Source organism: Podarcis bocagei, assembly GCF_964188305.1.
Source record: "Podarcis bocagei genome assembly, chromosome: 15".
Lineage (NCBI taxonomy): Eukaryota > Metazoa > Chordata > Lepidosauria > Squamata > Lacertidae > Podarcis > Podarcis bocagei.
The window spans coordinates 43,507,205-43,782,764 of NC_138141.1; the positions used below are offsets into that span (position 1 = coordinate 43,507,205).

Here is a 275,560-nt window from a genome sequence, read left to right on the forward strand (position 1 = left end):
TTTCCTAAGTTGGACTTAAGTTCTCTTCCATCGATTTTTCATTTTATCTTAATTAAAAGTCATATTAACCAAACCTAAAAGTCTTAAGAGTTTTTAAGAATCTCCTCTTCCCTCCCTCCCATCCCCGGTTTTTGTCCCTTCCCAATAAAAATCCAAAGTCAAGATTCTCAGCCTGGGTTCCTCACGTCCGAGGCTTTCAAGTCTCTTTCAGTCCCTCTCCGCCGGTCTTGTTGGTAGTCCTTTATGTCAGTCGTCGAGTCTGGAAAAAGATCTTTCACCATCAAAGTATATTCTCTTCCCACAAGGAGATTTGAAAGCAACTGCTGGAGAATTTCCACAAAGCCTGTATCTTCAAAATCAAAGTCCAAACGGAGGCCCCAATCATATTTCTTTATTTTAAGTTCCTGTATTCCATATTGTCCCAGAACCTCCTCCTTCTTCTTCTGCATCTTTCGCAGACTTGTGGTAGATATGTTCCCAGAGTCTCCTTGCTTGTGTTCCACAGATGTCAGCTTTTGGTTGTTGCTTCCCAAGGTTACTTTCTCTTTTTCTTGTTTAGTCTCTTCCACCTCTGTAGACATTGTTTCCCATTCAGCTGTGGATTCTTTCTCATTCAGGTCCTCAATACAAACAGCAGAGTTGCCTGTTCCCAAGGTCATAGTCATAAGTTGTTTATTCATGGCTAAGCTCTGCTCTTGTAAGATTCCCACCAATTGAAACATCCTTTCGATTTCCACTAGTAACTTTCCATCCACAGCCATTGTATCCATTGTAGTTTCACAGAATTCCCCCTAGGGGGAATCTGGTTACTTATTAGTCTTTTCTCCAACAGTCCTTTAACTTATTATTATTACTTTGTTTCCAACAGTTTTGGCTCAATTATAACTCGTCTTAATCCAGAGGGATCTTAGATAGTGATTTTTCCACTTTAAACTGCCCGTTTGGCAGCTTTGACAGCTGTCAAACTCCGCAGCTCTTACACAGGCACAAAGGCAGGACGTTCCCGAGCCCGGGAGGGGGGGTTGTTTAAAACAAAAAGAGGGTCTCCAAAACTCCACTCTCCAGCACAAAATTTCCTTTAGCTAAATCTTGAAAGTTAGTGTCCTTTTTAACTCACCCCACCAAGGGTAGGCTCTCCAGCTTAGCTCTTATGTCGTTGCTTAGATCGTCTGCAAGGGGGGGGGTGCGGACTTCCTTTTAGCACACCCCCCGGTCGTCTCCAATTCAGGGTAAAATTTTTAAAGTCCCAATCCGTCTTACTCACGGGTAATTCTTTCAGTCCAGATTTTCAAGGAAGAAAGTCAGCGCTCTCTGGTCATGGCTCGCGGCTTCGCTCCACCGAGGTAGCGGTCGACTCTCAGTGCCACGCCACCCCCGTATCCTCTCCGCAGCCTTTAAAAAGGCTCTTCGTGGATCAGGGGGGGCGCTTAAGGCACCCGCCGAGTCTTCAGTCCGCAGGCTTCCGCGCCTGCGGTTTTTAAGGGTCCCCGCGTCGCCGGCGCGGCAAAGACCCGTCCTCAGTAGAGCCGATTCCCTCCGCAGCTCGGAGGGAATCCGCCATTTCCAGATCGCGTCAACCCGGAAGTCGAATTTTGCCATTTCCAGCCAATATCGTGTACAAAACAGAGTGTGCATAAAAATGCGTGTATGTGTTGAAAGACATGCAAAACAGTATTATATTATGAAAAAATGCAAATGTATGTCATATAAAAATGTGTATATTGGGGAAAATTAGCATTAGAATGCTGGAGAGAGTCCCCATCCCGATTCCCCCCCCCCCCGACTGATGTGGAAAGTTGAAGAAGAGAACTGAATATTGGAAAAATGAGAAACCAAAACTGGCTGGTTTTCTTATCCCCATCTGCAGTGCTTTTCTACTAGGAAAAAAAAATCGGTGCTAGTACTCACCATGAAATTATTACAGTAAGTGCTACACTTTTAATTTGTGCTTTTCTTCTAGGGAAAAAAAAAGAAGAGGTGTTGGTACAGCGTACTTTTGAGTACTCCCAGAAAAAAGCACTGCCTTTCGGGGGGGGAGGCTGGGGTCTGCAGGTGGAGGGGGAAATTGGCAAAAACTGCCCCCCCTTTATCATGAGACACCTCCTGCCTTGAGCAACAACACTAGGAGGACCACTTAAGAGATAGCCCAGAGTTTCTGGATTTCACACAAGCATCCAATTTTTATTTTTATTTTTTATTTTTTTGTAGTTCTGCCTGATTCTCTAGACATAGCAGTTTGGACATTTCCTCGTAAATGTTTAATGAGGTAAGGAGTATAGAAGAAGCAACTAAGAGGTAGAAATGAAATTCTTAACCTCTATCGTGAGAGACAGAGGGAGGGTGAAAAGTGGAAAGTTCCCATCTTTCCTTTCCTAACCAACCTGTGCCTTTTAACAATAGGACGAGTGTACAGAATGGGATCAGTACTGACCATCGAATCAAAACGTGCATCAGCCAGTGAAAATGTTGTACAATGTTGTGAAAATTGTATTTCTCTGTGTGGTTTGCTTGTTTTTTTCAAAAACATCAGTTTTGTGTAATGTTTACAACTGTTTGCTGAAGCGTTTCACTAGGAAAGCGATTTGCCGGGATGCACAAGGGGTGTGTGTGTGTCCTTTTTGAGAAACTGGACCTTAAATTGAGCCCCAGGTAGGGTTTTTTTTGTGCCCTCCGCCGACTCTTTTAGTGTAGGTTTTGTCTTTTTGTTTTGTCGGGTGTTTTTAAAGGATCTGTACAAATTTTCCTGTAGCCAAAACACAATTTCATATTAAAAAGCTGGTTTCTAGAGCCCCAGCATAGTTAATGATGTCAAACGTTGACGTTCTTCCCTCCCCCCATTGAAATGTATATCAGAAAAGAATTGAAGAATTGTATCATTTTAAATGCTACTTAAAAGTACAGTTTGTTAATGCAACTTGAAACACAGGGAATAGCCATTTTTTAGCTGGAGAGATAGTCCTGAGAAATGTGGCATTTCAAGTGGGGGCGCGGGGAACTGGTGGAAAAGATTCTTTTTTTAAAAAAAACCTTCATCACACTTGTAAAAAGATTAACATAATCAGTTGACTGGTACAGTCTTCTTGCTGCGGAAACATCAGCCTGAATGCAGAGGTTGCTTTCCAGACAGGCTTCTTCAGTCAAGAGGAAAGGGAATCTTTGCATCTAACCAATTTCTCTTGTGAAAGTCCCCATGAAAGACCAGAGGGTCAGAAAAATGTGGGATTTGCCAGCAGAGGGGATGGGCCCTTTAGCCTGCTTGTTTCCTATTTCATCCCAAATATCCAAAGGCCATTCAGAGTCACACAAAGCAGCAATGACTGCATCAGCCATTCGCAAGTGGCGTTGAAATATACTCAGAGTCGAGAGTGAATTTCGTGCTCTTTATTCAGCTCATAGTGGTGAGGAGGGAATGAAAGTTTCCCCAAAGTATCTGCTTTATATACATTATTTACACAATGGGCTGCACGTGATTGGTTGATTCCAGAATTCTCCTGTAGGCCAATCAGGTTGTGGATTCACTTCCTTTTTTTTTTTTTTTAAATATTTTTATTGGGTTTTCACATTTTATATAAACACAAACAACACACCAAAACAAACATAAAAAACAACAAACATGAATAGTTCCCGAAAATCTTATTTTCTAACCCTAGTCCTTGACTTCCCCCCACCCCCTCCCCTGCATCCCTATTCCCAAACTTATGTCAGCAAGTTGGCATTTCTTCCATCTTAATATTAGTCCTTTTATAAAAAACAAAAATAAATTTTCCCTAAGTTGGACCCCAATTCTCTTCCCTCGATTTCTCATTTTTTCTTACATAATTTTCTTAATACTAAACCCCCTGGTCTTGAGTGTTGTTTAAATTTAATACTTCCCTCCCTCCCCTCCCCGCTTTGCGTCCTTTCCCAAGACATGTCCAAATTAACAGTTTTTAGCCTGGATTCCGGATATCCGAGGCTCTCAATTCTCTTTTAGTCCCTCTCCGCCGGTTTTGTTGGTAGTCCTTTTTGTCTATCATCGGGTCTCGAAAGATTTCCTTAACAATCAATCCAGTCAGTCCATAGTCTCTTCCCATATTTAAAGGCAACTGCTGAGGAATTTCCACAAGGCCTAAGTCTTGCTGATAGTCAAAATCAAAGTCTATGTGGAGGCCCCAATTGTACTTCTTTATTTCGAGCTCCTGAATTCCATAAAGTCCCAGGGCCTCCACTTTCATCTTCTGTATCTTTCGTAGGCTTAGAGTGGATTTAATCCAAATGTCTCCTTGCTTGTGTTCTCCAGATGCCGGCTTCTGGTTAGTACTTTCCCAGATAACTTGTTCTCTTTCTTGTTTTGTCTTCTCCTCTTCTTTGTTTATTGTTTCAAATTCAGCTGTGGGTTCTTTCTCACTCAGGCCCTCATTACTTTCAGCAGAACTACTTGTTTCCAAATCCAAGGTCGTCAATTGTTTACTCATAGCTGTAGTCTGCTCCTGTAGGGTTCCCACCAGTGAGAACATTCTTTCGATTTCTCTCAGTATCTTTCCACCCACAGCCATTGTAATTCCACAGAATTCCCCCTAGAGGGAATCTGGTTACTGAGTAACCTTTTCTCCAACAATCCTCTGTCCTATTATTGTTTCTTTGTTTCTCAAGATTTTAGTTCAATTGTAACTCCTTTTAATCCGGAGAGGTCTTAAACAGCAATTTTTTTTCACTATTAATAGTCCATTTGACAGCTTTTGACAGCTGTCAAATCCTGCTCCTCTATACAGGCTCCAAATCAGGTCGCTCCCGGGCCCGGGAGGGAGGGTTGTTTACCACAAAACAAAGACTCTTCCAACACTCCACTCTCCTGCTCAAATTTACCTTTCTAAATCTTGGAAGTTACTGTCTTTTTAAAACTCACCCTTTACAGGGTAGGCACTCCAGCTTAGTTCTTATTTCGTTGCTCTGGATCGTCTGCAAGGGGGGGTGTGGGGACTTCCTTTTAGCACACCCCCCGGTCGTCTCAAATTCAAAAGGTAAAAGTTTTAAAGTTCAGTTCCAAATTACTCACGGGTTCTTTTTTCAGTCCGAATTTCAAGGAAGGAAGTCAGCGCTCTCCGGTTATGGCTCGCGGCTTCGCTCAGCGGCGGTAGCGGTCGACTCTCAGTGCCACGCCGTCCCCTGTATCCCCTCCGTAGCCTTTAAAAAGGCTCATTGCGAATCAGGGGGGGCGCTTAAGGCACCCGCCGAGTCTTCAGTCCGCAGGCTTCCGCGCCTGCGGTTTTTAAGGGTCCCCGTGTCGCCGGCACGGCAAAGACCCATCCACCGCTGAGCCGATTCCCTCCGGAGCTCGGAGGGAATCCGCCATTTCCCGATCGCGCCAACCCGGAAGTCCGGATTCACTTCCATCTGGAGCTGGATTGGGTGGTTCCTGCAGACCAATCATACTGCTGCATTGTTCTAGGACCAGTCAGACTGCTGCATTCTGAATCCTATTGTTCCAGGACCAATCAGACTGCTGCCTTTCGGATCCTATTGTTCTAGGACCAATCAGACTGCTGCCTTTTGGATCCTATTCAACTCAGTACATAACAGGCGTGCAGCGAGAAACCAGCTGTGAGAAGCCTTAGTAAGCAAAACACTGCTTTGGGGACCAAACCAAGGGGTGAATGGGGCTTCTTTGCAGATCATGTCTCTGAAGGCATTGCCACCTTGTATTTTCCACAGCAGGAGCAATTCAGAGCATTCAGCAATGACAAGAGATGCAGCACAAGTAGCTCTCCGTCAGAGGAGGCTCCCTGTTGTACCTTTGCCCCGACGCCCAGGATCTTTGGCCAAGTGCCAAGACCCCAGCAGCACCCTCCAGTTGTGCCTACTCTGTGCCTCCTTTTCCAGCACCCCCAACGAAGACCCAGGTGGCATGGATCTCTCCTGGTATAGCACAGGTATAGCTGTCCTTTTACATTTCCCGCAGTGCACTGGAGCAAAGGGGCATAGCTCTGTGTTGCTTGCAGGAGGCCCCTATAACACCTGAAGGCAGGATTTGGAATACCTCTGAACCCCTGGAGAGACGCTACCAAACAGTGCAGACAACACTGAGCTGGATCCGCTGCTGGTCTGATTTGGTAGCAGGCAGCTTTCTCTATTCCTCTGGTGTTACATCCAAGTCATTGCAGGAAATTCAGATGGCACATGTTTCTCCTGGGAAGAGCAGAAGTGTAGGAGAGAAGCAGTGGGAGGCTGCGTTTCTGACAGCCCCTTCAAAGCTAGAATCAAGTCTTAATGAATTACACAGAAATACAGGTGAGAGTGTGCTTCCGAGACCGTGGGTAATTATTGAAGGCAAACCTTTCCAGGTATAAAAATGCAGCACACCTCTCATTTTAACAACTACGGTATGTCTACAGCTGTCAGAAATTTGGGGAACACTCTTCTAAGTTTAACGGCTTCCTTCCACTTGGAGGAAGATGAAAAGGGAGTGCATGAAGGCTAGACTTTTCTCCATAAACCATGGTTTATTGTGATGTGGTTTGTTGTAACATACAAATGCAATCATTCATTGACTGAATCCAAAACAGACAAGGATATATTATTGTAAAGTTGCCCTTGGGAAAATAAATATCAATACTTACATTAGTGCTGAGAAATTGCAAACAAGTACAGTTTGTAAATTAAATTGTGCATAATAGCTTCCCGATTTCCTTTTTTAAAAAAAAAAAAAACTGGTTCAAGTTCAAGTTTGATTCTAAATATGTATATAAATATATAAAAAATATAAAAATATAATTTTTATGTGTAACTAAAAGCTGTATTTTCCATTACTGTGGTTCCTTGTATTTTTGTCCAGGTGCCTCCTTTTTTTAGACTATTACCTTCCCACTCACCCCACACCCCCTGGCTGTATTTGTGGAATAAAAATGCTTCCAATGATTTGAAATGTGAAATTTTCTGATTTGCCAACACTGTATTATTATAATAAAGCGATACATGCTGTCAGTAGGGGTTGCTTTCATTTCTGCAAAACCTTACATGCTCAGTTAAGTGAGGAGGAGTGGATGAGATGGGAGAAAATGGCAATGGAGCATTTATGGAAGCCTCCGTGGCAGGTGGGCCATGAACTGTCTTGGTCCAGTGCAGGCTTGCACTCTTTATAAAGGCACTGGCTTCCCAGTTTACCCCTCACAGAGCTACAGTTCCCATTGCTGCTGCTGTTGTTGTTCAGTCATGTCTGACTCTTCGTGACCCCCTGGACCAGAGCACGCCAGGCCCTCCTGTCTTCCACTGCCTCCCGCAGTTTGGTCAAACTCATGCTGGTAGCTTCGAGAACACTGTCCAACCATCTCGTCCTCTGTCGTCCCCTTCTCCTTGTGCCCTCCATCTTTCCCAACATCAGGGTCTTCTCCAGGGAGTCTGCTCTTCTCATGAGGTGGCCAAAGTCTTGGAGCCTCAGCTTCAGGATCTGTCCTTCCAGATCAGGGCTTTCAGGGCTGATTTCCTTCAGAATGGATACGTTTGATCTTCTTGCAGTCCATGGGACTGCATGGGAAAGCTGGTCCAGCTTTCACTTCCATACATCACGACTGGGAAAATCATAGCTTTAACTATACGGACCTTTGTTGGCAAGGTGATGTCTCTGCTTTTTAAGATGTTGTCTATGTTTGTCATTGCTTTTCTCTCAAGAAGCAGGCGTCTTTTAATTTCATGGCTGCTGTCATCATCTGCAGTGATCATGGAGCCCAAGAAAGTAAAATCTCTCACTGCCTCTATTTCTTCCCCTTCTATTTGCCAGGAGGTGATGGGACCAGTGGCCTTAATAAACTATAGTTCCCAGGATTCTTGGGAGAAGCTGTGTGCTTTAAATGTGCAGTGTGTACACAGCCAGAAACTAAGGAATCTGACAATTGCCTCTTTAAAGATTAACATCGTTTTCCCTCAAGAATCCTGGGAACTGTAGTTCTGTGAGCACAAAAACCCTCAAGCCTGTGCAATGAGGAACTGATATTCAGAACATGTACATGCCAGGTAAGGACTCCAGCTCTGTTATAGGGAACATGCAAATCTGGAACCAACAGCTGGCATCCAGCAGAGCCCACCAGTGCTGATACCTGCCTTGGGCTCTTCTCACTGAGTAGCTGGTTTTATGAGCCCCCATTTTAATTTCATCAAGAACTCTCTGTTAATATTAGTCAGGCACCCCCAAGCATTGCTTTTCTCTGCAAGGAGTTAAAAACAAAACAGGGTCTCCATGCCTTTTCTTTTTCCCCAGCAGATAGGAAAGCAGCCCCATCCGAGGCCACTGCTCAGGTCCATGCAAGTCCATGTGGTTGCATTTGTTTTTGTTTTAATAAAGCCTTTAATATCATCTAACACGGTCACTAGCATTTAAAACAAATCTTAAAAGAATAGCACACATTGAGGTAGGTTTCCACCAAACGTTCCAGGCAGCTGAGGATTTGACTTTTAAATAACTTACCCTGATTAGTACTTAAAGCCAATTTTTAAAGCATTTTGTTTTCTTAGCATGAAATAGATTTTGAATCTTTTTAAAAGATGCCTACTCAGAGTAATTTCTTAGAACAACGGCACTGAAAATGCAAAAGGGCAATAGGTTTGAATTAGTATCGATTCTGTTATTACTTCTAATCCATTTGAGACAGTAGCAAAATCAGTTCTTTGTTTCTGCTACAGTTACTCTGAATGAAATGGCCATAAACGTTGCAAGTGCGGGAAAGTTTTCTTGAATGCCATTATCGTCAGTAACTGGCGTTTAGGAGACCAAATTGTGCAGTTGAAAAAAAGAAAAAGGGAGATGCGAAGAAGTTTTCTTGTCATTCTGCATTTTATTCCATTGGGTGCTGATATTCCCTTGGCAGCCCTTTGTGATATTCCTTAGTAACGCACGCAGGCACACACACCTGAGCCACTGAGAGAGAACACTTTCGCATTCTCAGCAGTCCTCAGCTCCCTGAGCGCCTCTGACATTTCAGCCTCTAAAAGTAAGATCAGCTTTAGTGGTAAATTTAGATGTACATGATAATTATTGTTCTGCTTTCTTTGGACCACACCAGTGAGGCCGGAAGGCGAGTCTTGCCATCTGGGCAGCCCAGGACCTCCAACAGACTGCCCAGGCTTGTGCCCCAGAGAGGTCACTTAGGTGCTGTTACAGTGGTTTAACTTCACCCCCGGAGGTGCCCAGATGGATGCCAACAAGAAGATTACTATATTTTAAATGTGCTTTTAAGGTTCTTTCAGCAGCTTTATGAAATTTTATACCTCGTTCTTTTTAATGAGGTGTTTATCTTCCTGAGTCTCTGGTTGTGTACACACCACACATTTAAAGCACACAGCTTCCCCTTAAGAATCATGAGGACTGTAGTTTCTTAAGGGTGCTGAGAACTGTAGCTCTGTGAGGGGTAAGCTACAGTTCCAAGGATCCTTTGGGGGAAGCTGTGTGTTTAAAAATATATGGTGTGCATGCAAAGTAGACAAACTTGATGAGTGTGATCTTTAGACTCCAAGCAGGGGAGTTGTTAGGGGGTGGAGCAGGCAGCCAGAGCCTCAGACTTTCTGAACTGAGCTCCATAACCATACCCTTAAAAAAAAGCCCTTAAAAAAAAAAACATACAGGGTGACTGGGCACACTGCAAAATACTTATGAGATCCTAGCCATTCACCATATAAATCAACAGGTGCAAATTTTATGCGTGTTTGGGTCACATGAAGGTGTGCCTCATGTCCTTTTAAGCACCTAGCAACACTCCAGACTCCAGCCGAGCTCCCTGATTTGTTGCAATGTGTTTCTTAAGAATTGCATTATATTTCAATGGGTCCTCTCCCCCATTTGGTTTGTTGAAAACCACCCTGTGGCTTGGGCAAAGGATGGTACTGTATATAAATCATCTGAATCATTTGAGAGCCAGTGTGGTGTAGTGGTTAAGAGCGGTAGTCACGTAATCTGGGAAACCGGGTTCGTGTCTCCGCTCCTCCACCTGCAGCTGCTGGGTGACCTTGGGCCAGTCACACTTCTGTGAAGTCTCTCAGCCCTACTCACCTCACTGAGTGTTTGTTGTGGGGGAGGAAGGGAAAGGAGAATGTTAGCCGCTTTGAGACTCCTGAAGGGGAGTGAAAGGCAGGATATCAAATCCAAACTCTTCTTCTTCTTCTTCTGAATCAAATAAGTAAATATCCACTTAAAATGTGTGTGGGTTTTTAAAACTGAGGCCATGTAGCCCCTCTGCGAGGCTCCATTGCATTTCCTTAAATGATCATAGAATCATAGAGTTGGAATAGACCACAAGGGCCATCGAGTCCAACAAGCAGGAAACACCATCAGAGCACTCCTGACATATGGTTGTCAAGCCTCTGCTTAAAGACCTCCAAAGAAGGAGACTCCACCACACTCCTTGGCAGCAAATTCCACTGTCAAACAGCTCTTACTGTCAGGAAGTTCTTCTAATGTTTATGATACCACCTAAGGCTGTCCCTATTTAGAACCTATCTGCTGGGCTTTTATTTGTAGCTGCATCTTGGCTAAAATAGGTAAGCACTGTTTTATATTGCAGAGTGCTGCCTTTTAGAATGCATTAGGCAATTAGGGCAGTGATCAGTCACTGTCTAGCCTCCATAGCTTTGGGAGAGGATGTGCTCCATCAGGGATAACCAACGTGATGCCCTTCAGGTATTACTGGGCACCAACACCCATCAACCCTGGCGGCTGGCCATGCTGATGTCCAGGGACATCTGGAGGGCACCATGTTGGCTATCCCTGTCCGACATGAAACCCCTGATCTGAGGCCTCAACAGAAGAACAGCAAGTTCTCTATCCACTGATAGAGCCCTTGTGATTTGAGCTGTTAGGCTTGCACGAAATCCTAAATAAGCTACCCAGACTGAAAAGCATAACGGATGTAAACCAGAACTACTTTATTTTAGGTAACATGTTATGGTGATGCTTTCATATCGGTGCTGAAAATATGAGCTTTAGCAAATATTTCGCATTACGCCCATATTATGGTTCCTAGTATATGTGTGTAAGTTAAACTTCGTTGCTTGTTTTGACATATTTGCTCATCTCAGCGTCTGCAATTTTGACAAAATTCTGGAAAGTTTGTTGCTCAGGAACCGTTGCAGGTCTGACAGAGACGCACTTGAAGACTTTGCGTTTTGTGTCATAGTTTCCCATGCATCTGTGGACTCGACCTCTGATTAACCTTGGCAGTTCCCGGTCCTGTTATGCAAGAAGAATAAGAGGTAAGACCTCCCAACCCTTAGCATGAAATACTAAGCATGGACAGAGGAAGCCAACATGGGGCCCTCCAGTTGCTTGTGGACTCCATTCCCCATCGGTGCAAACAGCCAGCATGGCCAGTGGTCAGGAATGATGGGAGCTGGAGCCCAGTGGCATCTGGAGGGCAACACATTGGCTATCCTTCCTTTAAAGTAACAGTAACATTGGAATTCTCCTTTTTGTTGTAGTTAAACAACAGCTTCATGCTTCTTTCCCACAATCTAACTCATATCAACAGTTTTTATTATTATTTTAAAAATGGTTTATGGAGAATTACAGTTGCAATGGTAAGGCTGGTAAATGTCAATGTAAGGTGTTTATTTTATTTAACAGGATTTATATATTGCTTGATCATCCGTAACCTCTAAGTGGTTTGCATAGGTGTTAAATGTTCCGCTGTCAAAATAAACTGGAATAATCTACAAAAATAATATTTGTTTTGAAAATATTTTTATATGCTACTTGTATATCAGTGAAATTTTAGGACTGACCACATATTCCATGAGTATGCATTTGACATGTGTAATGACTTGTGAAAGAAAAACAGGGTGAACACTCGGGGAACCTGTGAAGCTCCCTGATTGATCATCCTGCTGGGCATGGCCTCAATCCCTCTACTTGTATCAATGGTGCACAGGGGTTTATTGCAATAGAAGTGGTGGCTTCTGTAGCACATGTAGTACTCACTTGAATAAACATGTGAAACACTTACAATCTCATAGAATACACATGGCATGCTCTCCTTCCCGTCTCTCAACAGGAAAGTCTTTGCCCCGTACTGCCCAGGGGTGACTGCAGAATCCAGGACGCCTAAATATATAGAGCAGGATTTACACTAACAATTGTATCCCATGGTGTCCTAAGATAACATAAACGGCTTTTCCTAAAGGTCTGTTTGGTTGATTTTGTACAAAGATGGAAGTGGAATGACAATCTATTCTTCTAGGGTACTACAATTTGAATTCTATGGGTTAGCTCAGACTGTGTGGCATCCACAGTTCCGTCCTCCAACACTTTGCTGCTGTTCTCTGTACCCACCCATCCCAGCATCTGACGCTTGAGGCAGCTTCCTCACTCTGTCTAATGTTAGAGCCGGCCCTGTGAGTGAAGCTCAGGTAATGTGTCATAGAATTGGAGAGCTGGAAGGTGGTATGCTTTCACACAGGATCTAGACATGATTCTCAGGTCTGAGGTAGACCTGTGCAAAGTGCCCTCTTGTTGAGTTTGCTGGCAGCAGTGACAGGGAGTAGAGGGCACTTGCAGTGCCCCAAGCAGCACTGGGCAGTTGGATCTAGCCATTACACTTGCCCCAAAGCAGTGTTCCTCTGAGCCAGGGGTGGGGAACCTCCTAGGCCAGACCCCTTCTCCCCAGACCATACCCTTCACCAGCCCTGCCTCGCACCTTCCTTGGGTATTCTTGCCCAGCTGGAAATGTGTCCTTTGATACATGCCTCTGATAATGCCTCTTTACTCTCCTGGATGCTGACGCTGATGATTTCATTATTTATACCCCACCCTTCTAGCTGGGTTGCCCCAGACACTCTGGGTGGCTGGAAGGAGGCACTGTCTGAGTATGTGCTGATATTAGCCTACAGTACCGAGGTAAAATTTACAACTGTTGCTCTGCCCACTTTTGCCTCTGACCCTGTCTACCACCGGCATGTGGCCCCTGGAAGCTTACCCAGAAGGGAATGAGAGGCCCTTGGGAGTTAGAAGGTTTCCCACCCCTGCTCTGAGGCATTGCAGCAAAGTAAAACAATGCCTTGGCCCAGCTCCTGGGTCTGCTGGGAGCACCAGGCTGAGAAAAAAATGCAAAGCATGTTGGCAGCAAGATAAGTGTCAGCAACGTGCCTTGCTTAGGGTGCTAGGTCCCAGGCAGCTGATGCTGTTGTCTGAAATATATATTTAATTGTCTGTGCTTGGCATCCTGGCACCAGCATTCTGTGTAGAAAAAAACAATACACTGTTGTACTTACCCAAGACCTCAAATAACAGTGGCACTTTATTCGTATACTGACTCCAGTGTTTCATGCTTTCAATGACTACAGATATAATTCTGAGAGAATTGTCTTTTTCCTGCAGTTTTGCTTGAAACGCCGCTGGCCCTTTCTTTCACACAGAAGAGGCAAACAAAAAGAGAACTTGAGGCAATTAAAGACCTTTGCACAGTGGTGAGTTCCTGCTCCAATACTTGGAATTATATATTTTTAAATGTTTTTCTGTCATATGCAACTCTGTTTTTGAGATCCAGTGGGTGCGGGGAGTGAGAATGCAAAATGGACTTCATGTTTCTACCCTGAATGGATGAGCAAAGCAATTTTTGAGGTACAGTAAGCCTGCAACTTACGATCACAAACTTACACGGGGTGATCAATAAATAAATAAATGGGAAAAATGAGGGAAATCAAAATATGAGTAGAAAAAATGTCAGAAGGAGTTGGGAGAGCAGGAAATGACAATCAGCAATCCCATCAGCCATTGCACTCAGCCTGGGAGAGTGTTTGGCCGTTGTCACAGCTGGAGAGTAAGATAGGGCCAAGCGAAAGCACAGAGAGCAAGTGGAACTGGCCTGTGAGCAAGGGGAAGGTAGTCTGAGCTGGTAAGTGCTGGGTTTTTTATGTTTGGTTTTTTACAGGTTGCTTAAGGGGCCTTCCTGGCTTTATCCATTTTTTCATTTGCACACAGTTCCCAGGAACCAAACTCTTGCATAAGTTGTGGGCTTACTGTACTCATTCCAGGGCAATTTCAAGGACTAGTGTGTGGCCACTAGACCTCTTAGTGAGAAATGATCTGAACAAATCACTCCTGCACAAGATGAACAACTCATATGCCCCCCAAAGACCTGGTTTGGTAGAGAAATTTGTCCAGCATGTAATGGCCAGCTGTACTATGAACCAAGCACCATTTTCCTCCATCAGTTCTTTCTTTAGCTCAGAAAGCTGAAACAAGATGCTGTGCCTGCATGGTTTTCATTCAGCCACGCTCAAAGTCAGCCGCATGCTCACAGTTTGAACATGCTCAGAAGCTCTTGAATGTTTTTCCCCACCCCCTTATTCTTAGACTGGATCTAGACACATCAAAGAAGCGTTTAAGTTAAATGCGTTGTAAATTTACACAGGGAAATCCCGTAGGGAAAAATGGGACTCCACAGCACCATCTGGTGGAACAGTGTTATATCACATATACAACACATATAAATCATTTTTTCTTTACCAATCTAGCTGAGTCCTTAGAAGAACTTTCATTGAGTTCTGTGAAACTGCATGGCAGAAAAAGTTAGCTGCTTTATTCAGCAGGTGTTCTTTGATGTTAAGCATCTTGTCTTAACTCTTGGTGATTGATCTGAGTTATGAGACCAGATCACTTAACCCAGCAGCACTGGGTGGATGGGTGTAACTCTGTTTGGGTTAATTTTCTTGGTAGCTCCTTGCAAAATGTTTTATGTTGTTGTCTCATACCCAAATCTAAAACCCATTTTTAAAAAGGTATACAATATGCTAAAAAGTGGGTGGGGTGGGTGGAAACAGGTAATTCAGCTGAGGAAGCAATTTGATTTTATTGGGTGATGTAAAATAATTTACAAGTCAACCACTGTCTTAAATTGCAGATTACTTAAGATTAGAGGTCCCATCCAACAAAGTTTTACTCGGTGTGGAGCCATTGAAATGAATGGGCCAATGTTAGTCATGCTCATTACTTTTCTGTGGGCCTACTCTGAGTAGGACTAGCATTGGAGACCCACATAGGTTTTGTGGGAAGGGGAACACACAAACATTTTTTTTAAAAAAATACATGTGTATTATAATGTTACCTGAACGATTTTGACATCTTGAGCACTATCAGCTTTTTTCTCGTTAACTTTTTGTTGTAAAGGGCTGGGTTTAAATGTATACGATGTACTCTGACCCTGTGGGCCCCTCGGCACTGTGTTCTTTCCAGCTGGCCATTGGGCTGTGGCTGGATAGCTTTGTTCTGCTCCTCCTGCCTTGCTACGATGTGAATAGCCAGCTGATTTCTGTTGCTTTGATCCAGTTCCCATCAAACACTCTGGACTGTTGTCAAGCTGTGAACCCTTCCTGTTGTCTGTTCCACTGCCCAAAGCTGGGAAGTTGTTTCTTTTCCAAGTGTTGTTTTTCTCCTCTAGTCTGCAGTGAAAATAGTTGATATGGCTTGAATATATCAAAATATGTATACAAGCATTTAGAAACCCAACAGCATTTTTAAATCCTTTCCTCTAATTCCTCCCAGAAATACCTAGAACAGGGAGAGCCCATGTGGGGTCTTCCAGATGTTACTAGACTCCAGCTCCCATCAACCCCGACCGTTGGCCATACTTAATCTTTTCCCATATATTTGCATGGTAGTAGAGCCAGCGTGGTGTAGTGGTTAAGAGCAGTGGACTCGTAATCTGGTGAACCAGGTTCACTTCCCCACTCCTCCACATGCAGCTGCTGGGTGACCTTGGGCTAGTCCAGGGGTAGGCAACCTAAGGCCCGTGGGCTGGATGCGGCCCAATCGCCGCCTCAGTCCGGTCCATGGATGGTCCGGGAATCAGTGTGTTTTTACATGAGTAGAATGTGTGCTTTTATTTAAAATGCATCTCTGGGTTATTTGTGGGGCATAGGAATTTGTTCATTCCCCCCCCAAAAAAAAATATATATATAGCCCAGCCCACCACATGGTCTGAGGGACGGTGGACTAGCCCATGGCTGAAAAAGGTTGCTGACCCCTGGGCTAGTCAGACTTCTGTGAAGTCTCTCAGCCTCACTCACCTCACAAAGTGTTTGTTGTGGGGGAGGAAGGGAAAGGAGATTGTTAGCCACTTTGAGACTCCTTCGGGTAGTGGTAAAGCGGGATATCAAGTCCAAACTCTTTTTCTTCTTCTTCTGTTGCAACCTACATTGGATCAGGCTGCAACCCATCAGTGGGTTCCAACCCACCTATTGAAGACTAGTGATCTAGTCTAAGCTCTGCATGTTGTTGCACCTTAATTTTTTACAGAATTCCTCCCCACCCATCCTGCATTTCTAGTTCATGTCCAAAGGGCAGAACTTGAAGCATAGGCAGAGTGAATTGTTTCATCAGCACAAAAAGGTTTAACTCCAAAATCCACCCGCAGGGATCCCAATGAAGCAAAGTTTCATGTCAAATGATATTATGACCTCAGCTGGAAGCAGTTGTACGCTTTGGGGGATGCAACCAACCTCCAGTTGTTGAAGTTCTTTCCTGCTTGTGATACAGCTGATGTTGGTGCATTTGGGTTTCTTAACACTGAAGGTGGAACAGGAAGCTCTGCTGGGCTTTAAGGACATAATTTTAGAGCTTACAATGCATGCTGAAGAGACAGATGCTTGTAAAAATCGTATGTGTAATCATACAGTATCAGTTTCCATAATTTTAAAATAAATATAATTACAGGAATATAACTGTATAAAATATACTTGCAGTGAGGAGGATTAATATATTTAAGATGTGTTGCTTTTTTCCATACATACATTGTTTTCTGTAATCGAGTTGGTTCTGGCTTTGCAGTTTCCCATTCAAAATCTTAAAAAGGCAAGGGGCACAGTTAATTGAAATCAAGTTCGTGATATTGGTAATATGTTGTTTGTGAGCTTGAAAAAATATATACATGCGAATTGCATTTGCACTCCTCATAATCGCAGTGTTGTGGATTCCACCACACGCCCACCCTGAACCAGTAGTGCTTCCAGTTCTCCCAACACTCCAGTTCTCCAGTTCCAGTTCTCCCAACACTGAAGATAATTGCACTTTCATCTTTCACAGTAATCTCCATGTGTGCCTGGAATCCCATGAAACTTTGAACTGTGACAATAACAGTCCAAAATAAGAGCTCTCAGGTGCCCTTCTAACGGTGAAAATTATTACAGGTTAGGGATAGACATATCTGTCATTTTCTAATAGATTTGCTATGTTTATGTTCTTAATTATTTATTGTGAGCAGTCTCAGAAATGTGGCTGAAGGAGGTTCGAGCCTGCTCAGGGGGAAAGGAATGCTGAGTGTCAGGCGGAGGGGTGGCAGGAATGGAAAACCAGGAAGACAGAATAAAGAATGAAATGGAGTATAGTGGTACCTTGGGTTACATACATTTCAGGTTACATACGCTTCAGGTTACAGACTCCACTAACCCAGAAATACTGCTTCAGGTTAAGAACTTTGCTTCAGGATGAGAACAGAAATTGTGCTGCGGCGGCGTGGCAGCAGCAGGAGGCCCCATTAGCTAAAGTGGTGCTTCAGGTTAAGAACAGTTTCAGGTTAAGTACGGACCTCTGGAACGAATTAAGTACTTAACCCAAGGTACCACTGTATCTGAGAAAAGGGCTGCCTTTCTGGCCAGAAACCCTGAATAGGAGAACTTTACAATGCAACATTGTGTTGCAGGTCCCGCTTGGAAATAAATAAGTAAAATAAATAGCAAGCACAAGGGAAGGCGTCCCCCTACCCCCCCCCCCCCGTGGATTCTTTCACAGCATTCCTCTTGATGCTGACAGCCCTGCAGACATGTGGGCTGGGTTGATCACATGGGTACTTTCCCTACAGCACTCCTGTAACATTTAAAGGGCACCAGTGATATAAGTCCTGGCTGGATCAGATGTCAGGGCCTATCTATTTAGTCCAACATGCTGCCTCTGTCAATGGCCATTCAGAAATCCCCGGAGGCTCAGAAGAAGGACATGAAGCCAACAATCATCTCCTGCTTTGTTTCCGCCCAGCATCTGGAAATTGGAGGTACATTGACTGAACATGGCTAATAGCCGCAGCCGAACTTGTGCTCTCTTAATATAATTGTTTATAAGCAGTTGTCGGTATAATCTATCAGTTTCCTATTTCTGTGTCAGTAGTTTGCATGGTCCAAGTTGAATGCACTCCTTGAGAAAAGCTAGGTAAGCAATTATTTTACGGTTGCACTGTTGTACATTACCATTTTCCAAAGGCAGCATTTTGAAACCACAAGGCAATTGAGAGGTAGATGTTTCTTCGCTAAGAAAGCTCCCCCTCCCCTTTGACCAGCATAAAATAGGATTAACTGTTATTATTACAGTAATTAATCCTGGCAGAAATTCTGCACAGCAGCCTTTTCAAGCATATTAGAAATGACAGATATATCTTCTACAATAGTGCGCCCGAAATTCTCCTTTCCTGTAACATGGACCTATGATATGAACTGAAAGAAAAAAGGGCAGAGTTTCAAGAACTCCTGTTTAAATGTCAGCGTTCCACATAATTAGTAAAGACAAGAAAGTAGTCCTGCAACTCACAGATATTTCAGTTGTATAATTGTGTAATACACACACACACACACACACACACACACACACACACAATATTGTCCTCCACTTACCAGCTAGCATGGCAGAATAATCCACATTTTCAGCTGGTTTGCTGGTACACAGCTCATTTTTAAGTGGGTTTGAAGTGAGTGGTTGCCTGTTCCTTTTTTTCTGATTGAACAGTGGGACTGGAAAGTAGCCTAAAATGCGAAGTTACAACATAATATGTATAATAATAATAATAATAATAATAATAATAATAATAATAATAATAATAATATATTATTTATACCCTGCCCATCTGGCTGGGTTTCCCCAGCCACTCTGGGCGGCTTCCAACTGAATATTAAAAACAATACAGCATTAGACATTAAAAACTTCCCTAAAGAGGTGTAATGGGTGTGAGTTACTCGTGCGTAAACTGGTTCCTTTCTCGGTTAATTTGCCTTGTTAAACCTTTCTGACTGCGCAGCCCCTTCTCATGGTGGCTGCCTCAGTCACTGGCAGAATCCGTCAGTGGGCGTTTCTTGAACCTCTTCCAACATAAAAGTTGTTTGACACCCAGTCTCCTCCTCCTCTCACTGCGCGGGAGTCTTCTGCGCAGGGAAGGCGTGGGTAGCGGAGGACCTGGGCTCTCCTCACTGATGTCCAGTGAAGAGTCCTGGAGCCCTCTCTCCAATTCCCCCGTCTGCCTCCCTTTATTCCCGGTGTTGCGCTGATTGGCTTCCCCCTCTACTGAGCTGTTTCTCCCCCTGCTGCTGGGTCCTTCGCCAGCATCATCTGGGAGCCTCCCCTTCGCCTCTCTCTCCGATGTCAGTTCCCTGACAAGAGGGCTGCCTTCAGTTGTCTTTTAAAAGTAAAATAGTTGTTTATTTCCTTGACATCTGCTGGGAGGGCGTTCCACAGGGCAGGCGCCACTACCGAGAAGGCCCTCTGCCTGGTTCCCTGTAACCTTACTTCTCGCAGTGAGGGAACCGCCAGAAGGCCCTCGGTGCTGGATCTCAGTATATTATGTTATTATTCTCATAACATTATTTGTATTGATTCTCACACACAAACACAAGCTAACAGTTTGAGGCAGAGTTTGAATTATCCCCCACCTGCAAAGGCCACCTCCCACTCGCAGAAATGGCACAGAAGGCTACAGATACTGTATTTCCAGTATTTCAAACACTCAAGGGGGTTGCAGAGCAGGTCTAGTGAGGAGTGTGGCTTGAGGACAAAGGATATGGCCTGGAGAGAGTCCCCAGGGCCAGGTAGTGAGGTCTGGAGGGCCACATGCTTGCTGTACATCCTACCCTGGATCTCTTAAGCTCCCCCACCTGAACCATCATGACAGGCATTTCATCAAGTCATTGGAATAATTTTCAAATTCAGTACCAGTGCAATATTGATACCTGCAGTAGAGCGGTTTGAATTGTCAGTTAAAGTCCTCTTCATTTCTCCTTCCACAATACCTAGACACACACACAAAAAGATAAATGACTGGGCACTTGTCTTTTCCCAGGGGTGATGTAAGCATTGCTTTTAAGAGAATTCTAGTGCATTATTCAAGCACAGTAGTTTATAACAAGATTGTATTAAATTTAAAAATATAATATATATATTTTCAGCAGACCTTGTGGGGGGGGGCGGACTATATTTTGAAAAAAATATATGAATGAATTCCTATGCCCAACAAATAACCCAGAGATGCATTTTAAATAAAGGGGCACATTCTACTCATGTAAAAACACACTGATTCCCGGACCGTCCATGGGCTGGATTTAGAAGGCGATTGGGCCGGATCCGGCCCCTGGGCCTTAGTTTGCCTACCTATGATATAGATGCGCTCACACAACAAGCAAAGTTCCCACCAGTATGCTGCATAGATAATGCTCTACTGATCAAACAGATAACATTAGGATTAATTATAAACGTTTATTTGTTTGCTTATTATTCACAAACTCCTCACTAAGAAAAACGATACAATTAATAATAAAATGAAAGCATATTTAAAACATTTAAAGATGTGTAAAAATATATAGGGCACACAGTGCTCCATACACATAGACAGAAAAAGCTGATTTGGTATCCAGGGTGCATTGTCTGTTTAGGACATGGGCTCCATGATTGAATCGCTGTCATTTTAATTGTGCTTAATGTTTCTTTCATATGAGACTGCGTATCACCTTGAGGCTTTGCGCACGAGGTGACTGATAAATATAACAGGCAGATATTATGGGCTGAATCCAACCCACTGGGTTATTGGGTTGTTGTTTCTATTTTGATTATATATTTTGTGGTTTTATATTTTGATTTTGTTCTGTCAACCGCCCTGAGACCTCCGGGTCTAGGGCAGTATATAAATTCAATAACTAATAATAACTAAGTTTTCTTCATCGTAGACCCATTGAAATTAATGGATCTAAGTCTCGGTCATGAATTTCAATAGGTCTTAGGACAAACATTGGCTACAGCCCTATGGTGACCATTTTTGTGCATTTATATTTTTTAAAAATGCAACTGGAAAATATTTTTTTGAGGAAAATACTGAGGGACCCTTGGGCCAGTTACTGTCTCTCAGCCTAACCAACCTCACAGGGTTGTTGTGATGATAAAATGAGAGAACCATGTGCACTAATGTTCATTAAAAATAAAGGATAGCATGCAAACCTAGGTAGAACAGAGTGACATGAGATTAAACTGTTACCTAGTTTAAGCAGAATAAAAATAATCCCGTCATTCACTTTCTGTATAAATACACATCCAAGCTTTCATAACCTCTGTGGCTGGCAAGGCTGTATATGGGAAAATAAAAGTTTAGGAGAAGAGCTATAAATCATGTCTTACAATGCAATTGAGAGGGTTTTTTGGGCGCAGGGGGAGGGGGGAAAACAACCTGGAATTTCTAGTTTTTAACCAAGCTCAGTTTTGTTTTAACATGTTGGATTGCTTTCTCCTGTGTGTGTTTAAGTCACATTTTTGCATATGTGTACAGCTCTCTAGCTGCAGGGGAAGGAGGGGGAATTAAAGGACTGACTAAATTACAAGAGTCTTATTTTTTAGCAGAAACACACATTAAGAGAAAGAATAATGAGATTTTAAAAGGCAAGGGTGAGGACAGAATCAGAACTGGTGACCAGGCTGGCCGGAAAACAAAAATCATGAGGAAAAACTAGGCTTAAATGCAAACATTAAAAGGTCATCTGTTGCTGGCATCGTAAAGTGCCTCTATCTACAAGCACGAGGCTAATGGAGGAGGCAAGAAAGTGCCTCAACCCATTTGCTAGAGGTTGATGGCTCCGTGCAAGAAAAATGGCGGTGGGTGGAGGGAAAAGCCTAAACGCAAACCTGACAGAGGGGAAAAAAAGGCAGGCAAGTGCCTATATCTATTAGTGCAATGCTGATGAGGGAGAATAGTGGAAGAGTGCCTAAATCTAGTTGAAAGGGGAAGGTAGTGAGAAAATAATTTGCCTACAATCCATTAAAATCAGGTTAATGAGGGGGACGAGAAGGAGGCAGGGAAGGGCCTAAATCCGTTAGGTAGCATGAGGTGGAAAAGGTGGAAAACACTTAAGCTTTGATGCTGACAGGGGTTACAAAAGACAAGAAAGTGTGTGTGGGGGGGGGGGTGCTTAAATACATTTAGGGAAATGGTTACCTGAGGAAAAGGCAGGGAAAGTGCCTAAATTGCTTAGTTATGGAGTGCCAAAGCATGAGGTGAAAAAGGCGGGAAAGTGCCTGACTCCACTATCATGAGGTGAAAGTGAGGGTGGCACAAGGCTGACAAGGGAGAGAAAGACAGAAATAGTGCCTAAACCCACTATTTATTTATTTACAAGTATTTCTAAAGCACTCAGTATTTTTAAGACTTTTAAAGCCGGGGATGAGGGGGACGGGAATTCCTTCAGGCTTTCAGCGTTTCTCCTTTCCTGTGAGATTTTTTTTTGGGGGGGGGGAGCGAAAGGAGATAAATCTCTCTCATTCGGACTTTTAATTCCAGAGAGAAAAGAGCAGAAATGGGAAAAGGAGAGAGAGAGAGCAGGACTTCAGGGGAAAGAGGGAGGAGAACTGCAAGTATTAAGTACTAAAAACATAAGGAGGAAAATGCAGAGTTTCTCCTTCCTCCTGTTTGTATAGTGATGTCAAGAGCTGCCACCCTCAGCCCCCGAGGAGAAAAGGTCAGAGCAATGGAACCACCAATCTTAACAACTGTTACCATTTTAAAATATGTGCAGTTTATATAATTGGTATATTATCAGATTTTTTTGTGGTTGTTTACCCCCCCCCCCCACTTGTCTTTCTCCTAGTTGCAGAGTAGCCAAGATGGTTGTCAACACAATTCTCTCTTTTTCTTCTGCTGAAGGAATATGATTCCTCCTCCTTCCATTAGTAGCATTCTGGCCCCATATCACATCATATATTATTATTATTATTATTATTATTATTATTATTATTATTATTATTATTGCTGCCTTTCCTCCACCTCTTATTTTACCACACATCCCAGTTACGATGATGATCATAATGACAATTAAGTTTATTAACACCCTCCCACACCTTGACCAGCAGGTTCCAGGGCGGGTTTCAACAGTTTAAAATTCAAAATTAAGAACAGTTAAAACAAATGACCATCACAGGACCCCTGAAACGTTCAAAAGATCTCCTTTCTTCTGGCCAACTGACACGTTTTCTAGAAAACTCTCAATTAATATGATGTTCCTTCCCCAGAAGTCCTTTTGCTTTCTTCAGAATGGCCACAACTGAGCTTTTTAAAAAAATAAAAACAATTGGGTATATAATACTTCCAGGTATCCCCCCCCCCGCCTCCTTTTCCATCTCGACTATAAATGAATTAAGACTGGTGTAATAGAGAATTTGCTGCCCCATGAACCCTTTTTTATGCCAGATATTCAGGCAGCCCCCAGGTTCCTTAAGGAAACCTTTTTTTTTTTGCTTTTTATTCATTTATATTTCGAAAAGCATTTATAGGCTGCCTCCTCATGCAAAACATCAGGGCCGTGCGCGATAGCATTTACAGCATCGCATAGAACGCTCTAAAAACAATCCAAAGGAATAATAGAAAAGGCCGCGCTTCTATTGTCTTGTGTCCTGTTGGGATAGTTTGAATATTCTTTGGACAAACTCCACCTGTGCTCAAAATAAAAAATTTCCTTCCAGTAGCACCTTAAAGACCAACTAAGTTAGTTCTTGGTATGAGCTTTCGTGTGCATGCACACTTCTTCAGATACACTGAAACAGAAGTTGCCAGACCCTTCTATATAGTGAGAAGGTGGGGAGGGGTATTACTCAGAAGGGTGGTGGGAATGGGAGATTGGCAGATGGCTGAGATGAGCCTGTTGACGACTCTTAACGACTGCAATAGGTCTTACAGGAAAAGGCAAGGGGTGAGAAGGTGAGAAATGGCTTAGTCATGTATAATGGGATAAGAATCCACCTGTGCTATGAGCGGAAAGGGAGTTTCTGTGGCATCTGCCCTGAACTGTGTTTGGAAACGCGCTGTGTGTCTTCTGTTCGGATGGTTTCTCACCCTGCCGCATGCCGAACATCAAAACAATGAGCCTCAATTTTTCACACGGCTTTAGTAAGAAAGGGGTTTTAGACTGTCTCTTTCTGGCCTGTTAACAGAGGCTAGATTGTGGCATACTTATGGCCACCGCCATAGAGGCACTGCAGACCCTCAAAACACTCTGTGCACGTTCCAAAAGCACCGAGTTATTCCAGCTCTTTACAACTGTTGTGATTCACTGGCTCTGGCGGCTTGTTAATTAACAGCCTTGGGGAAATGAGGGCAAAGGACAGTACAGATTGTACTTTGACATACAGTGTAACTGCTCCATCGTAGCTTAAGAAATCATCTACTGTACCATCACAGTTATTTCTCTAGGTACTTTGAGGGCAGGGTGCAGGGAAAGTCGAGGCCATATAGTTAAAAGAAACGGTGTCTGTCTGGATTAAGACACCGACAGCCTCAGTAACTATTAAGTCGGTAATGTGAAGCCGATGGTGTGAATAGATTGCTGGTAGTGTAAAAGGAGGTGTATTTTTGAATCTGTGGCTGAGCTGTCTAGTTTTATATCTTCTAACGGAATCAGCATAGGGTGAGTGGTTTGTTTGTTTTTAATCACTGCTGTATAAATTCAAATAGCAGGGAGGCAAATCTTCCTCCGCATTCATCCCTCGACAAGCACCGAAGGTATGGCAATTATTTTTTGCATCTCTGTGGGACATGGCTTTGCAAGGAGAGGAGCTTTTTCAGCCTCCCAGCTGGGTAGGACCACCTGGGTTTTGCCAAGCTGAGTGTTCCTTGAGCTCAGGGTAAGTTGCACAGACACGACTGTGAGGCAAACTCCAGCAAAGACCCTTTATCAATAAGGGGACCACTTTCCATGGCTGCCAGCTTTCATCTGGAGCTAACTGCATCATGCTCATTTGGGTTACGGATGGATGGCTATGTCAATTTCAATTTCTTTCTGCTTCTCTCTTTTCCCAGTTTTATCAGTCAGCACATTTCCAGACCTATGTTTCACTTGCATAAGTCTGATAATTCTTTTTAATTAAAAAAAACAACTCATGAAAATTTGTCAGCATTTTAAGCGTGCAATTCTCCTAACATAACACGTTTTTGTGTGCAATTTCTCCTAAAATGCAATTATTTTTGCCATCTATTTCCCCTAATACAATGTGTTTTAATGCTATTTTTAGTAATATATTCATTTTATGACAACAACAACAACAACAACAACAACAACAATAATAATACCTTTATTATCAATGTACAACCTGTGTACAATGAAATTAACTTCTCTCTTATATACACATTTTTGTGACCATTTTGTTTGTTTCTGGTTGGGGAACTGTTATGTAGAATTTTGATAAATGCAAATTTTGAATGCTTGCTCTGTTTCAGTACCTGCATTGTTTTGGGAAGTGTGAATTAAGTGGATTTGGATCAAAATGTGAACTGAATTGAATTTCTCACCATTATTTCCCTGCCAGTTGGTATTGTTGTGTTTTGTTTTATGCCATTGTTTTGTGCCCTTTGTAGCTTGTTCAGGGTCCTGAGAGTTCTTAGGAAACCTCCTGTTCCTCTCAGGGACCTACAATTCCCAGAGTTCTCTGTGAAGAGCTTGATTGTTGAATCATTCTGGGAATTGTAGCTCTGGGAGGGGACTAGGGGGTCTTCTAACATCTCTCATCATCCTTAAAAAACTACAGCTCCCAAAGTTTTGGGGAGGGGGAAACCAATACTGTTTAAAGTGACATCAAAATACTTTAAATATATGGTGCCAGGCAACCCCCTTTTTCATTTCCTTGGCTTGCTGACAGTTTTGCTCCCCTTAAAATAGTTTCAACCTGTGTTGTTTTTAACAACATGTCTCTGTGAATTGGATATTCTTGATATTTGGAAGGCAATCTGAGCAGAAGAGAGAGATTTCAGGATAAAATAAATGTAAAAACTTGATAGCGGAAAAGACTCTCCTCCCTGAAAGAGAGGGGAGTGGTTGTGGGCGGGAGCTCGAACACCGCTCCTAGCAGGGGGCGTTGACCCCTGCCTCCAGCTCACCTGGCTGGCACTCACGCCCCCCCGGTGGCCGCCCAACCAGGTGCCATGGGGGGGCGTGTCCAGCAGCCTTTATGCTGCAGTGCCAGCCTCTCTCCCCGGCCTCATTTCTCTTCATCGTCCTGTGCGAGTCACCCACCCTCCACTCCCTTTGAGTTAGGGCTTAGGTCATTGGCCTTGCTATGGACCTTAGGTTGGTCGCCCCGGTTGCCCGGGGGGCCTGGTAGGAGTTTTTCCATTTGGCATTAGGCTTTTTGGTTTTTTCGCCTACCTCGTAGCAATCGTCACAACTTTCTGGTGGTATTGGTGGGTAGGTTAGGCATTGGAATAATGTGTTGTGGTGTGTCGAAGTGCTAGGTGTGGCCATCGCCTATGCCTTCAATTTATAGGGGTATTCCGGTAAAGGAATCTGGCGGTCGTGTATTCCGTCCGAAGCCTGCTTGGAGGGAGGCCATGGCACGACCGGCGGTGACATCAGGGGTGAGCCTATAGTTGGATTAGCATCAACAGGTGATGAACCCCTGGTGAATAAACCCACTTGTTTTGCGATCCAATGCCTAAGCCAATACCTTTTCATTGCTGTAATCAATAAAGTTGTGGCCTTTTCTAGCCCATTAACCTTATATCACGTGTCCCTGTGTCTTCATTTTACTCTGCGGGGGTCGGGTCCTCGAACCACAATAGAAAGTTATACAGAGGAAAGTATGGTTGCTGCTTGTGATAGAGAGGAATGCTTAGCCTTCTTAGCAACTTTTTATCCAAGGGCGTTTTTAGTATCTTTAGTATGTATATTGGCACACATTCCTTTAAACAAACAAACAAAAACACTTAGAAGAGAAGAAACCTTCTGCCACCCTTAGAGCCTTACCATAGAACTCTTAAAGCTGATTCCAACATATTACTATCCAAATATAGCTGAAAGAAGGGGCCGGTCTTGGGAGGAGAGTTAGTTGGGGAACACCCATGTAGCAGAATAAGCATCTAAGACTTGTTAGGGAAATGTTTATTTTCCAAATAACATCAATTCCAGGCAGACCAGAGAGCTGTAGGCATCACAGCAATCTGAACCTTTTTGTGTGGCTTTGTTCTGTGTCAATTTCTGTTGTTTTTTGTCACTTGTTCTTATTCCTAGCCTTTCTGTTGTTACAGCTGTCATTTTTGTTGTTACAGCTGTCATTAAAGCTGTTTCACAGAATGAATTCTTGTCCAGTTGTAGCAAGAGAGGGTCCTGTGCGAAGGGTCGCTATCTTTGGAGGAACCCACGGCAATGAGTTGTCTGGGGTATTCCTGGTCAAGCACTGGCAGGATGATGGAACAGAGATTCAGCGACCGGGGCTGGAGGTACGGCCTTTTATCACCAATCCAAGAGCAGTGGAGAAATGTTGCCGATATATTGACTGCGACCTGAATCGGGTTTTTGATCCTAAAAGACTTGGGTAAGCCTAACCTCTGCCTTGTGTGTTTGAGTGTATAAACGATTAAACAACAACAAAACAACAGCTGCATCTGCTTACTTGAGAGTAGGTAAAGGTAAAGGTACCCCTGACCGTTAGGTCCAGTCTCTGGGGTTGCGCGCTCATCTCGCTCTATAGGCCAAGGGAGCCCGCGTTTGTCCACAGACAGCTTCCGGGTCATGTGGCCAGCATGACTAAGCCGCTTCTGGTGAACCAGAGCAGTGCACGGAAACATTGTTTACCTTCCTGCTGGAGTAGTACCTATTTATCTACTTGCACTTCGACGTGCTTTCGAACTGCTAGGTGGGCAGGAGCTGGGATCCAGCAATGGGAGCTCACCCCGCTGCAGGGATTCGAAATGCCGACCTTCTGATCGGCAAGCCCTAGGCTCTGTGGTTTAGACCACAGCACCACTTGAGAATAAGATCTACTAAATTCAGTGTGACTTACTTCTGAGCAGACATTTATAGGGTCGCACTGTTCTGTAATACTTGACCACAGGAGCAGCAGTCATCTATGCACAAACAGCTGTAACTCAAAGGGGGAAAATACATGCCTACTGCTTAGAGGGGCCCTTCTGGGGTAAGGCAAATGTTCCTCACGTGTTATCCAGTCGCAGGGTGTGGTTTCTCTCCCTATCCCGCTGGAGTCTTCCACATCCAGAGCAGCAGCACACGTAGAAATCCTGTTTTCATAAGTCCACAGGGTTGAAGCGGTTATGTCTGCAAGAAACATCCCTGAGGTTGGGTGAGAAGACTCCAAGCGGGCACTCAAGGATTCTTTGGCTGTGCATTTCTCAAGCAGCCATCCTGCCAGATGAATAATGCCTTTTTGAAACTTGAATTTTCCGAAGCAGTGTGCTACGTGGCAGTTCACATGTGTGTATACCTGACATTCAAAGGAAAACAATCATTGCCCACTGCCTTCGAACACTCTTAAAGTCAATTTGAAATGAATCTTAGGCAGCCTTCATAAATGTATCACATTGAGACGGTGGAGTATACCAGCAAGCCATGTCCCCAATCTTAGGTACCCATGCCCCCAAATCCATGCAATCAGATCAATGCATAAAATGGGCTCCTACTTGTAAGCAGCTGTATGTTCATAGGGACATGCACATGTTCTCGAACCCTGATTGCACAAGGTTTCTGTTTATGTGCAAGCCTGTACATGCGTAAGAACCCCTTCAGTTGAAAATGTGGTTGTTGGGGGTATGCCAGCATCAAAAGGGGTGGTTTGCCAGCATGGCTCAACCAACCACCTCCTGCAAGCATTTAGGGCTTGTGTGAAAGCGAACCAGTGAAAAAAGAAACCTTTGAATCCCTAGGGTACAATCACATTCCATAGATAGGGAACAACCAAATTAAGAATGATGTGCATTATTTAGCTTTTTCATCCTTTTAAAAATGCTAATTTCACAGGAAGCTAAACTGCCAGCATAAAGGTTTAATGAGAATCAGTACCAGCATTGCTGTGCGTGTGTTAAATTAAAGTGCTGCTATTCATCTGAGCTCCCAGTGTCATTTTTCCCCATGTGTCCTGAAATGAACTTCCTGGGCAATCTAGCTTCATGGGACTGTTCAGAATGTCACTGCACACAGGCAGCCACAGCACATTGCCAAAGGTAAAAATACAACTCTGTTTAAATACAGATAGGGCAGCTCTCTGTTGTAGTGTGAAGAAGGATTACAAAATTCCAATAGCTGCCTATGTTCTTAAGCAATTACCAGTATTAGTCATTGCAGGCCATACGCTGCTGTCAGTAATGAAGGAGACAAACACACATGCAAATTGCTGATGGCCACCAATTCTGACATTAAAGAAACACATACAAATGGAAGAATAAGTATCCTGTGCCAGATAAATGAAGAGTTAATTATTTTTCTTTTTTTTAATTGCAAAAGGAGCAAATGGCTAAGTGATTTTTAATTTGTGTGCACTTTTTATCAACAGCGAACAGCTTGCAGACAACACTCCGTACGAAGTGAGAAGGGCTCAAGAAATAAACTGCATATTTGGTCCAAAAGGTAGCCATGAAGCTTATGACCTTATCTTTGACCTGCACAACACAACAGCTAACATGGGTGGCACCATCATACTGGAAAACTCCAGGGATGATTTCACAATTCAGATGTGTCGCTATATAAAGGTAAAAAGTTTTAATTCCACATGAGTTAACTGTGCTGAATTCAGAGCATTATAGAACCAGCACCAAATTCCCAGAGATCATAGGGACATAGGAAGTTGCCTTATACTGAGTCATACCATTGGTCCATCTTGCTCAGTATTGTCTACACTGACTGGCAGTGGCTTTCATGGGTTTCAGGGAGCCCTATCTGGAGATGCTGGGCATTGAGCCAGGGACTTAGAATCATAGATTTGTAGAGTTGGAAAGGACCCCGAGGGTCAACTAGTCCAACCCTCTGCAAGGCAGACACTCAACTACTGAGCTACAGCCCTCCCTCTAATATGGCATAGCGTGAAGATAGGGGGAGGGAACCTTAATATATTCCATGTCCTATAACTTGCATCTGCTTCCAGCACTGGAATCACAGCTATTGTCAGCCAGTCTGTGGCCAGCCAGTCCTTCTGAATAATTCCAGAATTAGCTCTTCTACCTCATTCTAGGGCCAAGGGAGGGGCACAGGTTATGTGGCTGAGCATTGCTAACCGACCAGGAAAAAAAGAATTCTAAAAAATATTTTATTTTGCTGTACAGTGGTACCTTGGGTTACATACACTTCTCGTTACAGATGCTTCAGGTTACAGACTCCGCTAACCCAGAAATAATTCCTCAGGTTAAGAACTTTGCTTCAGGATGAGAAATTGTACTCTGGCAGTGCGGCAGCAGCAGGAGGCCCCATTAGCTAAAGTGGTGCGTCAGGTTAAGAACAGTTTCAGGTTAAGAACAGACCTCCGGAACGAATTAAGCACTTAACCCGAGGTACCACTGTATACTGCTGACTAAATTTTGCTGTTGATTGTTGCTTTTAATACAGTGGTGCCTCACAAGACGAAATTAATCCGTTCCGCGAGTCTCTTCGTCTAGCGTTTTTTTTTTTGTCTTGCGAAGCAACCCTATTAGCGTCTTAGCGGATTAGCGCTATTAGCGGTTTAGTGGCTATTAAAGGCTTAGCGGCTATTAAAGGCTTAGCAGATTAGCAGCTAAAAGGCTATTAGCGGCTTAGCGGCTTAGAAAAAGGGGGGGAAGCGGAAAAAAATCGGAACACTCGCAAGACGTTTTCGTCTTGCAAAGCAAGCCCATAGGGAAAATCGTCTTGCCAAGCAGCTCAAAAATGGAAAACCCTTTTGTCTAGCGGGTTTTCCGTCTTGCGAGGCATTTGTCTTGCGGGGAACCACTGTATTTGGTTGTAAATAGGGATGAGTGAATCTGTCAATTTCAGTTTCTAATTTTTCCACTCTTCAGTTCTCCATATTTCCATATCAGTTTGCATTTTTATTAAAGTCTGCATTGAAATTCACCAGCATTTAGTGCACATTTCTTCTACTTTAACATGTCAATGCCATAATCTTTTCCTTCACGTGCCACAGCTGGAGGCAGGAATGCTTCTGAATACCAGTTGCTGGAAGGAGAGCAGAGTGCTCTTGTGCTCAAATCCTGCTTGTGGGTGTCCTCTAGTGCAGTGTTTCCCAACCTTTTTTGGGCAAAGGCACACTTGTTTCATGAAAAAAATCTCGAGGCACACCACCATTACAGCCCCGTGACGTCAGCGCGCAGCGTCACGCCGGGAGGGACATGAATTGCTAGCAAATTACATAATCACCTCCTTGAGGGCTGGCTCATCTTCTCCGAAGGCAGAACCCCATTAATTAACAGCACAGACTCACACCATAGCCAAGACGAGGGGGGAAAACCTCAGTCATGCACAGTCATGCACATGTGGGGGCTAAATGAGGACGAAGACCGGGCAGAGAGCAGGGTTCAAATCACCCCACCGGGCCAGGACAATCCCTGGGTGCTCCCTTGGGCCACTCGCCTGACCCACCTCGCAGTGCTGTTGTTGCGAGGATAACATGGGGAGAACCACGCGCGCCCCCGGGCTCTCCTTGGAGGAGAAAGCGGGCAATGAATGCAATGCACGAAATATATGAGAGGCGACCAGGTTTTGCAGGTGAGGGGCCCCCGCCAGCCTCCGCTTCCAACACCCGGCGCAACGACGCCGAAGTTTCCCCCCGGGCTCGGCTCGGGGAGCAGCGCTGCTCCCACCGGCTCCCCTTCGCCCTCCCGGCTCTCTCTGCCGCCCACTGGGGACCCCCCTCACCTGCCAAGTCCGGAGCGCCGGTGGAAGTTGCATGCATGCATGCAGGGCGCTCCGTTGCCATTGCATTGCACTGCACTCCATGCAACGCCTGCACGCATGCATTGCCTTGCACGCCCACCAAGGGGTCTCCCCGCGGTCCGATGCGTCCCCTCCGGCGCGGATGCAGCATTGCAAAAATAAAAACCCCCGACGCAGCCCTACCTGGGGGGCAGCCTCCGCCTCCGCCGCTCCACCTCCGCGGGGATCCCCGGGCTCCATCCTGCCGCCCGATCTCCGCGGGGGCGCAGGCAGGCTGCGCGGGGTCTGCGCGGAAGAGCCCCTGCCCGCCCGGCCGCCGCCGCCGCGCTCATTCCATGGCCGGAAGAAGAGCGCTTCAAACAAAACACCCGGCCCGCCAGGCCACGCTGGGAAACGTAGTTTGCGCACCCCGCGCGGGCGCGGAGCCCAAGGGCTAGGGGACTACGGATCTCGGCAGCCCCCGCGCCGGGGACGGAGGGGGAGAGGCCGGGTGCAGGGATGGAGGGACGGGTGGGCGAGCGAGTGAGTGAGTGGCAGCCGCCAAGCCTTGGCCGAGAGCCAGGAAGGGCCTCCCCGGAGGAGGAGGAGGAGGAGGGAGGCGCAGAGCGGGAGGGAGGGAGGGAACCCCAGGGGTCATCTAGTGACGGCGCCCCAATCGAAAATTTGACTTTAAAAAAAAAATCTTTCGAATTTTTTAATTTTTCCCGCGGCACACCAGGCAACATCTCGCGGCACACTAGTGTGCCGCGGAACAGTGGTTGGGAAACACTGCTCTAGTGGGCTTCTGGTTGACCACTGTGAGAACAGAATGGTGGACTAGACGGACCACTGGACTGATCCAGCAGGCTCTTCTTATGTTCTTATGTGTGAACTGTGTAGCTCACTCTGGCACCAAAGAGCCAGGTTGTTGAGTTCAGCACCATTTGGAGATGGCAGGGTGTGTCTCTCTCTGTGGTTTCTCTGTAGCAAATTCCTCTCCTCTCCCCAACACTCACAAGGGTTAACTTGACATCAGTAAGACAGATGAGTGGAACAAGTAACAATGGCCTTGGTCCAGTATATCTGAAGGAGCGTCTCCACCCCCATCGTTCTACCCGGACACTGAGGTCCAGTGCCGAGGGCCTTCTGGCGGTTCCCTCGCTGTGAGAAGCAAAGTTACAGGGAACCAGGCAGAGGGCCTTCTCGGTAGTGGCGCCTTCCCTGTGGAACACCCTCCCACCAGATGTCAAAGAGAACAACAACTACCAGGCTTTTAGAAGACATCTGAAGGCAGCCCTGTTTTGGGAAGCTTTTAATGTTTGATGTATTATAGTATTTTAATATTCTTTTGGAAGCCGCCCAGAGTGGCTGGGGAAGCCCAGCCAGATGGGCGGGGTATAAATAATAAATTATTATTATTATTATTAGTTTTAAAAAAACACCATAAAGTCATTATGGATCTGGTTTAAGGTGATTTGATGAAGAGCTGAGCTCTGTGTTTTTTTTAATTCACCACACATAAGACATTTAAATGTTACTTCCCCTGCAGGAGTGGCGGAGGAGAACACTGCAGGAACATTTGAGCAGTGTGCTCAATTGTACTGCTCATTTGCATTAGAACATTGCTTGTTTAAAACAACAGTTTAATGTGACATGCAAACTGGGCCAGTATGTGAAGGATGTCATATAGCTAAGCTACAAATATCCTGGTTGTTGTTGTTGTTTTTTCCTGTAAGAAAACCTAAATCAGAGTTGAAAGGATGTGGGATGGGAAACTGCCCTAAAGGCAGCTTAATGCTTGGTCCTCTTGAGCACTGCTACATTAATTTTCTCTCTTTGATAATTTAATGCTGGAATCATGTTCACTTATATTATCACAAAACAGAATTCAGTGAAGCATACTTTGTGTGATCTAAGAGAAAGATCACCAACAAACACTGCTTTGTACTTTTCCTAAAGATGGCCTACTTATTTTAAGACAGCTCAATATGAGACAACAGTCGAGGACAATACATAAGCCAACTTTTGCACCAGTGGTCTTCTGTTAACTCAGCATTAATGTTTGGACAAGTACAATATTTAAACAAATATTTTCCACAGGATGCTTTGGCTCCAGAAGGCTGCCCTGTTTTCCTCATTGAGCATCCCAACCTGAAATATGCAACGACCCGGTCTATAGCAAAACATCCTGTTGGTAAATATGAACATTATAAGCTTTACCCAGTCCTCAGAGATGAAATATATGCAATTGTGTTCCCAGATAGGCTGGTACCTAAGTTATGATTCATTGAGTCATACAAGTTAGTTATTTTCAGCAACACCCATCTGCTTTTGGCAACCACATCTGAGGGCCAAACTCAAAGTATCCACATCCACACCCTGCATTAAAGTACTCTTGTAGCACTTTAAAACTTGTGGCTTACCTAAAATAATTCCTGGGAGCTGTAGATTTCTAAGCATACTGATTTCATGTAGCTTCACAATTCTCAACACCCTGAGCAAACCAAAGTTCCCAAGACCCTGCGTGGCTGTCAAAGTGGTATAAGAGTGCTTTAAGTGTAGGGTGCAGAGGTGACCAAATTCTTAGTGCCACACTTCAAGAAAGATAAAAGACAATATTGGGATGGTTAGAGGAGGGCAATGGATATGGTCAGGGGTATGCAAAATAAGCCCTGTGAAGTAGGGTGGAAAGAACTGGGTATGTTCTGCCTGGAGGATAGAATTTGGATGCTGACCTCTGTCCACCACTCCCAGTGTGGTAACAGCAGTCACAGCCGTGGTGGCTTCTCTCCTGGGATACAGACCCTGCATGGAGGTACGCTTGGCAAGCACCTGGGTCCCTAAACTGTGCAACTGCTTTCCCCATTTGAACAAACAAAAGATGTGTGCAATGCATTAAGGAAAATTTTAAATAACTGGGAATGTATACAGTAATTGAAACAAAAAATGTGGGGGGAAAGGGTATAATGCCAGTCAGATAGTGCTAAAGAGGAAGGGGAAGCTGATATATCCTTCACTTTTTTATGCAGGCATTGAAGTGGGTCCTCAGCCCCAAGGAGTTCTCAGGGCTGACATTTTGGACAAAATGCGGAGGATCATCAAGCATGGCCTTGACTTTGTGCAAATGTTCAATGCAGGTATAGCAGTTGTCAGTATTAAGCAAGCATCAAGTAGTTTGCTAATGTGCTGGTAGGAAATAGCAATCACAAGAGATTTTTGCAGTGTCCCTCCTAACAGGAGCGCTTCTGTTCAGGATGCCAGCCATGCCTTCTTCCAGCATATTCCACTCCATCCCACTCCCTTTTTTCTTTTCCAAGTAATACTCAACATTATCTGACTAACCTGAATTGGGCTACTTGGTGATGTGGTGGTTGACCCTTGCTGTTTTGTAAAAATATGCACTGTAGTTCTCCAGTCTTGGTGAAATGCTTCTCAGTTACACTTTATTTGGCTCCAAGTCTTTTAACACTGACCACCTGAATTCACAGTGATGACTTAACAAGAGAATCTTCTTAAAGCTGTAAGGTAAAGGTAAAGGAACCCCTGACGACTAGGTCCAGTCATGACCGGCTCTGGGGTTGCGGTGCTCATCTCGCTTTATTGGCCGAGGGAGCCGGTGTACAGCTTCTGGGTCATGTGGCCAAAATGAAGACTAAATCTTAAATCTTAAAGCTGTCCCTTAAAGCTGTACTGAAGACTAAATCCCACACCTGGGCCTAAATAAATATATCCACAGTTTTAAGCAGGCTTTTATTGTGTACCTACACAGCATGAATGCCACAATACTACAAAGTACAAAATAATATTTCATTTGAAAAATTCCTTCACAGTTACAATAATAGCCACTGACAATAGCTACTATTGTTATCTCTGAAGGTATGATCTGATGGCACCTAAGAAATATAATTACTAAACTTCATAAGATGCTGACAAAGGAAGCATTTTACTAAATTCTATCATCTGCAGAATATATTTTATGCATTGTATATTGTGATTAAGGTCCCTGATTTTCGCTGTTCAGATAAAATTTAGATCCGACTTTCATGCATCGCTGCATAACTGGGTCATCTTTCAGTAACCCAATCTTCTGAAGTGAGACGATCTATCGAAAAACATTTTCCTGTGACCAGATCTAATTATGATATTAACAAGATACAGATAGCTACCATCTTAATGACTTCAAACATTGTCAATAAAAAGATTCATTAGATTCAGTTTCTTTCCAAAAAAAAAAATACTAAGAGCTGTTTGACATAATACTTGGAGACGTTGCTCTTTTTTTCTCCCTAGGAAAAGAATTCCCTCGGTGTACAATTGAAGTTTACAAAATAATGGAGAAAGTAGATTATCCAAGAAAGAAAAATAATGAGATCATGGCTGTCATTCACCCTAACCTGCAGGTAAACACATGCCATTTCTCTTCAGATATATAGTCCGCTGCCCTGCCCTTGAACAACAGCAATGTTGGAATCTGGTGTACAAATTCCCCTTTGTTAACAGGAAAGTTACTAAAGGACCATGATTCATTCCATATGGAATGAGTGTGTGACTGTCTTGAATCAGCTCCCATATGGCTGATTCTTGAGTCACACATTCATTTCATGCACAAATCTTGCTCACTGGAAACAAGCATGAGAGCCCATGGGCCTTGCTAGGGCCTGATCTGGATATAATCCTCATTGAAAGACAGCAAGTGCCTTGCAGGCTCCCCCCCCCCCCCGCAAATTCCCTTATCTATTAGTTTTCCACTGTTAACTATAGTTTATGGTTGCCTGCTAGATGTGAATATATATCAGGGGTGGGGGAACACTTTTGGTCTGGCAGGTCAGATCTTTATCTGAACTTTGACAGATTGCCAGGGTCACCCACCTGTCAGGTGACTATCTGACATCATGATGACATCATGACCTGTGGGTAGGAAGAGCAGTCCACTTCACCAGTGCAGTCCCCCCACTGCCAAAGCAGAACCAAGCAGAATTTAACCCCCTGCTCATCAGCTGATGAATGGAGACTTCAATCCTGCTCATGAGGAAGAGATTAGATGAGTATGCCAGTTCACTGGCAGGTGTAGCTAACATAGAATTAAGCTGGGTGACATCAGCTGATGGACAGGTGAGCATGGTTTGGGGAAGTGGCCAAACAGGAAATACTCCTTGGCAGGCCAATATCAGCCTATGGGCAAGAGGTTTCTAACCCCAGTATAAATGAAGGCTAACAAGATAGGCAGTAATTAAAAATACTGTGTTTTTATCTACTTGTTTCCCCCCTGTCCCACAAGGATCAAGATTGGCAGCCTCTCAACCCTGGTGACCCTATGTTTTTAACTCTTGAAGGAAAGACAATCCCATACGAAGGAGACGTGGTAGTATATCCAGCCTTTGTGAATGAAGCTGCTTATTATGAAAAGCAACAAGCTTTTGTAAAAACTGAAATAGAAAAATTGAGTGCAGAAGGGATCAGAGCGTGTGTCTCTTAGAACTGGAATAATTTTTCATTTAACTTTTTCAAAACTTAGGATGAAACCCAATTACAGATGCATTTGATCTTTCTAACTCAAGATGGCCAGAACTCATAGGCTGTAACTCAGACAGAGACTTTAATATTTAATGGTAAGGAATATTTTTTAAGGAATAAGCACTTTGAAGGCAATATGATCAATCAACATTCAGAAGCATTGTTAGTATGAATGTATTTTAGTATTTTTTTTATAAATACTAAATGCTAAATATTTTTTAAATTAATAGCACTTTTTAATAACAGAAATATATGTTTTGTATTTAATGTGTTATGCCCCAAGAAGCTGAACATGGAGATATTTCATGGCCATTACTGAGGAAGCAGAAGAGGCAATGGACAAATTAAACCTGTAAAGATTATATTGTATTTTACAACAGTAAGGGCATCTCAAGTTCTGGAAGTGCTGCTATTATGGGAGAAGTTTTGTTGGAAATCCTGGAAACCAGTACCACAGTTTGGGGGCAAGCTCCCTTTGGTGAGAGAACCCCAACAGAGATTTAACATAGCAAAACATGCAAGAAAGGAAAGTGTGGAGATAAAGGCTGTAAAACCTTTAAAATGTGTCATTTCTAGTGAATCCAAAAGTATACCACTTTTAATGGTTCTTTCCAAAGTATTCCACTTCCCCTTCACACAGGTAGACCACACGTTTAGTAAGCTATAAAATGGATTATTTACAAAACTCTTCAAATGCCAGATTCATGTACTTTTCCATACAGCAGCCAGAAAAAGTTGCACAGGCAGTAAAACATTGCTTGGTTACAAAATGGTAAAAGTTCCTAAACTATTGGTGTAGGATAACATTAGTTTCAGACTTCATTCCTGTCTGAAACAAAATAGGCTGGTTAAAGCCATGTGGCTGGAAGGAGCAGCTCAGAGCTCGTCGCACACCAAATTCACATGCAGACTAAATAGAATAAAAGGCTTGGTTTTCTAAGCTGAGGGGAAGTGGCTTAGGCTAAGCTTGCATACTAGTTATATGAGGCTGTTTTAATCTACAAGATTCACCTCTTGAAATCCTGCCTGCCATGGTTAGTAGCAAAATGTACCTTATCAGAGAGACACTGGATACTACGTTAACATTAAACAGCAGAGAAGCACGGAGAAATGGGCTTGGCGGCTTCAGAGTAGCATTTTTAATAGAGTCACATCTGAATATTATTTAGGGAGGTTAATCTGGAACTGGAGTTGGGGAAAGGTTTCCAGTGAGAGTGAGAGTGGACTTATGAGCCAAAACATTTGGGTCATGAGGATGATCTCCTCCGCATATATGTGTGTGTTTAGATTTTTATCAGAGTGGTAGCCCTGGGGATATATAAATAAATTATTGCAATATTTTTCTCCTGTGGAGGAGGGGATACTTGTGCTCTTGAGGGACAACTCAACCGACTATCCCCTCTATCCATTGCAGAAAAGGTACTTATACCGGTAAGTCCAACATTCTGTTTTTTAAAAATTGTTTTATAAAGTTTGGGGTTAATAAAATGGAACAGGGGTCTATCTATGCAGGGAAGGTTTCAGGCCTGAACACGCCCCCTTCTATCTTAATGGACCCATGGCAGGCTTACCTGGCAGTGGTGGTAACATCAAGCAGTAGAATTAGCTGTGGACAGTTTGTAGCATTGTGAGAAATAAAAATGGGGGCCCAAGGGCACAATGAACTGGTTCCATAGTACCTTCTGTGCTTAGCATATATATATATGCGCACATGCTATTTATTTGCATTTGGGAGGGGAGGGCTTGTTGGGTCAGGTACGCCAGATTGATTTGTATGCTGTCAGTGGATTCTTGTTGCTGCCTTGTTGGGCTGTGTATGTGATAAAGGGGAGCCATACTGGGGTGAAGGCACCCTCTTCTATTTGTTCCAGTGTCAGTTTCAGTGTATTGGTCCATGTTTACTCCTGACAGTTCTCTCCAGTGTCTAGCTATGAGGCTTCTGGCTGCTAAGAATAGGTGGGTTATAAGCTCTATATAATGTGCTCCCATTGTTCTTTGATTGCTATTTATTGGTGCTAATGTGATTTGTGGAACAACTAAACAAAACATGAGAATCAAATGTTTATAAAAGTATCCTTTTTATTTCTCTTATTCACAATAAATATCTTTTTCTTAAAAACATTGAATAACAACAAATATTTAAATAAAGGTCATAACATTCAGCATAACAATGGTACCATATTATAGTTTCTATCTTTTCCCTCTTTTTTTGTTCTTTGGAAGACTTATCTCAAATGGCCATTTGGCTCTAAAGTGCTGATTGGGAAGCAAAAGGGTACAACATCCATAAAGACACGCCTTTAGAATAGTCTTCGGAAAAATATGCTGGGCTATTGCTGCACCAGTGTCTCTGTGGATGTGTGCATACACATCTAGTTAGCATACAAACCATCATTCATAATTTCACAACATAAAAACAAGAACACTCTTCAGTAATTATCCATGAGGATTAAGGCACATTCTGCAGGAATGACTAGATATAAATACTGTACATATACACCATAAACACATATAAAATATTCCCTTTGGATATGTGCTCATCTTCCTTTCGCAGGATAAGATTGGCCACCTTTTTGAATCTCCTATTAAAGTCAGGAGGTGAGGTGGCTCCTCCCATCCATTCCCTCCGCAGTACTGTCTTCTGGCACCCGGGCAAGCAGGTACCCAGGTGAGCACAGGAAGGGTCTGAGAGAATAACCACTCTCAGAATGGTTAGTGCTGAAGATTTCATACTGTGGTTTCACTTCAAATCTGAAATGCATTTTGTGTGTCATAATTTCTTCATTGTTTCCTAGTAGAGAGGTGGATGGAAGAAGGTAGATAGCGATCTACTAGTACATCTCAGGGCCATTTGCAGTAGATTGGCAAGGATTTCCAGCTCCCAGCAACCATAGCAGCAACAAAATGACTCCCTGCACCGCCCTTAATTTATACTGCTGAAATGAAGAGAGCATAGAGGTAACCAAGAGTGGGTTTTCATGCATAACTTTGTTCCATTCTGCTGACCTAAAAAAACTTCTAGCTTCAGTATTCTTTTAAGCATATGTCTTTTGCACCTGGCTCTAGTTGGTGGATCTCAAGGATTAATAAAAAACAGACAATAGATCCCAAGGGATTCTAGTAAAAATAGAAGTAGATCCCATAAGTTTGCCCACTCCTGCCCATAGTACAACCAACAGTCTCAAGGTTTCATAGGAAGTAAAACAAACAAACAAACAAACAAACAAACAAACAAACAAACAGCACCCTTCAAAAAGGCAAAAGAGAGATTCTGTATCACATATTGCCAAGCTTTAAGAGAACCTTTTGACAAAGAGCTATCTTTAAAATATTTATAGACCTGAGGTTTCATTTGGCACACTTTCAAAGCAGAGTTGTGAAAAGTTAGTTGTTGGTTTTGGAGATGGAGGGCCAGCAGTTGTGAAAAGGCACTCTGTTTCCAGCTATGTGGTTGGTCAAAGCACAGAAGCAACATTTGTGGCATCCTAACCAAATATTTAAATGTTTTCAGTCCATGGAATATATTACCATTTGGAGTGCAGAGGCCCAACCAAAGAATCATTCCTTGAACTTATGCAGATGGACCTTCACACAAGTGGGCTATCTCAAAATCTTATTTCACTGTACCATTTGGACCAGTTGCTCTTTCTTTTCCATGTCGTTGCCCTTATTTCCCCTTCCATGACTTTGCTTTACTGCCTATCATTTCCACAAGAAACCAGTTCAGCCAGCCTCTGAAAGTGAAAGCTGGGCTGTGTGAGGAATAGCAGCAATAACAGCAGATGTCTTTCCTGCCCACACCCCTGTGATTATGCTAGGAGTCTAGATAGTCTTATATAGTCCAATGTACAGCTCTATGGGGTTCCTATTGGGGCATCTGATTGGCGACTCTGAGAACAGGATGCTGGACTTGGGATGGGCCATTGGCCTGATGCAGTAGGCTCTTCTTGTGTTCTCTCGTTACACAGATGTTTCTGGCAAATCATAAATTTCTTCATACGTATTCAGAGTGGTCTTGCTATTACTCCTTGATGCGTCATGCATTCTGCTGTAATCTAAAGAAAAATAGTCAAAATTGTTTCCCCACCTCACCAGTACATTCATTTAAAAACCTTTCGTAAATAAAATTGTGTATGTAAGTACAACAGCACATGCCCCATTTATTCACTGAGGCTGTGATCCATCTTCTGTGTGTACAGTGGGCTTGGGAAGCTGCTATATTCTTAGTCAGAGATCATTGGCACAGCTTGGTTGGCATTGTCTACACCAGAAGCAGTGCACTGGGTAGGGTGGAGCTTCTGTGCTAGCTTCCTGTCTGATAGGTTGCTGTTGCTTACCAATAGGGGATGGGCAAGGAGGCTGATGTCATGCAAACATACTAGTTAGGAGCACTGGATTTGCTGCACCAGAGCATTTGCACTATTTATTACTTATTTAAACAATTTATATACCATTTAACTACAATAGTCTCTAAGCAGTTTGCAAAAATACAACACAAGGAATATTAACTCAGTTAAAACTATAAAATCACTGAACATGCCTACCAGAATGAAAAAATCTTCAGTTGGCCCTGGGCGTTTAACAGGGAGGTGGCCTGTCTGGAAGGAAGTTCTGTAAAATTGGCCCACAATCTGAAACCATGGCTCCTGGTGGATACAATCTGTGCATCCGGGCGCTGGGGGACAACTGTGACACCCCACCCCACCCCTCGAAGACCTACGTGATCAGGACATATATATGTGATTGGGTGGCCTTTGAGGTATCCTGGACCCAATTTGGTTAAAGGCCTTGTAACCTGGCCCAGTAGGACTGGAGCCAACCACCTGGCCTCTCCTAGTAAGCAACAGCAGCCCCACCCCACTTAGTGAACCACTACTAAGAAATAATAAACCTTTATTGTCACTATACCACCTGTGTGCAGTGAAATTAACTACATGCCAGTGGTGGGTGGAACTAGGTGGATCAACAAATGTGACTCTTTTCCTTGGATGGGAGGCTACACTCCAGTTGTGCAAATGTCAGAGGTTTAACACGTACGCCCATACATCTCTCCATCCCCCGTGCAGGCAAGTAAGACATTATCACACATCAAGAACACAAGACTCAGTGAGGAGTGTGGGCTGGGGAGAGCCCCAAGGGCCAGATGGAGAGATTTAGAGGGCCACTGGTCAGCCCCTGGTCCTGAGGTTCCTTCCCCTAGAGTGTGTGTGGACACACAGGACAAAAAGGCCACAAAGCTTTTTAAAAAAAATATTACCCCCAAAATTATAAATGACTCTTACCTGTTGGACCTGGGTCTTCATTGATGAATGCAACATGTGTTTTCCATTCAGTCCATTTGACTTCATTAATCCTAGTTAGAGAATCCACACATTATAATGATTCATCTTTTACACCATGACAGAAACACTTCATGTTTTCAGATTTTTAATCAGGGCTCAGTATTCATTTAATCGATGCACACTTAATCAGTATATGAAAAAGTAATGTCATGTTTTGAGCAGGGGCAGCTAACCTGTGGCCCTCCATATGCTGCTAGACTACAACTTCCATCATCCCTAAGCATTGGCGATGCTGACTGCTGGGAGTTGGAGTCCAACAGCATCTGAAGTGCCACAGACTGGCCACCACTGGTTCACAGCATAGTTTCACTTTTTATACAAGATTGGAATTCAGTTTGTAGAGATGGGCGTATTTGATTTTTCCCTATGGGACACCAGTGGAGGTAGAACATGGCCACCATGACTAGAAGCCTTGATGCAGTGGCAGCACAGTTAAAAGAGCAGCTTGGAAACTATCAGATCCCTTAAACATGCTTTGTAGAGCTTGTTCATTTCTCTCTCTAATAGGACACAGTTATCAAAACAGAGCAGCTTCATCCATTTCTGAACATCTGATTTACCTTAAACATAACCTGGTATCATTCTCTGCCACTTTGCACCATTCTCCAAGCTGGAATTTTCTCCTCAGGAATTTTGGCAGGATCTTTTCTGTTTCCACAATAGTTCTTGCCCTCTGGTGGTAACAAGAAAAATGTTACCAGATAATGTAAAAACAAAAAGACAAAAACTTTTAAGAATGCTTATTGGTGGGTGGATTTCATACTTTTAGTCAAAAAGAATAAAGAAAAAGAGATCCCACAAACAGAAGGTGTGCTCACTCTTGGTCTACAGCAGGTACGGGAACCCACATTAGGCCCAGCATGGGCCTGTTTTGGCCTGTTTTCTCCAAACAACGTCTGCATTCCCCACACCAGATATCATACATGACTGCAAAAAGGATTTGGAGCTTGAAGTGAACACTTGATTGTTCCTTTGCAAACAGAACCCACTAATTAGCTAGGCGGGGACTGACAACAAGCCCCACTGAGATCACCCATGCTAAGGCGAGGGGACTAACTAGCTGTGCCGATCAGCTGATTGGCGCTGTCAGCTGACATTCTGTTTACAGGCATGGTTTAGATTTTGGCTGGAAGGATATGTCCACCCCCCCCCCAGTGGTAATGGGAAAACCAACCTGAAGCCTCCAGATATGTTCGCTCTCCTTAGATATATCTTCCACCGTCTCCCCCATCAATGCGATCAACATGTTAAGGAGGAGAACAAAGGTCAAGATGACGAAGGAGATGCGGAGCAGCAGAAACAGAATGGGGTATTTTGCATCCTCGTGGATCTCCAGGTCACCGAGGCCTAAAGTGAGTTTGAAGAGTTCGATCTCGACATTCCCTAAAGTGCTGAAGTTACTGCACTTACTGTTTTCAGGACAATCATCTATCAAGGCAGCAAGGGCTGTGTTTGAGAGAAAAAGAGAGAAGGGCACCTTTAATATTGTTTATTTATAGATTGTCTTCTGCGTTCCTGTGCACTTTGCCGGAATAATAATAATAATAATAAATTTTATTTATATCCCGCCCTCCCCAGCCGAAGCTGGGCTCAGGGCGGCTAACAACAATCAAATAACCATATAATTGAATAATCACACATTCTAAAATATTTCATTATAAAAATTAATTAAAATCAAATTGATGGCAGCCAAAGTGCAGTGCAGGTTGCCAGAGGAGGGAGTCAGGCTGCGCCCTGACCAAAGGCCTGGTGGAACAACTCTGTCTTGCAGGCCCTGCGGAAAGATGTCAGGTCCCGCAGGGCCCTAGTCTCGCAGGAAGTTTACAAGGAGTTCTTAACAGGGTCAAGAATGGTTGACAAGCTCCCCAAAGACTCCACAATCCTTGCATTTATCTTACCCCATATTCAGAAGAAAATGTTGGGGGGAAGCTTCCACATTGCAGTCTATTGGAGACATGATGCTGCTCATCCACAGAAGTTTTGTTCACCATCCACGCAATGTTGTCCCCATTAAAATCCCATCCTATAACCCCCTCTCCCCATTTAATTTGAATCTACCATTTCCACAGGGTGATTTTTTTACTTGCTGCATTTTCTGCAGAATTGGTACATCTGGGTTCAATGGAGAAATAATATGGAGCAGAGTGTTAGGATGGTTTTCTGTGGAAATGACACAAAACTTAGCCGCATGAACTGCCATGTGGAAGATCCAAATCATATACTGGTCCAATTTGGATTGGTGTAAGAGGATGCAAGCTTACACATTCCACAGAATGCTTTGTTGGGCAGAGCAGGGCGGGCCCTGAGTTCTGCAGGCTTAGTCCAGCAAAGATTAGATAGCTCACCATTCCAGCTATGCAAAATGTTTTTAAGATACTGCCACCCTCCTATAGTAACCATCAAATTCTGCTTACCTACACCGAATCCGAGCAGAAATACAATGTACACCACTAGAAACTTTATCACGTCATGCAAGATGACCTATAAAAGGAAAAGGAAAACACAATGGCATGTTAATTAGAACCTCAAAATTCTCCATTTTACCGCTCTACCTCTTTCAGTAGTCCAAGTTATCAGCATCAGTGTGTTCAGTCTATATGCATTTGGAAAGCTGACCCCAAAAGCACTTTTACTGGATGCTGATACATTGTGAAGACAAAACTGTCTCTCTCAATTTGTCTGCATTAAGATGTGCTTCAGAGATCCTTATGCTGAATCAGACCATTGCTCCATAAGAATATAAGAAGAGCCTCTTGAATCAGGCCCATGGCCCAACTAGTCCAGCATCCTGTTCTCACAGTGGCCACCCAGAGAATACCTGTGGGAAACCAGCAGGCAGGACCCGGGCACAAGAGCTCTCCCGCCTCCTTCCAATTGCAGGTAAAGGACCCCTGGACGGTTAAGTCCAGTCAAAGGCAACTATGGTGTGTGGCGCTCATCTCGCTTCAGGCCAAGGGGGCCAGTGGTTGTCCACAGATAGCTTTCCAGGTCATGTGGCCAGCATGACTAAACCGCTTCTGGCACAACGGGACACCGTGATGACTGCCAGAGCACACAGAAACACCGTTTACCTTCCCACCACAGTGGTACCTATTTATCTGCTCGTGTTAGTATGCTTTCGAATTGCTAGGTTGGCAGGAGCTGGGACAGAGCAACGGGAGCTCAACCCATGGCACGGATTCAAACTGCCGACTTTCTGATCAGCAAGCCCAACAGAGGCAGAGCATAGCCATCATCTATCACTGTGTTATCAAATGTGGCTCTCCATGGTTTCAGGCAGGGAATCTTTCCCCATCCTGCCTGGAGATGCCAGGGTCTGAACTCCTGCATGCAGAGCAGGAGCTGCTCTTCCACTTCCCTCAAAGACAGGCTGCTTTGTTTCAAAAGAAGGAAAAATGGGTATTAGAAGAGCCAAGGTTATGGCCAAGTTCCTTATTATAAAAAGTAACAGTAAGGACATGCAGCAATGGCGCTGCCCTTCTGAAGAACGAGCACTTTTGAGACCAGGGTGCTGAAGACGGTGGACAGACAGCCACCATCAAATATAGAATGGAACTTGGAAGGGCATACTTGCCTGCTGGATCATCACACTATAGATTCCCATGGACTGCAGACCCCGGGTGAAATACAGCATGTTGGCCCACCCTAAGGACATGGCCAAGACGAGGCACGCAAGGTGTTCTTTGTAGGAGAAGAAGTACAAGCAGACAGAGAAGACAACCAAGACTGCTTGTATAAAACTGTCAAGACACAACAGGGAAAAAGTTGCATCTCTGAGGAAAACTGGACAATTAAGAATCAGGTAGAGACTTTCTTAACGTGGGTATGTTACAACTACTAAGGAGGGGGGCATTTGTCAATTTCAGTTTCTAATTTTCCATTCTAAAATTAATTCTCTGCATTTCTACATTGTGGTTATTATTTTGTAAAGTCCACATGGAAATCCACCTGCATTTTAGGGCGTATTTCCTGAAATAGATGCTTTTGCATACAATTCCCCCCCCAAAAAAAATATAATGCATATTTGTAAGTTATTTTCTCCAACACATGCTTTTTTCTGCCCATTTCCCCCCTAGTATTTGTATTTTTGCAAATGAACTGCATTGGGAAATCTGGAGGAGTGAGGATTTCAGAGGGTGGGCTGTGCTTCAGTTTGCATATTGTATCAGAAAATGTGAATTAGGTAGGACGGCCTTTCAAGGCAAACAATCAAATTTCTCTCCCATTCATAATTACAGCACAGCCTTTTAAGATGCTTGTATTAACCTTAAATGGCATATACATTTATATGTCTAAATCACATCAAGAGCTGGCAGAGAGATTAGAAAAGAGCTAAGGGCAGAGTTAAAGAGAGGCATTGCCCATGAGCCACTTAGCAGAGAAAGACTGGATGTTATTTCAGAGCTGTAATCGTTTGCATTCTTATGCATGACTTACAATGCGAAATGGAACCAAGCGTCAGATAGGATTGATTGGAGATCTGAAGGCCTGAGCAGGAAGATAGCTACGCTCTGCAGGTAGAAATAGCCAGGATTAGATTAACAAAACACACATACACACAAAGCAGTGACTAGGGATGGACCAATGCACCAGTTACAGGCATAAGGAGCAGCCAGGAGCAATGAGAGTTGTAGCCTAGCAACATCTGGAGGACCACAGGTCTCTCCTCCCAAAACCATTCATTTTACTTTTAGGATGTATCTATAAAACTGACACAAACACACAGCAGCTTACAAAGACAATGGTAGGCCATGTAGCTGCACTACAACCTAACAGATGAAGGCAAGAATTAGCACAGCCCTGGACATATATATTCAAAAGTAAATCTCATGAAGTTCAGCAGGGTGTACTTCTGGTCAGGCAGCTAAGGATCACAGCCTGAATGGGGCAGTAAGACTTTTTAAAGTGTTGGTCCCAAAGGAGGAAGTGTGCCCTTTGAGCTGTGCCTCAGACAGCAAAATGTCTTGGGTTGGACTGAATGAGAGAGCACTGAAAGTTTCATAACAACATATTTGGCCCAGAAATTGAAGACACTACAGGACATAGAGCTCTTGTGGTACAAGAATGTGGACTCTGACTATTGCAGAGAAAATAACTCACAAATTATGCAATTCTAAGGATAAAGAGGACCTGGAATATTTTAACACTGTCAGATCCAGATGTACAAAACTCTTCCCCCAAACCACGCAATTTGGCTATCATGGTGTGTTTTGCTGCTTTTATATATATATATATATATATATATATATATATATATATATATATATATATATATGTTTTGGTGTCTTCGGGTGTCTTCCCGTGTAAGAGTTGGGGTGTCTAGGCGACGTTTCGACGAGGTCTCACTCGTCATCTTCAGGCTGGTGCTTTCGGCTTCTTGTTACTAGAACAGAGTAACAAGAAGCCGAAAGCACCAGCCTGAAGATGACGAGTGAGACCTCGTCGAAACGTCGCCTAGACACCCCAACTCTTACACGGGAAGACACCCGAAGACACCAAAACCTACATTCCTGTACCCGTGAAAATCTACGAAAGCAAATATATATATATATATATATATATATATATATATATATATGGAAAATACAATCTCTGTACTGCTCCGATGTCTCATCATTTTGATTGATTTGTTTGTACTTTTGATTTTACATTAAAAAGCAAACAACAACAACAATTGAATCTCACCTCTTTAATTGCTATAAATATGGCCCCCAGCATCACTGTCACTTGTCCTGTCAGCTGGAGCCAGCTGAGGTCATCAGTCAAACTCAGAGGATATGGTGGAGCCTGAAAACAAGACAGAGGCGAGAGAAAAATTCAGGATGATCCCAGGACTGAATCTATATCCATTATTTAACATCCTAATTTTCAAATTCCCAACAAGTTGCGGTGCATATGATATCATGAAGTTAGGATAGGGAAAGTGGTCATGGCGCCTTTTCAGACCAGGAAGTGTGGGCATCTGGGGAGGCTTCAGAGTGCTGGAGTAACACTTAATGAAAAGGAAAGCATACATGACTCCCCCTTACAATGATGAAGTAAGCTCAACCTAATCCCCTTTATTTATGTTGTTGGCATCTGTCTGTCTCAAGAGACAATGAAGTACACCTCTGGGAGTGAAGTCAAACTGCTGTGTTAGCAGCACCAAAGTGACCTTCCCAAGGCACAAGCCTGGGCAGTGTGTGTGGAGGGCCTGGGCTGTCCACAGAATAAGACCCCACTCTCAGCCTCACTGATGTGGCCCAAAGGAAAGCAGAGCAAGACTTTGGGCACCAGCTTGGCTGCAGGAGTTGCCGGAAGCAGGCGTACACAGTACCATCCAACCATCAGTCAGCAGGAGAGTTTCTCCTTCAAGTTTCAAAGCTCTTGGAAGCCCACTGCACAGATCACTCAGAGCAGAGCTTTTTGGCTGCCCCTGTTCTGCGGAACAGCATCCCCATCGAGATACGACTGGTGTCCACACCTGCACTTTCCAGAAGCAACTGAGAACATTTTTGTTCCAACCTCAACACTGAATGGAAACGTTTCTGCCATGGGTGGCTACTAGTTTTTAAATTCATGTTCTGTTGGTTTTTTAGCTGTTTTTGTCATGTTTTGTATATCGCCTTGGGACATCTGCACAAGGCAATTCATAAATAGCAACAACAGTAACCCTGCACACAACAATATAAATACAAGCTAAAGTGCCCTGTGAATGAGGCACAGAAACAAAAAAGCATTTTTTGCAGAAGAAGAAAACTTTCAAGGAATTGGAGGGCAGGTGCTGGCCCATAAAAAATGTATAGCACTGAGGTGTGAAATCTTCACTCAAAGCTTTCAGAACATTGGAAGGGTCTGGCTGCTTGTCGTTGTTGTTTAGTCGTTTAGTTGTGTCCGACTCTTCGTGACCCCCTGGACCAGAGCACGCCAGGCACTTCTGTCTGCCACTGCCTCCTGCAGTTTGGTCAAACTCATGCTGGTAGCTTCGAGAACACTGTCCCACCATCTCGTCCTCTGCCGTCCCCTTCTCCTTGTGCCCTCCATCTTTCCCAACATCAGGGCCTTTTCCAGGGAGTCTTCTCTTCTCCTGAGGTGGCCAAAGTCTTGGAGCCTCAGCTTCAGGATCTGTCCTTCCAGTGAGCACTCAGGGCTGATTTCCTTCAGAATGGAGAGGTTTGATCTTCTTGCAGTCCATGGGACTCTCAAGAGTCTCCTCCAGCACCAGAATTCAAAAGCATCCATTCTTCGGCGACCAGCAAAACATGTTCTAGTCTGGCTCCTAGAACAGGCCAAAGGGGGCCCAATCCACTCCAGCATCCTGCTCTCACAGTGGCCAACCAGTTGCCCCAAAGCCCACAAGAACAACTCTCCCCACTTGTGATGCATTCAGAGGCATTTACTGCCTCTAGCAATGGAGGTGGAAGGTTGCCATTGTGGCTAGTAGCCATTGATACATAGCTTTCGGCTCTATGAGTTTATCTAACCCTCTTTTAAAGCCACCTAAGTTGGTGACCATCACTGCATATTTAACAGCTACGTATTTTACAAAGCAAAATGGGAGAAACAGTGGGGCATTTTTTTTGGAGGAAGGGTCATCTTACCATTTCTGCTTGAGGCCTGTAGTACGAGATCAACGTCAGCAACACATTGTAGATGAAGTATAAACAGCAGGAGACAAAGAACACATGTCTGGCAAACCTTTTCCACTTCATGCGCAACAGGGAATGCAGAGGTTCCAACGCCAACATTTCGTGGCGATTCTGCAGAAGACAAGAGGAGTCAGTCCCCCCAGGGGGTCATCGTGACCAGATAGAGAATAAAATAATGAGCTCTTTGGTGCATGGAAGCAGATGGTGGAAGATGTCAAGCCTGCGGTTATACAAGCAGTTAATCCCAGCAGAGCCTTGCCTGGAGCAGGAGAACTGAAAGCGTTCAGTGGGTAGATTAATCAACTAATGCCTTAGTTGATTAACTAATGGGGAGCCTATTTTATTATAGCTATTCCTTTCTTTTTTATGTTGTTTTTCCTCCCTAGGAGCTCAAAGACGCCATACATGTTTCCTGCTTCCCCATCATTTTGCGCTCACACCTGATTTGTGAGGCAGATTAAGCTGAAAGACTGTGACTGGCCCAAGGTCAAGCGGTGTGCTGGGTGAAGATTTGAACCCAGGTGTCTGCAGGCCTTAAGGACTGGCTTAGTTTTAACAATGTGATATATGATGGTGGGTTAATGCTGTAGGCTGTATCCAGCTAAGCACCACTCAGACCAGTCCCATTAAAATTAAGCGACCTAAATTAGTCATGTCCATCAATTCCAATGGGTCTACTCTGAGGATGGCCAAATCTGATGTGTTCTAGAAACAACCTATGTTGGTGAATGAATAGGGAAGGCTGATTTTTTTTATTTATGTAGAACTTTTCCAGGCATAGTAAAAGCAAGTGTGAGCTCTAGTTAGAAGTGTTGGGTGTGTGTGTGTGTGTGTGTGTGTGTGACAGAGATTTGTTTTAATTGTATTGTTCCATGTAATACCAAACACACACACACACCACTTTGCAAGAATCCAGCCAGCCAGTCAGCAGTGTCCATTCTGGGGTACTCCATTCCATCCACTATCCATTGCCCCTGCCACAGTCACAGCCCTAGCAGATGCTCAGGATTCCATGGGCACGTCCAGTTGCTGTTGGGTTAATTTTGAGTTTCTCCCTCCCTTGCAGGATTCCCCCCCCCAAAAAAAGTGTTTTTCTGCAAAGCTTGGAGCTCCTCCCTGCCCCACGTCTGATGTTACCATCCTCTTTTGCATAGATGCTGCTGTTTGGGCTAAATCTAGATTGACACTTGGAAAATTGAACTCCACTGTTGATATGTAGGATTCCTAAAGCTACACTTTTTTTTTAAAGGGTGCACAAACTTACCCCGATATTTGTATTGTAGACAATAATATCCAGCAAGGAATTCTCTGAGGTGGTGTCCAGTTCTGTCAAGTCGTACAGGGAAGATTGCACAGGTCCGTAAGCCCAGTCAGTAAATTTCCTGGAAAGGCTTCTGTTTGGCTTGTCTCTGATTTCTCTGCTGAGAATGTATTTCAGAATCTAATGGACCAAAATGGAGATATGTGAGCAAGTTAAAAGTCCCCCACAGACTAATAAAAAATAAAAAATAAATCATAATCAACCATTAGTCCAGATGGCTATGTGATGCCTCCACATTCAGAGGTAGTCTACCTACCATTTGCTGGGGAACAACTGATGGGATCTGGCTCAGATCTAATCTTGCATACTGTGCTCTTACCGCATTCATTAAGTCTGGCAGTGGCTGCTAAGCTCCCACAGACATTGCATAACTAGCATATTGCTGTACCACCTCCCTCTGTTGTTGCAACCAAATGAAAACTAAACTTGGCTCTCTTCCTGTTGCTCCTACCCAGTGAAGTCCAAAATGGCTGCAGAATCTACAGCAGCCTGAGGGCCACATTGTGTTGCAGGCAACCTTCTGAGGGCCGCATGCCAGTAGAAGGCAGGAACGAGAGGCAAAAATGGGCAAAGCAATAGATGTGCTATATTCCAGTCATACAAGACACACACACACACCAGAAAACACACTCCACATATCTCCTCATCCTGTTTGCAAGCAAGCAAGAGACTTTATTGCAGTTTAGGGACATGTTCCAGCCAGACAAAAGCATTCATGGAGGGCGTGGAGCAGCGCTGGTAATGGTGTGGCCTGGAAAGGGTTACGGGGGCCAGACAATGGGCCATATTTGGGCCCTGTGCCTGAGGTTCCTGACCACTGGACCTCCAGATGTTGCTGGACTCCATCATTCCTGACCACTGGCCATGCCTGCAGGGACTAATGGAATCCAAAACCATCTGGAGGACCACAGGGTTTCCTGGTCTACCCAAAAAACATCCACGTATTTCCAGCATTTCATAAGATACCACCTGCCAGGGTCTCCTTCTTTTTCCTCCTTTGCTTCCCAAGTCAGGCTTACCTCCAGCTTCCCAGTTTTCGCGGCTAGCTGTAGAGGCGTCAAACCGTCCTTATTCTTCATCGTCTCCAAATCCCGGTTTCTGCTTTTCAAGAGGATGGCGTCGTACATCTTCCTCACAAAGTCATTTTGCGTCTTAAAGTCTTCTGCGACTGTCACCAAGGCATGGAGTATATTGTTCCCCCTCGAATCTTGGGAGGTGATGTCCGTCTTGCTGTTGTTCATTAATAGCTCGACAATGTCTGGCTGGTTTGTGCAGGCAGCTAACGCCAGGGGTGTCTCTCCTGAGGAAATAATGCATCATTGTAGCTGTTTGTTGCTCTTTATATTTTTAATTTAATGGTATTAGGGATGTACAGATCTGTCAGTTTCAGAGGGGCAGTTCTCAGTCTCTCGTTTTTCCAATGCTTCACATTTCCACACCAGATTGTGATTTATTCATATTTTATAAAGCCATTTTGAGAATTTAGTAGCCTTTCGGTGCAAATTTCTCCTACTATACACACTTTTGTGTGTAGCCTTTTGCCTGACATACACATTTATACAAGCAATTTCATACAGAGTTTTTATGTTGTTTTTACTAATAATTGCATTTTTACACACACTTCCTATTAAGATATGTGAGCTTTTGTATACATTGTTTGGTTGGAAATTTGCATTGCAAAATTCAGAGAATTGCAAATTTCAAAGGATAGGTGTGCTTCAACTCACATATTGCTTCAAAAAGTGCTGGTGGGCTAGGTATGCATTTGGCTGCAAGCTGAAGCAAATTTCTCCATCTGTATGTGGGGAAGAGGGCATGGGGGTCCTCCTGATGCAAACATCAAAACATGTGGATACCAGGGAAAACTGCATACTAGTTTGTGTATCTTAGGAGAAATTTGCACTAAAGGTGCGAGTGAATTTTCCTGAGGACTTCAAAATTTGCAATTATTTAGGAGAAATGTCGAAAAACGAACTAAAGATTGGGAAACTGGTAAATTGAGAGAAAACGAAAACAGATTCATCCACCTCTGTTCCCATGGCATCATTGCAGCAGCTGGCCTCCTGCATTCGCTTACCAAAATAAAAACCTTCGTGCTTGTGTTTAGGATTGAAGAAGATGCCTTGTGCATGGGCGTTCACATCCGCTCCTTTCTCGATCAGGGTCTGAGTAATGTCATACTGCCGTCTCTCAATGGCAATGTTTAAAGCTGTCTGTCCTGCAGAACAAAGAAACACATGTACCTCAGGTAGTGCAATGGGCCAGGGTGTCTGGTTGCGAACCAGAAGGTTGGTGGTTCAAGCCCACCCAGGGGTAGCCGTGGGCATTGCAGGAGCTTGGACTAGATCAGGGGTTGTCAACCTGATCCCTACCGCCCACTAGTGAGCCTTACAGGATTCTAGGTGGGCGGTAGGGGGTTCTAAGGCACAAGCTGAATCCTCCTCCCATCGAGCACTGGTGGGTGGTAAGGAAATTTTACCACCAAGAAAGATGCATTAGTGGGCGGTAGGTATAAAAAGGTTGACTACCCCTGGACTAGGTGATCCTTTGGGCCCCTTCCAACTTACAATTCTGTGATTCTCATTCTGCAATTCCATAATTTGTCACCCTAGCATCCTATCCACTGATATTTAGTCTTCTTTCTGCTAAAACGGCATTTGCACTTGCTTTGCAGATTGGAAACATCTTTTTGAGTATTTATAAACCTGATCCGTTCCCTTCTCCCATCACTTAACAGTATGCATTAGAACATAAGGATCCAGAAGTGTTGGCTGGTAAACATCAGAAACCCAATCTACCCCAGCATCCTGTTTTCACAGTGTCCAACTAGATGCCTGTGGAGAGCCTGAAATTAGGGTGTCCCCACTTAGGGAATGTTTAGAGCTGATAAAGGTAAAGGGACCCCTGACCATCATGGCTGACTCTGGGGTTACGGCGCTCATCTCGCTTTATTGGCCGAGGGAGCTTCCGGGTCATGTGGCCAGCGTGACTCAGCCGCTTCTGGCGAACCAGAGCAGCGCACGGAAACGGCGTTTACCTTCCTGCCAGAGTGGTACCTATTTATCTACTTGCACTTAGACGTGCTTTCGAACTGCTAGGTTGGCAGGAGCAGGGACCGAGCAACGGGCGCTCACCCCGTCGCAGGGATCCGAACCGCCGACCTTCTGATCGGCAAGTCCTAGGCTCTGTGGTTTAACCCACAGCGCCACCCGCGTCCCGATTTAGAGCTGATATTCAGAGGCAATACTGTCTCCAACGGTGTAGGCAGGACATAGCCATCCTGGCTAGTGTAGGGCTATTGCTAGCCCTATCCTCCATTAACTTGTCTAATCCTCTTTTAAAGTCACCCAGGTTGGTGGCCATCGCTGTCTCTTCCAGGAGCCAATTCTACGGTCCGCCCTGAATCTTCCAACATTCAGTTGCATTGTATGTTATAGTCCAAAGTCATAGTGTGATGAGGGGAGCAAGTACGTCACAGGGGAATAAGTGCTATGATACTCATCACAATATTCTTTCAGGTTTGAACGCAAAGCAGAAATACTGTACCTCTGTAGGCCTCTTCTGTGTAGGCAGCATTGATGAGCCTTTCTAAGATCAGGTTTTCTTCTGCAAACGAGAGAAGTATTTTCACAATTTCCTTTGTGTTCTCGTTGATGTTTAGCAAGGCTTTCATTAGGCAGGTCTTGCCTGTGTCAGAAGAGGTCATTTTTTTCATCAGATAATCTGGCAAAATAATAATAATAATAATAATAATAATAATAATAATAATAATAATAATGGTAGTAGTAGTAGTAGTAATTAAAGCAAGTGCTTACATAAAATCCTAGCATTGGAGGGAGGCCATTGTAGGTTTCCTGCTCAGCTCAGGAAATCCAAAGGATTTCCACTAGATAGCTACCCATCTTCAGTTTCAAGAGCCCTAGCAAGGGAAAGTGCACTGCTTCTCTAGGTAACTGGTTCTATTAATTAACTGCTCTTGCCATTAAGACGTTTCCCTTAATGTATGAGCAAAATCTACCATCCTTTAAACTACCACCACTGGGTGGGGGTGCCCAGTTGGCAGTGACACTTGACAGGGCCTTCCCGGTGGTGGCTCCCCATTTGTGGAACTCCCTTCCTAGTGAGGTGTGTCTGTCTCCTCCCTTATTATCTTTTAGGGAGAATCTAAAACAGAAGAATGAAAGCAGGATCAAGCCAATGGCCCACCTAGTCCAATGTTCTCAATGTGGCCACCTGGATGCCTGTGAGGAAACTCACAAGCAGGGTTCAAGCATGAGGGCACTCTCCCCTCCTGTGGTTTTCCAGAAACTGGTATTCAGAAGCATTACTGCCTCTGACCATAGAAGCACAGCATAACCAGTAGCCATTGACAGACTTCTCCATGAATTTGTCTAATCCACTTTTAGAGCCATCCCTGCCACCAGCCATTTGATAGCCAAAAGACACTATTCCTAGCAACCCAGAAATTATTCGCTGTGAGAGTACGTCTTGGTTTTTAGAAGCCTTTAACTGTTTTTAGAAGCTTGTTTTTCAAAACTGTTTTTAGACATTTTAATTCCATCTTATTATAGATATGTTTGGCACTCTGGGCTCCTTTGGGAAGAAGGGCTGGGTATAATTTTAATTTAATTTCTGAATACCTTGGACTGTCAGGTTTCTGCAGGCATGGGACCGATCCTTCACTTCGGCAAGGAGGTGCTGGAGTTCTTCTATATTGCCCTCTGACACTGCCCGAAACAGATACTTCTTCAACTTTTTCCGGCGGTTGTTTTGCCGAGCGCTTTGAGATGAATTAGTGCTGGATTAAAAGCAGAAGAATGTTGGCATGGAAGCAGAGAAATGGTTGCAGCTCGGCCGGGAAGTTCAAATATCTCTTCAGCTGCAAACTCTCTTATGGTAAGCCTGCCCTGTATTTGCAACGTGAGATAATAATACTGTTCCACCTTGTAGCGCTGATAAGATAATTTGTGCAAGATGCTCTAGACACTCTATGCACGCTATGTTTGCGTAAAGGGCTTTGCTTGTAGCTTGGTTAAGTTTAAAACCTTTTCCTATTTGTCCAGCTATTTGTATATAACGTTAAGGACATAGCTGAGCAAGTTTCAGCAAGAACCTGGGTTTAGGGTGTGAACCAGGGTTAAGTGATAAGCCTCATCAGACCTCATCTTGTTCCTGTTCTCTTTGAAGTTGTTTGCTATGCATTTTGTTTTTGATGAAGGTGGTGATTTTATTTCCATCTTGCCCTTCCAGAGTTGCCCAGGGCAGCAAACACCAAAGTGGTAAAACAACACAATTAAAAGCAAGATAAATATAAATACAAAGCACTTGAGAACAGTTAAAAGCATCTAAAAATGTTTAAGAACATCTACAAAATTTATTTGATCTGCAATCATTCCTAAAGGCACATCCAAATCGATATCTAGCCTGGTGGCTTTGGTTTTTAGACCACACCGGTGGGAAGGAGAGGAAGATCTCAGTAAATCTAACCCGTGTCAGCACTGAATCTATAGAAAACCCCTGTGCAGAAATGCATCACATGTGTTCACTTACCAATAGCTGTCTGCATTTGGGGTATATTCAGTCATGTCATCTTGGAGGGACTGTGGGGAGTCCATATCTTCGCAATTTGCAGATGCACTGGACGCAAAAAAAGAGGGTGTGGGAAGAAGAAAAAATTAAGGTCAGAAGAATATCAGCTGCAATTACACGGGAAAATCAGGAAACAAAAGCATCTAAAATGAATATAATTGGCAACTAAGACTTAATTTGCAGCCTTCAGACAAGGAGTGCCATAACAAAAATGTTTATACGGGGCAAAATGGATGGCCATTCCTGCCTTCTGTGGCAGCAAGTCATGTGACTGACATGTGGGCAGTCTTGCCCACCTGTCGAAGTGGCACTTAGGATGGTGGAGTAGATGATAGGTGGGCCTGCTGCTGAGCCTCAGAGCAACAGCTCAAGCAAACCTCCCCACCTCCACCCCACCCTACCTCTCTTCCCTAAGGGTGACAAGGCTGGGAAGCTGGGAAGAAGGCTTTTTGCTTGTGACGCTCACCAGGGGGCTGTGCTGCATTCGCCCTGGCAAGCAGCATCGCGGAAACCCGACTGTGCCTTTTCCTGGCAACGTGAGGGAAGCAAGCGCATTATCTGGTACGTACCACGGACGGATATTGGAGTCCATCGGCTTTGAGAAGACGGGAGGTGACGTCCGGCTTGGTGTGACATTGGTGTCAAAGGCTTCAATCTCGAGAAAAAAGTGGGAACTGCTGAATACATTGGATCAAAGCTATTATTAGTAGGAGGGCAAAAACAGAGAGCGACAGGCCTAGCAGCCACCCCCCCCCCGTCCATATGTGTTTCATTTTCCAGAGGGGCAATTAAAAAAAAGCTCTGCATTGGTGCATGGCAGATATATGTGGGACCTCCACACACAGGGGCAGTCTACCTCTAATTATGAAATGCGAGGACAACAACATGGGGAGGGCTGTTGGCTTTGTACCCTCCTTGGTGTCTTCCTGGAGGCATCTGATGGGCCACTGGTTGACCAATCAGACTGCTGCACTAGATAGACCTTTGGCCCCGCTTCACATTTTCCTCGAATGTTTTTTGCCCAGCTGGAAATGTGTCCTTGAATTCTGATAATGCCTCCTGCTTGTCTGGATGAAGGATAGAGTGTGGGGCATTTCCGTGTGTGTAGAAACTAACCTACTACATAAAGGTGAAAAATGCACCTGTTGCTCCACCAGGTTTTGTCTCTGGCTCCACCCACCACAGGCAAGTGGCCCTCGGAAGGTTGGCCAGAAGGCAATGCGGCCCTTGATCTTCAAAAGGGTTTCCCACCCTGAATTAGAGAGCTTGTTGCAAATTTAAGCATCTGGTTTTCAACCCTTTATGTTGTCACTTCCATCTATATAAAAAAATCAGGTAGGGCTATCAGGCAGAAGTCAGGGGCTCCGCTCAGCAAGAGGACCCCCAAGCATAACAGGGCTGGCATTTTTAAGGGAGTGAAGTATTGTACAATACCTTCTAAATAGGTCTCCCCGCTCCCAGCCCCCAGTATTATACTGTAAAATTACCTAACAGCACCACTGATTGAATCTGTGTTTGACCGAATAAATAAATAAATCCAGACAGGTATCTTTCAGAGAAGCCAAAGGATTTGTGTGTGTATGAGAGAATACAATAACTGAATAAACAAACGCTAGCAATAATTGTTAAGGAGGTCAGTTTGGAATGTGGGTCATACCTACCAGCCAAAGAGGGGGATGAGACCAGTGATCTGCCTGAGAGGGGGTGATCCGAAAGAGGAGGGGAAAAAACAGAGTCAGGTTTTGAGTCTGGCCAGCAAAAGAGAAACAAGTTTGATTCCCCACCCACCCCCACCCCCCCGGAGCTAGCTGGCAAGAAGGAACACTGGGGACTAGAAACATGTGTGGCTGTGGAATGTGCCTGCTTGCATCCCATCCACTTCACCTGCATATCTGCAAGAAGCAGGTAGTACAAACAGGCCACAAGCCCAGTGTTTCAGCTGTCATTAGAGGTTGAGGAAGTTTTTTGGGGTGGTTAATCTGCGACAAATGGGGCCAAAATTAGCAAGAGCCAGTGTGATATAGTGGTTAAGGTGCTGGGTTCAAATCACCACTCAGCCAGGGAGCTCATTGGGTGGCTTTGGGGCAGTTTATTGACTCTCAGCTTAAACTGCTTGCAGGGTTGTTGTGAGGACAGAACAGGGGGAGGAGAAACAAGCATCTTGAGCTCCTCGGAGGAAAGGCGGGGCAATAAATTAACATTGAAGGTTGTTTTAAAAATAAAATAAATACATTTAATAGGGCGAGAAAGCACCTGCCTATCTTATGATCCAAGGTAGCATATCTGATCCATGCTCATAATCTCCAGTCTAGCTGGCTTGTGGAATCAGTCAACTGAGAACTGCCTCCAGATCAAACTGGTGAAGCCCCTTCTCCCCCTTTGCTCTGAATTTAGTGCCTTGTCTCCAAGGGTGAGAAGCTCACGCCCCACATTCCCACGCTCTGGGCCTCTGTGGGCAGATTCCAAAGCCAGCGTGTGACACATTTCTCTGGGCTTACACAGCAAAACACAACACACACAAAAATGTGGGTGTTTTTAGAACAGAGGGATGGGATGGGGAGGAGAGAGAGAGAGAAAGCCAAGGAAACATCAGTGTCCTGCCAGAAAACAGTAGCACAGCAGCTTTTGCAAAGCCCCGAGAGGCAAGGTGGGGTGGAACAAGCTGTTTACATTTTGCTAAGATCAGTTTAAAAGCAATGGCAATAGCAGCCATTGAAAGCAGAAATGTCAGTGCATTGTGCAAAGTGATTCTTGGGAACAGGATGAGGATAACAGCCCTGAGTGTCGTTTACTTCTGTTCAAGCCCTGCATCGGTGTCCAAAGTTTACCACTGGACTCAGTATCCGCAGGTTCCTAGTCAGTAAGGTGGCAAAGACAGGCTAGTATGGAGCCAGAGTTGGGGGTTGAATAGGGTTCCTATTTGTCCATACACACCTCCTCTGTCTCTCAACTAGCAAAAAACAAAACAAAACAAAAAACAAGAAAGGGTAAGTTTCTAGTCCTCAAGGTGGCAAAAATAGCCTAGTTTGGAAAGGAAAGTGAGAAATTGCAAAGGACAGCTGTGTTTTGGTTTGCTTATTGTTTTGGAAAGTGAAAATTCAACAAGGCCAGCTTTAAATGCATCTTGAATTGAATTTCACCCCGTGTGTGTGTGTGTGTGTGTGTGTGTGTGTGTGTGTGTATCCTAAAAAAATGAGAGATCTTCATAAAGGTGCCTTGGATGCAAGCACATAATGGCTGCTTTTGTCATCCAAAAAAAGAGGTGACTATACTCCAACCTGATGAGTTCCATCACAACCGAAGCAAGCACTGTGTGTGTGTGTGTGTAATCACAGAATACAGTTGTGTACTATCAAAATTTAGACCGTAGGCTCTTGAGGGCAGGGATGTTTTTGTTGTTGCAGCTGTTGTAACTGTATGTGTTACTCTGTCAAATGAAATGCCTTTTGATTGCACTATGCAAATGAATACCCTGAGCAAATAACTAGCTCAAGGCCTGCCGAGTTTGACAGGTGAGGGTGGGGAGGCCAGGTCACCTTAAGGCTTTATCCTGAGAGTCTATGTAGCTTGGAAGCTCAAAGAGCAGTGCTTCATATGAAAGGGTGGAGCTTGCTTAGAGCATGGAAGGGTATCTGATTGGGCAGAGGTCTGAGCTTAGCTGTGATTGACAACTCAGCGTGGAACTCCTCAGGTGTGGAGGCATGGCCTGGTGAGCATGGAGGAGGAGGAGCTAATCACACAAGTTTTCTGCAATGTTTGAATGAAGAAGAGTTTTTAAAGCTGTTTTAGGGGGCTTTGCAGATGAGGGAGTCTGCCACAAAATATATAGAGCACTGGATCCCACTTAATTCAAGCTAGCCAAGCAGAGGTCAGCCTGTCCACCTTGGTTCTGGCCCATCACTCTTGCAGTTAAATCAGCTATTTGCAAATGTGGAGAAGTACAGAAAAGGATCCAAAATACTGCAGATATCATACAATTGTAGAATTGGAAGGGACCATGAGGGTCATCTAGTCTAACCCGCTGCAGTGCAAAAATCTTTTGCCCAGCATCAGGCTCAAACCCACAACCCTGAGATTAAGAGTCTCGGGCTCTACCAGCTGAGTGCTCTCTAGCAACGATTAATTTTGAAAACACACATGACGCACCATAACTTAGTAGCTGAGCATCTGCTTTGCATGCAGGAAGCCGCAGGTTCAGTTCCCAATGGGAAAAACTCCCTACCTGAAATTCCTGGACAGCTGCTACTGCCAGTCAGTGTAGAGAAACTGGTAGCCCTCCAGATGTTGTAGGACTCCAGCTCCCAGCAGCCAGCATGCCCAATGGACAGGGGTTATAAGAGCTGTAGTCCAGCAACACCTGGAAGGCCACAGCCTCCCTACCCTGGCATATACAGCACTGAGCTAGGTAGCAGATAGTTCAGCTCAGGCATAAAGCTAGCTTCTTACAGGCACAGCCAGAGAAAGCTGAATTGCCTGTGTGCAGGCTGACTCTGATACTAGTTATACAAGGAAGCGGGAAATGAATGACTGAAGATCCTTCTGGGAATGACTGAGGCACTATCCATAGGTACCTGGCCACAAATCACAGCCTCCCCACCCTTTGTTGACACATCCCACCTCTCCTGGGCATGTTGCTATTCTTCCCTGTTCAAAAATGGGCTTGCTAAGTCAACCCACCTGTACTTTCAGGTAAAGGGGTGCGAGAGAGACAACATCAAAAAAGAGGCATGGGAATCGTAGAATTGGGGAGTTATAAAGGACCCTGAGGATCATCTAGTGCGGGCATCCCCAAACTCGGCCCTCCAGCTGTTTTGGGACTACAATTTCCATCATCCCTGACCACTGGTCCTGTTAGCTATGGATGATGGGAGTTGTAGTCCAACAACAGCTGGAGGGCCGAGTTTGGGGATGCCTGATCTAGTGTAACCCCCTGCATTGCAAGAATATGCAGCTGTCTCGTACGGGGATCGAACCTGTTAACAGCACTGTGCTGTAACTAACTGAGCTATCCAGGCCTTGAAACCTTAGAAGAGCCTGGCTGTGCTGGACCAGAGCAAAGAGAGGCCACTCAGTTCTCACAGTAGCCAGCCAAATGCCCTCAATGGGAAGCCCACACACGGCACCTGAACAAAACAGCGACTCTCCCTGCCTGCAATTCCCAGCAGCTTCTATTCAGATGCCTTTGACCATTGAGGCACAGCACAGCCATTGTGGCTGGTAGCCATTGATGACCTATCCTCCGCGAATTTAATCCTCTTTTTAAGCCACCTGATCATTCCAATCTGCAAGCAATCCCAGAGCCTTCAAATTGGGTCGAACTGAATAAAAACATCCCACTTCAAGAGCACCGCAAAACTCCGGGTTTAGAAACCCTCCCATCGGTGCCTGATGGACAACAGCAGAAGAAGCAGTGAGACATGTAATTAAATGGAGCACAGAGGAGCATTCCTTGCAATTAAATCTGCTCACGTGGTCACTGTTGCTTACACCATAGGAATGTTTTGGGCCGCACCCCGTTTTCACCAGGAAGACAGGAAAGTGTATTGGCTACACCCGCCTTCTTGGGCTGGTGCGAGAGGCTTAAACCTAACAGCTGGATATGAGTGGATGATTAGAAGTGAGGTGACGAGCATTTATCTTGTCTGTTCGAGTTACAACATCAAGAAAGCCATGAGCAGGCATGTGAGTTTCCCGGATCTTGTCATCAGTCTCGATTTTAAACAGGATTTAAATAGAATGGATTGTGGACTGCACTTCCTAGGAAGGCCCACCTGGCACCAACATCATCATTGTTTCAATGCTAGCCAAACACTTGTTTTGTTTTCTTGGGTGTTCAGGCAGTGCCAATGATATTACTTATTGTGGTGTGGTGTCTAGGGTGTCCGACGAGGACCTGGGAGACCAGGGTCTAAATGCCCACTCAGCCATGAAACTCACTGGGTGACCTTGAGCCACTCACTGCATCTCTGCCAAACTTACTTCGCAGGGGGGATTAAACAAGAAGGGGGAGGACCATGTAAGCCAGAGCTCCTTGGAGGACAAGGTGAGGTAAAGATGTAGCAATTCATAAATGGAATGAAATAAATCTTGTTAAACGGATTGTTTAAACACATTAAATCTGTTTAAAATCGAACATCTATTTTTTGTGGCTTGTAAATCACTATGGAACCTTTTAAAGGGAAGTTATATACAAATTTAATTAAACCAGAAAGGGAGGGAGGGAGGGAGGGAGGGAGGGAGGGAGGGAGGAAGGAAGGAAGGAAGGAAGGAAGGAAGGAAGGAAGGAAGGAAGGAAGGCTGAGACCTGAAGAGAGCAAAGGATGTCAGGAACACAGGAAGCAGCCTTCAGCTGTGTGTCACTTTAGGTCAAGCAATTTCTGCATCTAGCCCATTATCACCTGCTCTGACTGGCAGCTGCTCTCCAGGGTGTCGGGCAGAAATTGGGTTTCCCTCATCACCTGTCACCAGACCCCTTTTTAACTGGCAATGCCAGGGATTGAACTTCCAATGTTTTGCATGGAAAGCCATGTGCTCTACCAAGTGGTGCAGCTAGGTAATTTTAGACCCTGGAGTTACACCCATCTTACACCCTCATGCTTTGTGCTGTCATGTGTACAACTTCAGTTATGAACCACACAAATCACATTTCTCTTCCTCATCTCCCCTACTTCAGCTGCCATTCCTTTCTTTACAACTGCTTCTGCATTCCTGTTGGTTAACCCTGATTTTTAAAAAGAAGGAGAATACTCTGAGCATGTGCAGAAGGCCCTCTTGAATCACAGAACCATCATGGCTACAGAGATCTTATGTGGCATCACAGACTGTGTTGGAGGTACAGGGACCACCTTCACACCATACTGTAGATTTAAAAGCTTCCCCTAAATGATTTTGGGATCTGAGAGGGTGCTGAGAGTTGTTAATGAGAAACCCCTTTCCCTTCACAGAGCTACCATTCCCAGCTCGGTTTAACTATCAATCCGTCTTCAGAGAGAATTATGGGATTTGGGAGGTCTCATAAAAAAACAGGGCTTTTTTCCAGCCGGAACTCAGTTCTGACACCTCTCAGGTGAGCGCCATTGCCATGATAAGAGAACAAGAGAGAACAAGCTCTCATCATGAGTTTGGGCACCTCTTTTTCTAGAAAAATAACACTGATAACATCACTCTACAGCTCTTCGGGGGAAGCTGTGATGGTTTAAACTAGCATGAATGTGGCCTGAGTGACCATGGTCCAGTCTCTCTCTCCCTCTCTCTCTCTCTCTCTCTCTCTCTCTCTCTCTCTCTCTTGACCTAGCCTACCTCACTAGACTGTTGTGACGATAACTGGGGTGTGCTGAAAAAGAAACTCCATGTGTGCACCTCAGAGGACAGGTGGGGTTTACACGTGTGATAAATAAATGGAACATTTACCATGCGGCTACTGGGTTGGTCAACTTTCGAGGGCTGCCTTGTCCCTCTGCAGGCTTCGTGGGGTTCCTCAGTGTCTGGCGTGTCACCTCTGAGCGCGTGGAACTGTTTCCGCTGAAAAAACACGGCCTTTGAGGTGAGTGTGTTGTAGAAACCCTAACTACAAGAGGTCGCTCTGCCATGGTTCAGCTCATTTATATGCCCATCACCACCGCCCTCCAGCAGTGGGTTTCGTAGGCCTTTGCTTCTGAAAGTGGAACTTTGCACATTTTGAAAGCCATCGCCATCGCCACCCATGGATTTGCTGCTTGAAACAGCAGCCGTGTGTCCAGTTCATCCAAAAGCCATACTATATTTCAGTGTTCTTCAGTTTGGTGGTTATGGGGGCCAACTCAGATGTTGTCTGGACCACAGCTCCCATCGTCCCCAGCCAGCTTAGCTGGTGGTCAGGGGTGATGGGAGTTGTAGTCCAGCGACATCTGGGGCCTGAAGAACACTGCCATATTCAACATACCCTGTATCCTGACATCATTACATGAGAAATGTGCACCTTTCCCCTGCCAGAAGCAGGAGCAGGGGAACAAGTGGGGAGTGTCAGTATCCCATTTGCTGTGGGGAGAGGAAAAGACTCAGCACAGAGCTCCCACCCAAAATGGCAGCACCGTATATTTTCATAGAATCATAGAGTTGGCAGGGACGCCAAGAGTCATCTAATCTAACCCCCTGCAGGGGAGGAATGTCAACTAAAGCATCCATGGCAGAAGGCAGAGTTTAAAGCATTCCTGTTGATTGCATTGATACCATAACCCTTCCTCCAAGGAATTTGTGATGCTTCCCAGCCTTCAACCTCACAACATCCCTGTGAGGTAGGTTAAGCTGAATTAAAAAATTTGTCCCATCACTCAGTGAGCTTTGGGGCTGAGTATGGATTGAAACCTAGGCTCTCACAGCCCTAGTCTCACATTTACACACACACACACACACACACACACACACACACACACACACACACCCCTCCACCCAAGCAGACGAGAGGCATTATCAGAATTCAAGGACACATTTTCAGCTAGTCAAAATCGCTAGAGGAGGGTGTGGGGTGTGGCTAGGGGAAGAAGGGGCATGGAATGGGGTGTGATATAGCAAGAGTCCCCCAAGGGAACTATAAGGTTGTGTAACTTCAACTCTAAAAATTACACCGGTCCTTGGAAATGCGTTGCCAATTCATCTTGTGAGATTTCCAATCAGAGCTTTCCAAACTGTGTGTTGCGACACGTTAGTGTGTCGGCTGCTGTGTGTAGGCGTGAATGCTCCCCACGCTCCTCCCAGGGCTGGAAAGGGGTTAGTTCAAACTCCGGTTTGCTAGTAAAACTGAATTACTGTGTCACGAAATGACGCATGTCTAAAAAGTGTGTCACCAACATGAAAAGTTTGGGAAGTTCTGTTCCTAGTGATGGAGCCTAGATCTGCAGAAAGGTAAAGGTAAAAGAAACCCCGACCATTAGGTCCAGTCATGACCGACTCTGGGGTTGCACACTCATCTCGCTCTATAGGCCGAGGGAGCCAGCGTTTATCCGCAGACAGCTTCCGGGTCATGTGGCCAGCGTGACTCAGCCGCTTATGGCGAACCAGAGCAGCGCACGGAAACGCCGTTTACCTTCCCGCTGGAGTGGTACCTATTTACCTACTTGCACTTTGACGTGCTTTTGAACTGCTAGGTTGGCAGGAGCAGGGACCGAGCAATGGGAGCTCACCCCATCGCGGGGATTCGAACCGCCGAACCTTCTGATCGGCAAGCTCTAGGCTCTGTGGTTTAACCCACAGCGCCACCCGCGTCCCTAGATCTGCAGAAGCTTGAGTGCAAATTTACGAAGGCGACCTGCTGTTTGAGAAGAGAGCGTGACTTGCCTTTTTCATAAGAGCAGCCCGCTGGATCAGGCCAGTAGCCCATCTAGTCCAGCATCCTGTTCTCACAGGGGCCAAACAGATGCCCATTATGTTTCTGAAAAAGGCAAACAATACAAATATCAAAGACGCCCATTGGCTGCCTTTGCAGCATTTTGCCTGATGCTGCTCCTTACCTTTTCTTCTCTTGGGGAGCTGTCGGCGGGGTCCCCGGCGGATTTGCTTTCTTGCTTCCCATGAGAGGAGCCATCTCCTTGCTATCTCTGATCATCGTCCTGGAAGAGAGGATCCCGTGGGTCAACTTTGCTGTCCATACAAAATTAACCTGCATTAATGTAGTGCCATTTAAAAACAAACAAATTGTTTGATCTCACGAAGAGTGAGTGTGCATTTATTTGCAGGTCTCTCGCCTCCCACCCCCTCAACCCCACATACACCTGTGTTCATCCCAAATGCCAACAGCCTAAACAGGTGGTCCAGTTTTATTGGTCGCCTTATTACCTCATCGCCTATCCTTGTTTAGTTTACTGTTTTATTGTTTTATTATTACTCAACTTGATTTACCGCAACAATTAGACGCCCGTTGAAGCCGGATTGCAGCCTCTGTGACTGACTTGCAGTTTTGTTTCTGGCTAAAACTTTGGACTAACACATTGTTGTGAAGATTTGGTTCTAGCTTGATAGAACTCTGCAAACTTTATTGGAATGACTGCCGGAAGCGAAAAACGAGGCAGGAAGAGCCCAAACAGCATAATTGGGACTCACAAATCCTCTAAAGCAGAGAAGCAGTTGAAAACCAACACCGCCATCCCCAGCCAGGAAACTGAACAAATTGTAAGTAATGGAGCCATGGGAATGCCCCCCCCCTTTCAGGGAGGGAAGATGATCTGACACAGAGGACAGGAACAAAAGGGGTTCCCCCTATCCCAAACACTGACCCACTCTTCTCATTAGAACAAGACAGTAGAGGAGCTTATATTCAGCAGATTCCAGACATACACCCTTACCAAGAAATTTGCATGGTGTCTGCAGAAACTATGGTCTGATTAAAATAGTCAATACAGAGGAAAATTTGGACATGTGCTCCTCCACAAACTCTCAAAGGGTTAAAAGGAGGACAAGGCACAGTTGTGTCAGTGTTTCACCAACCTGAGTCCCAGATGTAACAAGGTCTTGCCAAGTCCTTCAAAAGAATGAGATAGTGCTCAAGATCCACCACAATTTGCACAGATGGACGAATTACAGGTCAGTTATGACGCCCTTACAGGTCAGTTATGACGCTTTTGAACTGCCACTACCAAAAAGTAGATCTGGAAAATTTCCATTTTCTGCCCAGCATAAGAAGTACCAAACACTTACTTATGACTTTCGGTAAGCCTGCCCTCCTGTCCCGACTTATGCAGATAAAAAACATCTTATGGTGGACTCACTTCCTTTACCCAATAAGGGTCTTCAAGGATGAAACAGTGAGACAGCTGATCTCTGGCAGGGAATCCAAGCCAATTTTCAAAAATGAAACTAAATTTATCAACAGAGACGTCAGTTGCACAAAGGGGGAGGATAAAACCTTGAGTTTAGAACTACAGTGGTACCTCGGGTTACATACGCTTCAGGTTACAGACTCCACTAACCCAGAAATAGTACCTCGGGTTAAGAACTTTGCTTCAGGATGAGAACAGAAATCATGTTCCTGCGGCGCGGCGGCAGCAGGAGGCCCTATTAGCTAAAGTGGTCTTCAGGTTAAGAACAGTTTCAGGTTAAGAACGGACCCCCAGAACAAATCAAGTACTTAACCCGAGGTACCACTGTATAAGAATTCAAGAGGATATTAGTAAGCATAAGGTCTGAGATCTCAACTCAAAACAAAAGGACACTGGAGCTGGAATCAAAACATTCAAATATACCTAACAGCTCTCCATCCTGAAGAAGGCCACATGTGCATCTGTGCGATCCCTTCCCAAGTGAGAGTGATGAAGAGGGGGAGTTTGATAGCACTGACCTTCCCATGCTAATAACCTTCAAGGAACCTCGTGTCACCGACAGACAGTTGAAATCTCACAATAGTACTCAGGCCTCACACAGACTTTTGCCCAATCCCTCCAGAACCTACGACTCAACTGGTGCCCAGATATTTACCCTTACACAGGAGGACCAGCTGTTCCCATTACATCTCTGGCAGAACAGGACAAATGAGGTCCCTGATCAGGAAGCTGGCTCTTTGCTAGCCAACAGTCCTCACTTTGCAGCACATGCCTCTCTAATTCTTCCAAAAGCACAGAAGGAATTAACAGCCCCCCAACCATCCCATGAGGGAAAAAGGGACTGACAGCTAACAGGCCAGCATAACACCCACCTGGAATGTAGCCTGATGGGCTGCATCTATCAGGGATAATAGCTTCACTGACTTTTTATCTCAACATCACACTCTTTTGATTCAGGAGACCTGGACCAGGGATGATATACCGTTAAATAGATATTCCATTACAAGGGAGATTGGCATGGGGCTTGGGATCACCACCGTTGAGGGGCGAGGGAGGTATGGCGGTGAGGGCAGATATTGTAGGCAAAGGGGTTTGAGATACAAAGATGCTCCAACCCCTTCCAATCTGCACCCCATCCCAAGGGACGAAGGTAGGGCGAGCAGGGATTAGCTACCTCCGTCATTGGTGCTGTGCAATGCCAGGTCTATAGGCAGCAAAACCGCCACCCTGAGGGACTTTTTCCCCTCGCAGGGGGTTGACCTGGCTTGCGTGATGGAGACCTTTGTGTGTGAAGGTGAAACAGTCACCTTGCATGAGATGGCATCCCCTCGGTTTCTCCTTCCTTCACCAATCGCAGACTGTGGGTCGGGGGAGAGGGATGGCGTTGTTAATCTGTGAGGATTGCTCTTTCAGGGCTCTGCCAGTGCCATTGATCTCTGGCATTGAATGTGTTGGCCTGGTGTGGGGCACCAGGGAGAGCTAGGCTGTTTGGCTGGTGTACCGGCCACCTAGCGCACCAGCAGCCACCCTGTCAGGCCTACTGGAGGCAGTGGCCGGTTGGGCCTTGGAGTTCCCTAACCGATTGGTTTTGGGGGACTTCAGTGCCCATGCTGATGCCGCCCCCTCTTCATGGGCTCTGGACCTGGTGACACTAGGGCTCTCCCAGTTTGTTGTGGGCCCTACACACCAAGCAGACCACACACTGGATTTGATATTTGGCACAGGTATACATGTGATCATGTCCTCCCCTGTGGAAGTGCCATGGTCTGATCACTACGCTATGAAAGCCAGGATTGACCCCCCGCCGCTTGGGTGGAGAGCCTATTTGGGTTCATCTATGGAGGCTGATGGATCCTGATGGATTCTGTCAGATCTTGCAGGACCCTTTCCCCCTGGCGGCTCATTAGATGAGCTTGTCGAGAGCTGGAATAACCAGCTCTTGGCAGTCATCAATGAGATCGCACTTAGACGCCCTCTGCGACCCCAGCGAAACTCGGCCCCCTATTATTATTATTAATATTATTATTACACCAAAAAACAAAAATACAAATGAAAGTAGAAATAAACACAATACAGTCATGCATCTTGTTACATTTGGTTCAGGTTATGTCTTTTCAGGTTGCGTCCCGCGGTGACCTGGAAGTACCGGAAAGGTTTACTTCCTGGTTTCGCCGCTCACGCATGCGCAGACACGCAAAATGACGTCATGTGCATGCGCAGAAGTGGTGAATGGGACCTCCGCACACACAGACGCAGCTTGCGTTCTGCTCATGTTGCGAATGGGGCTCCGGAATGGATCCCATTCGCAACCAGTGGTACCACTGTATTAATTACAAAACTATAAAGCAAAAAAAGGTCTTTGGACTATAGACCCAACCTCCCGCCTATTCCCTGTTTCAATTATATGTTACTTGTTGCCAGTACACACTTTTATCATAGATTAACTAATGCTTAATTTATCTTAGCTCCTTTATCTTTCTTAACACTACTATGGAACTTATTCAAATGCTGAAACAGAGTTTAAACTGTTATAATTATTTTGCATATAAACTTTGAAGACCTCCCATTTTGAAACAAATTCCTGTTTTGGTTTGCTTTTTATTTTTTCTGATAGGCTATCTAACCACATATTCTGTCAGTTTTTGAATCCATTCATGAAAAGAGAGGATTTCATCACTCTTCCATTTTGTAGCAACAAGAACTCTAGCTGCTACTGTAGCATATAAAAAGATACCCTTCATTTTCTGCGGGATATCCAAATCTGTAATCCCCAGAAGATAAGCTTCTGGTTTCCTCTTAAAGGAAATCTTTAGCATTTTTTGTAATTCTGAATGTTATTTTAATGCACTAATTGCCTCAGTATATACATCTTTGGACACTGGGCTGGAGAACTGTGGTGCAAAATTCAAGGGAAATGTTCATTTCGAAGGATCTTTGCATTTCAGTTTGTGCATTGTTTCACAAAGTGTGAACATTTGCCTTTCAGTGTGAACAGAATTTAATTCCACTCCCACCCCAGCCTCAAGTAATTTTGCATATTCCCACAGGTTGTGAGAAGCTCTCTGTGGCTTTACAAAGTCAACATCTCTGAGATTATGACAATCCTGGAGATTTAGGTTGTCTTTTTTAAACAATTGCTCATTGGCAAGTGTAGCAGAGTGAGCAACTCTCAAAAGTATAAAGGTAAAGGTAAAGGGACCCCTGACCATTAGGTCCAGTCGTGACCGACTCTGGGGTTGCGGCACTCATCTCGCTTTATTGGCTGAGGGAGCCGGCGTACAGCTTCCGGATCATGTGGCCAGCAGGACTAAGCCACTTCTGGCGAACCAGAGCAGTGCACGGAAACGCCGTTTACCTTCCCGCTGGAGTGGTACCTATTTATCCACTTGCACTTTGATGTTCTTTCGAACTGCTAGGTTGGCAGGAGCAGGGACCGAGCAATGGGAGCTCACCCTGTCACGGGGATTCGAACTGCCGACCTTCTGATCAGCAAGTCCTAGGCTCTGTGGTTTAACCCACAACGCCACCCGCATCCCTCTCAAAAGTATAGAATCATAGAATTGGAAGGGACCGCATGGGCTATATAGTTCAAATCCCTGCAATGAACCACGAGTGTAGAACCATAAGCAGTATTATTTGTCCCAAAGCAACATGTTTAGCCTCCCAGTGTCCCAGAAACTTCCCAACATCCAGAAGCCTCTTTAAGCAACTTCCCCACCTCTCTTGGGGGCTTGAAACTTGGGAACCAATTTACCAAGCCTACACAAGCCCCATTCAATTCCTCTTCCAAAATCCGCTGATGTGATTGGAGGGTCTATAGGAAAATTGCACCTTATTGTATTCAATGAAGGATCTCCCTTTTCCTTTACCCCCGGCAGCCCCCCACAAACATGAATATACTCCCCCTTCTTGACATGGGCAGTCATTCCCCCTTCCCAGCATCATATTGCTTTGTTTTTAACTAAAGGCAGACACTGGCGACATGAGGACCATCATTTAAATCAGGCTTCCTCAAACTCGGCCCTCCAGATGTTTTGAGACTACAGTTCCCATCATCCCTGACCACTGGTCCTGCTAGCTAGGGGTCATGGGAGTTGTAGGCCAAAAAACATCTGGAGGGCCGAGTTTGAGGAAGCCTGATTTAAAGGCTGTGTTAGACTTTGCAAGGAAATGTTTTCCCCAATTCCTTAGGCGTTAAAGGAAGAATAGGCATAAATAACCACACGTTTTCTCCTGAATTGTTGGGGTATGCAGCTGTTGGCCCTTGGTTGATTGTGCCATATTGATATATCACCACGCTGCAAGTCTGGGAACCAAACTAGATACTAGATACTACTCCTCCAGGGGTGGGGAAGCTCAGGCCAACTGGATGCCAAATGTGGCCCTCCAAGCCTTTCTGTCCGGCCCTTGGGACTCTCTCACAGGCCACACCCTCTTTCCCCAAGCCACACCCCTCTCTGACCCTCCCTCACTTCCTCCTTGTTTTTGTCCTGTCCAGAATGTGTCCTTGAAACTTAGAATTGACTCATTCTGGGCCTGGGGCTTTGTTTGGAGTACCAGAATTGGATGGAGACCTAGTTATGCTCCTCCGTTCACCAGCTTTCTTACTTTCAGCAATTGATTTGGCAGGGTGGGAGAAAGAGTCGTTTGGTTGCTGCCGTTATTAAAACAACCGAGGGTCCGAAATCCTTGCTTATCTCCTTCACATCACCCAAATACAGTGGTACCTCAGGTTACATATGCTTCAGGTTACAGACACTTCAGGATACAGACTCTGCTAACCCAGAAATAGTGCTTCAGGTTAAGAACTTTGCTTCAGGATGAGAACAGAAATTGTGCTCCAGCGGCGCGGCAGCAGTGAGGCCCCATTAGCTAAAGTGGTGCTTCAGGTTAAGAACAGTTTCAGGTTAAGAACGGACCTCCAGAACGAATTAAGTATGTAACCTGAGGTACCACTGTATCACGTGGGATGCTGAAGATGCGCCTCTTCACCCTGGCCTTTGACCCTTGACCTTGAAATGGCATCTTCTTCTCCCCTGTGCCCCCATCCAGCTCAGTATTGTCTACACTGACTGGCAGCTGCTATCCAGGATTTCACAGGGGTGGTTGCCTAGCCCTACCTGGAAACAGGTACTGCTACCATCTGCATGTGAGGCAGACGTTCTACCACTGAGCTATGGCCCCTCCTCTAGACCAGTGGTCCCCAGACATTTCCCCTCATTTGAATGACCACAGACCACAGTTAATGATTTGTCTGCTATTTGTAGGCTTGCCATATTTCAGTAAGTTGTTGATCTTTTTTTCAGGAAGGCCGCCAAATTGTTGAGTTTTTAAAGGCTTTTTTAAAGGATTTTTTTGGCAGGATTTAACCCCCATTGCTGGTTTTCCATGTCATTTGCCCAATTTCTGAAAAATAATCCAGGACATTTTGGGAGGTGAATTTCAGGACATGTCCCGGAAATTCAGGGCATATGGCAGCCCTAGCTATTTGTCGCAACTGTAATGCACTGTATGAGTTACAGTTGTATTTTCACAGGCCTGCCATGGACTGCCTGAATGAAGCTCGCAGACCCGTCTGGGGACCCCTGCTCTAGACTTATACAGTAAGATTCTAGACCTCATGGTTTTGAATAAAGGGTTGATTAAACAGGAATACAGGAAGCTGCTACCTTATTCTGCTGATCTGCTACTCTTCCCCAGTGAAAGAGTAAAACCAGCAAGGCTGCTATATCTCCACATCTGGAGAACACACATTATTTCACACCCACCCACACTTTTTCACTGGTGCTTGTACATGAGCATTCTTTGGGGTTTTACTTTTAAGAGGACTGTTCGAATTAGATTTCCATAAAACACAACGCAGCATCTATGGAGCTAGCATGTATGAAAGCAAACAATCTGGCTGGATTTTTGCCAAGATTTTTAAAAAATCAGTTCCGATTATTTTCAAAGTTCTTTTCCCCCCACCCAATCCACTTTTAGCTCATCTCACATCTTTTAACAACATCTAATTCCCACCCCCATGCCTTCTTCACATTTAACTTTTTATCCCGGCTTTTGACACTTGAGTGTTTAAGGGGGGGGGAGGATGGGGCCACACTGTTCCCTTGACTGTAATTTATTTTAAAAGGTTTTAATGTTCTGTTTTTAAATGGTGAAGGGCAGGTGGGAAATCTAATAGATGATGAATTTTGTGGTGCATGTCTCGCTATTTGGTCCTTAGGACCCTTGAGCACATTCATATACACTCAGCTGCTTACAGCAAAGTCAAGAACTGCAACCAAACTCATCACTACTCCCAGACAAAGCCTCAAAACAAATTAGAATGTCAAATGAAAAATGGAGATTAGACTGACGACGAAAAAAACCGAGCAGTCACTTTTGACCCCACAAGCTTTAAAAAATAAATGGGAGAGAAATGAAAACATATCTAGCATATCAAGAGCCTGCTGAGTTTTTGTCTTGTTTTTTTCTGATGGAGAGAATCTCCTTAAGAGAATATCTGCTCAAAACAAAGATGTTTACGACACAATCACAAAGGCTCACCTTGGTTAAAGGATCCCCATCTGCCAAGAGTTAGGAAGAAAACTGGTCCAGATAATACCTGGAGGGGAAATCCAAAGATCCTTGGTTGCTGTTACAGTTCCTGTTGTGACATCCCTCAAAGGTGCGAAAGGACTAAATAAATATCCCGTCTCTCGTAGCTTAAAATAAATCCCCAAAACGTGAGGCAGGGACACATCCCTCGTCTGACTTGGGTGCAGTTTCCCTGGATAAGTATAGCACTGAGGTGCTTTTCAATGCCTGCTGAGTTACACAGGATCCACAGGTTGGCTACGAAAAGAGACAAACTTGCTAGACCACAAATTTCTTGGCTACTCAGAGCTGGGGAAAGACGCCACCATCACCAATTATCCATGCAAAAGACGTTGAGTCATAACGATGACGAAGGAAAGACACCTGAACATTATCTCAAAACCATCCGGAGAGCTTTCATCATTTTGATTTCTTTGTTTTTTACCCCCCTTCTTCTTTTATTGACACCCAGGAATCATTTGCAGTGAAAGAAAGCAGGCTAATTATCTTGCGGTCGGATTCCTCAGGTGCAGGCAAGAGACAATTAGTTTTCCATCCAAATAATGACGGAGGGCGCGTTTTAATAAGTCGAAAGCGTTTCGTGGCCAGTAGCACACTGATCCTCACAACAACCTGGCAAGGTAGGGCAGGATCATTATCCCCACATGAGCCTGAAGCTTGGAAACAAAGGTAGGAACTGAAGCAACAAGGATGAGGCAAGACTACTAGAACCTGGGCCGTCTGACATAATGGAAGGTTTGAAGATGAAAGTACTTCATACAACAATGGAAGTTGCTCTCGCAAGAGGCAGCGATGTCCACCAATGCTTCAAAAGGGGGCTACACAGATTAATTGAGGACACGTCTGCCAGTGTCTACTAGACACAGTGGCTATGCTGCCCCTTCCGCAGTATGCCAAGTGCTGGGAATCACAACTGGGGAGAGATTTGCTGTTGAGCTGATGCCCTGCTTCCAGTGTTGCTCCTTGTACAGCTCAAGAGGAAGGAAGATGGACACAAAACTAGACGGAGTTTGCTCTGGCTGCAATTGCCCCTGCTGTTGGGCTCCCTGCCTTCTGCCCCATCGGTCCCAATGGGCACCAATCCCCACTGTGGGACAGACATTCCTCTGCTAGATTTCTTCGAAATGGAGCAGTTCCATATTGCTGAATGAGGTTTGTGTGGGTGGGTGGGCGCCTGCCTCCTTACCAAGGTCCCAGCTCAACCATGGGCATCACAGCCCTGTTGCACAAGGATCTCTTTCAACCAAGAAGATCTCATTCCTCAGCAGCAATTCCAGCACCACAAGCATTCCCAAACATCACCAGGCGGAACCTGGAGGCAGGAAGCAACATTGCATGGAGGAATAGCATGAGCAGGGCATCAGGATTTCAGCATTTGTACTGGGCTGCTAGGGCTTACATTATGTATATACCGTATTTTTCACTCTATAAGATGCACCCAGTGGTGTAGCGTGGGGGGTGCAGGGGGGCTGGCCGCACCGGGCGCAACATCTGGGGGTTAGGGTTAGGGGGCGCAAATCCACGAGTTAGGGGGCGCAAATCCACGGGTTGGGGGCGCAAATTACTTGCCCTGCCCCGGGTGCTGACAACCCACGCTACGCCACTGGATGCACCCAACCATAAGATGGGCTGCCCTTCTCCCTCCTTGGGGAAAAGCCAGCAAGAGCCTCACACATGCTCTTCACAGCTCTTTAAAGGGAGCGCTGAGCAGAGCCTGTGTGCGCTCTTGCTGGATTTTCCGGGAGGTGGGGAAGAGATGAAGGGCAGCCTTTAAAGAGCTGTGCGGAGCGTGTGTGCATCTCTTGGGGGCTTTCCCATGAGGACAGAGAAGGGACTGACGGGCTGCCCTTCTCCCTCCTTGGGGAAAAGCCAGCAAGAGCTCTACGCTGCTCTTTAAAGGGAGCGCTGAGCAGAGCCTCCCGCCTGCATTCGCTCCATAAGACGCACACACATTTCCCCTTACTTTTTAGGAGGGGGAAAGTGTGTCTTGTGGAGCGAAAAATACGATAGGTCTGCAGCACTTAGCGACTCTGTGAGCGTCACGGCATGGACTGTTGATTTCCCAGCCCCTGGCCACATGGAGGCTGCATCGTGTGCTTTCCATAGAGAGAAGGACTGTTGTCTCATGGCCGGCTGTGAGCAGCGGTACCATTAGTCAGAGGTGAAAAGGCTGCTCAAGTGGAGCCAAACCCATTTCCAGTGGCAGACAGGACTCATCACCATCATAACATGCAAGGACTGGGGTGGGGTCCCCAGGTGTCCAGCGCCATTTCCACGAGACAGAAGATGATTAAAAATCTGGTCTGTCGAGTTGGGTAGGGAAATCCTTGCTGTCTTCATTCCTCTGGTTATTGTGGAGGGGTTTTAGCAATGCTTACATTGCTATTAGGGGGGACAGTCCATTGCTGGGACATCAGCGATGGGAAGCACAGAGAAGGATTCTTTATGTTCACTGGATCCCCCTAAACAGCTGAATCGGATGGCATTCTCACAGTCCAATCAACACCTTGCCATTTGTGTGCTGTTTTCATCATGCCAAAATCGTCCTTTCCCATTTTGCCCCCCCCCCACTTGCAGGTGGTGAAATTTGGGGTGGCTAAGATGATTTCTGAGGCAGTGGTTAGGGAAAGGGAAACCTGACAGTTTCAGGTTCTATTAGTTTCTCGTTTTTCCAAACTTAAGTTCAGTTCTCCACACTGGTTTGTTGTTGCATTAAAAGAAACTCCTGATGAAAATTCATCAGCATTTTCCCCCAGATATCTATCTATCTATCATCTATCTATCTAATTAGTTGTTGTTGTTGTCTTCACCTTAAAGTCACAGGGCAGCTTACGACAATTAAACCTGCTTTCCTTTGGACCATCTCATCGAGACAACATGTAAATAAGGTAATTTTGTCTCAATAAGTGAACTGAAGCGAATTCCTCCACCCCACCCCTGCAGAGCTAAACATATCATTGCAAGGGGCCTAGGCTGCTGCGTGTGCTTTTCTTGCCAGTAAATCTTTTTTGCAGCCTCCCTGGCTGCCCCTCCTGTCCCCTGAGCTGAAAGGGCGATCACTTCTTCTGGGCTTTAAATGAAGCACAGACACCCAGGAAGGCTGCGGAGTGCAGGTGCAATGATTTCTAGAATGAAAGGAGGACACTCACAAACACCCCTTGACTCCATTTCAAGACTAGGGTGCTGCTTTTAGGGGGGTTTAGGATGATGTTATCCACAATTGCTTGACTTGTTTGTCACAGTTTTCATTGGTTTGGCATTGACATGTTTGGCATCCTGGGCTCTTTCAGTGGACAAGGCAAATGGCATCTTCAGCAAACCCCCTTAAACCTGGCAGTGGTGGGGTGTGCAAAGGCGCAATTCTTCCTTGCTGCCTCTGACCTTTCTGGGGGCAAAAGTGATAATATGGGTGCAATGGGTCTTGGCACCCTTTAAATGCAAGGCATTTGACAAGGTGCCCCATGATATTCTTGTAAAGAAGCTGGTAAAATGCGGTCTTGACTATGCTACCACTCAGTGGATTTGTAACTGGCTGACTGACCGAACCCAAAGGGTGCTCATCAATGGTTCCTCTTCATCCTGGAGAAGAGTGACTAGTGGGGTGCCACAGGGTTCTGTTTTGGGCCCGGTCTTATTCAACATCTTTATCAACGACTTGGATGATGGACTCAAGGGCATCCTGATCAAATTTGCAGATGACACCAAACTGGGAGGGGTGGCTAACACCCCAGAGGACAGGATCACACTTCAAAACGACCTTGACAGATTAGAGAACTGGGCAAAAACAAACAAGATGAATTTTAACAGGGAGAAATGTAAAGTATTACACTTGGGCAAAAAAAATGAGAGGCACAAATACAAGATGGGTGACACCTGGCTTGAGAGCAGTACACGTGAAAAGGATCTAGGAGTCTTGGTTGACCACAAACTTGACATGAGCCAACAGTGTGACGCGGCAGCTAAAAAAGCCAATGCAATTCTGGGCTGCATCAATAGGAGTATAGCATCTAGATCAAGGGAAGTAATAGTGCCACTGTATTCTGCTCTGGTCAGACCACACCTGGAGTACTGTGTCCAGTTCTGGGCACCACAATTCAAGAAGGACACTGACAAACTGGAACGTGTCCAGAGGAGGGCAACCAAAATGGTCAAAGGCCTGGAAACGATGCCTTATGAGGAACGGCTAAGGGAGCTGGGCATGTTTAGCCTGGAGAAGAGGAGGTTAAGGGGTGATATGATAGCCATGTTCAAATATATAAAAGGATGTCACATAGAGGAGGGAGAAAGGTTGTTTTCTGCTGCTCCAGAGAAGCGGACACGGAGCAATGGATCCAAACTACAAGAAAGAAGATTCCACCTAAACATTAGGAAGAACTTCCTGACAGTAAGAGCTGTTCGACAGTGGAATTTGCTGCCAAGGAGTGTGGTGGAGTCTCCTACTTTGGAGGTCTTTAAGCAGAGGCTTGACAACCATATGTCAGGAGTGCTCTGATTGTGTTTCCTGCTTGGCAGGGGGTTGGACTCGATGGCCCTTGTGGTCTCTTCCAACTCTATGATTCTATGATTCTATGAAATCAGGGGTCAGCAAACTTTTTCAGCAGGGGGCTAGTCCACTGTCCCTCAGACCTTGTGGGGGGCCGGACTATATTTTGAAGGGGAAAAAATGAACAAATTCCTATGCCCCACAAATAACCCAGAGATGCATTTTAAATAAAAGGACACATTCTACTAATGTAAAAACATGCTGATTCCCGGACCGTCCGCGGGCCAGATTAAGAAGGTCATTGGGCCAGATCCGGCCCCTAGGTTGCCTAACCATGCTTTAAAAAGCCTGCCTTTCACCACCTTCTGGAAGTTGCCCTGATGCAAGAGCTTAAATCTTCCTAGCTGTAACATCTTCAGATATGGAAGCTTTCCTCTCTACTCTCTGACATACGGTGGTTACCTCTACTTTCTCCACATTCAGAAGCACCAACTCTGTGCTTTCTCAGATGTAGGACAGTGGTGCTTGTTCATCCTGGGTAGGAGGAAGGTCATTGCCTGCTTTTAAAAAAACTAAATCCCTAAATTGCCAGGTCGCATGAAGATGTGATTATTTGTTGACCTTGAGGCTGTTGACACGATACAAACAACTAACAGAGGGGTGTGTGCAGGCAGGCAGGCTAGCAAAGAACATCTGTGGGCCAGTAACTGTTGTGGATAGATTGGCACAGCTGTCTTAAGCCATTTTCATATTAGAGAGCAAAGCCTAAATATATGCAAAATAGAACAATATAGCACAAGCTTTCTACATCTATTTGCCTGAATTAGAAACTTAGTAGAATTTTTTGTTTTTTCAAAGTAGCTTCTTCTAGTAATGCAAGCCCAGGACGCATGCCAGCCTTCCCCATCCCAACGCCCTCCAGATGTTTTAAACAGTCCCACGGAGCACAGGCATGATGACTGGATTTCTAGAATGAAAGGAGGACACTCACAAACACCCCTTGACTACATTTCAAGACTCCAACGTTGGAAGCCTCTGCATAGCCGTTGCTGGGATTCACAAGTGGGGAGAGTTTTGCTATTGTGCTAAGATCCTGGCCGCAGGCTTCCCATTGTGCAGGAGCAGCTCAGCAATAAATCACATGGAGTAAGTGAAGTTAACTCTTATTAGAAGAAATGGGCTGCCAGTGTGGTGTAGTGGTTAAGAGCGATAGACTCGTAATCTGGGGAACTGGGTTCGCGTCTCCGCTCCTCCACATGCAGCTGCTGGGTGACCTTGGGCCAGTCACACTTCTCTGAAGTCTCTCAGCCCCACTCACCTCACAGAGTGTTTGTTGTGGGGGAGGGAGGGAAAGGAGAATGTTAGCCGCTTTGAGACTCCTTTGGGTAGTGATAAAGCGGGATATCAAATCCAAACTCTTCTTCTTCTTCTTCTTCTCCAGAGTGCCAGGCCCAATGAGCACGGCAACTCTCATGGGTAGGTCTTGTCCCTATGAGGCAGTTGTGGAGACTGAAGGTCTCCACCTTCCCACAGTTCCCTAAGTCCCCCTCCTCCCCCAGGTCCTTCCCAAGCAATCTGAGACTCTGCTGCTGTGCCTGTCTCTGCTCCACCCTCTTCATACCTCTTCTGGTTCTGGGAGACCAGCGGGGAGAGGAGCTTTTCGCAGCAGGAGCGGGAGACACCCTGGCTTCTTCACCAGCTTGACTCCTCTCTGCCTCTTGGACTCCCGCCTCTCTTGCTTCTGCACTTCTCTCTGCCACAGACTCCCTCTGCTCACTAAGCCCAGTCTTTTCCCTCTGACCACTCTTCGTTGTCCCACCACCAATCCCTGGGCTCTGAGCCTTCTTCTCTTGGGGGTTCCCCCAGCTGGTACCTCCCATCATCCCTCTGCATCCAGCAATTCCATGGGGACAGGATGCTGGTACTAGACTGTCCTCCTTTGGCCTCATCCAGGAGCCAGGCTCTTCTTAGGGGGTGTGGAGCTGTATGGAGCAACCCAACCAATTTTGAACAATTCCATTCCCTGTGCTGACATTGCCAAAAGCCGGGGGGGTGTTAGCTGTGACATAATGGCAGCTGGGAGGAGATTGATGGAGAAATGAGTTTTGAATGCAATCTTTGTTTGTTTGGAAAGAAATAGAAGAAGAAGAAGAAGAAGAAGAAGAAGAAGAAGAAGAAGAGGAGGAGGAGGAGGAGTTTGGATTTGATATCCCGCCTTTCACTCCCCTTCAGGAGTCTCAAAGCGGCTAACATTCTCCTTTCCCTTCCTCCCCCACAACAAACACTCTGTGAGGTGAGGGAGGCTGAGAGACTTCAAAGAAGTGTGACTGGCCCAAGGTCACCCAGCAGCTGCAGGTGGAGGAGCGGAGACGCGAACCTGGTTTCCCAGATTACGTGACTACCGCTCTTAACCACTACACCACACACAGTTTATGGTCAAGAATCCCCTCATCCAGCTTGGACTTGATGGCAACCAGGAGGATAGGAGCTTCTGAGATTTGAGCTAGTCATTCATACAGGAATAGAAAGGAGCTTGCCCACATATATATAGTTCTGTGTATGTCAGTTTATTTTATGTATTTATATTATGTCCCAACACATACTTTTTTTTAAGGCGGGTAAAAACTTTTCCAGGACAGATTGCAAGCTAATGAAAACAAGGAAAAGCCACAACAATCCACAGTTAAATCTTTCAAAAACCGATTATTAGAAATGCCAGATTTTAAAGGGCTGGGGAAATACTACTACTTCTGGTTGTATCCAATATTAGACCTGCTCAGAGTAGATCCATTGAAATTAATGGCCCTAACTTTGTCACTTAGGTCCAATGTGGCATTAAGGTTAGACCTGGGAGAGCAGGGTTCGAATCCCCACTCAGCCATGGAGCTCCCTGGCTGTGACCTTGGAGTCAGTCACTGTCCCTTAGCCTCACCCACCTCACAGGGTAGATCCCTGTGAAGCCCATCACCTTAAGGTCCTTGGAAGATAAAGGTGGCATAGAAATTAAATGAAATTAAAATATAAATAAATATTAACTCAAAATAAATAATAGTAGCAGTAATAATAGTAAAGTTAATAATAATATCATTGCTGAAATGTATTGAATTGGATTACATCATGGAGGATAAGCTACTGGCCATGGTGGTTATGTGAAACCTCCTTGTTCAGAGGCAGTCTGTCCCTGAATATTTGTTGCTGGGGAACAAGGTCTGATGCCTTCATGTGCCGCTTGCAGGTTGCCCTAGAGGAAGCTGGGTGAGCAATGTAGGAAACAGGATGTTCGACTAGATGGACCTTCGGTCTGATCCACCAGGGCTCTTATTATGTGGGGGAAGCACTTACCGTATTTTTCGCTCTATAGGACGCACTAATTCTGCGATTAGACATAATTGATCAAACAAACCTCAATTTTCAGAGGCAGTCTACCCCCAAAAGCCAATGCTCATGGCACGCAATAAGAGAGGCCTGTTGGACGCTTGTTTAACATCTCTCTCTCTCTCTCTCTCTCTCTCTCTCTCTCTCTCTCTCTCACACACACACACACACACACACACACACATTTTTTGCCACAACATAACAGAAGGTTTGCGGGGGAGATTCTTCCACTGATTCAGCAGCTTCCCCAAATCATAAGACAGGGCTGTAAATGAAACAAACAGAAGTGTACAATTAGAATAATTTTAAGGGGCTCCCCCACACACCCTCTGCCCCCACCCAGGATCAAAATAAGTATATTTTTTTAATGTGCCATTTAAATCCACCTGAGCATAGGGAGCTTAATTGAACTTGAGACGTGAAAAACGAGAAACAGAAATAAACCACAACTGATGGATTCATCCAGCTTAACCCAGTATTGCCTACACTGGCTGGCAGCAGCCCTCCAAGGTTCCTGCATTGCAGGGGGTTGGACTAGATGACCCCTTGGGGTCCCTCCCAACTCTACAGTTCTATGACTCTAGGGTCTCAGGCAGAGAAGGATCCTTGCCAGGGAGGTGGGGCACAAATCCTCAGTTTCTCCCAGTTTCTCATTTTTAAGTTCAGATAGAGAGGCCTGGGAGGCCATATTTGGACCCTGGTGGAGATTCCCCATCTCTACCCTAAATATATTAGGAGACTCAGCTTGCAATTTTTAAAAAAATGTTTAGGGGTATTGTATTCAGCAACCAGCAACCTGTTGCCTTGAAATCAGGCCCCATGGAGAAAGGTATTTGGCTCACTGTTTGCCTGTATCCGTCTAACGATTAAAAAGGCATGTTTTGCCCAGATCCAATTTCCTCGTTTCTAGAATTAAAAACCTTGCAGAAGATGACGAGAGACCAAAAAAAGTGGACAAACTTGGGGAGAGATTTCTTCCGGGGGCCTTGCTCTTCTGAATCCGCGCCGTCTTCCGAAATGGGCTTGAGCGACCCTTCTCGTTTCCCATCTCTCCGGATCGGGACCAAGGTCTTCCAGTTTTTCCCTGAAACTGACACGGGGATTGGCTTTTGTTTCGATCTGACACTTGCGCGCCGATTTTCCAGAAACGTGGCTGAGCTCAGTGCAGCTGGCAGTGGCATTTGAAAAGAACAACATATGAACAGCACACAGTTTCTCCAGCTCCACCTCTTACCTCCCAGTTTTCCTGGCAGAGATACCTACCTATATATCCTCCCCCCCCCACTCGCACCAATAGCCTTTCTCTTCACCCACCCCCCACCAGACCAACAATAACAAGCAGTGTACAGCACCCCTGTTTACTAGTTTCTGCCAGCCATACCCTTCTTTAGGAGACTCCATTCCATTCTCACCCCCCCCCACTCCACCTAGTTTTCTGTCCCTCCCACGACCAGCATTCTGTGCACACTGAGCACGCTCAGTCCACACCAGGTAGTTCCTTGGGGTCCCCCCACCACCACAGAGAACATCAACTGGGTAACACCTGGGCTTCATTCACTCTAAAAAAATGAACTGTTTGCAAAAGGCTCCCATCACCCAGTCACAAGGAATGTATTTCCTCACCTCTCCCATATTTGAAAGAAAAGCTCAGATTCCGTTTCAGCTCCTCGCTGTATCCACCAGGGTCTTCGTTGATGATGCCCAGATTGGTGTTCCATGTGGACCAGTTCACCTCATCCACTCTGTTCAGGAGAAGCAAATGTGGTCAAGTCTCCCCCTAGCAGCAGCACAGCTGGGGAGGGAATGTGGGGGGCAGCCCAGCTCCCAGACTGCTACTTCTTTTTTTGACAGAACATGAGCAATTACATCATCCACCAGGGGAATTGACAGACCACTGATGGCAGTGAGGAATGGGGAGATAATGAGGCTTCCAAGCTTCTTTGGGACAGATGAACATGGCAGAAACCAGAGAATGAGGAAAATAATATGTTGTTGTTGTTGTTGTTGTTGTTGTTGTTGTTGTTGTTGTTGTTGTTGTTGTTGTTGTTGCTGCTGCTGCTGCTGCTGCTGCTGCTGCTGCTGCTGCTGCTGCTGCTGTTTTTATTTCTACCCCGCCCATCTGGCTGGGTCTCCCCAGCCACTGTGGGCGGCTTCCAACAAAAGATTAAAAATACATTAAACATCAGTTATTAAAAACTTCCCTAAACAGGGCTGCCTTCAGATGTACTCGGGCTGAGGCTGGATACAGCTTTCCTTTCCTTTCATGGGGTCCCCGCTTCATGCTAGTGGTTCACATGTTTGGCTTTCTAATAAAGGCTAAGCTGGCAGAAGATCTTTTGTTGAAGTGCAAATGTGTTTTACAAGGGCATTTGCTCCCAGGAAACTAAGATTGTAGTGATGCTGGTCCAAATCAGTTGGGTGCTATGTCAGGCAAATGCACTATACACTTCTTGGCTATCTGTGTGTCAATATACAAATAACACAGCTGCCTTCAATATTTTATTATTTTATTAATTTATGCTGTTTGGAGAGGGGCTGGCAACAGAACCTCCTTCAGGATGCAGCTATGCAGGATATGTCTCTCAAGATGAGCTCTTGTATGTATCACAGTATTTTAATATTCTTTTGGAAGCCGCCCAGAGTGGCTGGGGAAACCCAGCCAGATGGGCGGGGTATAAATAATAAATTATTATTATTAACTATTATTGTACTTCAAAATTTACTGCTACACCGTCACTTCCTGTTACCATTACCTAACAGATTGCTACAACCCAGAACAGTGTAAGCACGTGACTCCAATTACCTCAAGCAATCAGAGCTTTCTGGGGAATACAAAAGGGTGACTTGCCAGCTGACCAGAGCTGTGAGGAAGGCTGGCAACTTCCGCACACCCAGTCCCTGAAAAGCTTCAAAAGTTATAATAATAATAATAATTTATTATTTGTACCCCGCCCATCTGGCTGGGTTTCCCCAGCCACTCTGGGCGGCTTCCAACAAAGATGAAAAATACACTAAAATGTCACATATTAAAAACTTCCCTGAACAGGGCTGCCTTCAGATGTCTTCTGAATGTCAGGTAGTTGTTTATCGCTTTGACATCTGATGGGAGGGTGTTCCACAGGGCGGGCGCCACTACCGAGAAGGCCCTCTGCCTGCTTCCCTGTAACTTGGCCTCTCGCAGTGAGGGAACCGCCAGAAGGCCCTCGGTGCTGGACCTCAGTGTCCGGGTAGAACGATGGGGGTGGAGACGCTCCTTCAGATATACTAGACCGAGGCCGTTTAGGACTTGAAAGGTCAGCACCAACACTTTGAATTGTGCTCGGAAACATACTCACCTGTCCATGGCCACAATTTTGCAGCCTGAGAATGGGACCACAGAATTGGTGGGTGGTGGGTGGGATGTTATGGTTTGGCCCGACAGCCTCTATTTCCTTGTCACCCCAAGGCGTACAGAGAGGGGAACCAGAATTACCTAAAGCACCAACGGTAATCGTTTTTCCCGTCCGGAGTAGTCCCCACCAGAACTTGTTTCCCAGATCGGAAGGAGTTGACAATGCAGTTCCAATAGCTGTTCTCGATGTTCAAGATGGTGATGGCTCTCTGGGTGGAAATATATATATATATATCAGTTGGTAGAGCCTGAGACTCTTAATTCCTGCATTTTCCAGAGCCTCCCGACCCTAACCCAGAGGTGGCTGAACTCAGCAAAGACACACCGAGGCCGAGACGCTGATCATCATCATCACCATCATCACCATCATCACCATCATCATAATTTATTATTTATACCCTGCCCATCTGGCCGAGTTTCCCCAGCCACTATGGGTGGCTTCCAATCAAGTGTTAAAAACATACAGCATTAAATATTAAAAACTTCCCTAAACAGGGCTGCCTTCAGATGTCTTTTAAAAAGAAGATAGCTGCTTATTTCCTTCACATCTGAAGGGAGGGCGTTCCACAGGGCGGGCGCCACTACCGAGAAGGCCCTCTCTCTGGTTCCCTCTAACCTCACTTCTCACAATGAGGGAACTGCTAGAAGGCCCTCGGCGCTGGACCTCAGTGTCCGGGCTGAACGATGGGGGTGGAGACGCTCCTTCAGATATACAGGACCAAGGCCATTTAGGGCTTCAAAGGTCAGCCCCAACACTTTGAATTGTGCTGGGAAACGTACTGGGAGCCAATGCCAGACTCACCTGGAGCTTCCAAATGCTTTTGCTCTCCTGAGAAATCTTGTTGACCGTTTCTCCCATCAGGGCGATGAGCATGTTGAGGAGGAGGATGTACGTAACTATGACGTAAGTCACCAGCAGGATGATGAAGACTGACCTGAAGCGTGGGGAACTAAAGGTAGTGAAACTAACGGCAAAATTAGGAAATACAGGTAACGGTGTGAATGTGCTGGGCAAACAGGTCCATAAGAAAGATAGACAGAGAGAGAGAGAGGGAGGGAGTTCAGAACAGCACATTTTATACTTATAAATCACAAGGATATCCTGTAAGTTAAAGGTTTGATGTCCATAGTTTGTAATTTGGTTGAACTGATGAAAAGGAACTGATGATGATTTAGGGTGTATATGAAAATAGGAACAGCACTCTTAATTACAGTGGTATCTCGGGTTACATATGCTTCAGGTTACAGACGCTTCAAGTTACAGACTCCGCTAACTCAGAAATAGTACCTCGCGTTAAGAACTTTACCTCAGGATGAGAACAGAAATTGTGCGGCGGCAGCGGGAGGCCCCATTAGCTAAAGTGGTACCTCAGGTTAAGAACAGTTTCAGGTTAAGAACGGACCTCTGGAACCAATTAAGTTCTTAACCCGAGGTACCACTGTATTAAAAATTGTAAGAGTTTCCTATAACTTCAGTAGTTATTCTTTACAATTTGGGGCAACTGAGGCAAATAAATTGGTTATATTAATTACTATTGCTACTACTACAACGACTCTGATGTGCCCTTCACCAGTGGGTCCCAGGGCAGCTGACAACAATTTAAAATTCAGTATTAAAAACATTAAAAAAACAAATTACAACCACAGGAATAGGTTGGATCCTGAAACACATCTCTCAAGTGTCAAATGCTGGATGCTCGTATGTGGAGAGAGAGTTATGCTGCTTAGGGGCTGCCACAGAGAATGCCCTCTCCTGCGCCACCGCCTCTGAACAATTAAGGATGCCTTTACTCTCTTGGGAGATTTCCCCCCAGGTTTTAATGATTTATATTAACTTTTTGTAATTGCACACATTCTTATTAGATGCAGATAGGTAGCTGTGTTGGTCTGCCATAGTCAAAATAAAAAAATTCCTTCCAGTAGCACCTTAAAGACCAACTAAGTTAGTTCTTGGTATGAGCTTTCGTGTGCATGCACACTTCTTCAGATACACTGAAACAGAAGTTGCCAGATCCTTCTATATAGTGGGAAGGTGGGGAGGGGTATTACTCAGAAGGGTGGTGGGAATGGGAGATTGGCAGATAGCTGAGATGAGCCTGTTGACGACTCTTAACGACTGTAATAGGTCTTACAGGAAAAGGCAAGGGGTGAGAAGGAGTCGTCAACAGGCTCATCTCAGCTATCTGCCAATCTCCCATTCCCACCACCCTTCTGAGTAATACCCCTCCCCACCTTCTCACTATATAGAAGGGTCTGGCAACTTCTGTTTCAGTGTATCTGAAGAAGTGTGCATGCACACGAAAGCTCATACCAAGAACTAACTTAGTTGGTCTTTAAGGTGCTACTGGAAGGAATTTTTTTATTCTTATTAGAACATAAGAAGAGCTTGCTGGATCAGGCCAATGGCCTAGCCAGTCCAGCATCTTGTTCTTAGAGTGGCCAACCGGGTGTCCGTGGGGAAACTAGCAGGCAGGATTCGAACACAGGAGCAGCCCCCTCCCCTCCTGTGGTTTCCAGCCACTGGCATTCAGAAGCATTGCTGCCTTCAGCTGTGGAGGAAGAAAAGAGCCTTCATGGCTAGTAGCCATCAATAGTCTCTCCTCCATGAATTTGTCTAATCCTCCTTCAAAGCCTACAGGTTGGTGGGTGTAATGTGTATGGGTTGCTCGTGCGTAAGTTGCCGCCTCTCCTGGCTATGTTGCCTTGCTAAACCTTTCTGTCTGGACAGCCCTTCACTTTGTGGCTGCCTCAGTCGCTAGCAGAATCCGTCAGTGGGCGTTTCTTAAATCTTTTCCAACATAAAAGTTGTTTGACACCCAGTGTCCTCCTACTCTCTCTGCGCGGAAGTCTTGTGTGCAGGGTGGGCGTGGGTAGCGGAGGACCCGTGCTCTCCCCGCTGGTGTCCGGTGAAGAGTCCTGGAGCCCTCTCGCCGATTCCCCCATCAGCCCCTCTATATCCCTGGTGTTGCGCTGATTTGCTTCCCCATCTGCGGAGCTGCCTCTCTCCCTGCTGGGCCCTTCTCCAGCATCATTTGAGAGCCTTCCCTCCGCCTCTAGCTCCGATCTCAGTTCCCTGACAGTGGGCATCCCTGCTTCTTGGGGAGCGAGTTCCATAATTTCACTCTGCACTGTGTGAAGAAGTGCTTCCTTTTATCTCTCCTGAATCTTCCAGCATTCAGCTTCACTGGACGCCCCTTTTCTCTAAACTAAAAAGTCCCAAACTCTGCAACCTTTTCTCCAAAGGGGAGTTTGCTCCACTCCCTTGACCATCTCGGTCAAACCTTTTCATCTCCTCCAAGCTAAGCAGCCTCACTCGCCCTGATCTAGCCACTGTGATCCACGCGACGGTCACCTCCAGACCTGATTATTGTAACTCACTCTACGTGGGGCTGCCCTTGAGACTGACCCAGAAACTCCAGCGGGTGCAGAATGCCGTGGCGAGACTCCTTATGGGGTCCTTGCCGCAGGATCACGTTCACCCGGTGCTATACCAGCTGCACTGGCTCCTGGTGAAGTGCAGGGTCAGATTTAAGGTGCTGGTTTTAACCTTTAAAGCACCATACAGCCTAGGATCCTTGTACCTACGGGACCGCCTCTCCTGGTATGTCCCACGGAGGACCTTACGGTCTTCAAACAAAAACATATTGGAGGTCCCGGGCCACAGAGAGGTTAGGCTGGCCTCAACCAGAGCCAGGGCCTTTTCAGCCGTGGCCCCAATCTGGTGGAACGCTCTGTCACAAGAGACTAGGGCCCTGCGGGACTTGACATCTTTCTGCAGGGCCTGCAAGACAGAGCTGTTCCACCAGGCCTTTGGCCAAGGCGCAGTCTGACCCCCTCCTTGACTCACAAAACTCTAGCCCAATGGTTGCCATTAATTTGATTTTGAACTCCTTGACTCACAAAACTCAATAATAATAATAATAATAATAATAATAATAATAATAATAATAATAATAATTTATTATTTATACCCCGCCAATCTGGCTGGGCTTCCCCAGCCACTCTGGGCGGCTTCCAAAAGAATATTAAAATACTATAATATATCAAACATTAAAAGCTTCCTGAAACAGGGCTGCCTTCAGATGTCTTCTAAAAGCCTGGTAGTTGTTGTTCTCTTTGACATCTGGTGGGAGGGTGTTCCACAGGGAAGGCGCCACCACCGAGAAGGCCCTCTGCCTGGTTCCCTGTAACTTGGCTTCTCGCAGTGAGGGAACTGCCAGAAGGCCCTTGGCGCTGGACCTCAGTGTCTGGGCTGAACGATGGGGGTGGAGACGCTCCTTCAGATATACTGGACCAAGGCCGTTTAGGGCTTTAAAGGTCAGCACCAACACTTTGAATTGTGCTCGGAAACGTACTGGGAGCCAATGTAGGTCTTTCAAGATCTAGCCCAATGGTTGCCATTAATTTGATTTTGAACTGATTTTAGAATGAATTGATTTTAGAATGCTGTGTTACTTTTATTGTTGTTAGCAGCTCTGAGCCTGGCTTCGGCTGGGGAGGGCGGAATATAAATATTATTATTATTATTATTATTATTATTATTATTATTATTATTATTATTATGTCTCTACAATATCCTGTCTGAGACAAGGTGGCCAGAACTGTTCACATAAGTCTGAAAATGTCAGAACAAAATAGTTGACATGCGTTAAAAGTAAAGGGGAGCGGGGAGGCAAACCTGAAGTGGTAACTGTCTGTGAACTCCAAATCTCCCATCCCAATCGTGAACTTGAAAAGTTCTAGGCAGGTAGAGTAGAAGTTGTTGTAGGAGGGGCGGCACTTTGCTTGACAGGTACTGTGAGTTTGGTTCTGTGCCAGCAGCTCATCGTCGTCCTCAATGAGGGTCACGACAGCTAGGGAACGAGGAAGTAACCCAATTCAGTTCACATTCCAAGGCAAAAGTACTTAATCTACCTTTTGCAAAGCAATTCGCCATCTGCAATGCACCCAGCCTTCAGAATCGTCCCTTGCAATGCAGTTCTTCAGCAAAGCATTGTGTTCAAAATCACACTTACTGGGGTGGAAGCGGGCATAAAAACACATATATTAGTGAAAAGGAATTAGATTAGGTAGGGTGGGAATTGCTTTGCAAAAAGCCAAAAAGTATAATTAGGCAAAAACTGCATATACAAATTGTGTATTAAGTGGGGTTTTTTAATATCTATTTTTATTGATACTTATCCAAAGATATGCAAAAGTTCATGCCCATTACAAAGTATCTTTTTATAATGCACCAGAATAAAATAAATACTTTAAAAATGTGATCTAAACAGTAACAAGAGCAAAAAGAAGAAAAAAAGGGTGGAGGAAAAGAAAGGAGAGGGAGAAAAGAGAGAGGGGGGGAAGAAAGAAAAATATATATATTTTAAAAAGGATTGCGTATCAGGAGAAATCTGCACTGATTTTAAAATAATAATTGCAAACTGATGGGAAATGTGAAGAAGTGAACTGAAGAGTGAAAAGAATGATAAATGGACAAATTTGGCTATATCCAACCACAGTAGTGTTGGTGGTGAGGGAAGATCACTGAAAACACACACACACACACACACACACACACACACACACACACAGAGTATTTATTAAAAGATACACAGAAACTACTTATTTATTTAATTGGGCATATTTCACTGTTTGGTGCATGGAATGTGGGAGGCTGCTCTCTCTGGGGACATCAGCCATTTCTCCTTGGTGACTGGAATGTTCTGAGAACAGTGCAAATGTCACCTCGGTCTCTGGGGAAATCGGGAACTGGAAAAGCCTTGCTGATCTTCTTGCAAATTGTACTGGTTTCTCCCCCACCTCTGAACTAACCCACCCAGCTTTTGCAGCACCAGCACACGTCTGTAGGTGTTCGCTTTCGTCCTCTCTCCAACCCCACCAAAAAGAACCCAAAACAGTCACTCCGTTACCTGTCGAAAAGCCCAAATGGAAAAGGAGGTAGACCACGATGAAACGACACAGGTCTCTCAGCATCATCTGCAAAAAAGAGGTGGAGGGGTGGGAGGGAAGAGGGAACCAGGGTCCAACTGGATGAGGGTGGGCTCAGGGTGGTGGAGCAGTGAACCCTTCGCCCCAAGGGACTAGCCTCTGCTACCCATTGCCCCTTTTATCCCAGACTGACCTTCTCCAGCATGACTGAGTAAATCCCCATCTGCTGGAAGCCACGAGTGTAATAGAGCAGGTTGGTCCAGCCCAGGGCCAAGGCAAAGACCATGAGGATGACGTAGAGTTCTTGCTTGCTGAAGTACAGGATTGCTGAGCCCAGGATCAGGACAGAGTGGATGAAGCTGAGTGGGAAACAGGAGGAATCAAGCTTCTTGGCTGCGTGGGGGATTTGATCCCCGGTCTTCCTAGCGCAACACTCTAACCACTACACCACACTGCCACTCACTTTAAAAAACGTAAAAGGGATGTTTACTGTTGGTTCAAGGAAAAAAATGGCATAAAGAAATGAGAATTCCCTGGATGCCAAGTTCCAGGTGCTCTTTGGTGAGTGAATCCCAGCGGAGATTTAAAATCATGCAGCAAAGTAATATGTGGAAATACAATCTGTTAGATACCTTTACAATATGTTGTTGAGAGTTCCAAAACTGCCCCCAGAAAAGACCACATGTTTGGTAAGTTAAAAACTGGTTTACTTACAAACCCTTCAAAGGACAGCTTCATGCTGTTTCCCATACATCAGAAAAGTTTCATAGGCAGATAAAACTTGGCCAAGTGGTGAAAGTTCCCAAATTATTTGCATGGAAACTCAAGAGAGGCTTGTAAGAGTCATGTGGTCTGAGCTGCAGCAACCACCTCAAAACCTCTTAACATGCTAAGCTTCTCAGGTAGACTGGGAGGAGGAGAAAGGCTTAGTTCCCTTGTTACTCCCAAGGTGAGGGACAATGCTAAACCTGACAGGACAGCTTACTCTATGGAATTAACCCCTTCATGTATTAATTAGACGTAAACATGTTGGTTATATAAGGCTGGTTATACCACACTTACAAGAGAAGTTCACTGTAGCTGTTCGTAAAGATTGCTTTCAGGGATGGCTGCCTCTGCTTAAAATACTTGATCTGGGGGAAAAAGGCAGGAGAATAAATAGAGGTTGGTGTGAAAAGAGCTTCAGTCCAACAAAAACCCGTAAAGCCTTTTACCGCCACCGCCCCTCACGCAGATGCACAATAAAATGACCTACCCTAACCCAGACAGCATGCAAAGGATGTGCACTACCAGTGAGCCACATTCCCTTCCTAATGTATTGTCGAATGATAAAGGACAATAAATTTATCCAGAGAGATGATACACTGTCTTCCCAGTAGACTGGGATTGGAGCCTTAGCCATGAAACTCATTTAATGGCCTTAGATTAACATGAGAACGGGGCCTTCTCTGCAGTGGCTCCCTGTCTGTGGAATGCTCTCCCATGGCTGAATATAGAACCACAAGCCACAGATACAGTTTGTGTAAAATATGGACAAATAGGAGTGCTACCCCCTGGGCTCAGCTCCTAGTGCGGCAGAACCAGTTGCGCTGCCCTAGAACCAAGGGAGGAAGTTGCTCTTTCCCACTTCCTTTTCCAGTTCTATGGGATTTCAAAGGCTCAGATTAATCAGGATCTGACCCTTACCCAGATTCCCTGGGAAAGTGAAGCATTTGTGTGTGAGCACTTTCTCTATTTCTGTTTCTCAGTGCAGAGCGGCAGATCAGGGGGAGGGGAGAGAGCAGTGACCAGAGGGGGTGGCCCCATGGCACAAGCTAAAAAAATGTGTCTGTTCCCCCGGGACCTAAGCCCTTTGCCCACCCATAAGAGACTCTGGTGAAGTTCTTACCCCTCTGAAGAAGAAATAGGCACCCCCCAACACACTCAGGATCTCCCCGGTGACTCGGAAATACTCGTTGGTTGTGTAATTAAAGGCGAACGGGGGCTGTGGACGAGAAGGGTGCAACTTTAGAGAGTCAAAACCCAGAGCCCGGCTGTGAACTAGGAATGAGTGCATAGCTGCCAACTGTCCCTTACTTGGCGGGAAACTCCCTTATCCCAGCGCCGTGTCCCGCTGCTGTCCCAGATTGACGATGTCCCTTAAATTTCCCGGGTTTCATGCTCGCCCGGCTCGGGAGGGAAGCAGCGGCTCGGGGTCCTCCGCCTCAAGAGCGCGTGCACACGAGCTGCTGCGTCTCCGTCTCCCCCTTTTCCCCCTCAGGGGTGCGCCGTGACAAGACGGGTGGCGGCGGGCGGGCAGGCAGCCCCTCTCTTGCGAGACTGCCAGGGGAAGCCGGAGGCGGCAGAAGCGGCTGAGGAGGCGGCCTGAGGGAGGAGTGGCTATGTGAGTGTGTTGTAACAGGAGTGGCTAATTTTTTTGGGGGGGAGTAGGCACATTTACCCTTGGCCAGCCCTCTAAAGGTGAAACGCTAGCAATGACTGTGGACACCCCACACTCTCCCACGCTCACTGGACGTACAGGACTCACAAATGACACAACCATTCCGCCTTCCTCGGCTGATCTGTGCATATCCCCTCAGGAGAGGGAGCCACTGCCCCCTCTCCTTGCTAATAAAATAAGTGATCTGATGAATGTGTGTGTGTGGTTTGCAACCCCAACAGAGCCCAAGGCAGAGCAGAGAGGTTTAACCACTTCTCTGCCCACCCCATTTTTATTTATATTTAAATGCAAAAATGGGTGAGATCTTTAGAGAGGGGGAGAAATGTTTGCTGGGGTAGGATAACTGATCAGGCTCCTGAGCCGGAGTATAGCCTCTCCCCGTCCCCATCATGTAGTATAATAACTGTAGGCTGTAATGAGTAAGGACCACTAAGCCAGGTGTATGTCCCACTGAACACATTCGTTCCCAAGATAACTCGCATAGGATCCCGCTACTGAATTACTGTATTGTTTTAGGAGATGTTAAATATGCGTAGTGCTTCAAGTAGACTTCCCCAACTCTGAGGTTGGTGAGGGTCTTATCCGGAGGGCACCAAGTCTGGCTTAAGGAGCAATGCCAAAGCAAGATAGCTCATCCCTGCCTACACCACGAGACTAGAGAGCCAGCATGGTGTAGTGGTTAAGAGCGGTGGACTCGTAATCTGGGGAACTGGGTTCGCTTCCCCGCTCCTCCACATGCAGCTGCTGGGTGACCTTGGGCTAGTCACACTTCTCTGAAGTCTCTCAGCCTCCCTCACCTCACAGAGGGTTTGTTGTGGGGGAGGAAGGGAAAGGAGAATGTTAGCTGCTTTGAGACTCCTTTGGGTAGTGATAAAGCGGGATATCAAATCCAAACTCCTCCTCCTCCTCTTCTTCTTCTTCTAGCGACCTGGCACAAGACTTGTTATCCTGTATCAGGAGGCTTGAGGGAACTTGTGCAAGGTTTCAGAAGGATATAAGATCTTGAGGGGAAATCCTTTAAAGGGGAGAGTGGCTCCCACCTGAAAAATTGCCCAATGATTACTGTGCAGTGCTGACTGATTCGGTGGGGGTGTGTGGAAGCTGAGAGACAGAATGGAATGGAGTACCTGGGAAAGGGTGGGGCAAGCAGGCAGGCAGGCAGTGTGGCCAAGAGCACCCTGTTTGACCATTTTCCTGCAGGTCCCACTTCAAAAGGAATAGCACACACGCCCCACACGCCTGTTCCCACCTAACCTGACCCCTGGGGCACTTCACAGCTGCGCGTCAGGAAGAATTTCAGCAGGTGACGCAAACTCCAGGAGCAAAAAGGCATAGAAACCCCATCCATAAGGGGTGGTATGAAAAAAAGAGAGCTAGAAACCCGAGAATCTCGAAGTTAAACCACCTCCCCGTGCTTTTTCGTAGGCCTGTAATAGGCGGCGACGGTGAGGATGACGATGTGGGCAGCGTAAATGAAGAAGTTGAAGTAGAAGAGGTGCTTGACGAATCGGTCCCACTTGTCCTGCAGGAGCTGGTTGAGAGGCTCCACCAGAAGCATCTCGTGTCGGTTCTGGAAGTGGGAAATAAAGCAGACTGGTTGGGTGGGAGGCGGGGAGGCCAACAGCAGGTGGCGCCAGAGCCAATGAAAGGGAGTGCCAAGCACTAGGCTGGTTGTAAGTCAGATGAGGGGCAGGTGGGGGCTAGCTGCCCCCGTTGCACTTTAATAGACCAGTCTCCCCACCGGAAGAAAACCAAGGGCAGAGTGGAAATTAAAAAGGCAAAAGGACTGCGATCAAAAATAAAAATGGCTGATTTTGCAAAGCAGTTCTCCAGCCGAGTAATGCTTATACCTAGGTAAAGCGTACATTCTATAGATGCATACAGTGGTACCTCAGGTTACATATGCTTCAGGTTACATACGCTTCAGGTTACAGACTCCACTAACCCAGAAATAGTGCTTCAGGTTAAGAACTTTGCTTCAGGATAAGAACAGAAATCGGGCTCCGGAGGCGCAGCGGCAGCGGGAGGCCCCATTGGCTAAAGTGGTGCTTCAGGTTAAGAACAGTTTCAGGTTAAGAACGGACCTCCGGAACAAATTAAGTACTTAACCCGAGGTACCACTGTATGTGAAAATAAGATACCAAAATGCATTGCAAAAAAATTAAGCTAAGTTGGATAGAATTGTAGAGTTGGAAGGGACCCCAAGGGTCATTGAGTACGTTAGGAGGAATTCGCCCTGATGATGACAAATTTTCATTAGGGTATTTTAATATATATATATTGCAAACTGATGTGGACATGTGGAAACGGACTGTGGCAGATTGGCCCCTCCCTAAACCTGACCACACTGAGGGCCGTCAAAGAAGCCTCTAAGCTGTGGCACTGAAGGCCAGGGAATCAGGCCTCAGACATACCGGCGTCTCACTGCTGTAGGCGATGATCTCCAGGACTGAGTTCTTCTCGCAGGTGTCGATGCTGGACAGGTCGTAGAGCGACGAGTGAACCGGCCCATAAGCCCATTCTGTGAACTTCCGGGACAGGTGGCGACACTCTGGCTCCTTGATCTCCCGTCTGAGGATGTACGCAAAGACCTAGCCATGAGAACACAAGGAAAAGACCCACAGGGTCAGGCCCATCTAGAGGGCCCATCTGGCCCGGCATCCCGTTCTCACAGTGGTCATTATGGGATGCCCGCAAGCAGGACCTGGGACAGCAGTAACTCTTCTTCCCACTTGTGATTCTCGGGAACAGAAATTGAGAGGCAGACTGCGGAGGGAGAACATGGCCATTGTGACCAGTAGCCACCGGCACCCGTGTCCTCCAGGTCTCGTCCTCTTTTACAGTCATAGTTTAGCTATGCTCTATGTGAAGAAGCGCTTTCTTTTCTCTGTCCTGAATATTTCAACACTCAATTTCATGGGCTGCTAAGTCCTACTATTGTGAGAAAGGGAGAAGAATTTTTCTCTAGCTGCTTTCTCCACTCTGCTGATAATTTTATACACTTATACACTTATCTCCTCTTACAGTGGCGCCTCACAAGACGAAATTAATCCGTTCCGCGAGTCTCTTCGTCTTGCGGTTTTTTCGTCTTGTGAAGCACGGCTATTAGCGGCTTAGCAGCTAAGCAGCTATTAATGGCTTAGCGGCTTAGCGGCTATTAATGGCTTAGCGGCTTTAAGAAAAAGGAAACAAACTTGCAAGAACTCGCAAGACGTTTCGTCTTGCAAAGCAAGCCCATAGGGAAATTCGCCTTGCGGAACAACTCAAAAAACGGAAAACTCTTTCGTCTTGCGCGTTTTCCGTCTTGCGAGGCATTTGTCTTGCGAGGCACCACTGTACTTGCCTTTTCTCTAAACTAAAGTGGCCCAGATGTGATAACCTTTCCTTTCCTTTTTAAGCTTTGCAAGAGACTCTTGATTTGGTCTGCCAAGGTTTGAGACATAACAAATGCAAGCTGAATTCGGAACACAAATCTCCCCATATGGTAAGTCCTACGTCTTTCCCCGGCTCCTTTCTTTTAGCGATTTTTCCCCCTTATGATTTTAAAATCATAGAATTTTGAAGTTGGAAGGAGCCCGTGAATCATCTAGTCCATATCCTTGCAATGCAGAGGAATCACAGCTCACCTGTTGACGCAGGGTCTTTGTGAGTGTTTCTGCTGGAATTGTCCTGGGTTTGATTCCCAGGAATTAAAAGCGACAGAATTAAAGACTTCCTGTGAATCCCAAGTGCTGACTGGGGACAGGAGACTTCCTGTTGCCTCTCTGTATGATTTACTGTTTCTCCCTGGAATCAGATCATTCAGTCACTCTTGACTCAGAGGTGCCGCAGTCTCAGGCGACGGCTGCATCCCTTCCTGAGTCACAGTTCCTCATATGCCTCCTTCGAAACTAAACAGTGACCTCCCTCAGGGTTGAGTACTACCGGGGCTATTGTTTTTATGTAGCTTTTAAAAAAACCAAAATATTTTTGAGAACTAGAATGGAATGCTTTCAGTCAGAAAACGTATGCCAACGGAAGCTTGGGCATCTCTGCCTTGCAACAAGAAGGCGGGGCTATTATACTATTAGCTACTATGCTATTAGGACACGGGTGGCACTGTGGGTTAAACCACAGAGCCTAGGACTTGCCGATCAGAAGGTCGGCGGTTCGAATCCCCGCGATGGGGTGAGCTCCCGTTGCTCGGTCCCTGCTCCTGCCAGCCTAGCAGTTCGAAAGCACATCATGTGCAAGTAGATAAATAGGTACCGCTCCGGCGGGAAGGTAAACGGTGTTTCCGTGCGCTGCTCTGGTTCGCCAGAAGCGGCTTAGTCAGAAGCTATATGCCGGCTCCCTCGGCCAATAAAGCGAGATGAGCGCCACAACCCCAGAGTCAGCCATGAGTGGACCTAATGGTCAGGGGTCCCTTTACCTTTACCTTTACTATGCTATTAGCACCATTCTGCAGATGCAGGAGCCCAGACGGAAAGAACAGTGGCTGGCTTGAGACCGCCAAGTGAGTGCAGGGTGAGTTTTGAGCCACAGACGCTGCAAAATGAGTCACAAAATCAGTGGCATAGCATGAGTTGCCAGCGGCCAGGGCAAGATCAGTATTTTACTTTCCCAAGACAAATATTACGCCCCCTGACAGCTCCATGCAGCGCTGCTACTGCTGGACAGAGCTGCAGAGCAGCGTGTGTGTGTGTGTGTGTGTGTATGCCTCTTGGGGCTGTGGCGTAACTGTCACCATGAGTCTCGCCACCCCCTGCCTCCCCCGCTGGCTGGCTGGGTGGGTGGGATGGCATGAAGCTGAGAGATGCAAGGGCCCATCCTCTCCCAGCTCCTGCTTGGCGCGCTGCCCAGGTGAGGCAGACAGGATGGAGAGCAGATCCTGTCAGGGTGGCAGCTGCAGAGGTGTGCCCCTCAACATTTTTGTGCCCAGGGCAATTGCCCCGGTAGCCCCCCTCCCATGCTGTGCAACTGACAAAATTAATCTAGCTCTGATCTCCAGATGGATTGCTGGTTGGTGTTGCCGAATAATAATAATAATTTACTATTTATAGCCCGCCTATCTGGCTAGGTTTCAACCCAGCCACTCTGGGCGGCTCCCAGCAGAATATTAAAAACACGATAAAACACCAAACCTTAAAAACTTCCCTAAACAGGGCTGTCTTCAGATGTCAGATAGTTGTTTATTTCCTTGACATCTGCTGGGAGGGCGTTCCATAGGGCGGGCACCACTACCGAGAAGGCCCTTTGCCTGGTTCCCTGTAGCTTCACTTCTCGCAGTGAGGGAACCACCAGAAGGCCCTCAGAGCTGGACCTCAGTGTCCGGGCTGAACGATGGGGGTGGAGACGCTCCTTCAGGTATACTGGGCTGAGGCTGTTTAGGGCTTTAAAGGTCAGCACCAACACTTTGAATTGTGCTCAGAAACATACTGGGAACCAATGTAGGTCTTTCAGGACCGGTGTTATATGGTCTCAGTGGCCACTCCCAGTCACCAGTCTAGCTTCCGCATTCTGGATTATTTGCAGTTTCCGGGTCACTTTCAAAGGTAGCCCCACGTAGAGCATGTTGCAGTAGTCCAAGCAGGAGATAACCAGAGCATGCACCACTCTGGCCAGACACTTTGGGCAGGGAGGGCCTCAGCCTGCGTACCAGATGGAGCTGGTAGACAGCTACCCTGGACACAGAATTAACCTACGCCTCCATGGACAGCTGTGAGTCCAAAATGACTTCCAAGCTGCGCACTGGGAATGAGTGTGCCTGATCATTTCAAGCAGCTCACACAACCTACCTGTATTTTCCCAGTCTTGGCCGCCAGGGTCAGCGGTGTCAGCCCCCTTCGGTTGGCGATATCTTCTAGCTTGAGGGTGGGATTGAGCCTGGCTCCCAGGATGAGGATGTCGTTGTACATCTTGGTAACAAACTTGGTGTTGTCCTCCGTGTTGTCGGCGATCTCCACCAAAGCGTGGAGGACGGTGTTGCCTATGGAATCCTGGGCAGCAATGTTGGCCGGGTGGTAGAGGTTATCGAGAAGGTACTTCACGATGTTGAGCTGGTTTGTGCAGGCAGCCAAAGAGAGCGGCAGTTCACCTGGTGGGAACAACGATGGACCATCAGAGTCACATGAGGGGGGCAGGGAGCAAGGTAAAAACCTATCCTGCCCTGGCTCCTGCCAGGTGGAGAACTCGAGCTCAGGTTGTGGTTTCTACCCAAAGCTTTAATGTTTGGATCCTCTTCCTCAGGCTCTCCTGACCCAGATAGAAACCTTCCCAGCCCACGGGGTCCCTCCATGGGGGTCTTCTGTCGGCCTCTCCTCCTGGCTCGACCAGCCCCCATCCAACTCAAGACCTAGGACCCTTCCAAAGGCAGCACCTACCAAAATAAAACCCGGGCCTGCCGCTGATTTTCTGGAAGAACTCCCCGTGGGCTTTCGCGTGGACGTCAGCGCCGTTCCTGACCAGGAGGTCCACAAGGTACATGTTTCGTCTCTCAATGGCGATGTGCAGCGCGGTTTGGCCTGAAGAGGAGGCAGAACCGTGAGCGGGAAAGTTAGTCTCCACCCTCTGCCCCGTTAATAGCTCCATACACGTCTCACCACCCACGGCAATCGCACACTCCTTACCCTTGTAGTAGCTGTCTGTGTATTCGGCATTCACAAACTCCTTCAGGTTGTCCGTCTTCTCTGCAATCTCCAGCAGGAGAGGGATGGTGTCGTTCCGGCCGTTGTGGAGGTTCAGCATGGCTTTCAGCAAGCATGTCTTCCCAGTATCTGGTTCTGGGGGAGGAAACACACAAAATTTATACATGCAGGGAAAATGGGAGCAAGCAGTGGAGGTGCATAATGAGGGTACTTGTCTCCAGGTCTGGCGCCAGAGGATGGCAAGATCTTGCAAGATAGGGCATGTGCCAAGACTCCCAAGAGCAGCAGAGGGCGCCCTTGCCATGACAGTGCTAACGTTGCCACTCTGCAAAATGTACCCAAGGAGATCAGATGCAGCCTAAGAGAATCTTAGCTTGCAGGACCTTCCCCGTTCAAGGGGTCACTGAGGATGCCAGGACCAAGATTTCCCCTTAGTGTGTATATGTGTAAATCCTGGAATCCGCACTGGGCAGCAGAGGCCCAGGCAAAAAATAGATAGAAAATATAGCTGTCAACCCACAGCAGGTGGCGCTGTGGGTAAAACCTCAGTGCCTAGGACTTGCCGATTGCATGGTCGGTGGTTCGAATCCCCGCGGCGGGGTGAGCTCCCGTCTTTCGGTCCCAGCTCCTGCCCACCTAGCAGTTCAAAAGCACCCCCAAGTGCAAGTAGATAAATAGGTACCGCTTTATAGCGGGAAGGTAAACGGCGTTTCCGTGTGCTGCACTGGTGCTGGCTCGCCAGAGCAGCTTCGTCACGCTGGCCACGTGACCCGGAAGTGTCTCCGGACAGCGCTGGCCCCCGGCCTCTTAAGTGAGATGGGCGCACAACCCTAGAGTCGGACACGACTGGCCCGTACGGGCAGGGGTACCTTTACCTTTACCTATAGCTGTCAACCAGGCCTGTAAATCCGAAACTGGGAACCTGAGTCCCAAATGTGGCCCTCCATACATCTCTACCTGGCCCTCAGGTCTCTGTTCAGGCCACACCCCTCATTGACTCTGCTCCACCCCTTCCTTGAGTGTCTTTCCTTAGCTGGAAATTTGTGACAATCCCTCATGCTTGTCTAGATGGGTGGTGGTGGTGTGTGTGTGGTCTGTGGCCCCTGGAAGCTTGCTTGGGAGGAAATGTGGCCCTCAGGCCAGTAAAGCTTCCCGCCACTCACCCACTCATTGCTCTAAGTCTTACTTGGTGACTTCCAAGGAAATATCCTCCACACTCTAGAAATGGCTTTCGCATCCCAAACCCTGGAAGGGAGCAATGGCGCACGATCCCCGCTTACCTTTGAACTCCTCATCCGTCAGGTTTTTCAGGGTCTCCAGGAGGTAGGTGAGCAGGTCGTCCAGCTCGCTCGGATCCCCCTGGGCCACCGCGTCAAAGAGCCTCCTTCGGTCGTAGATCCTGAACGATTTCTCGGGGCGAACGCCCATGGAGGCTCCTCGGCGAGCCCCGCGATGGAGAAGTCTGCCACGAGGAAGGAGGACTGTGGGTTACTGGCTCCTCCTGGAGAGCAATGGCTCAGGCCTCAAATATATCGCTTCCCCCCCACACACACACATGTACCACCATGACAGCTTGAGGGCCACATTCACTTCTGGGTAACCTCTCAGGGGCCACATGCCTTTGGTGGGCAGAGCAACACATGATGCCAATTTTACCTTTGTCCTGGGGGCTGGTTTCTAGACACACACTCACACCTCTCTCTCACTATGTGTGGGGGCGGCGGGGGGGGGAGCTCAACAACTTTTGTGTCCAGATTTTCACTTTTTGAAACATGGCAACCCTTTGAGGGCCAGTTAAAGAGGCATTTAGAGCATGAAGATCTACAGACTGACATGCATAGTTGAGAGGGCTTAGTTTATTTTTTGGCTGCTGTTTTGTTCATGTTGGCAATGTTGCTTTCTAAATGCTGATTTGTCAATCATATGGTTTTTTAAGTTGTTAACATTGTTTTGTAGCATATCTGTTTCACAGATGATTTGTTAATCATTTGATATGATTTATGCTGCATTTAGTCAAACCTCGGCTCTCAAACGGCTCCGTTTTTGAACGTTTTGGCCCCCGAACGCTGAAAACCCAAAAGTACAGTAAATGCTCCAGTTTCTGAACGTTCCTCGGAACTCAAAGGTCCAACTCGGCTTCTGCCCAAGTGCAAGAAGCTCTTGCAACCAATCGGAAGCCGTGCCTCATGTCGAACGTTTCGGAAGCCAAACGGTCTTCTGGTATGGATTACGTTCGACAACCGAGGCTGGTTTGCAAGCTGCTTTGGGATTCCTTCGAATGAAAAGCAGCATAGAGCTATGAAAAAACAGATCAGGTCGAATCCTGGCAGCCAGGAACAAACACCACCTTCCTGGTCTCCCTTCCTCAGCTGGTGCACTTCAATTCACATGTTACAGTGGTACCTCGGGTTAAGAACTTAATTCATTCTGGAGGTCCGTTCTTAACCTGAAACTGTTCTTAACTACTTTAGCTAATGGGGCCTCCCGCTACAGAACGATTTCTGTTCTCATCCTGAAGCAAAGTTCTTAACCCGAGGTACTACTTCTGGGTTAGCGGAGTCTGTAACCTGAAGCGTCTGTAATCTGAGGTACCACTGTAATAATTTCCACAGCTCTAGGGTTTTCTGGTTGTTGTTGTTGTTTAAATACAGTGGTACCTCAGGTTAAGTACTTAATTTGTTCCGGAGGTCCGTTCTTAACCTGAAACTGTTCTTAACCTGAAGCACCACTTTAGCTAATGGGGCCTCATGCTGCTGCTGCACGATTTCTGTTCTCATCCTGAAGCAAAGTTCTTAACCTGAAGCACTATTTCTGGGTTAGCGGAGTCTGTAACCTGAAGTGTCTGTAACCTGAAGTGTATGTAACCCGAGGTACCACTGTACCACTGTATTTTGGAAAGTGCGAACGATGTAACTTCGTTTTGAAATCCGAACCAAATTGGAGTTCTTCTCCCTCCCTAGTTTTGCTACGGGGGGGGGGGGGGGAGTTAAGTGCAGGGCATCTTAGACCCCCAAGCGTAACTCAAAGCCCCCCCCAGGGGACCCACTCACTTTGGAGAGTGGTTGCCACACCTCCCTCGCTCCAAGCTGAGGCTGAACTTCAGGATGGGACTGGACACCATGTGGTCCATCTGGTAGAAGGAATCCATGGGAGCCGTGTCCTTGTCTCCGTCCCCAATCCCAAACCGCGCCCGCTTGGCGAAGATGCTGTGCTTGGTCGACCTGTTGCTGCCGGGCGTGCATGCGCCCGACTCCTCGCCTTCCAAGTGGTCGTCCATCGATTCCGAATCCTCCAGGTCAGAGCTCCCCAACTTCCGCATTTTCCCCAGGATTCCAGACATGTTCCGGAGAACAAGGCTGGGAGGGAAGTGATCCGACTCTCCCTGAAAGCTAAGGAAAACAAATAAAAAGGAAACTAATAATAGCCTGCTGGATCAGGCCCACATCACCCATCTGTTTGAAGAAGAAGAAGAGTTTGGATTTGATATCCCGCTTTATCACTACCCGAAGGAGTCTCAAAGCGGCTGACATTCTCCTTTCCCTTCCTCCCCCACAACAAACACTCTGTGAGGTGAGTGGGGTGAGAGACTTCAGAGAAGTGTGACTAGACCAAGGTCACCCAGCAGCTGCAGGTGGAGGAGCGGAGACACAAACCCGGTTCCCCAGATTATGAGACTACCGCTCTTAACCACTACAGCACACTGGTGGCAAATTATTTTTTTAAATAAATTTTCAAAAATCCAAAACAAAGAAACATACAGAGAAACAAACAAACATACACACATCCTGTTTAAATCTTGGTAACATTATTAAGTGACTTCCTCAAATCCCCTTGGTTGAATTTCATTATATATATCATTATTATATATCATTTTTCCAAAATCGATTTTCTCAAAAAATTAACCTGATCACTTAACATCTTTCATTCTTCCTAATTTAGCTTAAAGCATCTTATCTTATCCTTACATATTTAAATCCTAAGCCTATCTATTATTTGCAACCTTTCCCAATTAAGTTATCTTAACATATTTAGCTAAGGTAAAGGTAAAGGTAAAGGGACCCCTGACCGTTAGGTCCAGTCGTGGCCGACTCTGGGGCTGCGGCGCTCATCTTGCTTCATTGGCTGAGGGAGCCGGCGTACAGCTTCCGGGTCCTCTGGCCAGCATGACTGAGCCGCTTCTGGTGAACTAGAGCAACGCACGGAAACGCCGTTTACCTTCCCACCTGAGTGGTACCTATTTATCTACTTGCACTTGGACGTGCTTTCGAACTGCTAGGTTGGCAGGAGCAGGGACCGAGCAACGGGAGCTCACCCCGTCACTGGGATTCGAACCGCCGACATTCTTTTTTTTTTTTTTTTATAAAATTTTTTATTACGTTTCTTTCCATAGGTTAACAGATTTGTTTATACAGCAACATGCAAGAAACATTTTTTTTATATATATATAAAGAAAAATAAAAAAAAGAAGAAAAAGTTAAGAAACTTTCAAAACATCCTTCGACAGCTCATTTTTGGACCTCCTCACATCCTCTCAGCATTGCATTCATTATTCTAGCCAGTTCAGCAATTTGTTATCTTGTTTCCCATCTTATTATACCTTTAAATTTATTATGTTACCAATTTCAAAAATTTGTAACTTATTTTTAACACTCTTAATAAACATAATATTTTGTTTCTAATTTGTCTCATTTTTTCCATCAATACTTACTTTATCATTTACTTAAAGTAAATTGCAGAAGCATAACGTTTCTTAATCGTGCGCAAACTTAGCATTCAAACAACTTATAATATTTTTGCAGATAGTCCTTAAATTTTTTCCAGTCCTCCTCCATTGTTACTTCGCTCAGATCTCGAATTCTGCCAGTCATTTCTGCCAACTCCATGTAGTCCATCAACTGCGTCTGCCAGTCCTCCAGTGTGGGTAAATCTGGTGTCTTCCAGAACTTTGCGATAAGAATCCTAGCTGCTGTGGTTGCATACATAAACAAGGTTCTATCCTTCTTTGGCACCTTCCGGTCCACCATGCCCAGAAGAAAAGCCTCTGGTTTCTTAGAAAAGGTATATCTAAATACCTTTTTCAGCTCATTATGTATCATTTCCCAAGAGGCCTTTACTTTCGGGCAGGTCCACCAGAGGTGAAAGAATGTCCCTTCTGCCTCCTTGCATTTCCAACACTTGTTATCAGAAAGATGATATATTTTAGCCAACTTGACTGGGGTCATGTACCACCGGTATACCATTTTCATAATGTTCTCTTTCAAGGCACTACATGCCGTGAATTTCATACCGGTGTTCCATAACCTTTCCCAGTCCTCAGACATAATGTTGTGTCCTACATCCTGTGCCCATTTTATCATAGCAGATTTAACTGTCTCATCCTGTGTGTTCCATTTAAGCAGCAAGTCATACATCCTCGAAAGTACCTTAGTCTTTGGTTCTAGTAACTCCGTCTCCAGTTTCGATTTCTCCCACTGGAAACCCACTTTTTTATCCATTTTAAATACCTCTTGAATTTGAGCATAATGTAACCAGTCTCGCACCTTATTTTTTAGTTTGTCCTGGCTTTGGAGCTTCCAATTATCTCCAACTCTTTCAATCAGTTCCCAATATTTTGGCCAATAGGCCTCCATATTGGGCCTCTTTTTAGAGATCTTGGCTTCCACTGGTGATAACCACCTCGGGGTCTTGCTTTCTAATAAGTCCTTGTACTTCATCCAGACGGCAAAAATTGATTTTCTGACAATATGGTTTTTAAACAATTTATGAGCCTTCGCCTTGTCATACCACAAGTATGCATGCCAACCATAAACATTGTCAAACCCTTCCAGATCTAGGACATCGGTGTTTTCCAACAAAAACCAATCCTTCAACCAGCAGAAGGCTGCAGCCTCATAGTACAACCTTAGATCCGGCAGGGCAAACCCCCCTCTTTCTTTTGAGTCAGTTAATATTTTGAATTTAATTCGGGGCTTTTTGCCCTGCCAGACAAACTTAGATATATCCTTCTGCCATTTTCCGAAACATTCCATTCTGTCCACGACCTGGAGGGTTTGAAATAAAAATAACATTTTTGGCAGAACACACATCTTTATAGCTGCGATTCGGCCTGACAAGGTAAGTTTCAATCTTGACCAAATATCCAAGTCTTTTTTAATCTCCGACCAACATTTTTCATAATTATCTTTAAACAGGTTTAAATTTTTGGTGGACAAAGATACCCCCAGGTATTTCACTTTTTTAACCACACTTAACTCTGTCTCTTTCTGGTACCCCTCTATCTCTGTAGGCGTCAAATTTTTGGCCAAGACTTTAGTTTTTTGTTTGTTTAGCTTGAATCCCGCCACCCGACCAAACTCCAAAATAAGTTCAAAAACTCTTTTTGTGCTAGATTCTGGCTCCTGTACTGTGATGACTAGGTCATCTGCAAAAGCTTTCAATTTGTATTGTTTCGCTCCGACCACTATACCCTGCACCAACTGGTCCTCTCTGATCATGTTCAGCAATACCTCCAGAACAGAAATGAATAACAGAGGGGATAAAGGGCACCCCTGTCGTGTCCCTTTTTCAATTTGAAGTTCTTCCGATACCACATTGTTCACTATCAATTTAGCTTTTTGTTCTGAGTAGATTGCTTCTAATCCATTTTCAAACCCCCGTCCCACTCCCATCCCTTCCAAGTTTTTCTTCATAAATATCCAAGAAATATTGTCAAATGCTTTCTCCGCATCAATAAAGATTAAAGCAGCCCTTGTGTTTCTAATTCGCAACAACTCCAGTATATCAATAATGTTCCTGGTGTTGTCAGACATATGTCTGCCAGGGAGAAAGCCTGCTTGGTCCTTGTGAATTACTTCATTTAGTACATTTTTAAGTCTATTTGCTAAAATGTCTGCAAATATTTTGTAATCCACATTCAGGAGTGAGATGGGACGGTAGTTCTTAAGCTGAGTCTTTTCCCTTTCTGACTTGGGAATCAATGTGATGAATGCTTCTTTCCACGTTTCCGGTGCCTTTCTCCCCTCCATGATCTGGTTACAAACCTCCAACAACGGTTGTGTCAAGAAGTCCTTCAGAGTCTTATAATATTTGGAGGTAAGTCCATCCGGGCCTGGAGATTTGCCCAACTGCATGTTCTGGATGGCACCTTCAATTTCCTGTTGAGTTATCTTGCTGTTAAGAATTGATCTTTTATCTTGACTTATTTTAGGTAGTCCATTTATCCTCAAGAATTGATCTATTTCCGGTTCTTTCTGAGGCCCCTGTGCGTAAAGTTCTTTGAAGTATCTGTGGAAGCACTTTCTTATTTCTTCTGGTTTCTGAACTATTTTCCCTTGAATCTCCAAGTTTGTAACCGTATTTAATTTTTGTCTTTTTTTCAGCTGCCAAGCTAGCAGCTTTCCACATTTATTTGCTGATTCGAACGATCTCTGCTTCATTTGTTTAATTTTCCACTCAATCTCTTGATTGATCAGTTTCGAATATTGTGCTTGATGGAATTTGATCTCTCTTAGCACCTCTTTGGACTTTGGTTTGGTTCTCAGCTTTTTCTCTCCTTCGCTTATTTTCTCTAGAATTTTTTCTTTTTTTCCATTCCAAAATTTCCTCTTTATTGTATTCTGTTGTATCAGAAACCCTCTCATTACGGCTTTACTTGCGTCCCAGATTGTTCTTTTCTCCACCGTAGTGTTCAAATTTATTTCAAAGTAGTCCTTTAGCGTTTTTTGGGCCTTCTTAACAATCTCTTGATCTCTTAACAAGGTGTCATTCATTCTCCACCTGAAGGATCCAGTTGGAAAAAGTCTCAATTCCATTTTTAAGGCATTATGGTCGGAGCAGGTTTTTGGGCAGATTTCCACCTTTCTCGTTTTCGGGGCCAGCCCTCTAGATATCCAAATTTGGTCAATTCGTGTCCATGACAAGTGGGCCTCAGAGAAGAAGGTTCCCTCTTTACCCAGGGGGTTCCTTGTCCTCCAAATGTCAATCAAGTCCATATTGTCTGTCATTTCAAAAAAGGTTTTAGGGAGTCTGCCGTCTGTTGTTAAGTTTTGATTTTGGGATTTGTCCATGTTTGTAGACACCACCCCATTCATATCTCCCATCACAATAATGTTAGAATAGTCCAAATAGTCCATCATTGTCTCATGCAGCTTCTTATAGAATTCTGATTTTCCATCATTTGGCGCATAGACTCCTAATATCAAAATCCTTTCCCCTTGTGTTTGGATTTCAATTGCGAGAATTCTTCCATGGTCATCTTTGAATAGAAATTTTGGTGACAGGTTCTCCTTTGCATAAATTACAACGCCTCTTTTTTTAACTTTATCTGATGAAATAAATTCCTGGCCAAGTCTTTTATTGATTAATACTTTCCTATGGAGCCTAGTCACATGTGTTTCTTGAAGGCATATTACGTCCAATTGTTCTTTTTTCAGGATATGAAATATCCTCCTTCTTTTTTCCGGAGAATTCCCGCCATTTATGTTCCAACTAAGTAGCTGCAGAGACATCCTGTTCTAATTAAGATGTTCTTAGGAAGGGGTGTCTTCCTTTTGCTCAGATCCCGAGGGTGCAGGCGTTGGCCCGCTTCCAGGCAGTGTTGGTACTGGTAAGGCTGGAAGCCAATCCACTCCTTTTTGGAGATCTTCTCCGTGGTCGTGAAGGAACTTTTGGTTATCTTCAGGTGTTCTAATTTTAACCTTCCTTCCTTTGTAAGTAAAGGATAATCCTTGTGGAAACTCCCACCTATAGGGAATTGCGTTATGTCTCAGCAATTTTGCTAGTTCTGAGTAGGTGGCTCTGAGGTCCAGCAACTGTCTCGGAATGTCTCTATAAATTTCCACCCTTTTATCTTGTATTTCAATTGCTTTCTTGAAATGTAAACCTAGGATCTTGTCTCTCTCTTCCTTTGATCTTAAAATTATCAAACAGTCTCTGGATCTGTCTTTCCTTACCAATCTTCCCAGTCTATATGCCGAGACAATCTTAAAGTCTGTATCCTCCTTTAAACCCCAGAACTTCGTAAATTCCTGCGTCAAGTATCCAATCAGATCTCCTTGCTCGAGTTCCGGGATGCCTCTCAATTTGATGTTGCTCTCGCGATTTTTCAGTTCCACCATTGACAGATAGATTTGTTGTTCACCCACCTGTTTGTGCAGGGGCTTGACTTCTCCTTTAATTTCTTCAACTTCTTTTTGTAAAGCTCCCACTTTCTGAATTGCTTCTCCAGCTAATTCCCGATTTTCCGCTGTTGCTCCTTGCAAATTCTCAATAGCCTGTGTGTGCTGGGAAACTTGTTCGGTCAGTTTTTGAATCGAAGAGGTCGCTTTGTCTATTTTCAAAGACTGGTCATCCACTTTCTGGTTTAAACTTGATAGTTGCTCCAATATTTGTTTTAATAATGTGTCTGACCCACCTGCTGCCATAACTTCTTCAGTGGACTTCTCTGTTATTTCCCCTTCCCTCTGCGATACCAGTACAGCTGGAACCGACGATCGGCGTCCTTGGGTCAGTGTTGTTTGTACGAATTGTGTTGGTTTTCTTTCTCTTTCTTTTTCCTTAGCCTCTTTAGTTTCCTTAGCTTTAGATGCTCTTGTTCTCCCTGCACCACTCATTACACATCTGTCAGTGTTCAAGGTCAGATTGTCTATTGTTCCATGGGAAAGACAGATTCAGAAGTAAACAACCAATAAAGTGGAATTCAAAACAAAAGTCAGTTCCCAGGATTTTGTATTCCGAAAGCCCTGTAGGGGGAGTGCCACCAAGTTTCAGAGACAAAGAAGGAAGTAATCCGTCATTAAAGTCCCAAATTATTTCAAGTCAATAAATCCAATAGTCCATCAGTCCCTTCAAAAACTCAAAGTTTCCCCAGGCACCTTTTATAGTTCAACAAAGTTTCACAAGAGGTGCTTGCAACAGTATCCCCTCCAGTCTTTTCTGCTCAAATGTAGCAGTTACGTTCCAACAAAGTTTTTGCAACTGTTTCCGCAGTTTAACACAGTCTCCCTCACTGGCAGCCCGACGATCTGGCTCCTTAAAAATACAGCCCAAAGGCGAAAAAAGGTAGGAGGAAGATCACCATTAATTACTTCTTTTAATCAATGTCCATTTCCACCTTCAGTTTAGAAAAACAAGCAGATCTGATAGCACGAAAAAGTTAAAGCTTCCCACAGTCCCGTTTCAAGCGCTTTCCGCTTTTTAAAGCTTTGCTTTGATCTTGTCAGCAATGTCGGAAGACGGACTTCCCTTTTTTCGTCTCCCGCTTTCAGCCAAATTTACGAAATTCTTTTTGCCAAATTTTAAACCCCTTTACTCACGGGTATGTTGCTTGCAGTTTAGTGTAGATTTTAGGAAGAAGGATCAGCGCTCATCTGTAACAGCCGCGCGGCTTCACTTCCGCGGAAAGAGCGATGAACTCACAGCACCGCTACCCCTCCTTCACTCCGGGTCTCCTTACGGGGTCCCTTCTGTGTTTTCGGAGCAGCTTCTGGTGCCCGCCGAGTCCCACGGCCACGGGCTCACTCTACCCGTGGTTTATCTTGATGGGTCGTCGCTATGCCGCAGCGAACGACCCTTTTCCGCGGAGCCCCTCTTCAGAGCTCGAAGAGGACCGCCATTACAGTTTCGCGCCGCCCCCGGAAGTCCGAACCGCCGACATTCTGATCGGCGAGTCCTAGGCTCTGTGGTTTAACCCACAGCGCCACCCGCGTCCCAACATATTTAGCTAAACAGTCTTTACATTTCATCCACATCGCCCATATGAGCTGCAAGCATGATCTGAGCAGAAGAGCTTTTCCCCCCTTCCTGCAGTTTCAAGCAACTGGCACTTAGAAGCCCTGCTGCTTTGGACTGCGGAGGCACAACAACAGATATCATGACTAGCAGCCACTGACAGCTTTCTTCTCTTCCTTGAATTTTTCTATTCTTCTTTTAAAGACATCCAGGTTAGTGGCCATCACTGTCTCCTGCATAGCTGTCAACGTTTCCCTTTTTAAAAGGGAAATTCCCTTATTCCGAATAGGATTCCTCGCAAGAAAATTGAAAAGTTGACAGCTATGGTCTACTGAAAAATGTGGCTGTCACTGTGGGTTAAACCACAGAGCCTAGGACTTGCTGATCAGAAGGTCGGCGGTTCGAATCCCCACAACAGCTCAGTCCCTGCTCCTGCCAACCTAGCAGTTCGAAAGCACCTCAAAGTGCAAGTAGATAAATAGGTACCACTCCGGCGGGAAGGTAAACGGCGTTTCCGTGCGCTGCTCTGGCTCGCCAGAAGCGGCTGAGTCATGCTGGCCACATGACCTGGAAGCTGTACGCCGGCTCCCTCAGCCAATAAAGCGAGATGAGCGCCGCAACCCCAGAGTTGGCCATGAATGGACCTAATGGTCAGGGGTCCCTTTACCTTTGCCTTATGGTCTCCTGCAGAAGGAAGTTCCACAGTTCATACGCTGTGTGAGGAAGGGCTTTATCTGTCCTGAATCTTTCACGAGTTCTAGCGTTAGGGGAGAGGGAGAATTTTTTTCCCTCAACCTACTTCCTCCATACCATGCAGAAGTTTTATAAACTCCTTTTCATGCTGCCTTTTCTTACTTGCCTTTTCTCTCAGCTAAAAGGTTCCAAACGCTCCATTCTTGGCGCCATCCTTCCAATCATTTGCTTGCCCTTTTCTGAATCTTTACCAACCCTGCAGTATTCTTTCCGAGGCGACCAGGACTGTCCACATTACTCCGAATGCAGCTGCACCAGAGATTTGTGTAAAGGGTTTATGGTACCGTACTTCCAATTCCTTTCCTAATGATCCCTGGAATCATCCCATGGAATTTGCTTTTCTCACAGCTGCCACAAACTGTGCTGTGCGAAGGAAGTCCTTGCTTTTATTTTTATTTTTTATTTAGAGTATTTGTACCCTGCTCTTCAGCCGAAAACGTTTCCCAGAGCGCAGGGCCGGATTTAGGTTCGATGAGGCCCTAAGCTGCTGAAGGTAATGGGGCCCTTTATATGTCCAGCTGTCCTTTGTCAACAACAAATTGTCACTGTTTTTTTGTGTTGAAGATACGCTACATGGTAATTTGTGGACCTAATAGGTATCTAAAGCCATTTACACATAACAAAATATGTATTTTATCAAAGTAATTGTTGAACTGAAATACAATTAAGAAGTATATTAACAGTGAAATACTTAAGAAGCAGTATATTAAAAGTGAAATAATTATTAAGCTCTAACTTAAAATGATTGGGGGCCCATTACTTACAGCCTAGGAGCCTACACAACACAAAACACTGTTGCTGTATGTAGGTTTTATTTTATTTGTTTTTTATCTTATATTTTGGAAATGTACGTTGGGTTTTTTCCTTTCAATTTTTTGGGCGCCCCCAAGAGACGGGGGCCTAAGCTATAGCATGTTTAGCTTATACATAAATCCAGCTCTGCCAGAGTGGCTTACACACCATCTTTTGTCTCTCCTGCATCTTCCAACGTTGCGCCTTAACAGATTACCCCAAATTCTAGTATTCATTAGAGTAATTACTTTCTCCCCATCATGCATAATCTTCTACACCTCTGTCATGTTCAAGGGTTTGGACTAGAACAAGATCATCCTTGTCTCAAAGTCTATGAATATTTGAGAGTGTCTGTGTGTGTCTCCCTTAACTCACCTTTAAAAAAAGCACCTTTTTCAAGAGCCCCAAATGCTGTACCTTGTCTTCACGAGAGAGTTGCTGCAGCCCTCATAATAATTTCAGTTAATGTTTTCTGAACTTTTCCCAGCTCATAACAATATCCTTTTGGAAGGTGACTTGATCAGAACTCTACACAGTATTCCAAGTGTGCTCTTCCTGCAAGTTCTATCTATGACCCACAACAACTCTGCAAGGTAGGCCTAGTAATAATAATAATAATAATAATAATAATAATAATAATAATAATAATGCTATTTCTGTATGCCACTACTGCGGCTCATATTTTGTTAGCCCACAAATGGAAAACGAGCGAACTCCCAACCAAAGAAGAGTGGCAACTTAAACTGATGGAATATGCACAGCTTGCAGACCTATCAAATAAGAGAATAAGAAGGACATATGTTTAAAGAAGGTTGGAAAATGTTTATTGAATATATGTAGTAAATTTGTGTATATCTGAAAACGTGGGCAGCATTAAGATAAATACAACAGTGTAAATAAGTTTTGATGGATGTTATAATGGAATACGGAACAGTTTAGTTTATATAAAATATGCAGGCATTTATGATCTGCAAAATATACCATGGAAAGAGAAGAAGGGAAGTCATTGATATTTTAAGGTTGTTTAAGTGAATATTTTATAAAATGTAAAACAGAAATTTAATAATAATTTGGTTTTTTTACCATTGCAACTCAAAGTGACTTACAGTACAAACAAACACATCCATTAAGACCAGCATAAAGCGTGAAGGAATCTAAAAGACAATTCTATTTTCAAAAAGCTGAATTAAGACACCCCAAGCACTCAAGAATGCCATAGGTAACCTGGTGAAAAAAGAAGTGGTGCCTAAAGATACTATAATCCCCAGTACTGCAGGCTGGTGTGAAGTTGCCGGGGAATGTGGGTGGGTAAGGAACTGAGAATAGTAATAATAATACTGTAATAACAGTACTGGGACGGTGCAGCTGATGGTAGCAACCGATGGAAGTCAAAAGGACATATCCAAACTGGATTTCATGAGCATTGCATGCACAGCAAGCAAACAACCCTAGCTCAGTGGCAGAACACCTGTGTTCAGAACAATGAGGACTAGAATCCCAATTTATTTTTAAGGGAAGAGCTGTAGCTCAGTGGCAGAACACCTGCTTTGCATGCAGAAGGTCCCAAGTTTGATCCCTGGCATCTCCAGGTATGGCTGAGACCTTCTGCCACTGAAGCTAGATGGACCAATGGCCTCTCTATAAAACAGCTTCTGGAGTCCCTATTTAAATCAGCCCATAATTCACAACCATGAGGGCTAGAACCTTGATTCATTTTAGGGGGAAGAGCTGTAGCTCAGAGAGCCTGCTTTGCATGCAGAAGGTCCGTGCTCCAAACTCCAACCCAGGGATAATGCTCCTTGCCTGAAACCCTGAAGAGATGCTGCCAGTCAGTGCAGACAGAACTGAGCTGTATGCACCCCATGTTCTGACTCTGTATAAGGCAACTTCCAGCGTTCCTAGGAAAGTAAATCGCAGAACTTACAGCTCTTGAAAGGGTCCTTCTTCTGCAACCGGATGCTTGTCTCAGCAAACTTTTCGCGTCCTGCAAGAGCGTCTGAAGCCAAATCGCCTCTTTTTAGGCGTTGGCTGGAGGGGTGGGGGATATCAGAAGCCTGTTTCTCTCTGCGCTTGTAGATTGGACCATACAGTGGCGGTTTTAATAAGCAGGCGGCGGTGATGTGTAGCGCAAACCCGGACTTGAGTGATACAATAATGGAGAAATCGGCCCGGGAAAGCCGAAGCGATTGCTATTCCCAGGAGTCCTCCAGAGGCTTTTTGCAAACAAACAAATCAAATAAATCTTTGCTCGGGATTTTATTCCCCACTCCCCAGAACACTTACAGTTTAGTGGCAGACATTTCACATTTCCTGAGACAATGGAAAAAATACATTTAAATTGCAGCCATCATCTGGGGCTCAAATCGCCACAGGTTTCTGCACAACCACACTCCTTTGCAGCCTACTGTATCCATTCTTTGCTTTGCCTACTTTCGCCTCTGGCCTCCAGAAGGCTGTGCAGAAGGAAAGGTGGCCGCTGCTATAAAAAGTGTCCCCACCTGTAGTATACAGGACTGAGCGATCATTAAAATCTGATAACTTAGCTAGGAAAGAGGAATGCAGCAGCTAGAGGGAGCAGCATCATACTGCGTCATACCATTGGTCCCAGTATTGCCCACACTGACTGGCAGTGTGGCTCTCCGGGGTTTCAGGCAGGGGACATCCCCAGCCTCTACTAGGAGATGCCAGGGAACCCGAGACCCCTTCTGAACCTGGGACCGCTATCACTAAGCTACAGCTCTTCCGTTAAAAAATAAAGCCAAGATTCTAGTCCTCATGGTTCTGAACTAAAGAATGACTGAACAGGAACAGCTGCCTTCTCTTGAACCAGATCACCTAACACAGTATACAGCCTACAGGGACTGGCAGGAGCTTTCCCGAATTTTAGGCTGGGGTCCTCTTTCCCAGCCCCACCTGGAGACATTAAGGGTGGAATCTGGGACCCTCCTCACGCAGAACAGATGCTCTGCCACTGAGCCAGAGCTCTTCCCTTCGAAGGAGGAGAAAAATGGGGCCGTTTAGACTCTGATCTCATCTTCCCGTTTGCATTGGCCCAGCCCCACTGCTGCAGCCAGACTGGTGTCTCGGCTGTTTCCTCCGAGGCAGGCCACGCTTCCAAAGAGCCCTCTGCGGAATAAGTAATTTAAAAAGAAAAAGCGACCGGGAAAAACGACAGAGAGCAGAAATGATAATGGCAGCAATAAAAAAGCAACGGAAATGCGCCATTTGTCGCAAAGCTCTCTTGATGGAAGGCTCAAATTGGTGGAGGGAAAGGGGGAGGTTAGCGACCTGTGCTTTAAAGGGGAGTTTCAGTACTACTGATGTGTTTTCAAGGCCCATTATCCACACAGGAAGCTACCTTGCCGTGACTCAAACCACTGATCTATCCGGCAAAGCATTACTCTGTTCTGGGATGGGGAATCTTTTTGTGTCTGAAGACCATGCTCCCATCTGAGCAGCCCTTCTGGGGTCCACGTGCCAGTGGTGGGCAGAGCAGTGAATGCCACTGTCACCTTCGTACAGCTGGCTAGTTTCTACAACCACCCCCACCTCCCTCTATGCTCCGCCCAGGCAAGTAGAGGGCATTATCAGAGGGCAAGGACATATTTCTAGTTTGGGGGGAGGAGGTTTAAGAGTTAATAGCAGATCTCGTGGGGTGTGTTGCTTGGGAAAGAAGGGGTGGGGTCTAGGGAGGGAGTCCCAAGGGCCTGTCAAAGGCCTGGAGGGCTGCATTTTGGCCACTGGGCCAAAAGGTGCCAACCCCCACTTTAAACTCTTAAAAGTGTTCCTGTTGCATTTTGCGATGTGTTTGGTGCTTCTCTGATTTGAGATAAAACAAGTGCAACCCTGTGGATGCTGCATTTGATAAATATATCAAAAATAAAAAACTGGCACCTGCTCATTTAGGACATTTCAGCCAGCCTCTTACACCTAGAACTGTTTCCGTACGTTGACAAGATTCATGGACCCCCTTGAAAACCGTTAAGGGTCTCAGAGCCAGACCTTTTAGCAAAAACCTTTCTCACTTCAATCCTGACATTTACATACACATGGTGCTGCTTTTGACAATCCGCCACTGAAAAGGGTGCTTTTAAATGTTTAGGGTTAGATTAGTAGATTGCATCACTGATGCGTTGAGAAAACCACGGGTTTTCTCCCTGGGATGGAGGAATTTGATTTGGTGTGCGTTTACTGCAAACCAATCAAAGTTGCACTTTCTGGAATGGTTGAGAACCGAAACACAGCTATGCTTCAAAATTTGCACGTATCCAAATGCCATCCAAACTGGAGGGCTATAGATGCCCCATCCCTGAATTTTTAGAGACACAGCTTCCCTCTGGGCTGTTGTTTCCATCTGACTGCTTCCTCCCCCCCCCCATATTGTGGCTCCAAGCCCCATTTTCCCTCCCCATTTGGAGAGACATGAGCGAGTGCAGGTGGCCTGGAGAGAGAGGCAAGGACGACAACAGCACAAAAATCAGCACAGGCGAGTTTTCTTATTCCTGTTGCACTGAGACATATGCAGCCACTACGAAGCAGAAATGCTTCTTGTATGCACGGGGGGTTTCCTCTTCAGTATGGGAAACCCCTCCACAAAAACTACCAAAGGCAAGAGGAATAACAAACCCCGTGTGTGTGTGTGTGTGTGTGTGTGTGTGTGTGTGTGTGTGCTCTCCACCTCCCAGATTTAATTCTGAAATGTACTGCTGCACTGGGTTTTGATCCACCCCGAAGATCTGCAAAAGGAAGGAAACTCTCAAAGGCCCATGGCTGCCATCACAGGCGCCAACAAAGAGTCTGGCGAGATCTGACGGCATCACTTCCCTGTCCCTATAACAGAATAGCAGATGACTGCAAAAACAGAGGAATAAATATCTGGTTCCTTTTCGCAATGGAAACACAGAACGGCCTGTATATAACTTGGAGGGGAGGGGGTACAGAATGGGCAACAAAAGTCTTCCCCAAAAAACTTTCAGTGGTGTCTGAGGCCTGCATTAACCCCTCTACTGCCAGGGATGTGCGGGGAGCAGATAGCTCCAGGAAGGACCTGATTTTTGGGTAGACAGATGGGATCGTTCTGAATCCACTGCATTTTTATTCTGGGGTAGGGGATGCCTACTCTCTCGCCTTCCCTTTCTGCCTCTGCCCCACAACTTTTGGCCCTCTATGCATTCACGAACCCTCATTCCAGAGAAAGTGCTTTTTTGCGGCCCCAAGGTCACTTCCTGCGCAGCATGGCCAAGGCGGCGCCTACGGCTGAATCCACATTTCTACCATAGACCACGGGAAATGGGTAGGCCTTCTCCACTTCCTGACGCATCACCTCGTTCTTGCCCAGGGCGCTCCCGCTGGCCAGGATCCGCGTGACCCCGGCTTCCTTCAGGTGCTGCGAAGGCAGCATGGAGTGCAGGTTCTGGACCACGCCGTGGCACAGCGCCCGGGTCACGTGGCCCAGGGAGAGGTCGGAGGCCGCGATGTCCATCACTGAGGCCAACCTTTCCGGCATGTGCCTCTCGCCAAAGATGGTGGGGCAGATGTTGAGGTCGGTGTCCGTTTGGGCCAAAGCAGCGCTGATTATACGCGGGTAGAGATCCGATTCTGGGACTTGGAGTCCTGTAGAAGGAGATTAAAAGGGTTGGGAGAGGAAGACTGATCAAATGACTGAAAGGCCCTCCCACTCCAAAAGAATGGGAGTGCCTAAATGAATACCTCAAAAGTCAAGGTTCGAGGACAGAAATCTGGCTGAGTCTGGAATAACCTTGTGAAGCGAAAGGATATGAAAGAGGGATTTATATCTAGATGTTAGGAGAGAGATGATAAAGAAAACAGGAAAACACAATGAGAGATAAAGGAGGTGCTGTGGGATTGGTGGAAGTCAATGTCTTGTTGTCGTTGTTTTAGTGTTTATAATATTAACTTGGATTTGGTGTTTTTGTTGTTGTTTTGTTGTTGTTGCTTTCTTTAGTTTTTGAATGTTGATTTTTGTGTGTTGTGTATTGTTATTTTTCGATATCTTTCGTGTTGTTGTGTGGAAAATACTAATACAATTTATATTTAAAAAACAACAAAAAACCCACAAATGACTGAAAGGAAGGAGAAAAGAGGTCCCCGTTTTATCCCTTCCTTTACCCAGCTCAGCCATCCACCGCACGAGCATGTTCACGAATGTCGCCACCACGTTGCCACCGTTGAGGGAAGCAGCCACCACCAGGTAGGTGTTGTTGAAGTACGGATAGTAGGCCACCGGGGAACGAGGGTTCGGCGAATCCGCCGGCTGGAAGCCCGAAGGCATCAGGACGGTGAGTTGCGCAGAAGTACTGATGTTGAGGACTAGGAGGATAGAGAGGAAAGCAAGAGTTGGAAAACACCTGGTGGGCTCAAATTCTGCTTAAAGAGGCATGTAACACTGGCCTTCAATGGGTGAGGCTGGACCCACAAGGGAGCTTCAACGGGGGTCTTTCCGCATGGCCCCAGAAACCCCCTGGAGGGAGGGGAACCTCCATCAGGCACCTCCTGCCCCTGAACTGGGCCAGCTGATCATTACAGCAACTACTGCTACTGTTGCCAGTGTGGTGTAGTGGTTAAGAGCGGTGGACTCGTAATCTGGTGAACCGGGTTCGCTTCCCTGCTCCTCCACCTGCAGCTGCTGGGTGACCTTGGGCCAGTCACACTTCTTTGAAGTCTCTCAGCCCCACTCACCTCACAGAGTGTTTGTTGCGTTGGGAGGAAGGGACAGGAGAATGTTAGCCGCTTTGAGACTCCTTCGGGTAGTGATAAAGCAAATCCAAACTCTTCTTCTTCTTCTACTATATAGAAATGGGTACCTGTGTTTTTATTTTCCTCCTCCTTCCCTCTCCCTTTTTGCTTGCATATCGTTTTTTTTAAGATTGTAAGTTTGAGAGTAGGGACTGTCTTGTTTTAACTGTATGTAAGCTGCTCTGAGAGCCTTTTCTGCTAAAGAGCAGGTACAGCTGCTCCAAATAAATTACAGTGGTACCTCGGGTTAAGAACTTAATTTGTTCCGGAGGTCCGTTCTTAACCTGAAACTGTTCTTAACCTGAAGCACCACTTTAGCCAATGGGGCCTCCCGCTGCCGCTGCGCCTCCGGAGCCCGATTTCTGTTCTTATCCTGAAGCAAAGTTCTTAACCTGAGGTACTATTTCTGGGTTAGCAGACTCTGTAACCTGAAGCGTCTGTAACCTGAGGTACCACTGTATTTCCAGAAGGCGGGGGTGGGGTGGGGGGAGGTGCTGCTTTGTGCCCCTACCTGCACTTGTGCTGTCGGACATGCAAGAGAACACCGAGCACTGGAAGTCCCCCAAGGCGGCCCCGACTTCCGTCCCCTTTGGTATCTGGTGCCACACGTAGGCGGTCTCCCCAGCCAGTTCTCCGGGCTGGACCACTTCAGGAAGCAGGTGGATGGGGAAGTGGGACTCTTTCAGGCTGAAACCAGAGGCAGAGGTCAATGGGGAGCTGTCCGGGTTGGAAGGAGAAGGGCCCGGCTACTGGACATGCATGGAGGGGAGGCGGAAGGAGGGATCCCAGGCTAACACAGCCGTGCAGATTACAGTTGCATCAACTCACTGCTCAAATTATGGGGGAGAAGGTAGAAGGGGAGGCCCTTGGTGGAAGCCAGAAACCAGGAAAGTTAGGAACCTCAAGCCTAGGAAGCAAATGCGGCCCTCCGTGCCTCTCTTTCCGGCCCTCAAACCTCTCCCCTGGCAACACCTTCACCAGGCCTGCTTTGTGTCCTCACTGAGGGTTTTTGCCAAGCTGGGAAATGTCCTTGACCTCTATTAGTGCCTTTTGCTTGCTTTGATGGAGAATAAAGGTAAAGGGACCCCTGACCATTAGGTCCAGTCATGGCCGACTCTGGGGTTGCGGCGCTCATTTCGCTTTACTGGCCAAGGGAGCCGATGTACAGCTTCCGGGTCATGTGGCCAGCATGACTAAGCCGCTTCTGGCGAACCAGAGCAGCGCACGGAAACGCCGTTTACCATCCCGCCAGAGTGGTACCTATTTATCTACTTGCACTTTGACGTGCTTTCGAACTGCTAGGTTGGCAGGAGCAGGGACCGAGCAAGGGGAGCTCATCCTGTTGCGGGGATTCGAACTGCCGACCTTCTGATCAGCAAGTCCTAGGCTCTGTGGTTTAACCCACAGCGCCACCCGCTGATGGAGAATAGAAACGCTAAAATTTACATTTGTTGCTTCGTCTGCTTTTGCCTCTGGCCAAGCCCACCACTGGCAATGCTGCCCCTGGGCTGGGGCGATGGGAGTTGGAGGCCAACAAAATCTGGAAGGTCACGGCTTCCCCGCAAAGGGTTCCAGATCCGCTTTCCTTGTCAACAGCAGCGCAAGTCTAGAAACACCTGTCCACGTTCCCCAGCAATATGGGGTTGATTATCCTGGCACCTACCTTGCAGGGCTGTTGTTCAGAAAATGTATGGGTGGTACTTTAGAAACATGCACAGACATGCTAGATAAATCGAGCTACTGCCCTTAAAAAGCAGAGTGCTGTGTGTGGACACACCGCTCCAAGGGTTAAGCCTTCAGAAAGTTTAAAACACACACAAGCAGTTAGACCCAACAAGCTCCCCTTGGACAACCCCTACCCTGTCACGGCCACCAGACGCTTCTGTTGCCACACCAGGTTAGCCCCGGAAACACACACACACACACACAAGCCAAACCCAAGTTGTCCGCAACCTTGAGTCGGATTTAGGAAGCGGATTCTATCTTCCCTGGCAGGGTTGTGCATGTGAGAATCTTCCCTTCGGGGAGTCAGCTGGAGGCCTCAGACGCCTGTCCCTGGAAAGAGCAAACCCGGCCACTTCAAACAGCTTTTCTGGGTGGAGGGGGAATGATCGTCGGGAATGTAATGTTTTCAGTCCGTCAAGGGGTTGGATTTTTAAAAATGAAAGGCGTTTCTGGTTTGCTAGAGAAGTTGCTCCTGATTCACTTACAAAATAAAATAAAATTGAGCTGGTGGGGGGGGAGGGGGGAATCAAAGAAAAGACATTCCCCCTTCTCTCGTATCCCAACACACAGAATCGAAAAATGAAATAATGACACACACACCCTGCTTCGTAATAGTGGCTCCATCTGAGTCCACAGCGCTAACTTACATGTCCACATTCCAGCTTTCGCTTGTGGTGTTGAAGTATCCCCAGCTGGCTGCGTTCTGGACAGACATCTGTGGCCTTTCCTGGCCACACAGCATGGCCACAACGTAGTCTTGGATGGTGCCGGCAGCATCGTAACGCTTCAGGAAATCTGGGCTGTCCAATAAACATACAAACAAAAAGTTCATGAACATGGGCGTCTGCTGGTTAATGCACCTTTTAATTTGTGACTGACTCTGGGTGGAAAAAACGACTTGTATACAATGAAAGAGAACTCTCTCTCTTCCTCCAAGAAACTCAAAGTATTTCTTTGCCCACCCAAAAAAAAACCAAACATTTTTAATCCACAGAACAGCCCTGTGAAGTAGGTTAGGCCAAGAGAGCGAATGTGCAACTGACTCAAGGTCGCCCGTGAACTTTCCTGGTCTGAGTCCCACCGCTGCACCCAATTGCTTCTCCCCCATGACTGAACCCACCAGGAAGGCCACCCCGGCCTCTGGCTGCAAATAAATCATCACAGAATCACAGGCGACAAAGTAAGATGCAGAAGCTGAAGCAGGAAGGGGCAGCAGTACCTGTTTTTCAAGTACCAGTAGATTGTGGCGCAGCCGAAGCCCGTGGCCACGCTGAGGTGCGACTGCGGCTGAGGCAGCGAGGACAGGAAGGGGCTGCTGCAGCGGCCATCTTGCCATGTGATCAGGTGACTGACCTCTTCAGGCTCAAACGTCCACCCGTGCCCGCTTTCGATCCACTTGCAACCTGGAACGGGAAGAGAGAGCTGGTGAAGGAGGATCTGTTAGCCTCGTGTGGCTCATTCAAAGCGACCCAGACCTTCCTGAGACGTGTTTATCCATCAGTGTCTCCTCCAAAAGGAGAATGTTAGCCGCTTTGAGACTCCTGAAGGGGAGTGAAAGGTGGGATATCAAATCCAAGCTCTTCTTCTTCTTCTTCTTCAAAAGCACCGTGTTGTCTGCACGGACACAAGGACCTTTATTTTCAATGAAGTGGGGGGGACGGACCTGGGGCATTCCATTTGACCCCAAGTTAGCAGAATGATTCCCTATCTTCCACCCCAGACAACACTGTCCCAATAAACTCTTCCATTCTGCAAATTCCAAGCACTGAGACTTGCAAAGTCCATTGCTGAAATATAGTGACTTGCACCCAGGAAGAACCTCCTGGCGTCTTGAAATGGATGGGTGGAAAGCAGGGCCATTTTGTTGGCTCTGCAAAGACACCACCTCCTTTGGGCTTCTCCAACGGGCAACAGACAATACATATTCCATCATGCTGCGGCAGATGAGAAGCAGGGCCCCTCCATTGGCTCAGCTGAGAGACCGGCTCCATTGGGTTCCTCCTCTCTCTGAATGGTTTCCATCCCAGCTGGTCATTGTGAGAACTGCATGAACTTTAGAACTGGTGTGTTTGTTTTTCTCTACAAGCAGAACACCGCTTCCGATTACCGTATTTTTTGCTCTATAAGACTCACTCCCCCCCCCCTATAAAATAAGGGGGAGAGTGTGTGCCTCTTATGGAGCGAATGCAGGCTGCGCAGCTATCCCAGAAGCCAGAACAGCAGGAGGGATAGCTGCTTTCCCTGCGCAGCGATCCCTCTTGCTGTTCTGGCTTCTGAGATTCAGAATGTTTTTTTTCTTGTTTTCCTCCTCCAAAAACTGATGCGTCTTGTGGTCTGGTGCATCTTATAGAGTGAAAAATACGGTATGTTGGAAACCAGGTATCGCCTAGCCCTCACACACATTGTGATTAGTGATATATTGCCAGCTCAAATATTATGAGAAACAGTTATCACGATGTGAACTTCAAACCGGTTTTGGACAATATATCAATATATCGCCCAGTCCTACTGGCTGGCAGCAGCTCTCCAGGGTTTCTGACAGGCTTATTTCCCAGTCCTATCTGGAGACCCCAGGGATCGTACCAGAGACCTTCTACATGCAAAGCAGATGTTCAAATCCTGAGCTACGACCCTTCCCTGCGCACAAAACCAACCCACTGGTATAATGGTGTTAAGGGCAATCCTCTTTTGCGGAACTACATTGCCTGAATTTTCGGGAGATGCTTAGCTCTTCAGACATTAGATAAATGAAGATTAAAACCACAGAAAAGCAAGAAAATAAAAGAAAATCTATCTCATTTCTTTCTCTTGACCTTTCTTTTGTTTTCCATATAAAAAGTTGCTTTCAACCCTGCTGGGTTGTCCCTCCCTTCCCATTTATCTCTTCCTAACATGAAAATGGGCTCTTTGAAAGGACATTAATGGTAATCAGTTAAAAACAAAACAAAAAAGATAAAAATCATCATTTACAGCAAAGAAGATGTGATTTTGGCTAATCCACTCAGGACAAGGGAGAAAGAGAGATTGCATCCATTTACATCTGGGCAGAGATCAAAACCAAACACTCATGGCTTTGGAGAAAGGTAAAAATTAAGCATTTCCACTCAGAAGCACACGCAAATAGTGACCTCCAGATTTTATTTTATCTTACACCCGCCACCCACAGGAAATCTGGAAAACGGAGCAAGTTTGTCTGTCAACCTAATAGCCGTTTCTGATTGCTTTAGCATTCCAGGAATAAAATCGCTTGGGAACCCTGCTAGGCTATTAAAGACCACATTCATCTCTGACAAGAAGCAGCTAATTCTTTCAGGAAATCAGTCCCCACGACCCGATCTGCAATGCCTTTCTGATGGGAGAGAGACTTTCTGCAGGCAATGGCTTCTCCACCTGCCTTGCAACCTCCAGTCCCAGACCGTGGCTTTGCGAACAGCACAAGCAGCTGGGAAGAGAGGAGTTCAGGGATAGTTTTTGAAAATAATTTTATAACTTGTGTGTTGTTGTTTCTCAGTTTGGTCCTTTTACATGGTTTTGTACGTTTTCTGGTATTTTATGCATTGTGATTTGCTGTTATTTTATTGATTATTGTTTTTATTGATTTATTAGTAATTCTGTATTGTAATTGATAAGTGTAAACTGTTTATTATTTGCTGGCGCTTAATTGTACTGTTTACTATTGGATTCTAATGGATTCTTGAATATTGCTTTATCTGACAAAAGTTCTTTATTTTAAAGTTATTGTGACTTTTTATATAGGATCTGATTGTTACTATTAATGTTTGATGTTTTATTATTATTTTTATGTGTGTTGGAAGCTGCCCAGAGTGGCTGGAGCAACCCAGAGGGCAGGGTATTATTATTATTAATAATAATAATAATAATAATAATAATAATAATAATAATGGTTCCTCTAGGAAATATTTATCATTCTTAGGGCCACATGCCCTTCTGGGATGCTTTCCGGGGGCCAGGTACCAGTGCTGGGAGGGACCACAGGCAAAAATGGGCGGAGTAGCAGGCTTGCTTCTTCAAACCTCCCTCTGTCTAGGCATGCAAGAGACATGATCAGAGTTCAAGGAAGCATTTCAAGCCAGGCAAAAGCACTCAAGGAGGATGCAAAGCAAGACTAGTAAGGTGCTTGGTGCAAAGGGCGTGTGGCCCAGGGAGAGTCCCAAGGGCCGGAATGAGAGGCCTGACGGGCCACATTTACACTATCATTGCTAACAGTCCTTAACCTCCCTTCTGTGAATTTCTCCAGAGCTTTTTAATGCTATCTTGGCCCTGACTTTGAGAGGGGAAAAAGAACAGAGAACATGTACACTCACACATGCAAATACAAACAGTGTAAGGAAAGTCCTGAATATCTTTGCTTTTATTCATTCAGACACAATCTTAGGTTCAATCTGCTTGGGGGTTGGGGTTTGGTTTTTTTTTGCCTGCACCATTTTGTTAGCATCTGGGAATAGGGAGATATTAGGCTTCAAAACGTTAAGTTTTGGTTCTTTTTTTTTTAATGCTTGCATTTTAAAATAGGATGCCACCACACGAGTGTTGAGGAAGGAGTGGTGCTGGATTTGGAAAGGAGGATTCTGCAAACCAGCTCTCTCACCTTGACCTGTTTTCCAAAACATGACTCCGTGCATTTGTCCAGAAACGCCAATGCGGCAAACCCTTCCCAAGAGTTGCTGGGGGAGACCAGCGAGGCAGTCATTCAAGGCAGCGACAATTTTTCGGACATCTTGCTCATTCCCCTACATGAGCAGAGAGAGAGAGAAAGTCCATAGGGAATGAAGCTTGGAAGCAGTTTTACCTGCTTTCTGTGATAGCAAAACAGCTCCCATCTTGGCATGCCAGATTTATTTTAGAAGAAGTGATCTATCAGTTGGATCAACAGCTGTTGAATGTAGAGGAGCTCTAGCAGGGGGAGAAGTGTGGCAACCTAAGTCCACAGCCTCCTCTGAACCCCAATGGACTTGGGGAGGGCCATAGCTCAGTGGCAGAGCATCCACTTTGCATGCAGAAGGTTGCGGGTTCAATCCTGGCCTCTCCAGCCACAGGTGGGAAGACTCCCTGCCTGAATCCATGGAGAGCCAATATACCAGTCAATGTAGATTATACTGAGCTAGATGGAGCAATGGTCTGGTTCAGTATAACGCAGCTTCCAATGTTCTTGAGAACGCAACGCTGGATCAAACCAAAGGTCCCTCTGATCCATCTTGCTAGATCGGACCAAAGGTTGATTTAGTCTAGCCTGTGTTCCACCACAGCCTACAAGATGCTTTAGTAAAGGTAAAGGGACCCCTGACCATTAGGTCCAGTCGTGGCCGACTCTGGGGTTGCAGCGCTCATCTCGCTTTACTGGCCGAGGGAGCCGGCATACAGCTTCCAGGTCATGTGGCCAGCATGACCAAGCCGCTTCTGGTGAACCAGAGCAGCGCACGGAAATGCCGTTTACCTTCCCACCAGAGCGGTACCTATTTATCTACTTGCACATGATGCGCTTTCGAACTGCTAGGTTGGCAGGAGCAGGGACCGAGCAACGGGAGCTCACCCCGTCGTGGGGATTCGAACCGCCGACCTTCTGATTGGCAAGCCCTAGGCTCTGTGGTTTAACCCACAGCACCACCCGCGTCCCTTCAGGATGCTATAGGGAAGCCCACAATGTGCTGCTGGTATTCAAAGGTAGACTGCTCCTGCACTTGAAGGTTCCATGGGCCACTCACGACAAATAACCACCCAATTGATTTCCATTAATTTATCTCATCCTCTTTCACCTGTGGCCCGGCACTGGGGCTCTCCACCTGAGCCCGGGTTTCCCTGGCGCAGCTTGCGACCACGGTGGGTCCCTGCTCCATCTCTTGCAGCAGGATGGTTTTCACCGATGAAGTGCCCAAGTCGATCCCCAGGCCGCAGGCCGCCATGGCAGGATTCAAACCCTTGTCTTGAATTTTGGGAGGCATCTTCCTTATACAAAACCACCTGGGTCACTGCAGGGAAGGAAAGGGATGGTTTTGATGCTGTACAAGAGTGCAAAGTAGCTATGATCTATGACCTGAACATTGAGTAAGCCCAACTGATCAATGCAGCTTACTCCTGAGTAAACTTTTATTGAATGGTGCCATCAGCTATGCTATTTCTATTTAATTACTGCACAGTAACAAACCTGTATCCTACCTTGCCTGTGCGAGAGGTAGTGTTGTAAATAAACGAAGCCAATAAAAGAATATAAGAACAAAACTAATTAAAATACAATTTAGAGGGAGGGAGGGAAACAGGTAGGTAAATCAATGCAAAGGAGGCTATACGCTTGCCGCTGCTAACAACCCCTCCAACCTCAAAATGAGAGCAGAGTTAAGACGATGGGGCTAAAATGCGAAGTAAAAAAGCAGATCACAGGAGCAGAATCGGGTTGAAGAAAGTGAACTTTGGACCAAGGTCCGAGGGGTGCGCGACACACCCAAGATGGCGACCTCATGACGCGACCGCCATCTTGGGTGTGTCGTTCCCCTTCAGGAACGCGATGTGGGTGCGATGTGGGAAGTACAGTACGACGCCCCGAAGGTGGCGACCGCCATCTTGGGCGTGTCAGCTGCCTTCTTTCAGACCCGCCTTACTTCCTCACTTCCCCAAGCTTACCTTACTTCACAGGTGTCCTCAAATCACTATTTCGCCTGAGAGGGCGGGAAAGAGAAACCCACAAAAAGATTTCAAAAGCCAGGAAGGAGAGAGGGGGCGGGGGGGAGAGCGAGGACTTTGCCGCACCCAAGATGGCCGCCGAGGGAGAGAGAGGAAGGCCTGAGGCGTGACCGGCCATTATATAAGGCCCGTCTCCTTGGTGACGACGTGAAAGGCTTCCGTGGGAGCAACGCCGGGGAGGGGAAAGACGGCAGTCGCGGGAACCGCTTGGCAGGAGGAGACGCCGCTCCCCGCCCCGCTGCAGTGAGTTATGGGGCCGTTGTAGGGATTGCGCCTTTTAAATTTATTTCTAGGAGGGGGGAATCGGACCAAGGAGGACTTCGACTCCCAGTGTGCACTGCGGTGCGCTGCCGCCGGCATTGGGAAGCCTCGGGTGTCGCGTTGCATGACGGGGCTTGTAGTCTATAATAGCGGTGCTTTCCCTTCAGGCGCCCTTTAAATTTTAAAATTGGGGCGCTTTGGGCTGGGAAGGGGGTCGTGTGTGAGAGAGAAGTGTCTCCCTTTCATTCCTCCCCTCCTTCTCTCAGCCCTCAGCAGCACCCTATGGCCATAGGGAGCATGACACCCCAATCCCCACCCAAGGGTGCCCGCCCCATTGAGACCCTTCCAAAATTTATTCCCGCCTCCCTCCAAAAAACAGGGAACCATGGAAGGCGGGGCGCCTCTGTGCATATGCTTTGCTATGAGACACTGAAGCAAGGGTCCGAGAGCCCCTCTGAGCACATACAGAGTTCAGTCCAAACGTGTTTTCAACATCTCGCTTCTAAACCTGCCCTTCCTTACTTGGATTTTAAGCCACACTCGCATTTTTTAAAATGCTTGGGGTGTGGGTGGAGTGGGGAATCTGCATTGAAATAGTGCAGTGCTGGACGCTGAGGTGGTTGGCAGTTGATGGTCTTGGTAATGATAAAATGATGATGATAATAAGAGTTCTGCTTTTGATGCGATTCAAAATTTGGTCAAGCAATCTTTTTTTATGCTGGAGCTTTTTCTTCTTTCTGGTTGCCATATAACTTTGCCCATGAGGGTGTTGTTGTTTTTAAAGCAAAGGTTAAATAATAATTATGATTATTCCTGTTATCATTATCATTTCCATCCCACCCATCTGGCTGGGTTTCCCCAACCACTCTGGGCGGCTGGGCTGTCCGTATTGGAATATGTCCCCTCATATAAGTAAGCCCCACTGAATTCAGAAGGGCACATGCCCAGGTAAGTGGGCATAGGATTTCCGCCTCAATTTTATGTGAGTGTATGATTTCGTACAAATGCACAATCATGACTGTTTGATGATGCGAGAGTCTGCATTAAGTACTGTATCTGTATTGCTCCATTTTATTGTCCTTAAATTTGGGTTGTTGTAAAACTTAAATATCTCTTGAGAAAAAGAGTTTTACCTCATTTTTTATCCTGCTCTTTCTCCAAGGAGCTCAAGGTGGCAGGAATGTTATCATCATCATCTCCCAACCCGGGATTCAGTCACATGCTGGAGGGTTGAGAAATTATAGTTGATTAGGAGGTATTGCACAACAAACCCATTTCACTTCAAAATCAGGACTTTCCTGCAACAAGGATGGGGAAATGCGCTGGTGTAGGCATGGGGTAATGATTGCTTGACGCGGCACAAACAAATCATAACTAATGCTCTACAAGCAGGTCATCGGAAGCCGCTGTACACTTTTACCTTCTCAACAACCCTGCGAGGTAGACTTCTGAAAGACGGCGATTAGCTCCTTGATTAAGCTTCGCACCTGAGCTGGGATTTGAACCAAAGCCTACCCACTTTTAAGACTGATGCCTGCCCCTTGACTAGCATATTTTTTTCTATTTTTTAAAAAAGCTTAATTTTGTCTTGGGACATCAGCCCTCGCTCCCTGCCTCTCTAACCAGGACTTCCTCTTTTAACTTGCCGTTTTGCAGCTGCCAGCTGTTAGGAAAAAATGGTGCACAGAATCGGCCTCTTCCTTCTGCTGGGCCTGTCTCTTGCGTCCTTGGGAGCCTGTGGTAAGTCATCCCTCATCCATCAAAGGACGGAGTTTCGCCTCCGGATAAATTCCTTGCCGTTTCAAGCGAGTGTGATCTTGTCATGGGATTCACGAATCAGCAGTGCTTGCTCCAAAGACCACCACTTCCTGGGTCTAAGTAGGAATGGCTTTTCAGTGGCTTTAAGGCTGGGGTGGGAAGCCCCCAGTTCAGAGTGCTGATCTGCCCTCTCTCAAAACGCATTTTCCTGCCCGCTCCTTACCAGACTCCACCAATTTGGGTGGTAGCTGTAAATAGGGGAAAAATCAAAAGTACTCCCACTGAGTTGGAAAGAGCCCATTTACCCTGCTGTGGGTGTCTGATGAGGCTCATTCTTTGACCCTGCGGCAGGCATACCTTTCCTTGAGCCAGGAATATCGTATAATAGTGGTCTCCCTGTAAATGTTTAAACAATGTCCTTTCAACAGGGGTCGGGGAGTCTTTTGCAGTCTGAGGGCCATGTTTTTTTCTGAGTGGTCTTCTGGGGGCTGCTTGGTACAGGCCAAAAGTGAGAATGGAAATTGTGGTTTTGTATTGTGCTCTACTTTCTACACACACTCACTCACTCACTCACTCACTCGCAAGCACCCCTCTCTATCGCTGGTATTATAAGAGTTTCAGGCCCCATTCCAGCCAGACGAAAATACACAAAGAGGATCCAAAACAAGCCAAAGGGGTTGGTGGCCTGATAGAGAAATTGGGGTGGGGGTCTTGGTTGGTGTCCACTTTCAGCCCCTGCTGCTTGATATTCCCCACCCACAAAGAAACTTAAAATTCAGGCAATATCTTACATCAGTTGGACAGTCAAATCTATTTGTTAGAAGCGATTGGTCATTGCAAAACTGCAACCGGGTTCAGCTCTAGTCAATCAGGCCATCGGATCCTTCTTTCCTGTAATTATGGTTTTGTCTGATCTGTTAGAGCAAAAACAGAAACCTAATTTGTGGCATATTTATCCCTAACCACCGATAAACACTCATGGGCGCCATAAAGATTCAGTCCAGTGTAGAAGTTTACTAGGTAGGTATAAAAGCATATTGGTAGCAAATATATACAAACATTCACCACTGGTCAAGGCAGGCTTAGAGTCCAACAAGAGTCCAAGACTCACTCTCTGCTTCTCTCACCGCAAGACACAAGCAAGAGACTCGCAGCAAGTTACTACAAGTTACACAGAACCTTTGTTATCAGTGCATCCTGTTACACTGCGCATGCCAGTTCCCACAGAAAAGGTCCTTGCATAGACAAAAAAAATCTCAGCCTTCTGCTGCTTCTTGAAACTTCTTCTCTGTTCTTCTCTGTTTCTGGAACAAATGATTCACACACACACAGAGAATATCCAAACCCCCTCTCATTTTTACAGAAACAGTGGGAACCATGACCATGTATTGAGCGCTTACACATCATGCACTGCAAACCCCAACATTTAAACCAGTTGAGCATGTCTCTGAAAAATTAAGATTTGGTTACACACTGGCAACAGTGTTTGCTTCCTAGACTTCTACCACACCAAGGAATTGCTAAACTGAAACACTCTGGGCAGCTTCCAACAAGATATTAAGAACACAACAAAAGATCTAGCATTAAAAACTTCCCTAAACAGGGCTGCCTTCAGATGTCTTCTCAAAGTCAGGTAGTTGTTTCTTTCCTTGATATCTGGTGGCAGGGCGTTCCACAGGGCAGGCGCCACCACCAAGAAGGCCCTCTGCCTCCCAGACTCCCAGTCAGGCAAGTTGGACCATTAGCCCCCTCCAGGCTGCTACAGTACAAGTACTTGCAAACCTTACTCAAGATTCTAACAGAGTAACTTAATCTGGTCTACTCTATTAAGAAATATACAGCAAACTTCCAATAACCAGAGTGATGCAGCTCAGAATCTACTGGCTCTGAGCTGTCCCCCTCAATCTTGACACCACTTGCTGAACACACAGTTTCAGGTTAGGGCACAGGTTAGCTCCAGCAAATCTCCCCTCTAAATATTCTACACAGCATCAAAGGAGGGTGCGGGAACCTATGTTCATACGATTCCCCCCCCCCCGCCCCATGCTCCCTTGGGGTTGCCATAAAATGCATGATTCATGTAGCAGTTGGAATTTAGCATGCCTCCTTTCTCTCCCCCAAGCCAGAAGTAGCTTGTCTCAAGCTGGAAAATGCCTTCTAGCTCTCTTCCCCCTGCCCTTTTCTATTTAAGATGGACCCCCGGCGCTTTCTGTTCCTGAGGAGGTTTTACTGGAGAATGGTGGCGTGATGGACATTGCGGTGACTTTAAGGTGAACTCTCAGGGTTTCTGATCTCTGTCCTTGAAGGTTACGGGGAGGGGTGGTGGTGTTAAGAAATAACTGTGGTTTTCAGCTCCCTATCTGCCTAGTTAAGGGATGCAGGTGGCGCTGTGGGTTAAACCACAGAGCTTAGGACTTGCCGATCAGAAGGTTGGCGGTTCGAATCCCCACGGCGGGGTGAGCTCCCGTTGCTCGGTCCCTGCTCCTGCCAACCTAGCAGTTCGAAAGCACGCCAAAGTGCAAGTAGATAAATAGGTACCGCTCCAGCGGGAAGGTAAACGGTGTTTCCGTGCGCTGCTTTGGTTCGCCAAAAGCGGCTTTGTCATGCTGGCCACATGACCCGGAAGCTGTACATGGGCTCCCTCAGCCAATAAAGCGAAATGAGCGCTGCAACTCCAGAGTCGGTCACGACTGGACCTAATGGTCATGGGTCCTTTTACCTTTTATTTGCCTAGTTACATCACTTCTCCCTTTGCAAAATAGCCAGAATATAGCCGCCTCTTTCTTCCTCCAGGACAAAGGTCACACCCACACCATTACATTAAAACACATGGCTTCTCCCAAGGACTCCCTGTAGTTTACCCCCTAGAGATAAAATTCTGAGCCCTCTTAAAGAGCTAGAGTTCCCAGGATTACCCTTGAGAGACTTATTTAACAGTCAGCCCCTCTTCCTGGGGAACTCTGGGAACTGTAGCTCTGTAAGGAGAATAGAGGTCTCCTAACAACTCTCAGCTTCTTGAACAAACTACAGGTCCCAGGATTCATTGGGGGAAGCTATGGTAGTATAGGGATGCGGGTGGCGCTGTGGGTTAAACCACAGAGCCTAGGACTTGCTGATCAGAAGGTTGGCGGGTCGAATCCCCACAACGGGGTGAGCTCCCATTGCTCGGTCCCTGCTCCTGCCAACCTAGCAGTTCAAAAGCACGTCAAAGTTCAAGTAGATAAATAGGTACTGCTCTGGCGGGAAGGTAAACAACATTTCCATGCGCTGCTCTGGTTTGCCAGAAGCGGCTTAGTCATGCTGGCCACATGACCCCGAAGCTGTACACTGGCTCCCTCGACCAGTAAAGCGAGATGAGCGCCGCAACCCCAGAGTCGTCCACGACTGGACCTAATGGTCAGGGGTCCCTTTACCTTTACGATAGTGTAAAGTTGGTAATGCAGATGGGGTCTTAGAAATGCTCTGCGGTTCTGCAAATGTCTCTCCTATCCCCCCCCCCATCTTTTCCAGCACTCCGCTCAATCAGACGCTGGTGATCACGTTTAATGTTACCTATTCATCCAGGGAAAATGGCACCATCATCGAGCTGCCTGATCAAGTAAGTCCTGGAACAAACATCTGCCTTTTGGGAAAGGTCCCGGGTTCAGTCCCAGATAGGGGCTGGGAAAGATTCCTGTTTGAAGTCCAGGAGAACCACTGCCAGCCCGTGTGAATCTGGCGATGAGGCCTGGGGGCCGCTTTCCCTTGTGGGTGAGCTTCCGGGGGCCACGTGGCTGTGGTGGGTGTGATCAGCGGGGGAAAATAGGTGAACCCAACTGTGTACTGCAGGCTGCATTCCAACCGAGCCAAAGCCTAATATGTCTTTATGTACACCACCCATCCATGCAATTCAGTTGAGCAGGGCAGTGTAGCATTAGAATCCCACATGTGTCATGTGTTTCTATGTGCACAGCCCTCTCTGTCCAGGCGTTATCCAGAGGTCAAGGCAAAAGCGCTTGAGGAAGACACAGAGCATGCCCAGTGAGGGGTGTGTGGCCCAGGGGAGTCCCAAGGGCCAGGCAGAGTGCCCTGGAATAGTTAGTTAGTTATTTGTTTATTAAATTTGAAGACCACTGGGCATTTCGCAACATAAAAATACAAAATGAGAACACAAAATACATAATAAAAACAAAAACAGACCAGAACCCCCTCCCACAAACACATTTAAAAGGATATAGATTAATGAGCCAAAGGTCTAGGAGAAGAGGAATGTTTTTGCCTAGCACTTAAAGATATATAACAAAGGCACCAGGTGGACCTCCCCGGGGAGAGCAGCCCACAAACTGGGCGCCACCACAGAAAAGGCCCTGTTCTCACCTTGCCGTCCTCCAGACCTGTCAGGAAGAAGGGCCTCAAAGGATGATCGCAGGGTCTGGGTCAGTTCCTTGGGGAAGAAAACAACTTCCTTTGTCTCCGTGCCTTACCAGGTGATCGTAACGACAGGCGTAAAGAAGGTGAGCTTCCTAGTGAGAGCAAAAGAAGTCGGGCAACTGACTGTGTATCTTCAGTCCAACTCGTCCAACCAAACAGGGTAAGCAGTTGAGTCAGCCTTTAGTGTTTTTCTATCCTTGTTACCACAGCCATAATGCTCCTTGGAACAATTTCAGGATTTTTAAAAATGTCTTAAACTCGGCCTCCCTTCCCGCTGAGGACCAGAAATTTTCTGTTCCTACCTAATTGTTTTATGTTATGGCTTGTGAGGCAATTCTGGCCAAACCATACCCACCTGCCCTACAGCTGACTTTGTGCCTGCCTAGCAGGGTTGTTGTGAAGAAAAAATGTAGAGAGGGTGAAGTATGCATGACAATTTGAGCTCTTTGGGGGAAAGGTGGGATATACGAAATGCCAGAATGCAGTTGATATAATATTGTATCATAACATTTATATACTGCTTGGCTGACAAAAAACAAACCTCAGAACAGTTCGCGAAAAGACTAAAACCATGAAGTCATAAGTAAAAACGTTAAGCGCAAAAATTCAAAATTAAAATCGAGGGTAACCTAAAGGCCAAATTAAGAACACATTTTTTTTTGTCTGCCTGAACAGAATTATTTTTAGGAGGCAGAGTAAATTGGGAGATGCTTGCTAGTATGGAAATCTGCTTTAAAAAAAACCCCAAACAGATGTTTATCCCAGACAGTGCTCCATTTGAGGCCGCCCCCTCTGCCCTAAATTTGGCAGGCCCCTCCCAAGAGAAACCTATAGGGGCCTCCTCTTCCCTGTCTTTGAAATGGACTCTGAAGGCTTCCATCCCACTGGCTCCAGGGTGAGCCTCCTTGAGCCCGATGGCTTTTAAATGCCAGAGTTGATCCGTATAATGGATTGTGCTGTGAGCTTCCCTTTGGTGACCTGCTGCCCCTCCCTCTCCTGCAGGCCCAGAATCCGCTTCCTCGTGATCCACAGCAATGCAGTGAGGATCGTGGACCAGGTGATTGGCTGGATCTACTTTCTGGCTTGGTCAGTCTCCTTTTACCCTCAGGTGTTTGAGAACTGGAGACGGAAAAGGTAAAAAGGAAGCAGAGGGGTCTTTCTTTTGGGGTGCCCATGATACATTTCTCAGATTTCCAAAAGGCTGGGGACCCCATACATAAGTGTCAGAGCTGCTTCAAGATCCTAGCTCACAGAGGATCACGCTAGCCAGCGGTCATTAAGTAAAAGTCTTTATTGAGTTACAGTTTCCATTCCCAAGCTGCTGCGTGCAACTCTACGTCTAATGGCTAGATCGGCGAAGCTCCGTCTGAGTCTCCGCCCCTTGTGCCCCAACTTAATATCCTAGCCCTGCTCCACCTTTTCCGCCTGACTGCTCTCCTCTGGGTCCCTCTGCCCCCCGGGGTCTCTTCCTTCCGGGATTCTTCTGACGCCGACCCCCCGGAACTCCCTGTCTCCTTGCGCCGGGCTTTAGGACCTGGCTCCCTTTCCTGGCTGCCTACTGCGTCACTTTCCTGTGCATTTGAACTTGGCGCGCGCGCCCAACCTTCCACTTTCCGTCTGACCGTTTCTTCGCTCCCCGATGGAGGTGTGGCCACTCCTGACTCGTGCCCTCCCCCCTGTTGCGAGCTGCCAGCGCTTGATCTCTGGCGCTCTTCCTCTTCCCTGCTCTCTGGCTGTGACGCTGGTCCCGATTTCCAACTGCTCTCCTCGGAGTCCCCTCTGGCCCTATCTTCCTGGGGTGTCCCCCTAGGCTCCCCCCTTGCCCTGACCACTGGTGCTCCTTTCTGTGAATCTTCTGATTCACTGGAAAGACTCGGAGATCTCGGGTCGTCGTCATCACTCATCTTTTCTTCTGCCTCCTCCCCCTCGCTCTCTGTTTCCTCCCTTGCCCTTGCCTCTGCTCCTGAACCCCTGACATCCATCCCCCCCTCGAAGCCCCCCGTTCCCCCCTCCCCTCCTTCCGGTGCGGGAACTGGGTGCTGCTGTGTCAGAGGGACGAACGTCGGATACAGTTCGCTTCCCGTGGCGGGCCTCCATCTGAAGTCTCCCGGTTCTGCCTCCCTGCTCTCGTCGACGACGGTCACCTCCGCTTCCATCTCTGTGCCGCCGTGCTCGAAACCAGGGTCGTCCCCGAAAACGTCCATGTCCGTCTCTCCCTCACTTCCTCCTGGCGGCGTTGCTCGTCCTGGACCTTCCAGCCACTTCTTGCGCCACTGCTCCTCTGGTCTATCGTCCCACCAATACGAGGGTTCTGAGGCAGATCCCGAGGGTGACCCCTCCGGGGAACGGGCGTCTCGTATCGGGTCCTCGTCCGAGTCGAACCCCCGGAACGTGCTGGCAGAAAGCGTTGGCGTGAAAAGCCAGTCGTCGAAAAAGTCTGCTGGCATTGGTCTATGTGGGAAGAGGGCATGAAACTCGTCTTTGAGCAGAGGTTCGTCCAAGGCGTAGCCCGGCACCCAGCTGTTCGCACTGGCCGGGGTGCCCTCCTTGGCGAGAAGGTATTCTACCCCTTCTTCCCCCCATCTGGAGTCCAAAATCTCCGTGACTTCGTTGATGCGTTCCTTCTGTGCCACTCCCGCGTGCCCGGTTCCTTCTCTGAGCGGACTCGGTGCCGTTCCGGGTTCCTGAAACCTGTGCGGTGCCTTGTAGGGAGTGAGCACCGATCTGTGGAACACCGGATGCATTCTGGAACCCTCCGGAAGCGCCAGCCTGAAAGCCACCGGGTTGACCTGCTCTTCGACTTGGTAGGGCCCCAGTTGCTTATGCCCCAGCTTCTTCTTGGCCAACGACCTGGCCGGCACTGCGTGGGCTGCTAACCAGACCCAGTCTCCCACATGGATCTCTTCGCCAACCCTTCTGTGTTTGTCCGCTTGCACCTTGTATGCATGTTTGGCCAGCTCCAGGTGTCGCCGCAGCTGATCGTGGACCTCCTGCAACTCCGACGCGAACGCATCTGCTGTCTGCGGCTCCCCCTCCCCCATCCTTTCCAGTCCCGGGAAGGTTCTGGGGTGCCTCCCGTTGTTAGCGAAGAACGGCGTGACCCCCGTGGACACGTGCTTCGTGTTGTTGTAGGCAAACTCGGCGAGCGGCAGGTAATCCACCCACGTCGCAGGCTGTTGATTCGCATAACATCTCAGGTACTGCTGCATGATGGCATTGACCCGCTCCGCCTGCCCGTTGGTCTGCGGGTGTCTCGCCGACGCCAGGTTGATCTTGACGTTCAGGAAGCCCATCAGCTTCTGCCAGAAATTCGAGATGAACTGTCGCCCCCGGTCGGACAGAATAGACCGTGGCAGACCGTGAACCTTGAACACGTGGTCTATGAACAGTTTGGCGGTTTGCTCCGCCGTGGCCACCTTGGCACACGGAATGAAATGTGCCATCTTGGAGAACAAGTCCACCACCACCAGCACGGCCGTCTTGCCCCTCGAGCTGGGCAGATCCGTGACAAAGTCCAGGGCCACTCTCTCCCATGGTTCGACCGGAGTTTGCAGCGGTTCCAACAGTCCGGCCGGCGGTTTGTGCACCGGTTTGGCCCTCTGGCAGGTGTCACACCTCGCCACGTAGTCCGCGACCTCCCCTCTCATTCCGGGCCACCAGAAGTCTCTGGCGACTAATTCCACCGTCTTCTCCTTGCCAAAGTGCCCGGCAGTGGGCGCGTCGTGCAGCTGCTGCAGTACCTTGGCGCGAAGTTCGTCTCCCGGCACGTAGATGGCCCCTTTACGGATGAGCAATCCATCTCGCAGCTGGAACCCGTCGGTCGCTGCCGTGCCCCTTTGCACCTCTGCCATCTTTGCTTGCGCGAAGGAGTCATCCTGCAACGCTCGCCGCACCGCCTCCAGGTCCACTGTTGCCGCAGCGCACGCCCACACTGTTGGTGCGAAGATGTGCATGGCGGCCGCTGGCTTGGCGTCCTCCAGATATTGTGGCTTACGAGAGAGAGCGTCCGCCATGATGTTGGTGTCCCCCGGGACATACTCTATTCGGAAGTTGAAGTTCGCAAAGAACTCAGCCCAACGTATCTGCCTTTGGTTCAGGAACTGTGCCGTGCGCCAGTGCTCCAGATTCTTGTGGTCCGTGCAGACCTGCACCGTGTGCTTGACGCCGATCAGGAAGTGCCTCCACGCTTTGAACGCTGCATGAATGGCCAGCAACTCCCTGTCCCAGATGGTGTAGTGGTGTAGTTCTGTTCGGACTTGCTGAGCTTCCTGGAGTAAAACGCTCCCGGCCGCCAAACCCCCTGCGGGTCTTTCTGCAGCAGGACTGCTCCCACGGCTCTGTCCGAGGCGTCTGTCTCCACCCTCATCGGCCTGCTGGGGTCGACATGCAGCAGCTGCTCTTCCGACGCGAAGAGACGCTTGAGTGCCTGAAAGGACTGCTCCACCTGCTCTGTCCAGATGAACTTCTTTTTTTTGGAGCTAAGCGTGTCCGTGATGGCCGCTGTCTGCATAGCGAAGCCTTTGATAAACTTGCGATAGAAGTTCGCGAAGCCGACAAACCGTTGGACCTCCTTCCGGTTGCGTGGGCTCTTCCAGTCCAACACCGCTCGAACCTTGGCGCTGTCCATGGCGAGCCCCTTGTCAGACAACTTGTAGCCCAGAAAATCCACCTCCGTCACGTCGAATTGGCACTTCTCCAGCTTGGCGTAGAGCCTATGCTGCTGTAGCCTGCTTAGCACTTCTTTGACGTGTCTGTCATGCTCCTGCTGCGATTCCGAAAAGATCAGGATGTCATCTAAGAAACAGACGCACGTCTTGTAGAGGAGCCCTGCTAACACGTGATGCATGAACGCTTGAAAAACGTGGGAGCCATTTTGCAATCCAAAAGGCATAACTCTATATTCGTAGGTGCCCAGAGGCGTGAACATGGCCGTCTTCCACTCATCCCCTTCCCGCATGCGAATGAGGTTGTACGCCCCTCGCAGGTCTAACTTGGTGAACACGCTGCCCTTCCGTACCTTTGCGAGGAGGTCGTCGATTCGGGGCATGGGGAAGTCCGATGGCTTGGTCACACTGTTTAAGATGCGATAGTCCACCACAAGTCTTTTTTGGGGCGTGTCCCGCTTCTTAACAAAGAATACAGGACTGCCCCCCGCTGCCTTGGACTCCCGGATGAAACCGCGCTCCAAATTATGATCTATGAACTCTTTGAGTTCCTGCAGTTCGTCCTCAGACATGGAATACAGCTTCCCTTTAGGCAGCGCCGCCCCCGGCAGCAGGTCAATTTTGCAGTCATATGGTCTGTGGGGGGGTAGCCTGTCTGCCTCCTTCTCGCAGAAAACCTCCAAAAATTCTGCGTACTTGTGGGGAATCGCTTGCAGCGTGCCTAGCAGCAGCTGTGACTCCTCTTCCTCTCCTTCCTGCCGGGGAACGATGCAGTGCTCAGCACAAAAGGAAGAGCCGAAGGTCAGCTGCCTCTGGTACCAAGCCAGCGTTGGGCTGTGCTTGTCCAGCCAACTCATGCCCAATACAATGGGCATGTCCGATAGTTGAGTGACGTTGAAGCTGATGATTTCCTTGTGATTCCCAAGGCGCATCACCATTGGTGGCGTCTGCTTCACCACTTGCCCCCCTAGCAGCTCCCTGCCATCCACCGTGACCACCTGCAGGGGCAGCGTGGCCGGCAGCAACTGTATAGCGTGCCGGTCTACAAAGTCCTGCCCTATAAAGTCCGCATTGCTTCCCGAGTCAATGGTGAGCAGCACGTCCATGGTGATTCCATTGGGCAGCTGGAGCGATGCGGTGAGCCTCACTACTGGTTTGGGCGGGAGGGGGTCCATGGGCTGTGAAATTTCCGGGGACTTCTTCACTGACACGTCTGGCTGGGCCCCATTGCCTCTTCCTCCAGCCAGACATCGTCGTTTCCCTGCTGTGGTCCTCCTTGTTGCGTTGCTGCAGTTACCATTGCTGAGGCTGCAGTGTGCTTGTGGAGCCTCCGGGGACACTCTTTCGCCATATGCCCTGGATCCTCGCAGATGTAACACTTCCTGTTCCCTCTAGGAGGCTTCGCTTTCACTGTTGTCGGTGCTAGGGCTCTGGCTGCTGATTGAGCCCTTGCACTTCCAACCTCCATAGGTTCCACTCCTCCTCCTGCCGGAGGCGTGGATTGCGCACGCGCTGCTTCTCTGGGAAGGAAGGAGGAGCCCCTGGCTGGTTCGCGCCCTCCACGCCCTTCGTCCCTGCTCCACGGACGTTCTTCCAGCCGCACCCCCATGGCTAGCGCCCTCTGAACGATCTCCTGCGTGGTCCGGGGTCTCTCCCCCCTCGCAATTTCATCTTTGACAGAGCCGTGCAATCCCTCCCAAAACAGGTCTCTTACAGGAGCCGAATCCCTGTCCCATTCCAGAGCACTGACCAAAGCGAAAAAGCGGGCATGATACTGCCTTACGCTGGCCCTCCCTTGTTTCAGTCCATGTATCTGCTGCCGAGCAAGATCCACGTCAATGCTTGATAAGAAACACCCATCCATCGCTTTAATAAAGGCATCCGCATTTTGGAGCGCCGGATCCTTATCCCTCCACAAATTGCGCAGCCATGCTTTAGCTTCCCCATGCAAATGGGACATGATGAACCCCACCTTCTCTTGCTCATCTCTAAAGTCTTTTTTCAGCAGTTCCAGTGCGCACATTACATCTGCTCTAAAGTTGGGGTACTGCTGCAGGTTCCCATCGAAGTGAGAGACCAGACCGCCTGTTCGTCTCGCCAACCCAATTCCCTCCTGTTTGGGTGTCAGTTGCCCGTGCTTCGTAAGCATGTCCAACCTGACCTGGAGATCCCTGCAGGCGGCAGCTGCCTCCTCTCTCTTCCTGGATGCGAGAGCCTCGGCATTCAGTTGTGACACTGCTTTTCTGAGTTCCTCTATCTGCTGCTCAGCCGTCATGTTGTCTGCCGTTCGTGAGCTAGCTAGTGGGCACCTGCTTCTCTCCTCTCCTCGAGGCTGTAGATGCCCACAATTAAGAGACGGAGCTTACTGTCAGAGCTGCTTCAAGATCCTAGCTCACAGAGGATCACGCTAGCCAGCGGTCATTAAGTAAAAGTCTTTATTGAGTTACAGTTTCCATTCCCAAGCTGCTGCGTGCAACTCTACGTCTAATGGCTAGATCGGCGAAGCTCCGTCTGAGTCTCCGCCCCTTGTGCACCAACTTAATATCCTAGCCCTGCTCCACCTTTTCCGCCTGACTGCTCTCCTCTGGGTCCCTCTGCCCCCCGGGGTCTCTTCCTTCCGGGATTCTTCTGACGCCGACCCCCCGGAACTCCCTGTCTCCTTGCGCCGGGCTTTAGGACCTGGCTCCCTTTCCTGCCTGCCTACTGCGTCACTTTCCTGTGCATTTGAACTTGGCGCGCGCGCCCAACCTTCCACTTTCCGTCTGACCGTTTCTTCGCTCCCCGATGGAGGTGTGGCCACTCCTGACTCGTGCCCTCCCCCCTGTTGCGAGCTGCCAGCGCTTGATCTCTGGCGCTCTTCCTCTTCCCTGCTCTCTGGCTGTGACGCTGGTCCCGATTTCCAACTGCTCTCCTCGGAGTCCCCTCTGGCCCTATCTTCCTGGGGTGTCCCCCTAGGCTCCCCCCTTGCCCTGACCACTGGTGCTCCTTTCTGTGAATCTTCTGATTCACTGGAAAGACTCGGAGATCTCGGGTCGTCGTCATCACTCATCTTTTCTTCTGCCTCCTCCCCCTCGCTCTCTGTTTCCTCCCTTGCCCTTGCCTCTGCTCCTGAACCCCTGACAATAAGCTAAAATGCAATTCCCGCTCCCTTCTAGCTACCACTAGGGGGAGATCACATATAGAAAAACAACTTTTATTTTGTGCTGTACAGACTTGCCTGTTCCTCCTTTGTCCCGTTTTCTCCTGGACACAGCAACTTTTGCCTTCCTTGAAGGATCAGTCCCACAGCCACTGCATCCCACTCTTAGCTTCCCCTCTGGCCTCTGACTTTACAGTGCACCCCTCTTATAGGCTTCATTCAGTCTTAAAATCTCTGCAGTCCTAAGGTCTAGGAACTTGACATTCTAGCTTTGGTTGAGCAGACGGGCAAGTTCAGAGTTGGCTGTCGCTGTGAGACATTGACGATGCACAGCTTCTGGAAGCTAGCCGATGGCATTTTCCCTGTTGGGCCAAAAGCCTGCCTACCAATGTGTACATTTTAATAACCTTTTGATTGATCTGAAAGGCCACCTCCTTCCCTACAGACCCTCTCAGGTGTTGAAATTGGGGAGGGGTGTCCCTCTTGCTTGTTCCACCACCCTCAGAAGCTCAGGGAGGAGCTGCAGCAGTACAGAACATCACCTCTCCCTTCCTATTGAGGTGGCTTGACACCTTCAAGATAGTTTCTGGCCAATGCAGAAGGCTCCCCTTTATTCTGGCCGTTGTCACCTGACATGCATATGGTTTTAGTGCCCATCATATTGCTAGGGTTGTAAGTTCAAAACAGTCCCTTGATCCTGTATTTTAAATTGTTTTTACCCGTTCTGGGTCCTTAGAGTGAAGCGTAGGTAACAAATTTAAAATACCGTATTTTTCGCCCTATAAGACGCTCCGTCCCATAAGGCGCACCTAGTTTTTTTGGGGGGAAATAAAGGAAAAAAAATTCATTTCCCCCCCCAGGCGCGGGGCTGGGGCGGGGGAAGCCCGAGCTTCCCCCGACCCCAGCCCCCAGAACAGGCAACTCTCCGCAAGCCGTGGGAGCCCGGCGCAGGGCTCCCGCGCCTTGCGGAGAGGTGCACAAAGTCTGGGCGCGCAGAGCTCAGCGCGCCCAGCCTTCGGCATGCAGGCAACTCTCCGCAAGCCGCGGGAGCCCGGCGCGGGCTCCCACGGATTACGGAGATCTGCGCGAAGCCTGGAGAGCGAGAGGGGTCGGTGCGCATCGTCTCCAGGCTTCAGCGAAAGCCTGCATTCGCCCCATAGGACGCACACAATTTCCCCTTCATTTTTGGAGGGGAAAAGGTGCGTCCTATGGGGCGAAAAATACGGTACTAAGTAGCAATAATTTTCTTTCTTTTTTTAATTTTTAATTTATACTTTTCAGATTTAGATATTTCACTGATTTTACAATCATTCTGACATTTTATCTGTTACAATTTATTCAATAAACCATTTTGATTCTTTTATAAAAATGTTTATCTTGATATTCAGAATGATTCAAGAAATCAAGTCGTAATAATTTTCTGGGTTTTTATCCCCTGTCTCCTTCCAGCGTCGTGGGACTCAGTTTTGACTTCATCGCCCTGAACCTTACCGGCTTCATTGCCTACTCGGTCTTCAACGTTGGCCTCTTCTGGGTCAAATCTGTGAAGGTAGGTGGGAACCCCTCTCCTTCCTTCCACTGGGGCTTGGCCATTGCCTCATATTCCCAGTTCTGACCAGCAGCCGCCTGCCTCCTTAGGAGCAGTTCCTGCGCTCCTATCCCAATGGCGTGAACCCGGTGGACAGCAACGACGTCTTCTTCAGCCTCCACGCTGTCGCTGTGACTCTCCTCATCATCTTCCAGTGCCTGATCTACGAGGTGAGCTTGGACCCTTCAGATCGCTCTCTCGGAAGCTCTTTTAAGTGTTAAGATAGTATGCCTGCCCTTTCCGACTGCCGGCATGCCATCTATATTGGTTTAACTCAAGGAAAAGAAGCTTTTTCACTCCAGCAAGTCTCACCCTGAATTCCCTTTAGAAACATAAGGTAGCCTTATAGAGTTGGATCATTGGCCCATCTAGCACATTGCCTGCACTGGCTGGCAGCAGCTCTTCTAGGGTTTCAGGCAGGGGTCTCTTTTGGCCCTCCCTGCCTCGGATTGAACCTGGACCTTCTGTGGGCTCTACCACTGAGCCACAGCTCCCTTCCTCCCGCCCAAAATAAAGCAGGATGCTAGTCCTCATGGTTCCGAATTAAGAGCAGATTTAAAGAGGAATGCAAGAAAGTGACTTAGGGCTGAGTGAGTCCATCTAGCTCAGTGTCTACACTGATTGGCAGCAGCTCTCCAGGGTTTCATACGGGGGCATTGAACCTAGGGCCTCCTGCCTGCCCAGCAGATGCTCTAACCACTGAGCCAGGCCGAAAGAAACCCTCCACCCAATGTGCCAACTCCTGGTTCTGCATGTCTCATTTGTAAGTTGTTTATGCTGATGATCTGGCCTTTCAGAGAGGGACCCAGAAGGTCTCCTGGGTGGCCATTGGCTTGCTCGTCTTTGCCTGGCTCTTCGTCTTCGCCACCTTGTCCGTGGCCGCTGCCGGGAAGATCACATGGCTCGCCTTCCTCTTCTACTTCTCCTACATCAAGCTGGGCGTCACCCTTGTCAAATACTTCCCACAGGTAAGTGGGGACGGATGGACCCATTCTGAGTTTCATGGCTGGACTTCACCTCTGTCTGTCATCAAGCTTCTGTCTCCTTAATTTCCATGCCAAACAATATTATGAAAGTACGATGCCGGCAGCGACCGCTTTATGCGTGTCCCATATGCGTGTGACCGTGCATACACGCCGAACCCGGACGTGACCCCAAAACACCACAAAAAGGTGTTTGCAGGCTTTTTCAATGGGTGATATAATAATATACAATTTCACGCAGGCACACAGCAACCCAGAACGCAGCCCCTGCGCAAATGAGGAGTTGCCTGTACAGTGGTACCTCGGGTTACAGACGCTTCAGTTTATAGACTCTGCTAACCCAAAAATAGTACCTCGGGTTAAGAACTTTGCTTCAGGATGAGAACAGAAATTGCACAGCAGCAGGAGGTCCGATTAGCTAAAGTGGTATCTCAGGTTAAGAAAGGACCTCCGGAACGAATTAAGTTCTTAACCCGAGGTACCACTGTAATGCTGATTAGGGTATAAATATAAACATGACTATCCCCTCCCCACAAGCAGAATTCAGATGACACAATATAGGATTAAGAATCCTATATTTTAACCTCTATTTTAAATTGGTTCTCCCCCCCCCATTATGTTTTTACTGTGATTTTATTGGTGTTAGCTGCCCTGAGTCTGGCTCTGGGCAGGGGTATAAAAAAATTTTGGGGAGGGCGGGGTATAAATAATTGTTTTTATTATTAATATTTAACATGATCATCTGATATACAATGATATAAATTACTAATTTTTCCTTTACAGCTTTCATGGTTTTCTATAGCCTGACATCAAAACAAATAATGCCATTTAAGGTGTCATTTTCCTTAGTTCACCTAACCCTCCTTCAGTCAGTCCCATTTTCCCACACCATTTTGTATGTAGTTGGGCCTGATCTATCAGAAAACCAGTGCCAGGCTACCAAAAACTCGTCTTTTGAAGCTTGGGAGACCATCTTCCTTCCTAGTGGGAGCCCCTTTGCCCAGGTGCCTTCTCCCTCCTTTTTTAGGCTTACCTGAATTTCCGCCGCAAGAGCACCGAGGGCTGGAGCATCGGGAATGTTTTGCTGGACTTCACGGGAGGCACCTTCAGCCTCCTTCAGATGTTCTTGCAGTCTTACAACAATGGTAATTATTATTTTTATTGTTAAATTTATCAGCTGCTTACTTTTCAATGCAGCAACTCAGAGACTTACAAAAAACAACAACTGTACATACGTATGTTAAAACCAATGGGGGAATACAATAAAACATACCACCCCATCGAAAAAGCCATGGACAGTTCAAAGAAAAGGGGCTGGTTAGAAAGGAATGCCTGTCACCTGATACCTGAAGAGGGCACCATGTGAGCTTTCTGGGGAGAGCATTCCACATACAGGGAGCCATCACTGAAAAGGCCCCGTTCTCGTGTTGCCGCCCTCTGGACCTCTTGCAGAGGAGGCACACAACGTAGGGCCTCAGAATGATGATCACAGGTTCATATGAAAGGAGGCGATCCTTGAGGTATTGCTGTCCTGAGCTATTTAAGGCTTTATACGTCAAAGCCAGCACTTTGAATTGGGCCTGGAAACTAATTGGCGGATAGTGCAGTTGGGCCAGGATGGCATTATATTCTCAAACTGTCTTGCCCCGTGGGGTGACCAACCTGGCTGCTGAATTTCTGGACCATCAGCTCCACATATGATGTGTTGCAGTAATCTAACCTAGAGCTAAGCATGCTTGATCAAGCCAGAGGGTTTGTCCTGCCACAGTTCTGTTTTTCTGATACTGACCTTTCGTAAGAATCTAAAGATGGGCAAGGAGGTGGGAGATGATCTTCCCCATATGCTGCTGTACACAGAGCATGAGTGGGGGAGCAACCTGCGGTCCTCCAGATATCGCTGGGCCCCCATCACCCATGTTAGGTGAAGCTGATGGAAATATTGGTATTTACTTTTTGCCATCTTTTATTTTTTTGAATGATTGTCGCATTTATTATTATACGAATATGCTGTTCACTTTGGGGGGCTGTCTTTGGGCCAAGAAGCAGTGAATAAACAAACCCTTAAAAACCCTGTAATCCTTTTCCATTCTTGAAACTTCTGCGCTGGGTTTAGTCTTCCTCTAAAGCGGCAGAGCCCTCTCTGACCCTCTCATTCCCTTGCATGTATACACTAGGCCTAAGCTACTGCCTACTGCCCCATCTTGTCAGGGTGAATTCGTACTGTGATGTCCACCCCCCTTTTTTTTAATAAAAACCCAATTATCTGCTTAAGCAGCTTGGGGCAGAAATCCTTTTTCTTTCTCTTGCACTCCTTTTAAGACATTTATAACAGGGATGGGACATTCCAGGCGCCACATGCTGTCGATGGTGGGGGGCACAGGGACAAAAGTGGGCAGTCCCAGGTGTGTTGCCTTTTGCACATAACAGTGCATTCCAGCCCCACAAGTCTGCAGTTTCAAGAAACAGGCGCCCTGCCATCCAAGCAAACAAGTCATCCTCCTCCTTTGTCCCATTCTGCCTAGGCAAAAGTGCTTCAGGAGAGGGGTGGAGCAGGGCTGCTTGAAGAGTGCCTTGGGGAAGAGTCCCTGGCGGCTAGACAGAGCCCTAGAGGACTGCATTGGCTTGGAGTTTCCCCTACTCTGCCTTTAGAAACAATAAAATATGACTGGGTTTGGGGGGAGGTGTGTGTGAATCTCTCTTGGGATGCCTTGTGTGAAGATGCAGGCTATTTTTATTCTTTGCCCTCCCAATTATTATAATTCGCCCTCCCATCAGATGTCAAGGAAATAAACAACTATCTGACTTTTAGAAGACATCTGAAGGCAGCCCTGTTTAGGGAAGTTTTTAATGTTAGATGTTTTATAGCTTTTTATTATTAATATTCTGTTGGGAGCTGATGGGTGGGGTATAAATACATTATTATTATTATTAGGTATACATTTTGGTTTATCAGCTTTTCATTATATGACCCCCAAGTTTCAGCTTCAGGTGGACAGGAGGGGTACAAATTTGGATAAGCTTTCGTGTCCCTTCCTCTTCTATCCTTTAATCTTTTCTCAACTTACTCTGTCGCTGATACACAATCTGTATTGTGTTCCTTCCCTGCTTTGCTTTTCAGATGAATGGCGGCTGCTTTTTGGGGACCCCACTAAGTTTGGGCTGGGCCTCTTCTCCATCATCTTTGACATTGTGTTCATCGTCCAGCATTACTGCTTGTACCGTCCCCAAGAATACGAGACTTTTGAGTAACTGTCTGCCCTGCTGGGAGGCCCCCCCGGGCTTGCCTTCGCCAGCTGAGCTTCCTTGAGGTGGATAACGCTACAGGAATCAGACTTGGTTGTCTGAAAAGCACAGCGACTCTGACCTATTCCTCACATGGACTTGGTTACTACAAACCTCATTTTGCTGCTCCAAATTGCCTTCCGGTGCCTTAATGCCTTCTGAGACTGCAGCACAACTCCTGGCAGAGGGAAATCTCTTGGGGGCTTTTCAGGCAAGTGGTGCTCACAGCTGCTTCAGAAAGAAGATGGGGGTTACTTCTTCCTCGCCAGCTGTTTACAGCTATGAGTGTGGGCCATTATCTTGCCATCTAAAAGTTTGCAGCTGGCTGCAAGGAAGGAGAAAAGGGTCGCTCCGCTGAAGGAATCCATGCCAACAACACAAACTACTTATATACTTGAAGGTTATTTGTGCCACAGATGCAAGTCTTCCTTTGGGCTGGGGGAAGAGGAAGGAAAAGGGGTTCATGGAGGTTGTTTTGAGTCAACCTCTTCCTTCCCTTGTTAGCTTTGCTGTTGAGATGAAGAACTGGTAATCTGGCCTTTTTTAAAGAAAATAAAAACAACTTTGTACAAGGGCGGTCTGACTCAAAACTCATCCAGCAAAACCTGAAGTGGTGTGGTTGTGACTGATCAAAGCAGCCTTTTGTTAGTCTCCAGCCGTGGGGCGGAGCGGCTTATCTTGGGGAAGCGCTGTCACTCAGAGCGCAAAGTGCTGCGTTCTCTTCACTGCATCTCCAGGTCAGGAAGGGGAGGAAAGTTCCCATACTGGAGATGGGTGCTCAAACTCGCTCCCACGGGAGACAGTGATGGCCACCAACTTGCTTTGCTTCAAAAGAGGAATAGATGTATTCATGGAAGCCAAGGCCATTGATGGCGCTGCTCTGCCTCCAGTCAGACGCAGCTATACACCAGTTGCTGGAAACAGCAGCATGTGCCCAGGTCTTGCTTGCATGTTTCCCAGAAGAGGCATCTGGTTGGCTCCTGTGAGAACACGATGCTGGATTAGCCTCCAGCAGGCCCTTCTCATGTTCACTGTGGTTGCCTAAATCAGGGGTGGAAGGAATCATTGGCCATGCTGCCTGTGGCTGCTAAGAGTTGGAGGGCACCCAACTTATATGCCTTCCCATTCTCCTGCAGTGAGAACAAAGCAATGCTTGTGGAACCACTTCTTCATAGTTGGCTCTTGTCCTCCAACGCTTAACACGCCAACGAAAGCAGTGACAGAAATACATTCCAGACAGAAAATCCAGCTTCCTTTTATTGTGTAAAATGAGACACAGCAGAGCTGTACAGTTGCTTGCTCCCCTCCCTTACAAAAAAACGAAACAGTTGAACATGCAAGCCCCTCCCCACCCCGCCAAGGCTTCCTCACAGAAGCCTGCCAAAAGAGAGGAAGTCCCTAAACTACCTTGGCATCATCAAAGTACAAAATGCAGTGATTTAAGAGGCATCTAGTGGTATTTGACAAGACTGGCAACTTCTTTTCAGCTTGAAGGCTGACATCACTGAAGTAAAATCAGCACAAAAGTGGAATAGCAGTAATATACTGAAATAAGTTAGAGGTACAAACTTTGCGGGGGAGGGAGAGAGAAGGGCTTATTTACAGTGGATTTAAAAAAAGAAAAAAGTATTGTGGACCGTTACCTTTAATACAAAAACTGTGATTGGAAGCAAATTCCAGAAAGGCCGTATACAAGATCAATCAAAATGGGTGTACTAGGATAAACCGCTGGAAGAGTGTGGCAGGGAGATGCCTTCAGCCCTCTAAAAGATCCAGACCGCTTGCCCTTTGGACAAACTTCACAAATGCAGCTGTTCCCTCAAGCAGGTATGGGAAGACAATTCTGGGGGAGCGATAGCCCTCCCAAAGCATGATTTAAGGCTTCTGCCCCAGAAAAAGACCTAGCGTGGCAGTGGGGTACCTGTGACCTTCCAGGCCTTTTGGGGGACCCCAGCTCTTATGACCCGTCCCTTGGAGCAGGGCTGATGGGCGTTGGAATGCAACAGGCTCCCTGATCTCAACGGAGATAAATACGGAAGAGAATCGTAGAGGTTTCCAGTTACAAGACTGGTGCCCCCCCCCACAGGCACCCAGAGGAGTTGAACTCCCAGCTGCCTTCAGCAGCATAGCCAAGAGTCAGGGATGATGGGAGCTGGAGTCCAGTGAAATCCAGGGGGCCACAGGTGAGCCACCCCTGACTAAAATAACTCTAGCGTAAAAGGCCTATATTGTTATTTATCATCATTTTACAGTTCAGCACTTCCAGTCCAGGGTGCCACTAATCTGCCACGTACAGGTTTTAAGGGGACTCACATACGGCGCTTTGGCACAACAGAAGGTTTCAGCTTAATCCGTGCATCCCAAGTTTCAAGAGTAGGCTTGGACTCTCCTGTGGGCTGTTTTTGCTATCTTAAACCTAAGCTTTAGAACTAGAATGAGGACACATACAGAGGGAACAAGGTTATTTACAAGAATGCCTTTGCTATAAAAATTGAAATGTGGGCTTTCTGCAAAATGACAAGTCTTAAGAACCTTTGGTGTTTAAGCCACAAAGAGCTTCCCAGGACGCATTTTATGTTAGAGAACACTCTAAAGGAGCTAAGGTATTGGAGCTTGTAAAACTGTCCTGCCCAACCCCCATATCCCTCCCCACTCCTTCCCCCTGGCTGTATTGCGAAGGCTCTCTAGGCTTGGAACTCAGCCAGCATTAGGAAGAGAAATTCATCAGGAGAAGCTGGATGCCGTCCATTTGTGCAAGAGAAGGTCAGGGCAGGTTATATACAAGGGTTGGTCCTTAAGCCAAAACATTTCCCTGCACAGCTGGTATCAATGTCGCCACCCAAGGGAGCACCTTGCTTTGACCCCTGCTGGACTGGAGTGGGGAACCAGGAGCCCTCCAAATGTTGCTTGACTCCAGCTCCCAGCAGCCTCAGCTGAAGGATCAGTCCAACAACACCTGGGGAAGCAAGGAATACAGGATCCCCACGCCCATCCATAGTTGCTGATCCTGCCAGGTCAAACTGCTACTGCACTGGTGCCATTTTAGTACAACCGAAAGAGGGGCGAGTCTCTCAACAAAGATGGCACCTCCTTTGTGGAAGGGATTTTCTTCAGGGGGGGGGGGAGCAGTCTTCCAAGCCCAGCTGGCTGTGGTCCCTGATCAGCATCCTGCCCACCCCATTTGAGATTATCCATTCCCCCCCCCCCAACTCAATGGCACGGTTAGGACATCATGGACTCCCGCACAGCTTTCTGTAGGGAGTGCCTGGTCACCAGGAGGCGGACCACTTCCTCGTTCCTCTTGGTCAGCCTCTTCCGGGCTTGGTCGTGGGTCACCATCGTCATATCCCAGCCGTTCACCTGCAATACATTTGCAGCGTTGCTTGAGGAGAGGCCCAACACCAATTCAAAGCATACCAGGAGCACCAGGACAGCCAGCCAAGGGGTGTTGGCAGTCAGAAGCTGGGAGCCAGTTCCTAACGCCCCACATCCAGGGGTGGTCTCTGCCTGCACATGGAAGTTCTGTTTCACCACCACAACCATCACCCACAGACCTCAACAAATCTGGGTGAAAACGCTTCTAAAACCAAACAAAAGGCCAGCACTACATTCTTTGTGGAAGTGAACAGAATGCTTTAATCTTACTCTGCGGCTTCCCTCAGCCTGATTTCTAGTAAGCTTCATGGTGTGAGTGTGGATGTTAGTATCAGGCTAGAATTCTCAATGCCGCTCTTTATTACATTGGCATCCCATCTCTCCTCTGAGGAGCTCAAAGTAGTGTTCAAGATTCTTGCGCTGCCATTTATCATTGCAACAGCCCAGCAGGGCACGTAAGGCTGTGAGTGACTGGCCCAAGATCCAGCAATGAGCTTTCTGAATCCTGGTCCAATAATCTCACGGGTTCTAGTTTTAAACATGACTCCTTTAACATGTCTCCTCCAACTTTTTTCTAACCCGTACAGCCCTAAATTCAGGGGAAGAGTTGTAGCTGAGTAGAAAAGCATCTGCTCTGCATCTAGAAGGTCACAGGTCCAATCGCTCATCTCCAGGTATAGAGCGAGGAAATGTCTGAAACTCTGGAGAAATGATCAGTATATGACAGCTTCTTATTTAAATCACCCCTTAATTAAGAATCATGAGGACTGGAGTCTTGGTTTTGTTTCTAGCGGTTCCTTTGTGAGGAAGAGGGGGGATATAAATTAAATAAATAATAAAACAGCAGCTGTGTTTGAGCATCTGCTTTGTATGCAGAAGGTCCCGTGTTTAATCCCTAGTGTCTCCAGGAATGACAGAGAAGCCCCCTGCCTGAAGCCCTGGAGAGCTGCTACCAGTCCGTGTAGACATTAATGAGCTAGATATATACTCAGTATATATAAGGCAGCTTTCTGTGTTTTTGTTTTGCCTCGTAAGGAAGGTCTTCAGCAACTTAATTCACAGGATGGAGTGATTAAAGCTTTAATTCTGAGTCACTAGCGTGGTGTAGCAGTTAGGGTGCTAGGCCTGCACCTGAGAGAGCAGGGTTCAAATCCCCACTCATCCATGAAGCACCCTGTGCCAGTCACGACCTCTCAGCCTAACCTCTCACACTTTAAATGGGAAAACTAGTACCTGGAAAGCCTGGCAGTGGAAGAAATAATGGGACACCCCCCTGCTGCTTCTTAAACCATTCTGGGATTTACCTGCATGATCTTGTCTCCGACCTGGAGGCCAGCCACTTCGGCGGGGCCACCTTCCGTCACTCTGGTCACATAAATGCCCTGAGAGGAGAAAAAGACGGACTGCATAAAGATACCACCACGGAGGTCTCAGGAGTTGGCCGGGTCCCTCACTGGACATGCATATGAAATGAAAACTGGAGGTGGGGAGGTAGTTCCAGGCTCATTTTGTGACAAGGCCCTGATCCACTTGCATGATCGGCTCTAGATGACTTCGTTCACCGGTGGGAAACCTTCAGGAGCCAGATGCAGCCCTCCATACTTCTCGATCAGGCACTCAGGACTCTTCCCCAGGCCACAACCCTCACCAGCTCCTTGCGGGCTTTTGCCTGGGTGAAAATGTGCCCTTGAACTCTGATCCTGCCTGTCTGGATGGAGGGTAGAGAGGGATGCTTGACTGAATGCAGAAATTGGCTCTCAGAAGATTGCCCAGAAGTAAGGGTGTCTGAGAAAGATCCCTTTGGTTTATTGCTTCTGGGAGGCACCTCTGTGAAGAGAGGAAAGCTTCATCCAGTGGAATCTCTGCTAAGCAACTCCAAACAGCCACCCTCCAGACGGGCCTGCACAAGAGTAAGCAAACACTACAGAGAGATCTAGTTTATAAAAGCCAGGGCCAAATCCTCTGTCCTCCCTGCTTGTTCATAGAAGAAGAGAAGAAGAAGAGTTTGGATTTGATATCCCACCTTTCACTCCCCTTCAGGAGTCTCAAAGCGGCTAACATTCTCCTTTCCCTTCCTCCCCCACAACAAACACTCTGTGAGGTGAGTGGGACTGAGAGACTTCACAGAAGTGTGACTGGCCCAAGGTCACCCAGCAGCTGCAGGTGGAGGAGCGGAGACACGAACCCGGTTTCCCAGATTACGTGGCTACCGCTCTTAACCACTACACCACACTGGCATACTCAGAGCCACCTGGCCACCCCCGTACCAGGGCTTTTGTAAGCTCCATCAACTGAGTATTTTGATTGCACAAGCCCAAACAACCCTGCAAGTTCCTAGTCCACATTGAAATAGTCCATCCGTTGTCTACACATACCCAGCTACACTTGTGGCATAAAAGAAAAAGGAGCAATTGCCATTTCCTTCTTCCACATCACAAGTGGGGAAGACAAAGGTTCCCCCAGGCCTTTCCTGTCTGGTTGCCTGGGGAGATGTCTTCTTTCTCAAGAACAGGCCAGGTGAGTGGATCTTGACCAGTCTGCTCCAAAAAAGCCAATCAAACAGACAAGAGTTGGCATGCCCGGAAGTCTCCTGTTACACTGCCAGAGTCTTCTCTACAGAATGTAGAAATTGCCACCCCCTCAAAAAAGCTCCCTGCATGATCAGCCTGGCTCTGGACCAAGAGTGATCTTTTCAGGGTGGATTTGAGCAACAGCAACAGAGGCATTTTGGGACGCAATCAGGATCCAGCCAAACTCTGCTGCTCAAATCACGCCAAGGCCAGACCTACACGAAACCAGCCCAGCCCAGTCGCCTTTTAAGGCCTTTGAGATACTGACCTTGTCAGTCTTGTCCTCCGAGAAGGGATTCTGCGTGGGGTCCTGGTCAATGCCGCCTCCAATGCTGAAGCCCAGGATCAGGTTTTCTCCCTGGCGGAGCTTGTGGATTTCGACCCTTTGCTGAAAGGAAAGGGAGAGGCAAGTCGTGTGAAATGCGAGGGTTCTTCGCAGGCCCTCGTACACCCCTGCGGCTTGGGATTCATCCATTCTGGCTTTTGTGAGACGCTTGATAAAGGACAAAGAGGTGCTCTTGTCCAGCAATCTGGAGCCAAGAAGGCCTTTATTTCAAAAAGAGACATATGGCAAGCATGCAATGACACCATGGGTCACATCCTGCTTGGTTCAGAAAGGGAGAAGGGTTCTGAAACTGCAAAAGGGGTGGGTGGGTGTCTCAATAGGAGGTTGTGTGTCACAGTATAAAGGCCTTTGCTGTTGTACTGCCAGACACAACATCTTGCACAAAACCACCATCTGCTCTTCACAAAGCCCTGCTTCCCATCTGCCCCCCCCAAAAAAAGCAGAAGAATTTTTCTCTCTATCCCATCCTTAACTACAAAGAGCAACTGAGCCAGCTATGCGTTTTTCTAAACCAAAGCAGCTTCATCTGAGCCCAGCGTGGGATTTGGTGGGGGCAGAGGAGCCCTCAGCAGTGATTGGTTGACCTGCCCTTGTGTCACAGAGGGAGCAGAAAGGAGAGACAGACAGCTCAGAAGAGCCCTGCTGGATTGGACCAAATGCTCTAACACAGGGGATGGCAGGGGAGCAATTTGAGAAAGGAGGGTTGGAAGGAAAAACAGACCATGGAAAAAGGGAAATACTTTTACGGAAGGGCAGTAGTTTAGGGTAAAGATTAGGGTAATCTGCCAAGGCTTGGGCCGCAGGGATTTTTGGAAACAAAAAGCCCCCATCTTCCCAGAGCGTGCCTTGCTCCCATTCTTTCTATCCAAGATCATTTCCTCGGGGGTCAAGAACGGCCAGTTCTGAAATGAGGGGAAGCATCGGATTTCACCCGTGTAAACAAGCACCCTTTTATTGGAGACGGGGGTTATGAGCTCATTGTGGGGGGGGGGGAGAGAGAAAAGCATTTTCAGAAGGAGAGAGATAAAAGGCGAGAGAGACCAAAGGGAAGACAGCCAAACAAGGCAGAATGGCAGCAGTGACTCCAGAGATAGCGCTAAGTGGCTCGCTGCCTCGTGAGATGGACAAAAGGTTAGAGGGGATGAAACGGCACCATCACTTGGCATTTTTATCGGACAGGTCTAAAGCCAAGTGGGCTCACTCTCCTGCCTTCAGGGAACAAGTCAATTTCAGTTTTAAAATGAAAACGGTCAGCGTTTCTCTCTCACGATCACAGAGCTGAGCAGGGGTGGCTGAACTTGAGCCGCTCCTGATGGCATTGGGCTGTCCTGCCCATCATTCCTGACCCCATGGTCATGCTGGCTGAGAGAAGTCGATACCACACTCCCTAAGGGTCACAGCTTTGCTACCCTCAGAGCGGAGGAATCCCAGATCCGTTATGGCAGGAGTGGCTAACTGTGGCGCCCCCAAACACCAAGGGAGATGGAAGTTCTGATCTGGCAACATCTGGAGAGTCACGCGTTCCCTGCCCCTGACAATAAAGAATTTGATTCCTGGAGTAGAGAGGGGAATTGTAGAAAAGAGCAGCGTTGTCGGACTCCAAAACCCTTCAGCCAATGGTCAGGCATGCCTGGAGCCCAATAACATCTGGAGGACTACCTTGTAGGGGACAGAGGAACCCAGATGTTTAGGGGAAGGGGGTGCAAAAACACAAAGACCTGGGCCAATGCTGAGCTTTAGGCTGCAATGCTTACTATGCATCCTTACTTGGAGGGGTGAAGCCTCACTAAACCAAACGACACAGACTTCCAAGTAAATCTGGGTAGAATTGCACTTGACTTCTGGGAACAAGCCTCACCCTGCCTCTTATGACTGTTATTTCTGGATTGCTTCATGCCATGAGATAAGATAATGCCATGCTCTCTCCATCTTTAGCACTTTCAGACAGCATTCACGGCCTGTTTGAAAAGCAATCAGAAAGACTCTTTCCAGTGCTTTCGCCACTGGTATCCCTTCCACACCCCAAATTCTTATGATGCATGACTAATGCGCTCGCTCTCTGTGAGCTCAGTGGGGTGTAGCAGTGCAAAATGTCAGACCAACAAGGCTTGGGTTGCAATCTCCATTCACTGGGTGACCTTGGGCGAGCCCCTCTCGCATTCTCATCTTAATCGACCACACGGGGCCATTGTGCACCCCATTTCACCTACACTGCCCTGAGGAAAGGGGGGACATAAATGCAATGAACAAGTGCCAGTTTTCAGCAAACCTCATCTTTTCAAACCCTTCCTTCCACTGTTCTGTTCCACATGATCAGGAGATACACCACATGCCTACTACGGACTTCTCCAAGCTGTTTCCCTCCAGATGTTCTGGACTAGGGGCTGTTGGGAGCGATACTCCAAAACCTCCAGAGGGCACCAGGTTAGGGAAGAAGGGTCCACAAATTTTCTGCTTTGTACGCATTTAAAAGCCGTTCCCTGAACTTCACAGCTGCCCCATTCTTTGGGAAATGGGATTTCCAGGGCCAAACATTCCCCACCACACCCATACTCTACCAGTCTGTGCCATTCACCGTTTTGTTTTTTTAAAAAATCACCACTGGACTTGTAAGCACTCAGGCTAGACAAGACATTATTGACTCATCCATGTCTTTTCCCAGGATTCCTGTCAAGGTATACTCATCAAACACCCCAGACCTTAGGCTAAGGAGAGGGTGTTACTCTTGTGATCAGACACAGACTACGGTTTGCTCTGTATGGTGGAGGTAGCAGGTTATGGGCCAGGCTGCCCTGAGGGTTCTCTCTCTTCCTGTACCAGTCAGCAACAAAACACACACATACACGTTATGCTTATTCAGTGCCCTGACCACAAAAAGAGCATTTTTCACTCCTCCCAGCTATTTGCTCAACCAGCCATGAATCACCAACCACTCCCAAAGGAGACTGAACCGATCAGATGGAATCGAACAGATCTAATCTATTTTTTTTTTTTAATAAATTTTTATTGGTTTTACAGCATTTTTTAAAAAGAACAAACAAACACAAAACAAAACAAACATACAAAATACTTTCAAAGATATTTTCATAAACCTCTTTTCTTGGACTTCCCCATACCCCCCCTCTCTGCATCCCGGTGTCCATATTTGAACTAGCAACTCCCAGTTGTTACTTTCTAATCTCTGTCATCTTAGTCCTCCTTTATTATCTAACCTTGTATCCCTGTACCCTGTTACTTCTAGTAACCACAACATTTTAACATTCGTTGAGTTTATAGTAGTCCTTAAGATAGCTCTTAAATTTTTTCCATTCTTCTTCCACCATCTCTTTACGTTGGTCACGGATTCTGCCTGTCATCTCAGCCAGTGTCATGTAGTCCATCACTTTCATCTGCCATTCTTCCAGAGTAGGTAAATCTTGTGTCTTCCAGTACTTTGCGATGAGTATTCTTGCTGCTGTTGTGGCATACATAAAGAAATTTCTATCTTTCTTTGTCACCAATTGGCCGACAATGCCCAAGAGAAAGGCCTCTGGTTTTTTAGAAAATGTACATTTAAGTACCTTTTTCATTTCATTATAGATCATTTCCCAGAAGGCCTTTATCTTCGGGCATGTCCACCAAAGGTGGTAAAAAGTACCTTCAGTCTCTTTACATTTCCAACATTTATTATCGGGCAAATGATAGATTTTTGCCAGCTTGACTGGGGTCATGTACCACCTGTATACCATTTTCATAATGTTTTCCTTTACGGCATTACATGCCGTAAATTTGATACCGGTGTTCCATAACCATTCCCAGTCATCTGACATAATGTTGTGTCCAACATCCTGCGCCCACTTAATCATAGCAGATTTAACTGTTTCATCCTGTGTGTTCCATTTCAACAGCAAGTTATACATTCTAGATAAATTCTTAGTATTGGGTTCTAGCAGTTCGGTCTCTAGTTTTGATTTCTCCACTTGGAAACCGATTTTCCTATCCTGTTTAAAAATTTCCATTATTTGGCGATATTGAAACCAATTTTCTACTTTGTGCTTCAGTTTCTCCTGACTTTGTAGTTTAACCTTGTCTCCATCCTGTTCTAAAATTTCCCAATACTTCGGCCATCCGACCTCCATATTGAGTTTCTTCACTGCTTTAGCCTCCACTGGTGACACCCATCTAGGGGTTTTATTTTCCAATAAGTCTTTGTATCTTATCCAGACATTAAATAATGCTTTTCTAACAATATGATTTTTAAAGGTACTGTTAACCTTGTCATACCAAAGATATGCATGCCAACCAAAAGCATTATTGAAGCCTTCCAGATCCAAGATGTCTGTATTCTCGAGGAGCATCCATTCTTTCAGCCAGCAAAACGCTGCTGCCTCATAGTACAATTTTAAGTCCGGCAGGGCAAAACCCCCTCTTTCTTTAGCGTCAGTCAGTATTTTAAATTTAATTCGGGGCTTTTTGCCCTGCCAGACAAATTTCGAAATGTCTTTGTGCCACCTCTTAAAACATTCCATCTTATCAAGAATCTGCAAGGTCTGAAACAAAAATAACATTCTAGGCAATACATTCATTTTAATTACTGCAATTCGGCCTAACATTGACAGTTTCAGATTTGACCATATTTCTAGATCTTTTTTAATCTCTGACCAACATTTTTCATAATTGTCCTTATACAAATTAACATTCTTAGGTGTTAAATAAACCCCTAGGTATTTGACTTTCTTAACCACTGTCAAACCTGTTTCCTCCTGAAATTTCTCCTTTTCCATGTCTGTTAGGTTTTTCCCTAAGACTTTAGTTTTTTGCTTATTCAACTTAAATCCGGCCACCTGGCCAAATTGTTGAATTATTTCTAAAACCCTTTTCGTACTAGTGTTTGGCTCTTGCAAAGTCAATACTAGGTCATCTGCATACGCTCTTAACTTGTAGTGTTTAGCTCCGACCTGCACACCTTTGACCTGCTGGTCATTTCTTATCATATTCAGCAACACCTCCAGAACCGAAATGAAAAGTAATGGGGAAATTGGGCACCCCTGCCGAGTTCCTTTTTCTATCTTAAGTTCCTCAGTCACAACATTATTTACAATCAACTTAGCTTTTTGTTCGGAATATATTGCAGCCATACCATTCTCAAAACCCTGGCCTACCCCCATCCCATGAAGATTCTTCCTCATAAAACTCCAAGAGATATTATCAAAGGCTTTCTCCGCGTCCACAAAGATCAATACTGCTTTAGTGTTTATATTCACCTCCAGCTTTTCCAAAATGTCTATTACATTCCTTACATTGTCCGCTAGGTGTCTTTTAGGGAGAAAGCCTGCTTGGTCTTTATGAATCTTCTCCATCAAAACTCTTTTAAATCTTTTTGCCAAAATGTCTGCAAAAATTTTGTAATCCACATTAAGGAGTGATATCGGGCGGTAGTTCTTGAGTTGGGTCTTTTCAGTCTCTGACTTTGGTATGAGTGAAATATATGCCTCTTTCCACGATTCAGGTGCCCTTTTTCCTTCAAGTATCTCATTACAAACTTCTCTTAATGGTTGAATCAACCATTCCTTCAGCGATTTGTAGTATCTAGAAGTCAGTCCATCTGGTCCCGGAGATTTGCCCAATTGCATATTCTGAATGGCAGCCTCTATCTCTTGTTCTGAGATTCTCTGGTTCAAGTCCATCTTACTTTGCTGAGAGATATTTTGTAATCCATATCTTCCAAGGAATTTGTCTATATCTTCTTCATTTTGCGGGCCTTGGGTATAAAGTTTTTTGAAATAACTTAGAAAGCAATTTCTAATTTCATTAGGTTTAGATATACTCTTTCCATCAACCTCTAGGCTTGTAACTGTATTTAGTTTCTGCCTTTTCTTCAATTGCCATGCCAAAAGTTTGCCACATTTATTTGCTGATTCAAAAGTCTTTTGCTTCATTTGCTTTATCTTCCATTCAATCTCTTGGTTCATCAACTCCATATATTGAGTTTGATATAACTTGATCTCTCTTAAAATGTCCTGAGACTTTGGTTTTGTTCTCAATTTCCTCTCTCCTTCCTTTATCATTTCCAAGATCTTCTCTTTTTTCTCATTTTGTTTTTTCCTCTTTATTGAATTTTGTTGAATCAAAAATCCTCTCATAACCGCTTTACTTGCGTCCCAGATCACTCTTTTCTCCACGTCGGTCCTCAAATTTATTTCAAAATAGTCTTTTAGGGTCTTTTGGGCCTTCGTAAGAATCTCCTTGTCTCGAAAGAGGGTGTCATTCATTCTCCATCTAAATTGACCAGTTATTGTGAGTTTCATCTCCATCTTCACGGCGTTATGGTCGGAGCAAGTTTTTGGGCAGATTTCCACTTTCTTAATCTTTGGAGCCAGTCCACTAGTAACCCAGATTTGGTCAATTCTGGTCCAGGTCATCATTGCTTGGGAGAAAAAGGTTCCCTCTCTCTCCAGAGGGTTCCTTGTTCTCCAAATGTCTATCAAGTCCATGTTTTCTGTCATTTCGAAAAAAGTCTTAGGGAGTCTCCCTTCTTTAGTAACTGTTAGTCTTTGTGCCTTGTCCATGTTAGTGGAGACCACGCCATTCATGTCTCCCATGATTATCATATTGTAATCCAGATAGTCCGTCAAAGTTTCATGAAGTCTCTTAAAGAAGTCAGATTTGCCTTCATTTGGTGCATAAATTCCAACAACTAAAAATTTTTCTCCTTGTACTTGTATCTCCACAGCCAGATATCTCCCTTGATCATCTTTAAATATCATTTTTGGAGCCCATTTCTCCTTCACATATATTACCACTCCCCTCTTCTTAACTTTGTCTGATGAGACAAATTCTTGTCCTAACCTTTTATTTGTGAGTAATCTCCTGTGGGCTCTAGTTATGTGAGTTTCTTGTAAACATATCAAATCCAATTGTTCTCTGTTCAAAATATGAAATACTTGTCTTCTCTTCAAAGGCCCATTCAGTCCATTACAATTCCAACTAAGGAATTGCAGAGCCATCTTGTTATTTTCTTAGGGCTCCTCCAACAGCTCCAAGTTGTTGCTCTTCTTCTGACGGTGGTGGTTTTTGTCCAAACGAGAGACTCAGGATATCCAGTGCTCTCCTCTGTTCTGCAAGTACGTCCACAGTCCCCTTCTGTAGGTCCTCCTGATATCTTGCCAGAAATTTGTCTTTATCTTGAATTGTCTTTATTTTCACTTTCTTTGCCTTGTAGTCGAATGACAGTCCTTGTGGGAATTCCCACCTGAAGCGGATCTGATTTTTCTTTAACAAAAGCACCAAATCCTTGTAGAAGTTTCTTAAGTCCAGGATATATTTTGGTATGTCTTTAAAGATCTGTACTGCTGAATTTCCAATTTGGAGGGCTTTTCCAAAGTGTAGTCCTAAAATTTTATCTCTTTCCTCCTTAGATCTGAGTGTGATCAAACAATCTCTTGGTGTCTTTCTATCTTGCTTTTTGCCGAGTCTAAAAGCAGTTGTGATTTTGAAATCGTCTTCCTCCAGGTCCCAGCAATCCGCAAACTCCCGTGTCAAATATTCCACAAGGTTGTCACTTTCATTCTCCGGAATCAGTCTTAATTTTAAGTTTCTCTCTTTCCTCTGTAACTCCCACAAGGCCAGGGTTGCATCATGCTCATAGACCTTCTTGGCAAGTGGCTCTAATTTCTCCTGCGTCTCTCCAGCTGTGGCTTTGGCCTCTTCGGCAATTTGACGCGTGGTGGCATTTTCCTCGACCAATTTATTTATAGATTCTGTATTCTGGTTTAATCTTGTTGATATTTCTGTTAATTTTTGTGTGTTCTCTGAAGTCTGTTTTGTCAAAGACTCCAGAGTCTGGTTTATCTTGAGCAGAGCTTCTGTCACAGCTTCCATAGAAACGGCTGCTCCTTTGTCCTGTCCTGTTGTTCCAGCTAGTCCGGCTGTTACGCCTAAAATCGAACCTCTTCTCTTTGCTTGTTGCAGCTGCAGCTGTTGCTGTTGTTGTTGCTTGGTCTTGGCTCTTGTAGTTATCTCTTCTTGTGGCCCACTCATGTCAAGGTCAATTCCCACGGGATTTATTCTCCCTTGGAAAATTCCCCTGTCTTAGGCCGTGCTGGACTTCACTTTATCCTCTAGAGGGAGCAAATCAAAATGGCCATAGAAGGAAATTTCAAAATACATGAACAAAGGAGAGCATCCAAGATGTAGAAAGAAAGGAGATTAACCCAGTCAAAATCAATGTTACTAAAGTCTTATAGCTTCCAATTGCCACAGTTGCCCAGTATACTGTTTATACTGTTTCTTCTTAAAATGTACAAAAGTCAGGCACTGTGGAAACTTTGTATCAAGATGTCACTTCACAGGGAAAAGTCAGCTCAATGTACTAAGAAGGCAGACCGTTTCAGACTTTCAAGTAGATGAGATAGCAGAGGTTTTTTCCTTCAAATAAGTCATGCAGTTAATGGTCAAATTCGCCTCCCCTCTGCCCTGCTTGCTAGAGGGGAGATCAAAGGTTTAAATGTCCGGTTTAGCTGATCAAAGGACGAATTTAAACGGATGCAGGTTTAGAACTCCGTTGCTTTCACTTTCATGCGGTCGGGGGGAGGCAGACTTCCTTTGTTTAAATCTCCCCCGTTTTTAGCCCAATTTTTAAAATTAAGAAAAGTCCCAGTTATTTTTCAGTTCTTACTCACGGGGAATCAGTCCGAGTTTCTTTTCAGGAAGGAATCGGCGCTCTCCGCTTATGGCGACGCGGCTTCACTTCGCAGGCTGGGTAGCGACTCTCAGCACCGCGCTCACTCCCGATGTCGATCCGTAGCCTTTAAAAAGGCTCTTTCACGGTACCGGGGGGCGCGAAGGTGCCCACCGAGTCTCCTTGTTCTCAGGCTTCAGCGCCTGGGATTTTAGGGGTCCCCCGCTTGCCGTAGCGGGTAAGACCCGAACTTGCGAAGCAGTCCTTCTCCGGAGCTCGGAGGTAGGACCGCCATTAAGCGCTGGCACCGACCGGAAGTCTCCGAACAGATCTAATCTAGGGGAGACTGGCGGCCAGAGGGAGGGCAAGGTTTGGAGGGTGGGGCAGGCGGAACCAGGTAAGGATAAAGCATAAAGATTTGCAATTGTGGGGGAAGGTTGGAAGTAGAAGAGAGACACAAAGCGAGGGAGAGAGATTTAAGACCCTCATCAGGCAGGGCAAGAGAGGAATTTTCCCGGAAGGAGTAAATCCATGGAATGCAAGAGCCACACACATACACACACACACACACACACACACACACACACACACGGCTTCTGGAACTTTTAGCCGGAACACTTCTGAGATTATGGGGGTCTGATCAACTGGTAGGGTTGGAAGAATGCAGCAGGGTTTGAGATTGGGAGTCCAGACCCCTGCTCAGCAGCTGGAGGAAGACCCCTGAATGCAGGAGATTTAACAGGCTTTTGGGGCCAGCCAGATGTTGCAGAACTGCAGTTCCCATAGGCCAGCATGGCCAACGGTCAGGGATGATGGGAGGTGGCAGTTCAGCAGCATCTGGAAGGGGAAAGGAGGGGAGATAAGAACAAATGAAGTAAGTGAGGTAATGGAATAAGGGGAGAGAGCAAGAGAGGGAAACATCCCTCAAGAGACTACAGAATTGTGGGCAGCCTCCTAATAAAGCAGAAGCAGAGAACAAATTCAGCCGTTTGGCACCTCTTCCTTGCCCAGAAATGTCGCCCACAGTGACCGTCCCACCAGGTCACTGCAAGGATTCCTATTAGGCCAGAATCAGTGCCTCAATTTGCTTGCCTTTCCACAGCCCTTTCTATGGTCCCTTTTTGTCTCACATAGATAAAACTGTAAGCAGGGAGAGTGTCTTCGAAACTCTCAAGTGCAGTGCCTTGTAAACGTCTATCTGAGATTCAATTATAGGAAAGGTCAAAGTGCTTTAGGAATAAAAACAATCTTCACTGCTATTTTTATGAATACACATAAATTATATGTGAAGTTCATACACATATTTGCACAATGGGTTATATCCAACAGTAATCAGCAAGCCCATTGAAATTAAGCAACCACTAAGATGTTCTGGCAGCATTTCCAAGAGAGCAGCCAAAGAGTAGAATAACAGTGGGGAAAACCTCCCATGAGAGGTGGCAGACTCTCCTTCCTTGGAGGTTTTTAAGCAGAGGTTGGATGGCAATCTGCCATGGATGCGATTAGCGGAGATTCCTGCACTGCAGGGGGCTGGACTAGATGACCCTCGGGGTCCCTTCCAATTCAATTGTATGCATCCATTCAAATTAAAGGAGGCAAGAAAGAGTTAGGGTTGGAAAGGAGCAACAAAATAGCTGATTTTTCTACACACACATTCAGGCCCATTTTCCATCCCCAGCATTTTTTTTAAAAGCAGGTGAAGAGGCAGGATGGGCTAAAATGCCCCCCTCACCCTCTTTTTCCTTCCACTATGCATTTCAGGGAGATTATAGTATGTTTTTAATATATCAGCAATTTAATAAATTATCACCACCGTTATTACATTTTTCTTTTAATACATCAAAACCTATTTTCCTTAGCTTTTGACACTCGACGTGCCTGCTTTGAGAACCCACTCTACTTCTGTGAATGTGAGCAGTGCTTTTTTCCTGGAGGTACTCGGGGGCACTGACTGTCAGCTGTTTTAAACTCTTTTTAGCGCTGTTTTAATTGCTGCAACCCGCCCTGGGCCCTCAGGGTGAAGGGCGGGCAACAAATCGCCACCAACGAGCGTGACGTTTGTTATTACTGCATTAACACATTCTTCCCATCCAGAGCAGATGGGTTTTATTTTAAATCCGGATTTAAATTCAACATTTCTTCCATTAGAATTGCATGCCGCTTGTGCCTGTTTTTTCCCCAAAGCGGTTTACAAAACGATTAAAGCAACGTTAATCACTGTAGCAAATCCTTGGTTTTCCCATTCCGCCCCCTGCCCCGTAGAGAAGAATGAAACTGGGGGGAAGGGCTGGGTTTTGGGGGTCCCACACCGGGGGGGGGCAGGGCGTCTCCTCCACTCACCACCACGGCCGTGACCGGCTGACCGGGGATGTAGGCCATGGCCCCCGCTGGCCTGGCCTCGGCCTTCCCGCCTCGGGAGCCGCACCTCACTCGCTCGCCTCCCACGGAACAAAAGGCGAAGAGCGGCCCGATCCGACCCAGGCGGGCCACGAACACGCCCCCTCGGGGGATGGACACGCCCAGGGCCACGCCCTCGCCCCCCGCTCGCCACGCCCCGTGTCGCTCACGCGCCCGCCGCGGCGCCGGAGGCGGAGGCGGCACACGCCCCTTGCCCGGCGCCGCTCTCGCCATGGGCCACGCCCCCTCCGCCGCGGCCGAGCGCCTCCTCCCGCGGCCGGGCCACGCCACGCCCCTCCAACGGTCGCCACGCCCCTCTTCGCGCGCACATACTCGCCCTCGCGACCTCGGTTGGCCACGCCCCCTCCCGCGGCCGGGTCACGCCCCTTCCAACTGCCGCTATGCGTGGCCCCGCCCCGCCCCTGAAATGTCTCTTCGCCTTCCAATAGGCCGCGCCCCTCCCCTCCAACGGTCGCCACGCCCCTCTTCGTGCGCACATACTTGCCCTCGCGACCTCTTTTGCCCACGCCTCTCCTCGTTTGGCCACGCCCCCTCCCGAGCCCAGGCCACGCCCCTCTCTCCAACGGTCGCCACGCCCCTCTTCGCGCGCTCACAATTCCCCTCGCGACCTCTTTTGCCCTTGCCTCTCCCGCGTCCGGGCCACGCCCCTTCCAACTGCCGCTACTCGTGGCCACGCCCCCGCGGCCGGCAACGTCTCTCCGCCTACCAAGAGGCCACGCCCACTCCCCTCAGCCCGCTCCCTCGCTCTCCTCACCTGACCACGGAACTTCTCTCAGTTCCTTTCACTAGACTGCAGATAGGTAGCCGTGTTGGTCTGCCATAGTCAAAATAAAAAAATTCCTTCCAGTAGCACCTTAGAGACCAACTAAGTTAGTTCTTGGTATGAGCTTTCGTGTGCATGCACACTTCTTCAGATACCTCAGAATATACCTCAGATACTTCAGATATACCTCTGGCAACTTCTGTTTCAGTGTATCTGAAGAAGCTCATACCAAGAACTAACTTAGTTGGTCTTTAAGGTGCTACTGGAAGGAAATTTTTTAATTTCACTAGACTGTTATTTTAACGGTCTGGGTTTTTTTTTTAATGAACCCACGACAAACATCTCCAAACAACTTTCCACAACAACCTTGTGAGGTAGGATAGTAACTGGCACAAGGCCACCCAATCAGCTTTCAGCGCTGAAACTTACACGCCAAATTCAGACCGGAAATCCGGTCTACGAAGAAGCGGTCGCTCTAGCTCGCATCATATCCATGGTATCCACGGCGTCTTTAACGACTTCGACGGACGTTACCGGAAATGTGGCGTGAAGACGCCGGAAGTGTGGCATAAAGAAGCCGGAAGATCCAAACAAAACCGGAAATTCCAAATAAGGCACGCGAAACTATCCCCGTGGCCAAGTCCCGTGGGGCTCATGTGAGAAGCGGGGCGGAGTCACGCCCCGGCGCGCTGAAGGTGACGTCACCCGTGCTCCCAGCATCCTTTCTGCTGTAAGATGGCGGCGCCTACCCACTTCCGGTAAAGCCGGTTGCAAGGGAAAGACTTTTTCGGTCGGCATTAGAGAGGGGGGAAAAGGCGACCCAAAACTGGTAAGCAGGATTCTTGGTGTGCGCGGGGAGGAGGGGGCGGCGGTCTTCTTTCTCGAAACCGAATGGGTCACTCATGGCGTTCATTTCAGACATCATGGCAGAGGACCCTGACACGATAACCCGGGGCTCTGACGTCATCCCGGAGCGGGACAGAGGCGGGCTTTCAGTGGAGGGGACCAAAAGGAGTTGTGCTGAGGGAGGCTTGTGGGATGGCGTCCGCGTCATTTCGCTTGCAATAATCAATCATGACCATGCTTTGCGGGATACAGAATACAGTCTATGCTTCAAGGCTGTCCTTCCCCACAAAGTTGTGCCTCTACAGGGTTTCAGGCTGGGAAACATTCCCCATCTTTGCTTGGAGGTACTGGATATGAAGGCTTTGCTGCAGCCTTTCCCCTGACAAATAAAGCAAGTTTCCAGTCATCATGGTTCTGATTAAAGGGCTTATATAAATTTACGAGAAGCTGCCGTACAGTGAGATGACGGTTGGCCCGTCTAGCTCAATATGGCTTACTGGTGGCTGCCCTCTAGGGTTTCAGAGAGGGGACTTTTCTGGCCATCCAGGCAGGGACTGAACCTGCCACTGAGCTACAGCCCCTTCCAAAGGAACAGGGAAAGCTACCTCATGCCATATTTGTCTGTTCAGTCCAGGAACTTGGAAACTGGTGCCAATAATAATAATAATTTATTTATACTCCGCCAATCTGGCTGGGTTTCCCCAGCCACTCTGGGCAGCTTCCAACAAAATATTTAAAAATACAATAAAACATCAAACATTAAAAACTTCCCTAAACAGGGCTGCCTTCAGATGTTTTCTAAAAGTCAGATATCTCACTCCACAGGGCGGGTGCCACCACCGAGAAGGCCCTCTGCCTGGTTCCCTGTAACCTCACATCTTGCAGTGAGGGAACCGCCAGAAGGCCCTCCTCGGAGCTGGACCTCAGTGTCCGGTCTGAATGATGGGGGTGGAGACGCTCTTTCAGGTCTACTGGGCTGAGGCCGCTTAGGGCTTTAAAGGTTAGCACCAACACTTGGAATTGTGCTTGGAAACGTACTGATTTTGTTGGACTCCAGCTCCCTGCAGCAAGCATGGCCATGAATTATGGGCATTGTAGTTCAACAATGTCTAGAAGGTCATGCGTCCTCCCAGCCCTGATCAGACCATTATTGTTTATTCTGGATTGCATTGGTTCTTCAGAAACTCAACCATGGGTCTTCCCCATCATCAGCTACCTGATCCTTTTAACAGGAGGACTAAACCTGGGACCTTGTGCAGGCAGAGCACATGTCCCTCCCTTACAGCTGGTGCTTACATTTCTAAGAGGGCAGAGAACCTAGGAGAGGAATGAGAAGCACTCTCAGTCAGTTATGATGAACCAGTGGTTTGTGATTTGCAGCCAGAACCTCATAGCTGACAATATGGTTTTGTTTTAATTCAGGGAGCGAAAGGGCAATCTTGCCTATACAGAGCTGTTTTGTGGTATGAATGTAATAGTAGTATCCATCTGCCTTGAGAGACAATGGAGTGCGCCTCTGGGGGTGAAGTCAAACTGCTGCATGGTACCGCCTGGTGTTTCCTGACTAATCAATATTTCCTGCTCTTCTTTACACAGGAGTGCAGTAAGTGAGCGGTGGCGCTCGGATCTGGATCGCAGCCATGGCCAATGCCGTGATCGCCAAGCGGGAAGGCCCCCAGTTCATCAGTGAAGCCGCCGTCCGAGGAAACGCAGCCATTTTGGATTACTGCCGGACGTCAGTCTCTGCCCTCTCGGGAGCGACCGCTGGGATCCTGGGCCTGACCGGCCTTCACGGCTTCATCTTCTACTTCCTGGCCTCCGCCCTCCTCTCCATCCTCCTGGTGCTGAAAGCCGGGCGGCGGTGGAGCAAGTACTTTAAATCCCGAAGGCCCCTTTTCACCGGAGGGCTGATCGGGGGTCTCTTCACATATGTCCTCTTCTGGACTTTCCTCTATGGCATGGTACATGTTTACTAGGGGAGGGCGGAAGAGGAGAAGCGCCGAGTTAGAACGGTTCTCGTGGAGTGACAGGACTTTGGGGGAAATGGTCACCTTGTTTCCTGGGCCAGACGTCTGGGGCTGTTGATCCGTTGCTTGTGCTGCTTAACCCTGCCAGTAACTTCTGTCGGGAAACAAGCCTGTAAAACCCTGCCAATTAAACAAAATGTGAAATCCCTAAGAAGGTGTGATGAGAAAATCGTGCTCCTTCTATGCCTTTCTTTCAGTCGCGGTTTTATTGTATTGTATTTGTTCATTTGAGCCAGGTATAGAATGTGGCCCTCAAAACCTGTTTGTCTGGCCATCAGAACTCTCCTCTGGCCATACGCTTTCTCCAGCTGTACTCCTTACTGGGCCAGTTTCACACCCTCCTTTAGTATTTTCATCTGGCTGGGAATGTGTCCTTGAGCTCTGATCGTGCCTTTGCTTGCCTGGATGGAGAGAGGTGTGGGTGTAGAAAACTAGCTCCCTGTAGAAAGGCAAAATTAAATGCACTGCTCCATCCACTTTCCCTTTTGGCTCCACCTACCACCAACCTAGGGACGTGGATGGCGCTGTGGGTTAAACCACAGAGCCTAGGGCATGCCGATCAGAAGGTCGGCGGTTCGAATCCCCGCAACAGGGTGAGCTCCCGTTGCTCCTGCCAACCTAGCAGTTCTCATAACTCTCTGCAACTCACATCCCTAACCGGCCCTGCTCCACACCGTCCTTTCATGTTTTTGCTGGGCTGGAAATGTATCCTTGAACTCTGATCCTGCTCATCAGGGTGGGAGGATAGGAAAGCAGGGTGGTGGAAACTAGCCTACTGTGCAAAGGCAAAATTTGCATTCCTTGCCCTGCCCACTTTTGCTTCTGGCCCCGCCCACCAATGGAATGCAGGTGGGATTGTGCCCCTGGGGCTGAAGACCGTCTCCCAGCCCTACCTTAGCAGTCCCGTTAAGGGTGTTCCCTGAACCCAGGAGCGCTGGGGTGTCATCGCAACAGCTTGCTTTTGTGAGGAAAGCCAGCCCCGCCACAGCACCCTTCATGAGATGCGTCAGGGGACAAGGCTGTGGCTTTCGTGTGCTCCTTGCAACCTTCTGTATGGCTGCCCTCCTTTGGAAACAGTGCTGGCTACACAGACCCACCTTGTTCTCTTCAGCAGGGCTAATGGTGGAAATGTGGACATCAGGCTAGAAAGAACTTCCGGGGGAAGGGTTCTTTGCCAGGGGCTGCCAACATAATACCCTCTGCTTCCTGTTGGTCTCCCAACTGACCCTTGGTCTGGGGCGGCTGGGCCTCTGTCACACCTGGGGATCTTCAGCTTTCCCCTCCGCACACCCGACTTTGAACCCATTAAAAAATTTATTTATTCGTTGTTGCAATGCCTGACCCTCCTTCGCATCTTCACTTTCCTTCCTAGCCTTTTTCCATCTGTGAAATCAGGGACTGGATTAGCCACTGGTGGCTCCAGATACTGCTGGACTCCCATCAGTCCCAGCCAACGTGGCCAAGGACAGGAATGATGGGAGTTGTAGTTCAGATACACCTGTAGAGTCACCGGTTCCTCCCACCCTCCTGTTAAAACATCAGTTTTCATTTATTCTCAAGCCTTTCAGTTTATGCCCCATTTTGAGATCTTGGCCTGCAACCGAATCCCACCGGCAACACAGCCACAATCTTCTGATTCTTCTTGATGGCGTGTGGGGCCAAGTGTGTTTCTGAAACCAGCGCTTTCTATATTCGTAGTTTAGCAAGCGTTAACATCTACGAAGCGAAGAGAAACAACACAGAGGCTTGCTTCGTTTCACAGCAATCTGTATTCACATTACAATGAGTCTCGGGTGTGTCGGAAGCTTTGGACCGGGGACCATTCCTGAGAACGCCCCAATCCTTCACACGGACAACGCAGATGCACAGACCTTTTATAAACGTGCCAAAGTCCTTTCTCTGCATTGGCTTTGTAAAGTGCATTCCGAGCAAGTGCGTGGGAGGCAGCACCTGTGATCGCACAAGTCAGCGTTTTAGACATAGGCTACTGGTATGGTCCTTTCTAATGGGATGAGACGGCTCTCCCCTCACACTGATCAACGCACCACTTTTTACATTCATTACTGAGCCTTGACATTGGGACTGCACCTCCCATCAGCCCCAGCCAGCATGGCCAAGGGATGATGGGAGTTGTAGTCCAGCAACTTCTAGAGCACCACAGGTTCCCTACTCACCCGCTGCTGTGACTCAACTATGACTCCCATCACGCCCCCACCAGTGGCCATGCTGGCTGCTGGGATTTGGAGTTCCACATATGGAAGGCAGGCTCCAGGGTGCATAATTAGCTTCCTTAATTAATTCTGCAAAATACAGCAACAGCCGCACACCCTGGACTCTTCATGGAGAGCTTTGAAATCTAATCTCTAGACACACACACAAATTATCCAGGGCTCCTTTGGTAGAAAGGACAGACTATGATTTTAATAATACCTTCTCTTTTTTTGCCAGAGCTTGTCAATATCAGTGGGATCTTGAGGGGCCAGAAAACTGAGTGAAGGAGGTGGATCAGGCCCTCAGGGTAGAGACTAGCCACCCCTGGACAAGTATCTTATTCACTGATGTCCAGTGACATTATCATGTCAGACACAGGCAGCATCATGATGTCATCTCGTTCACTATGTGATCCCTGATTGGGTAGGATTGCCCATGTGGCTAATTCAAGGAAGGGGAAGTAGCAGCCGGGGGGGGGGGGAATATTTGGCACAGCCCTGCGTATAAATATTTAAACTTCCTATAAAAGCATCTTTGTTATGGCATTCATGGCTATATTGTGTTCACAGTTAGCAAAGATTAATACTGAGACATGAGAGAGAAATGAGCATTCCTGTTTAAAGCATCCTCTTCCCTCCTGCCCTCCACGCACACACGCCACTAATTACAACAGGAGTCCTAACTCTTTTTGGACCCAGGGGCACACCTGGAAATCTAAGAAACTATTGTCGGCCCCTGACCAAAAAAAGAAAAATAAACCTGACCGTGCTCAGATCCCTCTGTAAGACACCCCAAAGCACAGAAGAACAGGCTGTCCATCACCCCATTAAAAAAAGCAGGCAACCCCTTAAAAAACCCTCCAAACCTGCTTTTAAATTAAAAAATAGGAGGCAGTGAGGGTGCCTTTGTTCCCACAGACACTACAGCGAGGACCCCGTCATTATAGCGACAGAGAATCTGTCAATCATTAAGGGCAGAGCCGCGCTATATGGTCAAAGCATAGTCATTGCACATTTAAAGCACAGGACTCCCCCCCCCCCCCAATATATTGCTGGGAACTGTAGATTTCATTCCGGCACCCTTAACAAACTCCAGTTCCCTGGAGTCTTTGGGGGAAGTAATGTACTTTATATGTAGACTGGATATGTCAAATGTGTACATGTGGATCTGCCCTAAAAAAACCAAGCATGTTTTCTCTTTCTGTTACTGAAACATTATGCGATGGAAGTCCGTAGATCTTGCTCTTAATAAAGAGGAAAGGAAGACATCTGTAAAGAAAGGGGATAAGAGGGGCGGGGAGAGGAAGAAAGTCAAAACAGTTTCTCGATTCTTGCGAAATGTGAGGATGGAAAGTTAATTTGGAAGACTGAACCCAGAAGATGGGTTACGAAACAAAAGGACACGGAGTCTTCTTTTGAAATGCCATCAAACCAGCTCACCCAGGCTGCTGGGTTCGTGGGGATGAGTCAGTCCTCTCGGTGTGGTGATTTATTCCGTCTTTCAAAATCCTAGCGCCATCTCTTGATTTCTCAAGTTGGGCAAAACGTGGCAGCCTGTGGGTTTTTTGTGCCCACAAAATGACGGAGCATAATGTCACGCTGGCACCGATCTGGGTGTCAACCAAGACCTCTCTTTCTGAGGACAGAGATTTCTGCAGATCCCGCATTCAGGAACCTATCTCTGTACATAGCTTTCTTATTTAAGGGTGTGACTCTGCAGCCTGTTGAAATTTTTCAAGTGAGATCCCATCACATACCGGCAAAATCAGGCTGCACAATTTGATCTGGAGCTCTTTGGCACAACCATACCCTAACAACCGAACATTTTAGAATAAAAGAAGTCGTTTTGCTTCACAAAATGTCATCGAACCTCCCTGCCAACAATCAGGATGAAAGCCCCATAAACAGGTCACCTATTTCTTGTTCACCTTGCTATCTGCATAGATGAGGTCATGAAACATTTTTCAAGACCTGCAGAAGTCACAGAACATTCCTGCCTTGCCCTGCGAAGGCATAAAATCCAGAAAATTCAAAAAATAAATAAATCCCACCTCAGTTTGTTCAGGGCCATCCAGTTTAAAACAGGCTAATTTGCAGGAGAGAAGACTTGGCAAGATGAAAAACAGTTGACTGAAATCTCACTAGCCAAGGAATATTAATATATTCTGTCTGTCAGGAATGCCAGGGATATGTCCTGATTATTCTGTCTGTAGAATGACAAAGGCCTGGAAATAATAGGTAGCCCTACTGACTGAGGTGGATCGATCCTGCTGTATTCAAGATGGCTGCCCAACAATTGGGCCAAGATGGATGGACCTCAGGTATATTCAAGATGGCAACACAGGGGATACCTAACTTCTGCCATCTCTGCTGTGGAATTATATAGGCAGGTCGCTTTGGCATTTGATTTTTAGTTTTTTAAAAAATGTAAAATCCTGTGTTGAGTGACGTAGATGGCTCAGGCTATGGTGGAACGTCACCAGAAAATAAGGCTTTGGGGAGCTGTGAAAAGCCTGGGGTTAACCGCATCCTCCTGGTCTCCATCACTTATCCGTGAGGTAAACAATGGCTCTGGCGTCATGGATTGCTTAGTTTCCCCTGGCCCATGAAGTCTTAGTGGAGTGCGGTCGCCGGTCAGTGGCCTTGGCGTTAGGTCTCAACCGTCTGCAATTGCCTCAGGTGATCCAGCCTGGAGAGGGAGTCAGAACTCTGATCTCCGTTGATATTTGCTTCTGGTACAGGTTTCCTGTTGCAAAAAACAACAGAGAAAGAAGTTGTGGAGGGATAAGGCAATGGCGTTGGCATAGAGGGGAACCCGTGACTCTCTGGACTACAACTCCCTAACTGAGATGGCCAATGGCCACACAGGGATGATGGGAGCCGTATTCTGCCTTTGTCTGGAGGGCCACTGGTTCCTCACACCCAATGTAAGAGACGGGGCTTGAAGGACTTGTTGGAATGTATGTTTTGGGTGCAGCAATGAACTAGGTCACGTCGTGTCTCGAACTATGGACCCAAGGGGTGTCCTGTGGTTATTCAGTCTCTGCGACAGAGCAACGCTTTGCAGGAGAGATCTTCTCAACCTTTCCAGGGTGGCGGGCACCCAAGGATTTTTGAGTGAGTGCTATGGGTGCCACTTCCTTTCGTCACCTCTCAGCCCCGCTCCACTGAGAGAGAAGGAAAACACATGCACACATACATGTGCACGCGCGCACACACACACACACACAAACATCATTTTTTTCAAGAAGTCTGTGTCATAGATCCAATAGGCCTAGGACCCATGTACCTACGGGACTGCCTTTCCTGGTATGCCCCGCGGAGAACCTTAAGGTCTACAAATAACAACACTTTGGAGGTCCCGAGCCTCAAGGAGGTTAGGTTGGTTTCAACTAGGGCCAGGGCCTTTTCAGCACTGGCCCCAATCTGGTGGAACGCTCTGTCCCAAGAGACTAGGGCCCTGCGGGACTTGACATCTTTCCCCAGGGCCTGCAAGACGGAGCTGTTCCGCCTGGCCTTTGGACTTGGTCTGACCCTTATGTTTCCCTCCCCTTATGGTCTTGATTTATCAGCTACTTTAAAATGAGGCTGCATTTTAAATTGCATTTCAACCAGTATTTTAAATTGTTGTTTTTTTTGTCTCTCCCCCCCCCTTTTCCCCCCTATTATGTTTTTACTGTGATTTTATTGGTGTTAGCCACCCTGAGCCCGGCTCTGGCTGGGGAGAGCGGGGTATAAATAAAATTTATTATTATTATTGAAAGAAGCTGAGCCTTGAAAAGGACATAGAGTTGAAAGAGCAAGAGGGAAAGAGAGTCATTCTTCTAACTTCCTCCTCTAACTCAATGTACTTTTCAAGGGATGAAAAGGTAAGCATCCTCACCCCTTCATGGCCAAAGGGGCAGCAAGCGTTGGGGTAGGTTCTGGGGGTCCATGGATGGCAGGGAAAGATCTTGGGGTGCCCCCACAGAGACTCTGAACGGCAGTACACCAAAGCTGCTCAGGGGACCTACTCTGAATGTTGTCCCTCAGGATCAGGCCGAAAGGGTCTTGCACTCCATATCTTGCAAAATACAAATCACTTGACTCTCCCTTGCAGGGCTGGCGTTAAAAGTCAACATCACTGGGTGCCTTCGAAGGCTCATGGTTCAACAAGGGGGCAAACTCCCGGCCTGGCCTGCCTCCCTCCCAGCTTTCACCGCCTCCCTTGGGAAACAAAGTCAACACAGAGAGAGAGAGAGAGTTCCCTGAAGGAACCCATTCACCTGTTTTTAACATTCACCCGTATGGGTTCGTGTGTTTTAAAAATCAAAACATGCCGGTGCATTTTTAAAAAATCCTAAGGACTCCACATTAAGCTTTTCGTCCTCTTCCTGACTATAATATATGGTTCTCAGGGGATGCTCTCTGCTCCTGGCCATTCCGGGAGGCTTTTAAACCAACGGAAATGATGAATTATTCAGGCCCATTTCCCAGTCTTAAGCAAAGGGCAGAAGGTCAATGGTTAAAACAGCCACAGAGCTGAATCTCCTTCCAGATTCTTTATATTGTCATGAGTGTGTGGGGTGCCTCGACTCCTGGACCCCTCTTCCAATTCCTGGGCGTAGCTGTCAACTTCCCCCCTTTTTAAGGGAAATTCCCTTATTCCAAATAGGATTCCTTGCAAGAAAAGGGAAAAGTTGACAGCTATGTTCCTGGGTCCCAGGTACTGAATTCAGCATGTTAGAATACAAGCGAGGGGCCAGCCTGGAAATGGCTTGCTAAAGATGAGTCCTTAGGTTAGGGATTTTCAACTGATGCACCTGGTGGTGCCCTGAGGCATAGCCGTCAACTTCTTCCTTTTCTTGCGAGGAATCCTATTCGGAATTAGGGAATTTCCCTTTAAAAAAGGGAAAAGTTGACAGCTTTGCCCGGGGGGGGGGGGCCTTGAATGATGGCCAGCTGTGACATGAGTGGGGGAAGCCACAGGCCGCACCAGCCTCATCTTAAATCCTCTCTTCTGGCGGTTCCCTCATTGCCAGAGGCCAAGTTACAGTGGTGCCTCGCAAGACGAAAAGAATCCGTTCTGTGATTCTCTTCGTCTAGCGGTTTTTTCGTCTTGCGAAGCAAGCCCATTGACAGATTAGTGGATTAGCGCTATTAGCGGCTTATCTGCTGATCGGATCAGCTGATAAGCGGCTTAGCGACTTAGAAAAAGGGGGGGGGAGGGAAAAAACCCCGCAGGAACTCGCAAGACATTTTCGTCTTGCGAAGCAAGCCGATAGGAGATTCGTTTTGCGAAGCACCTCCAAAACGGAAAACTCTTTCGTCTAGCGAGTTTTCCGTCTTGCGAGGCATTCGTCTTGCGGTGCACCACTGTACAGGGAACCAGGCAGAGGGCCTTCTCGGTGGTGGCGCCCGCCCTGTGGAATGCCCTCACATCAGATGTCAAAGAGATAAACAATTACCAGACTTTTAGACGACATCTGAAGGCAGCCCTGTTTAGGGAAGCTTTTAATGTTTGATGTATCACAGTATTTTAATATTTTTTGGAAGCTGCCCAGAGTGGCTGGGGAAGCCCAGCCGGATTCAATTTTGGTGTGGCGGCTCTATTCTTTATTTCGTTTATATCTCATTTTTCCACCAAAGAGCTCAAGGTGAATGAAGCATACATGTTTCTCCCCATTATATCCTCACAACAACCCTGCGAGGCTGAGAGATGGTAACAGTTTGTGGAGAGGGGTAGGTATCCTGACCTCCCCAGTTCCTGAGGGCCAAGTCTGGCCAGTGGGCCACCCACTTGTCAATCACCTGACATCACGATGATGTCAGGAGGGGGCCGTTTCATTCCCCGCCTCCATGTCGACGACCAGGTGATCGGCAGGACTCCCCCAAGGTGGAAATTTCAAAAGCCTCTGCCACACCACACGCCCCTTTGCACCTGAAATCAACATACCTCACTTCTTCGTATTTTTTGCCTCGGTAAAAATTGCTCTTTTGGAGGAAGTACAGCAACACCAGGTCACAGAAGAAAGCCCCCTAGGAGACAGACAAGGCATTGCTGACACAACAAATTTACACATCTTGGCAATAAATCAATAAAAAGGACTCGAGCTACTGCCCATTTCTGCCTCCAAACATGTTTGGGTGGTTCTTTTTAAAAGCACTGTATATATACGGTGGATCTACACACGGGGGGGGGGGGACCACTAGAACTAAGTCAGAAATTAAATCGTTATAATAAAGAAAAAAACGCTATGTAAAAATGGCATATAATTTTTTTGCTCTCTGGCGCCCTCTGGTGTTGCATGTTCATAACAAATTCAAATTGTTGTTTTTTTTTAAAAAAACTAATGTAGCTGAGTACACTGTACATTTAAAGTTCATCCCCCCGTCCCCCAAAATCCTCATATTTATAGTTTACCTCTCACGGACCTACAGTTTTGAGCACCCTTAACAAACTACAGTTCCCAGCATTCTTTTTTTTGGGGGGGGGGAATGATGTGCTTTTCATGAGTTTTAAATGTATGTTGCAGATGCAGCCTAAGCTCTCACAAAACCAAAAACTACCTGTCAGGGCTGCCTCAGGTCCTAGCTCACAAAGGACCAACGCCAGGTTTCCTTTATATACAAAGAAGTTTATTGCAGTTCATTTTCCGTTCCACAGCCGAGGCGCGCAGCCCCCACGTCTGTTACGCTTAGACCGTTGAAGTCCCCTCTGAGTCAGTCCCTCCCCTGCACCAGTTTAAGAAGCTTGCGCTGCTCCACCTCTTCCTTTCTCTCCTCTTCCGCAGGGTCTTCCTGCCCGCTGGGGTTTCGCCCCTCCTGGATTCCCCTGACGCTGAATCCCCAGACTGCTCTCCCTCCCTCCTGCGGGCTTTGGGACCTGGCTCCTCCTCCGGGCTCCCTGTTCTTCCGCGCGCCTCCACATTTGAACTTGGCGCGCGCGCCCAACTTCTAACCTTTCTTTTGACAGTTACACTACTCCCTTCACTACTCCCCTCCCCTTCCGGGAGGACGGCTTGCTCTGACCTCCCCTCCTTCTCTGCTGCCGAAGCTGCTTCCCTCGTCACACTGGAACCTCCTCCCCCTTCGCTGCGCTCTGGTGGGGAAGCTGGTCCTGACTCCCAGCTGCCACTTTGGGATTCCCTGCTGGCCCCTTGCCCTCGCTGCGTCCCCCCTGGGACTCCCCTTGCTTTGACCACAGGCGCCCCCTCCTGGGAATCCTCAGATTCGCTGGAGAGGCTCATGGACTCCTCCGACCCACTGCCATCCTCTTCCTCGCTGTCCTGGGATTCCTCCCCATCGCTCTCCATCTCCTGCCTCCCCTGTGCCTCTTGCCCTGAACCCCTGACACCACCCGAATGCCTATATTACGGAAATCCAATTGAAAAAACACATAAACATAATAAGCCGTATAGTAACAATTGCAAAGCTATTTACTCGAAACTGCTTCTCAAAATTTAGATACAGCTTCTTATAATGCCCAAATCAACATTGTGACGCATTATAAGAAACTATACGGCCGATTACGCCTAAGCTCTCACAGTAGCCTAAAGAAATCAAGACAATAAAATAACACAGAGATAAAGAGAGGTCACAGTAAGCCTGCAGAGCAGAAAAGAGCCACATAATTTTGAAGATGGAAGGGACCTTGTGGGTCATTTAGACCAACCCCCCCCCCCAGCTAGGAGCAGGATGAGACGACAGCACCTCTGAATGAGACCTGATATTTAGTTGAAATCTGCTTCCCAGCCTTTGATTGCATAGCTTAGCCACTGTGATTCATGCATTGGGAACCTCACAATTGGGCTAATAAAACTTTGTGTTGGGCAAATAAAACGTTTTCAGTGTGTTTTAAGTGCAATATAAAATGTGACACTAGATGGCATGGTGAGGTTCATGGAAAATTCCATTTATTTTTTTTACAACTTTTTTTTAAAAAGCATTTTCAGAGCGGTTTTTATATGTGTCTAGATTCCACCAAGGTCTCGTTGTTAACACAGGCCACATTCACATTGTATGTTTAAAGCACCCTGAAACCCAAAGAATCCTCGGAGCTGTAGTTTGTGGGGAGACTTCCTATTCCTCTCCCAGAGCACTTGAACAAACAATCCCTCTTCACAAGGAACTCTGGAATCGTAGGTCTCTGGGGAGAAAATTCCAAAGGCAGGGAGCCAAAACCAAAAAGGCCCTGCACATGACTTCAGAAAAATGGCTTGACCTTTACATATGCAAGTCACCAGATTCCTTTTAGTGAAATGAAGAATGTGCTTGATAAGACAATGGGACTAGCCTTTTTTGACGGAAGCAGACAGGTTTTCATGCACACAACTGCGTCAACGAAAAAAATCTATTGGATTCAACTCGACTTACCGCTCCCATCAGCGCAACACCTGATCCCACATTGATGATTGTCGGAATAATGTTAAATTTCCCCGCCTGAAAGAAAACATGTCGAAAGCTGAGAGTTGAGCCTTTAGCCAGAAGCATTTTGTTCGGGAAAGTTTTGTTTTTATCATATGTGGGGAGCCTGGAGTGAAGGGAGAGGCAAAGTGGAGATGTGGAACTCTCTGCCACAGGATGCAGAAATGGCTACCCAAAGCAGGATGGCCTTGAAAGACTGATTCAAGGAGAGGAATAAAACTACCAATGGCTACTGGGGAGGTCAGAGAACTCTGTTGCGAACAGGAGCAGAAATTGCCCCAACTTTTGAGATCAGGAACAAAAATCACGTAAGTGTGTCAATCTTTTTTTTTTTAGTCCAAAATCGTTATGTAAAGAATTACCGTATTTTTCGCTCTATAGGACGCACTTTTTCCCTCCTAAAAAGCAAGGGGAAATGTGTGTGCATCCTATGGAGCGAATGCAGGGGGGAGGCAGGCGGGAAAAGCCCCCAAGAGCCGCACGCAAGCTCCGTGCGGCTCTTGCGGGCTTTTCCCCAGGAGGCAGAAGGGACTGACTGGCCACATCAGTCCCTTCTCCCTCCTCGTAGAAAAGCCCGCAGGGAGGAGGTCTGGGAGAAGCGCACAGGCTGCGCACAGCCTGTCCGCTGCTCCCAGAGCTGGGGGGGGGAATCAAATTTTTCCTTGATTTCCCCCTCTGAAAACTAGATGCACCCTATGGTCAGGTGCACCCTATGGAGCGAAAAATACGGTACATGCTTTCCTGCATTGTTTTCGATGTTTCCCTGCCACTGGAATTAATTACGTTTGTTTTGACCATAGCAGACGGTGAGGGAAACAATGTAGGTTTTAGCAGAAGCCGAACTGTAGCGAAACGGAAACAGCTCTGCAAAGAATGCAGCCGCGGATGAAATCTTTACATCCTTGATGCCTGCTAGCCATGATAGCGAGATTCTCCCTCCCCTGTTACAGACAGTAATCTTCTAAATCCCAGCTGCAGAGAGGCAGGGAAAAACTTCGCCCAGGAAAACCCCTCGGACCTGGAGTCGGCCCAGCCAAAAGAGAAAAACACGAGACAGCAAAACACATTTCCTCCTACCTTCCCGTTCACCATGACATCAAAGCGGATCCCGTAAGCCTTGATCAGAGTCCGGAAATCAACATCGGCTGCGTCACGGTAATACTTGGCAAACCTGCAATATCAGAAAGCAGAGCAGGGATGGCGTTATTTCACGCAAAATGAAGTTGTTATGGGGGGGGGCTGCAGGCAATGGGGAGCACTGGGGGGTTTGGTTGTTGTTGTTGTTTTGCATCAGACCCCAGATCCTCCTCTCTCTTGCCCCAGCCTTTAAAGCTTATTTTGTTTCTAAACCTGTACATGTCACTTCGAGGAATATCTTAGCAGAGGCGAGAAAGAAAGAAAGAGAGGGGGAGAGAAAGGACTCAGCTACATTAGTCAAAAACCAACGTTTTGAATTCATTATCAACATGCAACACCAGATGGTGCCAGAGAGCAAAAAAAAATTCTATGCCATTTTTTCTTTTGTGATAACGATTTAATTTCTGGCTTATTTACGGCGTGTTTTTTTCCTCCCGTGTGTAGATCTGCCCAGAGAGAAACCTCTTCTGGACTTTTGGCAATTATGATCGTGTGTGTGTGTGTTTTAAAGGAAATATACTTCCTGAGGAAATGGTACCTGTCACCCATCCTTTTGGTAAGGACTTGCCTTGAAAATAAATTAAATTTTGTTTTTAAGCGTTGCCCAATTCGCCGGTAGTCATTCAAAAAGTTTTAAACAATCAGTCAGGCTGATGAATCAATGAATGCTGGGGTTCTGTATCTACATACCTGGGAGCAACGTCCACGGTACTCAATGTTTTTAAAATATATATTACATTTACATATATATTTATTTCTCACAGCTTTACATCCCACCTTTTTCTCCATGGAACTCAAGGTGGTATACACGCTTCTCCCCCCTCCTCATTTAATCCCTGAATACAGAGCTATTCCTCCTGGCCTTTAATTTGAATTCAGCCTGATCTTTTATTTTCCCTTCTCTTCCCTCCCCCTCCCCTTTTATGAAGATCACCCGCTCTGAGACCCCACAGCTAATTCTCCCCTGGCCTCCTCGCTGGCCCAAGTAGGACCAATTCAGCCAGCTAGCCCTGGGGATTTTCTAAAGCTTATTAGATGGATTTCCCCACAATTGATTTCTGAACTTTGAATTTTATTGTTATTCGTGTTTTTATACTGTATTTTATGCTGCTTTTACAATTAAGTGTTTTAAATGTGTTGTTAGCCGCCCTGAGCCCAGTTTTTGAACCGGGAAGGGCGGGGTATAAATAAAAAATTATTATTATTAATTATTATTATTACAACAACTTTGCAAGGTAGGCTAGGCTGTGTGTGTGTGTGTGTGTGTGTGTGTGTGTGTGTGAGAGAGAGAGAGAGAGAGAGAGAGAGAGAGAGAGAGAGAGAATGAGGCTGGCTTAGGGCTACTTTGTAAAGGCTGTGGCTTTGCTTGCCGCAGACATCGAGAAAATTGCCTCCCCCTCCATGTCTTGTTACCTGAAGTTGTATCCTGACGAGACGGATTTCTCAGCAAACTTGTTATCCAGCCGGCTAAAAGAATAGTGAGGATTGCATTCAGAGGGGGGCTTATCAAGGTCACAGTTCCATTCAATCTGAATTCCTATCACACCACCCTTAACGAAAGAGAGACAAAGGTTTGCTTCAGCGCGAGCTCCAGGTTAAGGTCGCAGAGCCCTTTCCCCCCCAGGAGGTCCTGCGATCCCTGCCTGATCCCAGTGGGATCTTGTCCATTCCAGTTGTCAAGAGATCTATGTGCCATCCAGGAAGCTGCCTGAACGGCAGGTCAGAAAAAGAGAATTGTTTTGGCCCTTTCTGCCGCAGCATCACAGTCTTGGCTCAGCCTACTCTGACTGGCAGTTGTTCTCTGGCAGGGCCAGATTTAGGTCTGATGAGGCCCCAAGATACTGAAGGGAATGGGGCTCTTTATATGTCCAGCTGTCCTTTGTCAACAACAAATTGTCGCTGTTTTTTGTGTTGAATATATGATATATCAGACGTCAGCAAACTTTTTCAGCAGGGGGCCAGTCCACTGTCCCTCAGACCTTGCGGGGGGCCGGACTATATTTTGACGGGAAAAAATGAACGAATTCCTATGCCCACAAATAACCCAGAGATGCATTTTAAATAAAAGGACACTTTCTACTCATGTAAATACATGCCAATTCCTGGACCGTCCGTGGGCTGGATTTAGAAGGCGATTGGGCCGGATCCGGCCCTTGGGCCTTAGTTTGCCTACTCATGTGCTATATGGTAATATGTGGACCTAATAGGTATTGAAGCCATTTGCACATGTTGCCATGCAGAATGTAAAAAGGTAAAGGGACCCCTGACCATTAGGTCCAATCGTGGCTGACTCTGGGGTTGTGGCGCTCATCTCGCTCTATAGACCGAGGGAGCCGGCGTACAGCTTCCGGGTCATGTGGCCAGCATGACTAAGCCGCTTCTGGCGAACCAGAGCAGCGCATGGAAACACCGTTTACCTTCCCGCTGGAGCGGTACCTATTTATCTACTTGCACTTTGATGTGCTTTCGAACTGCTAGGTTGGCAGGAGCAGGGACAGAGCAACGGGAGCTCACCCCGCCGCGGGGATTTGAACAGCTGACCTTCTGATCGGCAAGTCCTAGGCTCTGTGGTTTAACCCACAGCACCACCCGCATCCCTATGCAGAATGTAGGCACCCTATATATAGAAATGAGCAAACCGGTGATATTTTAGGGAGCAGGCTAGCAGGCGGGGCCCATTACCTACACCATAGGAGCCTGCACAACACAAAACACTGTTGCTATATGTAAGTTTTATTTTCTTTGTTTTTTATCTTATATTTTGGAAATGTACGTCCAGGGTTCTTTTTCCCTTTTGGGATCCCCCAAGAGAGTGGGGCCTTAAGATATATCTTGTTTAGCTTATACGTAAATCTGGCCCTGCTCTCTGGGATCTTGAGCAGAGAGTGAGAGCGTCTTCCCCATCACCCGATCCCCTTCTCAACTGGAGGGGCCAGGGATGAAACCTGGGACCTTCTACCTGGAAAGCAAGCGCTCAATTGGTTAGAGCGAGGTGCTGATAACGCCAGGGTTGCAGGTTCGATCCCCATAGGGGACGCTGGGATATTCCTGCATTGGGGTGAAATTGGACTAGATTATCCTCAGGATCCCTTGCAACTCTACAATTCTGTGATTCTACTCAAGAGCTACAGTGGTGCCTTGGTACTCAAACAACTTGGAACCCAAACACTGCAAACCCGGAAGTGTGTGTTCCGGTTTGCAAACTCTTTTCGGAAGCCGAACGTGCTCCATTTTGAGTGTTATGCTGAGGTCTGTCTGTTTTTGCTATTTATTTTGCATTTTTGTTTTGGCGGCTCTTTTTGTTTTGTTTTTGTGACTGTGTGGAACCCAGTTCAGCTACTGATTGATTGATTGTGTGACTGCAGTACAGTGGTACCTCAGGTTAAGAACTTAATTAGTTCCGGAGGTCCGTTCCTAACCTGAAACTGTTCTTAACCTGAAGCACCACTTTAGCTAATGGGGCCTCCTGCTGCCGCCGCGCCGCCGGAGCACGATTTCTGTTCTCATCCTGAAGCAAAGTTCTTAACCCGAGGCACTATTTCTGGGTTAACAGAGTCTGTAACCTGAAGCATCTGTAACCTGAAGTGTCTGTAACCCAAGGTACCACTGTACATTGTTTATTGCTTTCATTTTATGGATCAATGGTCTCGTTAGAGAGTAAAATTCACGTTAAATTTCTGTTTTAGGGGTTGTTTTTAAAAGTCTAGAATGGATTAATCCATTTTGCATTACTTTCTATGGGAAAGTGCGCCTTGGTTTTGGAACGCTTTGGTTTCGGAACGGACTTCCGGAACGGATTAAGTTTGAGAACCAAGGCGCCACGGTACAGTCCCTAGCCACTAAACAAGGCCATGGGGCTGCCTTGTACAGACCGTTGCTCCATCTAGCTCAGTGCTGCCACCACTGACTGGCAGCAGCTCTCCAGGGTTTCAGGTAGGAAGTCTTTCTCCCAGCCCCTACCTGGAGATGTAGGGGCTTTGAACCCGGGACCAGATGCTCTGCCACTGAGCTGTAGCCCTTTCCCCCAAAGGAAGCAGAACAGCAAGTTTCTCCATACCTCTGAGGCCATTTCCTGAAAGTTGCTCCCAGCCCACGAGACGAGGTTCCCCAGGTGGAATATAGGGCAGTAAGGATGGTCCGGTCCGTAGCGGCACGTTTTCAGGTAGCTGTCATCTGTGGTGTCGAGGACGTTGGTTCTGCGTTGAGGGAGTGCAGGAAGGTTAATTGGCAGACACGTTTTATTTCACTGATTTATTTAAGATCTTTCGTTTTCCAGGATGGAGCTCAGCATGGCTTTTAACAACCAAGCAGACAAACCAATTGTACGAAAATGACATGCCCGTTCTTTAAAACCACGAAGTCATGACTGCACTAATGCAGAAGCAAATAGTAACCATGTGACCCATATGCAAAACCAGTGGGGTTTTTTTCCTGGGGGGACGCATACCCCTAAACCAGGGGTCTGCAACCCAGGGCTCCGGAGCCGCATGTGGCTCTTTCACACCTTTGCCGCAGCTCCAGGGCGGATACTAGCGAGGGGAGGAGGCGCATTGTGCGCCCCGACACTCCCCACTGTGGCGGGCGCTGTACTGGCTGTGACGTCGCATGGGGGCAGTGCGTGTGTTAGTCACGCACCGTCCCGACATCACTTTCCCGCCCGCCCGCCCACTACATTGTAAGGGGCGTGTACGCTGGTCACTGCATTGAAAGGGGGCATGTACGCTGGTCACTGTTTTGAAGGGGAGTGAAGAACACACACACCAAAAAAGATAACTTGTTAATTTAACATTTATTTCTATGAGGAGGAGTAATTCTAAGGGGTCAAACAAAGAAATAATAAAAAAGTGACAAAAAAGTTATTTTTATAATGACGAGTTTTGCGGCTCCCAGTTTTTTTTTCCTTCGGAAACGGGTCCAAGTGGCTCTTTTTGTCTTAAAGGTTGCAGACCCCTGCCCTAAACTGTTTGTGAATCTTTGTCCCTTTGTCCATTTACTGTACCATATTGGCCCGAATATAAGCTGCAGCTGCAAACAAGCTGCACCTTTAAAATTCAAGGGGGAAAAAGAAAAAACGACAATACCCGAATATCAGCCGCTCCCTTAAAAACCCACAGGCACTCACACCCGTTCCGTTTTACCATATGTCTCTTTCAGCAGCGACATCATAAAAGGCAATTTTTGTAAGGTCGCGAATTTAAGCCGCACTTTAACTTTTCATAGTCAGAATTTGGGGGGAAAAAGTGAGGCTTATATTCAGGCCAATATGGTATTTATTTCCCCCAATTTGAACTATAGAATGGTGATTTTCTTGAGTCAAAATGAGAGTATTCCTAAACATTTTTAAAGGGGGGAAAAAGCACTGTACAAAACCTCCAATAAACCAGACAGCCAATAAACCAACTGCTGATAAAACTCACAATCAATTTTTTTGGGAGGTGGGGAAGGCATTCCCCACGTAGGCTTTTTTCTCCAAACACTTTTTGTAATTTTACAAACCCTTTGGGGGTTCCCTGAATTCTGTTGATATCTCCCTTGTGCCATTTTGGCAAAATAATGAACTGCACTTACCAACTGAACATTGGGAATACAGTGGTACCTCAGGTTAAGTACTTAATTCATTCCAGAAGTCCGTTCTTAACCTGAAACTGTTCTTAACCTGAAGCACCACTTTAGCTAATGGGGCCTCCTGCTGCCGCTGCGCTGCTGGAGCACGATTTCTGTTCTCATCCTGAAGCAAAGTTCTTAACCTGAAGCACTATTTCTGGGTTAGCGGAGTCTGTAACCTGAAGCATATGTAACCTGAAGCGTATGTAACCCGAGGTACCACTGTAAAGGGAATGAAAGGCGTCTCCTCTGACAAGAGCCTATTGCTGCCGGATCTCTCCTCCATGAATCTGGCTACTCTGATTTCAAAACCATCCGTGCCTCTAGCAGAAGCCGTTTCTTCTGCTGCGACTGCAAAAAGTTCAGCAACAGGGAAGACCAATACTTACTTTGAGAACTTGAACCTGGGAAAGCGGATGGAGTTCTTGATGTAGACGGTGAAGTTTTCGGCGTTTGCCAGAAGAGGCTTTCTAAAGGAAAAGCACAGGTTGCTTGGGTTAATGATTCTTCAAGGAAGTGTGGCACAGTTGGCCTGTCTTAAAAATTTTAGAGTGGTTTTAAGTGAATAAATAAATGCAAGAACTAGGACCAACTTTGGCCGGCCTTTCTTCTCCACCGGACACCAAGCTAAGATCTCACATGTCCCACTCAGGCTGTTCCCGGCCTTCAGACAACGGCCAGTCTTGACTCCTGCAGGGCAGACAAAGTTATGGAGGGGGGGGGTGAAATCAGCTAGCTGGAATATTTTGGGGGTTTTGTGGGGGAAGAGTAGTGTTTGCTAAAATGGACAGAGCTCACAGCTTTCAAGGAGCTACAGAGAAGGGGAACACACAGCTTGCAGGAAACTTTTAGAAACAACCGCTCACTTTTATAAGGACGCGAAGATTACTTATGAAAAAAAACAACCACCAAGGTCTTATATATATATAATAAATGTTCATAAATGTACCCAGCAAACATAAATATATAAACCACATGTCTGAAACTCCACCGAAAAAGTCCTGAAACCGTTTTGTCCCTCCCAAGTTCACCTCAAATATTTCTCTGCAAGGTCGAAGGAAAATGGAAAAGCCTCCCCATTGTCTTTTTGTTCACAAATCCTGTCTTAAGGGTATGTCTGTATATGAATAGGGTGAGCCTGTGACCTGGCTCAGCAACTAAGTATTTGTCACTACAAAAGACTGGCCAGGCTCCCCAGGTAATCCAATCAAGTGACCATTAAGAGGTAACCTGCCAGACAGGAGATAAACAACGCACTCAGATTTCTGCTTTAGCCCGCCCTTTCTGTGATGTAGGTATGATGTTTCTGGGGGTGGTCTTGGACTCCAGGGCGGGCAATTTAAAATGTCAATATAAGGGCAGGCACACCTTTGTTCTGGGTTCCTCCTCTCTCCTGTGTGTGAAGGGGACACCCTGTTGCAACAGATCAATAAAGATCAAGCTTACTAGCTGCTTTGCTTCTCAATATTCTCTGGTTGGCCTCTGTTATTTTCTCTGATAGAGAACCTACAAAGGACTCTATCAGGGCTCTTGTGTCCCCCATAAGGGAATAAGGGCAGATTTTTGTTTATTACACTTATTTCAGTTATCGTTCGGCATTCTGATAGCCCTCCCGCCTTTGAAAATCGGGGCGGCTTCCCCAGCGATTTAAAAGTTACCCCAAAAATATAAAATAAAATCAACAGCAGCAGAGTTAACCGTTTAAAATGGAAATTTATCTCAGGGCAGAATTGCCTGTTACGCAGCAAACCTGTTTGTTTTCCAGCTGGGGCAAGGCCTTTAGAAATTGCCTGGGAAATCCTTACCGTTGCCAGCAACGACGGCTTCTCCAGAATTGCAGTCGCTGTTGCGGTAACAGAGTGCGTCTGGAATACCAGAGCTCTGTAAGGAAAAGGGGAAGGAAATCCCGTGAATTAGGGGCGAAGGCAGAGACTGACACAAAGTCCGTCACCTAGTGACCTGCATGGCTGAGCGGGGGTTTGAACCCAGAGTCTTCCCAGTCCTGGTCTGATATTCTAACCACTGCGCCACACAAGCATCCTTCCCCATTCTGCACTGGGGAGGGGCTGATGGGAGTTGCAGTCCGTAGGAGCAGGAGAGCAGCAGGTTAGGCTGATTTAGAGTGCCTCCCAAACCATTTTAATCGGAACTCCACCAATGTCCTTCTTCTGTGTATGTGGCAAGGGGTGAGGATGCTATTTCCACCCTTGTGGCTGCAATAGTGAACATATGATCTCAAGAAGAACCTGCTAGATCAGACCAGTGGCCCATTGAGCCCAACATCCTGTTTGTTAAGTTGTGGGTGAACATATCAGACGACACAGCGATTCTTCAAACAGCTCTTGTTTATTCACAGGCCAGGACAGAACTGAACTGAAGGGTTCAGTCAGCCTGCTTATATAGAGCTCCAGTACAATGTAACTGTAACAATTTTCTAAAACTATCCAATCACTGAACATCACTTTCGATCCCTTATTTGCATAACTATCTACAGTATCCCCCTGCTGGCCCAGGGTGAGAACTTCAGTACATAACACCATTCTCACAGCAACATTTCAATGGATTAAGCTAATGTAATTATTATACAGTGGCACCTTGGTTCTCAAACTTTATCCATTCCGGAAGTCCGTTCCGAAACCAAAGCATTCCACCAAAACCAAGGTGCGCTTTCCCATAGAAAGTCATGCAAAATGGATTAATCCGTTCCAGACTTTTAAAAACAACCCCTAAAACAGCATTTTAACATGCATTTTGCTGTCTAACGAGACCATTGAGCCAGAAAATGAAAGCAATAAAACAAAACAAAAAATTCAAATTAAATAGCAAAAACAGACAGACCTCAGCGTAATACTCAAAACGGAAGTGTGGCACTCAAATCGGAAGCATAACACTCAAAACGGAGCACGTTCAGCTTCCAAAAAAGTTTGCAAACAGGAACACTCATTTCCGGGTTTGCAATGTTTGAGTAGCAAGGTGTTTGAGAACTAAGGTACCACGGTACATAATTCCTCTAGAGTAGAAAACCAACGGTTGCGAATACTACTGTACTTGTATTAACTTATTTTGGAGGACCATGCAGGAATCTCCATTCCTCTTTCTAACAAAATTCTCCCACACCCCCCTAGTGGTCGGGAACCAATGTGAACTTAAACAACAAGAACAAGTGGCTAGACCTCAGTGTCCTTCTTGGGAATTCCAGATTGTCAAATCCCAGTTCTCTTAGGTGGTTCTAGATGGCCTGTTTAATGTGCATTCAACCTGATATTTTTGCAGCATCAATCAACAAAGATGCCTATTTAATGAGCATTCGTTTTTGTTAGTGGGGAGATTATATATGCCTTTTCCCATCACTTTTCTTATTGCAAAAAAAGCCCGATATTTTGAGGGAAGGGGTTTGCTGTGCAAGACCTCCCATTGCAGTATAATTCTGCAACCTGAATTTTTTTGGCATTTAACGGAATCCCACCCCAAAACAGTGTCCGACTGGAAGCGCCTCTGTTCCTATCCTGCTGCCATCGGACTGTCCAAGTCATTGTTGCTGAAATCTTTACACATGGTCTCCAAAACTGCTGCCCTGCCCGCTGTCTAAGACACCAGCACTCACAACGCTTCTCCGTGTTCACAAACGCCTACCTCAGAACAGGTGTCCTGCCGTTGGTTTGGAGTGACAATCAAGTTGGTCATCACAAAGAAGACGCTTTCGCCCTGAGGAGACAAAGTAGAGAAAAGGGGTTAGGAGGTAGTGAGTTTCAGAATTTTGCTAGCAAAAATCTGACAACTTGAGGACAAAAATAATAATATGTGGCCTGTGGTCACGGTGGGCAAAGCAAAGATCAGGCTCCACTGGTCTATACTGGTCATGTTCTTCCTCGACTGTTGGAGGAAGAATGATTTTGAATACCAGTGCTGGAAACCACAGGCTGGGGAGAGAAAGCGGTGCTAGACTCAGGTCCTACTTGTGACATTCTTGTTGGGGCGTCTGGGTAGCTGCTGTGAGAAATCACTACAGTGGTGCCCCGCAAGACGATTGCCTCGCAAGACGGAAAACCCGCTAGACGAAAGGGTTTTCCATTTTTGAGCTGCTTCGCAAGACGAATTTCCCTATGGGCTTGCTTCACAAGACAAAAACGTCTTGCGAGTGTTGCGATTTTTTTCCGCTTTCCCCCCCTTTTTCTAAGCCGCTAAGCTGTTAATAGCCTTTTAGCCGCTAAGCCGCTAAGCCTTTAATAGCTGCTAAGCCGCTAAGCCGCTAATAGCGCTAAACCGCTAATAGGGTTGCTTCGCAAGACGAAAAAACTGCTAAACTAAGAGACTCGCGGAACGGATTAATTTCGTCTTGCGAGGCACCACTGTATTGTTTTAATTGCTTGTTTCTCTACCTTTCCACGCCAGATTAATATCCTTTATGGAGGAAAAGATTATCAGTGGATACTAGTTTGTTGTTGTTTAGTTGTTTAGTCGTATCCGACTCTTCGTGACCCCATGGACCAGAGCACGCCAGGCACTCCTGTCTTCCACTGCCTCCCGCAGTTTGGTCAAACTCATGCTGGTAGCTTCGAGAACACTGTCCCACCATCTCGTCCTCTGTCGTCCCCTTCTCCTTGTGCCCTCCATCTTTCCCAACATCAGGGTCTTTTCCAGGGAGTCTTCTCTTCTCATCAGGTGGCCAAAGTCTTGGAGCCTCACCTTCAGGATCTGTCCTTCCAGTGAGCACTCAGGGCTGATTTCCTTCAGAATGGATACTAGTTAAGATGGCTATTTTTCACCCACACTGTTGGAGGCTGTTGTTGGCAACTGCCTGGCTTGAGAGACAATGGAGTCCGCCTCCGGGGGTGAAGTTAAACTGCTCTGTTAGCAGCTCCGAAGTGAGCTCCCCGGGGCTCAAGTCTGAGCAGTGTGTCTGGAAGTCCTGGGCTGCCCCAGACGACAAGACCCCCCTCTTGCCCTTACTGAGGCGGTCCAAAGGAAAGCAAGACGTTTGGCAGCAGCTAGGCTGCGGAAGTTGCCAGAAGGAGGTGTAAAAGGCGACATCCAACCGTCTCAGGGTCTCCTCCCTGGAGCCTTTTCTTCTCCTGAGAATATCCTGCAAGGCAGCGGAGGTTTAGCATCAGAGCTTTCCTTCTTCTACATGGGCTCCTTTCCCAGGTCGACCAAGCCCCACCTGCTCCTGACTTCCCTCGCAGCGGTTCTCAACCTGTAGGTCCCCAGATGTTGTTAGACTACAACTCCCATCATCCCTGAGCTCTGGCCTTGCTAGCTAGGGGTGATGGGAGTTGTAGTTCAACAACATCTGGGGACCCACAGGTTGAGAAAGGCTGCTACTGTTGTAAACAAAAAATGCCCTTTTCCCCCTTATGGGGTATCCAAGAGCCCATATAGAGTCCTTACGTAGGTTCCCTATTGGTAGGAGAAAATAACAGAGGCCAACCAGAGAATATTGAGAAGCAAAGCAGCTAGTAAGCCTGATCTTTATTGATCTGTTGCAACAGGGTCCTCACTCACCACACAAAGGAGGGAGGAACAACCCAGAACAATGGCGTGCAAGGCTTTATATCAACTTTTGAAATTGCCACCCTGTAGATCAAGACCACCCCCAGAAACATCATACATACATCACAGAAGGGCTGTAACCTAAGACCACCCCTCAGATACATCATACCTACATCACAGAAAAGGTGATCTACAACAGAAATTTGAATGTTGTTTTTCTCCTGTCATTGTTTATCTCCTGTCTGGCAGGTTACTTGACTGGATTGCCTGGGGAGCCTGACCAGTCTTTTGTAATGATAAGTACTTAGTTCCTGGGCCAGGTCACAGGCTCACACCCTATTCAAACACAGACATACCCTTAAGACAGGATTTGTGAAGGAAAAGACAATGGGGAGGCTTTTCCATTTTCCTTGACCTTGCAGAGAAAACATTTGGTCAGTTTGGGACAATTTGGGAATCAAAATGGTTCCAGGTCGGTCTTCCTGTGCTGATCTATGTACGTGTTTGGTTGGTACACTTATGAACATTACCATATATCTAAGACCTCAAAATTCCTATCACACTACAGCATGTGCAGAAACTGCCTTCTTGACCGTTGGACTCACTCTTGGTCTCGTCTGCTTGATCCGCCAGAGCCTGTCTTTGCAGGCAAGGGAAGCCCCTAACTCACTGAGGGTTTGAGACCCATCGGCTCCCCTCAACTGGCTGAGCCAGCCGGTCGAAGCCATTTCCTGGGGTGTGGTCGATGTCGCATGCTGGCAGCTTCCAGGAGCCGCAGGTGAGAGCCAAGTGCAGGGTGGGGACCAAACATGGATGAACAACCCCAGAAGGAGCAGGATGTGTCCCCCACCAGAGGGAAGACCTTTCCCCTAACACGCAATGCACGTGCCTCTGAATATCAGTTGGTGGAAACTGATATTGTGCTCAAGTCCTGCTTTCCTGTTTCCCATCGGGGTGAAATAAAAAAAAATTAAGGTCTTATATATGTATAATAAATGTTCATGGATGTGCCAGGCAAACGCGTACATAAATGTATGGGCCACATGTCTGAGGCAGCACAGGAGGGCAGCCCTGGAGCCATTTTTGCTCCCAAACTGACCAAATGTTTTCTCTGCAAGGTCAAAGGAAAATGGAAAAGCCTCCCCATTGTCTTTTCCTTCACAAAACCTGTCTTTAGGGCACATTTAAGATATGAATAGGGTGTGAGCCTGTGACCTGGCCCAGGAACTAAGTACAGTGGTGCCTCGCAAGACGAAATTAATTCGTTCCGCAAGTTTTTTCTTCTTGCAAGTTTTTCGTCTTGCGAAGCACGGTTTCCCATAGGAATGCATTGAAAATCAATCAATGTGTTCCTATGGAGACCGTCCGGGGACAGAGGGGACCTGTTTTAAAGCAAGGGAAGGGGCAGCGGGGAGAATCGCTTCTCTCCGTTGCCGCCCCTTGGTTCAAAAGGGGTCCGGGGAGAGAGGGGAAGGCGCAGGCGCCTTCCCCTCTGTCCCCTCTTTTGAAGCAAGGGGCGGAGGGGAGAAGATCGCTTCTCCCCGTTGCCGCCCCTTGGTTCAAAAGGGGTCCAGAGACAGAGGGGAAGGCACACGCGTGCCTTCCCCTCTGTCCCCGGAGATTGCGGGGCTGGCAACGGGGAGAAGCGATCTTCTCCCCGCCGCCCCTTGCTTCAAAAGAGGTCCGGGGTGCGGGGGCAAGCTTCGTTTTGCGAAGCAAGCCCATAGGGAAATTCGTCTTGCGAAGCAACTCGAAAACGAAAAAACCTTTCGTCTCGCGAGTTTTTCGTCTCGCGAGGCGTTCGTCTTGCGGGGCACCACTGTATTTATCATTACAAAAGACTTGCCAGGCTCCCCAAGTAATCCAATCAAGTGACCATTAATAGGTAACCTGCCAGACAGTAGATAAACAACGAACTCGGATTTCTGTTGTAGACCACCCCTTCTGTGATGTAGGTATAATGTGTCTGGGGGGTGGTCTTGAGCTACACCCCTTCTGTGATGTATGTATGATGTTTCTGGAGGTGGTTTCGGACTCCAGGGTGGGCAATTTAAAATGTCTCTATAAGGGCGGGCACGCCTTTGTTTGGGATCCTCCTCCTTCTCCTGCGTGTGAAGGGGGCACCCTGTTGCAACAGTTCAATAAAGATCAGGCTTACTAGTTGCTTTGCTTCTCAATATTCTCTAGTTGGCCTCTGTTATTTTCTCCGACTGATGGAGAACCTGCAATAGACTCTATCAGGGCTCTTGTGTCCCCCATAAGGGAATCAGGGCAGATTTTTGTTTATTAAAGGGGCATCTCGTTGGTCCAGGTTGCAGGCCTAGATGGGCTCCCTCTGGCCTGACCCAACAGCTAGGATCCCTTCGAACATCCTTCTGGTAGTCATCCGGGTGATTTGCAGGCTGCACATTATTAAGAGCTACTGACATTAAAAGGCAGCATCGATCATTCCCCACATCTGCCGGTTCTATGAAACCTCCCGTTTCAAGCAGCAGGGCGATTTTAAAAGCACTTTAATTTGCGGCCCGTGGATACTACTTCTTCCTCTTCTTAAAAAAAGCCTTTGGCTCACCTTGCCATCCTTGTTTATTGCTACAGTCAGTGGCTATACTTAGCATGGGGCATAGAGCCACATCTCTGCAGAGAGAGACCCAGGGGACTGGGCTGCATTCACCTTGAAGAGAAACCAGCAAGGAATCCACAAAGGCCAGGAGGATTTGCAGGGGAAATCCACAGGCTCAGAGAGTCCTGGCAAGACTCAACGCACACAGGCCTGGGCATCTAAATTTGCCAAAGTTGGCAGAGAAGGCGCCCGATGAATCTCTAGTGGCCGAGTTTCTTCTTGTTCTACAGTGAGCTTCACCAACGTAGACCAGAGACCTTCCTGCAGGTGATCTTTGCCAGGATATAAAAGGTTCAGGCAATCCCTGAGCTACCCTGGACTTCAGGGCTTGTAAATTAATCTTCTTCTTCTTCCTTGGCGATCACTCGTAGCCGAGTAAGATTGTCTTCCGTAAATGGACAATTCTGGGGTTGCGGCGCTCATCTCGCTTTATTGGCCGAGGGAGCCAGCGTACAGCTTCCGGGTCATGGGGCCAGCATGACTAAGCCGCTTCTGGCGAACCAGAGCAGCGCACGGAAATGCCATTTACCTTCCCGCCAGAGCGGTACCTATTTATCTACTTGGACTTTGACGTGCTTTTGAACTGCTAGGTTGGCAGGAGCAGGGACCGAGCAATGGGAGCTCACCCCGTCACGGGGATTCGAACCGCCAACCTTTTGATCGGCAAGTCCTAGGCTCTGTGGTTTAACCCACAGCGCCACCTGCGTCCCCTATCTATATAAATCTATATATGAGAGACAAATATGTTGATGCTTAGAATCAGGGGAAAGAAGGCAGCCAAACTGGGTCAGTGTGGGTACCTGTGGGGGGATGACATAGTCTGCGACATCCCACAGCCTTTCGCCCAGCTCAGAGGTGTTGGTGAAAGCCACGCCTTTCACCTTGGTGATGACGGAGCTCTGGATAGACGTATCCACATCCTGGTAGCCTTTCTTGACCACGAAGACCCACCTGGAAATGCAACAGAGAGTGAAACAACAGTCGACACAAGAGTTTTCTGAATCAGGGGCTAAATCAGAGCTGTGATGGATGGTTGGCCGGCCTTCTAGATATGCCCAGGGGCACTCTTTTTTTCAAATGGTAATTAACATCCCATTCCTTTCTTGACTTCGCCTTTCCTTTGGGAAGGGGTCGTAGCTCAGCAGTAGAGCATCTGCTTTGCATGCAGAAGGGTCCCGGTTCGGTTCCTGGCATCTCCCAGACAGTCTAGACCAGGGGTGGCCATTTCCCAAGAGACTGCCAGTGATCTACCAGTGATCTACAACAGATTATATCATGATCTACCTGTTGGACGTGCCTGGTCTAGACTGCGAGAATGTTCAGGGATGCAGGAGAGGATATATTGTTTGATTATCTCCTTTCCAACTTGTGTTAACAAGTTCCACAATTTAGCAAAGTAACATTCTCCCCTTTAAACTCGCAGTGGATGCGTTTGCTCAGGCTCGCTAAAGCCTCTAAAACACGTTTTAAAGGTAATCCCCCATTTAGTCCCTCATAAAAAGATCAGACACGACACAGTCTTCTATAAAAGTATAAAAAGAGTTTACTCACTCACATTCTGTTCACAACTGGATCCCAGAATCAGACTTAGCTTAGAAAAGTAACATACACCTGGAAACTATCTCATAAGGAGACAGTCCCTTTGTCCTCTCTTGGCTGGAAGCCAAGAAAGCATCATAGGCTAAGCAGATGTTGCTTCTTCGACAAATGTGGTCAGAGAGAGAGAGATGGCTGACCAGTCCTGCTCTTTTGTTACCTGGGCAGGTGAGGCCACGCCCACCTCTAGTCACATGCAGAGGAAGTCTGTCCTAGCTTAGGAGAAACAGGAAGTTCCGACTGGCTGGTCCAGACATCCCCTTTTATGTCCACTCTAGGGATGTTGTACTTGACTGCTCTTGTGTTTCAATAAAATGCATGCTGCATTGAGCTAGATAAACTCAATAAAATGCATGATGTACTGAGCTGGATAACTTGGTCTAAGGCAACTCCCTCTGCTCTTATTTAATCACCTTTAAATCCAGAACCATGAGGACTAGAACTCTTGTTTTGTATCTCAGGGAAGCCTCTGCTTTGCACGCAGGAGGTTCAGGGTTCAATCCCCATTGCCTCCAGGTAGGGTAGGAAATTCCCTTGCTCTGAAACTGTGGACTGGGAAACGACTCCCTGCGCGAAACCCTGGAGAGCTGCTGCCAGTCAGTGTAGACAATACTGAGCTGGACTGAGCCGGTCTGCTTCAATAAAGGAAGCTGCTAATGTTCCATCAGAAGTCAGTTCTTGGCTTGGGCGAAATTAAAAATCAGGGCTCAAACCAGTCACAAAAGAGACGGAGAATGTCCTGTGTGAGTGTCTGGAGGCGGTTGGAGGATGGATGGCGGGTGAGGTTGAATCCTGACAAGACAAGACAAGACAGAAGTACTGCTTTTGGGGGGCAGGTGGCGGGTTGGTGTGGAGGACTCCCTGGTCCTGAATGGGGCAACTGTGCCCCTGGAAGACCAGGTGTGCAGCCTGGGAGTCATTCTGGACTCACAGCAGTCCATGGAGGCGCAGGTCAATTCTGTGTCCAGGGCGGCTGTTTACCAGCTCCATCTGGTACGCAGCCTGAGACCCTCCCTGCCTGCGGACTGTCTCACCAGATTGGTGCATGCTCTGGTTATCTCCCGCTTGGACTACTGCAACGTGCTCTACGTGGGGCTACCTTTGAAGGTGACCCAGAAACTGCAACTAATCCAGAATGCGGCAGCTAGACTGGTGACTGGGAGCGGCTGCCGAGACCACATAACACCAGTCCTGAAAAACCTGTACTGGCTCCTGGTATGTTTCCAAGCACATTTCAAAGTGCTGATGCTGACCTTTAAAGCCCTAAATGGCCTCAGTCCAGTATACCTGAAGGAGCGTCTCCACCCCCATCGTTCAGATCGGACACTGAGGTTCTGGCGGTTCCTTCCCTGCGAGAAGTGAGGTTACAGGGAAGAAGGCAGAGGGCCTTCTCGGTGGTGGTGCCCGCCCTGTGGAGCGCCCTCCCATTAGATGTCAAGGAAATAAGCAAGTGTCTGACTTTTAGAAGACATCTGAAGGCAGCCCTGTTAATAATAATAATAATAATAATAATAATAATAATAATAATAATAATAATAATTTATTTATACCCCGCCCATCTGGCTGAGTTTCCCCAGCCACTCTGGGCAGCTCCAGTGTTAAAAACATCACAGCAGAGAAGCTTGTTGTCAGGGAACTGCCATCGGAGGAACAGGTGGGGAAAGGGCTCACGGAGGCTGGGAGGGACTCAGCAGCTGAAGCAGGGACCAGCAGGGGGAGAGGTGGGTCTCTGGTGGAAAGTCTCACGGAGGCTGGGAGAGACTCAGCAGCCGAAGCAGGAACCAGCAGGGAAAGAGGTGGATCTCTGAGGGAAAGCGAGCAAGAGGGAGGGCTCAGGGACACGTCCAGCGAGAACAGTGGGGAGGTGTCTGAAGCTCCCATAGGGAGACCCATTCCTCGCCGGAAGCTGTCACGCCGTGAGTCCAGAAGACGTGTTTCCGTTAAGGAGCTTTTATGCTGGAAACGATTCCGAAAGCAACCACTGTCGGAATCTGCAAGTGACTAGAGCAGACATGTCTGAGGAGCTCTGTCACAGACAGAGGTTTGTGGATTTGCATAAACTCTGAGGGACTACGATTTTACGCACAAGCAGCTCATCATCCCATCACAGCATTCCGACAGTCTTTGTAAGCTGCCTGTGCAGGAGAAGGCATCATGAGCGACCCAGCCGGAACCGGAGAAGCAGGAGTTGGAGCGGGTCCAAGCTTGGAAGAAAGGTACCGAGCGTTGGAAATCCAACTGGCGCTGCAGACGGCGAGGCTTGAGGAGAGAAGGGCTCAGGATGCAGACAAGAAGGGGAAAGCCACCCAGTTTACCAGAAAGGTACCAGGATTGGTGCAGAAGTTTGGGGGGGACCCCAAGGAATACCATGCCTTTAGGACAGAGATGCAATATGCCCTCAATGTGCAGTTTGATGAATTCCCTGATGAGGAATCACGAGTGGCTTTCGTGATTGGGCATCTTGAAAAGGGGGCGAGGGACTGGGTTAGACCCCTGATGGCAACGCACAATGACGTCCTAAAGGACACCATGAAGTTCTTTCGTGCAATGGATCTCATGTTTTCCAGCGATATTGAGGAGGGAGTGGTGCGCAGACAGCTAATGGCTTGCAAGCAGGGAAGCCGATCTGTCCGTGAGTACTGGACTGAGTTCACCATGCTGGTTCATAGATTGGGGTGGGACTTATCGGCAGAACCCATTCAAATGCTATTTGAAGAAGGTCTTGCTTCGGCTGTGAAAGACGAACTTTCCCGGAGTCCCAGGGCGGTTTCTATGGATCAGCTGACCAAATCTGCGCTGACCATAGGGGCGCGCCAGGAGGCGAGAGCCTTGGAGAGGCGGGAAGGGAAAGGGGAACGGTGGAAGGAGTTCTGCATTCCAGACATTCCAGAGCCAAATTTCCCGCCGGCGGAGCCGATGGAAATCGGAACAGCGCGCGCGCGCGCAGTTTCAAAACCCAGTGAGGGGGGAAAGAAGGATGGAAAAGGCGCCCGGAAATGCTATCTCTGCCAACAGCCAGGTCACTTTGCCAGAGTCTGCCCCCAGAGGAAGGAATGGCAAGGGATGGTGGGAGCTGTGGAGGGAGGAGTGGAGGAAATACCGGAGCCAGTAAAAGCCAACGCCTGGCTGCCACCGTCGGGGCACAGCAGCCAGGCCAAAGAGCAGTGAAAGTGCCCAAGCCAGAACCTCCTAAACCTGCCTTAGTGATAGAAGTGTCCCTAGAGCTGCAAAACGGCTACCCTCTAAAGATAAAGGCGCTGTTGGACTCAGGCAGCTCCTGCAATTTTATGAGCAAAGGGTTTGCAGCTGAACACCAGATATAGACGATCCCGTTAAGCAACCCCCTGCAGGTGACCACGATCGATGGCAGGGAGCTGTTGGGAGGAGAAGTCAGCTTGCAGACCGTCCCAATGATCATGAAGGTGGCAAGGCACACCGAACTGATAGCGTTTAATGTGGCCACCTTGGGAGGGGCTCCTATTATCTTGGGGATGAGCTGGCTGGCGTTACATGATCCGCTGGTGGGCTGGCATCAGAGAGTGGTTTCCTTTGGTTCCGCACATTGCTTAGAACACTGCAGGGAAGGAAAGGGTTCAGCAGGGGCCCAAGCTACCCTAGCAGGGACGGAAGTAACGGAGCAGGTGAAGGTACCACAACAATACGCAGATCTCAGCGACGTGTTCAGCGAAAGGGAAGCTGACCAACTACCCCCGCATAGACCCTTTGACTGTCAAATCAATTTACTCCCTGGGGCACAGCTCCCTGTAGGCAAACTGCACGCCATGTCAGACAGAGAGATGCAGGAGTTAAGAGAGTTTATTGACAAGAACCTGAAGCGAGGTTTCATCAGAGAGTCCAGAGCGGTGGGAGGCAGCCCAGTGTTTTTTGTGGATAAGAAAAACACGGACAAGCCGAGACTGGTGTGTGACTTCAGGGCTTTAAACGCAGTGTCAGAACCAGCGGCCTTCCCTATGCCCAGGATCGACGACATTTTGAACAGGGTGCGGAAGGGAAATATTTTTACAAAGCTGGACCTCAGGGGGGCGTACAACCTGATACGCATAAGGAAAGGGGATGAATGGAAAACCACCATGTTCACCCCTTTGGGAAGGGGAACCGGAGTCGGAAAACACCTGGGTCATGGCAGAGGATGTCAATGACGAGGTTTTAATAGAAACTTTTCATCAGAGGTTCCCACGTAAACCTCAGCCTGTGGCGAGGTTCCGGAGGGAATACTTTGCCACCACCGACGAAGAAGAGGAGTTGGAGGGGTTCCCAGATTCCGAGGAGGAGGAGGATTCAGCGAGCCGGAACGAAGACCGATGGAGGGAAATGTTCGAGACGTCTGAAGATGAAGAGGATTCTTTTCGGGGTTTTACCTCCTCACCGCCCAGAGGAGAGGGAATGGGAGGGGGTGAAGGGGGCCCTGGAGGGGAGGTGGATGTCAGGGAACTGCCATCGGAGGAACAGGTGGGGAAAGGGCTCACGGAGGCTGTGAGGGACTCAGCAGCTGAAGCAGGGACCAGCAGGGGGAGAGGTGGGTCTCTGGTGGAAAGTCTCACGGAGGCTGGGAGAGACTCAGCAGCCGAAGCAGGAACCAGCAGGGAAAGAGGTGGATCTCTGAGGGAAAGCGAGCAAGAGGGAGGGCTCAGGGACACGTCCAGCGAGAACAGTGGGGAGGTGTCTGAAGCTCCCATAGGGAGACCCATTCCTCGCCGGAAGCTGTCACGCCGTGAGTCCAGAAGACGTGTTTCCGTTAAGGAGCTTTTATGCTGGAAACGATTCCGAAAGCAACCACTGTCGGAATCTGCAAGTGACTAGAGCAGACATGTCTGAGGAGCTCTGTCACAGACAGAGGTTTGTGGATTTGCATAAACTCTGAGGGACTACGATTTTACGCACAAGCAGCTCATCATCCCATCACACTTGTAATGTCTGATATTTTATTATTTTTTAATATTTTGTTGGAAGCCGCCCAGAGTGGCTGGGGAAACCCAGCCAGATGGGCGGGGTATAAATAAATTATTATTAATTATTTTTATTTTTGTTGTTGTTGTTGTTACTACTACTACTACTTTGGAAGGGGTTTCATTTCCAGGAATATTTCCAGCTGGAAGCTAGAAGTCCTGGGAATTGCTGCCAGTAGCACCTAGGCACTCATTGGTGTCTCCCTTTGTGAGTCTCTGGGTGACCAGGACTCCATCCCTCCTGATGCACAGATTGGATTGTGGACTGACTCCTTTCCCTTCTTTGAAATTCTCTGCATACCTCAGCCGGAACGGCAAGGCAAAGCAAGTCACTGGCTTCTCTATGGGGAGGATAAAGCATTCCCTGTTGAATTTCTGCCTGTCACACAGCTAGTAAAAGTCACCGCAGCCATGTGTGGTGGGGAGAGAAAGCTGGTGGCATTCTCAGGGGGTGGGGAGTCTGCTTTCTTCCTAAACAAAATCTTGAAGGTATCACCACCTCCACGTGGCTTAAATTACTAACTTGCCGAGCCCAGGCGGAAGCAGGGAATTAAATGTACCGTAATTAAACGCTGACAGCTGCGTCAGAAAGTATGTCGTTCGACAGCCACGTGCCACGTAAATGACTGTCACATCCTTGAGCGCCCACGCGTCAGAGAGGCATCTTGGCTACAGGGAAGCAATTTGCTCTCCTTTGATGCCTACAGGGATCTGGGTCATCACATCAGCCCTCTCCCAAGTGAAAACTCGTGCACGCTGCCCTGACAGAAAAATTAAAAAAGTGCAACTCATAGTATCTCCCTAAGGAAAGTAGAATTCTGCAACTTATAGAAAAAATGCTGTGTTTTAATTGCACTCATAATGATGTTGATGTTTCTCTTGGCTTCTGTTCCCCAGCTCAAAGGAAACTGTGTAATAATAATAATAATAATTATTATTATTATTATTATTATTATTACTATTACCCCACCCACTCTGGGCATCTGCCAACAGATTAATAATAATAATAATAATAATAATAATAAAGGTAAAGGGACCCCTGAACATTAGGTCCAGTCTTGGCCGACTCTGGGGTTGCGGCACCCATCTCACTTTATTGGCCAAGGGAGCCGGCGTACACCTTCTGGGTCATGTGGCCACCATGACTAAGCCGCTTCTGGCGAACCAGAGCAGCGTACAAAAATGCCATTTACCTTCCCGCCTATTTATCTACTTGCACTTTGATGTGCTTTTGAACTGCTAGGTTGGCAGGAGCAAGGGACTAAGCAACAGGAGCTCACCCCGTCGCGGGGATTCGAACCTCCAACCTTCTGATCGGCAAGCCCTAGGCTCTGTGGGTTAACCCACAGCGCCACCCGCATCCCTAATAATAATAATAATAGGCGATAAAACATCAAACATTAAAAACTTCCCGATACAGGGTTGCCTTCAGATGTCTTCTAAAAGTCAGATGGTTGTTTATTTCCTTGACATCTGATGGGAGGGCATTCCACAGGGCGGGCGCCACCACCAAGAAGGCCCTCTGCCTGGTTCCCTGTAACCTCACATCTCACAGTGTGGGAACCGCCAAAAGGCCCTCCTTGGAGCTAGGCCTTAGTGTCCGGGCAGAACGATGGGGGCAGGGGGACAGATTGGTATAACGGCTTGATCTTATATTTTTTTAATTACGCATTGTTTGCTGCTTCCTATTTGCTAAGCACAGCCTGAGGATCAACTCCGGCCCGGAAACCCATGTCCCCACTGTGGAAGGACGTGTGGATCCAGAATTGGCCTCCACAGTCACTTACGGACTCATTGCTAAAACCGTGTTTATGGAAGACAATCTTACTCAGCTATGAGTGATTGATAAAGAAAGAGAAAAATAGGGAGGACTTGTCTGCTTGCCACCTCGAGCTCCTCGGAAGAAAAGAAGGATACGAACAGGAAAGATGAGCAGAGGAACAGATTCCAAGAAGCATCAGAACCAGAGGGGAGGAGATGGATGGCAAGAGAGGATGAGGATACTGGTGAGCTTTCACAACCGGATGTCAGATGCTCATCGAGACCCAACAAAGGCATTCCAGCGCCACAACCGTCCTACCTCGCAAGGTCGGCGCAACCCCTAGAACTAGGACAATCTGCCTGACCTATCGCCTTGGGCTCCTTCTTGGAATCTACTCCTCTGCTTCTCCTTCAGCATCTGTGCTGAAGAAGGTCATCAACTCAGGGAAGTGAATGACGGCTTGTGTTTCTTCCTCTGACTCAGGGGTCAGCAAACTTTTTCAGCAGGGGGCCGGACTATATATCCCTTAGACCTTGTGGGGGGCCGGGCTATATTTTGAAAAAACAAATGAACGAATTCCTATGCCCCACAAATAAGCCAGAGATGCATTTTAAATAAAAGGACACATTCTACTCATGTAAAAACACGCTGATTCCCGGACCGTCCGTAGGCCGGATTTAGAAGGCGATTGGGCCGGATCCAGCCCTTGGGCCTTAGTTTGCCTACCCCTGCTCGGACTCATCTGGCCAGAGAAAGAAACAGAAGCCTTCGTCAAACTGGTATTTGGTGGAGGGACAGTGGCTTTATCCTCCTTCCTGGATTTGCCCGGTTCCTCTTTTAAAGCCAAATGGACGAAACTGATGAACGGTGTCGAGATGGCAAAACTCACGGGAAGAATTAGAAACCAGGAAGAGGTTTAGCAGCATTAAGATAAATTCAGCTGTGCAAATAAGTTTCGACAGATGTAATAATGGAACACTGAACGGTTTTGTTTTTGTAAAATACGCAGGGATTTATGATATGCAAAATGAACCACGGAAAGGGAAGTCGTTGATATTTTAAGGATGTTGAAATAAGTATTTCAAATTGTAAAACAGAAAATTTAAACACACCCACCCACACCCAGGAAGAGGAGGTCTTTAATAAAGAATGGGGAAAGTTTATGATTTATTTTTGGGGGGGGGAACTATTGTAAACAATTACATACATTGGTAGGATTGACAGAAAACTTGTGGTAAAAACTTGAACTAAGGATTTATAAAAATAGACTTACGATAGAGATGCAGAGGGGGAAATCATTCTGTTCAGATCCACGGTGGGGGGAGGGAAGTCAGAAGGGGTTATATGTATATGTATTTAATCCATTCGTTTATGCAAAACAGAAAATACAAAAATAAATTATTATTTTTTTAAAAAGCCATCCAGGTTGGGGGCCGATCACTACCTCGTGTGGGAGAGAATTGCCAGAAATGAGGGAGATTTTCAAGGGGGGGAGTGATGGGCAGCAGCACACATGGCTTGGCTGGCAGGAGAGAGCCCCTTTTAGCCCTATAGGCACCTGCCCCCTAAGTGGTTGTCCTTGGGCTGAGAAGGGTTTGCCACCTCCGTGGGACGTGAAGTCACGGTGGGCCACGCCTGCTCCCAAATTCTGCAGCACCGACAATCACTGCGCTAAAGCATCCTCCACGTTGCTGCCATGGCAACCTGATCTGTGCTGAATGGGGCTTTGCAGAAGAGCAGCTGAAAGCCAGTTGCAGGCAGAGGACAGAGTCAGCCCCAATGGTCCATCTAGCTCAGTGTTGTCTGCACCGACTGGCAGCAGCTCTCCAGGGTTTCAGCCAGGGAATATATATCAGCCCACCCTGGGGGTGGATTGGGAACTGGACCTGAGACCTTCTGGATAACCACCGAGTTCTGAGCATTCCCTAAAAACAAAGCAAGATTCTAGTCCTCATGGTCTGGAACGAAAAGTTTAATCAGGAGCACCGGAAGTTGTTTCGTACTAATTCAATAGATAGCGACAGCCTGGAAGAACGCTTGGCCTTGTCTACACGCACTGACTGGCAGAAGCTTTCCAATGTGGGGAGCTTTCAATCGCCCTAAGATGAGATTCTTCATCAATGCAAGAAGAAGAATAGTTTGGATTTGATATCCCGCATTATCACTACCCGAAGGAGTCTCAAAGCGGCTAACATTCTCCTTTCCCTTCCTCCCCGACAACAAACACTCTGTGAGGTGAGTGGGGCTGAGAGACTTCAGAGAAGTGTGACTGGCCCAAGGTCACCCAGCAGCTGCATGTGGAGGAGCAGGGAATCGAACTTGGTTCACCAGATTACGAGACTACCGCTCTTAACCACTACACCACTCTGGCAAGGAATCGAACCCAGAACCTTTCAGAGAATCATCGAGTTGGAAGGGACCCTGAGGATCCAGGCTTCCTCAGTCTCAGCCCTCCAGATGTTTTTTGGCCCATGATCCCTAGCTAGCAGGACCAGTGGTCAGAGATGATGGGAACTGTAGTCTCAAAACATCTGTCTCAATCAGAAAATCCATGCTGATTTAAATTCTCACACGTCCTTCTATAACTTGAGCACCAGATTATTTGTAAAGGAACTGTGGTTTTTAAAAGAAACCCGTGGGTAACGGAAGGATTCCCATTTTCTTCCTGAGCCCCACGACCATTTTCAGCCCCACCACCAACTCCATTTTGTACCGACTCAACAAAACAAGTCTCCTTTAAACCTCCAGTGGGACGGGGACATTGCGGGTTTGTTAATATATGCAGATGTTTTAGCTGATTAAATCAATCCATTCAATGGATCCATTAATCATCTGAGTCTGTGTGCAGTTCCCAAATGCACATCCAAAGCGCTTGGAAAACAGAGGTTTATTTCTGAATAAATATGCCCAGAATTGTAAATTTTTCTGACGGGTTGGACAGCAACACACACACAAACACGCTTTTGCTGTGAAGCATGTTGGAAATAAAAAATTCTGCATTCAGTCCTCCTGGAAAAATCCGTGCAATACACCTTTCGCTCTCGATACAGAGGGCCAGAGATATCCATTCCCTGCACTGGTCCCGACCCAATCATCTTGTTACAATCCTGTACTATGGAAACACCAGACCAAAGCAAACTGAACATGTACAGAGTGCCCAGTCTGCGCCAACATCAGCCACAAAAACCCCATTCTGAGATTACCAGCCCTCACTTTTGCCTACAGCCGGTCATTGCAAATACCCTGAAATGCAAGTGGTAAATGGGGAATGAAGGAAACAAGGCAGAATGGAATCAGAGCATTTCAGGGTCGCAAAGGGGACCCTCGAGCTCATGTAGTCCAACCCACTGCTCGGTGCAGGATCTGCAATGCAGGATGAGTCTGCTGCCTCCAAATACAGGCTGTTCCCCTGTTGAACAGCTCTCCTTACAAGTAGGAACTGCCTCCTGCTGTCTTGCTGAAATATACTTCGCTGTAATTTTTGAGCGCCGGGTTCAAATCCCGACCTGTGGAGCGACAGAGAACAAGTCTGCTCCATCTTCTATGTAACAGCCCTCCAGCTATTTGGAGACGGCTGTCATTTCCCTAACCCTTAAACGTCTTTCCTGCAAGCTAACCACACTTAGCTCTCTTTCAGCTGTGGCTTCACGCATGACCTGGTATTCACGTCCCTTGTTTTCCTGGCTGCCCTTCCTCTAGGTTCCAGTTTGTCAACACCCTCCTTCAAATGTGGCATCCATAACTGGAGGCAGTACTCCTTGGAAAAAGAAGAGGCGAGAGTGCCCCTGAGCATGTCCAGAGTGCATTTCCCTCACCACCGGTGGATAACTATGGAACGTCTCCCGCATGAGTGATCAGGAGAAAGGTTTTTCAGATCATAAAGACAAATGGAGTCCTTCTGTTTCCTAGGAATCCAACACTATATCTACCATGGAAAATGGTTGTGGGTCTACAAAGCTCTTCATTCTCTTGGGACCAATGAAAACAAAAAGAGCCTTCTTGGAAGAGGGGAAAGCTGAGGAATTCTGCCCAGTGTCCTGTTACCAACAGATGACAGCCAGGTATTTTTTGATGCCCCCAAGCAGGAGGCAACAGCAACGCCCTTGATACCTGTCTCCAGCATCTGGTACGGCAAGGTGCACTGCGCCTGACTGTGGAGGTTCTATTCAGGTGTGGTGGCTAAAAGCAACTGACAACCCTCACTCGCCAGCCAGTATTTATTTATTGTTAAATAAATGACTGTGTCTAAAGAGGTCTGTCAACCGACTGCTAAGTAGAAACCCCATGCTCAGGAGCACTCTACCTGGAACAAGATGCAGAAGAACTTTTTGCACAACAAAGCGCAGGCGTTCTGGTAGCCCTCTGTCAGCAGGAAGGGAGAGACGCAAGCTGAACGACGTGTGTGCGGCAGATGCCCACCGGGAAGACCCCCCCCACACACACAAAAGGGTGGTGTTTTGCCGGCAAATGTCCCGTTCCTATCCGGCAGAGAGCTATTCCTGGGTGCAATGCGACGCAGGCACCCTGGAGACTCTGAAGCAGCCGTTTCCGAGAAAGAAGTGTTTTGGAACGACAGGCATAAACCACATGGGTAACGGCAGTCAACATTCTGGGCATCTGCCAAAGTCCTAGTGGGCACTGCTGGTCTGTGCCCAGCTGCTGCCCTCTCTGTCTCCCTTGGTGGCTGAGGATCCTGACCCCCACACCACCAGTTAGAAGCCCCCTTTCCCCCAGACAGCATCTTGACAGCCCCCCTGCAAAAAATAAATAAATCTGGGGTTGCCCAGCCTTGAAACAGAGCTTTTATGCCCATCCCCAAAGAAGCAGAATGTTTGGCATCGAGCAAAATCAGTGCAAACTGGCAAAATCCAAATGCCAGGTGTTTTTTAAAAAAAGTAGACTATTCCCTGCAGCTTTTCCAGGTCATAGGATTAGCCCTGCTAGGCGGGTTCAAAGGTCAGGGGGTTCTGGGCAGCGACACACCAGCCCCTCCCCGACCCCCCACCCTTCCTCGGCTGGGGATCTCACAACTATTAAATCTCCCAATTCCTGTGCATGGGAGAAGGCTCTGGGTTCAATCCCTGGCCTCTCCCATTTCAAAGGATCTGGCAACGAAGAGGACCCTTCGCCCTGCCCAAGACAACCCCAGAGAGCAGCTGCCGCTCAGAGCGGGCAACACTGGGTGTAGGCAGGCCGGTTTTCTGGTACAAGTCAGTTTGCGACATTTCCTTGCATTTCGGCTTTCGAGCTGAGCAGCACAAGCCAGCAAATAATCCGTCAATAGCAGAGCATGAGACTCTCAGTCTCCGGGTTGTGGGTCCGAGCCCCACGTTGGGCAAAAGATTCCTGCGTTGCACGGGGTCAGTCTGGATGACCCTCGGGGTCCCTTCCTACAATTCCATGATTCTCTGATCAGCAAGAGACATCAGAAAAGGTGATGGAGAAAAACCAGCCTGGTTTTACTGTGCGTGCGTATCAATGACGCAGAACTATTAATTTTTTAGAAAAGAAGAGCAAAGATTCTCTCCTTACCCCACAATGTAGGCCATGATGGAGAGCTGGACCACTCGGTAGAGCACTCCCACTTTCTTGTTCTTGGCGATGACATATTTCTCCGTCTTATAATCAAACAGCGACAGGCAGAGAGCTTTCCAGGCCACCTGCCCCATCCTCTCCCGGCTGGCTCAGCATCTGAAGGAGGAGAAGGATGGGCAGGGGTGGGGAGGAAGGGGGGGAAATAAAAATAAAAAAGACAGGTGGGGAGGAATTAGCCACGCACGTGTTTCTCCTGGAAAGCTGAAACGACAGCTCCGGTTCAGCTCTGCTGCCGAGTCCTGCTACGCTTGCTCTGATCTGAATTTTCGGTGGCAAGGGAGAGCTCAGCTGAGCATAGATCTCACAATAGCAGCAGCAGCAGCAGCAGCAGCCCTTGCTGGTTGGACAAGGTATGTGGAAGAACCACCTTCCTTCTGCCGCCTGTGATGGAATCTCAAGGCTGAGTCAGAAGGTCTCCGGCCTTTGCAAGCCTGCAATAATAGCTCTGCAGGAGGAGAAAGCCAGCCACCTTTGCCTTTTCACAACCCAGTTTTTGCAAAAACGACCCCCTTGCGATGCTCTGCTTTTAGACATATGGCAAAACGTTCCTAGCGTTCATCCAGGTTTGGGGTCCTTAATCTGGAGAGGCTATTAAGCCTATTTGTGGCCTCTTTTTATGCATTTTTGCTCAGCTTTTTAAGACGGGTGGGATGAATTAGTTCTGCCCTTTGCAGATGCACTTTTTTCCAGTGTTTTATTGTATGCTGCAAACATGTGATGGAAAGCACATTTTGAGTACGTTTACCCCTCCCCCCCAAATAATCCTGGGAACTGTTGTTTGTTAAGGGTGCTGGGAGTTGTAGCTCAGGAGTGTGTGTGTGTGTAAATTACAGATTCTTTATTGGAAGTAGATTGTGCTTTAAATGCATTTTAATTGTATGCTGTGTAGGCAGGCTTCTTTAAGATTTTATGCTTGGTTTTAAAGTTTGTTTGACTTTGTAAGGCCTTCTCACTTTCATTCATGACAAAAATAAATAATAAAAGGAATAAATATTTTTAATAATGATCGTGCAGGAACTGAAACACAGCTACCCATTAGAAATTCACCTTTCCTGAATGTTGTGAGCGACGCTGTTCTCCAACCAGTGTTTACGAAAATGCGTTATTAGGGCAATGCATTCATAAAATAGAATACAATTCAGTCAACAACATACAATTTATTTTAACAGTAGAGAAAGTTGCTTTACCAAAGATGTGTGTGTTATTCAAAGCTGCATACAAAAAAAATGTGTTTATTGGGACAGATTTGCACTAAATGGCTTCCAAATTTCACGAGGATTTAAAAAACAAAAATGCACATGTTGTTGCAAGAATGTGAAGAGTTGAATTCAAGATTCGAAAAATAAAAATCTGAAAGAACCAGAACTTCCATCTCCATCCCTTTCTGCCACATTTACAGTGATACCTCGGTTCTCGATCGTAATCTGTTCCGGAAGACCGTTCGAGTTCTGAAAAATTCGAGAACCGAGGTGCAAAGGTCTGGCTGCAAATGCAATTGAGAAAACTGGAAAATACGCAGCGTGTCTCTTCCGGCTCTACTTCGAAATGCCGTTGGGGAACGAACCCGGAATCTCCAAGTTACAGTGGTGCCTCGCAAGACAAAAAGAATCCGTTCTGTGATTCTCTTCGTCTAGCGGTTTTTTCGTCTTGCGAAGCAAGCCCATTGACGGATAAGCGGATTAGCGCTATTAGCGGCTTTTAGCGGCTTATCTGCTGATCGGATCAGCTGATAAGTGGCTTAGCGGCTGAGAAAAAGGGGGGAGGGGAAAAACCCAGCAGGAACTCGCAAGACATTGTCGTCTTGCGAAGCAAGCCCATAGGAAATTCGTTTTGCGAAGCACCTCCAAAACGGAAAACTTTTTCGTCTAGTGAGTTTTCAGTCTTGCGAGGCATTCGTCTTGCGGGGCACCACTGTATCCTGGTTGGTGTCTTTGTTTTTGTCCAAGGGAGCCCTCGGATTTTTCCGTTAACATCGAGGACACAAAAACAGCCAGGCAAAAACACTTGAGGAGGGTAGAAAGGAAGACCAGTTCTTGGTGCATCCTGGGAGCCTGGGGGAAATTCCCAGGGCCAGCTTGAGAGACCTGAAGGGCCACATTTCCCCGCCTCTGCCTTCAAGGCAGCCCCAAGGCCTGGTCAACGACACCCTCCGAGTTAATGCTAGATTGATGTGCAGTTCCTATTATGACTGCCATTACCGTTCCCATGAGAATAAATTTTGAAGGCAACAGCTCAGAGTCTCCAGTCGGAGCGGCTGAGCCGAGATGGCGAAGCATTGCAAAAAACATATACAGCAATGTTGACATTGCCCTTATGTCCGCCAGAGAAGTGATTTACTGGAAACGGTGGCGAGGAAAGATAACAGCCTCATCATAATGAAAACGGGACCCTTTCAGCATTGTTTAACACCCTGGCTCTGCTGTTCGCTGCTCGGAACGAGGCCTTCCTTGCGCACAAAACGGCGAGGTGTCACTCGTTTGGCTGATTTATATATTTGAAGAAAATTATGGGATGCCAATGGTCCAGCTGCCGCTGAGCATCGGAAGCATCTGTCTATCTATTCTGTTTTTCAATTTCCAGTTCACTTCAAGAGTGTGACTTATGAGATGGAGATTGCTTTCTTCTTCAGCTGGATTTATCTGACTCGCCTTTCAAATAGTTTATTCTTGGTCTTCTTTCACAGAGCAGTTTAGGCAGTTCTCCAAGCCTTCTGCTCCTTAGGCCCTGGCTCCACCATTAGGCAAAGACAGGTGGCATCAGGGGCTGCTCCTTCCCCGCCCGCCCCCCAGCTATTCCCCTTTATTGTCTCACCATGGAGTGTTGGGGACATACTGGCACTAGCCAATAGGCGCCTTTTCCGCAGCAGTCTTTTCAATGGCTCAGATGAACTGTCCGGAAGCTTGGCAGGACTGGTTTATTCTCCCCCCACCTATCAGCCCCCCTAGAGATAACAACAACAACAACAACAACAACAACATATTTATACCCTGCCCATCTGGCTGGGCTTCCCTAGCCACTCTGGGTGGCTTCCAACAAAATATTAAAATACAGTAATGCATCAAACATTAAAAGCTTCCCTGAACAGGGCTGCCTTCAGATGTCTTCTAAAAGTCTGGTAGTTGTTTTTCTCTTTGACATCTGGTGGGAGGGAGTTCCACAGGGCGGGTGCCACTATCGAGAAGGCCCTCTGCCTGGTTCCCTGTAACTTGGCTTCTCACAGCGAGGGAACCGCCAGAAGGCCCTCGGAGCTGGACCTCAGTGTCTGGGCAGAATAATGGGGTGGAGACGCTCCTTCAGATATACTGGACTGAGGCCATTTAAAGCTTTAAAGGTCAGCACCAACACTTTGAATTGTGCTCGGAAACGTAGAGAAAGAGAAAATGTACAGCATTCCCTCTAACAATAATAATCATAATTATTATTTCATTTCTATACTGCTTTATATTTTTAAGAAAAACAACACAAAGTAGTGTTGGTTGGCATCCATCTGTATTGGGAAGGTGAAATCAATTCGTTGGAGAGTCACAGCACCTGCTGTGGCTGTAGAGACCGATACAGGAGAGACATGTTTTGTTGCAGCTGCGGAAGAGGAAGGTATCCGGTTGTGTTGCTGCTGCAGATACACCATGGCATTTCTTCTCTCTGCGCTCTCCCCAGAGGGCATTCCTCCTCTGGTCACTGCTATGGATGCACAACCCGACTTAAGCCTTATACAGTGGTACCTTAGTTCCCAGACTTGATCCATTCCAGAAGTCTGTTCCAAAACCAAAGCGTTCTAAAACCAAGATGCACTTTCCCATAGAAAGTAATGCAAAATGGATTAATCCATTCCAGACTTTTATAAACAACCCCTAAAACAGCCATTTAACATGCATTTTACTATCTAACAAGACTATTGATCCATAAAATGAAAGCAATAATCAATGCACTGTACTATAAAATAAATAAGACAGTATTGTAGATGATAAAAATTAAAATTATATTTTTTTCTTACATGCACTGATTATAGTCATTGTTTGGATGGGGGGCTTTCATCCATTTCTGCAGTCACACAATCAGTCAATCAATCAATCAATCAATCAGCATCTGAACTGGGTTCCACACAGTCACAAAACAAGTCACAAAAATGAAGTCACAAGCCACAGTCACAAGTCAGTCCCATAAAACAAAGGATGTTTCAGTGCAGCCAGGGCAGAGGAAGACTTTTCACAGTCAAAAAAATTGAAAAAGCCACACAAAAAATAATAGCAAAAGCAAAAGTTCCAAATATCGTGTTGCGTGGGTGTTTGGGACTCAGCAGCCGACAGACTCAACAGGAAGCCTCTGATTAACAGTGGGGGACTCAATTTACAAATGAAACACACTCAACAGGAAGCTGAACATGTTCTGCTTCCAAGGCAAAGTCCACTAACCAAAACAGCTACTTCCGGGTGTGCAGCGTTCTTAATCCAAGTTGTTCATAAACTAAGCTGTTCTAAAATCAAGGTACCACTGTATTGTCAATCTTCAGGCTGCATGTAATGTATGTAATCCACATACAGGACAGGGCCAGCAGGTTTAGGGAACACCTGCCCAGATACCCCGGTTTGCAGAATAATAAATAAATAAATAAATAAGCCAGGTGGGAAGGGGAAGGGAATGGAGTATCATGAAAAGGGGCAGGAGTGGGTGGCCGGCTGGAACTGTGAACTGCATTGTGCAACTTTTTCATTGCGGGCCCCCCAATTCCAGTGAGCAGGGCTCCCACTGCTCTAAGAAATGTTATACCCATCTTTGCCCGGAGATGCATTTTACTACGATATTTCAATAGTCGACACTTATTGATTTCACGTTTCCCGGACGCCCACCTCTTGTTGGCTGTTATTTACTCCATCTTAAGTTGCTTTTCCCTGGAGGCGTGCCAGAGGTTTAATTCATTACGTCTTGACAGCTTGTTTTGTTCTGTGTTTATAAGTTCTCCCCGACTCCTTTAGTTAACGATGCCCATCTGTCAGAGGCATTGGAAATAAACAGGAATCCAGAATGGCTGTGAAAAGGCTTGCAGGGCCCTTCTTGGATGGGAGGGTGTGTGTGTGTTCGGGATGTCACAGGCACAGGCCAGTACGCACAATTGAAAAACGTTACATGCAGAAATAGCCAAATTAACGGGGGAAATTCAACAACAGGGTGATGAAACATTTCAAAAAGAATGGGGAAAATCTATGGCATATATAGGATAAGGTGAAATAGTGAAACCAGTAGAGTGGAAATAAACCTCATAATGGGAAAATAAAAAGAAATTTTATTGGACATTAATGATAATATGAACTAAAACGTAAAATGTAAACAAGGTAATTTACAGTATTTGTAAATGAACATAGACAGACAACAGGTTTTGTATATACAGAAAGATTTATTTGTATACAGACACTGTATGGATAAAGATGGAAGAAGAATAACAATATACAAAATGGATAAAGACAATGCGGAAAAGTTAGAGACGATATAAAAAAGCTGGAAGAAGGAAGAGGAGCTCTTAGGAGCAAGTGTAAATGTGAAATGAAATCTAAAATGTGTGTGTATAGTATGTAATTAAAAAACTAATAAAGAATATCATGCAAAAACAAAACCAAACCAAAACGTTACACTAAAGATTGCTGTGGAAAGACTTTCAGGGTTGGGGGTATCGCAAATGCTAGCCACATGGCACCCTCTGCAGCCGGCTTCCCCCCAGAGTTTAAAGGGCATGTAAAATAAGAACATGATATGCATTTATAAAGGCTCATCCTCAGACAGGCCCATGGTTGCCACTGTTCTCCTGCAGCAGGGGTCCTCATTTGTATGTTTTAAAAAACACGAACCACAGCCCATCGCTTAACAGTGATGATGAAGAGGAAGGGCGTTCTATCACGGCCCATTCAGCCACTGAATTGCTGCCGGACGCTTGCACCCACCATCTATTTAAAGCACACACCCTCCCAAAGAAGCGCGGGAACTGTAGTTTACCTGGTGCAGCACTACAGTTCCTAGCATCCTTAACAAACGACAATTCCCAGGATCCTTCCCAGAAGTGAGCTTTAAATGGCTAGTGGGGATGCAGACACGGTAAAGAGTTCTGAGTTCTGAGTTCGAGACCAGCTGGTCCCAAAATCAAGGCTCGGAATTTAATGCCTGAGTGTTTTGGTACAGACCTAATAGCCGTTGACCTTCAAAAACTGCATTATTCCCCTCCAATGCCTTGTTTTTGGTCAGAGATGGGGACACTATGTTCTCCATTCCTGTTTAAGGCCTCGTTCATACCATGCATTTAGGGCATTCTGGTGCCACTTTAAACAGTCATGAATTTCCCGAAAGAATCCTGGGAACTGTGCTTTCGTTAAGGGCGCTGAAAATATTATTTCCTGCATAGAGCTACAATTCCCACAGTAGTTTAACAATCAATCCCTCTTCACAGGGAACTCTGGGAATTGTAGCTCTGGGAGGGGACTAGAGAGGTCTCCTAACCACTCTCAACTCCCAGGATTCTTAGGGGGAAAGCCATGACTGCTTAAAGTGGTATCACAGCTGAACGTGGCCTTAGATATTATTTCCACCACCTTAAAAGCCCAGCGCCCAAGCTCTAACATTGACTACAAAACCACGGAATAGAAACCAAAATTGCTTGGAGGAAAACTTCCAGTGTCTCTCCCCCCTCCCTTTTTCTGCACTCCCCTGAAACGGTGTTTTTGCTGACGGCAAGTGCCTTTTTGAGAAGGTCATTTTTCACCTTGATTTGTGTGTCTGCTGCCCGTGGAGAGGCCACGGTTGGCCTGCCATCTCTTTTCTCAAGCATCACCGGCGGCAGAGTTAATCAGGAAAGAGGAGGCATGGCTTGGAGAAAGTTTTGAGGGCCATATCAAGAGATCCAGAGGACCACATCTGGCCCCCAGCTCTGAGGTTCCTCCGTCTTCTTTTTATTGGAGATTCGTAGAGACACCATTGATCCTTTGCTTGCCGATCTTTCAGACAAGTCTAAACTTAATTCTCTCCTCTTAGGGAAAGATCACAAGACAACCTGATTTGAACTGATTTTATAATGAATTGATTTTGGAATGCTGTATTATTTTACTGTTGTTAGCCACTCTGAGCCTTGCTTCGGCTGGGGAGGGCAGGATATAAATAAAATTATTATTATTATTATTATTATTATTATTATTATTATTATTATTTGCCGAGATTTGTAGGCACAGATCATCCACTAGCTTACTAGGGAATTGCTGAAGGTACCCAAATCTCAGCTGTATGGATATATGTATATATCTCAATTTTAACTCATGAGCTATTGCTGCAGTCTGCTCCAATTGTATATTTTATCTTTATGAACGCTATTTTTATTGTGTTATGTTATGTCAGCTGGTCTTTGACTGTAATAATCTATCTTACTGGAGATTTGAACCTGGGACCTTAAAGCAGAGGCTTCGCCCACTGAGATATGTCCCCAACTTCAGACGTCCTGCTGCAGTTTTGCCTATTGAGAAAAGGCAGGGAACGGAGATTGGCTGGCACAGGCAGGCAGCTTGTGTCGGAAGTTCACAGGAGGCTTTTTGGTTATTTTTAAAGGCTTTGCCCTCTGCAGACGAGCAACACACTGACATGCGCCCATCCCACAGGACTTACAAGACAAGCAGTGCAGAGGCTCCCTCGGTGATGCATAGATCTTCCTTGCGAGTGGCTCACGGTTGTCACTTAGGGATTTAACGGAGCAGAACTGGACACTCTGGATTAATGATCCAGGAAGGAATATGCTGGACCAGCAGTCTGGCCAGACTCCCATTTCTCAAATGTGCTCCTACAAATCTCCTTCTTTTGCTGGGCCAGCTGCCAAAGGACAGTCAGTTTTATGCCGCCCCGACTTGCCAGGGATGATCAGACTGCAAATATATATATATATACGCAGCACGTATGTCTGGCTCAAATATATATGCATTCCTTATGTTCATCTGCTTTGTTTTGACAGGGTCTCCTGCCTGAAATAGGACAGACCCACAGTAGCGAAGGGGCTTGGCTGGAAGAGAGAACTGCATCGATGCCTGCCACCTGCATCCCACCTGGGGGAACTTTGGCCCTCCAGACGTTGTGGAACCACAACTCCCATCATCCCCAGCAAGCATAGCCAATGGCCTGGGACTATGGGAGTTGTAGTTCAGCAACAGCAGGAGGCCCAAAGGTTCCCGCCACCTGTTCCAACCTCTTATAAGCACAAGAGATTATTTTATTAATTTAGTTCAAGGATGGAGAACCTGTGGTCATCCAGGCCAAATAAATGATGTTGGATTCATTTCTATCAGCTCCAGCCAACAGAGCAAAAAGTGAAGGATAATGGAGATTTAGAGTTCTTACATTAGACTGTTATCTACCTACCTTATCTATCTATCTATCTATCTATCTATCTATCTATCTATCATCTATCTATCATCTATCTATCTATCTATATCTAGTGTCAAAAGGCCAGGGTAAAGAGGTATGTCTTCTGCATAAGGCAAAAGCTATACAATGAAGGTGTCAGGTGCAAGTTTAGGGGTTGTCAGTATGGCAAACCTTTTGTTAAGCAGACATTCTGATTTTCTGCATCAAACCATCCCCCGAAGAAAGAGCCATCTGTTTAAATATCCCCAAAGTGTCTTTGAATTGCAGGCTTGTTTTGCCTACATAAACCCTCAAGAGAGTCATGTGAAGGATTCCCCAGGCTGTGACTAAATGACAGGGAGGTCTGATGAGAGAAAGAGCAATTGCTGAAAAAATGTCAGGTTACGTCTTGCGTACGAGACAAGGCCACATCCCCTAGACCTACTGTGCAAAAGGATAATGGTATCATTTAAAATTTATGGAGGGTTTCTCTCTAAAGTTGGATGGTTCCTGCAGTCAGGCCCTCGGTGCCAAATAGATGAATGCCAGCAAGGCATAACAAACAGGAAACACTGTCAGATGGGTCAAATAGACATGGGGAATACAATGAAGGAGATTTGATTTTAAAAAAAATTAAAGCCTTGTGCAGATGAAAGAGACAGAAACTTAGGACCGTCAATTTGCCAGGTCCACCTAGTCCTTCCTCTTCTAAAGGAACACAATGCTCAGAAAAGCACAACCAAAATTATCAGAGAGGTGGAACACATTCCTTTTGAAGAAAGGAGAAAGTTTTGAGGGGTTGGGGGGGGGAAAACCCCACACAAAACAATGAAATTCTATACTTTTCTTCTCAAAAGCAAGCCCCATTGAATTCAATAGAAATTACACCCTGATAAGTGTTGCATTGAAACTTAAATGACTGTGTTGGGATGGGATGTGGTGGGAGTAATGACGTTCATAATATTAAATACAGTGGTACCTTGGGTTACATACGCTTCAGGTTACATACGCTTCAGGTTACATACGCTTCAGGTTACACACTCCGCTAACCCAGAAATAGTGCTTCAGGTTAAGAACTTTGCTTCAGGATAAGAACAGAAATCGGGCTCTGGTGGTGCGGTGGCAGCAGGAGGCCCCTTTAGCTAAAGTGGTGCTTCAGGTTAAGAACAGTTTCAGGTTAAGAATGGACCTCTGGAACGAATTAAGTACTTAACCCGAGGTACCACTGTATGTCACAAAGAAAGAAGATAGACATTTTTTCTACCTCTCACAATACTCAAGTTTCATATTCAGGGTTAGCAAATGAAACAGATTGGCAGAAGGCAGAGAAAAGTCCAGGAAAAGAAATATTTTTCCAAGCCACTTCTAATAAGCATAGATAATTTTATACCCTGAAGAACTGGTGATGTCTGCACCAGCTTGGAAAGTTTTAAAATGGGCTCAGATGCTTTGCGGAGGGTGGAAGCTCCATGAATAACTACTAGTCCTGGTGACTACAAGGACCCTCCAGGTTCAGGAGCAGTCTACCACTGAATTAGCAGCTGCTGGGGAGAAAGCCGATTGTAGGCAGGTGCCCTGCAGCCACTATGAAGAGTCCTGAGGAATTGCAAAGTTAAATTCGCTCCAGTCTTTTAAATAAACAATTGTTCTTCTTTATATGGAATCAATGGGATGCGGGTGGTGCTGTGGTGTAAACCACAGAGCCTAGGACTTGCTGATCAGAAGGTCGGCGGTTCGAATCCCCGTGACGGGGTGAGCTCCTGTTGCTCGGTCCCTGCTCCTGCCAACCTAGCAGTTCGAAAGCACATCCAAGTGCAAGTAGATAAATAGGTACCGCTCCAGCAGGAAGGTAAACGGCATTTCCATGTGCTGCTCTGGTTCGCCAGAAGCGGCTCAGTCATGCTGGCCACATGACCCGGAAGCTGTACGCCGGCTCCCTCGGCCAGTAAAGCGAGATGAGTGCCGCAACCCCCGAGTTGTTCGCGACTGGACTTAACTGTCAGGGGTCCTTTACCTTTTATATGGAATCAAAGATTGGGAAAATCCAAAACAACAACAACAACAACAACAACATTAGGACAATACTTTTATTAGGCTGACGAGAAAGGCCACAAAAATAGTGTGAAAGCTCTCGTGTTCCCCAGGAGTCTTTGGCAGGTTGGTAAAACAGAGTGTGGGGAGAGGGAGGTTTGAGAAAGGAAAAGCATCGGCTGATGGCGAAACCACAGGCCCCAGGTCACGGTCTTAAGATGGAAAATGGGAGCTGATGGCAGGAGTAAAAGATTGGGTGGAAAAAACACATTCACAATCTCAAGCTGGCTATGAACTAAGCCATGTGGAGTACGAGGTTGCCTCAAAAAAGCCACACAAAGGCCCAAGAGGCTCCCAAATAAAATCCATCAGTGCTTTTTTTCCCTAGAAAAATAGGTGCCGGTACTCACCATGAAGTTGTTACAGTGAATGCCACACTTTTTAACAACAAAAAGAGAGGTGCCGGTACTGTGTGCCCTTGAGTACCCCCGGGGGGGGGAGTGCACTGAAATCCATAATAGTGGTTTTCAGGAACCCAAGACTACGGCAAAAGGTTTATTTGCAGCCTACAGCAAGGAATACATTGATAAAAAGAAGCTGAGGTCCAATGTGACTGTGCCTCACGGTCTGAGGAAGGTTACCCATCGTCCCATTCCAGAATCTCCACTTCGTTCTCAGGAATCGCACTGCTCTGCAATCCTATTTTTGTACTTTCTTTTGAAAAAACCACACTGGAAGGGGGTGAAAAGAGAGCAGAAATAAGCCATGGGGAATCCGGCTAACGTGTTCAATTTTTTTTTTTAAAGCAACAACAATATTTTCAATTTTATAGGCAGAGAATAGTAATAGACGCCTTTCATGTTTGTAAAAGAACGTGATGGGAGAGTTCTAATACAAAATCCCACGGACGGGGGAAGGGGAGGCTGTGGCTCTCAGGAGGTGGTTAGACTCCAATTCCCATCAGCACCAGGTAGCAGGGCTGATGGTCATGGGATGATGGGAGCCGGAGTCCAGAGCCACAGGTTCCTCATCCCTTTATACACATGGGAAGGCGCTTTATACAGAGTCAAGGCACTGACCCACCCAGCTGAACTACAACTCCCAGCACCCCTGACCCTGTTGGCAGCTGGCGCTGCTGGGAGTTAGAATCCCACAACATCTGGAGGGTACCATGTCGTCTCCCTGCTGATGGGCAGCGACCCTCCAATGTTTTAGGCCAGTGTCTTACCCAGTCCTGCCTGGAGATGTTGGGGGTTGAACCAGAGACCTTCTGCATGCCAAGCAGGAGCTCTAACACTGACCTAGAGCCCTTGCTGTATTTTAATATTTGGTTGGAAGCCGCCCAGAGTGGCTGGGGAGGCCCAGCCAGATGGGCGGGGTATGTATGTATGTATGTATGTATGTATGTATGTATGTATAAATAAATAAATAAATAAATAATTTTATTTTCCCCAGGTGGCGATGTGGGTTAAACCACAGAGCCCAGGACTTGCCGATCAGAAGGTCGGCGGTTCGAATCCCTGCGATGGGGTGAGCTCCCATTGCTCGGTCCCTGCTCCTGCCAACCTAGCAGTTAGAAAGCACGTCAAAGTGCAAGTAGATAAATAGGTACCACTCCGGCGGGAATGTAAACGGCGTTTCCATGCACTGCTCTGGTTCGCCAGAAGTGGCTTAGTCATGCTGGCCACATGACCCGGAAGCTGTACGCCGGCTCCCTCGGCCAATAAAGCGAGATGAGCGCCGCAACCCCAGAGTCGGCCACGACTGGACCTAATGGTCAGGGGTCCCTTTACCTTTACCTTATAAAACCCTTCTGCTGTGGTCTGTACCAAACCCCCTTGATGCTCCCTCAGAAACTCACCCCCTGGTAGCAGCAACTCAGACATCAGCATCTTCCCACTGACAACATCCTAAAACAATCTGGACCACCCCCTACCACGAGCCCAAGCGCCCCAGCACCTCTGGGAGAGGTCGATTCAGTGGCCCAAGTCCTTCTATATTGCTCCTTGGCTGAGCTCTGTGCAAAATCTTTACTGAACCCCTTTAATTAAATCTGCCAGGGCAACCAATGCATTTTACGTCCTTTTACTCCCCTGCGATTAAAATGCCTCTATTGCTCTCAGTGTGGCCAAACATTGTGCTGCAGCAAGCAAAACCCGCCAGGAACTGACCCCAGACATGATGTACCCTTTTCGTCTTTGGAGCTCGTGACATGACTACAAGAGTCTGAAACGTCGGTGCCCGTTTTATTTCACTCTTTGCTGCTCTTATTATTTTATCCCGCTGTAGTCATTTGGATAATGCATCCGACGCGCTTGTTACTTTGCTTCTTCAACGCTGCTCATCGACCGTGACAGTAAATATTGGATTTGACTTGATCTAGCCTATTTTTAAAACACGGCTCCGTGGAAGGAATACTAACCTTATAAAGAACGGCGGTAATTAGCAGCAGCAGCGCCAAGCCGCCCACAGAGCTGCCGATGAGGAAGGGAAGGAAATCAAACACTTTCTCCTTCAGCAAGATCACCTTGATCTACGGACAAGGGGCAAAACAGAAACAAGGGAAGCGGATGCATTTTGCAGGGGAAGCGATCCTAAGACCTTGAGGCATTCAGCGCTCTGCTACAACCTTAAATGTTAAATGGTTTTTTAAAAAATGAATTTTATTAGTATTTTCCACACAACAACAACACGAAAGATATCAAAAGATAACAATACACAACACACAAAAATCAACATTCGAAAACTAAAAAAGACAACAACAAAACAAAAAACAAACAAATCCATCTTACAAGTTAATATCATAAACACTAAAACAACAACAAAACATTGACTTCCACCAATCCCACAGCACCTCCTTTATCTCTCATTCTGTCTTCCTGTTTTCTTTATCCTCTCTATCCTAACATCTAGATAAAAATCCTTCTTTCATATCCTTTCACTTCACAAGGTTATTCCAGACTCAGCCAGATTTCTGCCCTCGAACCTTGACTTTTGAGGTATTCATTTAGGCACTCCCATTCTTTTTTAACTTCACTTTTTGGTTTTTGTCTTATTATATCTGTCAATTTGGCTAACTCTAAGTATTAAATGTTAAATGTTTAAATGTTTCCGCTCCCTCATAAACGTGAGTGGACTGCACATTCACAGCTGCCTGGGTGTGTAGGTGTAGAAAAACACAGTGAAAATCCAACCATAAGATAATAAATAATGCTATTAAACATTTGCTGCCCTTTCGTGACCCCCCACAACCAGTTGCAGAGGGACGCTGCTCCCCAGGGCCCAATGATAGGGCTGGCCCTGCTGTGCTAAGGACTGAGAAGAACCCCATTTCTCACTTTCGGTTCACTCTTCCCTGTGGAAAAGGGCCTGAAGTGCCTTGCCTCCCGCCAGTTACCTCTGTTTTGTAATTTTCCGCATTCAGGCCCACGTAAAGGTTCCTGTTGAAAACGATTTCCCCTCGAACCAGCAAGTCAGTCCTGTTTTCTAAGACCTAAAAGGAAGGAGCGGAAGAAGCGACAGCAATGTTTATGACACCCAACTGGAATTTCCCCCATCGTTCTGCCCGGACACTGAGGTCCAGCGCTGAGGGTCTTCTGGCAGTTCCCTCACTGTAAGAAGCAAAGCTACTGGGAACCAGGCAGAGGGCCTTCTCGGTAGTGGCGCCCGCCCTGTGGAACGCCCTCCCACCAGATGTCAAAGAGATAAACAACTACCTGACATTTAGAAGACATCTGAAGGCAGCCCTGTTCAGGGAAGTTTTTAAAGTGTGACATTTTAATGTATTTTTAATCTTTGTTGAAAGCTGCCCAGAGTGGCTGGGGAACCCAGCCAGATGGGCGGGGTACAAATGATTAATAATAATAATAATAATAATAATAATAATAATAATAATAATAATTCCAATAGTTAAATGAGGAAAGCCAGTATCGGCCAGGCGTGGGGAACATTTAGCCCTTCTGCTGTTTCTTTACATATTTACTGCATTTATATCCTGACTTTCTCCCAAGCTGGGATTCAAGCCCCAGCAAGCATGGCCAATGGCCTGAGATGAAGGGAGCTGCAACAGTTCAGGGGTCAGAAGTTCCCACACCTGGTGTAGACAAAGATAGATCAAGGATCTGATTCAACACAAAGCAGCTTTCTAAATTTCAAAGTTTCTCCATGGTGCAGAGAGGGGACTATTAAGGCTACGCGGACCAGATTCTAGCCTCTTGGGTCAAATTTGTAAAGACAGGGTCATCTACCTGTTGATCACCTGACGCCACAATTACATCAAGGGACTGGGCACTTTGAAATCCCAAAGTCGGGACGTCAAAGCACCTGAGGATGTCAAAGCACTCACCAGTTTTTTCCCAGGCTTCACAGTTGCACTCCCTGCAGAGAACTCATGCAGTCGATCTAGCAGGCTTTGGGCTGAACAGCCAAAGCCTGTTTTCTCTTGCCAAAGCACAACCAGGAGTGCACTTTGAGGCTTCCAGTCATGCCTGACATCACATATGATGCTGGCTATGGGGTTTAGGGGGAAACAGCCTCACCGGTCCATTCTGAACCTCTGTCAGGCCATGTTTGGCCCGATGGCCAGACATTCCTCACCCCGATCTACTACTCAGTGGTGGATCTTTGCCCCTGGAAAAGAATCTCTCCCCGCAACATATACCTGTAAGGAATTGGCTAAAGGTAGCTCTGCCGTCAGAACCACGTCCTCCTTCTCCGATGTGATGGTACAACTCACGAGCTGGTATCCAACGCCCTCGCTGTCCTGACAGAGAAAGAGGCACAGTTGTATTTCAAAACAGAGCGGAAGAGAGACAATAATTGTGCACAATGCAACTCCACCTTCACTGAAGGATCTGTTTTAGAGAATCCTGGATTCACAAACTCTATTTCCAATGTCAATACTTTGTGTAAACTCTGTCTGGAACTGTGTGAAAACAAGCTATTACTCAGGAATATGACACTCTGGTTTGCCTGACTCCACCTAGTATGTGATGTAACCCTGACACTTATCCCAGATGACCCTGAAGGTCCTTCTCCATGCCAAAATGCAAACTTTTAAGAAGAGTTGTTTTTACTTAGTTCTGGGTCCTTCACCTCCTGACAAAAGGGGAGTGGGACTCTGTTGCAACGGATACAGTAGTTAAAAAATCAGCTTTGCTTTCACTTGATTTCTGCCTCAGCTCATTAATCTCTGACTGGTAATGAACTTGGGGAGTTGGGCCATCAAAAGGCACCATTTCTCTGGTAACAATTTGCAACGGGCCTGTTTCTGGTAACAGAAGCAGCCTTTGATTGTAACCCACAGATTTTGGTTGGTAGAAAAAAGTCACCTATTAATTACATTTGGGTTTTGTTTGCTTTGAAAAAAACTAAAACTCCTGGTTATTTGGTTTTTTCACTCCTGTTTAATTTCTCTGTCTCCCCCCACCCCACCAATTTTTGTATGTATGGATTTCTTGTAAGCTGCCTTCTTGAGAGGCAAAAGGGCAGGAGTATGATCAGCAAACATGCTTCCTCCCTCCACAGCCCTATTTTTACCTTCGAGTCTGTGCGTCCAAGGTCTGTTTTGCACACAGTGGTATTCTGATGAAAGAGGAGAAAAAATGAATGAAACAGGGTTGTGTCCAGTGTTGGTCATACTCAGAGTAAGCAACACGGGAATGAATGGGCATGGTCTAATTTCAGCACTAATTTCAGAACACTTAATTTGATACAACTCATAGCACTTAGGCCATGTACACAATATACCTTTAAACACATTCCTTATCTAAAAGAATTCTGGGAACTGTAGTTTGTTAAGAGCTGCTGTGAATTGCAACTCTGTGAAGGGTAATCCTTTGAGGGAAACGATGTTTGAGTGTGCTTTATATGTATAGAGCTTGTGCAGTATTAAAGTCGTACAGATTTCTGATCATATACTGTTGCCTCTTTTAAAATAATAACATTGGCTTGTACCCAATGTTACTCCTACTCAGAGAAGACCCACTGAAATTAAAGGACAAGGTAGAAGCTGTTGCTGCATCAGTGAGAGCCTGATGACAACATCCTATCTTCACACTGGTATTGAAAGGCATACTGAATCTGCAAACCCTCCAACATTTCTCCGATGAAAATAGGGACGCCCCGTTCCATAATGATAATTTTACTATTTATACCCCACACATCTGACTGCGTTTCCCCAGCCACTCTGGGCAGCTTCCAACATATATAAAAACATAATAAAAACATTTAACATTAAAAAAGACTTCCCTATACAGGATTGTCTTCAGACAGCTTGGGGATCGGATAACTCCATACCCTCCAATGAAAACAGGGACATCCTAAGGAAAAGTGGGACATTCCGGGTTCCAATCAGAAACAGCTTCTCTAAATCAGGGATGCCCCTGGAACATAGGGATAGTTGGTCTGAATCTGACAGTGGAGGTAGGCTTCATAGCCTGTGGCCAATTGAAAGCCTCATCCGCCATGAATTTGTCTTAATCCTCAAAGGGCCATAGATAGGAACACAAGCCCTCTCCACCAAAAAGCCAAAAAAAGAAAAGTGTTTTATTGCTACCTTGTAGTCCAGAATTCTCATGCCCCTGCTACAAATGTAGGGCTGATTCTAGAAGGACCTTTAATAAATTGATAAATAAAAAATAATAAAAAATAGATTGAGTTTATTTTGATGCTTCCTTTCGGCTTTGGGGACAACAAACATCCACCTCTTATAAAAATACAATCAAAAAATGGGGGGCGGGGGCGGGGAAGAAGGCAGTTTACAAAACAGGCCAAGGAGGTCAAATAGAACAAAAACCAACAATTTGGCAAACACAGAATGAATTTGGCATTACAAAAAAACACAAAAAACCCCAACAACACATATTGACTTAAATACGTTTGTACAGAGGAGAAAGTTAGCAGATGGTAGAAGTTCCAGCTGCTGGTGCTCGTCTTACTGTACACCAGGGACCTCAGCAGCCTGGCTTTAATTACTTGGTTAATTACATGTTTATTTGAACAGTACAGTGATAAACAGCTGATACAATGCTCAACCATATAGTTTATGGTGAGCTCTGGGGAGGCAGGTAATGAGAAACTTTATTTCTAATTATTAGCAATTTTCAAATGTATCATTTCAAAGGGCATTAACTATTTATTTAATTAATAAATAATAATAATAATAATAATAATAATTTATACCCCAGCCACTCTAGGCGGCTTCCAACAAAATATTAAAATAAAATGTGCTTAATGCGCCACCTATTGCAGATTGCTGTGTTTGGAATTCATTTTAGTAGCAGCAATTTAAAAATTACACTGTGCAAAGCAATCCTGAGGGGGGCGGAATTCATGGGGGAAACATTAGTCAGGATGCAAAGGCAGCTGGATATAAACGTTTCAACAGGCATTCTAAGGTGGTTTTCTGTTCTCACGATGGATTCGTATTTTCTTTGAAGTTTGTGCACCCTGCTTTGAAATCCTGAATATTAAGAATATAAAAGCAATAAACGGAAAAGAAATATTTTATTTTTTCAGCGCTAGTTATACTCAAGAGTTGACCCATAAAAATGAATGGGCTTAACGTTCATTAATTTCAATGGTTCTGTGCATAAAAGTACATACCACCCATTTATTATTTATAACACACACACACACACACACACACACACATATATATACATATATGTGTGTGTGTGTGTATATATATATATATATATCTGGAGCAGAAAGAATAATCCCGCCACACACCCTCAACTGAACGCAGCTTTCCCCAGCCTGACCCTTCAAATGGCGACCAAGAACCCAACCCGACGCGAAGGTGTAGAGCGTCGTCCTTATTCCCCTTTCCTCTAGGGGCCGTCAATGAGGAAAGAAGCGCGGGACGGCGCTCCCTACCATAGAGACGGGAAAGGCAAGACGGTAATGGGAAGGAGCAAACCGCTCCCCAACCCCACCTCTTCTCGAAAAATCTCGCGAGAGGCTTGCGCCGCGTTCCCGATTGGCTGCGGTAGCCGCGGAAGCCTCTCGCGAAGGCAGCTTTAAGGGAAGTTCCGCCGGAGTTCTCGCGAGAGCTGACTTTGAAATGGTGGCGGGCGCGCCGAACTCCGCTCCGTAGCCTAGCGAAGGAGAAGGAACCCGCCCCTCGAGGGTCCCGCCCCCTCGCCCGCTTCCGGCCGACTACTTCCCGTGTGGGGTGAGGGGCGCTCGGGCTGGGCCTCCTGGTTCCGCTCGCATGGAGCAGCCTCGGGCCCGGCTGCTGAGGACATACTCGGGGCTGCGGGGGGGACTAGGCCGAGGCGGACAGGGCGCGGCCTCCGCTGCTGCCGCTCGCCGGGCTGGGCTGAGGCGGCTGCCCCCTCCCGCCCCCTGGATCTCGCCCCCGGTGGACCGCAGGCACCTCTTCAGCAGCAGCTGCTCCTCCTCCCTGTCCTTCGAAGAGGCGGCTGCCTCTTCCTCCTTCGGAGACCTGAGTTGCCTGCCCCCCAAGGCGGCCCAGGAAAAGGCCCCGGCTGCCCCTCCTTCCTCCTCCGAGGACTCCGATTTCCTGCCACCCAGCAGGAAGGCCCGGCTGCGCAAAAAGCCCCCCAGCAAGAAGGACACAGCCAAGAAAAAGGGAAAAGGGGCCAAGGAGAACAAGGCCCCGCAAGGAGAGCTGGGGGGCCGGCCTGCTGCCAACAACACCTTTGTGCCCCCTACCCCGCTACGCAGGAACATCACTCAGCGCCGCCGGAAGCCGATCCAGAGAGGGCTGAGTATACGGTTCCCGTTGCTGTCGAGCACCCCTGAGCTGCCGCAGCTGGCAAAAAGGGATTTGGAGGAAGAGGGAGGCAAGGAGGGCATCCTGCAGGGCAGCAGCCCTGTCTTTTACGCCTGCTGCTTTCATCCCGACGATCTGCAGGAAGTGTTGCGAGAGGACTGCTGTCGTGGTGGCGGTGGCGATGGCCTCTCTGAGCTGAGCTCAATGAAGATGGATGGGGATGCCAGGGAGATGGGAGGCAGCTTGGAGCTCTTCACCCTGGAGGATGTCCCGAGTCTACAGCGGAAGTCTGTGCACGAGGATTCCCAGGCTGAACCTCTGCCAGTGACGTTATTTCAGCCGCACTGCAGCAGCTCACCCCATCCACTGTTCAAAAGCAGCTCTGCCTTGCAGTCTTGCAATTCCTGCAGCGAGACGGGAGCATCTTTGCAAAACAGGGAAGGGCTCACAATCTCGCCGGGGTGTTATGGGGTCAGCCCCAGTCAAAGCCCGGGTGCAGATCATGGCCAGAGCCTCCCAGGGTCACCAAAAGAGCGTCTTTCGGGTGTTTTCCAGCTACAAGCCAATTTGCATGATGACAAGATTTACCTCTGCTTGCCAAAAGATGCAACGCCTCTTGCTAACAAGAGGCAGCGTGTCTCAGTTCAAGCATTCACCAGTTCTCCAAAGGCAGTTGGTGAGCTGAACGGAGCGGTCTCGGAGGAAGGGAATGATAGCATAAAAGACTATAGTAGCCCCCAGCTTCAGCCCACTGTGCTCCTGGACAGTCGGGTGGTGCCAAACTGGTTGGCTAGTCAGTCCACCAAAAAACAAGCAGTAGTCCAGCTTACTTGGAAAAAACAACATACTTTGCAGTCAGATTCTCTCTGTGGCCTATCTGACACCAGCAGAAAGTTAGTCCCCACCTGTAGCACTGTAGGCACTGGTCGAAAAGCCTGCATCAGCGGATTCAGTACCAGTCGATGGGGACAACGAGGGAAGCTTGAGAAAGCAAGGCAGAAGAGAAACGTGGGGCGGAAAAGGCAGGCTGATCCTTCCCTCCTTCAGGAACGCTTGAAATGCAACAAAACGGAAGACTATCTTTCCTCGTCAATTCTGTCTCCAGAGTGCTCATTCAAGAACTCCAGCTTGTGGCGCAGGATCCGGGCTTCTTTTTCTCTCCACAAGAAAAAGATCATCCTGTCCGAGGTGGAAAGCTTAAGCGGCAGCATTGCCAATGCTTCTCTTCCGTCCGTGATGGAGACTCCCAAGACCCCCTTCACTCAAAAACTGAGCTACTCTATATCCCCTTCCTCCTCTATGGTCCTGCTGTCGTCCATGACCTCTTCTGCCATGTCAGAGATGGTTCTAACGGATGAGGAAAAAGTCTACAGGGAATGCCATCAGAGTGGCCCCATCTCCTTTGAGGAATGCATCACCCCCGATAAGATGCAGAAGTGTGAGAAAATTGGAGAAGGTGTTTTTGGGGAGGTTTTCAGGACAGAGGGTGAAAGGGGTCTCACAGCTTTAAAAATAATCCCCATTGAAGGGAGCGACCAAGTCAACGGAGAACCTCAAAAGACCTTTGGTGAGATCTTACCCGAGATCATCATTTCAAAAGAGCTCAGCCTTTTGGCAGATGAGGAGGTTCACCAAACGTCTGGGTTTATCAGCTTGCATTCCATTCACTGTGTCCAGGGCAGCTACCCTGACCATCTCCTGGCTGCCTGGGATGAATACCACAGGCTGAGAGTGTCTGAAAACGACCGGCCAGACTTCTTTGGAGACCAGCAGCTCTTTGTGGTCTTGGAGTTTGAGTATGGAGGCATGGACCTGGAATACATGCAGAACCGGCAGCTGAACTCTGTACTGGCCTCCAAGAGCATCTTGCACCAAGTCACAGCTTCGCTGGCTGTGGCTGAGGAAGCTTTGCACTTTGAGCACCGAGATCTCCACTGGGGCAATGTGCTGGTGAAGAAAACCCCCTTAAAGAAGGTGAGCTTTAGATTGAATGGGGAGACCCACACTCTCCCCACCCATGGCATCCTTGTCAACATTATTGACTACACCTTCTCCAGGCTGGAGAGGGATGGGTTAACCGTGTACTGTGACCTCTCCACTGATGAGGAGATCTTCCAAGGCAGAGGTGACTATCAGTTTGACATTTACAGGCAGATGAGAGAGGAGAACGCAAACCGCTGGGCTGACTACTTCCCCCACAGCAACGTCTTGTGGCTTCACTATTTAGCAGACAAACTTCTGAAAGAGGTGTCTTACAAGAGGAAGCCAACAACTTCCTCCTTGAAACAAGCACACAAGCAGCTCAAGCTGTTCTGTGAGGAGGTTCTCAGCTTCAAGTCTGCCACAGATTTGCTGAACACAAGCAGTTTCTTTCAGTGATTAAACCGAGCCTTGTGGTTGTCGAATGGTGAAACTTTCGGGTGCTATTGTAAGCACGCAGGTATTTCTTATGATTTATGTATATAATAAAAGATAAGGCGTTTTTTCCTCTCAACTTTTAGTTTCACCTTTGGTCAATTGCAATGGATCTTCAAAATAATTGGTTTGTGTTTTGTCTAATAGATTTCAGCCTAATTTACACCTCCCCTCCACCAAATTGCTTTCAGTTCAAAAACATTTAATTCAGAATTTAGGTCCATGCATCTTTAATTAAAGCCTTTATTCTAGATCTTTTTTTAAAAAAGAAAACTTGCAGGATTTTATCCTTCAATGTTATAGTTCCTTTAAAAAAAATAACATGCAGACTGTAGCTAGTTTAACTTTCACAGTATTAAACCTGTTAAGAGCACTTCTTTATATTGGTAAAGATTTATATGGCGTCCAACTTGTATGTATGTACGTATATTTTTTATGATTGTATTTTTGTAATGGTTGGAACTATACAGTTTGTCTACTATAAATTGTACCACACCCATGTCTCTTTAGTAGGACCCTTGAGGTTCATTGGCTCTCCTCTCTACCTGCCCCGCCCCAGCCTAGTAAACCCAGAGGTCACATAAATGAACCACGTCAGTCTAGCCAGGTTTTACTTAATCCCCAGGCTACAGAAAAGGTGCTGTTCTACAAGTCCCATCATCCTTAGCCACTAGTCATGCTGGTTGGACTGATGTTGTAGTTCAGCAACATCTGGAGGGCCAGAGAGGTCCCCCCCACCTGTTGGGCTGAAGGGTGGTGGTGAGCTACAGATGTGAGGGTGTTCCATTGGGGGAATCACAAACTGCTCCCCCAAACTCAGCCTGCCTTCTTACAACCAAGTCCAGGTTGCCAGCTTCCTTGGCATGGAAGCTGGCAACCTACTGTATTTTTCGCTCCATGAGATGCACGTTTTTCTTCCTAAAATGTAAGGGGAAATGTCTGTGTGTCTTATGGAGCGAATGCGTGGTCCCTGGAGCTGAATTGCCCAGGGGCAAAAAGCAGATCGTACTTTTTTTCTTCTTTTTTTGAAAGATGGAAGTGGGTGTTGAAACAAAGCCGCTGATCGGGGAGAGAGATAAGGGACGTTAGAGATAAAGGAGACTGCCTGGGAACAGGGAGGTAAAAGCCCATGGATCCTCAGGAATTTTGCATTGGGCTACCCCAAACTCACCGTCAAATCACATGACTGTGGCCACTGCATGAACCACAAAAACCATACATCCACTGTTTAGTTCAGAATATTTTTTTTCTTGCTTTCCTCCTCTAAAAACTAGGTGTGTCTTATGGAGCGAAAAATATGGTGATTCTAGCATGGGCTAGAATTAGTTGGCTTTTGCTGGCTCTGACTCCACTCCCCGTTTGGGCTCCCTGCCTTCTCTGTCTTAGCAGCCCGAATGAGCAACCAGCCACCAGTGGTTGGGGAATGCCCCCTTAAGAGGCAGTGGAGCAGATGCTGGCACTGCGCTATCATCCCAGTAGCTCCATATCTTTATAGCAATACTCACACGTGCTTGTTTATTTTTTAAAAAAGTGGGAGGAAACCAGAAAACTTACCTGCACCCCTGCCACGTTCTTTATGCTTGCAATCTGGCGGTTGTCTATGTTGAGAGGGACCCAGATACGCAACTCAAGCTGTGCCCCAAATTGGTTCCCTGTGATCTGCAAAGATTTTTATATTTTTAAATATAAAACACCGACATCAGGTAACAGTGAACCTTTGGGATGAGAGGAAGAGTACAGCGGCTTTGTACCTACATTAAAGGTGAATTGGGTGCTGTGGGAGGATCTTTCATCCAGACTCACATACACATTTGGAAGCTGCCTGTGGACAAACATTTTTAAAATAAATTAATTGGACAGCTGTTTGATCATTGCAAAACAAAGCATCAGCAGCGCACAAGGAGCAGAGGGAACTTGGGTGTTGCACACACACTTCCTTGCATTCACGCCACCTTTGTCTTCCTTGGATCTATTCGAATCTGCCCACACACACACCAGAGGCTTTTCTAGGATACTAAGTGTTTATGGTGGTACCCTCCAGATGTTTGACTCCTGACTTGTCACTGGCCAAGCTGCTGGGAGTTATTTTTACTACTTTTTTATTTACTACTATTTTGTTTAATCTATATACAGCTTGAAGGGAGGGGAGAAACAACCCTCTAACATTTGGAAAAGCAGAAAACAAAACCTTAAAATTATCAACTGAAAACAGGTTTAAGGTAAAGGACTCCTGGACGTTTAAGTCCAGTCAAAGGCGGCTATGGGGTTGCAGCACTCCTCTAGCTTTCAGGCCTAGAGAGCCAGCGTTTGTCCACAGACAGTTTTCTGGGTCATGTGGCCAGCATGACTAAGCCGCTACTGGTGCACTGAGGACTGTGATGAGTGCCAGAGTGCACGGAAACGCTGTTTACCTTCCCACCGCAGCAGTACCTATTTATCTACTTGCACTGGTGTGTTTTCAAGCTGCTAGACTGGCAGGAGCTGGGGCAGAGCAACGGGAGCTCACCCCGTCGCGGGGATTCAAACCGCCGACCTTCCGATCAGCAAGCCCAAGAGGCTCAGTGGTTTAGACCACAACATTCAAAAGAGGATCAAAATCAAAAATAGCTTAAACAGCTAACTGCCCAAGTCCTGCTCATTTGTTTGTGTCCAAAGAGACATTCTGGTTTTGGCTAATCCTGAAGACTCGACCTGGTAAGGATGGCGTTCATGGCATATTTCACACCCAGGGAATGGTCTTCTCTCAGGGCTGTGCTGTTTTTGTTGGCACTGTGAAAATCAAACAGATGAGCTGTATTATTCATTTATATCCCACCTCTTTCCCCAGAACGGGACTGTTACCGTTCTGCAGTACCTGATGACTCTAAAACAGCCTTCTCCAACCTAATTAGTGGCCTCTGGAGATCCCAGCTCACCCACCCACCCCAATCTACTTTGGCAATGCGCGTTAATAAAACACCAGGCATAAAAAACTAATGCGCCAAGCATGATCATTTGCCCTGTCAGAGTCAATAGTTTTCAGCAGAGACTGACCACTTACTTGGTAACGTTAAGCATGAAGTTAGCGGATTCTGTGGGGAATTTTTTCCCATCTAGTTGCCAGGTCACTGAAAAATTTGCCTGTGCAGCAAATAAGAGAGAGAGCAAGAATTAGATCATGAGTAAAAAAATTCCTTCCAGTAGCACCTTAGAGACCAACTAAGTTTGTTATTGGTATGAGCTTTCATGTGCATGCACACTTCTTCAGATACACTGAAACAGAAGTCACCAGACCCTTATATATAGTGAGAGGGTGGGGAGGGGTATTACTCAGAAGGGGAGTGGGAATGGGTGATTGGCTGATAGGTGTGGTAAACCTGTTGACGACTGCAATTGGTCTTACAGGAAAAAGCAAGGGGTGAGATGGCTAAAAACAGCTTATCATGTATAATGAGATAAGAATCCAATGTCTCTGTTCAGACCAGGTCTCTCCATGGTTTTAAGTTTGGTAATAAGTAGCAATTCAGCCACTTTCCAGTTTATTTCTGAAATTCTTTTGTAATAAGACAGCTACTTTGAGATCTTGTATAGAATGTCCTGGGAGATTGAAGTGTTCTCCTACAGGTTTCTCTGTCTTGTGATTCCTGATATCAGATTTATGTCAATTTATCCTGTAACTAGGGACGCAGATGGCGCTGTGGGTTAAACCACAGAGCCTAGGGCTTGCTGATCAGAAGGTCAGAGGTTCGAATCCCTGCAACGGGGTAAGCTCCCGTTGCTCGGTCCCTGCTCCTGCCAACCTAGCAGTTCAAAAGCATATCAAAGTGCAAGTAGATAAATAGGTACCACTCTGGCGGGAAGGTAAACGGTGTTTCCATGTGCTGCTCTGGTTCGCCAGAAGCGGCTTAGTCATGCTGGCCACATGACCAGTAAAGTGAGATGAGCGCCACAACCCCAGAGTCGGCCACGACTGGATCTAATGGTCAAGGGTCCCTTTACCTTTACCCTGTAACTAGATAATGAGTATTTAAGCAAAATAATCAAATCCTGCACTCGTCCTTCCACATTTAAGCTTTGATGGGCAGCCTTTGAAACAGCTGTTTGGTTTGACTCTCGCATTGGTTGCCAAACCTACTGACACATCTGGCATTCTGAGAAAGCACTGCGGGTGCTGCGTATATTAATATTCTCGTGACCGTCTGAGCGGCTGGAATGTTCGGCAAACATTCCATGATGTCATGCAGCAGCTCAGCCAATGGCTGGCAGAGGGTGGGTGTCAAAGGCAACAGGCAGAAGTCTAGGGAGCAGCTGAATGCCTGCACAAATTGAACTTACGGTAGATTTCTTGAAGATCGGATGGCCAACCTTGCAGCGCAGAGATGAGAACAAAACTGAGACTGGCTGAGGTGCGTCACAGTGGATGACGGAAGAGGAAATCTGTTGAGACATGGGGGGAGGGGCAGAACAGGAATCTTCCTTCAATCCAGAATGTCCCAGAAACCCCTTTTGATACAGCATGCACCTGAGGAAATAGCTAGGGACGTGAGACAGTGCCTTAAACCACGTCAGACCCTTCAGCTATCTGTTCTGACCAGTAGCAGCTTTCTAGGGGGTCTGGCAGAGAAAGGGCCTTTCCCATCAGTTTAACTGAAAATGCTGGCAGTTAGAATTGGGACCTTTTGTGTGCGAAATAAATGCTATACCACTGAGCTGTGGCTCCTCCCCCCTAAAAAGAAAACAAGATTCCAGTCATCATGGTTCTGAATTAAACAGAAAGCTGCCTTATACCATCTGTGTTTCATACCTGGAGATACTGGGAACTGAGCCTGGGACTTTCTGGGCGCAAAATAAAGTGAGATTCCTGTCCTCGTGATTCTGAATATACCTTTTCCCCGTGTGAGACCCTTGGTCATATAGCTCAGTACTGTCTGCACTGACTGGCAGTGGCTCTTCAGGCTTCCCAGCACGGAGTCATCATCCCAGCCCTACGTAGAGAGGCTGGAGCCTTAGGCACGCAGAGCAGGTGTTCTGCCAATGTGCTATAGCCCCCCCTACCTGCCCAAATTGGGGTACAGAAGACCAGTTAAACACTGGGAAAGTTCAAAGAAAGACATGACCTCTTGGAAATTTTTATAATGGAGGTTTGAAGGGTACTGCACAACCAGAGACGTCATGTGGGAGTTGTCGCCGCTGTTGGACAGATAGATTTTCATTGCCAGTTCCTTGGTGGAGCCAACCACCAGCTCCTTCCTGTAATGAAATAAGAGATACTATTTCAAGACCCGCAGACACTGTAAAAACAGCACAAGGTCTTGTGACATCTTAAAAACTGAAACTTTTGTCAGACAGCCCAGATCACCACCTATGGGACCGCCTCTCCTGGTATGCCCTGCGGAGGACCTTAAGGTCCACAAATGACAACATTTTGGAGGTCCCAGGTCGCAAGGTGGTTAGATTGGTCTCAACTAGGGCCAGGGCCTTTTCAGTACTGGCCCCGACTTGGTGGAACGCTCTGTCCCAAGAGACTAGGGCCCTGCGGGAGTTGACATCTTTCCACAGGGCCTGCAAGACAGAGCTGTTTCGCCTGGCCTTTGGTTTGGACTCAGTCTGACCCTTATGTTTCCCTCCCCTTATGGTCTTGATCTACCTGTTACTTTTAAAATGAGGCTGCATTTTAAATTGCATTTTAATTGTATTTTAAATTGCCCCCCCCCCCCGCATTATATTTTTACTGTGATTTTATTGGTGTTAGTCGCCCTGAGCCCGGCTCTGGCTGGGGAGGGTGGGGTATAAATAAAATTTATTATTATTATTATTATTATTATTATTTATTATTATTATATCCAGAAACGGTAGCGAAAGTGGGATCGCTGATAACCACCATGATACCATCTTGAGCCCAAATCATCATGAATGCACAATAAAAAGTATGTCTGGAAAGGGACATTTTTGGTTAAATTTATGCGCTTCCTCTACAGCATAGGCTCAGTGAATGGATTTTACTTCTCCCTATTCTAAGTGGGGTCACAGTTACACCATCTATGAAAAGCACTTTGATACCACTTTAAGTACCGTATTTTTCGCTCTATAACACACACCCGACCATAACACGCACGTAGTTTTTAGAGGAGGAAAATCCGTAGGCATGCCACCCGTAGGCATTCCCTCCATAACACGCACAGACATTTCCCCTTACTTTCTAGGAGGAAAAAAGTGAGTGTTACGGTGCAAAAAATACGGTAGTTATGGCTTCCCCCCCAAAGAATTCTGGGAGCTGTAGTTTGTAAAGGGAGTAGTTAGGAGGTCCCTATTCCCCTCCCAGAGCTACAATTCCCAGAGTTCCCTGTGAAGAGGGACTGACTGCTGAACCACTCTGGGAATTGTATCTCTGTGGGGGGAATGTGGGGCTCCTAAGAACTCTCAAGGCCCTCAACAAACTACGACTCCCACAATTCTTTGGGAGAAGAAGCCATGACTAGTGGTAATATAGCACTTTGAGTTGATGGTGCGAATGTGGCCCAAAATGGGGCCTTCCTTCCTGATCTGATGGCCAAAAGCACATTACAAAAATAAAAACACATTCAGAAGACTCACTCCATTTCAACAGCTAAGCTCAAGCGAGGTGTGCAGACGGACTTGTCACCACAGTCTTCCATGACTGGCAGCTGACAGGGATGTCGGGAGTCAAAGGGACAAAAAAAGTGTATTATTATCATCTTTATCGCTGTGGAAACTCTTGAAGCCAACCAGAATTCAAGCAACCTCAACCCTTCCCAAAATGGGAATGGCCCATGTTAGTCCTTCTCAGAGTAGACCCTCTGAAATTAATGGCCGTAACTCACTTAGGTCTACTTTGTGTAGAAGTTGGTTGGCTACAACCTCACTGTGTGTGTCATCTCACATTTCCAGACTCACAACAGTCCTGCAAAGTAGGCCACTCTGAGAAACAGTGACATTTTTGTTTTGGCAAGCCTAGCCAGATGCTTAGAACGTTGAGGCAATTTTAATCTGTTTTAGTATTTTCACTTTTAAAGTATGGCTGTTGTTTTTTCTCGATTTTATTGTTTGATCTTTTCATAAACCCCTGAGGCTTGTCTGTTTTTTGAAATCAAACAGTGTATAAATTTTATGAAACAAAATAATAATAATAATAATAACATAAACCCAGTGAATTAATTGTTTTACATTCCATTTGGTGCTGAAGCCCATAGTATTCATATATCAATGGACAGATACGCTGGCATCAGATACCTAGTTTCGGTATCTGGTTTTTTTGAACTCCTTAATTTTGCATATGGAAGACAGTGGTGTCTACCAGGTCTCCCCTTTGGACTTGGGTTCTCTTGGTTGGGAAGGACACTTTTGACGGCAGTTTGGTTTCTATGCAAGCTCCTCCCATAATATTTGGCCAGGGCTGACAACTCAAACAGCAGCCAGAAAACTGTAAGTGGGACCACATCACACACCTTTCCAGGTGCCTTTCTCTGGTGGAATCTATAAAAAGGTGCAAAAAATCCTTTTAAAAAAAATGTTTTGAAATATATATTGAATTTGCCATAGCTCATCATCGCCATCTAGTGTCACATTTGTATAATGCACTTTACAACACTTAAAATGTTTTATTTGCAGTGTAGCTGAGTCCTCAGTTTAAGCTTCAACACCACACAGAAGCACTCTTGGGCACTATGCCACAAATTAACAGATTATTATTATTATTATTATTATTATTATTATTTTATTTTATCATCATCATCATTATTATACCACCTTTCATCCAAAGCTCACAGGGCAGTTTGTAGTATAAAGATTAGACAAAGGTAAAGGTAAAGGTAAAGGGACCCCTGACCCAGGTCCAGTCGGTCCAGTCGTGGCCAACTCTGGGGTTGCGGCGCTAATCTTGCTTTATTGGCCGAGGGAGCCGGCGTACAGCTTCCGGGTCATGTGGCCAGCATGCCTAAGCCGCTTCTGGCAAACCAGAGCAGCGCACGGAAACGCCGTTTACCTTCCCACCAGAGCGGTACCTATTTATCTACTTGCACTTTGACGTGCTTTCGAACTGCTAGGTGGGCAGGAGCAGGGACCGAGCAACGGGAGCTCACCCCGTCATGGGGATTCGAACTGCCGACCTTCTGATCGGCAAGCCTAAGAGACTCTGTGGTTTAACCCACAGCGCCACCCGCGTCCCTTAGACAAAGTTAAGTCCCCTAAAAAACCATTATTTATATCTTGTTACCTGGAAATCCACTTCAGGTTTCTGATACGTATCAAGCATAGGCTTGGGGTGGTCCAGGACTTTTCCGTCAGGGTCATGAAGCTCGTAAGTGAGGCGGAGAGTAATGTCGGAGTAGCAGTCATCAGTGCAGGGCTGATATTGAAGTTGAAAAAGAGACAGGTGACTTTGCAAGCAAGCCGGGCAAGGGTGGGGAACCTCAGGCCCAAGGGCTGAATGCGGTCCTCCAGATCTCTCCATCCGGCCCCTGGGACTCTCCCCAAAACCACACCTCCTCCCTAACCACACCCTCTCTCCTCAGACCACACCTCTCACAAGCCCACCTTGGCATCCTCACTGAGTGCATTTTCCTGGCTGGAAACGTGTCTTTAATCTGCCTTTTTGCTTGACTGGCACGAGACACGAGTGGACATTTCCTTTGTTCCTATGATCAAATAGTCCGACCCAGCTGAACACAGCTTTCTAGTTTTATTCCTGCTCTGGTCAAGTTCAAAGCATGACGGATGGGTGAACCTATCGTTTTTTTTCGAACCGCCAACCTTCTGATCAGCACTTTGCAATTTCCAAATTCTTCAGCATTTTATAGTGCGAATTTCTCTTAACACACCCATTTTTGTATGCAATTTTGCACCCAACTCTACACAATTTTGCATTCCCTTCCTTCTCACCCCCTCCCCCAATTTCCATATGTTGTTTTCACTAATACATGCCTGTTAGGCACACTTTACCCTAGTGCATGCATTTTTGTAAACATACTTAGCCAGAAAAGTGCATTGCAAGATTTCAAGAAGTGTGGTTTTTAAAGGATGTCTTTATTGCAGTCCAAATATTGTCTCGGAATCTGTAAATTAGGCAGGTTTACCTTTGAACATCAAATGAATAAACACCCCCCCCCCTCATTCCAACAGAGCACACAATATACAGCTCTTTGTTTAAAACTAAAAACAAGGTGCCAGTCCACATGGTTCTGAATTGAGATTTCTCTGCATGCAGTGCACTTACAGAAAATGTCATGAAAATGATGTATAGATGGTATCTAACACCATCAAAACTTGTCAAAATATATAGGACAAGAACTAATGAATGTTGGAAATGTAAAGAAAAGGAAGGTATCTTTTACCATATGCGGTGGACTTGTAAAGAAGCAAAGGCTTTCTGGGAAATGATATATAATGAGTAAAAAAATTTGTTTAAAAACACTTTTGTTAAAAAACCCAGAAGCCTTTTTATTGGGTATAGTAGGTGAAGAGATACTAAGAGAAGATAAAAGATTGTTTATGTATGCGACAACAGCAGCAAGAACTCTTTCAGCCCAAAAATGGAAACAACAAGAAGTACCAATGAAAGAAGAGTGGCAGATTAAGATGATGGACTTTGCAGAATTGGAAAAACTGACAGGAAAAATCTGAAACCAGCAAGATCAAGTATTCCAAAAGGACTGGAGTAAATTTATATGATATTTGGAAAAACATTGTAAGCTCCCTTTTTATACTTATTTATCCCTTTTTATACTTATTTAAATTTTGAGGTATTTTGTTATGAAATTAATCAGATTTGAAAAATGTATAAAATGCTGGACATAAAGGTTAATTTTAAAAGCCAAAAGACGGGAGGGAAGGAAGTCAATAGGCTCTAGGGAGCCAGAGAGTAAAGTGAAAAATAATGATGCGATTATATATTGTTAAACTGAAAGTTAATAAAAATCATTTTTTTTAAAAATGAACCTGCCTACAGCGCTTCTGCTAACCTGAACTACAGATCAGACCCCACGGAACATTCTCCAGGCAGATAGCACTGGGAAGCTCAAATGCAGGTAGCCGTTCCCTGCTGATTGTCCCCAATATTTGATACTAACAGGTAGATTGCTTCTAGACATGGAGTCTTTGTTCAGCTAGTGACAGACCTGTCCTCGATGCATGTTGACTTTGCAGCAAAGATGGTGCTCTCAGGTCAACGTTTATGACTTGGGGGATCTCCACCACGGTGTCCCTCCCCCCAATTTTAGCTGCTGCTTGGGTGGGCACCCACAGCGTAGAACTCGCTTTCTCCTTGCACTCACCAGGATGTGGAGCTGCAGTTCGGGACAAGAATCCCCAGTGTAGGAGGTGTCGCTGCTGCTGGAGAATGTTTGGTCCTCAAACTGCACTCTCTTCTTTTCCATCTCAACATCTAAATCCACAGTGTAGCGAAGAAGGAGGTGGGGCAGCCCTAGGAGAAAGGAAGAAACGCTTGGCAGTGGGGAGGATGGTGAAAAAAGTCCAGGGATTAAAAAATTATTATTATTATTGTTGTTGTTGTTATACTGCCCTGTACCTGCAGGTCTCAGGGTGTTTCACAGGATAAAATCACAACATAAAAACGCAAAATACATAATCAAAATAAAAACAAGAACAACCCAATACAGTGGTACCTTGTTTCCCAAACTTATGTTAAATCGTTTTTGTTAATTTTCCAATAAAAAACATCCAATTAACATATCAAATTACAATCCAATTAAAATAAAAAACTAAAATAAAAAAGACCAAATTATCATCCAAATCATAATTATTAATTTTTGGGGACTTCCCATAGTCTGGACCTTGAAGCATATCTCCAAATCTCAATCCTGCCTCTCCTCGTTGTTTCCATATTTTCCACATCTCGATTTTAACGCTTTAAAGTTCTCCGTCTCTGGCTCTACAATTCTGAATCATGTCAGATATCACATATCCTTTCATCCATCGAGTACAGCTTTATTTGTGTATATATCCTTTGGTTCTCAAACTTAATCTGTTCTGGAAGTTTGTTTGACTTCCGAAATGTTCGAAAACCAAGGCGCAGCTTCAGATTGGTGCAGGTGCCCTGGAAACAACAGCCGACAACCGCATCGGACATGCGGCTTTCGAAAAACGTTCAGAAATGGAACACTTACTTCTGGGTTTTTGAGAACTAAGGCGCCACTGTAACCCCCCCCCCAAAAAAAACCAACAACACCACATATATTTTAAAAGGGCACTGAATCAATAATCTGCAACCTCCAACAGAAATGTGAACAGAGTTTAAGAATTGGGGTGTGAGAAGCAGAGAGAAATCGACATGGCAGATTCATCCAAAATACAAAGTCTGAATGGAAAATGAGAGCGGACTGCGCCTTTGCTTGACCTCCAACTGTAGCTTTGCAGAGCTGTTAGAGTACTCCACAGCAGCAGAAATATAACTTCATTTTTGTTTGCCACTAGAGGAAAATTAAATGCCAACCGTATGGCACAGCTGCTGCTGCGTCCCTGTTGGGCTAAAGTTAAGCGCTGCTAAAATGCTTGCCATGTGGGTGTTCATTACCTGACCGCACGGTCCCAGGAGGGGAAACCCTATTGAAGCACAATCTGGTCGTAACGACGCCGTCGAAATGGACTATTCTCCCTGGGGTAAAGTGCATGGTGGGTTTCAGTCGAAGAATTGGCCTGGAGCTAAATGGAAGAAGAGGGAAAGAAAGATAGGCTCGGCTTTAAAATCAAACCCCAAAGGCAAATGGAAGCATATAATATTTCAAGGACGGCTACTTTCTTGGCTGCCTCAGCAGATCTCTACAAATCAGCAGCCGCCTGGGTGATTATGGAGCAGAATATGGTTGGTATTTGGGCAGTGAGATGGGTAAGTGAAAGGGGCATAGTTTAGGGGAGTGGGGAACCTCTTGGGCCAAATGTGGCCCCCCAGGCCTCTCTACCTGGCCCTTGGAACCGTCCCTAGGTCTCATCCCTCACTGGCCCTGCTTCACATCCTCCTTAAGTGGCTTTGCCCAGCTGGAAATATGTCCTTGAACTTTGATAATGTCTCTTGCTTGTCTGGATGGAGAGTAGAGGGGTGTTCGTGTACAAAGCAACCTCCTATATAATAGGGTTGGGCAGTTTCTGGTTTTCAACATCGGAATAAATCACCAGCTAGACATTGCGATATACTGATATATCACGATATCTGTAATAAGGTTGGAGCTATCTAGAGGCATTGGCTGGCTTCAAGGTCCGTCCATCCGTCCCCACATTGTGATTTTTGCAAAGCACACAGACATCCTGATTCGCAATAGATTTGTCAGGTCAAAAATGATGAAACCAATATCATGATATGGATTTGAAACTGGAGGGAAGCGGGTGGTGCTGTGGTGTAAACCACAGAGCCTAGGACTTGCTGATGAAAAGGTCAGCGGTTCAAATCCCTGCAATGGGTTGAGTTCCCTTTGCTCGGTCCCAGCTCCTGCCAACCTACCAGTTTGAAAGCACGTCAAAGCGCAAGTAGATATATAGGTACCGCTCTGGCGGGAAGGTAAACGGCGTTTCTGTGCGCTGCTCTGGTTCGCCAGAAGTGGCTTAGTCATGCTGGCCACATGACCTGGAAGCTGTACGCCGGCTCCCTCGGCCAATAAAGCGAGATGAGCGCCGCAACCCCAGAGTTGGCCACGACTGGACTTAACTGTCAGGGGTCCTTTACCTTTTTTATTTTTTAGATGATACATCGTCCAGCCCTAACACACATCCTGATTTGCAACATATTGCCAGGTCAAAAACTATGAAACTGATATCACAATATGGACTTTGAACCGGCTTTGAGCGATATATCAATAAATCGCCCAGCCCTACTGTGCAAAGATTAATTTTTAACCCATTGCTCTGCCCACTTGTACATCTGCCCACCCCCCACCCTGCCCCAAAAGTTGATCAGAAGGGAAGGAGGTTATTGGGCTGAAAAACATTCCCACTCCTGATCTGGAAGGGTGGGAAGGCTGAAATTCTCCATCCTTAGCCTAGAAGCTGCTGATTTGATCAGCTCTGTAACATCCAACTCTCCCAAATTTACTCAGGACAGTCTTGCACACCAACACCTGCAGCACGGACCCCAAATTGCCAACCCATGCCTACTCTCATGACTGCATGGAAAAGGGGGGTGAGTTCTGAATTTATTTGGCACGCTGATGCTAGACATGTTTTTCCCCGACAGCTGAAAAATGTTTTTTGTCTACAGAAAAACTCAGCTCAAGAAGACTGCAGACCAGAGGGGTTTTTAGTCTCTCTTTTCTCCAGGAGAAAACCCAAAGATCATTACGACCTACCGGAGCAAAGTAACAGAACCTAATGATCCAACAATAATATCGGGGAGACCGTCCGCAGTGAAGTCCAATCCACCAGCCACGGACCTTCCAAAATACATGAGTCCAGGCGGACCGGTTTGAGCAGCTGTTATCCTCTGGAATCAGAAGAGGGAAATAGAAAAATGGGGTACAGCAGGAGTAGTGTTTAGTGTGCTGAACTAGGGTCCCAGAGACCAGCCTTCAAATCCCTAGTCGTGAAGCATAATTGGTCTCTCGGATTAACCCACCTAACAAGATTGTTGTGCAGGTAAAATGGGGTTGGAGCAGGGTTGCCAGCAATTGGCTGTCGGAAACAGTGTCCGGGCAGAAATCACTGAAACATCCAGGGAAAATCTGGACATATGTCAACCATGTCAACTGTCTTTTTTTTTTTTTTTGCGATTGCCTTTAAAATAGGGAACTTTGGGCAAAACTGAAAAAAGTTCAACAGCTTTTAGGGAAGCTTTAGGTAAGCTTTTAATGTTTAATAGACTACATTGGTACCTCAGGTTATGTACTTAATTCGTTCCGGAAGTCCGTACTTAACCTGAAACTGTTCTTAGCCTGAAGCACCACTTTAGCTAATGGGGCCTCCTGCTGCTGCCGCGCCGCCAGAGCCCGATTTCTGTTCACCATTTTTCAAACTTCAGGGCTTGAACTTCCGTTTCTTAGAACTCCTGGAATGCTCAGCGGCAGGGAGGTCTCTCTTCAGAGTCCAACAGTAGTCAGCCATCATGACTGCGTCCCAGCGACCCTGATACCTGGTCTCCATCTCTTTCATGTCCTGATGGAATCTCTCCCCCTGCTCGTCACTCATTGAACCCAGATTCTCAGGAAACCGGTCCAGATGTGAAAATAGGTAGTGCATCTTGATGCTCATGTTGCAGCCCAGGTTTCTGAAAGCAGTCAGCATGTTGTTGACAAGTTCTGCGTAGTTTCTGGCCTTATTGTTGCCAAGAAAGTTCTTCACTACCAGAACAAATGCCTTCCACGCTTCCAGTTCCACTTCGTTCATTGACTTTCTGGACTCTGGATTTCTGATGAGCTGACAGATCTGAGGACCGTCAAAGATGCCAGCTTTCAACTTCTCCATGGTCAATCCTGGAAAAGCCTGGCACAAGTAAGTGAAGTAGTCACCATCCTTGTCTAGAGCCTTGGTGAACTGCTTGATTAAGCCGAGCTTGATGTGCAGCGGTGGGAAGAGTATTCTGTCTCTGTCCACCAGAGGGTCGTTGATGACGTTCCTTTTTTTGCAAGGCACCAGTTCCTCCCGCACAGGCCAGTCCTTCTTCATGTAATGCTGAGCACGGTCCCTACTATCCCACATGCACAGAAAGCATGGGTACTTGGTGAAGCCAGACTGTTGTCCCAACGAAAAGTTCACCATCTTCAGGTCAACACAAATAAACCACTTATGCTGATCATAACCAATTTTCTCCAGCACATACTTCACCGCTTCATAGTTCTCCTTCAGTGTACTCAAGTGAGCCAGGGGTATAGAGGCAAACTGGTTGCCGTTGTGTAGCAGAACACATTTCAGTGATCGCTTGCTGCTGTCAATGAACAGTCTCCAATCTTTGGGTTCTTACTGTGGCACTCCAAGCTTGAGCAGAAGCTGCGCAATATCTGCACAGTACGCCAAGTCCTTCTCTTCCGAGAAAAAACGGAGGTACTCTTGATGCCTGTTGCGGAAGAAGCTGATGCGAGGAGGTTTTTTTCCTTCAATCTGGATGACAACAGTTCGGCAGAGTCCTTTGACAAGCTGAGGTCGCGAACTAGATCATTCAACTCCTTTTGGGAAAACCGATGTGGAGCATCATCTTCAAGAACCACTTCTTCTTCATGTCCTTCAACACTGGAGGCATCTTCGTCACTAATGTCAGGAAGTTCTCCGGAGATAGGCACTGGAATTTCATCACAATGAACTACAGGACAACGTGCTGATGGAAGATCAGGATACTTGAGGCTGCTCCGGTTCTTTCTGTTGATCCCAGCTGCACCAATTTATGGAAGATTTCGAGGTTTTATGACTTCAAACTGATCCCTTTTCGACATAATCACCCGGAACTATAGGACCTGAATACTTCTTGTCATTAAAATAATCATTTCCAATCAAAACAATTATTCGACATGGCATTTTACCCCCACCAACTTCTTCTAAAATGCTCCACACAAGCGTACATGTGAACAAAAATGTAAAAAAACGACATGTGCCCATAGCTCAAAAACTTGACCTGATTGAGCAAAACCAATGTGATTTTTGGATTCAGCGCATCAGATTCGTCCTAAATCAACTGAAAAAACGCAGACAACAAATTTGTTGTTGACCAGTGATTATTATTATTATAACAAGCCCAATGAGTTTTTGGTCCGGATATTCACTTTTTGAAATATGTCAGCCCTAGGTAGAACCACAAACCGCTTTTGAGTTCCTTTAAGGATATAATTGCAATAATTAAATAATGGAAGAGGGTTTCCCTTGCATGGGAAGGAGTCTTCATAATCATTTAAAGCCCCCCCTCAAGGTGAGCACAAAATAATCAGCAGAGGCTCCGCGGTCTGACTCTGTGTGAGTCCACTGCTCTGGGCGTCCCCCTTTCCATTTATAGAGAAACAAAAGGGTAGAGCGATATCTCTAGATAGCCAGTCTAGAAGCTTCTAAGACCTAAATCATGCCATACATTTAAAACAGGCACCATCATTCCACTTTAAACAGCCAGAGCTTTCCCCTCCAAGGATTCTGGGAACTGTAGTTTGTTAAGGTACTGAAAATGGTTTGGAGACACACGCACATGACATCTCATTCCCCACACAAAGATAAAATATGCAGAGTGGTTTAAAAAGGCTCTCTTGCAATTATAGCTCTGTGAGAGGCATCCTCATAACTCTCTCAGCACCCATAATTCTTTGGGGAAAGCCGCAACTTTAAAAAGTGGCATTGAAGTGCTTTAAATTAGCAAGCCTCAAAGCTTGACCTTCAGCAACTTTTGAGACAACACAGGCGCTGGTACTCACGAGCTTATCTCCCATTCGTGGGAAAGAAGATACTTTCTCAAAGGCCAGTTTTGTTACCCAGAGACCTGAGTCAAGGGAACTGTTTTCTTCGAACAAGAAAACTATTTTCTCGACTGCTTAACTCATGTGATAAGTCAGCATCCTATGTTGCTGTTCAAAAGAGCCCTTTGTTCAGAGCCACGAGGATAGGAATTTTGATTTACAGTGGTACCTCAGGTTAAGAACTTAATTCGTTCTGGAGGTCTGTTCTTAACCTGAAACCGTTCTTAACCTGAAGCACCACTTTAGCTAATGGGGCCTGCTGCTGCTGCTGCTGCTGCTGCACGATTTCTGTTCTCATCCTGAAGCAAAGTTCTTAACCTGAGGTAATATTTCTGGGTTAGCGAAGTCTGTAACCTGAAGCATCTGTAACCTGAAGCATCTGTAACCTGAAGCATCTGTAACCCGAGGTACCACTGTATTATTAGGGGACGGGTCATATACCTCAAGGGCAGAGCATTTCTTTTGCAGGCAGAGAAGACCCCAAGCTCAATCTCCAGTATCCCCAGGTAGGCTTGGGAATGCCCCCTGCCTGAACCACTACCCTGGAGAGCCACTGACAGTCAGTGTAGACCAGAGCTTTCCAAATGTTTCATGTTGGTGACACACTTTGCAGACACGCATCATTTTGCGCGACACAGCAATCCAGTTTTGCAAGCAAACCGGAGGTTAAACTAGCACCAGGGGTCAGCAAACTTTTTCAGCAGGGGGCTGGTCCACCGTCCCTCAGACCGTGTGGTGGGCTGGACTATACAGTAGTACCTCGGGTTACATATCCTTCAGGTTGCAGACTCCGCTAACCCAGAAATATTGCTTCAAGTTAAGAACTTTGCTTCAGGATGAGAACAGAAATTGTGCTCCGGTGGCACAATAGCAGCAGCAGGCCCCATTAGCTAAAGTGGTGCTTCACGTTAAGAACAGTTTCAGGTTAAGTATGGACCTCCGGAATGAATTAAGTACTTAACCCAAGGTACCACTGTATTTTGAAAAAAAAATATATGAACGAATTCCTATGCCCCACAAATAACCCAGAGATGCATTTTCAGTAAAAAGACACATTCTACTCATGTAAAAACACGCTGATTCCCGGACTGTCCATGGGCCAGATTGAGAAGGCAATTGGGCTGGATCTGGCCCCCGGGCCTTAGTTTGCCTACCCATGAAGTAGCCCCTTTCCAGCCGCAGGAAGAGTGTGGGGAGCATTCGCGCAACACACCTGCACACTACAGCCGACACACTAACATGTCGTGACACACGGTTTGGAAAGCTCTGGTGCAGACAGGACTGAGGAAGGTGGAGCAACTGTCTAACTCAGCATAAGGCAGCTTCCTATGTTGCTTTGATGCCCTGCTGCCTTCTCTCTCTGCAAACTAAGCAGAGTGAAGGCTCAATAAATGGCCGACATGGTCTAATCTCCTTGTAAACAAATCAGGAGGGATGCTCAATAAGCAAGCCGTCTGGAAGCAGTGTCTCCCTCTTTCTTTCTCCGAAATACAATTCCACAAGTCCCCCTTACCTGGGAGAAGGGATCCCGCAACCCCTCCTTGCCGCCGTTAAAGATGTAAACACTGCCAAAAGAGCTGGGGCTCGACCCATGGTCCTCGAGGGGTGCGCCAATGGCAACATCTCCAAAACCGTCCTGGTCCACGTCACCAATGCTAGCCATGGCAAATCCAAACCTGGAGAAAAGGGACCCCAGCTGGCCGTGTAAATGTCTCTGTAGAGTAAAGTTGTTGGCCTGGGAGAAAGCAGGAGAGAGAGGAAAAGGGGAAAGTTACATGAAAGTGCTTTTTGTCTGCTGCTTCCACCTGTTGGTGGAGGTTCCTTCATTTTTTTTTTTTTTTTTTTTTTTTAATAAAATTTTTTTATTGCGTTTCTTTCCATAGGTGAACAAATTTGTTTGGACAACAATATACAAGAAACATTTTCCATATATATAAAGAAAAACATAGAAAAAAGAAAAGATCATTATGAAATTTTTTCAACATCTTTTTGGACCTCCTCGCATCCTCTCAGCATTGCGTTCATCGTTCTAACCAATTCAGCAATTTATTATCTTATTTCCCAACTTATTATACCTTTGTATTTATTATGTTACCAATTTCAAAAATTTGTAATTTAATTTTAACACTCTTAATAAACATAATATTTTGTTTCTAATTTGTCTCATTTTTTTCCATCAATACTTACTTTATCATTTACTTAAAATAAATTGCAGAAGCATAACGTTTCTTAATCGTGCACAATCTTAACACTCAAACAACTTATAATGTTTTTGCAAATAGTCCTTAAATTTTTTCCATTCCTCCTCCATTGTTTCTTCGCTCAGATCTCGAATTCTGCCGGTCATTTCTGCCAACTCCATGTAGTCCATCAACTGCGTCTGCCAGTCCTCCAGTGTGGGTAAATCTGGTGTCTTCCAGAACTTTGCGATAAGAATCCTAGCTGCTGTGGTTGCATACATAAACAAGGTTCTGTCCTTCTTTAGCACCTTCCGGTCCACCATGCCCAGAAGAAAGGCCTCTGGTTTCTTAGAAAAGGTATATCTGAATACCTTTTTCAACTCATTATGTATCATTTCCCAGAAGGCCTTTACTTTCGGGCAGGTCCACCAGAGGTGAAAGAATGTCCCTTCTGCCTCCTTACATTTCCAACACTTATTATCAGAAAGATGGTATATTTTAGCCAACTTGACTGGGGTCATGTACCACCGGTATACCATTTTCATAATGTTCTCTTTCAAGGCACTACATGCCGTGAATTTCATGCCGGTGTTCCATAACCTTTCCCAGTCCTCAGACATAATGTTGTGTCCTACATCCTGTGCCCATTTTATCATAGCAGATTTAACTGTCTCATCCTGTGTGTTCCATTTAAGCAGCAAGTCATACATCCTCGAAAGTACCTTAGTCTTTGGTTCTAGTAACTCCGTCTCCAGTTTCGATTTCTCCAACTGGAAACCCACTTTTTTGTCCATTTTGAATACCTCTTGAATTTGAGCATAATGTAACCAATCTCGCACCTTACCTTTTAATTTGTCCTGGCTTTGGAGCTTCCAATTGTCTCCAACTCTTTCAATCAGTTCCCAATATTTTGGCCAATGGGCCTCCATATTGGGCTTTTTTTTAGAAATCTTGGCTTCCACAGGTGATAACCACCTCGGGGTCTTGTTTTCTAATAAATCCTTATACTTCATCCAAACGGCAAAAATTGATTTTCTGACAATATGGTTTTTGAACAATTTATGAACCTTCGCCTTGTCATACCACAAGTATGCATGCCAACCATACACATTATCAAACCCCTCCAGATCTAGGACATCGGTGTTTTCCAACAGGAACCAATCCTTCAACCAGCAGAAGGCTGCAGCTTCATAGTACAACCTTAAGTCCGGCAGGGCAAACCCCCCTCTTTCTTTTGAGTCGGTTAGTATTTTAAATTTTATTCGGGGCTTTTTGCCCTGCCAGACAAACTTAGAAATATCCTTCTGCCATTTTCCAAAGCATTCCATTCTGTCCACGACCTGAAGGGTTTGAAATAAGAATAGCATTTTTGGCAAAACACACATCTTTATAGCTGCGATTCGGCCTGACAAGGTAAGTTTCAATCTTGACCAAATATCCAAGTCTTTTTTAATTTCCAACCAACATTTTTCATAGTTATCTTTGAAAAGGTTTAAATTTTTGGTGGACAAATATACCCCCAGGTATTTCACTTTTTTAACCACACTTAGCTCTGTCTCTTTCTGATACCCCTCTATCTCTGTAGGTGTCAAATTTTTGACCAAAACCTTAGTTTTTTGTTTGTTTAACTTGAATCCCGCCACCCGACCAAACTCCAAAATAAGTTCCAAAACTCTTTTTGTGCTAGATACTGGCTCCTGTACTGTCAAGACTAGGTCATCTGCAAAGGCTTTCAGTTTATATTGTTTCGCTCCGACCTCTATACCTTGCACCAACTGGTCCTCCCTAATCATATTCAGCAATACCTCCAGAACAGAAATAAATAGCAGAGGGGATAAAGGGCACCCCTGTCGTGTCCCTTTTTCAATTAGAAGTTCATCCGACACCACATTGTTCACTATCAACTTGGCTTTTTGCTCTGAATAAATTGCTTCTAGTCCATTTTCAAACCCCCGTCCCACTCCCATCCCCTTCAGGTTTTTCTTCATAAACATCCAAGAAATGTTGTCAAATGCTTTCTCCGCATCAATAAAGATTAAAGCAGCCCTTGTGTTTCTGATTCGCAACAACTCCAATATATCAATAATATTCCTGGTGTTATCAGACATGTGTCTACCAGGGAGAAAGCCTGCTTGGTCCTTGTGAATTACTTCGTTTAAAACGTTTTTAAGTCTACTTGCTAAAATGTCTGCAAATATTTTGTAATCCACATTCAGGAGTGAGATGGGACGGTAGTTCTTAAGCTGAGTCTTTTCCTTCTCTGACTTGGGAATCAATGTGATGAATGCTTCTTTCCACGTTTCCGGTGCCCTTCTCCCCTCCATAATCTGGTTGCAAACCTCCAACAACGGTTGTATCAAACAATCCTTCAGAGTCTTATAATATTTGGAGGTGAGACCATCTGGGCCTGGAGATTTGCCAAGTTGCATATTTTGGATGGCACCTTCAATTTCCTGTTGAGTTATTTTACTGTTGAGAATTGATCTTTTATCTTGACTTATTTTAGATAGTCCATTTGTCCTCAAGAATTGGTCTATTTCCGATTCTTTCTGAGGCCCCTGTGCATAAAGTTCCTTGAAGTATCTGTGGAAGCACTTTCTTATTTCTTCTGGTTTCTGAACTATTTTTCCTTGAATCTCCAGGTTTGTGACTGTGTTTAGCTTTTGTCTTTTTTTCAATTGCCAAGCTAACAACTTTCCACATTTATTTGCTGATTCAAACGATCTCTGCTTCATTTGTTTAATTTTCCACTCAATCTCTTGATTAATCAATTTCGAATATTGTGCTTGATGGAATTTGATCTCTCTTAGCACCTCTTTTGACTTCGGATTAGTTCTCAGCTTTTTCTCTCCTTCACTTATTTTCTCTAGAATTTTTTCCTTTTTTCCATTCCAAAATTTTTTCTTTATTGTATTCTGTTGTATCAGAAACCCTCTCATTACAGCTTTGCTTGCGTCCCAGATTATTCTTTTCTCCACCGTAGTGTTCAAATTTATTTCAAAGTAGTCCCTTAGCGTTTTTTGGGCCTTTTGGTGGAGGTTCCTTCAACTGAATTTACCTGAATTGTAAGGAGGTTCCTTCAACTGAATTTACCAGGCCAGGACTAAAGCCCTTAACAGTTTGGACCAGTTTACTTGAGGCACCCCCTTACCCCATCACTGAAATCTGCAGAAATGGTACTGTTACAAGTGCCACATAATCCTCATTCTGCTCTTGTAAGAAATCAGTCTTGTAGCATAGCAGATGCCTTCACTGTACTCTTTTCGGATATATAATTTTTTTTGAGTTTTCATTTTTCTACATTTCAAATCAAACATTTTACAAACTTTGCAATACCCAACGGTTTCCCTTCTCCTCCTTCCATGATTCATATCATACTTTCCTGCCTATTTTACCAGAACCATTCAAATCAGTTTCCCACTTTTACATCAATCAAATATTGTTTACTCTGTTGAATTGATCTTAATGCTGCCAGCGTTTTCAGCTGTGTACAATTATTTTCCACATATTCAATAACTATTGTCCGCTCTTCTTTAAAAAATATGTTCTTCTTGCTCTCTTATTCTGAGGGTCGAACCTGCAAGTTCTGCATATTCTAAGTTGACAAACCTCGCTCACTTTCCATTGGAACTGGGCGGGCCCATTGGGAGCTTGCTTTCATTGCTGCCAGACCCCTTGGCTTCCTGGTTATCCCCAGGACCTTCAAGCTACCTCCAAGCTACCCCTAAACTCCCAAAAGCAGCAGCCGGGTTGCTGCGATCGCAGCGCCCGCTTCCTTGTCCCCTCACGGTAAACCGGAACATTTTTTTGTTCAGGGAAAGCTATCCAAACCATGTCAAAGTTGATAGGTGTTTCAATTAGTCCTCCCCCCCCCTGATTTTAACTATATTTGTATTTAAAATATTTTTTAAAATCCTCATTTTAACTTTGTCTTTAGCTGGCAACCCCCCCCCCCTTTTGGGTAAAGTGCTTAGAGTTTCCGCTTACAATCAAGCCGAATATTGTACACATTTTGCAAAATAAAAATAAATAATAACTGCATTTGGAAGGACTCTCTTGGTCGTTCCACTGCCCTTGGATTTCAGAGCAATGGGAGAGTGCATTTTCTGCGGCAGCTCCTAAGAATTGTGTAGAATTCTGTCTGCTGAAGACACTCTTCTGTATTAAACTGATTAGTAGTAAACAGGCAGCCTGTGCAATCTTTTTAGCACAGGTGTAAAATGTGAACAGTAGGATGTTTTACCTGGCTATCCAAGCGATAAAGGTAAACCTTTCCTTCCTCCCCTTGCATATGGAAAAATGGAGCTCCAACAAGCAGGTGATCTGTAACCCCATCCAGGTCGATGTCCAACAGGCAGAGCTCGGAGCCAAAATAGGACCCAACCTGCAGTCCAAGAGAACAAATATTGATGGGATTTCTATGCCGAACGCTTCCAAATGCTGACCACAAAAAGGCATCCCCTTTCTATTTATATCTATCTATCTATCTATCTATCTATCTATCTATCTATCTATCATCTATCTATCTATCTGTCTGTCTGATATAGATATATATAAAGAATATGGATATGCTTGATTTAAGTTTTGCTCTCGAGGGCTGAAAGCAATTTGCTTTTATAATCAGAGAATTCAAGATTTAAACAGCCACAATTTTATTTATTAAATTTGTGTACCGCCCTTCATCCGAAGGTCACAGGGCAGTTCACAACATGAAAATTCAAAACGAGAACACAAAATACGTAATAAAAACAAGAAAAAAGCCAAAACCAACCCCAAAACTCCCTTCTCACAAACACATTTTTAAAGACATAGAATGTTAATCAGCCAAATGTTAAAGAGTTAAAGAGAAACATGTTTCCTGGGTGCCTAAAGATAGGTAACGAAGGCACCAGACAAGCCTCCCTGGGGAGAGCGCTCCACAGTGTTCGATGTAAGGACAGAAATGGCTTAATTGATTTTCCTAATATGCTGCTGCTGCTGCCACCGCTGTCTACTAATTTTTCCCTCACAACATGACTAGTAGAAACAAAGGTGGGCAACTCTACAAGGGCCACAAACCAATGATGGACAAGGCCAGAAGCAGACAGAGAGTCAGGATGATGTCAGCAGCTCCTGGCTGGTTGCCCAGGAGAGCATAAAGACAAGGAAAAGTTTCTTACAGTCCTTTTTAAATTCAAACTTTACAGAGAGAGGCTATAGAACCCAGCCTCTTGGATAATGGCGCTGTCCCGAGTGAATCTCCACCCCCTGCTCTCCCACTTCTTCATTCGTCATCACCATCATCTCCTCTATGTGCCCTCTGCCTTTGAGCTCTTTGCTCTCTTACTTTCAAGGCCCGCCAGGTTCTGGGAGATGGAGGGTCTGGGATGCTTTCTAATGACAACATTGCAGCCAGGTGTTGCTTTGGCTCTCCTATGATTTCCCAGGTTTCCCCCTCATCTGCCTCTGAACTGCTACTTCCCTCAAATCCCTGTTGTAAATCTATACTGTCTTCCTCTTCCTCCTCCCTGGAAGAGTATGGGTAGGGAGGTGGTCTCCAGCAGTCTTCCTCTGCCCAGTCCCTGACACAGAGCGATTAATGCACAATTTATCTCTATACAGTAGGCTAGTTTCTATCCTTGCCAACAAAGGCCCGTATAGTTAAAGCTATGGTTTTCCCAGTAGTGATGTATGGAAGTGAGAGCTGGACCATAAAGAAGGCTGGTCGCCAAAGAATGGATGCTTTTGAATTATGGTGCTGGAGGAGACCCTTGAGAGTCCCATGGACTGCAAGAAGATCAAACCTCTCCATTCTGAAGGAAATCAGCCCTGAATGCTCACTGGAAGGACAGATCCTGAAGCTGAGGCTCCAAGACTTTGGCCACCTCATGAGAAGAGAAGACTCCCTGGAAAAGACCCTGATGTTGGGAAAGATGGAGGGCACAAGGAGAAGGGGACGACAGAGGACGAGATGGTGGGACAGTGTTCTCAAAGCTACCAGCATGAGTTTGACCAAACTGCGGGAGGCAGTGGAAGACAGGAGTGCCTGGCGTGCTCTGGTCCAGGGGGTCACGAAGAGTCGGACACGACTAAACGACTAAACAACAACAACAACAAGTTTCTATCCACAGTCATGAACCCCTTTTCTAGTCTTTATCTGGGCAAGCAAAGAGGCAAGATCAGAGCTCAAGGGCACAATTCCAGCCAGGCAAACACATGCAAGGAGGGTGTGAAGCCAGGCTGGTGAGGAGAGTGAAAAAAACACGTAATAGGCTGTACGATAACAACTGCAAACTTATTTACTTGCAAATACTCAAAAATTGGATATGGCTTCTTATAGTGTCAAAATCAACACTGTAACATAATACAGTGGTACCTCGGGTTACATACGCTTCAGGTTACAGACGCTTCAGGTTATAGACTCCGCTAACCCAGAAATAGTACCTTGGGTTAAGTACTTTACTTCAGGATGAGAACAAAAATTGTGCTCCAGTGGCGCGGCAGCAGCAGGAGGCCCCATTAGCTAAAGTGGTGCTTCAGGCTAAGAACAGTTTCAGGTTAAGAACGGACCTCCGGAACAAACTAAGTACTTAACCCGAGGTACCACTGTATATTAAAATGTAGCTTATTCAGTTGACAACCCAGTCCAGTATGTACAAAATACAAATCCTATTTTGTCAGTGCCATAATATATTCATTTCTAATTTCTTCATCTTCTCTTGTATTTTTCTGTCTGACGTATTCCTTAGAAGAGTGACATGAAATGATCTTCTAAGTGTCTAATCTATCAAGCTGGTAGACAAAAGAAAATGGCACTGTTAGATGGTTGGCACAGGCAGACGAGACAAGGATTACTGGATATTCCCCTGTTTCGCCCGAAGGCGAAAGCATCAGCTGTGCGTAACTCTAAATCATATAAACAGAGACACTTTGTAATATAATAGCTACACAAATGCACATACTTGTATATAACAAGGAATCCAGGAATCCTTGCCTTGTCTGCCTGTGCCAGCATCTACCAGTGACAGGTTTGTGGTTTTTTTGGTGAGGAGAGTGGCCTGGGTCAGGCTTTGGGGGCCAGGCTTCCTCCCCCCATGGCCATAGATAAGCAGTATAAAGAGAAAGCAGTCTCTTACCAGTAACAGAAATGTTTAATGAACGCAGCGAAAGAACAAGCGTCCGTTCTCAGAGTGCACTTCCCTCTAGTCACTTCCGTCCTCCCGTCTCCTAGCCACCTGATTTCTCAACCACTGAGCCTTTTGTGGAGCCACTTTATCTAATCTCTTAGCCTTGGGACTGAGAAGCTGCACATCTTCCAGTGAGAGAGAGCCTGCTATCTCACTCTCTTCCCTTTCTTCTCCTTGCTGTTCACCTCCCGGTTCTGCCCAGCTATTATCTTCCAAACTGTGACCCTCGGCAAACCGTTGTTCCAAATAAACTACTGTGGAGTTTCGGGATTCTGGCCATGAGCAGGGGAAGGGGTAGGATCCCACCATTTCTCATCAGAGTTGTACTCCTCAGCCTAGTCTCGGGGGGGGGGCAGAGAGGATGTGGCTAAGGAGGAAGAATGGTCTGGGGAGAGCCCACAGGGTCCTGAGGTCCCCAACCCTGAGCTAGAGACAAGGCTGCCATTATTAAAATGAAATCATGTATGTGCTTTGGTTTGTGGAACAACGGCTAAACGATTTCTTAAGTGGTCCAGCGAAACCAGCCTGGCATCCAGAAGGGCACTGATCCAGGAAATGCCTAAGAGAAAATGAGAAGACGAGGAGGATTCAAAGCAGGCGCTGTGGAAGATCCAGCGATGACATACCTGTTCCCCGTGGAGGATCTGCTTTAAGCGGTCTCCTTCGAACACCATCACTTTCCCCTTGATGCTGTGTCGAGGGGCCCCCGCCACGACCAAAGTGGCGCGTGCCGTGTCGATTGCACCCACGCTGTAGCCTGGAGGAGAAAGAGACCAGAAGCAGAACTTCCTCAAGATCAAGAAGAAGATGGGAAGCTGGTGGGACTTTTAAACACAAAGGACAATGCAGAGCGATAGATGGATAGACGGTTGGTTTTTGTTTTTGTTTTTTTATAATAATTTTTATTGCATTTTTCCAGTTTCAGATAATACAGAAAGAAGAAAAAACAGAAAAGATAAAAAGAAAAAGAAAAAAATCAAACCCTTCCAACAACTTATTTCAATCTTCTATCGGACTTCCCCACATCTCCCGCATAATGCATTCTTATCAATAAATTTAATCAGCAAGTTGTAACCTTGTTTCGCGTGTTTCTTTGTACTTTCAATTAGAATTTGAGTTTAAATCCCTTATTTTCCAATTACTCTAAAAACATAACATATTATCACTTTTAGCTATTTAAACATTGGTTCTTTCAAAGATATTATCCAATTTCATATAAAATCCACTTTCATTACTGGGGCTAACCTTCCAAATCATGCGGCATATTATAGTTCATATAACTTATAATGTTTTTGTAGATAATCTTTAAATTTCTCCCAGTCCTCCTCCATCGTCTCTTCTCCCAAGTCTCGGATCCTGGCAGTCATCTCGGCTAATTCCATGTAGTTCATCAGTTGCGTCTGCCAATCTTCCAGTGTGGGCAAATCTTGAGTCTTCCAATGCTTAGCGATAAGAATTCTTGCTGCTGTAGTAGCATACATAAAAAACGTTCTGTCCTTCTTTGACACCTTTTGGCCGACAATGCCCAAGAGGAAGGCCTCCGGTTTCTTAGGAAAGGTGTACTTAAACACCTTTTTTAACTCATTGTAGATCATTTCCCAGAAGGCCTTCACTTTTGGACAAGTCCACCACAGGTGAAAGAATGTCCCTTCAGCCTCCTTGCATTTCCAACATTTATTATCAGACAAATGGTATATCTTAGCAAGCTTGACTGGGGTCATGTACCACCTGTATACCATTTTCATAATGTTTTCTTTCAGAGCATTACATGCAGTAAACTTCATACCGGTGGTCCATAACCTTTCCCAGTCCTCCGACATGATATTGTAACCAATGTCCTGAGCCCATTTTATCATGGCTGATTTGACTATCTCATCCTGAGTGTTCCATTTAAGCAGCAAGTTATACATTCTCGATAATAACTTGGTCTTTGGTTCTAACAACTCTGTCTCAAGTTTCGATTTTTCCACCTGGAATCCTATTTTTTTGTCTAGCTTAAACACCTCGTTAATTTGGGCATAATGAAACCAATCTTGCACCTTACCCTTTAATTTTTCAAAGCTCTGCAACCTCCAATTACCTCCAATGTTTTCTAATATTTCCCAATATTTCGGCCAGCCGGCCTCCATATTAGGTTTTTTCCGAGCCTTGGCCTCTATTGGTGAGACCCACCTCGGAGTTTTACTTTCCAGTAAGTCTTTGTATTTTTTCCAGACCATAAATATTGCTTTTCTGACAATATGGTTTTTGAACATTCCATATGTTTTAGCCTTGTCATACCACAGGTACGCATGCCAACCTAACGAATTGTTAAAGCCTTCCAGATCTAGGACATCAGTGTTTTCTAGCAGAATCCAATCTTTCATCCAGCAGAAGGCAGCAGCTTCATAGTATAACCTTAAGTCTGGCAGGGCAAAACCCCCTCTCTCCTTTGCTTCAGTTAGTATTTTAAACTTTATTCGGGGCTTTTTGCCCTGCCAAACAAATTTCGATATATCCTTCTGCCACTTTCCAAAACATTCCACTCTGTCCACAACCTGCAAGGCTTGAAACAAAAACAACATTTTTGGCAAAACGTTCATTTTTATAGCTGCGATTCGGCCTAACAAGGATAGTTTCAGTCTTGACCAGATTTCTAGATCTTTTTTGACTTCTGTCCAACATTTCTCATAATTATCTTTAAATAAGTTCAAGTTCTTAGAGGACAGATTGACCCCCAGGTATTTCACTTTTTTAACAATGTTTAGTTCTGTTTCCTTCTGAAACTCCTCTGTTTCAGTAGCTGTCAAATTTTTCCCTAAAACCTTAGTTTTTTGTTTATTCAGCTTAAAACCCGCCACCCGACCAAATTTCTGAATCAATTCTAAAACTCTTTTTGTACTAGCTTCTGGCTCCTGTAATGTCAAAACCAAGTCATCTGCAAATGCTTTCAATTTATATTGTTTCGCTCCGACCCGTATTCCTTGTACCTGCCAATCTTTCCTAATCATATTCAGCAACACCTCCAGGACCGAAATAAATAATGAAGGGGAAAGGGGGCACCCCTGTCTTGTTCCTTTTTCAATGTAAAATTCTTCTGTCACCACATTGTTCACTATCAACTTAGCCTTTTGTTCTGAGTAAATTGCATCTATTCCATTCTCAAACCCCCGTCCCACTCCCATCCCTTCCAAATTTTTCTTCATAAACTTCCAAGAGATATTATCAAAGGCCTTCTCTGCATCAATAAATATAAGCACTGCTTTGGTGTTAATATTTGTTTGCAACAGTTCCAAAATGTCAATAATATTCCTGGTATTGTCAAACAAATGCCTGCCTGGGAGAAAGCCTGCTTGGTCCTTATGAATCACTTCATTAAGAACTTTTTAAAATCTATTTGCCAAAATGTCTGCAAATATTTTATAATCCACATTTAGGAGTGAGATGGGACGGTAGTTCTTAAGTTGAGTCTTTTCAGTTTCCACTTTAGGTATCAATGTGATGAATGCTTCTTTCCACGTTTCTGGTGCCCTCCCCCCCCCCCATAATCTGATTGCAAACCTCCATTAATGGTTGTGTCAGGTAGTCTTTTAACGTCCTATAATACTTGGAGGTAAGTCCATCAGGGCCTGGAGATTTGCCTAACTGCATGTTCTGAATGGCATCCTCAATTTCCTGTTGTGTTATTTTGGAATTTAAAATTACTCTCTTCTCCTGAGATAGTTCTGGTAGGCCATTGTCTTTCAGAAATTGTTCTATCTCAATCGCTTCCTCAGACCCTTGGGTATATAGTTTTTTAAAGTATTTCTGGAAACACTTTCTAATTTCTCCCGGTTTCTGAATGTTTTTCCCTTCAACTTCTAAATTGGTAACGTAGTTTAATTTTTGTCTCTTTTTCAGCTGCCAAGCCAACAGTTTCCCACATTTATTCGCTGATTCAAAAGATCTTTGTTTCATTTGTTTAATTTTCCATTCCACTTCTTGGTTAATCAATTTCGTATATTGTGACTGGTGGAATTTAATTTCTCTTAAAATCTCCTTTGATTTTGGATTCAGTCTTAATTTTTTCTCTCCATCTCTTATCCTCTCTAATATCTTATCTTTTTTCCCATTCCAGAATTTTTTCTTAATCGTATTCTGTTGTATCAGAAACCCTCTCATAACAGCTTTGCTTGCGTCCCAGACTATTCTTTTTTCCACCGAGGTGTTCAAGTTGATTTCAAAATAGTCCTTTAAAGCTTTTTGGGCCTTCTTTACAATCTCTTGATCTCTCAACAGGTTGTCATTCATTTTCCATCTAAAGGAATCGGCAGTAGTAAATCTCATTTCCATTTTCAAGGCGTTGTGGTCGGAGCAGGTCTTTGGGCAGATTTCCACTCTTATAGTCTTAGGTGCCAGCCCTCTGGTTGTCCAAATTTGGTCGATTCTTGTCCAGGACAGGTGAGCCTCAGAAAAGAAAGTTCCTTCTTTACCTAAGGGGTTTCTCGTCCTCCATAAGTCAATCAAGTCCATATTGTCAGTTAGTTCGAAAAAAGTTTTTGGTAGTCTTCCGTCCTTGGTCAGATTCTGATTCTGTGACTTATCCATATAAGTAGAGACCACCCCATTCATGTCTCCCATCATAATGATGTTAGAATAGTCCAGATAGTCCAGCAGTGTCTCATGTAGCTTCTTGTAAAATTCTGATTTCCCCTCATTAGGTGCGTAGATTCCTAATATCAAAACTTTTTCCCCTTGGGTTTGTATTTCAATTGCCAGGATTCTTCCTTGTTCATCTTTAAACAAAAATTTTGGTAGTAAGTTCTCTTTTACATAGATCACCACGCCTCTCTTTTTGACTCTGTCTGATGAGATAAATTCTTGGCCTAGTCTTTTGTTTATTAACACTTTCCTGTGAAGCCTAGTCACGTGGGTTTCTTGCAAACAGATTATATCCAAATGTTCTTTTTTCAGAATATGAAAAATCCTTTTGCGTTTTTCCGGGGAATTTGCGCCATTAATGTTCCAACTGTACAGCTGCAGAGACATCCTGTATCAATCTGTTGTTGCTCTTTATGGGGTGTCTTCTTTTTTATCCGAACCCGGAGGTGCTGGTTCTTTCCCAGATTCTGGTGGGGGCCAAGGAACTGCTGTACCCTTCTGCAGGTCTTCTCCGTGGTCGTGTAGGAACTTCTGGCTGTCCTCTTTCGTTCTAATTTTGACCTTCTTTTCTTTGTAGTTGAATGATAGACCTTGCGGAAACTCCCACCTATAAGGTATCCCGTTACTTCTCAAAAGTCCAGCTAGATCAGTGTAGTTAGCTCTGAGATCTAACAATTGTTTAGGAATGTCCTTGTAGATTTGCGCTCTTCTGTCCTGGATCTCGAGTGCTTTGTTAAAGTGAAGGTCAAGTAGTTTGTCTCTCTCTTGTTTGGTCCTTAGGATGATCAAGCAGTCTCTGGGTCTGTCCTTCCTGGCAACTCTTCCCAGTCTAAATGCAGTTGTAATTTTGAAGTCTGTGTCTTCCTTTATACCCCAAAATTTAGAGAATTCTGTTGTCAAAAAGCCAGTCAGATCTTCTTTCTCGATCTCAGGGATAGAGCGTAATCTTAAATTATTTTCCCGATTTTTCAGTTCCACCATAGACAGATAGGCCTGTTGGTCACTAATATGTTTATGTAGTGGCCTTACCTCTCCTTTCAATTCGTCCACTTTCTGAACAGCTTGATCAGCTTTTTCGTTTGCAGCCTCGGCCAATTTCCGAATCTCAGATGTAGCGTCCTTTAAATTCCCAATTTCTTGTGAATGCTGAGCCACTTGTTCCGATAGTTTGGTAATTGAGGATGTGGCTAAGTCGATTTTAGCTGTTTGGTCATCAACCTTCTTATTTAAAATTGCAAATTGTTGTAGCATTTCATCTAGAAGGGTATTAGATCCCCCTGCTGCCATATCCTCAGTTGTTGGTTGTTCAGGTTCCTTTAATAGTGCTGTTGTTGAGGGTGCAACTCCCTGTAGAACGGCAGGGACTGAAGATCTACGAGACTGAGAAATCAGGGTTGTTTGTACAAGTTGGCCTTTCCCTGCTTTCGATTTTGCAGATCTTGTTTTCGGAGGGCCACTCATTCCACACCTGTCTTTGGATTCAAGGTCAGACTGTCAAATGTTCCATGGGAAAGACAGGCCTCAGAGTAGATAACCAAACAACAGAAAGTCAAAACAAAGTTAGTTCCCAGGAATTTGTAAATCCCAAGCTCCACTAGAGGGAGTGTTGTTAAAGTTCAGAAAGAAAGAAGGAAAGTTTTGGTCGCCATTAAAGTTCCTACGCAGAATAAAATAAGAATAGTCCTTAAGGCTTTTTTCCACTTGCAGAGCCCTTTCAATGTTGCCACAGTAATCCCATCTGAAGGAGCAAGATACAGTTACTAGGTTGTTTCTTCTAATAATGCCTCTATGTATCCGTTTCGACTTTATAAATTGTATCCGCAAAGAACCCTTTTTCCCCTGTCAGCCCGGGGCTGGGTTTTAAAGTTTTTAAAGTCAACAAAAGGAGAAGGTCCCCAGATTAAAACTGCACAATAACATAAAAAGAAGGTTTGCCTTTCCTTTCAGTTGCCAGCTCTGCCAGTCGCACGATGCTTCCCGTTTTAAAATCCCTTTCTAATGCTTCCAGCTTGTCGTTTCCTTTGCCTTTGATCTCTAAGCGCTACCGGGAGACGGACTTCCTTTTTCTCGTCTCCCGCTTTCAGCCAATTTTACAATTTGTAATTCCAGATTTAAAGTGTTTCTTACTCACGAGTAAGTAGTTTGGAGTCCAATGCTTAAGGAAGAAAGGTCGGCGCTCATCAGCAGCAGCCGCGCGGCTTCGCTCCCGCAGAAAGAGCGATGTACTCTCAGCACCGCTTCCCCTCCGCGCTTCCGGAGCCCCTTACGGGGTCCCTTCGTCGTTTTGGGGGTCGCTCCAGGTGCCCGCTGAGTCCCACGGCCACGAGCTCACTCTGCTCGTGGTTTTTCTTAATGGGTCGTCGCTGTGCCGCAGCGAACGACCCTTTTCTGCGGAGCTCCTCTTCACAGCGCAAAGAGGACCGCCATTGCTTGTTTCGCGCCGCCTCCAGAAGACGGTTGGTTTTTGGGTTCTCTCGTTTCTCCCTCCTCATCAGTTTATGAGTGCATAAAGGGGTCAGCAAACATTTCCAGCAGGGGGCCGGTCCACTGTCCCTCAGACCATGTGGTGGGCTGGACTATATTTGAGGGGGGGATGAACGAATTCCTATGCCCCACAAATAACCCAGAGATGCATTTTAAATAAAAGGACACATTCTACTCATGTAGAACATGCTGATTCCCAGACTGTCCGTGGGCCAGATTTAGAAGGCGATTGGGCAGGATCCAGCCCCCGGGCCTTAGTTTCCCTACCCATGGCATAGACAGTGCTTTTTTTCTGGGGGGACGCAGGGGGATGCATACCCCTAAACATTCTGTGAATCTAACTGCAGAAGAAACCCAAACATTTAAAATTTTTAGTTTCTTCTCTAGCACGGTGAATCGTCAGCGCCACCACGGAGAAGGCCCTCTGCCTGGTTCCCTGAGTTATGTTATCATTATTATTCACCTATATATGTCTTATATTTATGTTATTTCTTTCTTATTATCCTGTGCTTGACGTAGTATGTGTTGATGATGTGATATACAGTGGCACCTTGGGTTAAGTACTTAATTCGTTCCAGAGGTCCGTTCTTAACCTGAAACTGTTCTTAACCTGAAGTACCGCTTTAGCTAATGGAGCCTCCTGCTGCCGCTGTGCCGCCGGAGCACGATTTCTGTTCTCATCCTGAAGCAAAGTTCTTAACCTGAAGCACTATTTCTGGGTTAGCGGAGTCTGTAACCTGAAGCGTATGTAACCTGAGGTACCACTGTAATAGAAAAGAATTTTTTTTTAAAAAAAAAGAGTGGAGACTTTTCTGAGGGGGGGCGGAGCACTACGCCACTACCAGCCATTGGCTCTGGCTCCACCTACTGTTCGTCTCCCTGCCTGCCACCCTACCAGTCCCAAATGGGCACCAGTGGCTGCTGCATCCAGGAACAGATGGAGGGACACAGGGTCTTCGTCAAATCTCCCCCCCCCCCCGGGGACTCTGCCTTGTGAGGGCAGGTTAGGGCGAAAGTCAGAAAATGGTTGTGACAAAAGAAAGCTGGACCTCTTCCCATACCTAACTCCTTGAACATGGATGAGGATAGATGACTCTGTCAGCAATGAAGATATATAGGATCTCAATGTCCTTCTACGGGCCAAGAGTTGCATTGATCTGTTTGTTCTCACACTCCCAGTCAATCAGCGCTAAGTGGATGAAACCCATTCATTCAAAGCCAATTGAAAGGGCTGTAGTAGCGCAGTGGCAGAGAACCTGCTTTGCAAGCAGAAGGTCCCGAGTTTGATCCCCGGCATCTCCCGTTAGGACTGAGAAAAAGATCCTTTGCTTGAAATCCCAGAGAGCTGGACCAGTGATCTGACTCAGTATCAAGTAACTTCCTATGCTCCTGTTTACCTCAGCCCTTAATACAGAACCACAAAGACTAGAATCTTGCTTTCTTTATAGGGGAACTCAATGGCAGTGTGCCTGCTTTGCATGCAGAAGGTTTGATCCTCCTCCAGGCAACACTGGGAAATGACTCCCTGCTTGAAACCCCGGAGGGCTGCTGCCATTCTGTGCTGACAATATGGAGCTAGATAGACCAACTGTCAGACCCTGGAAGAAAGTAGCTTCCTGTGACTCTGAAAGTCAAATCATTCAGAGGAGTTGCAGAACAACAGTCATCTGAGAAGATATTTACCTAAATAGCCGTTTTTTGCACCCGGAGTGCCCATTGACTCATTCAAGAAAACCACAGTCTTGTCTGTCGTGTCGTAGAGAAGAACCCCTCCGGCCCAGTCAAACGCTCCCACAGCACCAAAAAGTATATAGCGCTGAAACAAATAGTAGTTGGGTCAGTGAAAGTTTAGCCAATAGATAGATAGATAGATAGATAGATAGATAGATAGATGCTGTAGATCCCCTGCTTCTCTTTCTCTCTCTCTCTCTCTCTCTCTCTCTCTCTCTCTCTCTCTCTCTCCTATCTATCTATCTATCTATCTATCTATCATCTATCTATCTATCTGTCAGGGTCCCTTTTTATTAGTTATCCCCACCTAAACCAGGGGGGATCCTGATAATATAATAATAATAAATTTTTATTTATACCCCACCCTTCCCAGTTCAAAAACCGGGCTCAGGGCGGCTAACAACAAATTTAAAACACTTAATTATAAAAGCAGCATAAAATACAGTATAAAAACATGAATAACAATAAAATTCAAAACTCAGTTAGATAATCCCCAGGGCTAGCTGGCTGAATTAGTCCTACTTGGGCCAGCGAGGAGACCAGGGGAGAATTAGCTGTGGGGTCTCAGAGCGGGGGATCTTCATAAAAGGGGAGGGGGAGGGAAGAGAAGGGAAATAAAAGATCAGGCCGAATTCATATTAAAGGCCAGGCAGAATAGCTCTGTTTTACATGTTCAGTTTCGGTTTCAGTTTCTGTTAATTGGTTCTCGTGGGAAACTTGCAGATTCTAGCTTCACCAATTAACTCAAGCTGGTGTCAATTTACTCTTGGCAGAAAGCCCAGGTCTGCTTGACCTAGAAACTACTCACTCTGATTGGTTAACGAGCAGCACTCAACTCTGTTATCTAGGGATTGCTAGCACAGTTTGATGTGAGGTGTGTTAGGAGTTAGAAGTGCTGTGTATGGTTTTGAGAGAGAAAGAGAGGGTTTATTTTGCTTTTATTTGTATGCAGAAACTCTGCTGGTTTTATTTTCTCCTTTTTAATAAATCCTGTAAATAGTTATTCTGAGTCTAGCTGACTAGTCATTACTGCCGCAACTAGCTTCTTCGCTGTGCAGGAAAACTCTGCTACGTTTGGGCTAAAGCCAATAGGGCTATGCCTGACACTCCAAAGTTCCATGAGGTTATGGGCATTGTGCTGCCAGCCTGAGTTGCGGTGGTGTCAGCATCAACGGCGTTGGTTCCAGTAGTTCCAGAAGTTGTTGTTCTCTGGCTGGTTCCTGACCGTGGTGAGCTGGTGACGCAGCGGACACAAGGACAACAGCTGCAGCGTGTGAGTGCTGGGTGCTGTGGTTCCTGTTTTCTCTCTCGGTGGTCGTGAGTAGCTGGTTCCGGGTTCCAGGGACATCGCTCTCAAGATGGCCTCACAACCAGTTCAGATGGCTTTTGAGCGTCTGAATGACTCCAATTACTTGCTGTGGTCGGAACGCATGCAGGCAGTGCTGCAGAGGGATCGTCTCTGGCAAGTGGTGAGTAAGTTTCCTACGAAGCCTGATGATGAAGACCTCGATAAAGACCAAAGAGCAAGGGCCACAATTGTCTTGGGGCTGGAAGATTCCCAGTTGCCATATGTGAGGGGAATCAAGACAGCTAGAGGTGTGTGGCAAGCACTTAAAGAACTCCATGTGCGTGAGACAGCGGTTTCCAAGCTGTTCATTCGCAAGGCATTGTACAAGGCAATGTTACAGCCTGGGGTTACAATGCAGGAACACCTACACAGTTTACAGTTAAAGTTTGCTGCGCTACAGGAAAGAGACTGTGCATTAGACCAGCAGGAGAAGGTGGCTATTATTTTGAGTTCTCTCCCGGAAAGCTGGGATAATTTAGTTTTGTCTCTAGAAGGCATACAGGAGCGTGATTTATCAGTCAGTTACGTTACTGGGCGTTTGATTGAAGAATGGCAGAAGAGGCAAGAAAGGTCGGTGGCTGCAGAGGCTTCTACAGGTGGACGGTTTGGAAGGAGTTCTCATGCCGTGCCAGAGGTGGAGCAAAAGCAGCGTACTGGTGAGGAGTCAGCGTTTGCTGTTAGGCGTTGTTTCCGATGTGGGTCTTCAGCGCATCTAAAACGACAATGTCCGGAGTTGGTCAAGTCTCAGTTGCCGGTGCAGGAGCAGAGACGAGATCAGCAGCAGCAGCAGCGTAAAAAGAAATTCTTCAAACGAAAACAGTCGGCTCAGCTGGTGACCGGCGAGGTCAAGAGTGCTGATGAGAAACAAGCGGTCTGGGTGGTCGATTCGGGAGCGTCTCGCCACATCGTGAATTCAGATGAATTGTTTGTTTCCAAGAACTCAGCACAGCGCAGCCAGGTGGCTCTAGCAGACGGAAGTACTTCCGAAGTGATTTCAGGGGGTGCAGTTTTTGTTCCTTGTCTTCGTGAATGCCTGCAAAATGTACTTTGTGTGCCGTCATTAAGGAGCAATCTGATGTCTGTAGATTGTTTGCTAAAAGCTGGGTTTAAAGTGTATTTTGAAGGAGACAGTTGCATTATTAAGAAGGCTGGTGAGATTTTAGGCACTGCTAAGTCAGAGGGAGGCTTGTTTTGGCTTAAAGCAGGATCTCAAGTTGCAGCAGTAGTCAGTAAATCTCAGCCTGCAGTGAATAACAAAGCTATACATGACAACTGTGTGCACTTATTGCATAGGAAAATGGGGCATGCTTGCTGGAAAAGTGTACTAAAAATGTCTGAATTGGCTGATGGGGGTAATTTAAAGAGTTGTAACAAGTACCTTGATTGTAATGTGTGTAAAAAGGTTAAAACCCACAGAGTCTCTTACCCCAGAAGTGACAGAGTTAGTGAGTCACCGCTACAGCTGGTTCACATGGATGTAATTGGTCCATTTGCTGTAAGCAGGGGTGGATCGCGTTTTTCACTAACAATTGTGGATGACGCCACGCGTTATTCCTGGGTTTTTCCCATGAAGAATAAGGGTGATGTGTTCACTAAGTTTAAAGGCTGGGTGGCATCTGTGGAAAGATTTCTGTCCATTAAACTCAGAAGGATTCAGACGGACAGAGGTGGCGAATTTATGTCAAATGCCTTTAAAGATTGGTTACAAAAGCGTGGCATTGGGCATAGAAAAACAAACGTTTTTTTCCCCAGAGGAGAATGGTGTTGCAGAGCGAAAAAACAGATCTTTACAAGATATGATGTTTGCCATGCTTGATGATGCTGATTTGCCCATGTCTTATTGGGGGGAGAGCATGCTCACCGCGTGTTATCTCCAAAATAGGCTCTTTCATCAAACAATAGGTACAACTCCGTACTTTAAATTGTTTCAGAAAAAACCTAAAATTGACCATTTGCATGTGTTTGGATCAAAAGCCTGGGTATTAATTCCGAAGCAAATGAGAAAGAAGGGAGATCCTAAGACCAAACAGTTAGTGTTTGTGGGTTACCAGGAGCTGGGAAAAGGTTTCCGTTTTGCTGAAGGGACAAATGGCATTGTGATCTCCAGGAATGCCAGTTTTTGTGAACATAGTGGCTGGGAGAGACTACATGCCAATTCTGAGGTTTGGTTTGAACCTTCCCAGGAGCTTCATGACTCTGAAGGTAGACACAGAGAATCAGAGTCTGAGGGGGAGGAAAGTTCAGATAAGAGCTCTCAAGAAAGTGGAGTTAGCCAGAGACCAGTTGCTAAGCAACAAAAGAGAGGTCATAGTTCTGAGGAGGAAAGTGGGTCAGAAGAAAAATTTTCTCCCAGAAGATCTAAAGGACAAAACAAAGGAGTGCCTCCAGTGCGTTTTTCCCCAGATACTGCAAATGTGTTTAGTGTAAGTGCAGAACCCAAGAGTTTTCAGGAGGTGTTAAAGTTACCAAAAGAGGAGGCAGAGCGCTGGAAACAGGCAATGGAGGAAGAGATGTCCTCTCTGAATGAGCACAAGGTTTTTACACCAGTAGCAGCGCCTGAGGGGGCAAAGATTGTAGGCTGCAGGTGGGTGTACAAACTTAAACCTCTGGTGACAGGAGAGTACAAATACAAAGCTCGTTTAGTGGCTCAAGGATATTCTCAGAGGCCTGGAAAAGATTATGACGAGACTTTTTCCCCAACTGCTAAGGGGGACAGTGTAAGGCTGATTCTAACGCTTGGAGCAAAGAGAAAACTCCTGTTGAACCATTTTGATATTCAGACTGCATATTTACATGCACCAATATCAGAAGACCTGTATCTAGCCGAACCGCCTGGTTATGAGACAGGTTCCAATAGAGTGTTGAAGTTAAACAAAGCTTTATACGGTCTCAAACAGGCTGCAAGATCTTGGAACAAATGTTTCCATGAGGCCTTAGTGTCATTTGGTTTCAAGCAGAGTACAGCTGACAATTGTGTTTATGTACGTGGTACAGGCAGTGATCAAGAGTTTTGTCTGATTTATGTAGATGATGTATTGTATGCCTGTAAAACAGATAAACAAACTAAAAGGTTTGCCAAGCAATTGTCCAGTAAGTTCAAAGTGAAGGACTTAGGCCCGGTTAGGACATATCTAGGGTTGGAAGTGTGCTGGGCCCAAGATGGCAGCTGCCTAATTAGTCAGCAGAACAAAGTCAAACAACTACTGACTACATACAGGATGCAGGATTGCAATGGGGCAGCGGTGCCTATGGATCCAGGTTTCATAAAAACACTTCATACAGATGAGAGTCCTGAATTTGAACATCCTGATGTATATCACTCTGTAATTGGAAGTTTATTGTATATAGCACAGTGGTCCAGACCTGATATTAGCTATGCAGTAGGCATATTAAGTAGATTGGTCTCAAAACCCACACTAAATGCCTGGAAAGGGGTAAAACAAGTTCTGAGATATCTCAAACAGACAATTGGCTATATGTTACAATTAAATTCTTCAGAGGATGAAATGTTGAGTTGCTACTGTGATAGTGACTGGGGAAATTTGCCAGATAGAAAATCTGTCACAGGACTAGTCATAATGGTCGGTGGAGCTTTAATCAGCTGGCGGTCACGCAAGCAAGACGTTGTAAGTGTGTCATCAACGGAATCAGAGTATGCCGCATTGAGTGAATTGTGCAACGAGGTGGTTTATTTCAAGCATTTGATGGCAGATTTAAATGTGAATTGTGGAGAACCAGTACAAGTTTACATTGATAATCAAGCTTGTATAACCTTAAGTAAAACAGAGGGTTTCAAATCGCGTTCAAAACATATCTCTGTAAAATACCAAAATGTACGTTGCTGTGTACAAGACAATGTAATCACCTGTACTTATGTGTCAAGTGAAGAAAATGTAGCAGATGTGTTAACTAAACCATTGGCAAAGATAAAGAACAAGCGAATGTGCAAGGGTTTAGGTTTGCTGGAAAAATAATCTCCTACATAGGTGTATTTGGAGTTAATTGTTCAGCAGAATCTGTGAGGGGGTGTTCAGTTTCGGTTTCAGTTTCTGTTAATTGGTTCTCGTGGGAAACTTGCAGATTCTAGCTTCACCAATTAACTCAAGCTGGTGTCAATTTACTCTTGGCAGAAAGCCCAGGTCTGCTTGACCTAGAAACTACTCACTCTGATTGGTTAACGAGCAGCACTCAACTCTGTTATCTAGGGATTGCTAGCACAGTTTGATGTGAGGTGTGTTAGGAGTTAGAAGTGCTGTGTATGGTTTTGAGAGAGAAAGAGAGGGTTTATTTTGCTTTTATTTGTATGCAGAAACTCTGCTGGTTTTATTTTCTCCTTTTTAATAAATCCTGTAAATAGTTATTCTGAGTCTAGCTGACTAGTCATTACTGCCGCAACTAGCTTCTTCGCTGTGCAGGAAAACTCTGCTACGTTTGGGCTAAAGCCAATAGGGCTATGCCTGACACTCCAAAGTTCCATGATTACAGGCCCGACGGAAGGAGGTTAAATCCTAATATGGATTAGGGTTGTCATATTCCCAAAATTGAAAATCCAGACAAAGTTAGTAGCCCTAATATAGATTGAAGGAATAGGAGGAAATCAGATCCTGTCATGTGTTGCAATAAATCAATGTTTTGTTTTGTTTTAAAATGTTATTTTAGTATTAAATATTGTTTTTGTTTTGAATGACATACGGTGGGGGGGCGGGTGCACCATAATATTTTCAGTAGCCGCTGGTAAGCCTTTTCCTCCATTAATTTAAGTAACCCTCTTTTTTAAAGCCCTCCAAGTTAGTGGCCATTTTTGTTTCTTGCGGGGAGTGAGTTTCACGGTCTAACTATGTGCCGTGAGAAGAAGATAAAGCGGGATATCAAATCCAAACTCTTCTTCTTCTTCTTCTTCTGTCTGTCTGTCTTGGTAGCTGTAGTCCCATGACAACTAGAGAACCACAGACTCATCCTTGGTTTAAGAAGGCCTATGCCCAACTAAACCTGAAGTTAAATAGGTCTTTAAAAAAAGCAAAGAAACTCAGATAGCACTGGCTGGCCAGTAAGTTCATAATTCCTGCGTTGCGGTGGGTTGGACTAGATGACCCTCACGTCCCTTTCAACTCTAGAATTTTTTCTATTGCCCACCTCCCAAAAAACACCAACACCACATTTTTACCTCTTGCAGGAGGTGAACGCTGAAGCCACTTTGGGCCAGGTCGAATTCCAAGATGGCACCTTCCGTTCCTGAGAAGGAAAGTCAGTGAGGTATTTCTGAGAGGGCCAAAGCTCAATAGCAGAACACCTGCTTTGCATGCAGAAGGTCCCAGGTTAAATCTTTGGCGTCTCCAGTTAGGGCTGAGAAATATTCCTTGCCTAAAACTCTGGCGAGTCCCTGCCAGTCAGGGTAGACAATTTTATTTTGTATGCTGCCTTCTCACACAGTTCAAACCATACTCAAGGCGGCTTGCGACCAAGGGCGGGAATTAGATAACTACAACATAACAAAAGTAGTCATGAAAATTAACTAAGACATTAGAGAACTTTAAAGTGATAAGACCAGAAGGTGGAAAATATGAAAACAATGAGAAGAGGCAGGACTGAAGATTTGGAGATATGCTTCAGAGGTCCAGACTATGGGGAGCCCTGAAAAATTAATAATTACAATTTGGACTACAGTTTGGTCTTTTTTTAAAATTTAAGTTTCTCGTTTATAATTGGATTATGATACGGATATGTTGATTGGCTGTTTTTATTGGAAAATCAATAAAAATTATTTTTTTAAAAAGAAAAATAAATAAGAGATTAAAAAAATTCACAACCAAGTGGAACAATTTCCACATAAATCAGAACAAGATCTAAAGCAAAGTTGCCAAAAACCAACAGCAACCCCCCCACAACAACCCCCCCCAGCCCCAATGGACCAATGGTCTTAAGTTGCTATAAGACAGCTTCCTATATTCCTGTAGCAACCCTTTATTCAGGACCATGAGGACTAGCACATTACTTTATTTTTAAAGCCCTCTGTCAGAGCACCTGTTTTGCATGGCAGGTTTAAACCCCAGCACCTCCAGGTATGGTTAGGAATGTTCTGGAGAGCTGCTGCCAGTCAGAGCAGGCTAGATGAACTGGGCTAGATGAACCAACAATCCGATCTGGTGTGAGGCAACTTCTGATGTTCTGCTCAGGAGGACATCCTGGCTCATAGCTTACTCTCTTAACCATACATTGAAAAAGGAACGTACAGACTTTTAGTTTCCTTTGTTGTCTTTTGGGTTCGTTCCCCTTCCCCTTCAGCTTTGGTTTAAGGAAGCTTTGCCTAAAGCCGAATATCCCAACGCCTCACCTTCAATGCCAATAATCTTCTCTTGCAGCATGGACAGGAGGACGGCCAGGGCAGAATAGTTTGTCACGCGGAAGAGGTGACTTTCATCTGGGTCGGAGGCGATCAGCTGCAGCTCCTGCAGTGCTTTTGGCTTCTCGAAGGCCTCCCCGACCTGTAGAGGACCCCCCAACCCAGGCAATACTGGATTTGAATTGGAATTTTATTATTACGGTCACAGACCAGTTCCAGCTCACTTACGATACAGTCATACCTCGGGTTGAATGTGCTTCAGGTTGAGCACTTATTATTATTATTTCCCTTCACATGACCAAAACCCACCTCCCCAACCTGATGTCATGCCAAAGAATTCAGGTTCTGATATGTCCAGTGGAAAAAAGCCTGTAAGATCCTTGCTGAACCCAAAGCTCACCCCAATGGCGTAACGTGTGATGCCTGCCTCCCTGGTTGAACTGATCACCGTTTCTATGTCCAAGGGGTCCAAAAAAATCTCCCCATCTGTCAACACAACTATGATCTTCAAGGCATTCGGCTGCGACCCATAATTTGGGCTGAAGATGGAATCTCTGTTTAAAACAGAAAAGAAAAGAAATGTTTGGTTTGCAAGCTTTGGGGCAGAATGTCCCAGAAGCAGACCTCTGGGTCACACAGAGTTCTTCCTCAAGGGTTCCCATTAACTCACAGGACATGCTGGATGGCGGATGCAGTCCAGGTCGTGTTGCGCACTTGAGTCATGGCCTTAATTTTTTCCAGGGCGCCGCTGCCCCTCTCCTCTTGCAGGTCGAATTCTGTCTGGATGATGTCTCCATACTGAACCAAGGCGAAGACGCACTGAAATAAAGAAGGAAACTATGTGAGCAGGCAGAGATTGCATTCAGGAGATGACACACCCGCCCTGGACCCTGGCAGAACCCCGGCACCGTTGTTATAAGAATTTAAGGTCTCAAATATGTAAATTAAATGTACAAGACAAACATGTACATAAACCACATGTCTGAAACAGAACAGGAAGAGAGTCCTGAAACCGTTTTTGACTCTCCCAAACTGACCAAATGTTTCTCTGCAAGGAGGGAGGAAATGAAAAAACCTCCCCATTGTCTCTGTGCTCACAACTCCTGCCTTAAGGGCACATTTAAGGTATGAATAGGGTGAGCCTGTGACCTGGCTCAGGAATTAAGTGTTTATCATTACAAAAGAACGGCCAGCCTGGCCAGGTGATCCAATCAGTGACCACTGACAGGTTTTCTGCCAGACAGGATTTTGCTGGAAACCACCTCTTTCTGTGATGGATGTATGATGTTTCTGGCCGTGGTCTGGAGCTTGAGGGTGGGCAATTTCAAAAGTCTACATAAGGGTGGGCACCCTTTTGTTCTGGGTTCCTCCTCCCCCCTGCGTGTGGTGAGTGAGGACCCTGTTGCAACAGTTTTTAATAAATATCAGGCTTACTAGCTGCTTTGCTTCTCAATATTCTCTGGTTGGCCTCTGTTATTTTCTCCTACCAATAGGGAACCTATGTAAGGACTCTATATGGGCTCTATAAGGGAAAAGGGGCAGATTTTGTTTACAACACCATCATGAACCCAAAAGGCAGAGGCAGTCACCTCCAAACACTTCTCGTAGGACGTCTTCACCAAGCTGTAGGTGAAATTCCTGGCTCGCTCAAAGTCCGGCGGGTCGATGCTCCCAGAGCCGTCCAAGACCAAGGCAATCTCAGTCCGCAGGTCTGCCGTGGAAAAGATCACAAGATGGATCGTGGAAAGAGCCCTTACCGGACTAATTTTAATACATGATTTTTAAAAGTGAGAGGTTTGGGGGCCATTCTATACCCTTGGACCAAGGCACCCTGCTCTCTAAGACAAATGGCTGTGGACTGCTGCGGTTGCTCAGTAGTGAGGTAAAGGTAAAGGGACCCCTGACCATTAGGTCCAGTCGTGGCCAACTCTGGGGTTGTGGCGCTCATCTCGCTTTATTGGCCGAGGGAGCCGGCTTACAGCTTCCGGGTCATGTGGCCAGCAGGACTAAGCCGCTCCTGGCGAACCAGAGCAGCGCACGGAAACGCTGTTTACCTTCCCGCTGGAGTGGTACCTATTTATCTACTTGCACTTTGACGTGCTTTTGAACTGCTAGGTTGGCAGGAGCAGGGACCGAGCAACGGGAGCTCACCCTGTCGCAGGGATTCGAACTGCTGACCTTATGATCGGCAAGCCCTAGGCTCTGAGGTTTAACCCACCTTCATCCCTGCTCAGTAGTGAAGTGGGTGGCAAAGCCAGGGTTTTTCCTAGGGCGGGTCCCCCAAAACTTGTTGAGGTTTATTTGGGAGATCGGCCCAAAATTTGTTGAGCTTTTTTTCAAAATCATGGGTAAAAATGCCCCCAAAGGGTATTACAGGGAGGGGCAAGCTTTTGTTAGGTAGGCCAGAACCTCAGTTAATTAATTATTTTTAATGCTTTTCAATACTTTTTGAGGATTATGGGAAGCTGTGTGCTGCCCCCCTTGGCTTCGCCCATGGTGAGACTTTAGCCCGTGGATGTTTAGAAACCCTCTCCGCTATAATAATGACTTTTGGTATTTGAGACCAGTTCTGTGCTACTGAGCCCTGGTCCAAGACCGCAGCCATCAGGAGGAGGCGGGGTAAACAGAAGGAAACAAACATTTGATTTATTCCTGATATTGGATTTATTACTTGCTTAGATTTATCCTGCAGATGTGGGGATCCTGTAACTCTCTGGATGTTGTGTCCAGATCAGCCCCAGGAACCAACAGTTTGGGAATGAAGGGAGCTTAAATCCTGAACATCATCTATACAGTGGTACCTCAGGTTAAGTACTTAATTCGTTCCAGAGGTCTGTACTTAACCTGAAACTGTTCTTAACCTGAAGCACCACTTTAGCTATTGTGGCCTGCTGCCGCTGCCGTGCCGCCGGAGCACTATTTCTGTTCTCATCCTGAAGCAAAGTTCTTAACCGAGGTAATATTTCTGGGTTAGCG

At 46.3% G+C, this 275,560-nt stretch overlaps 11 protein-coding genes across 39 annotated transcripts in view; 4 read left to right on the forward strand and 7 right to left on the reverse strand.

Moving 5' to 3' along the window:
- Positions 1 to 10,869: 10,869 nt before the first annotated feature.
- SPATA22 (spermatogenesis associated 22) lies at positions 10,870 to 21,316 on the reverse strand. 3 transcript variants are annotated; one of them, XM_081172160.1, is made up of 10 exons: positions 21,237 to 21,258; positions 19,924 to 20,001; positions 19,645 to 19,851; positions 18,616 to 18,744; positions 16,747 to 16,798; positions 16,456 to 16,551; positions 15,063 to 15,396; positions 13,228 to 13,360; positions 11,964 to 12,061; positions 10,870 to 11,191 (listed from the first exon to the last, which is right to left on the reverse strand). In XM_081172160.1, the coding sequence occupies exons 2-10, from the start codon at positions 19,982 to 19,984 to the stop codon at positions 11,000 to 11,002; spliced, it is 1,302 nt and encodes a 433-aa protein (XP_081028286.1). In that variant the 5' UTR covers positions 19,985 to 20,001; positions 21,237 to 21,258; the 3' UTR covers positions 10,870 to 10,999. The 3 variants fall into 3 exon arrangements, with proteins under 3 accessions (XP_081028286.1, XP_081028288.1, XP_081028287.1); XM_081172162.1 differs by lacking the exon at positions 19,645 to 19,851 and having other exon boundaries at positions 19,942 to 20,001; positions 21,237 to 21,316; XM_081172161.1 differs by lacking the exon at positions 16,456 to 16,551.
- On the forward strand, positions 13,296 to 40,273 carry ASPA (aspartoacylase). Of its 11 annotated transcripts, none has more exons than XM_081172183.1 (8): positions 26,797 to 27,547; positions 29,519 to 29,714; positions 33,946 to 34,039; positions 34,875 to 34,982; positions 36,136 to 36,245; positions 37,124 to 37,207; positions 37,361 to 37,454; positions 40,155 to 40,273. In XM_081172183.1, exons 1-7 carry the CDS (start codon positions 27,111 to 27,113, stop codon positions 37,418 to 37,420), a joined length of 1,089 nt encoding a protein of 362 aa, XP_081028309.1. In that variant the 5' UTR covers positions 26,797 to 27,110; the 3' UTR covers positions 37,421 to 37,454; positions 40,155 to 40,273. The 11 variants fall into 11 exon arrangements, with proteins under 11 accessions (XP_081028305.1, XP_081028306.1, XP_081028314.1 ...); XM_081172184.1 differs by having other exon boundaries at positions 40,158 to 40,264; XM_081172182.1 differs by lacking the exon at positions 40,155 to 40,273 and adding an exon at positions 39,914 to 40,013.
- On the reverse strand, positions 39,419 to 75,078 carry TRPV3 (transient receptor potential cation channel subfamily V member 3). 8 transcript variants are annotated; one of them, XM_081172025.1, is made up of 20 exons: positions 74,576 to 75,078; positions 66,725 to 66,823; positions 64,650 to 64,760; positions 58,901 to 58,933; positions 57,809 to 57,913; positions 57,201 to 57,287; positions 56,291 to 56,448; positions 55,197 to 55,373; positions 53,728 to 53,868; positions 52,670 to 52,950; positions 51,594 to 51,770; positions 50,282 to 50,440; positions 48,387 to 48,488; positions 47,139 to 47,212; positions 46,276 to 46,441; positions 45,116 to 45,182; positions 43,876 to 44,147; positions 43,262 to 43,374; positions 42,642 to 42,712; positions 39,419 to 41,414 (listed from the first exon to the last, which is right to left on the reverse strand). In XM_081172025.1, the coding sequence occupies exons 2-20, from the start codon at positions 66,817 to 66,819 to the stop codon at positions 41,320 to 41,322; spliced, it is 2,484 nt and encodes an 827-aa protein (XP_081028151.1). In that variant the 5' UTR covers positions 66,820 to 66,823; positions 74,576 to 75,078; the 3' UTR covers positions 39,419 to 41,319. The 8 variants fall into 8 exon arrangements, with proteins under 8 accessions (XP_081028151.1, XP_081028154.1, XP_081028149.1 ...); XM_081172028.1 differs by having other exon boundaries at positions 55,197 to 55,337; positions 57,809 to 57,916; XM_081172023.1 differs by having other exon boundaries at positions 57,809 to 57,916.
- Positions 75,079 to 82,479: 7,401 nt separating this feature from the next.
- On the reverse strand, positions 82,480 to 104,283 carry TRPV1 (transient receptor potential cation channel subfamily V member 1). 7 transcript variants are annotated; one of them, XM_081172021.1, is made up of 16 exons: positions 103,923 to 104,283; positions 102,153 to 102,334; positions 100,855 to 101,007; positions 100,609 to 100,749; positions 100,024 to 100,322; positions 96,661 to 96,837; positions 95,652 to 95,816; positions 93,695 to 93,790; positions 92,869 to 92,939; positions 92,000 to 92,165; positions 91,788 to 91,854; positions 90,554 to 90,728; positions 86,678 to 86,810; positions 85,957 to 86,084; positions 84,108 to 84,226; positions 82,480 to 83,574 (listed from the first exon to the last, which is right to left on the reverse strand). In XM_081172021.1, the coding sequence occupies exons 1-16, from the start codon at positions 104,210 to 104,212 to the stop codon at positions 83,351 to 83,353; spliced, it is 2,586 nt and encodes an 861-aa protein (XP_081028147.1). In that variant the 5' UTR covers positions 104,213 to 104,283; the 3' UTR covers positions 82,480 to 83,350. The 7 variants fall into 7 exon arrangements, with proteins under 7 accessions (XP_081028147.1, XP_081028146.1, XP_081028144.1 ...); XM_081172020.1 differs by having other exon boundaries at positions 82,480 to 83,652; positions 86,678 to 86,825; XM_081172018.1 differs by having other exon boundaries at positions 82,480 to 82,749; positions 83,445 to 83,652; positions 86,678 to 86,825; positions 100,609 to 101,007.
- Positions 104,284 to 118,217: 13,934 nt separating this feature from the next.
- On the reverse strand, positions 118,218 to 128,405 carry SHPK (sedoheptulokinase). Of its 2 annotated transcripts, none has more exons than XM_081172145.1 (8): positions 128,263 to 128,405; positions 127,401 to 127,613; positions 126,236 to 126,377; positions 122,846 to 123,029; positions 122,274 to 122,426; positions 120,413 to 120,588; positions 119,275 to 119,475; positions 118,218 to 118,758 (listed from the first exon to the last, which is right to left on the reverse strand). In XM_081172145.1, the coding sequence occupies exons 2-8, from the start codon at positions 127,584 to 127,586 to the stop codon at positions 118,364 to 118,366; spliced, it is 1,437 nt and encodes a 478-aa protein (XP_081028271.1). In that variant the 5' UTR covers positions 127,587 to 127,613; positions 128,263 to 128,405; the 3' UTR covers positions 118,218 to 118,363. The 2 variants fall into 2 exon arrangements, with proteins under 2 accessions (XP_081028271.1, XP_081028272.1); XM_081172146.1 differs by lacking the exon at positions 128,263 to 128,405 and adding an exon at positions 127,801 to 128,076.
- Positions 128,406 to 128,423: 18 nt separating this feature from the next.
- On the forward strand, positions 128,424 to 148,979 carry CTNS (cystinosin, lysosomal cystine transporter). Of its 2 annotated transcripts, none has more exons than XM_081172192.1 (11): positions 128,424 to 128,565; positions 130,240 to 130,323; positions 132,533 to 132,611; positions 133,852 to 133,939; positions 134,808 to 134,911; positions 135,754 to 135,885; positions 144,004 to 144,103; positions 144,193 to 144,312; positions 144,940 to 145,110; positions 146,153 to 146,270; positions 148,244 to 148,979. In XM_081172192.1, the coding sequence occupies exons 2-11, from the start codon at positions 130,260 to 130,262 to the stop codon at positions 148,372 to 148,374; spliced, it is 1,107 nt and encodes a 368-aa protein (XP_081028318.1). In that variant the 5' UTR covers positions 128,424 to 128,565; positions 130,240 to 130,259; the 3' UTR covers positions 148,375 to 148,979. The 2 variants fall into 2 exon arrangements, with proteins under 2 accessions (XP_081028318.1, XP_081028319.1); XM_081172193.1 differs by having other exon boundaries at positions 128,451 to 128,580; positions 130,254 to 130,323.
- A 667-nt stretch (positions 148,980 to 149,646) lies between these two features.
- Positions 149,647 to 165,857, reverse strand: TAX1BP3 (Tax1 binding protein 3). The gene is made up of 4 exons (XM_081172239.1): positions 165,698 to 165,857; positions 154,621 to 154,740; positions 153,087 to 153,164; positions 149,647 to 151,767 (listed from the first exon to the last, which is right to left on the reverse strand). Exons 1-4 carry the CDS (start codon positions 165,734 to 165,736, stop codon positions 151,630 to 151,632), a joined length of 375 nt encoding a protein of 124 aa, XP_081028365.1. The 5' UTR covers positions 165,737 to 165,857; the 3' UTR covers positions 149,647 to 151,629.
- Positions 165,858 to 166,971: 1,114 nt separating this feature from the next.
- Positions 166,972 to 169,565, forward strand: EMC6 (ER membrane protein complex subunit 6). 2 transcript variants are annotated; one of them, XM_081172241.1, is made up of 2 exons: positions 166,972 to 167,367; positions 168,981 to 169,565. In XM_081172241.1, exon 2 carries the CDS (start codon positions 169,025 to 169,027, stop codon positions 169,358 to 169,360), a length of 336 nt encoding a protein of 111 aa, XP_081028367.1. In that variant the 5' UTR covers positions 166,972 to 167,367; positions 168,981 to 169,024; the 3' UTR covers positions 169,361 to 169,565. The 2 variants fall into 2 exon arrangements, with proteins under 2 accessions (XP_081028367.1, XP_081028368.1); XM_081172242.1 differs by lacking the exon at positions 166,972 to 167,367 and adding an exon at positions 167,579 to 167,728.
- Positions 169,566 to 171,161: 1,596 nt separating this feature from the next.
- On the reverse strand, positions 171,162 to 209,460 carry P2RX5 (purinergic receptor P2X 5). Its single transcript, XM_081172171.1, has 12 exons — positions 208,739 to 209,460; positions 195,682 to 195,832; positions 190,402 to 190,473; positions 188,574 to 188,649; positions 187,362 to 187,458; positions 187,158 to 187,238; positions 185,222 to 185,360; positions 182,578 to 182,714; positions 181,105 to 181,198; positions 179,977 to 180,042; positions 177,557 to 177,639; positions 171,162 to 174,367 (listed from the first exon to the last, which is right to left on the reverse strand). Exons 1-12 carry the CDS (start codon positions 208,873 to 208,875, stop codon positions 174,271 to 174,273), a joined length of 1,230 nt encoding a protein of 409 aa, XP_081028297.1. The 5' UTR covers positions 208,876 to 209,460; the 3' UTR covers positions 171,162 to 174,270.
- A 10,260-nt stretch (positions 209,461 to 219,720) lies between these two features.
- Positions 219,721 to 275,560, reverse strand: part of ITGAE (integrin subunit alpha E) — a gene marked incomplete at its 5' end in the record, with an annotated part of 70,630 nt that continues 14,790 nt past the window's right edge. The window contains 25 exons of the mRNA XM_081173272.1: positions 219,721 to 219,927; positions 221,619 to 221,729; positions 222,594 to 222,689; positions 223,857 to 223,958; positions 224,735 to 224,779; positions 231,906 to 232,010; positions 232,107 to 232,173; positions 233,043 to 233,120; positions 233,392 to 233,471; positions 234,666 to 234,767; positions 235,448 to 235,580; positions 236,925 to 236,995; positions 238,564 to 238,695; positions 240,620 to 240,768; positions 241,879 to 242,006; positions 243,641 to 243,774; positions 248,229 to 248,450; positions 253,139 to 253,279; positions 256,688 to 256,818; positions 264,849 to 264,981; positions 271,409 to 271,476; positions 272,576 to 272,726; positions 272,985 to 273,138; positions 273,255 to 273,403; positions 274,174 to 274,295. Of these exons, the coding sequence (XP_081029398.1) occupies positions 219,871 to 219,927; positions 221,619 to 221,729; positions 222,594 to 222,689; positions 223,857 to 223,958; positions 224,735 to 224,779; positions 231,906 to 232,010; positions 232,107 to 232,173; positions 233,043 to 233,120; positions 233,392 to 233,471; positions 234,666 to 234,767; positions 235,448 to 235,580; positions 236,925 to 236,995; positions 238,564 to 238,695; positions 240,620 to 240,768; positions 241,879 to 242,006; positions 243,641 to 243,774; positions 248,229 to 248,450; positions 253,139 to 253,279; positions 256,688 to 256,818; positions 264,849 to 264,981; positions 271,409 to 271,476; positions 272,576 to 272,726; positions 272,985 to 273,138; positions 273,255 to 273,403; positions 274,174 to 274,295 (2,861 nt within the window). The 3' untranslated portion in view covers positions 219,721 to 219,870. The remainder of the gene's footprint in view (positions 219,928 to 221,618; positions 221,730 to 222,593; positions 222,690 to 223,856; positions 223,959 to 224,734; positions 224,780 to 231,905; positions 232,011 to 232,106; positions 232,174 to 233,042; positions 233,121 to 233,391; positions 233,472 to 234,665; positions 234,768 to 235,447; positions 235,581 to 236,924; positions 236,996 to 238,563; positions 238,696 to 240,619; positions 240,769 to 241,878; positions 242,007 to 243,640; positions 243,775 to 248,228; positions 248,451 to 253,138; positions 253,280 to 256,687; positions 256,819 to 264,848; positions 264,982 to 271,408; positions 271,477 to 272,575; positions 272,727 to 272,984; positions 273,139 to 273,254; positions 273,404 to 274,173; positions 274,296 to 275,560) is intronic.
- Positions 227,260 to 230,860, forward strand: HASPIN (histone H3 associated protein kinase). The gene has a single exon (XM_081172014.1). It carries the CDS (start codon positions 227,412 to 227,414, stop codon positions 230,313 to 230,315), a length of 2,904 nt encoding a protein of 967 aa, XP_081028140.1. The 5' UTR covers positions 227,260 to 227,411; the 3' UTR covers positions 230,316 to 230,860.

Coding starts and splice junctions, on each gene's coding strand:
- SPATA22 (XM_081172160.1), bottom strand. CDS start 19,984: ATGAAGAGGACTTTAACTGACAATTCAAACCGCTCTACTGCAGGTATC. Junction 19,852..19,923: donor AGGTATCAATATTGCACTGG/TACTGAATTTGA, acceptor GGGGAGCTTAAG/AGATCCAGGGTAGGATGTAC. Junction 16,552..16,746: donor ACTCGATTACAGAAAACAAT/GTATGTATGGAA, acceptor ATGTCCTTAAAG/CCCAGCAGAGCTTCCTGTTC.
- ASPA (XM_081172178.1), top strand. CDS start 27,111: ATGTTTATTTTCCAAATAACATCAATTCCAGGCAGACCAGAGAGCTGT. Junction 27,548..29,518: donor TTTGATCCTAAAAGACTTGG/GTAAGCCTAACC, acceptor TTTTATCAACAG/CGAACAGCTTGCAGACAACA. Junction 34,983..36,135: donor TGTGCAAATGTTCAATGCAG/GTATAGCAGTTG, acceptor TTTTCTCCCTAG/GAAAAGAATTCCCTCGGTGT.
- TRPV3 (XM_081172023.1), bottom strand. CDS start 66,819: ATGATCAGAGATAGCAAGGAGATGGCTCCTCTCATGGGAAGCAAGAAA. Junction 50,441..51,593: donor TCTACAATACAAATATCGGG/GTAAGTTTGTGC, acceptor TGTCTTCTGCAG/AATCGCCACGAAATGTTGGC. Junction 42,713..43,261: donor GATACCAGGTTATGTTTAAG/GTAAATCAGATG, acceptor TTCTCTAACTAG/GATTAATGAAGTCAAATGGA.
- TRPV1 (XM_081172015.1), bottom strand. CDS start 104,212: ATGTCTGGAATCCTGGGGAAAATGCGGAAGTTGGGGAGCTCTGACCTG. Junction 102,335..103,922: donor TGTGGCAACCACTCTCCAAA/GTGAGTGGGTCC, acceptor TCCTCGTGGCAG/ACTTCTCCATCGCGGGGCTC. Junction 92,166..92,868: donor AGCTACAGTGAACTTCTCTT/GTAAGTGTGGTA, acceptor TTTCCCACTCAG/CTTCATCCACTCTGTCCTGA.
- SHPK (XM_081172145.1), bottom strand. CDS start 127,586: ATGCCTCCCAAAATTCAAGACAAGGGTTTGAATCCTGCCATGGCGGCC. Junction 123,030..126,235: donor GTTTTGGAAAACAGGTCAAG/GTGAGAGAGCTG, acceptor TTCCCGTTCCAG/GTTGCAAGTGGATCGAAAGC. Junction 119,476..120,412: donor GTCCGACAGCACAAGTGCAG/GTAGGGGCACAA, acceptor CTATCCTCCTAG/TCCTCAACATCAGTACTTCT.
- CTNS (XM_081172192.1), top strand. CDS start 130,260: ATGGTGCACAGAATCGGCCTCTTCCTTCTGCTGGGCCTGTCTCTTGCG. Junction 133,940..134,807: donor TCATCGAGCTGCCTGATCAA/GTAAGTCCTGGA, acceptor GTGCCTTACCAG/GTGATCGTAACGACAGGCGT. Junction 145,111..146,152: donor TTGTCAAATACTTCCCACAG/GTAAGTGGGGAC, acceptor CTCCTTTTTTAG/GCTTACCTGAATTTCCGCCG.
- TAX1BP3 (XM_081172239.1), bottom strand. CDS start 165,736: ATGGCCTACATCCCCGGTCAGCCGGTCACGGCCGTGGTG. Junction 153,165..154,620: donor CGGAGGACAAGACTGACAAG/GTCAGTATCTCA, acceptor TTCTCCTCTCAG/GGCATTTATGTGACCAGAGT. Junction 151,768..153,086: donor TCGGAGACAAGATCATGCAG/GTAAATCCCAGA, acceptor AATGTATTGCAG/GTGAACGGCTGGGATATGAC.
- EMC6 (XM_081172241.1), top strand. CDS start 169,025: ATGGCCAATGCCGTGATCGCCAAGCGGGAAGGCCCCCAGTTCATCAGT.
- P2RX5 (XM_081172171.1), bottom strand. CDS start 208,875: ATGGGGCAGGTGGCCTGGAAAGCTCTCTGCCTGTCGCTGTTTGATTAT. Junction 185,361..187,157: donor CCCAGGTTCAAGTTCTCAAA/GTAAGTATTGGT, acceptor CCCTCAACGCAG/AACCAACGTCCTCGACACCA. Junction 174,368..177,556: donor AAAAAATACGAAGAAGTGAG/GTATGTTGATTT, acceptor TTTTTGCAACAG/GAAACCTGTACCAGAAGCAA.
- HASPIN (XM_081172014.1), top strand. CDS start 227,412: ATGGAGCAGCCTCGGGCCCGGCTGCTGAGGACATACTCGGGGCTGCGG.